This window comes from Lacerta agilis, chromosome 9, assembly GCF_009819535.1.
Source record: "Lacerta agilis isolate rLacAgi1 chromosome 9, rLacAgi1.pri, whole genome shotgun sequence".
NCBI classification, from domain to species: Eukaryota; Metazoa; Chordata; class Lepidosauria; order Squamata; family Lacertidae; genus Lacerta; species Lacerta agilis.
Window position 1 is genome coordinate 54,908,491 of NC_046320.1, and position 288,358 is coordinate 55,196,848.

The 288,358-nt window shown below is 41.5% G+C and overlaps 1 protein-coding gene and 1 non-coding gene across 2 annotated transcripts; one reads left to right on the plus strand and one right to left on the minus strand.

The window, feature by feature from the left end:
• The first annotated feature begins 29,356 nt into the window (after positions 1–29,356).
• Positions 29,357–226,695, plus strand: STPG2 (sperm tail PG-rich repeat containing 2). The gene is given in 15 exon segments (XM_033160622.1): positions 29,357–29,553; positions 32,713–32,822; positions 36,690–36,845; positions 38,737–38,901; positions 47,635–47,688; positions 47,690–47,748; positions 50,212–50,323; positions 62,706–62,798; positions 64,473–64,632; positions 67,324–67,487; positions 71,695–71,784; positions 99,341–99,506; positions 137,612–137,742; positions 225,429–225,577; positions 226,569–226,695. Coding segments are annotated over 15 exon segments (1,749 nt in total). The 5' UTR covers positions 29,357–29,447; the 3' UTR covers positions 226,603–226,695.
• On the minus strand, positions 58,760–58,866 carry LOC117053533. The gene has a single exon (XR_004427404.1). It is a non-coding gene; the product is annotated as a U6 spliceosomal RNA (small nuclear RNA).
• Positions 226,696–288,358: the final 61,663 nt, after the last annotated feature.

Genomic DNA, 288,358 nt, shown 5'->3' on the forward strand with positions numbered 1-288,358 from the left:
GACTCTTGAGAGTCCCATGGACTGCAAAAAGATCAAACATATCCATCCTTAAAGAAATCAGCCCTGAGTGCTCACTGGAAGGGCAGATCCTGAAGTTGAGGCTCCAATACTTTGGCCACCTCATGAGAAGAGAAGACTCCCTAGAAAAGACCCTGATGTTGGGAAAGATGGAGGGCACAAGGAGAAGGGGATGACAGAGGATGAGATGGTTGGACAGTGTTCTCGAAGCTACTAACATGAGTTTGGCCAAACTGCGAGAGGCAGTGGAAGACAGGAGTGCCTGGCGTGCTCTGGTCCATGGGGTCACGAAGAGTCGGACATGACTGAACAACACAGGCCTAGTGGTTAGCACTCTGCATATACTCATTGTGTGGCATATAGCAGGGGGGAGCATTGAATGAACTACTTTTTTTTTCATAGAACCCAAAGAAGATCCACCAGCTAAGGCCAAGGGCAATATGGTGTTTGACATACTGTACTTACAATTAAGGAACAGGGCAGCTCTCAGGATGTATCTCAACTCAGGAATTTGTTTTCAGTACCAGAACTGAGATCACCATCTCAGTTCAGATCCAAGTTTTTCCTTCTAGGATAACTAGTAATTTTTACAATGTCAACAAATGAGAAACAACATTATTTAATGTTATATCTATGGGAGAAACCTAGGAATAAACCTATGCTTTATAACTCTCCTTATTTCTGCCTAAGTAAAACTTCTTTGCAAGATCTGAGCATTTGAGACGGCTTGTTAATGATGAGCTTTGCTATTGTGAAGGAGCTGAAGTGAAGACTAAAAATAAGTTTCTTAGGACTGAGAGCGGAAAAGGTGAGATTGGAACCTTTGAATGTGTTCTTTTCCTATTAACAGCTGATACAAAAGCTCATGGGAATGTAAAAGGTCACGGTGAATGTTCTTCATCAAACTGGATTTGGGCATGAGTTGACAACTAAAATGTAACAGAATCACTTTGGAGAGCAAGTGAAATGCCTTCTCACCCCCTTTAATAAAAACTATATACAAGACATGTACAGATACCATAAAACCAGAACAGAAACAACACAACCCAGAACACATTTCAGTTGCGTGCTCATATGCATGCGCATATCCAAACACCCATATAATAATTATTTTATTTTTATTATTTATACTCCGCCCATCTGGCTGGGTTTCCCTAGTCACTCTGGGCGGCTCCCAAAAGAAATAAAAGCACAATAGAACATCAAACATTTAAAAACTTCCCTATCAGTGCCACAATCCAACACAGAGTCAGGGCCTTCTGAAATAATTTCAGTTTCGTTTCCACATATTGAAAAGACAAATGGCCAAGCATCACCCCTCCCCCATTTTTGGTTAATGTAGTATTCTGAATGTGAGCAACCTTGTCCAGGGGCCTCTTGTGGTCCTTGCAGCCAGGGGTGATGGTGGTGGTTCTCAGGGTGAGGAACATAAATAACCACACTAAAGTTCTATCCATCTGTAAAAATTGTCAGAAGAAGCCTGAGTAGAGAGCAGTGTTCCTGTCTATTTGATCCTTGAGCTGAGCCCGAAACTCAGACTTAAAACATGGCTAGGTCACAGTGACTTGTGATTGCGTTTTACCTTTTGACATTTTCTTTTCACATACTTTGTGAGTTCCCAAGCTTCAGCAGTTCTCACCTCACCCCTGGCTTAGTTTTGTATTTTTCCCCCTCCCTTACTCTAAAGAGCTTCTGAAAGCATTTTGTCTGTGTAGCAGATATCACGGTTTCCAAGAAGATGTCAGGAGGGAGGGAGCAAATTATTAATACTTTAGTGGCAAACACACACAGAGAGAGAGAGATTTAATTTTCTTAACAGAGAGATGATTTCATAACATTTACGGTGGATAAAGTGGAAGAATGTTAGCACTGCCAGAACAGCTTTGTATATGTAGGTCGGCAGCTAGGATGTTACGTTTTTTTTGTTTGAAATAAAAAAGGGGCTGCATTGAATATCAGTTTCTGTAACATTGTTACCTCACAAGGTTTGGGTGGCTCCATCTTTGACTGCCTTTTGATGGCTTGCTAAATCAGTATTGGTATCTGTTTACGCCGCAGCAATGGAGCACCCATGAAATATGCGTAACAGCTAAAAATGTTCCCCATCACTAAGGATGTGGCGAATTGGTCTGTTTCGGTTTGTCGTTTTCCAAACCTTTAATTTTTTCTCTACATTTCCACATTTTAGTGTGAATTTATCCTGATGTATGCATTAGTTTATATGTTGGTGTTCAGTTTTTACCTAAAATACATATTATTTTTTGCAAAGCAGTGTTCCCTAAATCGGGTTCTACCATGAGTAAGAGCACGTGTTGCGATCGGGACCTGGCAAGACACATTCCCTTCCTGTGGGGGTGGGGCCGGTAGCCGGCCTTAGTAGCTAATGGTCTTAGGAGTTGCTGGGCAAAAGTTAATGTTGCAATTTGTGATGGACAGCTTAGCGTCCTATTTAAGCCTCAGCACGTAGGGTGTTCCTTCTCTTGGCTTCGGCTGCTGATCACCCGTCCCGCCCCCCTTTTTTTCTTAGGCCTCTGCTTTGACTTTGCTCTGCCTGTCATGGGGTCGTCTGCTTTGTAGCAGGGGCCCAGTAGGAATTTGTCCATCTGGCCGATTGGCTGTGCCTTTTGGTTTTGCCTACTGCAGTAGCAACTTGTCACAACTTGTAAGGTTGGCGGTTAGGCATTGGTTCCTGTGTGGATTGCTGGATTGGGCGCTGCCCATCCAGAATCAGGTTGATGCTGGGAATTCCGTTAAAGGAATCCGGCGACTCTTATGCTTTGTCCGATGCCCCCGGTAGGGGTTAGGGCCATAAGCCGAGTCCCCGGGACCATTGAGGAAGAGGGACCGTTGCTTCCCCCCGGTCCTTAACTCTCCTCAGTCGCATTCTCCCAATCGCTGGTTTTAGGCCAGCCTCTGTCCCGGTGTGACAGTAGTCTGAACCAATGCCTACGCAACCACTCACCGAATTTGTATTTAAATAAAGTTGTGGCCCTAAATTATTTGCCAAAAACCCAAACCAAAAATCTGTCTCCTGTGTCAAGTCAATGGGGGGTGGATTGAGGTCCTCGATACGCAAAACAATGCATTTTTACATTTCTCTTTGACTAATATATACACTTTATGTGCGCTTTATGTGCACATTACTAGGCTGGAGAACTGAATGTAAAAGCATGAATTGCGAAGGATGGTTGTGTTTTGGTTCTTGTGTTGTTTTAGAAAGTGCAAATTAGGTAGGTTTGCCTTTAATTGCAAACTGGATCACATTTCTCTCCCATCCCTACCAACCTCCCAATGAGCAGCAGAAAGTCATTTGAACATGGTCCTTGTACAGTTAAGATGAAAATGAATTCAATATTTTTTTTGTGCCTCAACATCTAGTAGAAAGGAAAGAAGGAATCATGCAGTCCCAAGATAGTTGATCATAGATCTAGATTTAGTGGCATCTGCCTTCTGCTTGAGTCAAGCTGTTCTAGCAGTCTGATACAAGACATTTAATGTGGAGGAAATACTGAGAGGGCAAAGCAGCTTTGGAAGAAATTATTCAAGGCAAGAAATGTTGATGAAACTGCCGATAATGCTAATGGACTAAAAGAAGAAAGGACTCTGAATCAGCAGAACTTGAATAAAATTACCTCAGTGTCCTTTCTTTTCATGCTTGCTTAAAATATTATTGGAAGTGTTTTGTTTATCTATCAGCTTTTTGCTTCCAAAGAATGTAGGGAGTCAAAGAGGGTGGCCAGGCTCTCTGGTTATTAAGGATTTACAGATAGCCTATAACGCAGAGGAGGATTTTGATAACCAAACAAACCATGACACACTTCCTTCTGTGGTTTCCACTCAGCTACGCTCTCACCAGAGTTTATTAACTGTTGTATTTTTCTAGGAAAAGAGGTGCTGGAACTCTCCAGGGATGCCTCCCTTGTTCCCTTTATAATGGCAATGGCACCCATCTGAGAGATGCTGCAACTGAGTTCCAGCTGAAAAAAAGTCCTGCTCTTATTTGTCATGAAAGCCTAGTTTGGCCAGAGACAGCTATGAGGGGTGTGTGGTCTGGCAGGTGAGGGACCCTAGAAAACTAAAAGCACCCTAAAAGGAATGAGTTTTCCCAAGTTGACTAAGGGTGTGTGTACACATTAGCTGCTGAAAACACAGCTAGGTTGTTTCCCCCCCACTCAATTCATATTGAATCTGGGATAAAGCAGCTCTGTATGTCTCTCCCAACCCATATCCACACAGCTCATGGGAGAGGCCCAGGGGCTAAATGTGGCCCTCCAAGCCTTTATATCTGCCCTCAGGATTCCTTGTACATCATTTTTGCTTCTATGGCCCCTGGAAGTTTGCCCAGACAAAAAATAGAGTCTTTAGGCTGTATTTAATTATACCACTCCTAGTATAATTAAACTCGCCCAAATTACTTTGGGGATGGAGGAAAGGAAGGAGAGAAAACCTGCTCCATTGTTTCCAGGAAACTGTGCTTTCCCCCCAATTTATTATTTATTCAATTTATATACCACCCTTTATCTGAATAAATTACCAGATGCCATTCCTCTGTGATGTGGCTTATCTTCTTTTTGCATGAATTAATTATATAAGAGGAGCAATTGTTTATTGTCAGTGTGAAACTTTGCCGTTCGGAGAAGTACAGTTAAAAGAGTAAGTGTTTGAGTGTTATTACGGATAATCTCTGTGTATCTGTGCAGTTTTGCCTAAGGGGCAGAGATGAACGGGTAACAGTACACCAGTGGGAGAGGATGACTTTGAAAATCCACACTTCTCTCTTGATAACTTATGGTGTGGGTGGTGGCAAGAGGATCACAGCTTGTATCAGCAGGTTTTCATATGCTTATCTTCAGGCAACGGAAATTGCTGGTAGGAGCAATGTTCCCCCCCTCCCTCTTCCCAGGGAAGAATCAAAAGTGTCAGGATCAAAGCCCACATTGCTGACTCTGTGCTTGCTGAGCACTGGCATTGTCAGGCGTCTGCTGTAGCTGCATTGATATAACAATGGTTCTGGGCATTAATAGCACAAAAGGTCGCAGGACACAAATGCTGGAGGATGACAGTGAGCAGAAGGGATCTTTCTTTAACACATTTTTTTAAACCAATAGGTATATATTTCAGCTAAACATATGATGGGAAGCAAGTCCAATTCACTACCTGAGAATTCAGCTTTCTTTCTTTGCAAGATACAGATCAGTATGTAACTTTTCAAATGGCGAAATTTTTAACTTCCATTCTGACATATAAGCGACGTAATGGACTGCTGTTTGGAAAGTGAAATTTCCTTATAATTTCCATATTTTTTTATCTTTCTTAAGGCTTTCATTGTCATTAATTTTTAAATTTAACTATGTGTATTTGTCTTAGTTTTGTTGTATATGAGCTTAAAGCTGAAATAAAGTGATTGATTGAGCATTCTTTCTTTCCTTTTTTAAATTGCATCTGATTTCTGTGCCAGCAAGGACAATGTTGCATGGCCCAGGGGTGGCTAACTTACGTGACTCCAGATGTTGTGTAACTACAATGGGGGCTGCTGGCTAGGGCTACTGGGTATTGGGAGTCCCAACAACTAGTGAAAGGTCACATGTTATCCACCCTGGCACAGACAGCAAGAGCAGGTCATACCAATTGAGGAAGCCCAACTTATTAGTGACCTGCCCTGGCCTTTTGGCAAAAGGAAACTTCCTTGGTGCTTAGGCTTGTTCTCTGCATTTCTCTAGGAAGGATGTTATTTTAGTGGTGGAGAGCATGCAGAAGCTCTCAGTTCATTCCTCAGAATCTCCAGGTGAGGCTGAGACAGGCTCCTTCCTGAAACCGTGTAGGATGAATACCAGGGCAGACTATACTAAGCTTCTGGCTTTGTATAAGACAACTTCTGATGTCCCTCTCCTTTTGCTAAACCTGTAGGCTAGCACACAGGTTAAATCTGTTTGCATTGTACTGATATTGTTTCCAACCTGACACAAACTGGTAACCACTAGACTAGATTGCTGCAATGCATTGCACGTGGGGCCGCCTTTGAAGGTGGTTCAAAAACTGCCATCAGTGTGGCATAGGGCAGCCAGACCGCTGATGGGGAACAGGTGGTAGAACATATATCTCTAGTTCTTGTGTGCTGCATTGACTTCCAATTTGTTTTCAAGCCCAATTCAAAGTACAAGAAAACCTTGACCTAGAAAACCTCTCACAGGTCGGAACCTCAGTACGTCCAAGATCACCTTTCCCCATGAATCTCCTTGAGAACCTGAGATCGACACCAGAGGTGCTTCTCTTTGTGTCCTCTCCAAGACATATCCAGAGGGTGGCAACAAGAGAACAGGCCTTTTCTGTGGTAGCCCCCAAGTATGGAATGCTTTCCCCAGTGCAGCTTGCCTAGCAACAATTTGTCATTCTTCCAGTGCTAGGTGAAGATGCTTTTATTGTCTCAGACATTTTGGTCAGCACTAACAATCTGGCGTTGGGTGACTTTTTTGGTGCTCATTCTTGTGTGGGTGTGGATATTTTGTGTTGTGTGATTTTTTTGTGGATAATCACTTTTAGTGTATTCACATTGCTTTAAAGGAAATAGATATTTTGTGTGTTATTGCTTCTGTAAATCATTCTGAGGCTTCTTTTGACTGTGAAGCAATCTATAAATTGAATGAACCAACTAAACTAAACTTGAGGCTTGACAGACGACTCTTCTGAAGCAGACTGAATTATGAAGAAATAAGAAAATATATGTGGTAAAATAACTATTTGTGCAGATTTTTTTGTAAACAGTTTTTACTGTACTTTTAGTAAGTACAGAACAAAGTAAAGCAACAGCAATATTATAGCAAAGAAGCGAAGGCAACACAAAAAAGATAAAATACCAAGCAGTGTTTTTAAGGCATATATGGTATAGAAAAGTAGCAGTGGACAAAGATGAAACTTTAGTTACGTAAGAGGGACAGCAGCTTCAGAGCTAGCTTAGCACAGAATGTTAATTACGGTACTCACCACCACCCCTTAGCAGAGTGTATACATTGCTGTGAAAAAGAGTATACAAATTCATGGAGACTAAGGCTATCAGTGACTACTAGCCATCATTGCCCTAGACCAGGCATGACCATACTTGGCCCTCCAGGTGTTTTGGGACTACAACTCCCATCATCCCTAGCTAACAGGACCAGTGGTCAGGGATGATGGAAATTGTAGTCCCAAAACATCTGGCGGGCCAAGTTTGTCCTTTGAATACCACCTCCTGGGAATCACAAGTGAGGAAAGTGCTGTTGCTCTCAGGTCCTGCTATCAGGCTTTCCATAGGAATCTGGTTGACCACTGTGAGAACAGAATGCTGAACTGCATGTGCTGGTTTTTGGATTTGGTTAAAGATAAAATAATATTGGTAAAATAAAAAGGAGAATTCCCTGTTCCTAGATCCAGGTTTGGGGCAAGTACTCTTTGGTAAGAGAGTCCCAGCAGAGATTTAAAATCACAAACCATGCAACTAAATAAAGCCTGGAAACCTTTAAAATATCCCCCTCTGAGTCGCTTATAGAATTCCCCACTTTCTTTAACATAGAAAGCTCCCACATGTTTGGTAAGTTAAAAATGCTTTACTTACAAATGCTTTCCCATACAGCCACAAGAAAAGAAAGACAGTATAACTGAGGTTCCCCCCCCCAAAAAAAGAAAGTTTCTAAATTATTTGTATAGAAACACAAAGGTGACTTGCTAAAGCCATGTGGTCTAAGCTTGGAGCATCCAGCTTAGACCTCCTTACTGGTAGGGGTTCACATGGTAGAACAACAACAACAACAAAGAGTTGGTAACCTTTCCTCTCAAGGTGCAAAGGTGTGACGTAGCTAAGCCTGGCAGGACAGCTTATTCTTGTCTTAGCCCTTCGTGCATTAATTAGTTAAGTATGCTAGTTATATGAGGGTGATTTATCCCACCAGATGGGCCTCTGGTATGATCCTGCAGGACTTTCTTATGTTCTCATCTCTCTGCTAAAACTACCAAGTTTCAGGATTTTATGGGAAGTGGCTACTGGTCCATTTTAAGTTGGTGGCAGACATATGCCTCAATTTCAGTTGTTCAGTTGAAATCAGTGAAATTTCATGTATCATATTTAGCTATATGTGCCACTGTATAACAGAATACTGTTCCCAAATTGTGGGTCATGTCCCGCTTCCACTCCTTCCCCTGAAGATGCATTTTCCTAAATTATGCTGATATTTATATATGCGGTTACCACTGGAATTTCAGGGAGGAAATAATCAGCTTGGAATATTTTTGTACAACAGAAAAAATGTTTTGTGCTGTCACAGCAAGTCTCTGCAAAGCTTGATTCAGTAATAACATGTCTTAAAATTGTAAAGTTGGTGAACTGTGATTCAGTGAAGTGGAGTTAAGAGGATAGGCATGTCTGAGTGTTTTGAATTGCTGAGTTTTCAGTATCCCCAAAGCCACAATTTGTTGAATTTGGCTGCACCTCTCCCCCCCCCCCATATATATATGGGCATATAAGTGTCAGGATCCTCAAGGGGATGCTCACAAGTAAAGACAAAGTCCGTCTTGTCTTTTAACCATTTTATTGTGCAAGGCTATTTACAGTGTAGAGCTACTGAGAAACATGACTACCTAGTCACTAGATGAATCCGGAAGTGCCGTTCTACGGCTGCGACCCCAGCGTAAGAATTTCGGCATCCTGAAGTGCCGCCTTCCCGGTCTTTTGCTCCCTCTGCGCAGTTCAGGCAACGGAAGTGGCAGCTCCCCTTCAGAGCGGGTCTGGCAGGCGGTGCTGGGTCCTTGAGCAACATCCAGGAGCCCTTGCTCCACCTGGCTGCCTGAGAATAACTCCTCCTCCACAGGGGAGGTGCTGGAAGACCGGCTGGAAGACGTATCACTGGCTAGGAGTGGCTGGGGCTGCCTGTACCCACCCAGACTCTGTCTGGCAGGGGAGTGCAGCTCCCTGACAATAAGATATGGGCAACAATGCATTATAGAGCTATGAGTTGACTGCATCCTATTGAGAGGGTTGTGTGTGTGTGTGTAAACCTCTTGGTTTTATACAGTTGGAATGGTGCCTGCTATATAAAGTTAATAAATATATCACTCTACCCTTTTTTTTGGCCTCTGATCCTGCCTGCCAGGGGATCCTAGATGGAACCCCATGAGGAAAGATAGCCTCAGACTGAAAAAGGTTCCCCAACCATACCCTCCAAGTGTCCCTATTTTCCAGGGAAAGCCACCCCAGCTTCTGATTTGACCCCAGAATGCCCCTATTCCCCCACCAGTGCCAAGCTTGGGGAGGAGGATGAACTGGCACTTGTCCTGAGTGGCAGCAGCAGTGGCAGCCTCCATGGCCTCTTCATGGCCGCCGCTGCCAGCCTCCTCTCTTGGAAGAGTGGGTTAAGAGGAGAGGCCGCCGCCGCTGCCAAGGCCCAGCCTCATGTGACGTGCTGGCTCTGAGGTGCAAGCAAAAGGCAGGGCTGCCTTGGGTGGGAGCAGAGTGGAGGACAAGGAGACATTTTCTTTTTTTAAAAATGCTTTTGTGTCCACTTCTAATCTTGCCCTGTTTTTCTTTTTGTAAATCTACCAAAGGAAATAAAATCAGGTTTGAGGGGTTTTCTCAGTGGAGGGTGTGTGTCCTGGGTCCTGTTGGGGTAGTGGTGGCGGTGAAAAATTCCCCTATTTTCATCTGAGGAATGTTGGAGGGTATGCCAACCCAGGTTTACAGGAATAAGAAACTAGATAGCTGTTACCTACTCCATTACCCAACTTTAGAACAACAGCCTTGTCTCTTCGAATCTGGCTGGATCTCTTTTCTTGCACTTAGAATGGCAGCAAAATTTCCTGCCTCAGGTATCTACCACACATTGCCCTGGGGTTCCCAATGATGTTTAATACTGGAGGAATTACACAATATGCACTGTTTGCACTCTATATGTAATATGTTTCTGCACCCTGTTTGTATTGCATTTGCAATATCCTGGGTCTGCCTCATGGCGCATCAGGTTGTTACAGAGTTCTGATGAAGCAGTTGTAGTCCATCATAAGATTTTATCTGCCATATGTATACATATTAGGGTATTTTGTTTTGTTGGATCCAGAACAGCATATTGATACATTACTTGATAGAAGCTGCTCTCTGAAGCTGAACTGTCCTGATTTGTGCCATTAGTTGCTGGCTTCAAAAGAAATTCTCCTTTCTTGTCTCCCTATGTTTGTCTAAAGTCACATGCATCTGCTCATCCCAGTGGGTGCCATATCTGATAGCGACACTGAGTTCCAGTGACATCAGTTCATGTTGAAATTTCTTCAAATTCTCTTAGGTCCAGTGGTCTGTCACATAGCCTTGCGGGGCTGCTGATGCTATCAGACAGTTGCACTGCAGCTAATTTATCTCTATAGAGATATCTTTGAATGGATCAGAGAACATGTGGCATACTGAATAGACAATTCAGAGGGGAAAAGTTTAAAGATCACAGCGGTTAAAATCTGTGGAGATACAGTTATGTCTAATGCAACTAAAGGAAGCACAATGTTTTCCCTGCTGTTTTTCCTTACCAAGTTATAAACATTCTTAACTTAAAAAAAATAAATCATTAAAATGTATGTCAAATGGCTATCCAAACAGGTACTAGAACAAATGCAAATCCCGGGAATTCATTAAACAGAGGAATTAAAAAGTAATTCTTTTTGTAATTGTCCAGCTTAGTGATTTTTACTATCTGCTTATAAACTGCAGCTAAGCAGAGTTTTCAGGATAATTCCACAAGTGTTGGGCCATCATTAAAAAGGCCTTGTTCTGTCCCTGGTACACACCAACTTGATGGATATTAGACACAGTCTAGAGAACAGTTTCTTTGAGTTCAGTCTTAGGACCCAATCAGGTTCATGTGGGGGAAGGCTGTCTTTGAAATGACTGTGTCTCAGACTGTTGATACAACCTGGCTTAGATACGAATTAGTTAAAACTTCCTTCCAGTAGCACCTTAGAGAGCAACTAAGTTTGTTCTTGGTATGAGCTTTTGTGTGCATGCACACGAAAGCTCATACCAAGAACAAACTTAGTTGCTCTCTAAGGTGCTACTGGAAGGAAGTTTATTTTTTATTTTGTTTTGATTGTGGCAGACCAACACGGCTACCTACCTGTAACTAATTAAAACTTGTTTTTTAAAAAATGTTCAGATGTGCAAACAGTTGCCAGTGACCTTTACAGAACCATAGAAGGTTAAGCCTGTGTCCTTAATCTGCTTGCCTAACACTTTTATTCAACTTTTTTTCTAAGCAGCATCATGTGACATATTAGGCTTCCTGATCTTATCCCCCTGGCACTCCTGTAAGGTTGTTGTTGTTGTTCAGTCGTTCAGTCGTGTCCGACTCTTCGTGACCCCATGGACCAGAGCACGCCAGGCACGCCTATCCTTCACTGCCTCTCGCAGTTTGGCCAAACTCATGTTAGTAGCTTCGAGAACACTGTCCAACCATCTCATCCTCTGTCGTCCCCTTCTCCTTGTGCCCTCCATCTTTCCCAACATCAGGGTCTTTTCCAGGGAGTCTTCTCTTCTCATGAGGTGGCCAAAGTACTGGAGCCTCAACTTCAGGATCTGCCCTTTCAGTGAGCACTCAGGGCTGATTTCTTTAAGAATGGATAGGTTTGATCTTCTTGCAGTCCATGGGACTCTCAAGAGTCTCCTCCAGCACCATAATTCAAAAGCATCAATTCTTCGGCGATTAGCCTTTTTTATGCGATCAGCCTTTTTTAGCTTAGCCCAAGAGAGAGAATGTCTTTGAGGTTAGTTAGGCTAAGAGATAATGGCTGACCCTTGGCCACTCTCAGATTTGCAGCTGAATGAGCTTCCTAGCTAAGTCTTCCCAATCCAAGTTCAGCATTCCTTTCACTGAAATGCACTGCCTTGCCTTCTTCCACAAATAATTACATAGCCCATTTAATGGCAGTTCTGGCTTCTTAACACCCTGTTGGCTTAGATTTCAGGCCTGTCGGTCCTGACTGATGCTGATATAGGATGAAAGACTTTAGAGCATCCAAAATGCCAGCTTTAAAAATACTCCACTGTTTCTCCGTGGCTTCCAATTAAGTACATGCCAAAAGAGGAAGCTTTCAAACACCTCAACATGCCCTTGGATCTTTTCCAAGGAAAATGGCAACAGGCGAAGCTAGTTGCAGAAACACCAAGGAATATTGCAGAGATGAAGCACCTTCGTGAAGAGGTTTCAGGGAATTGTTTAGGCATTGGGATGAGGATTTTGGAACTGAATTTTCAGCTGTAGTTTAAAGAAGCAAGTCTGAGGACACAAACAATTGCACGTTCACCTTAGTGTTGATAAATGAGTAGAGTGATTAAGCTAATCCATGGACCCAGGCTGACAATCAAACATCAGGGACTCATGAAGTGTATGCTTGTTAATCACCACTTGCATGTTGTTATAACAAAATTAAATAGTCAGATTCAGTGTATACTGCAAATTCTGTATTAGCATCACAGCTGTGTGTGTGTGTTACTCTTATACCATAGCTGCAATCTTACTGTATGACCTGTAGTGAAAGACCAAAATCTTTGGTTTTGGAGCAAAGATTTCTGGGTAAAGCAGAATTATGGGTATCGCTGTGCCATGGGAAAGTGACCTGAAAGTGCCCTTTTGGGAATGTAAAAGGGGTTGCCTTTGAAGAATTTTACAACCAGGAGATTGCTGGGGGTGTGTAAGTCCTAGCTCCAGAGAGGCACCCTGGCCCCTGATAAGAACTAGGCTGGGGCCAGCTGGTGTTTATCAAGTGGATGAGAAATTAGGGAGGTAACGGCCCAGAGACTTGCAGCTGCCTCTCATCTTTGACAGGTGAGAATAATGACCTAAGGGCAGTGATTGGCTAATGGGATTAAAGGCTAGGTCCTCTATAGGATACTGAATGGAGGATCCCACGTGGCCTAAAGCCTTAACAATTCTGGGCTTTGTGATGCAAGAGAACTTACTGCCGGCAGAGCTGAGGTGTTAGAGGGCTCTCTAACACCTGACTTAGCCTGCCATGGCTTGGAAGAACATCTGAGGACTTTGCCAGCTCGTTCAAATGCAAATGCAGCTAAGTATCAGCCCCTGCCTTAGGGAGAGGGATTAAGTAAGAAAGTGCCTAGTCTAGTCTAGTCTAGTGAGAATGTTCTTATTTTTATGCATGTGTCTTGTATTCTGGAAATTATGCCTTAGTGTTTTGTTAACTTTTGAATAAAATGCTTAAAAGAGCTTTTGTTCTGGTTTTCCATTCACCCCGGTGTTCGCTTGGCTAATTTCAGGTCTACCGCTTGGTCATTCTACTGTTAAGGGTGAAACACCTGTGGCTCTGTTTGAGCTGGGAAGGCTGTCTGCCGGAACGCAGGAAGAACGGCCCTCGCGTTTTGTCCTGTGGCGTCAGCCAGGTTCCAAATCTCAGGGGGTGGTGGCAGCGAAAGACCTGCCTTGACCCGGCTGGAGGGCTGGGGAGAGGCAAAAGAAAAGAGGATTTTTTCCTCACCCCGGACGCCGGTGGCTGAGATAGCCGAGAGGTGGGGGTGGGGAAATCCTACGATCCCTACATGACCATTTTCTTTTCTTTTTAAAGTATTTTTTATTAAAGATGTTCTTGATTTACAAAGGTATGTGCAGTGTCTCTCTCTCGTATTTTTTCCATGTAACATTTTTACAAATCAGTTTCATTTGTTGAGACATTAGGAAGAAAAGGGGGAAAGAGGTGGGTGGGGTGGGGAGATGGGTGGGGTGGGGGGGGTGACAATGTTTCTGTTTTACTTAATATATGTAGGGTTTGGTGTCAGCATTGTTTGTGCAGGTTCTATGTTGTTCGCTTGTGCTCCTTTGGTGGTGAGAGAGATCGGGGTTGGCATAGGGTGTGGTTGTTCATTTGTGGTTGGCTGTGGTGGTCTTTGATTTCCTGTGTGAGTGGGGTGGGTGAGTGTTTTTGATCAGGTTAGCCATATAGATTTGTATGCTGTTGGTAGATTTTTGTCATTGTCTTGTTGGGCTGTGTGTGTGATGAAGGGGAGCCATACCGGGGTGAAGACATCTTCTATTTGTCCCCGTGTCAGTTTCAGATTACTGGTTAGTTTTTCTAGTAGGGCTTTTTCACATACTATTTGGTACCATTGATCCATGCTTACTCCTGACAGGTCTCTCCAGTGTCTGGTTATGATGTTTCTGGCTGCTGAGAGTAGGTGGGTTATGAGTTCTTTGTGGTGTAAGTGGGCATTGTTGTCTTGGAAGATGTTTAGTAAGACCAATTCTGGAGTGATTTCTAGCACTTGCTTGGTTATCTTACATATTTCTCATATGGTTGTTGTCCAGAATAGTTGGATTTTGGGGCACTCCCCCCACATGTGGAGGTATGTGCCTGTGGAGGTGCACCCTCTCCAGCATTTTGGTGAGGTTCCTGGGCGTATTAGCACTAATTTTCTTGGCATTAGGTGCCACCTGTAGGTTAGTTGCAGGGTGAGTTCTTTCTTTTCATTGATATGGATTTAAAGGGGAGTTCAGACCACATTCTGGTCCATTGGGTGGGGTTGATTTCATATCCTATGTCATCCTCCCATTGTTTTTTGATTGCATCTAGCAAGTTCGTGGGATTTTTGAGTAGTATTTTGTAAATTGCGGATACCATCCCTCTGCCGTGTCCCTTTGTCATTAGGATGTGGTTTTCAAAGGTTGTCAGGGGTCTAGTTGCTGCTGATTTTACTGCTGGATTGTTTAAGAGTGCATTTGGGTGTCTTCTAGTTTGTCCTGTACTTCTTGTGTTGACAAAGGTTTGTTATTTTTATAAAGGTCTATTAGGCGATATAGGCCTTTGGATTGCCAGGTTTTTATTTGGAGGTTTTGTGCTGCATGTATGACCATTTTCTATTCAGTATAACCATTTTCTATATTCATGCAGTGTGTGTACAACAAAGAAAAATAATAATTATTGGAGATTATTTAGCAGAATGGATACTATGCCGATGTGTTCATGGCAAGGCAGTTGCTTAAACAGGATCTCTTAGAGAATACCTAGTACTGTACTTGCAATGACTTCATTTGTCCACATTAATCCTTTATTACCCTTGCATCTCTCCTTTTCCCTTGTCATTTTCTGTACAATCAAGACTGTAAGAACCTGAGGTGGGGTTAAAGACTTGTCTTGATTAGGAAATTATGTGAAATGCCATGTGCACTGTGTACACAAATAATCCTTTTGCAAACCACTTTGAGGTTTTTTACAATCAAGCGGTGTAAAGTTTATGAAATAAAATAATAAATAACATGACTGGGGGGAGGGGAGAAAGAGAGATGAAAGTGTATTTATTTATGCCCTGTAGTTAAAGGTGAATGAGCTGAATCACATTTTGCCATTATAATGAGAAATTGGGGGGGGGGCAGTTCTACAGCTTAAAACTTGAAAATGGTTCTGCTTTTGGTGCAGACAGAATAAGAAATGGCTCGTTTTGAATGAGCTAAATGCTTGACAAGACACTTTGAAATTTTGGCAAAGTGCAACACAGCTCTCCCTCTATTCCCCTGGAGAGGACCTGGGTGGGCAAAGTCTTCGCCTAGGTCCGCTCAGGTGCCCCGCCCACCAGGAGCCCAGCTTGATGCTAATTACCTCCCAACGCCTTGTGGAATCTTCTTGCCCCTGGCATGCCTCCAGTGCCATTCTCTGCGAGGAAGCGGGAAACTTAAAATGCAGCTATGCCATTTCCCCCCCCCCCCATTTTGGATTGAAGCTGTTTCCGGAGGAAATGTATCAGAACACAGTATTTTATAATTACAGAATAGATGTGGATTTTGGCTAATGTCACGTGTACGCTGCTTCCAAAAGCATTGGAGGGAGCACACTGGATGCAAAGTAAATGTGTGTGCGCATGTGGGTACACAGCCTCAGATTATCTTAACTTCAGTATGTTTGCTGCATTCCTGCATTGCAGGGGGTTGGACTGGTTGACCTTCCAACTCTGTGATTCTGTGTACTGTACCTTCAGACTATGCCGTGAAGCCTTGAGCTAACATTTTCTGTAAGACAGACTAGCCTAAGTGACATTTCCTTCTCTGATTTCATTGTCCCACAGAAAATCACCAGACTGGAAGTGAACAAGGTATGGTAGATAAGATTTCATAATGCTCAGACTTCATCACTTCTATGAAGCCCTTACCAAATATTGATCTCCAGAATCTAGGATTATACCAATTCTGCAACAAAATTTGCCAGACAACATACTAGCTTTGGATGTGCACCATGTAAGCCAGTTCAAATCACACTTCAGCCAGAAATACAGCCCTCTGGTGGATAACAATAGTACCTAACAATTGTTAGGTAGACAAAGCTGTTGTAAGGTTGACTAAGATAATATGGTCTCTAAGGTGCTACTGGAAAATTTATTTTATTTTATTTTGTTATAATATGCATGAACTGCTTTGAGCACTTGACATGCGCTATCTGAAACATTTCCCACAATTTCTCGAAGACTGTCAACACTATTTGTTTGCACATGCAATATCATTTTTGTTTAGTGCATAGGAAGACTTCCATGAAGTGCGTCAAAGCCATTTGCTGCATGAATTATGCAGTTCCTAGAGCCCTCTAAAAATAAACCACGAAAATGGGCATGAGAGGCTAGTTAGCAAGCAGTTCAGAGGGTGACCTCTTTTCCTGGTTCCTCCACGTTCCATAACAATAAAAGCTCCTGATATGCTAAGTGTTAATATAAAATATCCTACAAGGCCACAGCCAAAGATTTGCCCAACTGTTATGGTCAGTATGTGAATGGTGTGAAAAGTTCTCTCCTCAGTTTCCCCTCTCCTTTTATACCACCTGGGCTGCGAAGCATTCACAGACCCCTAACCTGTGATCCAGCCATACTCCCCCAGAATCTTAGAATCACCAAATTGTAGAGTTGGAAGGGACCACAAGGATCATCTAGTTGAACCCCCATGCAATGCAGCAACCTTTTGCCCAGTGTGGGGCTCGAACCTACGATTCTGAGATTAAGAGTCTCATGCTGTACCAACTGAGCTATTCCTCAGCTCTAGAAGCAAGAGAATATTTCAGGAAGCCTTGCAGCATTCTTAAAATGTTGATCAACTACTGGAAATAGTAAAGCAGTCAACATACCCAAGCAATAGTATAACCTCATGCTCATGCAGGTTCCACAGAGGGTTCTGCTGGCTAGGCCTAGCAAGAGACTGCAGGAAAGCTTTCAGTCTTAATATGAGCTCACCCCATTTCTATATACAGGATAGATAAGGGAAGTGACAGTATTGGATCAATGCTGCCTTTTTGTAGCTGTGTTTAAGATTAACCACCTGAAGTGCCTTAAACCAGCAATTTACACAACCCCATCCATGCCTACTCAGAAATAAGTCCTATTGAATCCAATGGGGAGTATTCCCCAGTAAACAGATTGCAGCCTTAATCTTTTAGGATACACATTTTAAATCTGCTCAGTTCAAGTATTAGGGCTAGTCACTCATACAGGATTATCGAAAACATGAGATTAATATGGGATTGTCAGGATTCTGACGAGTACTTGCAAACTTCTGAAAATATCTCAGATTTACATGCATCCTGTAACCATTAGTGGAAAATTCCCCCAGCCCCCCTTTTAAACAGAACTGCAATGTTGTAAATAACAAACTTTGTGGTCCTTGAAAACCATGGGGGTGTACATTCCCCATTCTGATGAAGCCTATTCTGTATGAGTTGAGTTTCATTTGCCTGCTCAGGAACCATAATTGAGGTTAGGTAGTGTCACAAGAATAAAAAGGACGTATTTTTTTTGGTCTTTCAAGCCAAGCATGAACATTGCACGTTTGGCCTTGGCTGAATACATTTAGATAACTCTGAACAATGGATGACTCATTCCTCTTTATGAATGAATTACTGCTTTTGTATTCCCGTAATCTATGCTTAAAGACTTACTGGCTTTCCATAAACTCTCAAGTTGTGTATGTATGTTATGTAATCTCTGCAGGAGGGCTTCTAAAGTGAAGTTGATTCTGTCAGGACATGAAGCATAACATGTTACTTCCTTTTGCAGAAAGCCAAAGATGGCCAGAACTTTTAAAGAACACCTTTAGAGGCACAATGGTGCTGGAGGATATTTTGGATAGCAATCCAATTATTTACAGGATGCTCAAATGTATCAGTAGTACAAAACTTTCAACTCAGAAATAGGAGGTGGCACTTTTGAATAGCCTTACAAAGAATAATTCTTTACCTCTCTGATTAAAAATAGAGTTCAGATTTATAGTAGCCTACATTCTCATTTCAGGTAAATTGCACACAAATGTGGTGTTGTAAGAGTTTCAGAGGTGTTCTCTAAAAGCTTTTGTTTCCTGTAAAGGAAACCCAAACTGTTTATTTTTGGATGTATAGTGGTACCTCTCCTTACGAACATGATCCGCTTCAGGGTGCCGTTCACACCCCGAAAAGTCTGTAAGTAGAGTGTTGCTACTACGCATGCGCGAAGCGCTATAGAGCGCTTCTGCGCGTGCGTGAAGAGCACGGATCACTTCTGTGCGTGTGGCGAACCCAGAAGTAAACACTTCCAGGGTTGACGCATTCGTAACCTGAAAAGCTGCAACGTGAAGCAAATGTAACACGAGGTATGACTGTAATATAATTGAGGCCAGAGGCAATAACTGCACTCAATCCAATAGTCATCTAGAGAATTACTAGGAGATTCTTCTTCTGGCACTGCTTAGAAGGCCCATCATCTAAATATTCACAAATTGTACCGTTCAGATATTCTTTACCACATGAACATCACTTGATGACTCATGTGGTGTCAACAGCCTCTATTTTAAAATACTGTGTTTGAGGGAGAGATGAAAGATCTACTGTGGTGTTTGATCTGTGATGACCCTTTCACATGTACATGTCGTCACTTGTTGGTTCTACTCACTGAGTGATGAAAAGCAAATGTGTCAAATTGGGCATTTATCTGAACATGCCTGAGGTCTGCTGCTACAACATGCCTTTCTCTCTGGGGGTAGGTCACAAACTACTTTCTCCCAAGGAGCTGGAGGCAATTTACCCAGTTATTCTTTCCTCCATTTTATCCTCACAACAACTCTGTTAAGTATGTTAGGTTGAAAGAGAGAGAGATATATATAATGGGTTGTAGTCAACTAAATTCTACTCAGAGCAGACCAAGTGAAATTAATGAACCTAAGTTAGCCATGTCCATTAACCTCACTGGGTCTACTCTGTGTAGGGCTAGTGTTAAACATCATCTAGTGACTGGCCCAAGGTTACTCAGCAACCATAATGTTTGGTTGGGGATTTGATCTCAGGTCTCTGTCCAGTTCTATTCATCACATGGGATCTCAGTGTTAACCAATGAAGTACTTATCAGCAGTGTTGTGATAACTAGTTGTTTGTACAGGCTTTGTGGGTACAGGGCTAAGTCAGCAGAACATGGGGAAGAAACATCTAATGATATTTTAATGTGAAGCAGGGGTTACTATCCTTTTTGGTCTATGGCCACATTTGCAAACCATAGAAAGGGAACCCTGTGGACACCATGGAAGGTCTCTAAGGGCAAATGTGCCACCCATTGGGGCGATATCAGCCATCCTTGGGTTTTAACTCTGCTTTAGTGGAAGGATATACTTTTGTTACTCATCTTTAGCCTTCAGAATGGGCTGAGCTGTGACTGCATGCAGAGCCATCTTTCCCATAGGGCTTAGTGGTGTGTCGTGCCAGGGCGCCAGCCTCTGGGCTCCCCAGCGAGTGGGGGACCTGTGCAGCTTTGCTGGCGGCCTCCCCTTTCCCTGCACACCTGCCAGCTGCACCCCGCCAACCATATGGTTGGCAGGTGTGCAACTTGCCTCCTAAGCCTTTGTGGGAGGAAAGCAATCCCTGCAGAGGCTTAGGATGGAAGCTGCGCCCCGCCACCCATATGGCTGGCGGGCACACAGCTTCCCTCCCGAGCCTCTGCGGGGATCGCTCTCGCCCCACGGAGGCTTGGGAGGAGTGCAACTTCTCTCCCAAGCCTCTGCAGGGATTGTTATCCCACAGCATGGGGGAGAGTTGCATCCCCCAATGTTTGGCAGTGCACAGCTTCGCCCTCCCATCTGTGGTAATTTGGGGGTGCTGGGCAGATATTTGCACCCCGGCACCGCATCTGCCAAAGACAGCCCTGACTGCATGATAGCAATGGTCTTGTGAAAGTAATTGTGGTAAGCAATACTTCTCCCAGTGTGAGAGCCAGTGTGGTGTAGTGGTTAAGAGTGGTAGACTCGTAATCTGGGGAACCGGGTTCGCGTCTCTGCTCCTCCACATGCAGCTGCTGGGTGACCTTGGGCTAGTCACACTTCTCTGAAGTCTCTCAGCCCCACTCACCTCACAGAGTGTTTGTTGTGGGGGAGGAAGGGAAAGGAGAATGTTAGCCGCTTTGAGACTCTTTCAGGTAGTGATAAAGCGGGATATCAAATCCAAACTCCTCCTCCTCCTCCCTACCCTGCAGCTCAAAAGAATTATGCAAGGACAGGTTGTACTGTTGCGAGTAGTTTACCGTAATTAAAGAGAAGGCGAAAAAAAAACCTGGGAATCTGGGGGTTAGACTTCATCCAGGGAGGACAACTTTCTGCCTTGCTGCACCTCAACAGATGCCCATGTGTGGAACTCAGGGCCGAGCCTACCAATAAGCAGAGTGATGGGGCACCTCAGAAAGCAGATGCTGGGGTCTGGGGGAAATCTGAAAGGTATTGGAAGTTGGAGCTGTTTGTGCCACGTGGCCTGCCCATAAGCTAGCCATCTGTCCTCAGATGCAGTGGAAGATGGTGTCATTGTGCCAGTGCTGAAATAAGTTCCAATTGCAAGTGCAGTCAGTTTCTGTACATATAATGGGGGATATGACACTTATCTCTTGCTGCTTGCAGCAAGGTATCTTGGGATGGGTCCTTGTTGCCTTAACAATTGCATGTGATTAAGGCTTTTAAATTTTATTTTAAATGTCATTTCTTAAATGACTGGTAGAAGATCTGAATTGGATTCTTATAGTGGAAATGCACAGATGTCATGCTGACCATAGCAAATTAGTGTTCCTTAGCAACACCATGCGTGATGGCTTTTGCTTTTCCACTCATGTTGCACCATGGGAAGAAGATTTGGACAAGCTCTTAGAAGAGAACCAGATGCTACAGAATCTAGTTTTAAAGGGATGGTGGCTTGAAAGAAAAGTAGTGCATTTTCCTAACGGCTATATTTACAGAATTGTGTGGGCACTCCAGGACACTGGAATTAATGAGCCTGATTCAATTGTGCTCATTAAAGATTTTAAAGTTAAAAGTACCCTTGTTGTTGAATTGCTAACACCATTATCTGTTCTTCCTTATATGTCTAGTGTGAAAAGCGATTTTATTCAGGAGTAGCTAAATAATATTGCTTCGATTTGATGCTATGTACAAATCTTTAGTGCAGCAATGCATCATTAAATATTGAGAAGTTTTTAAAAAAACAAACAAACAAACAAAACAAAAGAAACACACCAACATGAAGATGGTTTAGTAAGGTTGTACAGTAATTTGCAGTCAAAATCTACCAAATCCCTTTGTATCCAGAGAAAAGTTCAGGAACACAGTTCATTGTTCAGATTTCTTATTTCATTTGCCTGGTTTCCTAATAGTGTGATCCTATACATGTCTACCCAGTAGTATGTTTCATTGAGTTTACTAGGGCTTACTTCCAGGTAAGTATAGAATGCCAAACTCAACCACCATACTGTCTGCTTGCACTCTTTTGGCCAAAGTTTGTGTTCCTTTTTGTTCTCTTCCTTTGGACAAGACTAATTTTTTGAAGGAAGCCTTCTTGCCTCTAAAACTGTGGTTTATTTGACCCTGCTTATTAACCATGCTAGTGCCCTTTTGGTCCGCATGGTACCTTTCCTGATCTTTAGTATAAACACCAGTTGAGTTTCTAATACTGTGCTTTTAAACATTAAGTCCAAAGACTAAACTTACCAAACTGTGCCTGGGGTGGCGGGGAGGTACTACTCAATTTGCTTTGGGCTGTCCCTGGATCTAGATGTATCAATTTTCCTAAAGGAAGAAAATCTTTTATGTAATTCATTATCATTAATTATATTTCTATACCGCCATTCATCCAAGGATCACAGGGCAGTTATCAATATAAAAATGCAAAAATACATACCGTAACAACAAACTAACAATACCACCACCCCACAGTTTAAAAGGCCATATATTATTTCATTAGCCAAAGGCCTGGGAGAAGAGGAATGTTTTTGCCTGCTGCCTAAAGGGATGTAAGGAAAGCGCCAGGCAAGCATTTATTGCTACTTGTGGGAAAACTACAATGTGGTCTGCATGATGATTTGTGACACAAAAGGATTGATCCAGTAGTTCATCCTTGGCTTGATGATCTTGTTGTAGCATGTTTCTACTTGAATAGTTAACCCAAACACGAGTGACATACTTCACTTTCAGTAGTGGCCAACAAACAGGCACTGTGGATTCAAAACACTTTCAGAGAATAGGGAAGTAATACTGTGTGTTGATGACTGGCAACTTAAAGAAGAGATTAAAATTCAAGGACGAAGAAGAAATGCTGAGGAAGAGGGGGGAAATATATTATCACAAAGAATGAAAAAGATCATCCAAAAAGCGAAAGAGAGAGAAAGGCAGTTTTCTACAATCAATAGCACATTATTGATTTGGCTTTTTTGTTTTGTACTGTGTGTCTACAGAGACAGAGTTTAGAACTTGGATAACTTTTTATTTGTTATTTTGTGTTTTGAGTACCGTAACTTTTGTTTAGAGGCAGTGTCAGGAACTGAATAGAAAGCTCTCTTGGTTTCCAGCTAAAAGGGAATGTGCCAAGTGCATTGTGAGCTGAGAGGGAAGCAACGTAGGCATTTTAAATGCCAGACTCTATAGGCTTTCAATGCAGAGGCGGAGGTCCTCATACATTTTCACAGTGTGGACTGCATTTTAAATCCAGGGATTGAGTCATAGGCGCCTCCCACTCCCCATTCACAATTGTCAATATGATACTGTGAAGTCTAGCAATTGCACAGCATCCCTTGGTAACAGACATTTCTTTATATTTTGAGAGTCTGTTATTCATTCTGCAGTAATCCTGAGTGCAAGTTCACAGCTAGAAGCAAGGGAAAGAAACAGTAAAAATGTTCCCAGTACATTTCCATAACCCGTCATCAAATGCATTGGTATTCTGGAGCCTCTAGTTTAAAAAGCCTTATATTACATTAATTGTAAACAAATTTAATGAACATACTGTACTTATTCAGAACATAACCATTTCCTTTTCTCAACATGTGGGTGTCTGCTATTTTCTCCATAACATAAGAGTTTATTGAAGATCACTTAATGAGAAATCTAAGAACTATAGTGTGTGCCCTGACAACCTCTCGACATGATTACTGTAATACACTGTCTGTGGATCTGCCTTTGAAGCTGGTGTGTAAATTTCAGTTGAGTCTCAAATGTGGTGGCTAGGTTGATACCTGCAATATTACATAACCCTGGCTCTATATGAATCCTGATGTTTCCCTACCCTAATTTTTTTCTGGATTGGATTTAAGGTGTTTGTACTTACTTTTAAAGTGATTGACATAGAAAGCAGTTTCATATCCAGTCTGACTGTCTATCTCAGCAGAAAAAGCAGTGCAAGGTTCTTCTTTGGAAGCCATGGAAGAATCCTGTGCAGCCCTGGTTTTTATTAAACCTGGAGATAGAAAGGAAGGATCAGAAGTGCAGTTTCAACACAGCCCTGCCCATCTCTCAAAACGTTGTGGAGCACACACCACATTGGGATGTGGTGTCCTAACTGTATCTAATTCTCCACCCATGGTCTAATCTAGGGGTGCCAACTCCCAAGACTGTGATCTACTCACAGAGTTAAAAACTGGCACTGATCTACCCCCCTTTTTGGGGGGTGTAGGGCAAAGATGGTGAGCTTTTTTAGGGGAGCCAAAGTTGTTTGGCTTCTTTGGGGGGAGCCAGTGATCTACCAGTGATCTACCACAGACACCCAGTGATCTACTGGTAGATCACAATTTACCTGTTGGATGTGCCTGGCTCAATCTGACAGACTATTTCTGGGGATTCAGAGAACTGCAGTGAAGACAGCACTTTCCCCTTGGGTCTAGTCTCCAAAGAATCCAGAGAACTGGGAGTACTGGAACCCCTGGCTTGTAGACCTGCTTGTAGTCTCTTATTACAGCCTGGGGATAAGGAACAGAATATTTTTACACTGGCCTTTGGCATCTGATATATGTGTCCCAAGACTGCCATCAGCTGTGTCCCATTCAGAAGTAGACAGCATTCTCCAGACCCAGTTCCAGGCTGAAGCAGAGACCACCTTATTATTTAGATTGAAAATAGTTTCAATGCATTTAATATTGTGTTTTTGTACTGCTGTGGCCTGCACTTGGGACCTTGTGTTGGATGGTGGGTAAGAAACCTAAATAACAATAATGACAGTAGCAACAACTGAATCAGTTTTTACATATTATCAACCCTGTAGCAATCAAAATATACATAGGTAGGTTTATTTCAGTTCCCCCCCCCCAACTTCGGTCTCTAGCTGTTTTTGGACTACAATTTCCATCATCCCTGACCACTGGTCCTGCTAGCTAGGGATGATGGGAGTCCAGCAGAACATCCAAGTTTGGCAAACACTGATCCAGGGGCGTCGCTGGGGAGGGGCGGTAGGGGCGGTACGCCCCCAGTGACAGGGTGACGAGCGGCGGGTGGGGGTGACAAGCGGTGGCCCCTCCGCCACTCCCACGCGCTGCCGCTCCCTCTGTCACCCCGGGAGCAGCAGCGCTGCACGGACGGGGTGCTCGCTTGGCTGAGCGAGCACCCCGTCCGTGCAGCGCTGCTCCTCCCGGGGTGACCGGTGGTGCGTGGGGAGTGGTGGGAGGGGCCGCCGCTTGTCACCCCATGCACCGCCGCTCGCTCCGTCGCCGTGGGAGCAGCAGCGCACAGTGTGTGCGGTGCTGCTGCTCCTGGGGCGACGGAACGAACGGCGGCAAAAGGGAAAGGGGGGCAAACGGGCGCTTCCCCCCCTTTCGGCGCTTAAACGCGCCAGCTTTGCTTCTCCCCCCCCTTTTCGGCCGCCCCGAAAAGGGGGGGAAGCAAACTGGCGCTTTTCTCCCCTTTCGGACGCTTCTTTCAATGCTGGCTGCTTAAACGCGCCTGTTTGCTTTCGGCTGCTTAAACGCGCCTGTTTGCTTCCCCCCCCTTTCGGCGCCAAAAGGGAGAGAAAAGGAAGCAAAGCGGGCATCCTTTTTTCCCCCTGCGGGGCATCCCCAGGGGCGTGGCATCGCGCTGTGCACGTGCGTCATGACGCATGCACATGCTGCAATGCCCCGCCCCCAGGGGTGCCTCTTGGCTTGCCGCCCCTGGCAGCCAAGGGGCTAGAAACGCCCCTGCACTGATCTCTATTATATCTGCACCGTCACACTATAGTTCATGGGGCTACCAACAGATGATGGTAGCCCTGTGAAGCACAGCATGCTGACAGTTGTAAATCTGCTTCAGCCTGGAACTGGGTCTGGAGAATGCTGTCTACTTCTGAATGGGACACAGCTGATGGCAGTCTTGGGAAATTCCATCCACCTAGTTGTCTGCTCACAAAACAAGCCTGTAGTAAGAAAGAAGCCCTCCATCCCTGCTTTAACCGAACCTCTTCCTCTTCCATTTTTCTGCTGCCCCATGTGTGAAATATAAAGGTTATTTAACTCCTAGCACCAGGTGTTGTCTTCTACATGAAGTTCCAGATTCAATGCAACAATTTGGAACGGGTGTTTTAACAAGCAATCACTCATATGTACAGCATCCATCACTTAACCTTCCCTAATTAAACAAGTTAATTAACAAGTGTCTTCTTAAGATGCTATTTGTCTTAAAAGAGACAGCCACAGAGATCTGCTGAAGTTGGAGGGCTGCAAAATAGGAGAGAGGTTGGAGCATGGAAATGGGGTGGTCTCTGCAAAGATGAGTTGAAAAAATGAGAGGGAGAAAAAAGGGAGTACTGTAGTGGTGAATATGTGTGTGTGCAAAAGGGGTTACAGAATAGAAGGAGAGGCATGGAAATGGTGGTGTAAGGGGTAGTTGAGGAGGAGGAAGAATAAGGAGGTGAAGTGGAGGTATGAAAGGAGCTGCATAATATGCTTGATTTCTCCCCCTCTGGTTGCCCAGGAATATACTTTTGGGCCCTCACAAATTGTTCCCTGTGTGAAATCCCTCATCACGGTGTGCTGAGTAAACCGTCAGTACTCCAAACATCTGATTCCCTAGTCTTCTTCCTATTATATTTTTTTTGATCAATTTGCCCTGAAGACAATAATTGACACTGCTGTGTCACCCATCTGGATCATTATTACCCTTGAAATGGTTCATTGTGACAAAGTTTGAAAATCTTGCTCAGCAGGAAAACGTTGCAAAAAATGCTATTTAATTAGATATGTTGGCACAAGGATAATTAAGGAAAACCAAGATTTCTGTTTAAATGCATTAGTTATATTAGTACTAATTTAGGTCTGGGTGGCTGGTAAACAAATCCATAACATAAATTAAAGTCACAGAACTTAAAAGTGTTCATGATTTAATTAAAAACAGGCTCAGGCTTCATTTAATTCCTGCATGCTAGCAGCCATTTTGCTACGACGTGCAATGATTTAAGGACCCCCCTCTGCCACTATACTATCTTTCTATGTAGGTCTCACTTTAAAGCAATTGAAATTATGGCTTTAGATATTACGGTAATCTGCATCTTACGTGTACTGGTAGATTACTGTAAAGAAACAGGAGGAAGTTAATTGCTCTTGAGTATTGACTGAAAAGGATGGGAATAGGTGCCACCTAGTGCTTTGTTTGGAGTACTGAAGTGAACTACTTTATTTTCTCATTTTATTAAAAACTATTAGATGAATGAGTGGTTTTTTAACATTACAAAATCTTCCCTTTTGCATTTATGGAGATGACTGCATTTTGATTATTGCAGCTTAACTACCATTGTGATACCAGCATACTGTAGTGCAGGGATTGAAATGTCATCCACAAAGACCTTGGTTCCCATAGAGCCTTTTTTCTTCTTCTTTTAAAGCAAATCTCTAGCCCTCCTAGGAAAAAAATGAAGCAAACATAAAGCAAAATGTGCAGGTACCCCTCCAAGTGATTTCTGTGAAATGAGCCAGTTTGCCTACTCCTGCCAGTCAGTGTTTTGTGCTAATGTACAAAGTCAGAGCTGTGATAGTTAAGTGAGTTGTTTGGATACCAGGAAATAGGAATCCCAAAGTGCTGCTGATTTCCCTTCCCATCTAGTGCACTTTTCTGCTTCTGTCTTATTTTCTAATCATTGGAATATTTGTAGCTTGCCCTTCCTTTTCCTTAGTGACCAGAAAGGACATTTCCTGTGGTGGTTCATCTGAGATCAGGTAGTCCCTAGAAGTTATATTCTGCAAATATTACTCCGCAATAGGTGTGGGTGGGTAGTAAACCCCCCCCCAAAGGCAAATGTAAAAACTCTGCAGGGGCAGAATCTAAAGAATTCAATTTTACTGTATATATACCGGTAACCACTATTCCCCCTAGAATGTTGCACTCCATCATTTAGTGCTTCATCCACTATACAAAGATTAGGATGAAATATGTAACAGATACTCAGAGGGCCATCATGGGAACAGTTGCCTGGCAACTGCCAATGACTTGCCTCCATCATGGGATGAGGAAGGTACATCTTAACAACAACTTCCCTGGTCTCGGATGTCCTCAGAGTTGACTTCCTACCTGGTGGTGACAGGGAAGACCAAGAATTGCAAGAATTAACCACACACACACACACACACACCATGCTATTTTTTTTATTGGAAATCATTTTGAATACGATTTGCATCATGCAATTTTTTTGTGAGCTACTTTGAATGGGCTATAGAACAGAGCATAAGCATTCTAAATAAAAAAATATAAAATACATCATTTCTTTTATTTTGCATAAATATATACAAATAATTTTTATGCATGTGTGTGCAGGCACACATGCAGGCTACAATAGTTAAATGGGGTGATTGTAGAAAGAATTTAGAAAGAGTGATTGAGAAGTATCTGCCCTCACTGCAAATTGTTACTTTTTGCTTCTTGGTCACCTTACAATGCAACTTGGCTAACTTGCATGAGTAATCTCAAACCTTTGCTCTGTGACCAGTGCACATTTTCTCTGTTTGTGGCATACTATTGACTTGATTGTTTGGATTGATCCATAAGAAGCAGGTACATGCAGCAGTGCTTCTTTCACCCCAAATTCTGCCTCTTACTGTGAGCAATGGAGCAGGTGTGGCAAGTGACATGAGCCCACATTTCACCTACACAACCCCCAGCTTACCAGTCCCTTAATGCACCCTATGGAAAAGCAGCACAAGAGCGGAAAAGAAAAGAAAAAGGTTCCACTTGCTGAATTTCTGCCTACTGCGCATCTACTAAAGACACAGGAACCATTATGGAGGAAGAATCAAAGTGCAACCCTAGTTATATAAGGTGCCTGCAACCTAATGCACGCTCACCTAAAAGTACCAAAAAACTATGGAGGATCTTTATGTAAGCAACTACAGCGGCTAGAATTTTAGTAGCAAAAAACTGGAAATGTGACTCAATTCCTACAAAGCTTGACTGGCAGGTGAAGATAACAGAATACTTGGAACTTGCAAAAATGACTGGGAGAATAAAAGGAAACTCAAACCAGAAAGTGTGTAAACAATGGATAACATTTAAAGAATATCTAAAACAATACAGTATTGTGAAAATGCAAATCTCCTGGCAGGTCTAGATTGAATTTTGAATGTTAAGGGAAAGGATAAATGTAGACAATTTTCTGGATATGTAAAAGATATAACAGGAAATGCATAAAGGTTAAGAATATGTAGAAAGCACAGTGATGTGAATTGGAAGTCAAAAGTGTGTGTGATGTTAGGCGATGTGTTGTTAGTTAATGTTTAGTTGTCATTGAGCATATTGTTTGTCTGTGTTGTTATATGTGAATTGTTTTGCAATAAAGTTAAACTACAGAGGATTTGGCTATGAAGCAATCTTAAAATGTAATTATTATGAAGACAAGGAAAATAAAACACAACCGAACCCCCACCCTTTCTTCTGGTTAACTCCAAACTCAGGGGTATTTGGGGGCTGAAGAAAGGCTGGATATAACCGAAAGCTTCTTTTTATAGCCTTAAAATGAGACATATTCGTTAAAGCAGCCCTTTCTGACGGGAGGGAGTTCGCGAAGACCCTGAAGCGAGGTCTTTTCCCACTCTGGGCTTTGCAACAGCTGGAGTTGCATGGAAAGGGGCGAGGCCGACCCGGGCTTTCCTGGCAAGGCAGGCCCGGGCGGAGCGTTGGGCCTGTGGTCGCCATGGCGACGGGAGCGCGTGGTGGAGGCCGCCGAGCAGCATGTACGACCGCGCTCCCCGCGTCTTGACCTTGACCGCCGGCGGCACCGCGTCCCACCTGGGGCCGGGCTGCTACGAGTTACCTCCCGACACCAAACGGCTCCAAGGTGAGGCGAGGCGAGCGGGGAGGGGAGAAGCGCGGGCGGGCAGAAGGCTTGTTTACCATTGGAGCTGGAGCGCGAAGCCTCTGCGGGGCGCCCGGACGACGGCGAAGGCTGCTGCTGCTCCCATTCATTCATTCTTATTTGTTCCTTGAGATTTATACGCCGCTTAGTTGCAACACAGCAGCAACCCACGTCAAAGTGGTTTACAAAAAGGATAAACTGGGGTGGAGGGGTGGGTTTATGTGTGGGGATGGGAGTTTGGGAGGGCAGAATTTTTCTACTTGGAAATAAATCTTGTTATTGAGCCCAGTGGGTCTCAGTAAAGCAGCACTCTGAATTGGGTGAAGCGTATTTCTCAAGAAGACTGCAACCTTTTCAGTTGTATTTCCCCCCCCCCAATCGCCACCTGTGTTTCATTAATTGCTCTGCTCTACTTAATTGGGCAATCGATGCACACGATCTTGTTGCTTTTCTAAAGCGAATATCCTGTTTTGCGTCCTGAAATCCCCCCAATAAACACGAAATTTAAATATTATTATATTATTATATTATTATTATTATTATTATTAATACAGGCGTTTCCCATGTTCTGTCTCATCGTTTATTTCCACTTAGGGGATTCCAGAATGTTTTAGACTTGTTTCAGAAGTGGCTTTTTAAACTTGAGTTAAATCAAAGGCTACATCCGCACCATACGTTTAAAGCAGATTTATATTGCTATAACAGTCATGACTTTTCAAAATCCTGGGAATTGTAGTTTTTTAAGGCTGCTGGGAGTTATAGCTCTGTTAGGGGTGAATAATGGCAATTCCCTGATTCTCTGGGGGAAGTCATGACAGCTAAGGTTGTAAAAATGAGCTTTAAATGTATAGCAGTGTGCATAGGACCAAAGTTATTCCCAGCTTTTTACAACGTGGCATTTGGCATTCTTTCCTAGTTTGAAAGGTATGACACTTGTACAGAAATTATTCTTGGCACACTGCTCTGGTGAACAAATGTAATAAAATGGGAAGTGGGGGATAAATCCCTACAACAGGGATCACTCAAGTTTTTAAGAGGAACTTAAAAGGCAGAAATGATGTCTGGGGGGAATTTCAGAAATGCAGCGCTTTGTCCTGGATTTTAGGCAAGTCAATTGAAAAAATGCACTTTTTTGGCATTTTTATTTTAAAAAAGCTCAACAATTTTGGGGTCTTCCTAAAAAAAAAGCAATATGGCAACCCTATTACATGCCTCAGGTTCAAAAGAGGTTTTGAGGAACAACTGCAAGACAAAACAATACATGCAGTAACAGGGACAAATACAGCAAAGCCTTAAATATTATTGAGCCACAGCTTCTCAGGTTTTCCTAATGCAATTTACTCAGCCTAGCAGCATGAGGATATGAAAGTTTTATCCACAAGAATTCTATTCAAACTGCTCAGATGTTGACGGCGTTTAAATAAGGTATATGAAAATCCAGTTTCTCTCCTGTTATTATTGGAATGTAAGAACTCTGCACTTGTAAAACTCCCAACTCTATAGAGGAAAGCAATGATATAGCCCATGCTAAGAAAAAAGAAAAGAAAGTCAACAGCTGTAGTTTATTACAGTACTGTTGGTTTGGTACATTATAAATAAAAGTGCTTCAGGCATTTTGTGCATGGTTACATGAGCAGAAAAGAAGCTCTCATTTGAAAGACAACTTGTGTGCTTGGCAGGCAACTGGGCATTGGATATCAGCAGTCCAATTTAAAAGCAGTGCCTTCTTAGCATTTATTTTTCCAACCCAGGTTTTCTGGCTTCATTATTTAGGATGAGAAAGATTTCTATACTTGATGCATTCTCAGTGTGAGATAATGGTTAAGGGCTTGATTCCTCAATGCTTGCCACAGTTACCATTTACCCATTTGCGGCATTTATATTTTCTTTGAACCAGAGCACAATGGCAGGCTTTTAAACACACTTTATCCCAGTGGCACACAAATGGAAGTATATCCACCTCCTCATATATTGTATCATATATTATTTATTTATTTTATTCTAACATGATTACATGAATTGGATATCAACCATGGCATTAATCAGAATAATACTGTTCCAACTCTTACCCATTATTTTAGCTATTAATTCAGAAAAATTGAGGGGAGTCATCAATAGTTTTTCATAATTGAAAGTGCAGGATAAAGGTCCTATCATGCAATGGACCACACTAGCTCTCATGTAGCCTAAGCCGAGTGCATTTTCTTTTTCATTGGTGTTGTCATATGCAGCAGAACATGCTAACCTTAGTGCAGAAGGACCCAACAAATCTAAATCTAGATTTAGCAAATAATCCTGATGTTTATCAATTGTTTATATTGCAAGTATACAGTTTAGAGAGCCTAATGGAAATGAAAGATTTTATTTCTGGTCAGCCTGTTGAAAGTCTAGGCAGATGCGGTATTTACTTGTGTTATTTTAAAACTCATTTGAACATACTTATTTAACCATTAAATTCTGCTATTAAAAATGACTCTCAGTTCAAATGTGGCATGCTGAGGAGGGAGGAGGGCTGGTGTTTGAGAACAAAGTCAAAACCCAATTGGTTGAGCAGGAGTTGTACACACATTACACAAGGACACACAGTGCCAGGGAGAATTCGGAGGAGCAAGTAGCAGAAGAGGTGGAGCAGGGGCTTGGGGATGCTGGAGACCCTTACACTGCCCAGGGACAGAGGAAGGTGGAGATTAGCCAAGAGGAGGAAGGGCTCAGAGATGTTGCAGAGCCCTTACACCGCCCAGAGGCCCAGGGAAGGGAGCTCAGACTCGGGAAGGGAGGGGGCTTTCAAATCAGAACAGACAAGGAGGGAAATTGACCCCTGGCGCGATTCCCCTGTTACTTTGTTGGCGGGGAAATCGAAGAGGCCACTCCCCGAATCTGACTCAACGGGTTTGGGCGCATAATCCTGAACTGTAGCTGTTTCTTGTACATATGTAATAAAGACTGTAAATATCAAGCGGGCTGTGCTGGAGTGTTAATGTGGAGAGGAGACACCACCTTTACACACAGTAAATAAAGGGAGTTGCATTGTCATATCTTTGATATTTTGAAAAACGAGATCTAACAACTTTTCATTGCTCAATGATGACCTGAAGCAAATTCTAACAAATTCAAATTACCTCCCCTGCCCCTTCCCTGCAGTTGGCTATGCTCCTTTTCTTTCTTTCGCAAGTCGTGGCCATGGAAGTATTTATCAGAATGCTGAGAGCGATGTTCCAGGACCGGGATCCTATGAGATCGAGAAAATGCAGGTAAAATTATACTGATTGAATAAATTGGTTATGAAAGGTGGAGTTTGCAGTTTAGAAGCAGTAATGGATCTCTCGTATAGTCAACAATTTAGTATGGAACACAATCCTAACCCACCTGCTGTTGCTGGTTGAGGGAGACTTAAGATGGTATGCAGGTGCCCTTTTGCTGGCGAAGGGGAGCTCCACTGGTGAGGCTGTGTTCTAGTGGGTGGAAAGCTACTACTATTCATAGAATCATAGAGTTGGAAGAGACCACAAGGGCCATCCAGTCCACCCTGCCAAGCATTGGTAGCAAGCAGAAAGCCTGAAATGTCGCATTTCAGAGGCAGGATGCTGGCAGCTTTGACTGATCTGGATCCTAAGCCCCATGGATCTACCAAAGGGCTCGTCCTCGGCCCCTCGGCTGTACCAGCATAGCAAAATGGTAGGGAGAGCCACCCTGTCTGGAGCGAGCCAGCAGGGCTTGGGGTGTAGCGGTGGATCTGCCACTCCATACTCCATGGTGTCAAGTGAGAATTGTATTCAGCCTATTTCTCTTCCAAATTAAAAATATGTACAAAGAATTATTGTATCCTAGAATGTGCTACTGCTGGGTAGTTAGTAGAGATTTTAAAATTCATTTATACTCTTTATTTTTTCTGCATGATATGAAATGCCTGTCAAATTATTCTACTTCCCCCCCTCCTGTGGCTCACTGCACGTGGTTCTTGCAGGTGTGGGAGCTAGACTGAGATTCTTGATATGCTCTGCTAGTACAGAGTGCAGCTTTAAAAGCAGAGTGCATGCACATTTGAACAAGTGATGGAATGCAGATTTTGGAATATGGGATATATTTTAGGGCAAACTAAATGAAGCCTTTTCAATTTGATGTCTTTATCTGCAAATATCAAAAGAGGATAAAAGAAGCTGATATGCAACTGAATGTAATAGAAATAGGTAATTAGGTTCTTCAAAATAATTTTTATTAGATATTTTTGTTGATGAATTTGAAATGTTCTGAGATGACTGGGGGATTGATAATGCTCAACTCAACAGATAGCCAATGTTGGGCACTCCTGAATCTCTCAGATCAGATTGAAATCCAGGCTAGAGAAGATTTCTAGGCTTTGAGCCATTTTGTTTCTTTGTTGGTTTGGTAGAGGGCTGCTTTGAAGATCTGCCCTCACTCTGCTAAACTTCACCTGGGGTGTAAAAGCATCAGAGGGCACCTTTGGTGTAAGACATTCCCCTGTGGGGGTGGTCCTTTGGCTCTCAGCCCTCAGTTTCCTTGGCAGCAGATCTTCAAAACAGCCCAGTAGCAAAGAAATGGCTAAACATCTGGGTGTGCATGCATGTGCTTTGGAGGACTGCTTTTGAAAAAAACAGGTGTGGGTGGGCATAAAACCCACCGTTACAGGAAGCATATATTGTAAGAGTGGGTGGCCTTTTCCATCTCCCATTTTCTTGGGCACAGATCTAAAGTAGCCCATTAGCAGACAGATGGGTTTCTTTTTAGAGCCTCAGATTGGATGACAAAAGAACTGAGTTATTTCCAATTACTTTGGAAAAAAGGAGTTCATTTCCAAGTCTATACGAGGGGAGCAGCGGTAAGTTCTCATCTAGGCATTATAAAAACTGCAGTGCAAAAGGTAAGGGATAGATATATTTCTTGCTAATATTCCACAGTCCCTTTCTGTCAACTTTTAGAATTGATACATATTATTTTTATAGGCAATAACCTATATATTACACTTAGGGCGGCAGAATTTGCTTTGGAAGCAAAGAAAAATATGAGCTCAGTATATTAAAGATCACAGTGTGATTTGTTAATCTTACTTGATATCCAGTATTTTTAATATAAGGAACATTTTGAGGTTTAATATAAAGTATGAGTGGTTTTATTTGTTTTTATTCTGTTTGGAGTATTGGAGTTATTGTTGTAATATTTGCTTTGTATATCCTAGATGTTTTACTGTCTGTATATTTTTTTAGATTGCCATGGCTATAAGCACCAAAGCTCATATTTATCAAATATAACAGTGTTTTCTAAGATGAAAGTCTTAAACATCCCAGTTAAATCAGCTCTGTGAGGTGGCTGTTCAAGTGGCAAAACTAGAATGTCTATAAATCACAGTAGTTGTGTCAAATGTCTCAGGATTAGCAATCCTTTTAATTCAACCAACATGTCACAATATTGTAGTCAAACTTAAATGCTACCAAGCTTTGCAGCATATGATTATTTTAATAAACAAGATAAAAAAGGGAGCAGGAAGGTGTTTTGTCTCCCAAAACAGATGGATGCCAACAAGGAAGGTGTTTGGTTTATTGTGTGCATTTTATTTAAAGTTTGAATGCCAAATGTTGGTTCAACATCTGTGAAATATGTGTGAGCAAAGCAGTTAGTGTAACCTGTAAACAAGGTTAAAGTTATCATAAGAAGCTTGGTTTTTATATGCTATAGGTATTTGTTGGTTCATTAGTTATATGCTAAGCTTGTTCTCTAAGGTGGAAAAAAGATAGCAACATAGTTACTATCAGTGTTATGCTTAGGTTTTGATTATTTAGGTTTTTTATTCTAAATGTGTTTTTGAATCTTGTTACCTTTTCAAAGCAAACATGTTCACTGCAACAGTTTTTATTCACTAACTTTTACTTATTTGCAAGCAAATGACTTTCAGCATTCTGTAGTGTGCCCACAAAGCAGATTTGAATTTGACTGCCCTTTCCACCTTTAAAGGATGAGATGTCTGCATGTTTATTTTTTGCAGGCTGGGAGAGGCAATCTAAAGGAAGTATAGAAAAGTGAGATGGAAATCCTGGTGCAAATATTAGTTTTTACTGGGCTGCTCAAAATCACTAGTAGGTTGCAAACTAGGATGACATTTACCCTGGGCTCTGAGTTACCTGAAAAGCAGAACAATTTTTAATTAAAAAAATATTTTTATCCTCTTTGAATTTCTCTAGAAAGAAAAGTTTCTAAGTAGCTAAGAAACACACAGTTGAAACCAGTATCAGTTCAAAGCAATATCAAAACATAGACAATCACAACAATAACCATCGTATCTGAAGAAGTGTGCATGCACACAAAGCTCATACCAAGAACAAACTTAGTTGGTCTCTAAGGTGCTACTGGAAGGAATTTTATTTTATTTTTATTTTTTATTTGTTTTGACTATGGCAGACCAACACGGCTACCTACCTGTAACAGCAGCATTAGTAAAACTCCCTACCCTGAGCACAGAATAATAAACCAAAATCACCAGCAAGTCACTTAACAGTAGAAGAAGCCAATATTCTGACACAAGTGAGGTATAAAACACCAGCTACCTACCACCGAAAGCCTCTCAGAATCACAAGGTCTCTACCCAGTGGAAAATGCCACTATTTACAGATGAGGCTAGGCTGGCTTACCTGGGGAGATCACTCCAAAGTGGGCATTGCCCATTGTAGCTACCCACCAAACATCAGCCAGCATCTAAACACAGATTAGGACTGTGTATGCGGGAGGCCACATTTGCATGAAGAAGGTCCTTAAGGTACCTAGGTCCCAGGCTGTAGGGCTTTGAAAGGTAAGAGCCAGCAATTTAAATTGGGCCTGAAGATGAACATAGTCAATATTCTCGTAGTCATTGCAAACCTGTTTGTCTGTGTTCTATTCCACCAGCTATGGCTGTGACACTTTGGAGAAGTGAATGTTTTGACTTTTTTTTGGTTTTTGGCAAGGTGGCCCCTTGTAGAGGACAGTATTGGGGACCTTCTGGCTGTGGGCCTGGTACCTCTGTAGCCTCTGTACCTGCTTCTTGGTAGCCCCAATGTCATTTACAGTATATGGTGCTGTATAGATAGTAGTGTTTGTCGCATTCATGGGCTATTTTGCTTAACCTCTAGAAAACCGTTAAAGGGGGCAAGAGTCCTCAGTATAAAGAGAAACGTTTCCGAGAGATCCGTGCCGATACTCCTGGTCCTGGAACATATTGCCAGCCTCCTTCAATGGGCGTAGACATCAGTAGGATAAAGAAACAATCAAAAATCTCTGCAGCACAGGTACATCAGCATAAAAGGATATACTATTGTAATTTTGTTGTTTATATGAACTGCCAGGAATGATTACTTTTTTCCAATGTGAGGAAGAAGAAATGCCCCTGTACACTGAGAAATTTACAGCGATGTCTCTTCTGCTGTAGTCGAAAGCCTGTGTAGTATCCTTCTATTGCCCTTGTATCTAGCTCTGCTACTTGCAGTGGGTTTTGGTGCTTCAGTGCCAGATATCAAATATCCACATGATGCTACTTTATTGATTAGGTAGAACAGCAGTATTCTTTCCTAGTGAGGCAGAGCAGAGCAGAAAGATTTTATTCTTTCTTGCCAAAACTAATGAGAATATTATGGAACCCAGAATGATTTCCATCATTTTCTTCTGATCCAGCAAGCAGAAGGTTATAAAAGCCTTCCCCTCCTTGGACCCAAGGTCTTTGGGTGGGTGTGCACCCAAAGGTTTCTGATTCAGTGAGATGTATGTGTGTGTTTATTACACTCACCTTCTTTAGAGGGCTCCTTTCATTCGTCAGAAAGAAGTTGGTCTTGGGTCTGCTTTTGAAATATTTCTATTTTTAGTGGAAGCTGTGATTTTTGAGTACATTTCAGGGTGTTGGTGAGTTTGGAACTCTGCCCCATTTCTGCTGAAAGATGAGTAACCTTCTATACCGCAACCTTGCCACAACAGCTGTATTGTATATGTCAAGGATTGCTATGATTGTTATTTCAATCGAATAGGAGGCTTTTTCAGAATATACATTCAGTGTTGCTTCACACAATGCAGCCAAACATAATTCAGATAGGCAGAAAATTTGCCATTGTGTTGTATATGTTTTCTTTTCTTGGGCTCGAGTCTCTTTATTCTTTACACAGCTGATGTCAAGATACAGGAGATGTCAGGCTGGATGACAACTCATTTAAATTAAAAGCATGTAAATCTTATACTGCACACAAGAAACATGTCATTTTGTAAAGAATTCCCTTTAGATTCATGTTCCATGCCAAATCTGTTAACTATGTATTTAGGTTTGGTGTCTGCATCATCAGTGGGTTAACTTCAGGACTCTCTCCGGTTTTCTCTTGGAAGTCAGCCCATGTAATAAAAATATAGCATTGCTCCCACTAGAAGCAAGTACAGGTAACTCATCTTATGCATATTATACTTGTGCAATTGCAGGTTTTCATGGGTGGGTGGGAAATAAATAATTGCAGAGTGGGAAAAAATCACTGTTCCCTGCTCTCCATTTGTTTATTCTCCCCCGCCTACCTGCGCACAGCTGCAATCACGGGCTTACTAGGCTTTGGGAAGGCGGTGCGAGGGTTCTGGCAGGGTACAAAAATAGTTAAGAAAGAAACCACGGAGCATCCCGCCCTCCAACCCCTAAAAAGCCCAAGTCCGGTGAAAATTGAGTAGCTTAATGGGTATTGAGTTCTGACTGCCTGGAGAAAAATGGAACACTGGGAGCAGTTTGTCTGGTATCCTGAACAGAAGCCCTCCCCATTATAACATTTTGTTGAGGTCCCTCTTCTTGCTTATTTGCAGTTCCTTAAATATGCTAGCCACGCCCCCTAGCCAGCTGGATTGGCTGGCCGGGGGGGGCGTGACACAGACGGGACTCCCTGATGATGCGGGGCCTTAGCTACGCCCCCGCCGTGCACAGGGAAGCCACATGGCCAGCCCGCAACACTGCCCCATGAGGAAGTGGAGCAGCCTTACTTTGGTCAAGTGTGCAGAGTCAATAGCTCATAGACTTTCTTAAGCATGTCTGTTGAGAAGCAGAAAGGATACTCCTTTTTAAGGTAAATTCCACTGGACCTGAATTGGTCAACTCTAATCGTGTTAATGTGTTAGAAAGATGTGCTATATCTGTAACAAGGTATATTGCATTTGTTTCTACAGAAACTTGCAGAATGCATCAAAGTCTTCCGAAAATCAGAGGCTCCCTCTATTCCTTCCCAAGGACAATCATTTGGTTATGAAGAGGCTGCTGATGGCACTCTTTTAAAGCATCATCCTCCTTCAAGAGACACTACTTTAGGTCCAGCATACTATCAGACAAAAGGTGTAAGTAGTTTACAATTTTTGCATTATGGGTGTCATGACTTGGACCTCAAGTAGCACTCCGGACCCAGAAAGGAACCAGCCAGCTGCTGTGAGTCAACATCAGCGTTGGAGGCAGTGAACTCAAAGGAACCTGAACCTGACAACTAGGACCCCCTGGAACTCAAGGCTTGTTAGGTGTGATTTGTAACGCCATAATTTCAGGTTCATTGACATCAGGTAAAGTTGAACTAAGGGACTTCTAGGTTTGGGATGAAACTGGCTCTGGCGCCTACTGTGTCTGCATCAGTATGACTGGTTTTAGATTTAGGGTTGTCCCTGTATAAATTTACTTTATCGCCTCTCATAGGCAGGTTGTAGAATTCATTTTTTTGTTCTGTCGCTACCTATTTTTGTTTCATTTCCTGACTCTCCCTACTTTATCTGATTCTTTGGCCTTCTTAGCCCTGCTTACTGTTTCTGTGGCTGTGGCACAGCAGTAAAACACATGCTTTGCATGCAGAATTTCTGTACAGTGGTGCCCCGCTAGACGAATGCCTCGCTAGACGAAAAACTCGCTAGACGAAGACATTTGTCTAGCGGGAGGCTGCCCCGCAAGACAAAAAAGTCTATGGGGCTGCCTCGCAAGACGAATTTTTTTGGGTTTTTTTTTTTGTCTAGCGAAAAACCGCGGTTTACATTGCCGCTTCGCTAGACGAAAAAACCGCTAGATGAAAATATTCGCAGAACGAATTATTTTCGTCTATCTCCAGCTGAAGAAGAATCAGGTAGCAGGATACCCAAAATGCTTGAGATCCTGGACACAAGGATGCTGGCCTGGGGGAGCGTAAAAATCATGCCTCTCCACTCTGGTTGGTGTGGTTACAAGCCTGTCTGCCTGTCCGCGTGCTCCCTTGTGCTCCCCTGGTGGCCAGGTGAGGCATGCAGGCTGCTCTGGGTGCCTTGGCAGAGGAATCTGGTTACTGGTGTGGGCTGTCATAGCAGGGCCCCTCCCCAGTTGTCATCATTGGCAAAGGAGAGAGCGGAGCAAGAGTTGAAGGAGGAAAAAGGAGGGAAGGAAGGAGGCAAAAGGCAAAAGGAGTGAGGGAGGAGGAAGGCAGATAGGACTGATGGAGAGAAGGAGCAGAGCAGACTTGACCCTGATGGCCATGGAGGAAGTCATTGGCATAGCATTAAAAGTGACAAAAGGCAATTTTTGACCATGGTCTCTTCTGGTTTCAGAGAAGACTGATACATATCCTTACCTAGGGTACAAGGGAGCATAGGTACACATCTGCCCGGAGAATCTCTTCCAGTCAAAATATATTGGGCTGGATAGATAAAATACAGCCCCTTCTTCTTCTTCTTTCTTCTTCTTCTTCTTCTTCTTCTTCTTCTTCGCTTTCATGGCATTCATGCTTGGATTTAACCAAAATTTCTAAAACCATAATAAGCAACCATTGTCTTCTTCAAGTTTAGTTGTATATTAGTTATTTTCAGCTAAAAAGCAACATGCTATGTGGAAAACCATAATGTTGCAGTTGCTAATTATAGCTATTCTACAAAATGCTTGCAGATACTTCACTGTATTATAAAGCAGCAATTTCTTCTTTCAATAAGATTGAATAGAATAACATTTCTAGAATAGTGTTTTGTTCTGATATGTTCCCAGGGTGTATTTTCTAAACCGACAATTGATGTTAGTTGAAAGCACACATGTTGCTTGTTAGGAGCTGTATGGAAGTTCTGAGGTATGCAAGCAATCCTTGTAATTTTAAGCACACCTCATCTTTAGTGACAGAACAATGATTTAGAGATTGCAATTGACTAAAATATGGAATCACTACAAGAATGCTTGGAATTCTCCATTTGTTCCTTACAATATGCTTTTTCAGTCAGTGCATTAGGTGGCAGCAGAGTCATTAAAATGAACTACTTGCCTTTGGCATCATAAAACATGGAGTGCATTTTACTTAAGTTGAGTTACTGTGTTAGATGAAGAGAATGAAAAATCAAATCTTTAACCTTTTTGAAAGATTAAGAATTCTGTATTGGAAAAGTCATACATGATCCAGTAGATGCACCCATGATTTCTTTTTGTTTATGAATTATGTACAATAATTTGGCTCCAATATTATATTTATTTAGCTAAATAGTTGAAATCTTGATATCCAGTCAAAAATGATCTACTATTTGGTTAACAATGATCTATTTCCAGATGCATACTTAAACAACAAAACACAATATACAAAACAATAAGCCAGTTATTTAACTACTTAAACAGCATGACCCAAAACAAAATCAGCTGCAGAAACTCAAAAGACTAGCCAGAAAGGACAACCTCTCAAAATCATAAAACAATGAAACTTTTATATTTTCAAGGAGGGGGATGGGCAATCTTTGTTATCTTGTGCTAACAAAGTAACACTGTGACTGAAGTACACTGTAACAATAAAACAATGCTGAAAACAATATTCTAATAGTACTCCCATACTCAGATGTAAGTGCCATTGTTTTCATTGAGTCTTACTCCCAGATAAATGTGTGATTACAGACTAAGACGTGTGTCACAGAGAACAAGGGTAGGCAATTTACACAATTTATTGGAGTTAGTGGTATCAGTTACAAAGACATGGATAATTGTAACGTTTGTAATCATGAGTAAGAGATTGGGAGCCAGTGTGAATTTATATATTCTTTCCACCAGCTCTTCATTAAAGGTAAAGGTAAAGGGGCCCCTGACCATCAGGTCCAGTCGTGTCTGACTCTGGGGTTGCGGCGCTCATCTCGCTCTATAGGCCGAGGGAGCCAGTGTTTGTCCGCAGACAGCTTCCGGGTCATGTGGCAATCATGACAAAGCCGCTTCTGGCGAACCAGAGCAGCGCACGGAAACACTGTTTACCTTCCCGCTGGAGCAGTCCCTATTATCTACTTGTACTTTGACGTGCTTTCAAACTGCTAGGTGGGCAGGAGCTGGGACTGAGCAAAGGGAGCTCACACCGTGGCAGGGATTCGAACCGCCGACCTTCTGATCAGCAAGCCCTAGACTCTGTGGTTTAACCCACAGCGCCAACTGGGTCCCAGCTCTTCATTACTCAGGACAAATTTTATCCAGCTTTGATGATGGCAAACATTGCATCATCACTGATATTAAATAGGTTCTTAACCTGATTTCAAATCCTAGTTAATTAGGGAGCCTGGATAGAAAACGTACAGATGTTAATGCTAGACTGCTTAGGAGACGGGGGAGAATTTTCATTGGAGGACTGGTGGGAGGAATGTGTCATTTCCTTTACCGCTTCCATTCCCCATAAGGACATAAGGAAGGCCTGCTGGATGAGGCTCATGACCCATCTATTCCAGCATCGTGTTCTTACAGTGGCCAACCAGCTTCCTGTGAGAAACCCACAAACAGCATCCGATCTCAGGAGGACTCTCTACTGCAGTTTCCAGCAAGTGATATTCAGAAGCTCACTGCCTCTGACCACGGAGAGCAGAACTATTGCTAGTAGCTATTGATAGCCTTTATGTCCATGAATTTGCCTAATCTCTTCTAAAGCCACTCAACTTGTGTCCAACTTGATCATTTTGGTTGCCCTTTTCTGAGAATTGCTTGCTGTTGGTCTTTGTGTTTTTAGCAACGTGCTGCTTAAATTCTTCACTCAAGTTCTTCAGGGCTTTATATGCTAATAGCAAGGAACGGAAGACCTTTAGAAGCCCTCTGGCAAGAGCAAACGTTAACTTTCTCTTTCGTGGCAGCTCTCTGGGTGGGAAAGGGGGGGTTGAGATGGGGATGGCAAGCAAAAAGGGAGAAAAAAGTTGGCAGAGAAAAGGTCTGCACTACCAACTTTTGGCTCCAGTCCCACACACTGCCAGCTTTCGGCCCCTGGCAATTACCTCTGAGGGGATTGCAGCCCTCAACAGAAAGTCTAGAACCCGTAAGTGTAATCTCATATAGAGCACAGAATTTATTTCAGAGGGTGGACAGTTGTTTCAAGAGGGAATAAAAGATGGGGATAAACAAGACACCGAAATAGTGAGGTTTACATTAAAGCTACCAGCGTATACTTATAGAAAGATCATTGGGAACCTGCAGCTGTTATAAATAGTGGCAAATGTTGATTAAAACAGAAATGTGCAATGTCTGTTTCTGTTTTGGGAAAGCATATTTCTTTCAGGCACAATGTCTGCGTGCGGAGATTTGATGATGATTACACAAAGTGTCTGGCGGCTGTTTTGCAAAATGCAAAACATTTAATAACTAAGCAAGGTTCCTACACGAGCATTCTGAGATGTGACAAATAGTTGTTTCCACTTGAGGCAGCGTGGGATGTAATCCCAAATCTGTGTTTCCACGTTACTCTTTCTGGCTAAGAGCACTGACACTGATGGATTAGGTAGTGGCGAGGACATGCTGGGAACTACCTGTGTGCTGCAGCACTGAAAGACAGTCCATTAGTGCCAGAATTAATGCACTCTGGGACTTTTAATTCTTCATGGAATCTATTTCCATATTTAATTACGGGAAAGTCATAGAAAAAAAGTTTCAAAGCACCTCCATCCATTTTTATTGTCAACAGGAGTGGCGATTAGTAATTCTTCAAGTTATATTGCAATGTTCACTTAAAATAATGCACCTCCTTGCTGAGTTTGCTTCAATTAAACCATATTTTATTTGCTAATGACATAGCAAGTTGACAGCGACCTTGAAGTTGGTATTGCCAACACTTCCTGGCAAAAAAGAGCGTGGTGATTTAGAGTTTTAAGAGTGCATCAAATTATTCTTCAGTCTGCCTGTGTTCTTAAAAGGTTTTTTAATTCCATTATGCATGGGGTATTTTACCTGAGTAATGTACAGGTTAGTGTGTTAAGTAGCAGTCAATTTATATTATTTTTAATGCAGAGCTTAAGCTGTATACGGAGAAGGAAATAATGTTATTCATGCTTACTGAGTTTGAAAAAGAATAGGCTGTAGTTGTTAAAATTGCCTTTGGAGCTGACACACTAAAGTGTTCTTTGTAAATGTCAATATATATTGACCTAAAGATTCTTCATGGACACTTACAAACATTTAGCTATTGAATTAGAGTTCTGTATTGAAACAATTATTCTCCTGCTATTATGTGAAACTCTTAACAAGAAAAGTAAAATATTTTTAAAGGCTATCCTTAGTTTGCAGATATCCAGCTGTTGTGGTTAATTATTAGTTTTTGTGAAGCTAGAAAAGTATTATTCACCAACAAAAATTATTTATGGACTTTTAAATCCTTGATACTATGTGGTTTAATGTACACTCATGGAACAGGGCATGTGTTAAGAAGTTTAATATTCCAATAAAACTAGTGCATAATAAAACACTCTTCCCATAATTAGGGCTTCAGAGGATCTTAGGAGAAAAGGTGGCAGAAGTATGCATATGGGAATGAAAATGGCAGGAGCTAAATAGAACTAATGTCTGCATTTCAGTCTGCATTTCAGTGTGTCAGTTTGTGGGCTTATCAGAGAAGTCATTTCTGTTTCTTCATTTCATTGAAAAACATTAAGTGCAATATGTGATATAGAGACCTACTACTCCATTAGTAGTAGTAGTAGTTGTACTCTACCTAGCAGTTCGAAAGCATGTCACAGTGCAAGTAGATAAATAGGTACCGCTCCGGCGGGAAGGTAAATGGCATTTCCATGCACTGCTCTGGTTTCGCCAGAAGTGGCTTAGTCATGCTGGCCACATGACCCGGACAGACACCGGCTCCCTCGGCCTATAGATCGAGATGAGCACGCAACCCCAGAGTTGTCTGCAACTGGACCTAATGGTCAGGGGTACCTTTACTTTTACCTTTACCTTTACTCTATTATGAAGCAAACAGTACTGGACAGTGTTAGCCAGTATAAACACTCTGGATACCAATATTATACACTCTAATGAATGTAGTATGTGTTACATCTAGGCAGATCTGTTTTGTGACATTTGAAGATAATATTGTAGAGAGATGGGTGAGGTAGAGTTATACCGGTTATATATATATATATATATATATATATATAGAGAGAGAGAGAGAGAGAACCGTCAGGTTCCAGAGCAGGTGAATATACTTTTAAAATTCAATACTAAAAACAGTTAAAATAAGTTACAGTCACAAGAATAAGGTGGGCCCTGAAAACACGTATCTTGGGTGTCAAGGACCAGAGTAAAGAGGTAAATCTTCATACAGTAGAAACTGTATAATGGGTGCCTGGCCAAATGGAAACCAAAAATGGCTGCTTAGAACAGAGCTCCCATTCCTGGGTGCCACATTTTGCTACAATCTGCCTGATAAGTGCAGCATTTATTAAAACATCTTACACTTTCTGCCCAAGGAGATGTCTGCAGCAGAATTTTGCTCCAAACAGGGAAGCTTAGCTCAGTTCTTTGTGCCAAAGGAGAAACAAGTGGAGAAGGAGACAAAATGGCCTCCATCCCTTCTAAAACAGCAGAAAATGCAACCGAAAAAGACAAAAACCTGGATGCCAAGGAGTTTGAAGCAAAAACCATGATTGTGGAAACCTGGGAGGAATTAATGGCTCCTCTGGAAGCCATTATTGAAGGCATTATTGGAATGCAAACTATCACACTGACATCTGTTTATGCACCAAATAGTGACCTGTTCACTTTTTTTTGGCAAAAAAACTTTGGCCAAACTGGCAAAACAAACAAACAAACACCTCCTTAAATGATTTACTAATTGATGGTGATTTTAATAGGAACATAAAAGGATTAATATGTGATTCCATGTGGGGGGATGTAGGAGTGCAACAGAACATAAGAAAGGCAGAGATAACTGAAACTGGTGAGGTTGCTATGAGAGTGGGGGCTGAGGTGGGAGATGAATCCAGGAGGCACGACTCATAGTATGTGTCCCTAGTGTTCAGCTTGCGATCCAGAATAGACTTGCTATTGAACTTCCCCCTCCCCACTCTAAAATGCAGTGAAAAGACGCAAATAGGAGAGATAAAAATAACAGAACATGCCCCAATCTCTTCAACATTTGAATTCACTTCAGTTGAGCACACTACTCAAGTATGGTATTTCAGCTGCTTTAGGAAACCTCCAAAATATTACAAATCCCAATAGCTAGAAAAGGGTTCAGGTACTTATGCATTCACCTTACCCACAATTTAAACAAATTTTATCAGGCAAATTGGTATGGAAACACTAAATATGGACACAGGACACTGGAACAAAATTAAACCCTTCAATATTATTTCATTACACAAAGAAGTATTTAAAAGCAATCTTGATTGCTAACTGGCAAGTTCTTCATGGTTGTGATTATCCTTTATACTATGAGAGAGAAAAATTCTGTCCAGAAACCACTGGATGGTGCCTAATCCCATTACTGTGAAGTACTAGATTCAGTTGTGGTCCTTATAGTCCTGTTCATAATGATATTATAAGATGCTCCGAAAAACCCTCCCTTCTGTTCATAGAGATAAACTGTTACCCTTGTGTTTTTCATTCAGTCAAGTCACATTAGCAAGGGACCTGTGGCCCTCATAGATGTTGTACTCCAGCTTATATCACCCAGCCAATATGACCAGTAAATGGTCAGGAATGATGGGAGTTGTTGTCTAGTCACATCTAGAGGGCCAAAGTTGAATGAAGAATTCGTAAGCAAAATTCAGGCTTTTGGCCATGTGCCTTAGCAATGTCTGCACCGAGAAGTGGCTCTTCAGGGTTTCAGACAGGATGCATTTCCAGATCTGTCTGGAGATGCCAGGGATGGAACCTGTCACCTTCTACAGTGGTACCTTGGTTCTCAAACTTAATCCATTCCGGAAGTCGGTTCCAAAACCAAGGTGCGCTTTCCCATAGAAAGTAATGCAAAATGTATCAATCCGTTCCAGACTTTTAAAAACAACCCCTAAAACAGCAATTTAACATGAATTTTACTACCTAACAAGACCATTGATCCATAAACTGAAAGTAAAATGAAAGGAATAAACAACGTACTGCAGTCACACAATCAATAAATCAGTAGCTGAACTGGGTTCCACACAGTCACAAAAACAAAAAAGCCGCAAAAACGCAAAAGAAATAGCAAAAACAGACAGACCTCAGCGTAACACTCAAAATGGAAGTGTGGCACTCAAAACGGAAGCATGGCACTCAAATTGTCAGCATAACACTCAAAACGGAAGCAACACTCAAAATGGAGTATTTGGCTTCCGAAAAAAGTTCGCAAACTGGAACATTTACTTCCGGGTTTGCAGTGTTTGGGTTCCAAGTTGTTTGAGTACCAAGGCATTTGAGAACCAAGGTACCACTGTACAGATAAGCATGTCACTGATCAATATGAATACGGCTCTGTAAGGTGGGAGGGGGGGATGTGCTATTTATTTTTATCAGTCCCAATTTATATTTCAGTTAGGGCATATCAATCTCATGAAGTGTTTATTGACATACAGATCAAGCATCCTGAAGAAGAAGGATGACAAAGTAGTTTAATTACAGAGATCTGAAATTCAATGGAATAGTCACAGTTGTGGATAAGAATTAATGTTACACGGAGGTGCAAATGTACCTAGATAATAAGCATCAACGATGAATCTATTCTGTAGGCCTGAAATTATGCAATACTTGATTTGATCAAAGCCCAACGTACGGATCAGTAGTGTTGAAACTATGGACATTGGGAAGGCCTGTGTTTCAAAATACTGCATTCAGGCCTAAGTATAATATATTGATCACAAGCTAAATGCATGATTAATCTTTTATTTCAGGATTGTATTTACCCTACCATGAAACATAAGGAGTGCATTGGCAATTTGACAGAAAAAGCGACATGCATTTAAGCCACGTGAGGGCCCCGGACCTGCAGATTATGACGTGATTCCGTATGTACATCTTAAGACAATTTAGAATCTGGGTCTGTTTGGAAGCCATGCTAAGTGGATGCCCTGATGGGAAAGAACCAGAATAAACCTTGGGCTCATGCTGTCCCCCTTCTCCCTCTAGTGTGCGCATGAGAAGGACACTGAAAACATCTGCTTGCATTTTTCAACTGCAGCTTTTCATTGTGTCTGAACCCTAACTGTTGTGAATCCTAACTATGGTTTCTTTTGCAATGAGCTTGATTCATCTCCCACGGTTGAAGTTGATGTGAACAAACCATAGCTAATATTGATCACAGTCTTTTGGGTTAGGATGAAATGACAAGTTCACCTGATGTTAAAAATGGAAAGCATGTGAGGGTGAGGCATGTGATGCTAAGGCTGAAATGCTACAATGTATGTTTTGTATTCTAATAATAAAGGGTGTATATTTTCAATAGTAAATGCAAGAAATTAAGAATTAGTTGTTTTCTCATATCTGCCCCATACATAGAACGTGGAAGCATGGGAGGCAAATCTCTTGAAATAATACCCTGAATTTCCCTGTTCCACAGTTTGTAGCCTGCAAGCTACCTGAATGTCTTTGCTTTCCTCCCTTTCAGAATTTCATCTGCAACCATTTTATTTATGTGAGGTTTTTTGTAGGCCACCCTTTAGGACATAGTTGTGACAAGGCAGCTTATATGACAAAAAAACCTCTCATTCACATAAATGAATTCCTTCCCCCCTCAATTGGATTGCTGCTCAGGTAGGGGCAGTTTTCAGGAGGTAGATGCTGAAGGAATTGTCTACCACATAGCAGTTAGGATTAGGCAAAGTCCCACTTACATCATGGAATTTCTTTAATTAGCTTAATTGCTGTGGGGGTGTGGGGTTTTGGGTGTGTGTGTGTGTGTCCTATTGTGCAGGGAAGAAAAGAGCCAAGAGAGGGAGGCAGTTAGAAAGAGAAGGGGAGGAACGAGAGATAAAAGCGAAAGAGATGAATGTATACATGTGTGACAGATAGAGAGGAAGAGAGGGCGTGATGTGACTCTTGCTCCTCCACCACTGGCATGGGACCTGTGACAAGTTTATTTGCAAGGCCATGTGTCTCTTTGGGATGTGGGTGGTTCCTCGTTTAAAGGGATACGGAAGTGGAGGGTACTGAGCTGCCCTAGACTACTGATTTTCCCCTTGAAGGCACCTCCCTGAGTTTTTTTTTCCTGTCACCTCGGCTAATTGCCAACCGGTGAGAAAATGCCTAGGAGATGGACAGTAGGAGGAAAATGGTGAGTGGGTTGGGTTCAACACCACTTTTCTGAGTGTCCCCCTTTTGTGCTTAAATGATTCCACCTTGCTGGCACCAGTTTACGATCAGGGGGGCTTAAAGTTGTTGAATTGGGGATGTAGCTGAATTTTGTGTTGTTCAGTCGTTCAGTCGTGTCCGACTCTTCGTGACCCCATGGACCAGAGCACGCCAGGCACGCTATCCTTCACTGCCTCTCGCAGTTTGGCCAAACTCATGTTGAGTCGCTTCGAGAACACTGTCCAACCATCTCATCCTCTGTTGTCCCCTTCTCCTTGTGCCCTCCATCTTGCCCAACATCAGGTCTTTTCTAGGGAGTCTTCTCTTCTCATGAGGTGGCCAAAGTACTGGAGCCTCAACTTCAGGATCTGTCCTTCTAGTGAGCACTCAGGGCTGATTTCTTTGAGAATGGATAGGTTTGATCTTCTTGCAGTCCATGGGACTCTCAAGAGTCTCCATCCAGCACCATAGCTGAATACATTAATGTTAGTGCTAGAGGGTTTCTTGCACTAATCCTAGAAAGAATCATGAGCAGCTTAAAACTACTCTGCTTACTGTTGCTAATTAAATTAATTTCTTAGTTGTATATGGATTTACAATATTCCACTATCTGAACATCTGTTCCAATTTAATCCTTTTCTACCATGCTCTATTAAGAAAAATGGGATTGGAATCCTGCATTGCACAATTAGATACTATACACTAAAAAAAAAAAAAGTTTTCCTGCCCAAATTCTGTGGTTATGTAAAGTAACAAGACCTTTGGGCATGCTAGCTGAAAATACTAAGAAGCTTTTGAATGTTGAGAAACAAACGTTTCTCACAAAGTTGTAATAGTCAAGCAAGGTTGCGGTTCTAGGTTCACTTGGGGCATAATTTTCCATGTTTAATGGTTATTCAGCTTCCTGGCTGCTTCTGCCTCCACCGTGGTTTTTTATTGTAGTTCACCTATGGCAAGGAAACTTGAATATGAAAACAGAAATTCATTGGATACGTAGAATAGCACTACAATAAACTTTGGCTGTCCTATTAGTGAGCAAACTAGCCTCTCATCTGTTATTGCAAAGAGCAGCTGTTTCTAATATACTCTTGTGGGGAGAGGGTGAAAGCTTTCACTATGCATATTTAGGTGCCCAGGCACATTTAAGAGACGACTCATAAATCTCTTCAAACTTTCTAAAGGGAAAACGCAGTGCATTATGAAAATGTCAACATCAGAAAGGAAGACCAGAGAAAATATGACCTCTATGTTCCACGGTATCATGAAGTAATAGTATTACAGGAAGAAAAGAAGGTAATGCCAATTCAACACTGCTTTTGTAGTACTTTAAATGTTATTTATAGTGGGACAGAAATTCTAGGATTTGAAGAACTCCATAAATAGAAAACATACTTCAGTTCAGGCATGAAAGAAGATTTATCCAAATTGGTGGAGGAAATCAGTTGTTAGAGCACTGCTGTATATAATTTTGCTGAGAACAAATATGCGATGTTTTAAAGAACTGTTTGCAAATTAACGACTGCTGAGTGATTGTTACTGGGGACAAAATATTGTGTTGGTGCAAGGGATTTTAGAAGTGATCCCATTCTTCCCAGTGGGCTTCACTGAATCATAGAATTGTAGAGTCGGAAGGTACCCCAAGGGTAATCCAACCCCCCAGTCCAACGGCCATTTTAGGATTGAACTGTAAGATAATTCTTTTAAAAAGGAAAGTATCTTGATAAGGGGAACTTTTTGGTCTGTAGGTGATTGCGTGCTTCAAAGCTCTGTTCAGGGCTTGCAAAGAGTCTTGTGTGCTTCTCTAAAGCAGCTGTAGCTTTTGCAACAGTCCTGCTTTCTGCAGGCACCAGCTGTGTGAGCACAGCCAATTAAACAGACTTCAGTTCTACCGCCCATCATCTGATGGGTATTATAACCAGACTCTGCTTTCTGCAGACAACCGGCTGTGCAAACAAGTTCCTTTTGGGGGATTTGGTAGTGGAGCCAATCCTGCAGGATCTCTGCCCCACCTTCAGTAGATGTTTGTAGAGCCTAAGCCTGCTGTCTGGATAGGCGTGATGTTTTAAGTATAGAAAATAGTGCCAAATTTATCGGAGAGCATGAAAAATTCAAACCATGGGCAACTGGAGTATGGTATGAGAAATAATTTGAGACTGAGAGGAGTTCCTGAGGAGATGTTATATGCTCTGATTGTCTTGCACCGGTTGAGCAACCTGGCCGCTGAATTCTGCACCAGCTCAAGTTCTGAACTGCCTTCAGAGGCTGCCCCACGTATAATGTGTTGCTGTAATCAAACCTAGAGCTTACCAGGGCATAGACAACAGAAGTTAGGCTATCCTTGTCCAGATGGGGCACATCTGGGCCACCAGCCAAAGCTGATCTGATCTGATCTCTTATTTGAGTAGACACAGTCTGCTGGGGATACTATTTAGAAATGTTTGTCATATATAGTAGAGTCAGCATTGCATCAACGATGTTGAGGCATGGTGATTGGTACTCTACATGCAAATTTTCTAGAGGAAATAGATTGGGAATGATGTCATGGTTGGCAAGGGAATGGAACTCTCTATAAAGCCTGAACATACTTTTTGATGAAATATTTTACTTTTTGTTGCTATGCTGTGTTGAGCTGCTGGTGACTGGGTGCAGGATACGATTCGCGTACAGCTGAGCCGCAGATTGGTATTGAATATTTCAGAAAGACTTATGTTTTATCAATACTTTTGTAAGTTGTATGCTGCATTTAAAAATGATGCATTCCATTCAGGAGAGGGTTTCTTGCAATATTTGGTGGGTTTATTTGTCAGAATCAGTAATAGGAATATATTTTTTCTAAATTCAGAAAGATGACAGGAAAGAGCAAGGGTGTCAGAGTGAAAGAGACATTGTAATAAGACTGATGATTGTCTGTAGTACTCATCTTAGCTTTTCAAGCTTAACCCTTTTGTTCATCAATCAGTCAAAACTGGCAGGTAGTGACCATTAGGAGGATTCATTAGCACCCTGCAGCATGTTTGTACAGGGTGACCCACATCTGTCTTCATTAGAAGTTTTCTAGTTGCCAGTAGTGAACAGATGGGTCATTATTGCCTATGCTGCCCTTTGGGTGTACCTGGGAGACAGGCAAAGTCGTCCTAAGCAGGACACACAGTGTTACCTCACAGAGAGCAATCAGCTAATTTGAATAATATTATTCTAGAAACTGACTTTTGTTGCTCTTTACCTGCTTGTCCTTGGAGCAGGTGAAAAAAAGTGCAATAAATGTCTTAACATTTTGTTTTTACAGATTTAATTAACCTCTGGACAACAAATAATCCAGAAATCAGAGGATATGTTTATTTATTTTGCATGTAATAATAATTATTTTTGGTCCATCAGTTGCATTTTACTCAACTGATTTAAATGTCCTTGCTTTTTTTTTTTTTAAAAAAAGAAATCTCCATTTTTCCAAACTTCAGGAGATGCATGTTATGCGCCTTACATAAATATGAGAACTTACAATTAATAATAAAAATATCTATTCTTTGAAGGAAATTCCATCTTCACTGTGCAGTCCTATACAGTGGTACCTCGGGTTACAGATGCTTCAGGTTACAGACACCTCAGGTTACAGACTCCGCTAACCCAGAAATAGTACCTTGGGTTAAGAACTTTGCTTCAGGATGAGAACACAAATTGTGTGGCGGCGGCGAGGCAGCAGCAGCAGGAGGCCCCATTAGCTAAAGTGGTACCTCAGGTTAAGAACAGTTTCAGGTTAAGAACAGACCTCCAGAACAGTTCTTAATCCGAGGTATCACTGTATAGGCCTGGTAAGAAGTAAGTGTCAGTGTTAACTGGGCTTACTCCCAGATTTGTGCAGGATTGCAACCGTAATGTTTTGTTTTTCATTGAAGTTTGGAATGTGGAATATTCCCTATTACTCCTGGTCTGGTATAAAAATGTCTTAAAAATGTATTCAAAGCTTGTCAGAATTTTTGAATATTGTTTTGAATATTTATTTTAGCTGTGGATGTTCTGCTTCTTTTGCTCTGGTTCTTGCTGTTTGAAAGGAAGAGGTGTGATTGTATCACCCTGAAAGCAGATTATCTGCTTTGAGAGTTTGCTATCTCTACTTATTTTTGGACATCCCCCAAAATCAGAAAGTCGTATTTTAGGCTGTAATTTAAAAACTTTATTCTGATCAACCGTAACAAATTAAGGCAGTTCAGTATAGAAGTTTAGAGTGTTAGACTAAAACCTGGGAGACCGGGGTTCAAATCCCCACTCAAGCCATGAAGTTCACTGATCCTGGACCACCTTGCCAGACCACCTTCAGCTTATAAGAAGAAAGATGGGATATAAATATAACATAATTTTAAAAAATAATAAATCTCCCCACATGCTCCATAAAGGCACTTTCACTTACCTAGTGGCTACATGGTGCTAGTTATCACTGCTGCTTTTGAAATTTGCAAATGAGAAAAATACAGCTTTAAAAAAAGCTTGTTTTACCATCTAGTGTAGCTGTACAGCTGTTTGAAGGAATTGGTTTTTCTAAATGTACCTGTTGAAGTTACGGCTGACATTTAGAGCTACTGCTGGCATTTGCAACTTTTATACCTAATGCCATCTTGTGTTATATTGTCAGCCAGGAACATGAGGATTGAGTAGTTTGAAATGGCAATATAAGAGAAAACATATAAGCTCTGAATACCCGTAACTGGTTATAATGTCAAAATCACCCATGACTAGGCTGCATTTATCTCCACCGTTACTCTTCTGTCTTTCTTTGGAATTTGGCTTTTTAAAAACAAACAAATATATCTTAATATTTTATACTTCTATGAGCATTATTATGACTAACAGAAAATTATGTTACCAAGTCTGTAATTAAAAATAGCTTTGAAGAAAGTATATACCCTTTTTGGGAGGAGAATGTCTACCTTCTGCAGAAACAAAACAGATACTGTACACGCCAACAGAATAATTGGTCCTTTAAATGCAAGTGCGGGTGGCGCTGTGGGTTAAACCACAGAGCCTAGGGTTTGCCGATTAGAAGGTTGGCGGTTCGAATCCCTGAGATGGGGTGAGCTCCCTGCTCCTGCCAACCTAGCAGTTCGAAAGCACGTCAAAGTGCAAGTAGATAAATAGGTACCGCTCCGGAGGGAAGGTAAATGGTGTTTCCGTGCACTGCTCTGGTTCACCAGAAGCGGCTTAGTCATGCTGGCCACATGACCCGGAAGCTGAACGCCGGCTCCCTCGGCCAGTAAAGTGAGATGAGCACCGCAACCCCAGAGTCATCCACGACTGGACCTGATGGTCAGGGGTCCCTTTACCTTTACCTTTACCCTCCTTGTATTTCTTATTAATTGCTGTTTATTCGTGACTAGCTATTCAGGGCTGAGACATTTGAAAGTTTACCAGCCTCCAGAGATTTTATTTCAAGAGTTACCAGTCCCTGAACATTTCAGGGGATGGACGCTTCCTTTGTTAGTGTAGTGCCCCCATGCGGAAGGGTCATCGCATGCCACTAGCTCACAGCCCCTCTGGATGAAGACACACAGGTTTATACTTACGTATACGTGCATTTCATGGATCTGATTTTAAAAAAAATATCTACATAGAAGTCTCCATTCAGGATTGAATCTTCAGTTCCCCATTATGTTCTGATGAAAATTATTATTGAGGAAGCTGTTTAGGGAAGTTTTTAAACTGTGATATTTTAAATGTATTTTAATGTTTGGTGGAAGCCACCCAGAGTGGCTGGGGAGACCCAGCCAGATGGGCGGGGTACAAATAATACATTATTATTATTATCATTATTAAAAATCAGATAAGTAAATTCATATGTACATTTAACCTATCTTCTAGGCCTCGGAGAAATCTGTGCTGACAAAATGAGAGGACAGATGGCAGCAAGGAGATGGTTACCATTTTCATTTGTGCCATTGAAATCAGGGGACATACTCCTCCTCCCATGTTCTAAAATGTTATAACCACAACTTACACTGTGTTGCTTTTTAAATAACCATGTTCGTCTCATAGATTTTGTGAGATACAGGCAATAAAAGATGGCAATCTCTTCCGTATTTTGTTAAAGGGTGACCATGTCCTAGAGCTCCTATCTTCTGAGTGTCTGGCAAGAAGATAAATATCTCTTGGTATCTGAATGGGTTTAATCCATTTAATAAAGAATACAACTACCATGATTGTCAGAAATAATACACTCCGGAATGAATAAAGCACTCACTTGTGAAGTTGCAGATACAGCAAATTAATAGAGGACAATAAAAGTACACGTTTAATATTTCACATGGAGGTGATTTATTTAACAATCACTGGTACTTGGCACATAAAGTGTAGCATTAATTGTTTTTCTTGTATTAGGTGGAGTACTTGGTTTTTATTACTGTCTTCTACTCTTATTTCTGTTGATTTAAAATATATTTCATTTCTGTAATGATAAAGGAAACCAGCAAGTGCAGTTTGCTTTCACTTTGCAGAAGGTATCAACAGATGCTGACTACTCTTTAGAGAGTACACAAAAGTAAAGGGTGCTTGTTTTTTATTCTTGCGTGATTTAGTTGGCTCCCGTGACAGCTCGGAACCAAAACATGAGCATCCCAATTTTGATCAACAGGATGTTGGAGGATATGGCATTCTATTGAATTAGATTCTTGGTCCATAGAGCCTAGCACTGTCAATTCTGAGTGTTTCCCAAGACCTCAGAGCCTTCTCAGCATTGCTAGTTTAGGTAGCTTCAAATGCAGATGCCAGGGTCTGAATCTGGGTTTCTTCTGTGCTGTACCACTGATCTTTGGCCTGTCCCTTTATTTCAGGAATGGGGGTATCTTTGGCCCACAGGTCAAACTTGGCCCACCAGGCCATTTTGGGGAAGCCACACCAACCTCCCCTAAACCTGACATCATACATGTGTGGCTCTGTGGACTGGCATGTGGGGAAACTGGAGCTGGAGGGGTGGTGGAGCTTGGTTGACCAGCCCAACTGACGTGTGCGGGGAGCCTTCTTTCCTGCATGTGTGAGCTGTGCCAGTTCCACCACCCTTCTGGCTGCAGCGAGTTGGAGGGACAAAGTGACTTGGTTGACCTGGCACTGCGTGTATAAATGGGGAGTTGCCTGTATTCGGAAGCAAATGTTTGCAATTTGGACTTGCAGAAACATTGAGTTTTGAACTGAAATCTTTGCAGTCACACTCTTAGTGAGTATACACCAACTCTCCTGGCTACAGCTCCCAGTCATCTAAAGCTGAGTTCACATATTTCCTTGTAAGCCCTTGCTTTTCTCCCTGAGCAAAGCATCTAAGTGATAGCATGAGCCAATTTACTATTGACCCATGCAACTTAATAGAGACAGTTCTGTTGGAAGGTTATCTCTGATACATAATTTTGTTTCTGATGGATCAGGACATTGGTGAAGACTCATCAGAAATGCAAATTTCTGTTATTTGGTTGTCTGTGACATCCCTATCCACAACAAACAAACAATAGTTCTAGCTTTACTACTCTGCCGGCCAGGTATGGGGAACCTTGGACCCTCTCAGGCACGTCCAACAGGTAGATCGCGATCTACCGGTAGATCACTGCACGTCTGCGGTAGATTACTGGTAGATCATTGGCTCCTCCCAAAGAAGCTGAACAACTGTGGCTCACCTTAAAAAAATTCAACATTTTACTTCCTCCTTGAAAAAACTCAACAACTTTGACCCCCCCCCCCCAAATGAGCCTTCCTCCTTCCTAAACCCCCGAAAAAGTGGGTAGATCACTGCCAGTTTTTAACTGTGAGTAGATTGCAAGCTCTGGGGAGTTGGCCACCCCTGCTCTAGATGGTGCTGAACCACAACTTGCATCATCCCCAGCAACCATGGCCAGTGGTCATAATGGGAGTTATAGTTCATCAACATCTGGAGAGTCAAAAGTTCCTCACACCTGCTGTAAGCTAACAGGATGGAAAGGCCCTTGATGACACAAGTCTTGCTTTTCTTAACCAGCCTCACTTGTGACCTGCAGTTTTTGTACATGCTTCCGGATATTGGGCATTTTGTAATAGTTTCAATGTTGATGACATTCCAGTACAACAATCTTTCAGTTACTGTTGAAGTGAAGAAAATTATATGAACAGTGAATTTAAAAAAATGACTATGAGCCACAGAGACATTCTTTATGCTACCATAATTTTGCCGCAGTAGCGGGGATATTTCACAAATACTAGCATGCTTTCTTGAATTACTCTAGAATAATGCTGACATGAATTACTTTCCCCTGAAGATAAAAATGTATTGGGGACATTTGTTGTCAACTGCACAGAGGACAAAAAGCTTTTCTTTTTTTAAAGTACAAACAATTGAGGCAACCACTGAGGTGAATGCTTTAATGTTTTAGCTAATTAAAATGGCTATTATTCTGTTACAATGGTAGCTGCTCCCAGAGGCTCATCATCACTGTTGCATGACAGTTTTCGCTTGGCTAATTAAAGAAGTTTTTCCATGCAAACATGCTTTCATGTCTCCATGTTTTAGGCCTTTTGCAATCATTTCTTTCATAATTGGCTGCATACATCTTACATAAGGATGGTTATGCAACAAACTCAGCAGTAATGCAATGTATAAGTTCTGCTTTTGATTTTAAAGTTGATTCCATCTTTAGAGTTACCTCTATGCTTTAAAGGTGCTTTCAGAGATCCATGTTTATTTTGGCTTCATTTTTGGGTGGCTTCTGAATGAATTCTGCTTTTATCATTCAGAGCAGGTACAGACGGCCCAAAAATGCTTATATTGACATATCAAGCATTCTGAAACTATGACGTTATTCTGTCAAGAAATTTAAGCTTTACTATCTTGGAGTGCTGTTTTGAGAGAGTGGAGAAGATTGAATGTGATGTGACTCGATCTCTGTTTGTCCCCCATGGTAGGCTGCATGAAGTTGCTATTGCCACAGCTAGTGATACCTTCATACCCCGGATTTGTAATTTGATGCTCAGGCGGTAGTACTTGGCAAACTACTACTTACGTTTGTTACTATGACTGAGCAATACTATGTGGTGACTCTGTAGGTGAATGGGCATGTCTGGTTCTTAGTGGTTTCCACTGAGGTCTAGGTGCAAATGGAAGGACAAAGCTGTTTGTAGGAGCAAAGTCTGCTCCTCCAAAGAAACTAGGGGCAGTTTTGTCTCCGAACCCCAATATGCCCTACCCTTTTTGATAAGAAAATTACTTACTTTCCTCTTCCTTGGCAGGCATCCTTTTGGAGTGCATTTTCTCTCTCTGATGTATGAATTGTATTTGAGCCATTAATGGTAGTTTTAAATATCATGGTTTTAAGTGACTTTATAAATGCCTTGGATGAAGGAATTGAAGGGATGCTCATCAAATTTACAGATGACACCAAACTGGGAGAGGTAAGCTAATGCTGCAGAAGACAGAATATGGATTCAAGATGACATTAACAGATTGGAGAATTGGGCCAGAACTATCAAAATGAATTTCAACAGGGACAAACTTAAGGTTCTGCTTTTATGCAGGAAGAACCGCATTACAAATATAAGATCTGGGACACCTGGCTTGAAAATGATCCAGGCGTGAAAATGATCCAGGGGTCTTTGTAGACCACAAGCTTACATGAGTCAACAGTCTGATGCAACAGCAAAAAAAACTGATGCTATTCTAGGCTGCATCAACAGATGTATAGTGTCCTGATCAAGGGAAGCAATAGAATTGCTCTATTCTTTTTTTCTTTAAATATGGAATGCTTCACGAATTTGCATGTCATCCTTGCACAGGGGCCATGCTAATCTTCTCTGTATCGTTCCAATTTTAGTATATGTGCTGCCGAAGCGAGCACAGAACTGCTCTATTCTGCTTTGGTCAGATGCCACCTAGAATACTGTGTCCAGTTTTGGGCACTACAATTTAAGAAGATTGACAACATAGAATGTGTGCAGATTAGGGCAACCAAGATTATCAAGGGTCTGGAAACAAAGCTTAATGAGGAATGGCTGAGGGACTTGGGTATGTTTAGCCTGGAAAAGAGTAGACAGAGAGAAGATGTGACAGCAATCTTCAAATATCTAAAGGTCTGTGTGGCGATCACACAGGGTCCCCGGTCATTTAACGGACTATTGATCCCTGTGCCACCACGGCGCTTCGCTGCCACCAACCAGGATCCCCTCCCTGGTAATCACTGTCACAGTCAGGGTGTGATTTTAAACAAAATAATAAGTGTTTATTTTAAAGCATCAACAAACTTAAGATATTGGTTACATTGGTATATATTTGTTCTTATCTCAACCCTATCCTAATCCTACGCTCACCACTCTACCTCACCACCAACCCTCACAATCACCAACCATCTGCTTCAGTCAACTGCTCTTAACCAACTCTCTAACACCAACTGACTCACTCCAACTGCCTTTGTTCAGCTGCCCCTAGCTCCTCCTCCGTCTGTTTATTGGTCCGCCTAGGGTCAGCCACTTAACCCTTTACTTACTCCTGCACGTACAGTACATATATTCTCTAGGAAGGGTAAACGCCACAGTCTGTCAAAAGGAAGATGGAGCAAGCTTGTCTGAATATCAAGAAGAATTTTCTGGTGGTAAGAGCTGTTGTACAATGGAGTGGACTCTCTTGGAAGGTGGTGGACTCTCCTTCCTTGGAGGTTTTTAAGCAGAGGTTGAATAGCTGTCTGTCATGGGTGCTTTAGTTAAGATTCTTGCATTGCATCATGTTGCACTAGATGACCCTTGGGACTCTACAATTCTGTGATTCTAAGCTCCTGAAGGTAGTTGAGTTTCTTTAATGGAGCTCTTTGAATTTCCTTGTAACTACAGGTAATAATAATAATAATTTATTATTTGTACCCCGCCCACTCCCCAGCCACTCTGGGCGGCTTCCATCAAACATTAAAATACATTTAAAATATCACAGTTTAAAAACTTCCCTAAACAGGGCTGCCTTCAGGTTTTTTCTGAATGTCAGGTAGTTGTTTATTCCCTTGACTTCTGATGGGAGGTATATTCTCTTAACTTTTTGTTGAAAGGGTTCCCTTTTTGAGATTAAATAGGACTGTGTTTGACTTCGTGAGCTCACTTTTAAACTCCATGTTATGCTGAAGTGGGTCGTATTCCGGTCGCCTTTTCAAGTTAAATGCCTTTTGGAAGATAACAAATAGCAATGGTAGTGCAGCATTAAGTGTGCCTTCAGGAAGTTTTGAGATGAGTTTAAATGGGAGGGGAAAGGATGTCACAACAGTGAAAGGTTAATAGTAATCAAGTTGCATTAGTGAACAAGAAGAGAGACTTCTTAAGAAGTATAAAATATTTATCTGCTGATGGAATTTTCAGTAGGTGAGTTCTCTTAGAATTAATCTTACTTTGATGCTAATTTCTTTATGAATATTTATAACTTCTCCAGTACAATTTGCAATTGCTATATATATATATACATATATATATTCTGGGCAGAGAGTTTACAAAGGTACTGTTTCTGCACTTATTTAAGCTTAAGGAAATAATAAGGCAGAAAGCAGAACATCATTGATATATCAGCACCTCATTATCCGGTTTGCCATTATAAACTTGATACATTTTCCCAGTGAAATACAGTCTTATTCTTTCTAATTATTATTATTTGGGGCCATAAAGTGTTCATAATGCAGATATCCAAGTCACCCTGCCCCTTATATATTATTGATTGACTGCTAAGGTATTTTTCAGTCTTAACTACATAACTTACCATTTACCATTTTAAACTGAATTAAGTCTTTTAAGATTTAATTAGTTCAGTTTTGTCTATACTGAGTGCACTTATTTGCTTTATTAAAACACAGGATGTATTTGAGCCTTGAGTTAACTAAAATTTATGTTGCAATTATGCAAATTAGTACTGCCAATACAAAATCTTTGGTCTATTGTAAGATGGAAGACTTGCATTAAGCATTAGCCAATCAAGCACTGGAAATTGGTCAGCAAAAGTATTTCTACATCTGTGCCTCCCTCATTAATTCAATGCAACCTTCTGCTATGAGAGACATATTTTCTCTTAGAGCCTTGGTATTCTAGCCATTTAGCTGAAAGCCCGGTTGAGATAAGAACCATATGGAATGCACTTTAGGTTAATAAGCATTTATTTTAAAGTGTATTTAAATTTGTTTTATGGCACTTCATTGAACAAGAGCAAGTATACTTAATGAGATAAATTTTCATAAATACTCCAGCCTTTACCTTTTGGGCTCATTTTGAAAAAGGAATGATGATTATATTCCAATTTCCATTGCCTATGTGGGGCAGTGGGAGTGTAATTCGAATCTCCATGGGGCCCTGACTGCACACTTGCCTTTAGACTACCTGTCCTGGCTGCTTCGTTGCTTCCTGACCATTGGTCTTGAAAATCTGATGCATATAAGAAACTCTGAGCTGTCTACCTCATACTGTTCAATAATTGGAGTAACTTGACATTTCATTGTGTGCACAGTCAGGCCTTCTCAGAGGTCCATAGGCACCCAGGCCATTCTCGTCTTTTGAGCCCCTCTAGCTTTAATAATAATTTTAAAATTATGACCCACACAGACAAAATAAAGCACCAAGAAAAAGAGCGAGACATATATCAGTTAACAAAAAAGGATGTCTTCTACCAAATGACACCTCTTTTTTCCTTAATTTTGCAGCTCTAAGCTTAGTGTGTGTCACATTTCATCTGATGTGCATAAGGACTAATTGCAAAACTTATCAAACGCCAAAGTATTAATAATTGTCTAAATCTGAGCCTCCTTTGACCTTGAGATCCAAGACAAATGGCCCTCGAGTCCTGCCCCAGTGGCCCCTTCGCAGAGCATTTCCTACTTTAAGACTGAGTGGCATAGACTAGGGTGGGGAATTGCATATGGTTAGATGCTAACTCCCTGTAGTCCCAGCCCCATGTTCATGGACAATGGAGGTCCAGCAACATATGGATTTCCACAGTTCACTACCCTTACAATAGATCCTATTTATGTTGCACTTCACCCTTTTCCAGTTATGTTCCCTTCTGCACACCAGGAAAAAAAATGGTTGGGGATGTATACATAGTTGTTGTGTTTCACAATTTGAAAGCAATATATTTTGGTGTTGCAGAATCCTGTTTGTGCTTTCAAAAGTGGTGTGGGTAGAATGAAGCATTCTTGGCACTGAAATACCTTCCTTTTGCCGCCATGATGATAGCCTATACTGAAAGCAGTGCTATTTTTCTAGAAAAAGAGGTGCCAGAACTCTCCATGAACACCTCCTTTACTCTCTTATAATGGCAATGGAACCTACCTTAGAGGTGCCAGAACTGAGTTCCAGTGAGTTCCAGCTGAAAAAAGGGCCTGACTGAAAGCACATTTTGCAATGTGGGTGATCTTTCTTGGTTGAGAGGAAGGAAGCTATGGACTGGCTTCTCTGCAGTCAGTTGTTATTTCAGGGTCTTGGTTGACACAGGAAGCTGTTTGCATGGTGGAAGGAAGGATCTTTCACTGCTCATTCACTGTGCTGTTTGATCTTTGGCCTTAGCCACAATTTTTCAGAATCTCAATAGTGAAAAGAAACATCCCATATCTCCTCAAAATGTGACTATACAGCTGATTCACATAATTGCCTAAAACATTTTTCTTTTGGAAGCTTTGTATTTGATGCCATTTCAGTCATAGTTGCTATAACTGTTTTGCAGGGTGTTCCAGGTCCTGGCCAGTATTACATAAGAAGTCAGTTTGAGAAGCCAGTTAGTGCAACACGAAGTGCTCCTTTCCTTTCTCTTGCCCAAGTAAGAAGTAATATAGCTCTTTTTTTTCTTTTTTCATTTTCCATAATATTGTTACATTTACCCCACTTATCTGAGCAGTGAAAAGTTCCAGGGATGGCATTACAGTGTTCCCTTGGTTCTCAAATGTAATCCATTCCGTAAGTCCATTCGACTTCTGAAATGTTCGAAAACCAAGGCGCAGCTTCTGATTGGTGCAGGCGCCCTGCAAACAACAGCCAACAGCTGCACCAGACATTCAGCTTCCGAAAAACCTTTGAAAACCGGAACACTTACTTCTGGTTTTTCAGCATCCGGGAGTGGAAATGTTCAAGTACCATGGTGTTCGAGAACCAAGGTACCACTATACATGAATTTATTTCCTTTGCATAGGAGAGCACAGTGGAGATTTCTGTTACCTTTGTGATAACTTTTTACCGGTATATAAACAACACCAGATATGCTTCTTTTATCCTAGTTTAAAATCTCAAGCTTCCTGTGCCTCTTTTCTTTCTATCCCCAAATTTAAATTACTCCTCCATACTCAGACAGAGGGCTGGGCCTACCATTAGGCACCAGATGTGAAGCAGTTGCCTCAGGTGGCAGATGTGGGGCAGGCAAGAAGTTGTAGAACAGAGCTGTGTGTGCCCCCTGCAAGCTGTCTTGCTGACCATTGGTATTGTGGAGGATGCTGTCCCATCAGTAAGATTCATCTGCCAATCTAGACAGCTTCTGTTCATGAAATTGGTGAGGGACCACCATCTTGCCCTTTGCCCTAGGCAGCAAAAATGTCTTGGGCCTACCCTGCTCATAGAGATTTGGCATTCCAGATTCCTGGCCATTAAGGACCACCAGCACCTTATTTAGCCTCTGATCACACACATCAGGTGACATTATGCAACGGCATAGTTATTGGCCCATGCACAACATTCAAGATAGCCATACTCATTTCTAATCCAGTAGCATAAAAGAAAATTATGAAATATAAATGTGATTGCATCAACATATTGCCCACCCTTTTAGCTGTTTTGTTGGCTCTTCAGAGTATTGAAGCTCAGGTGTTGCTCCTCTGCAGAATGTTACCTATTAAGAGCCTTGACTGTTCATTTGGTTAAATCAGCATAACCAGCTAAAGTCAAGCAACAGAAAAGATGCATCTTGTTGCTTGTTGTTCTCAATATCTGGCTTGCAAAGCTCTGACAAGTATATTAAAATATGTTTTATATTATACACCAGTGACTTTCTAGTGAGCACTACATAAGCCACTTGCAGTCAGGAAATGATTCCATCAATAAAACTCGTGATATATAAATCACAAGTTAACTTGTCAATATATAAATGCTACCTTTATTTTTAAGGATGGCCAGAATTCCCATCACAGAGTGCATGCTTTGAATGCAGAAAGGTCTCAGATTCAGGAGCAGTTAAAAAGCACTCAGTTGCAGGACTGGAAAAGAGCTCTGCTGGGATCTTTGAGTAGATACACCTTGTTTAGTTTTGAAAACAGAAAAAAAATTGATTAAAATAAAGAAGATAGACGAATGGTTTCACTCAATGTAAGGCAATAAAATATGTCCTTTTAGTTTATTGCTATTAGATTGAGAAAGCTGTTTTTAGACAAAGTTGGGATCTTTCTGCCTACATAGCTATTTGAAGGGATTGCTTGTCATTGATTTATTTTCTCTTGTGTTTCCTTAGAGATTTGCACCTGTGAAATCAACTGCCCCAGCTCCTGGCACATATAATGAAACTCGTTGCGCTCTTGAGTCCTTGAAGAAAGCGACTCAAACAAAAAACATTCCATTTGGCAATACAGCTGTTCGATTCACCCAAGACCACAGGCTGCGAAAAAGTCCAGGTTTGCAGTAATAAATGTAAACAAGTGGGGTGTGCAGCATAATATCCCCACCCTCTAAGAGAAGTGCTCCAGGCAGCCTGCAGCAGGAACCTTGAGGTGCTGTTCAGGCCTCCATTTTGTGTATGTGCTACAGCTTTTCAGGAGGGCATAAAGGGAAACTTCAGCATTTTCCTTATCTATATAGAGTATATTGTGATGTTTCTGGAGAGTGGGAAAGAGAAAAGTGTCCCTTTTCTTACTCCTGAAGCATCCCTTATTAATGTATAACTTTTTTACTTCATACATGGTTTGTATCTCCATAATGCAAATTCCCGTTCCAATATGAAACTGCCAGGGTCCTAAGCAGATCAGTTACATCTTTTTCTTTGACACCTCCAGCTTATGTCCCTGCTCTCTCCACTTAACTTCTTCCTTAGCACTTTCTGCATGCTAGGCAGGTTTGGAGTTAAGCATTTTTCTTTTATACACTTATTTAATTCAGGATACAGTACTTAGGAAATCTTCTCAGCATTTGGGTGGTCCTGTTTCACTTCCTAGCCGATAAGCAACCAACCACCTGAGTTCTCTGCTGAAAGGAATTATTTGTCTGGTTGTTAAGTTCATGTGGTTCAGGATAAATAATCAGTGAAGATAGCAATGGACCTGGATTTGAATTATGAAAGAATACATTCTGCATAGTGATTAATGTACATAATAATGATGCGGAGCTGAATTGTAAAACTGAATCTGAGTAGTAAAGCCCAGTCTCAAATAGTTGAGGATACAATAAGGTTATGCATTATTTCCCAGAGGACTTCAGGAACCATAACTTTCAAATATGGGTTGTTTACCAATACAAATAAGATGAGGTCAGGACATATATACAAAGTCATCTCATAGTGTAATGGTTGTGTAAATCATAAAAAAAGTTTTTTATGCAGAAAATGAGAACGGGCCAAAGTGGGTTGCATGTGAAAGTTTTTACTGTGCTGCTGATTCCAGCTATATTACAATGCTTGTTCAAATATCAGCATATAAGCAATGTTTGTGCCACTGATGGATTTGGAAGTCATATGTATACTTCTGATATCAGTATTGTTTGAACTAGCCTTTTGGCAGTATTTGCTAAATCATATAGTTAAATAATAGCCTTGCTTCCCTCTGCCTACCCAAATACAAGCTTAGCAGTTTTATTAGAAACACATTAATGAAAGCACATAAAGTGACTGAAAGTGGTTTTGGTTAAAACAAAATATTGCTAGGAGTTTGGATGGTTTTGATGATTGTGAATGGGCTTATTGCTATTGTTTTCCATGTGTTACCATAGGAGGTGATCAGGAACTTAACCAAAGAGCTTGATGGTCTATATTTTAGGCTGCAGTTTCTCCCATACACAGCAAGGGTTGGTTGCTAGAAACTGAAACAGCTAGAAACTGAATTGTACAATATGCATTGAGACAGAGGTAGAAAGTTTAAGTGAGCTTGTCCAAAAGTGAAGCTGTCTTTGAGTGCTGTTCCCTGGGAAGTCAAAACAGGATTAGTTGTTGTATTACCTACTGTAGCTTCAGCTGGGCTGCACTTGTATGTTTGTAAAAAGACACCATGTCTCTAATACTGTCTCTCCACCAAAGGAAACCAAACTCTGTAACACAGCCTGTTTATTTCTACAACTCAAAAATGGGAGGTGCATAACAGTATGCTAAAGCAGAACTACCACAATTCAGCTCACTGAGACATAACTTTTAAATAAGAGCACATAGTATTACAGCTGTAGAATTTTACAAATATATAATTTATGAATATTTTCTCACCATTCAAATAAGTGGGTCTTTATTGTAAATACTCACCACAGTTTCCATTGAGTTCCCCACATATTCCTTCACATCTGACAAGGTCACCCTTGTTGACAGTCAGAAAAAGCTATTTATCCTTGTGTTGCAGATCACGCTAGTTATCCTAAGATTCTAGAGGTCATCAGCACTGTAATATGACAGTCACTTCCTAAGACAAATAGTACCTATTAATGGTATTCCCAAGAGTGCTCTCTCTCTCTCTCTCTCTCTCTCTCTCTCTGCCTCTGCACTTTGAGTGAGCTGTGTATAAACAACAAGACAACTGAATGAGATACTTGCAGAAACTAGGGGAAGGGTAGAATCTAGTATGAATGAACGGTTTTCCCAATGATTTCTAAATTCATCCTTTTAAAAAACATTGTATGAAAGCAAGTGTAAATAACCTGAAATGTATCAAAGGGTATAATGTTTGGTGACCCTTTGTATATTTTTGAGCTGCCTACCATGAAAACATTCTAATGATGTATTTCTCATTCTGCCCGTTTTCCTTCTATTGCACCTCTCCTTGTTCTCTGTCCTTGAATAGAAGTCTTTGCTTTCGTCCTCTAATCTGCAAGAAATGTGGCCTACCATTTATCTTCAGCATAAGCCTCTCTTTGCTGAGTACATTTGATCGTGTCCTCAGTCTGTTAAATGTGGGCCTTCTCGCCTGGCAGAGATGTGGGTTTTCTTTTTCTTTTACAATCCAAAGTAGTTATAGTGCTGTGCTATATGTGTATATGTATATAAGTGTATTGTTTTATTTTTGTATAGCACTTTTGTCCTTTCTCCTACAATTCTCATTTTAACTTAATTGTCTGTGGTAAAGGAATTAAGTAACAGCTATTATGCTTACAGAATTTCATTGTATGCTGTGCAGGTCCTGCATTCTATAATATTCTCAACCACAGCATTGCAACAGAAAGTCTTAAAAAGGCTGACATGGAAAAAAAGAAAAAAGGAGCATTTGGTTCTTCAGTTCCTAGACTCTTATATTTAGTCAAGAGAGAAGCTTTTACTACTCCTGGACCAGCTGATTATCAGGTAGATTGGTTTTCTTTTTCATGTTAAAAATGGAGCCTAAATAATTTGTGGTACAGTCCTGTGGATCTTTACTCAGCAGTAAGTCTCTCTGGGTTCAAAAGGGGTTACTTCCTGGTAAATGTGTTTAGAATTGTAGTTAATCTACTCTGTCTATAATCCAGAGATGTCTTGTGCCAGGCAATGATCGCTCCCCACATCAAATGGGGGGCGACGTTTGCGTGGTCGTGCACAGCCCCTTGAGCTCCTGGGCGACACCTGGTGGTTGGACTGGTTTTGCCTTCCCCCAGGGGTCTCCGCCTACCCTGGCTAGGCACCCAGTCCTGCCTGGGGGAGGCGTTGCCATGGGATTGGCCAGGTAAGGGGAAGGACTACCTAGCCCACACAATAGAAGGTGTAGCTTACCAGGAAGCAGCAGTTGGGCTCCAGTGCTTCTCCCACCCTCCACTCTCTCAATTAATGCTTATTTTGCAGGTTAACCTCTTCTCCACAGGTACACAGGCGCTGCTATGTCAAAGCCGCTGTTGAAGGGCCAGAAATGAATTTCCCTGCATTGGCAGGTTTTGCCTTTCCCGTAGCAATTTGTCACAACTTTGGCGGTTTCAGGCCTTGGGCGGAATCCTTTAGTCATCTTCTTAAATGTGGGGCATGGGGCAGTGACTCCATGCCTCCAGTGTGGCAGCGATACCAGGGTTCCCATTAAAGGGGTATTGGGGGGAGGCATTGTCCATATGCTGAGAGGTTGTCATTGCTCTCCACCAGTGGCGGCAAACGGGGGGCGGGCTCTATCTGCTTGAACATATGTTCTCCAGAGCTAGCCCAATCCCTGCACATTCTGGATAACCCTGAAATTTCCCAGATCCCCGGCTGGGGGCTGGGAAGGATAAACACCCAGTGCCTGAGCCAAGGTCTCCCTACATCAGAATCTTAATAAAGTTGTGGCCAGTTTTAATCCCATAGCACATTGTCTTGTGTCATTATTCCGCTCGGGGGTCGCCTGAGGGTGGGGGACTCCGCCTGTCCACACAAAAACATTTCTCTTCTTGCAGGCCTTTGGCTAACTAAACCATCTATGGACTTTTAAACTGTGTGTGTGTAGGTTACTGTTTTTTGGTTTTTTTTTTACTACGGTATGTATTTTTATATTGTAAACTGCCCTGTGATTCTCAGATGAAGGGCGGTATAAAAACCAAACCAAACCTCACTTACTCAAATGAGAGTAAGTTCTGAATTCTTTATTTAGCAAAAGCCAGTTGTACATGAATGTAGCAGCAGCAGATAATCAGTTCTGCAAATGGAGAATAAGTCTGTCAACTGCTGTTAGCATGATAACTTAATGGAGCGCCTGTGTTCAAAGGGGTTGCAAAGCTGTGGCCAGATGATGTTGGAAAGCATTTCCCATAATCCCTGCCCATTGGTTATGTTGGCTGGGACTGATGAGAGTCCAAAACATCCGGAGGGCCACAGGTTTCCCATCATCCCTGCTTTATATCTCTGGATACCAGGTGCTGGGAATAAACAAACAGGTATCTGTTGCTTTCATGCTCTACTGATGGGCTTCCCAGAGGCTATCTGGCCATTATTGGAAATAGGATCCTGGACTTGATGGACCTGTGGTCTGATCTACCAAAGCTATATTTGTTTTCATCTGTAAAGAGGCAAGTGAACAGAAGGTGCTTGTGGATCTTTTGTGGGGGAGGTTGGTATGATAGAGTCCAGTGTAAGCAGACAAGCCAGTTTAGTGTTCCTCCCTCTGCTCCTTCACTTAGAATTGAAAGATTGATTTAATCACTTTCCAACTCAGCTGTTTCAGTCCCCTCTTTCTGTTCTCACCTGCTTTTCTGCTCTACACAGTTCAGGCTGCCCTTTTATGCATATTTACTTTGGCCTCCACAGTCACTTATGGACGCACTGTTAAGACCGTGTTCATGGAACACAAGCTTACTTGGCTATGAGTGATCTCCGAAGAAGAATATTTACTAGGGAGTTAGCCCCACTGAATTCATTGGGATCTAACTTTCCAGTAAATTTTCATAGGGTTACTAGACTTTGCATTGGGCATTACTGCCTCTGAGCACCTACTAGGAGACAGCAATGTGCAGTACACAGGAGCCAAGCTTCATCAAACAGAAACTAGGGAATTGGCTTACAGTTATATAGGAAAACAAAAAAGAATATTGTGGCACCTTAAAAACTAGCAAGTTTATTGTGGCATAAGGTTTCATAGACTTTCATGACTGCAATCCATGGGATATTACACCACAGTAAATCTGTTAGGTTTTAAGGTGCAACAGTACGCACTCTTTTTCTTTTTTGCTGTAACAAACCAAGACGGCTTTCCCTCTGGAAAGTACATGTGAATAATCCTTTCTGAATGAGAAAAATCTCTCTATAAAAGAAATAGGTTCTACTGTGGTTTAAAGAACGACATAGACCATCTTGTAAATACAGAGAAAATAAGTAACTAGTTATTAGAAAATAACTTACATTTCCACACTACAGTCAAACTAGAAGAATAGTAAACATACACTATTTCTCAAGTGGTGTCAATTAATTAGCATAGGATCTTTCTCTCACTCCATATTATCAAACATATTAAGTATGACTACCTAAGAGCCCCATTAACATTCCCTGACAGCTGATTTAACAGAATTATAATCATAAGGGGAAGAACTGAATACATATTACCAAATATGCTAGTTGTAGGGACAATTTTCCGCAGCATGTCTCAGATGCAAATACTTTCCCCCCTTAGGTCTTAATCAAGCTGAATAGCTAACATATATTATCATTAGAAGTTATTATAGATAAATTTAGAGATAGGTCTCATGATAGCGGAAGGGAGAAGGGGGTTGGATATGCTATTAACATTCGTTACTGGGGCAAAGTCATCAAATATTGTTCATCAGCTTTTAAAATGAGCTTATTAAAAATAATCCAAAACAAAATGCATAACTAAAAAGTATCTTCCATTTCCTACATAACACAATGTTTGCAAAAAGTTTTCAAAATCCAGCTCTCAGCTCTGCAAGATTATATAGTTTCTCCAGAGAGACAATTATCAGTTGACATATTTTAAGCACTTGCAATGAATTACCATAAATCACAATAATATTAAATTAATTAAATATGCCTGTTTTGCATGGCCTGGTGTGCTGTCTACCAAGGGGATTGTCAATTTTAATTTTTGCAGGGATTTTTTGTGTGTGTGTAGAATTCTGTCCAGGACAGCAGCGTAGCAATCCCCACCAGCACCTGGGGCAGACCAAAGTTGTTGCGTAGATGCATCCCCCCAAACGCCCAGCAGCCAAAGTGCCAAACTCAAGCTCCCCTGCCGTGCTGCCCTATGCCTCCATCGTCCTGGTGCGGACAGCACCCTCCCCCCCACTCCTGGCTAGCTATGCTGCTGGTCCAGGATTATCTTGCTGGCTGGGGTAAAATGAGATGGAATATCTCTATGGAAGACATGCTGAGCAAAGGAGAAAACTCCCATGACTCCTTGTGAAGTTATTCTCACAAAGGTGCCCTTAATATTTTTATTTAAACAAATATTTATATCCTAATAGGAATAAAATATAATTCTAGTAGAATTGCACACACTTAAGTGGTTTTATGATAAAGTTCTAGAAAGAGGTGAATCTTTAGTGGGATCTTTCTTGGGAGTATTGGAGACCAGGACAAGTGGAGCTGTTTTAGCACCAGTGCTGACCCAAAAATCCTGCCTTGGAGTAAGTGAAGATATACCCAAGCTGCAGGTGGGCGCAAATAACTCTCTTGCAGCTGCTTCAGTCTTTCCTTTGTCCAAGCAGGTGAACATGACAGGATTCAGCATATAAACATAGCTTGCCCTTAGGTGTTTTCAAACCATGGCTTCATGTCCTAGCCTGTTTTGAAGCAACGTGCTTGTAACAGGAAGCTATGGTTAGTTGCTGAATCCTGGCATGTTGAGTCTTTTACATGAAAGGATGAGTGAATTGGATTCAAGGGCGCTCAACTGACCTGCATACAGCTCATGTGTATATAATCACTTGTTAAGATAGGATTTTTGGCCTAGCATTGTATGTGAACAGCTTATTTGTGCAAATGGGTCTGGGGATTCTGCAAACAGAATAATATTTACTAAAATTGTAAAGCAGTAACACGTTCAAACTTCACTTTATAATGTAACCTCCCCTGCACCCAAATGTAATACTATCTACTCAAATTTCAGGTTAAAGAGACCACTGAAGAACCACAAAAGAAGAAGAAGGAATTGGCCATTTTTGCTTCAGTTACAGAAAGAATTCCAAGAGTAAGCTCGGTAAGCTGTCTCCAGACTGATTCCTCTACCTTTATGCTGCATGCTCCCAAATTATAGAATAGTACAGGTAATCCACAGATTCATATTCTGTGCAAGTATATAACTCCATTGAAGAAAATAGTTGCCCTAATAGACTTCAGCATATTCTTTCATTCTGTGGAAACAGCATAAAAGTTGGTATAGTGCAGTAGAAAATTGAGTACTTTAAAAATACATCAATAGAGAATAATTCAGTGCTTATTTCCAGTGAAGTTTAGGATGTAAGCAGTTGTGAACTTAACAAACATATGAATAGTCAAATTATTCTGACACACACACATACCATATTTCTTCGGCTAAGAGCTGTGGTGTTAATTAGATAAGCATCTGCCTTCCCTATGGTGTGTAACTGAGAGGCAGGTGTTTAATTGAGGCTATTTAAGAGCTGTGTTAATTACACTTTGCATCTTAGTCCTCATACAAACTCGGATTGAATGGCAACAATTTCTCTCTTGTGTAACCAGTCAAATTTAGAATGATAAGCTGTTACATTGGAGACTGAATCTGTGGGAGCAAATGTCAGATAATTCAAGAGCAAGTGGCAATTCATTAACTTGAAATATTGTTTCAGAATTTTGTGGCTATGTTGTAACCAGTGGAGACAGAGGTCTATAATGGTGATGTGGAATTCTCTAGGGAACAAACCAGCAGTGTAAAATGCGGACCTTTAGGAGCCAATACCAAAGTGCTTAAGTTCTTCTGGATTCTCCATTAGACCAAAAAAACAAAACAAAAAAGAGAGGCTCAAATACTTATTTTCTCTGATGGGAGTATCCAGCAAGACTTAAGCACTTTGTTATTGGCTCCTTAAGGTCACATCCACAACATACATTTAAAGCACTCTTATACCATTTAAATGGCTGAGAGTCCTGTAGCTTGTTAATGGTTCTAGGAACTGTAGCTTATTGGGTTAAATGATTGCTTATGGGAGTTGCTATCTTTGTCAACCTTGTCAATGCAAGATAGAGACTTGAAAGTTAGAGATCTGATAGTTGAAGGTCAGGCCTGTGCAGAGCTTGTCTGAGGCCCAGGGTGGGAACCTTGTCTGGGCTGGAAAGTGAAGAAGAAGAAGAAGAAGAAGAAGAAGAAGAAGAAGAAGAAGAAGAGTTTGGATTTGATATCCTGCTTTATCACTACCTGAAGGAGTCTCAAAGTGGCTAACATTCTCCTTTCCCTTCCTCCCCCCACAACAAACACTCTGTGAGGTGAGTGGGGCTGAGAGACTTCAGAGAAGTGTGACTAGCCCAAGGTCACCCAGCAGCTGCATGTGGAGGAGCGGAGATGTGAACCCGGTTCTCCAGATTACGAGTCCACCGCTCTTAACCACTACACCACACTGGCTCAGTGTAAGTCCGGCAGGTCCTTGGCACCCCACCCCCAGCTGACTTATCCCTCTGAGGCCCAGGGCAAGTGTACCTGGCTGCCCCCCACCTCTGCATGGGCCTGTTGAAGGGGCCTTGTCAACAGAAGGATGCTTGGAAAAAACATTAATAGGTAGACTTGGTACCACTCACTGTGGAATATAGCTATAATGGAGAAAATCACACATATTTTGAAATTTCAGCAAGCACTAGACTCTCCAGACACTTTTTGTATTGTTTGCCACTTATTTGTGACATATAAAGCAAAACCATCTTTTTTCAAAGCAAGACTTGTAACAAACCTGGCAAATCTGGAACTATGTTTGATAATCTGATAATGTTGATAGCCTTTTCTTGGACTTTGTTATTTTAACCCATGGTCAACCTTTCCCATTCTATGGCCCAATTTTATAGTTTTGTTTTTCATCTTTTAATTTTCATCTGTTGTTATAATTGTTCTCTCTGTTTTATATGCATTATAAAATGAAATAAGAAAGCTTAAAAAACCCCAAACATTAAAAGGTAGCAGCCACCGAAGCACATGCCATTTTCTTCTGAGGGGGTGGGAACTTCCTCTGGCCTCCAAGCATTACCATCAAAGGATTAAGTATAGTTCAGCCTTTTCCTCTCTGTTTTGAACTCCAGGTCCCATTATCCTCGGCCTGCATGATCAGTGGTCAGGGTTGATGGGAATTGTTGTGCAATAATATTTAAGGGGGGGAATAGTTTGGGGAAGGTTACAATAAATATTTGGCCACCTCATGAGAAGAGAAGTCTCCCTAGAAAAGACCCTGATGTTGGGAAAGATGGAGGGCACAAGGAGAAGGGGACGACAGAGGATGAGATGGTTGGACAGTGTTCTCGAAGCGACTAGCATGAGTTTGGCCAAACTGCGAGAGGCAGTGAAAGATAGGCGTGCCTGGCGTGCTCTGGTTCATGGGGTCCCGAAGAGTTGGACACGACTGAATGACTGAACAACAACAACAACAATAAATATTAATTTATTGAGCAGAGAATATCCATATTGTTTTCCTTTTCTACACACAACTCTTTAGTGATTCTTACTTAATTTATTGTGGTCATGGAGCACCCCCTGATACATTTGCATTCTTCGGCTTGGATTTCTGCAATTTGTAATGACTGCTCCCTTTATGACATTGCCTTCCAAACCACAGACTATAAGATCTAGCCCCACAGTATATTCCATTCTCTCCCCAAACTCTTATTTTTTCTGTCTTATATTAAATTTAATCTATGTGATCCTCTGCTTATTTATTTATTATAACCACCATTTATTTGGAGACATTTGGAGTAAAGGAACATGACAAGTTTTGTAGGCAGCAGGGAAGTAAATCAGAGAAACCTATGTTAAAATTATATTATGAATGTCTTAAACCATTGCTCTGCAGCTCCATGTCTGATGAAAAGGAGGCTTTTTTCAGTGACAGCAGACCCAAAAAGAAAGATAGGAAATATCTCTTGTACAAGACAGAAGATGCTTAGAATGGGAAATTTTATTTAAATTATTTATGTCTTTCCTTTCTCAGTAGAGTATTTAAGACACATTACAATGTGTGTAAAAACAAAACAGATGCAGTACAGTGAAATGATATTCTGTACATTTGCAGTTCTGTGTTTTGATGTAAATCTGAGCTCAATCCTGTATCCCAGGTAAGTAGTTACAGGATAGCTGCCTAAATTATGAAAAAGTGTAGCAGAAAAAAATCTATATGACTAATGCTACAATGTATGCAAATACTCAATGTATTGTATAGCGAGATTAAATTCTCCTTCCAAGTTTTCCTTGCTAGACATATTCCTCCTACTACCTGCTTCCTTCAGTATTCCATAAATCCCATATAATAAGCTTTTTTGTTATCCTGAGGTGGCTAGATCTCTTATCCCTGGGAGATTCTAGTATGGCACCTGTGATGGCACCTGTGTCTTCAGGCCTTCCCTGGTATCCATAGTGTGGAAGTTGCCCCTCATCCTACCGGGATTAGGTTTGGACGAAGCAATAGGTTGCAGTGTGTGATAGAGAGTCTGGAAGTCGAGCCTTATGAGGAATTATTGAGGGAATTACGTTTGTTTAGCTTGGTAAAGAGGAGACTGTGAGAGGATATATGATAGCCATCTTCAAATATCTAAAGGGCTGTCACATGGAGGATGGAGCAAGCTTGTTTTCTCCTGCTCCAGAGGGTTGGACTCGAACCAACGGATTCAAGTTACAAGAAAGGAGATTCTGATTAAACATCAGGAAGTACTTTCTGACAGTAAGCACTATTTAACAGTGGAATGGACTCCCACGAGAGGTGGGAGACTCTGCTTCCTTGGAGGTTTTTAAGCAAAGGTTTCATGACCATCTGTCATGTATGATCTAGTTGAGATTCTTGCATTGCAGGGGGGTGGACTAGATGACTCTTGGGATCCCTTCCAACCCTACAATTCTATGATTATATGGATTCACCAAGCCACTCCTTTGTGGTGTGGTTATGTCCTGTATGAATGGCTTCCATCTCCACTGTCTTTTGGTACATGTGGAGATGTATGTTCTGAATACTGGAACCCTCTTAGAACACTTACATGGAGTCATCTGCAAAGCATTGGTTTCCCCACTATATACCATAGAATGTCTTTATCTGAAAAAAGGGGATCTATAATAATATGTTTTTCCATTTGTGTGCTTCCTGTGGGGAAGGATGTGCTTTCTGCCAATTAATGGCTTTACAATATCCTTAACAGACAGCCCATTAGTATATAATGAAGACCAGATGCTCAGAAATTTAGTCTTGTCCCGTGAAATGAGCTCCATGTTGACTATGCCAGTAACAAAAATTTATTACAAACTTAAGAAAAGAGATGTGAATATCTGTGAAATACTCTACTAAATAGTGATGTTCAGTAGGAAAGATATATATGGAAAATTAGATAGAAACTGTGGTTTGAAAAGAGAATAAATATTGATATATGCCACTGACAACTTGTATTGGACTCTGCAGTTTTATAGCACTTTATATTTTTAGTATACATACATGAAAATATTTTACTGTGAATGAAAGTCAAATAATATTCTGATTGTTTCAGAGTAAACTTGATTTAAAAAATAAATTATATCCCAGGATTTTATAACTCAGTCCTTCATAAAGGCTTTTGATTGTAATGGATTTGGATATTTATGCTTTAATATATTTTAATCATATATTAAGCTGTTTTAATTGTACTGTTGAACAACTGGTTATGGTCTTTAAGTAATTAAAATTTGAATTTGTACCAAAAATCTTGGATCTCCATTCCCCCTGGCAATCATCAGGAGGTTCATGAACTGAGACCCCCTTGACATATACTTGCAATGGCATGGTGTTTTGGCTGTGCTGAGGGCAGCAAGCACTTTGAGGTGAGTCTGGAACTGGGAACCAGGAGCCACTAGGCGGGCAAATATTTGGAACTGATGAGCAACGCAGGACTGAAGGACAAATTACATTGCAGGATCAAGGAAAAAGCTGGGAGTTGTGACCAAAGAATAAGCAGGACCAGAGGACAAACAAGGAATTGGGGCCAAGAGGCATGCCAGAGGACAGAAAGAACTTGTTAAAGCAAGCTTAGCCAAAAAAGGAAGTAATTTGTTCTCTCATTCATGCAAAGAAACATTCAGTGAGTAGGCAAAATTGGTCTAGAAGGTTGTTCGCTAAAGTGGTGGCCACCTACTGTTTAAATCTGAGTTTTCTAAACTTGGGACTACAGCTGCTGTTGGCCTACAACTACCATCATCCTTTGCTAGCAGAACCAATGGTCAGGGATGATGGGAATTGTAGTCTAAAATCAGCTGGAGACCCAAGTTTGGGAAACGCTGGTTTAAAAGGTTTACGACATGAGGTAGGCACACACAGACGCCAGCAGCTTCTGACACATGGTTTCTGCCTTACTCATTTTGTGAGGTTCCCTGAAGGCCCCTCTTGCCTCAAAACGTCATTGGGCAAAAATCTGGTGCAGTTCTAGTTACCATGTAGTGCAGAGCAGCGGCTCATGAAAGAAAAGGATTATAGGCCCTTATTACTTTTTATTTATTCATTTTCAGTTTTTTTTCCAGTTTCCAAGGATTACAGTATGGATTTCCTTGCTTAAAGCAGGATCCATAGTAATGAGGAAACCAGCAACTGTGGTTGGTTTGTGGGTTTAAAAAATATGTATATGTGCGGAACGGCTAGTAAGGTCTTAAAAAAAACCAAATTATTCCCCAAAGTATATGAAGGGCACGTTTGCTTCACAATGCTATTATGTGATTAAAAACAAATTATAAAGTTCTGTAGTGAAAATGGTTCCTATTAAATTTGACGAGGAAGCTATCAGATGTAATCCACTATTATTATGTTGCTATAATGAGAACTGGTCGTAGGCTGCCATTAGACTGTTAATAGTGCATTGTACCACAGAGAGATACAGAGCATCATTTAAATAAAGAAGTGTTTATCACAACTAAATAGCATTAGTCAGTTATGGGGAGAGAGTGCTTGCAAATCATTCTGTAAGCCTGCCCATCTCAATATTGTCCTTCCGTAATCCACTTAATGCCACACAGATCACAAAGGAATTTGTTTCCTTCTTCCAAAATAGCTTTTGCGTTTTTGATACTGTACTGCCAACGTTCGGTTAAACAGAAGCTGTGCACTTAAAATAAAAACAAAAACAAAAACAGGCTCAATTCACCTGTTCTAATTCTTTAGTAGGCATTGATTTCAAGCTCCTTAACACTCTTAAATCCAGTTTGGGATCCAAGCTAGGCACGGGGGAAGACAGATTCATGTGCTAAGCACGTCTGTCTAAGCTGCATAGAAAGAGGTCTGAAACAGGTTATCTGTTCGCAATAGTAGAAGTGGCGGAACAGCCCCCTCCTCTACAGTAGCTGAGTGGTAGAGAATCTGCTTTGCATGCATCTCCAGAAATGCTGGGAAGCTGCTGCCAGTCAGTGTAGACAATATTGAGCTAGATGGACAAATAAATGGTCTGTTCCTTCCTGACAGTTTACTTCCCTTAAGTCTGGTCTCCCAGTGCTTTTCTACTCAGCTGTGTACCAGTTCCAGAAGTGTTCTTGGCTGAGAGAAGGGGGCTGTGACTAAAAAAACCTCAAAGGGTTCTGTTCTCTTCACCTATGCACACTTCTGCTGATTAAAAAACTAACCCAGGGCTGGTCTCAGCATCTAGGAGTTATTTTTTTGTCTTTTGTGTTCAGTTCTGGCTTGAACCTCTATCCCAGCAAACCTGGTCTCCTGTTTGGATATTTGCTTAGCTGTCTTCTCTCCAATCACCCAACATGCACATGCATAGTTGTGAGATAGTCAAGCAATAATTTTTGTTGAAATTAAACAGCAGCAGCAATAAATTTGCAACATAGAGAAAATACAAAGATTTATAGTTCAAAATTTGGTTAAAGGTTAATGGTCTTTGTCTTCTACCTTTTCTCTCTCTTAACCCTAAGATGCAAACTGTTAATTGGTGTTGTTTGTTTTTCTGAAAATAAAAAATGGGTTTAAAATATTCCAGCAGAATATTCCAGCAAAAAAGACTCCTGTGGTTCCATTTTGAACGCTATAGCTTTGTCACTATCAACAGCAGATCAGAAACACAAGTAGTAGAAACCAGCCATTTGTGATTCTATCCAATAGGAATTGCAAAGCAAGATCCAAACTGCTGGTTAATAATTTCTTACTGTGTGTGTGTGTGTGTGTGTGTGTGTGTGTGCACGCACATATAAATCAGCATATGCAAACTTTTATGCAAATATGTATAGTATTTTGCCCTCTTGCTTTGGTGATGGCCACCCTACTAAGGGTGGTGGTGGGGCCACTTACACATGGTTGGAAAAGAGAAAATTCAGTGCAGCACCAACAAAAGATGGTACAGATTTGCATAAAATTAGAACATGCAGATTTACATGCATAAATGGGGAAAAAATAGTTTAAATAGAAATACAAAACATTGCACTATAGTGGGAGAAACTGAGTAGGTGACAAGGGTGCCTGCCTGCTCATTCTGTTGTCTAGGTGCAGTTGACAGGCAATTTTAAGGCCCCCCCTCTCCTATCCGACACATTTTAATTTTTAAACTGGACTTGGGCAAGACAGCAGTTCATAAAGAAGACTGCTTCCTGTAATGTTGGGCGCATGGCTATCCTACTTCTTGGTAGTGATTTCAGCCATGGAAATTGAGCCCATCTAATTAGATGCTTGCCGATCAGAAGGTCGGCGGTCTGAATCCCCATGACAGGGTGAGCTCCCGTTGCTCTGTCCCAGCTGCTGCCAACCTAGCAGTTCGAAAGCACATCAGAGTGCAAGTAGATAAATAGGTACCACTCCGGTGGGAAGGTAAACGGCGTTTTTGTGCGCTGCTCTGACTCGCCAAAAGCGGCTTAGTCATGCTGGCCACATGACCCGGAAACTGTATGCCAGCTCCCACAGCCAGTAAAGTGAGATGAGCGACGCAACCCCAGAGTTGTCTGTGACTGGACCTAACAGTCAGGGGTCCCTTTACCTTTACCTTAATTGTGATTAGATGAAGAAACAACTTCACTGTGCCAAGGCAATCATGTGAACATACCCTTCCTATATCAGTCAGTTTATTCCCCTTCTATCCACTCCAATTGCCACTGGCTCTTAAAAGTGTCAGGATGAAGTCTTTCCTACCCTGCTACCTGATATACTTTGAAGTAGATACACTGGGGATTGAACAGGAGACTTTCCTGCATTAAACCCATGTGCTTTGCCGCTGTGCTGTGTCTCTATTCCTCTTAGAAGTTGAGCAGTCTTGGCCCAAGCAAAACAAGATAGAATTCAGCTAATCATTAACATGCTAATCAAGCCCTGCATGGTTTGAGAAAATTCTAATTGTAACAAATTGTTATAAAATGAAACAATCCCTGATGCATTCCTGTAAGTTTCTTCCTCATTTGCTGTGCTAATGGAGGAATAAGATTTATATACTTGTCAGAGTAAAAAATAAAGCTTATAGGCTTCGTCTGGTTATTTTTCAAATTTCAGAAACATTATGTCACTCATGCTGTGCTTTCAGTTTTCACTTAAAAGGCATCATTGCAGACCCTGCTGTGTGATTGTTCTTAGTCTATCCCTGAGACCCTCAAAACTTGTAAGTTTCACCTATTTCACTTCATTACCCATCCTGCATCTGTTGCCTTGAATTAAAATCATTTTTACCTATCAAAGAAAGCAATTGCATTAAAATTTCATTTAACCAAATCGTTTGGGTCCTAGGATTTGGTTAGGAATAAATGAAATTCAGTTGTAGGGCAATTGTAATCCTGGCTTTACTTGCTTGACAAAGACAGTGTGAATATAAAAGGGCCATCACTGAGCCAAAGGACTTGGTAGTTACTGCTGACTGAGGTGTTTATCTACTGAAAACTTTTGCATGATTTCACATGTGAGAATTTAATATTCATTTTATGAAATAAATTACCCTATTAGCTGTACAGTAGTTTAATTGTATTTTATGTTCATCTTATGCTGTGATGCCATATGGCAGTGTAGAGCTGAGACTCTCTAATCATTTACACATTTCTTTCTTTTCTTACAGTAAATTATCCTTCCAGGAATTTGTAAAGTGTCTGTGTTTTATATATTATTCATCTTTAAAAGCTGTTACCAAGGCTTTGAGACAGAAGTAGCTAAACTTGTTTCTGCATGTTATATGGACTAGATAATGGATTTATATGCAAAGTATATGGTTTCTTTGTTTTTCTGGGGCATAAACAAACCAGGACGCCATGGCTTTGCATTACATCTGAACTGGGATTATGACTTATTTCTCCCTTACAAGCCATGATAGCTAGCCAACTTGAAGCCATGGTTTCTCGTTGGTTTGTTTGTCCTGCTTGTACCAGGGGAGGAGCAAAGTGAGAGTGATCAGGCACTGTGCACCAGCATGCCTCTAAATTCTCATTAAACCACAATAAGGAAGAAAGTTTGATTTATCATGATGTGTGAACGTGGACCCTCACTGCATCTTTACTCCAGCTTCTTCTCTTTTTCATTAGCCTTGATCCTTTCTCATCCCCGTATCTCTTATTTCTCACCTGTGCCAGTCTCAGAGCTCTTTAACACCAGAAAGATGGTGCTACTATGATGGTTCATTTTCTCATGTATTTCTTGCATAGTTGTAGTGATCACTGTATCTGAAATAATTCTGCTTTTTGGTTGATCAAGCCAACTTTCTTTCATATCCTCCCCCCCAAGTTTTTATTGACATATAAATATCCACACAATGTTTAAACTGTTAATTCCTGATTAATTTTGTTCTAGATTCCCTTAATCATGCACAGTCCAGTGTGGTGTAGTGGTTAAGAGCGGTAGACTCGTTATCTGGGGAACCGGGTTCACGTCTCCACTCCTCCACATGCATCTGCTGGGTGACCTTGGGCTAGTCACACTTCTCTGAAGTCTCTCAGCCCCACTCACCTCACAGAGTGTTTGTTGTGGGGGAGGAAGGGAAAGGAGAATGTTAGCCGCTTTGAGACTCCTTCGGGTAGTGAAAAGCGGGATATCAAATCCAAACTCCTCCCCTTCTTCCTCTTCTTCTTCTTCTTCTTCTTCTTCTTCTTCTTCTTCTTCTTCTTCTTTAGCTTTTCCCTCTCCTCTTAGTCTCTGTTCCCTGGGATTATATTCTATGTGCACTCTTGGTTTTATTGATTTTTGCAAAGCACACACACTTATCTGAAGAAGTGTGCATGCACACGAAAGCTCATACCAAGAACAAACTTAGTTGGTCTCTAAGGTGCTACTGGAAAGAATTTTTTATTTTATTTTGTTTTGACTATGGCAGACCAACACGGCTACCCACCTGTAACACATATCGTGATTCACGATATATTACCAGGTCAAAATTATGAAATTGATATCACGATATGCGCTTCAAAATGGTTTTGGATGATATATCAGTATATCGTCCAGCCCTAGTCATAACCTGTGCTAAGAATGCCGCGTGACTCTTTTCTCATTTTAAAAATATAGGCAGGTGTCTTAGCCCTGGCCAGATCATTGGTCTGTCTAGCCCAGTATTCTCTGTTCTGGCTTACAACAGTTCTCCTTGGTTACAGGTATTGATTTTGAGATCCTTTTAACTGGAAATGCTGGGGATTGTGCTATACCACTGAATGATGGCCCTTCTCTGTACTGCCCCTAATTATGTATTTGCACAATATGTTGCTCAGTGATTGAATCTTTCTCCCTTGGCTGCCCACTCCTTATGAATCAGATGAGTTTGCACTGGTCATCTGGATATTTGAACTGCCTGTAGTGAGGATACTTCCTGACAGCAGCCTAACTTTGTAGGCGTCAACCAGACTGTCAGCTTTGAAAGCTGTAACTGCTTCTTCCTCCCTTGAAGGAAGTCTTTTTCACCTTTTGATCTCGATGCCAAAATGTGAACAGAATTTATCTATTTTGGTCCCATGTTTTATGCAAAAATCTACAGCAACATTTACGGCAAGGAAAATATGACATATGCCTCTAGCAGCCAGCTGCTTAAGTTCTTTGCATCTTGCTGTTTAGAAAGTCAATTTATTTTTGCACAACTTATACACTCATATAAATAAATTTGAAACTATTGCAAAATGAGACACAGTAATCAGTTCAAACTCAGCAGTTGGCAGCTATTAATTGCCATTTACACACATTTAAATGCAAGACTTGTGATTGCTTTGATTCATAAAATGTTGAAGATGGGGATTTAAAAAAATCCTTCACTTATTTGGAAGTAGAGAATTATATTCATGTTGGTTTTCTTTAAAGAAGGCTAATTGCTAACATTCAGTAGGTCAAAGAGTAGTGTGGTCATAAATATAAGGTGATCAGTGTCTTTCTGCTCTTATGAGTTGCACAAAATGCAAGTTTGATCAAAATGGTGATGTGATACTGTATTTTGAAACAACTATTTATGAGAAAAAATGTTTTGCAGATGACTTCTCTAAATCCTGTACATACTAATTATACATGGTACCATGAAGAATTAGGACTCTGGCCAAAGTATTGTCAGCTGTCTAACTGTTGACCCAGGAATTTGCAGAACAGATGATGAGCTATGAATTAACTGCATGCTCAGCCTCCCCATTACGCCTTGGCCCTCTCCCATAGTTGCCTTCAACATGTCCCAGCTCAGTGTGGTTCAGGTCCCACTGCTACCACCTTCTAGTCCATGGCCAGCAGTGTTGCCTCTGCTGCATTATGGAAAGCACCCACCTGTGCTAAGCCCACCTCACTTGCTTTCCCCCTCCCCAATTGACTCCTGCATTAGCTGTCAGTATTACCACTGGGACCATAACCAACAATGAGAGACCAACTGACCCCAGGCACTAGCCCAACATGAAAGAGGTACCTGCTTTTTTTCTTCTTCTCTCCCTTGACCAGCATCCTGGGGTTAGATGGTTTCATTGCTCCCTTTTCAGTCCTGCTGGGATCTGCTTCCCCAGCCTCTTCCCTGGACATAGCACGGTGGCAAAGCAGACCCTGTCAAACACAATACTGGGTATGTGTTTTGTTTCCACAGAGTGGGAAGTGGGAAGTGACGTAGACAGGATATTTTGTCTTACTGTTTCTCCTACTTAAAAATTAGGATTGTACCATCTTCTCATCAGCTGGTTGTTATGCTGTCACATGATTGGGGCTTTCCACCTGTCAAATGCATGGCTTTGTGAGTCTCCTGCCCCCTCTTCTTTTAAGCTCTCAGCCTCAGAATTTCATTTCTTATTTATTTATTTCATTAAACACCACTGGATTGTAGCCTCCCTCAAACAGTTTTGGGGAAAAACCCATAAAACAAGAAAAGAATCAAAAGGAAAAAATTACAACAATAATTCAAGACTTTCAAAAAGTTAAGATAACAATAAACCAAAAATTAGATCAAAATAGAATTTACCTGAAAAACTACCTTCCACTCCATTGCTTGATAAAGGCATTATGATCAGCAAATGGAAACTGGTTAGTTTTGCCATGACCTGATGATTATCGGCCTGTGGTAACACCACAATTTGATTTTTCACTGATGACACTAGTGTTGTGGAATATTGAGAAGCCCCATCAGTATTGGCATTCCGACAATGGACATTTTGAAAATTCCTCCGGCTCCTGAAGTCACATGTATTTAGGTGGCCATTCCCCTGAACTTGAATTTCTGATCTTACTGTTTTAACTATTTTTAAAACTGTTTTGATAGTGGTGAATTTTAATTGACTTATTTGTTGTGGATTTTAATTAAGACTATTTTAATGCTCTGATAAGTTGTTTTTGTGAATTTTAATTTTTGCATGAACATTATAATTGATCTTATACAGTAGTTGTAAACTGCTTGCACCCACAAATGCCACCCAGTCAAGTTAAGCAGGGGCTTTGTAAATCTGCAAGGTTATGTGACATTTTTATGATGGACATTATGGTAGAGTAGTGGAGGAGGCCTAGTTCCTAGGCAATGCCTTGTTCCAGTACTGAATACAATAATTTCAAAATTCAGGTAGGTAGACGTGTTGGTCTGATGCAGTCAAAATATACTGTATATTCTGGCGTATAAGACTACTTTTTAATCCAGGGAAATGTTCTCAAAAGTCGGGGGTCGTCTTATACGCCGGGTGGAGAATCTGCGGTCGAGTATATCTCAAACTCTATATTTTAACTGGAAAAGTTGGGGGTCGTCTTATACGCCCAGTCATCTTATACGCCAGAAAATACGGTATATAAAAAATTGTCCAGTAGCACCTTAGAGACCAACTAAGTTTGTTCTTGGTATAAGCTTTCATCTGAAGAAGTGTGCATGCACACCAAAACTTATACCAAGAACAAACTTAGTTGGTCTCTAAGGTGCTACTGGACAATTTATTATTATTATTTTTATATATTTCAGTAATTTCACAGTGATGCTTACAATATCCAGAAACAGCTATCCAGAATGTGACTGTCTTATAGTTCTAATGCATTTTTATTGCCTAATTTCAATTAGGTATTGTTGGGTTTTCATTACTGGAACCTTAAAAATGTGAGTGGCTTATAAATGCTGACAAGACTTTTAACTAGGAGGCGTCACTGTTAAAAAATAATAATGATTGAGCATGTTGGCTATAAATAGATGAGACATTTTACTCATTTACCACTGAAAGTCATTTAATAATTCCACGCTGAGTCCCCTTTCAACAAATTTAATGAAAACCAGCATGATATTGTGGCAGCTTCTATTGGATTTTTCTGCCATTTTCGTATGCTCCGTGGTGTGAGTGATTAAAATAGCATCTAATAAACTAGTATTAAAGGCCCTCCATCTTCCATGTGTCTCACAAACTGACATAGACCTTTATAGACTTTTCCTCCTCCTCTCCTGAAGGGTGCCCTTGTGTTTTTTTTCATTACCTGGGAAGTAAAAATGGTTAAACAGGAGTTTTAGGGCACTCTTCCCTCCTCATTCCAAGAACCAGTGTGAAGCTATTTTGAGGCAATCCTAGCAGGAAGTAATGAGCTGATTTTCAGCCTACTGTGCAACTTTATTAATCTGAAGAGACCATTCTGAAATCCACTTGATGAGCTCTGGAGTAACAGAGCCCCGTGGCCATGCCATTATTTATTGGTCTTCTTGGATGCTTTAAGCTATGAAATGCCACTTTCACTTCTTAGATATGCTTTTACTGTTTTGCTTTCATCCTTTTATGTCTTATAGAGATATTAATAAGGTTGCATTGCACCCAGGATAAAAGGCGAAAGATTTGCTTTCACTTCTTGAATATATCTTTTCCGGCATTTGGAGATATCATAGCTACATCAAAAGCATTGATTGAATATGAAACAGCTTTACATTGAGTTGCTTACAAAAGTTGTGTCCAATATGTCTACATAACCATCCCACAAATGCAAGAATTTATGTTTGCGCTATGGGACTTCCCTCCTCCCCCCTGCCCCCACATCCATGCACACTGCACCTTCACTAAAACTGGGAACCCCCAGAGCATTTTTAGGGGATGTGGGAGGAGGAGAGGGGGAGAAGCCCTGTTGTGCTATAAATCTTTATGCTTTATGCTACTTAGCCTTGCATTGGATACAAACCAAAATCACTACATCCTGTTTTTTAAAAATTGTTTCCACTTTTCCAACCTAGTGCCCTCCAGATGATGTTGGACTACAACTTCCATTAGCTCTGTATAGGCAGTCTATGCATAGTGTTGCAGCCAGAGAAGAAACTCAATCCATCAAGGGCTCTCTCCTTTACAAAAATGCTTTATCCCATATGAAAGCTGACAATACTATGCCAGTAGATGTTTCAGCTTCATCAAGTATTTTTCCCTTTTAGCAGATGGGACTGTACTGTGCATCCTTAGAGAGTTATACCTCAATAGAGATGTCCTTTGGGTGAAATAAATGCTAACTTGTCCATTAATAAGCCGTTGATCCCGCAGTTGTTTATATTGATAGATGTGTTGCACCGGCCTCTGATTGCTGATTTAGGCAGCCCTGGCTGTCATCAGGGGAAATCCCTGGTTTGTTCCAGATTTTAGGCAACATAAATCAAATCAGTCAGATGTCATTAAATGCCCACAACACAAATAAGTTTTAACTGTAGGTGACAATAAATGGTTCTACAGAGACGGCTGTTATATATTCCAAGGAGTTGTCACCTGACAGCTTTTACTACTTGTGCCTTGGTTTTTGATAAACGATTCAGCCTTGATAAAAACTAATTTTCAGATACTTCATGACAGGGCTCTGCCCAGCATCTTCCCCAGCAGCAGCTCTCAGCTAGCTCAGTCATGCGAGCTCAGTAGCAGAACGCTGCTGTTAAAATATATGTGGCTGTCTGTATGCTGCAGCCTTTGATGAGTTCTTCTGTGGATAGGAAAGTGACTCATCTGAGGACTTGGGGCAGCTGATGGAAGGATCCCAAGTGCTCCCTGCAACAAGAGCTAAAGAGTAACACAGAAGTGGTAGACTCTTGTAATGCACAATCCTAGAATTCATCCCCGCAAAAGTATCTCAACTTGGAGGAAAGACATATTGTGTATGAATGTAAGACTGGATTGAAGGAAGGAGAGGTCAGGTCCTATGTAACTACCTAATCTGGAAAACAAGTCTGCCCAGCTTGTAATGCTTGAGTGTGAATACAATGCTTTTTAATTATGAATACAATACTTTTTAACCTTTGCAATTAAAACATTTTCATCTTGGATTCAAACATCAAGAGCTTTCTATCAGGTAATGCTGATTTGCCAGCTGTGATCCTATCTAGAAAGGACAGCCCTTGCCTTTGTGACTCTATTGCAGGGGTGGATAAACTTCTTTTGTTCAAGGGCCATGTTAACTCTTGGCCAGCCTGCCACAGGCTGCAAGCAAATGGGGAATGTGGCCAAAAGTGAGTTTGGTCACCCCACACTTTCCTGTGCACACACACACAGAGGCACACAATCTGCCTCCCCACAGCTGATCCATGTCCATGCTGTTGGGGATAAGATGGTCAGAGCATATGATACTAAATGGATTGCACTGGCTCTCATTTCCAGACCTAATTTAGTAAGTAGCTGGTGTTAACCTATAAAACAGAGATGAGGGACCTGTGGCCCTCCACATGTAGTGGGACTCCAGCTCCCATCAGTCCTACTCAAGATAGCCAGTGGTCAAGGATGAAGGGGGGTTGGACTCCAGTAACATTTGGAGGGACAGAGATCCCCCATTCCACTATAGAGCTAATAAATGGTTTGGAACTAGGTTATCCAAAGGTTTGCCTTCACCTGCACCAGCCTGGGTGTACTTTAAGATAAGCCTCAGCGACTTTTCTCAAATGCTTGCTGGTATGGTCTGTTAGGTTGTTGTTAGAAAAACCCTGGGGCCTAATTTGAACAGTAGAATGTCTGGCATCTGCTGGGCGGGGCTTTTGTGTTCTGCTCCGGAATTGGCCCCTCCCTTCATGTGTTCAGTTAAATTCAGTTTGAGAGACCAACTGTCAATCTTGCCTCATGACGTTTTAGTTTTTGTCGGGCAGTACGTTATTGTGTTACAATTTGCTTTTATCATTAAAGCTTTGTTTGACATGTACGTGAGCCACTTACTTTGCTGAAAGAAAAGAAACTCTGCTGAAGAATAGTGGAATGTCCTAAACTTGGGTGAGTGAGGGGATATTGCCAGTCTGACAGGAGGATCGATTTTTTTAATCACCCTACCCTCCACAACAGTTGTTAGGTATAATTAAGAGGGCCCTTATAAGCGTGACCCCACGATTGTGTGTAGATGGCAGCTTCTTTTCCAGCTTTTAAACAGGCACTGGAGATTCAATGTTAGTCTTACTCAGAGTAGACCCACTGAAGTTAATTGAAGTGGCTAACTTAGGTCTTCTCTGAGTAGCACTTAAATTAGTTTATGTTTTGTGTATTTTAACATTTAATAGAAGCTGCTTTAGGAAGGCAGTACCCCAAAAAAGAAGGTAAATAAACACACATTTGAAGCATAGGTTAAAAATAGAATAGGTTTTTATATTTTATTGGTTGTATCCTCAGAGTAGGCAAGCCTATTAATTTCACTAGTTGTACTTTGAATACGGCTAGTATTGGATATAACCCTTTGTGAGCATTTTTGCAAAGTTTTCAGCACCCAGATAATTTGCTTACCCAGCTGGAACTTCAGCCTAATGTGGATTCTGTTGTCCTCTGGCAGAGCAAAATATTAAAGGAAGATACTCATTTATTTTAAAAAAAGACAAGATCATTTGATATAGTTACCTTTTGCTTTCATGACTCTGGAAGTCATGGCCTAGAGAGAATATTGTTAAAGTTCTTCTGCAGTAATTACATTCCGAAAGTTACCTCTGTGGATTTATTTTCTTTTTACCGGGAGAGACAGTTTTAGGAAAATCAGAACAATACTTAATTTCTTTCCTGGTGCTGTTTCATTAGAATTTGTCCTAATTGCAAGTGAAGGCTCCCTGAGCATCAGTGTCCGTCGTAGTCCTGTGTTGCTCAGCCACGGGAGAGGCCCGCCAACCAGCCGGGTCTCAGGGAGGTACTTGCCTGGAAGCAGAATCCACATGCAACGTACAGTCCAGTCTTAAGATCAGGAGTATCTCAGTTCACGTAGTCAGACGGTCCATGGGTCCTGAGAAGCAAGAAGCAGCAAGGTCTGGCCAGGAACGACAAATGTGTTTTATTTACAGCAACTGACTGAGGCTGGAAACCCTGCTTAAGAAAACTGGAGCCAGCTGGTTCACATCAGGAGCAAGAAGGCTGATCAGTAGCAGGTAGAGTCACTGCCTTCTGTTCCTTCAGGTTGCTGCTTGGCAGGTGAAACTGATTCCTGGCCCATGACAGTGTCCTTTCCTTCCCCATAAAATATCACAAATTATTTTTATGTCTCCCGTAAGTTTGGGTATTGCATTACTTCGGCTTTTCCTTATAGAAGAGAGGTAAAGACCTGGTGCATGAATAGATCTTACTACCTTCATTCTCTGGAGACTCTCCAAATTTGCTGTGGCATAAGGGGATGCAGCCAGAAAGGAAACCTTTTACATGTGGAGAAGTATTTTGTCCATTGGCCTCTCTTGGATCCTGAACATGACTTTCAAAATGCAAGGCAGGTTTCAATAAAATAAAATAGCACACACAGTTAAGTACTAGTCTTGTTAATACCTCTCAGTCAAGTTTTCGTTGAAGGAATACCAACTTGCTCACATGCATGACTGAATGCAAAGTTGGCAGCTGAGTTCTCCACTTCCCATATTATTGGTGTGCTTCTTGTTGTTGTTTAGCTGTTCAGTCGTGCCCGACTCTTCATGGCCCCATGGACCAGAACAAGCTAGGCACACCTGTCTTCCACTGCCTCCCGCAGTTTGGTCAAACTCATGTTGGTAGCTTCGAGAACACTGTCCAACCATCTTGTCCTCTGTCGTCCCCTTCTCCTTGTGCCCTCCATCTTTCCCAACATCAGGGTCTTTTCCAGGGAGTCTTCTCTTCTCATGAGGTGGCCAAAGTATTAGAGCCTCAGCTTTAGGATTTGTCCTTCCAGTGAGCACTCAGGGCCGATTTCTTAAGAATGGATAGGTTTGATCTTCTTGCAGTCCATGGGACTTTCAAGAATCTCATCCAGCACCATAATTCAAAAGCATCAATTCTTCTGCGATCAGCCTTCTTTATGGTCCAGCTCTCACTTCTGTTCATCACTACTGGGAAAACCATAGCTTTAACTATATGGACCTTTGTCGGCAAGGTGATGTCTCTGCTTTTTAAGATGCTGTCTAGGTTTGTCATTGCTTTTCTCCCAAGAAGCAGGTGTCTTTTAATTTCGTGACTGCTGTCACCATCTGCAGTGATCATGGAGCCCAAGAAAGTAAAATCTCTCACTGCCTCCATTTCTTCCCCTTCTATTTGCCAGGGGGTGATGGGACCAGTGGCCATGATCTTAGTTTTTTTGATGTTGAGCTTCAGACCATATTTTGCGTTCCCCTCTTTCACCCTCATTAAAAGGTTATTTAATCCTCCTCACTTTCTACTATCAAAGTTGTGTCATCTGCATATCTGTGGTTGTTAATATTTCTTCCGGCAATCTTAATTCTGGCTTGGGATTCATCCAGTCCAGCCTTTTGCATATAAGTTAAATAAGCAGGGAGACAATATACAGCCTTCTCAATTTTGAACCAATCAGTTGTTCCATATCCAGTTCTAACTGTAGCTTCTTGTCCCACATAGAGATTTCTCAGGAGACAGATGAGGTTATCAGACACTCCCATTTCTTTTAAGAACTTGCCATAGTTTGCTGTGCTTAGTGACTTCAATATTTGAGAGGAGCATAAAAATTCTGTGGTTCTCATTTTATACTAATACATAAAACAAGGTTGTGCACCTTTTTATATTACAAATATAAAGTGCAGTAAGATGTCCACGAGGAGCTAGATACCTTTTCCTAGGGGAGGTAGATACCACTTCTTTTTTGATCCTAGTTCAGTTCTTTGTCTAGGAAGATAACACAACCTGCCAGTAAAGTGGACATATTTGTGCATCTGTCACTTGCCAGCTGTCAGGGATAGGCAGGGGGGGGGGGGTGGTCCAGGGGAAGGAGCCAGTAATTTTGGGGGTTCTGTGCCACGCATGTGGCAGGAGGAGGAGGGTGGGGAGTCAGATGGAGGAAAAGTTACAGGAAGGCACAGAGGTCGAAGAGAGAATCCTAGAGAGTGTCCGGTCATTTTGAATCTACTCCGTTGCCTCCCCCACTGTCTCCAAGAATGAGGAGGGGCTTAAAGGGATAGGACCTGCTGGAGCTGACACACCGGAAAAATAGCTGGTTGCTTGTATGCATCAGTTGAGGGGGTTTAAATGTGCTGATGGAGGCATGGTTGTGTTGTTGCTCCAGCTGTTTGAGTCACAGCACAGGTTTGGAGCAGATGCCTAGGTAGCTGTTTAGCAGGAGCCAATAAATAATTAAACTTCCAATCGTGCGTCCTCATTGTGGGGCCGAGGGTACTTGGGACACTGTGTTGACTTGACACGTCAGCACAGCATATAGAATTCCTTCTGTGGAAATAAAATTTATTAAATGTGTTAATATGAATGGAAGTCAAGAACTCTGTAGCTGTTGATATGAGACTAAGAACAGTACTGTATGTAATTGGATTAATCAAGATTTCGGAAACAGGAATAAATAAGAACTTTGCACCCTGAAACCCAGCACATGGGAAGTCACGCAAATTGAACAATTGACTTTATAACTGATATATATTTGGATGTGAATTGTAATTTGACATTGATAAAATGTGGCTGTTATTGGACTTCAGTATTGAATTTTAATAAAAATAACAACAAAAAAGACTTGACATTTCAGCAGAGGATCAGGGCTCATAATTATTTTTGTGTATGATTACCTCCTTAAGGACTGTAAAACATGCTGTGTGACCCACTCTAGAGTCTAGCTGTGGTGTCCAGCAAATGTTTTATTTTTATAATACTAGGGGATATGAAGTATTTTTCCTTGTTTTTGAAGTACTCACAATAGCAAGTTACAAAAGTTGTATAACAGACCAACTTTCAAAACATATAGTACGTAGGTGTATCATTTTCATTTATATTTGTAAAACTGAAGTAGATGGACTAGTACTCTAAAGTGCTCAATAATTTTGTTTTTGAATACAGAGGCATGTGTGTGTTTAATATATTAAAAAAATAAGACTGCCATTCCTAAATTTGGATGTAAGCAACCTTGACTGTAAAATTTCAAAACTTGATGATAATAATATTTAATAATAAAATTATCATCAGAATTTTATATTTACTTTTGATATATGAAGCTGTAGATTCACAATGACTGTGATCCAGACATTTAAAAATTATTCAATGAATAATGCAAAACACAATTTAGTGTAATCCTATAAAGTATATGAAAAAATTAAAAATAACTTCTGATCATGACAGTTCTTCAATAGTATTAATGAATGATAGACTCCTTTATAAAGTGTCTCATCTTTTTATGTCTGATATAGATATTAGTAAGATTACATTGCAGCCAGAATAAAATTGAATTACAATTACATGTCAGTCTTTGTGCATTTCAGTATCTGAAACAGAGTTTAAAACCTACAAGGAGTATGATTGGATTTTTAAAGAACTGTATGGGAGATTTTTTTAAACATTTTAATACAAAGCACTTGTCATCTGAACAGTTAGCTGGTCTCAGATGCACATCTGACTTGAAATATGCCAAGTTCCTGGATGTTGGTGAAGTATCATTTCTGTATGGTTATGTGAAATATAAGGTGATATGAGACTTGGGACCTATGAAAGTGGGGATGTGATGATGGAAATAGTTAGTATTAACCCAAAGCAAGGTTCCTAGTTGCTCAGACCAGAGAGTAAGCCTGATCTATAACTTTTTACAAGGGCTATGAAATATCACCTGACCTTCTCCAGCCTACTTGTGCAAGAAGGCTTGTGTGGTTGATGTGGCTGACTCCCCTGTACTCAGAGCCATAGCTAGGTGATCTTGCGCCCCTGGCAGAACTGTCCAGATTGCACACCCTAGACATGGACAAATTGGTTCTTCTTTCTGCCTCTCCTCCAACCCCACCCCCTTGAACCCAATCAATTCCTCACGCACTTCAGCTTGTAATGAATTCTTTTTTGTAATGAATTCTGATTGAAGGAGGCCAAAACAGAAATAGGATACCAAGATGGGGAAGGCTGACCTAGATAGGCGTCTCCCCACTTACACGCGGGTTATGTTCTGGGCCCCTGCGTGCATAAGTGAAGTCACATAAAATGGGGAGCACCCCACTTTAATAGGGAAGAGGGCATGGGAGCCAACTCTTTGGGGCCAAGGTTCCCCTAAAATATTTGAGGAGGCCGTGCCCCCCCGTTAATGGGCATTGCCATTCAGATAGTGTCCGTGCGCTCCATCTTGATTATACAGGGGGTTGCTTACCTGCTCCCCCATATATTTTATTCAAGTTGGCACCCTTGAAGGAGGGTGTGCAAGAGGAGAGAGAGAGAGAAGTGACTCCGGAGTAGGCAGGCTTTGAAGTTGGCGACTCTCCCCCCGGGCATGTGCAGTGAGGTGGACCTTCCCACCCCGACCCCAAGTGAGGTCCAGGAGAAGCAGAGCCTGTGGCTCATGGCCAAATGGGATGGGGCGCTGGGGCACGCGCAGGTTCCCACGCCAGGCTGCCCAGCCAGCCCAGCCGTGGCGCCTGGCTGCCAGGAGTGCCAAGGGGCGAGGGGTGCAGCCAGGAGCAGCTGCTGCCCAGCACCATGCCTGAGCTGTGGGCAGGGAGCGCTGGCTGGACAGGGTGCCTGGCGGAGGGTCTCGGCAGCTGATTTTGCGACCCCCCCCTTGCCTGTGCCTCTGGTGGGGGCCCACCTCACCACCCCCTAGCTACAGCCCTGCCTGTACTTCTTTACTTTGGCCAAAACTGGTGGGAGGTGCACAGCTTAAATCTCTACCTTTTACCCTTTAGATCAGTTCAGGTTGTCCTAACAGCTGGTTGGAAATGAGCCATTGTCAAAGACTGTGACCTACAATCCAAAGTACAGTATTCAGACTAAGCATCATAGGGAAAGGGGAAATGAAGAGGGAGGGAGACAGAAAGCTATAGTCACACCCTGACTTTAGGTTGCAAACAACAGCAAATGATGGCCTTTGGGCAGCCAAGAAGAATTTTGACTCTGAGAATAAATGAACGTATTTGCAATTTTCCAGTAAAGTGTCGTTCATTTCAGAGTCAAAACAAAACGAACAGGGATTTTGTGTTCCGGCCTCTGTTTTTGGGCTCCTTAAATAGTAGAAGTGAGCTTGTGGAATGCTTCGCTGCAATCCAAGATGAAGGCCGCTGGTCTCACCTGGCAATCTCATGTGGGAGAAAATTCCTTTAATATTCCAATTATGTTGATTAATTAAAGCTTCCAAATGAAGCTAAACTTGTTCATTAAACATCCCTAAGGTGTATAGAAAAAATATTCACACTGCTGTAATAGAGTGGCTCTCACATAATGCCCCAGTGTGCTTCCATAAATCAGGAAAACAGCTGTCCAAATAATGTCAATTGTCAGTAAAAAGCTGAAGTAGAATGGGCCCACAAATACAGCGACAGAAAATTGGGGGATGGATAAGTGAAAGGGACAAAAGAGCAGCAAAGCAAAGCAAGAAGCAAAACTTGGACCCCTTTTGACTAGCAGGTGTTCTCTTTTTTTCCTTGTTGTTTATCACAATGTGATAACAAGAAGGGGGTGGAATGAAAGCTGCATAATCTTCGGATGCTTTTTTAGTCACTGGATAAGGTACTCCAGAGAAGTGAACATGAAAAACATGAACATGAAAAATTGTGTGCAATGCTGTCTCTTCAATTTTGGTTCCCATTGTGCTGTCCACAGTTTCCATTTTGCCCATAATTCCCCATTCTTAATGTTCTTGAAGTCCTTGAGCTGAAGCTTATGTAACTGAGCACAGGATTATAGATCAAATTTATATTCAAGTAGGAGATCTGACATCGAGGAAATCGAGGTGTGACTGAGAAGATTAATTGACAGGTTGCATTTGCGTCTTTGGTTGCCCTGTTTGATGGAAGGGAAGTTATATAATCAAGCTCTTAGAAAATGGGCTCTCGGAAAATGTTAAAACTATGCTACATAGAATCTTTACACATATGACTTGTTTCTGGCTTCTTGTTTACATTCTGTAAGACAGGGTAGCTAACCATTTTTGGCCTGTTGTCTGCATTCTAGTTATGCAACGCTCTAAGGCAGTGGTGGCGAACCTATGACACGTGTACCAGACTTGGCACGCAGAGCCCTCACTGCTGGCATGCGCACCATCTTGTCCCCCCCCCCCCCATTTGTTCTCCCGCTCCCCCTCACGCTACAGCTTGCCTCCGCTGTTAAAACCTGGAACCATTTTTTTTTGCCGGTAGCCAGAGATTGTGTTCTGCGACTGGTCTGTTTTTCAGTTTGCTGTGTCAGTGGCTGTTTCTGATTGGGTGTAACAGCGTTTGTTTGTTAACCCTTTCTGTGCTGGGTTTTTTTTTTTGGCGCTTTGGCAGACGATGATGTTGGTGCTGCGTGTTGGTTGCAGCGAAGGTATTATTCATCATTTATTTCTGTTCTCTCTCCCCTCCAAAAAGCTCAGCAGCTTTGAGGTGTTTCCCCCCCAAAAAGCAAAGCAACTTTTGCAACCCCCCCAAAAAAGCTCCAAAACTTTGGTCAGCACCTCCCCCCAAAAAGCTCAACAACTCTGGGCACTTTGCGGTAAATAAGTGGGTTTGGGTTTGCAGTTTGGGCACTCGATTTCTAAAAGGTTTCGCCACCACTGCTCTAAGGTGCTCTATCATGCCCCATACCTAAATCCACATGTGCAGACTACAAACCCACATGCAGATCCAGTGCTGGATCCTCCTCCACTTTCCAGATGGGTGATGGATGGAAAGGTTTAAATCTCTCCTCTGCTTAGGGCTGGGTTTGGGATAAAGATGTGGAGAGCTCCCTCCCCTCCCCTGATGATTAATCTCATGAGCATGGGGAGGGAGAAATTTGTATCCCACCCCTGCCACTGGCTTGAGTGTCAAAATTGAGATACAGGTTGATCGCTCCTCCTGCAAAAGCTGTACACCAGTGAGATCCATCTTCCTTCCTTCCCATGGTGAGGCTCATGCAGCCATCATGTTACGAGAGGATGATAATGACAGGAGTTAGGGCAACCTGTCTGGAAAGCTGCTATGGCCTCTGGTTGGTCCACATCCACTATTTGGTATCAAATGACCTAAAGTAGTAGTGGGGTCCACCAAATGTGTTGACCTTACATCATCCTTGATCATTGGTAATGCTGCCTGGGCTCTTGAAAGGCGGAGCCCAACAATATCTGAAGGTCCCTTATCTAAGCAAAGCCTAGTTTGCTAATTTACAGCTTTTTAACGGTAGATTATTTCTTTGTTGACTACGGGGATCATCATGTGAAGTGTCCAGGATATTGGTCTGAGCTTTTAACATATTTTCTCCCAAGCCCATCTTTTCTCCTTTTATTATGTCACATCAGTGATTATGTTCTGCTGCTCAACAGAAGATCTGAGATTGTGATTTCACAAAGAACAGGACCTTATCAGAATGCAGGCATCTGGAAATAAAAATATAATTATGCATCAGTATCCAAGTAAAAACATTCTCAAAGCAGTGTAAAATGAAACTGAATGGTTGGATGGAATGGTTGGATGGAAGCCTTTGCTGCATTTACAATTTTAAATCCTTTTGCTTGCGACATTTGATACTTAACCAAGAATTATTGTCATCATTATTAATACTAATGTTTCTTTGATGTTGATTAAAAATATTAATATAGCAACTTAGCAGAAAGGGTTTATACATGATGGAAGAGTAAATGTTTTAGCTTAATTGGAAACTATTAAATTTGAAGTAAACAGGTTCATCTTGGATAATAAATTAGCACTCTTCAATTGGAATGAAGCAAGAACTGTTAAGAATTGCTGAATAAGGAAATACATTATCACTTCACACTCAGTATATAAATGTAAATAATCATCTGGCTGCACATTTTTTATAAGCACAATTCCTAATGTTAGATTGAGGCTCTTGCTTGCTGTGCTATTGCATTTGTTACAGAAAGAAATGGGTACTTGCTGGTGTTTGGTGGATTTTTCCTTCCCCCATTGTATTTCATGTATCCACCTTTTTTTGTAGCAATTATGCTAGTTGTATTTAAGACTTTTAAAATGTAGAATGGGCACCATGATCAAGGTTGTACCTAGAAATTCCATTGATGGTGCTAGGTAAATACTTTAATTAATAAAGACAACACACACACACTAGCACCAGAGCACTGAGCTATCATTTTTGGTAGATTTCATAACTGAGTGGTGCTGAGGCTTGGGAAGACTTGGCCTTTGAGAAATTTCTCTTCCAGATCTACCCTTCAGTTACTTCTCAGTAGGTAGACCTGTGGTCTGTCTACAGGTAGACATGGCTTCCAGACAGAAAGAAAATAACCAAAATATATATACAAAAATACAAAGCCAACAAGTTCTGCATTTGAAAATTACTGGAAACACAGAAATCCTAGAACACCTCCTGCCACACACATTAATGTACCCCAGATGGATGGGGTATAAATATTATTATTATTATTATTATTATTATTATTATTATTATTATTAAACCAATAGAGTTAAAACACTAAAGGAAATATCAGTTTGCAGTCAAACAAGACAAATGCAGAGAAAAATCTAAATGAAAAGAGGGCAACTCTCAGTAACCATTTACTAAGAGGGAAAATGCTCCAAGCAAAAAGGACAACTCCAAAATAGAGTTGTACAATTATAAAATTAAGCATTTCATTTTTGTATGTGTAATGTAACGGTGGGTGTTGATTACTGTTTTCATTGTTAACATAAGCAAAAAAGGAAGGAATGTCTTGCTGAAATAAATTTGCCTCACTTAGAGATTCCATGTAATACCCTCATTTTCTGCAGCAACTTACTCATGAAAGCAATATTTCACAGCTTGTGATACTGGTATATCAAGGTGGTGCCACACAGATTGCTCCAGTATTTAGTCATGGCCAACCTGGCCACCACCAGCAGGTGAACAATCAGGTGTTGGTCTTCAGGGTCTGCACCACATATGGAAATATGTATCCAGATTTTTGTTATGCAGCACTGAAGCCCTCAACTATTTCTCTGGCTCCTTGCAGCCCTTAATTAATTAATTTACTGCTGGAGTCACCTTCACAGCCTCTCTGAATTTCCTTAAACATACTCCCAACACACCAGGATAACAATACTGGACTATATTTCAGAGTTGTCATATATAACTCTGACTCATCCTTCCCACCAGCAAAATGACCAAAGCAACACTGAGATACTTAGCAGGGCTTATGTAATTGATGCGCTCTGTCACAGTCTTAATAATAATGGACTTTATCTGCATTGGCATGGTAATTTTTAAAATGTTTATAACCTCGGGCGAGGTGGGGGGAATCCACCCTCCATGAATAAAGCATGGAAATATGTTTTGTTGCCAGCATTTGTTTTTGGATGGACACACTACTGTCTAGTCACAGCGACACTAAATCCTAGATATCTGAATTTTGTTTGGGCAGCAACCACTTCTCTGCCAGGGAAGATCAACATTAAAAAAGCTTTAAAATGAGCCAGGAAGCTTGTGGGTGTGCCACTGTAAACTTTTTTGTGTGTGTAATTAGCTAGAGCAGTTCTCTTAAATATTAAGTCATAGCTGTGACTCGATCCATTGACTAAATCACTGAAGCTAATTTCTCACAAAACAAATGAGCAGATCAGTACCTGCACATTTCGTTTCTTAACTTGAGTTGAAGGAGGGCTGGCATATATAGCAGAAAACACTGTTTCCTAAGAGTGGCAAGAATTATATAATCCCTGTTACTTGCAGTTCGTGTCCTCAATGCTTATTGCTAATTATGCAGTATGAATGTTGCATGTATAACTAGTCTGAAGTATTCAAAAGGCAGTAGATGAGCAATTCGTAGGTAAATTGTTGATAAAAATGCAGAGATGCCTGTAAAATGTGCACGAAGTGCTAATGTGCTTCAACTGCCCTGGGATCTTTGGATAAAGGGCGGTATATAACTCAAATGAATAAATAAAACAAATAACTGATGATTTCTTCAATATTACAGGAAGCTCCACCACCAGGCTCCTATGATGTACAAAAATCATTTGAGAAATCACAGTGTAAAAGTGAATACATGGCTCCCCGAACTGCCACGGCTAAAAGGAAGCATACTTCTTTTCTCAGTGGCTCAATTAGGCACGGTATATGTGAGGCCAAGAAGGATATGCCAGGTAGGTCAATTGCATGCTTTCCACATATTTTTCAAAACTATAACTGCAAAATATTGCAAGAGCAGGGATATTGTGCATATCACTGCTTTTTTAGGCCTTGTGAGATCTCTGTATTACCACTGGTCACTTTGATTTAATAAGGAGGCATCTTTCATCCACACAAGGATTAATCTGAATATTTGTGGTTGTTGTACACTTCTTCAAGTGTCTGCAAACTTATTCTCCATGTCCGGAGAATAAGACTTTCCAGAATGGAATCTTTTGAGCAAAGATGGGAGCTGAAAAAAGGGAGATGAACTGGTGCTTTCTGGCAATTCAGCAGATAACTTTGTCAACTGTTAATGATATGAAAGGTATATGCTACTTTGTAAAGCAAGCTAGCCAAAAATATTAATCGATATTTACTTATTTTGTTACATTTTTATCCCATGTTTTAGCCAAAAGTTGGCTACTGAATATTGAAGCCACATTACAATATAACAATGAAAATTCAATACAGCAGTGAAAATAAAATTCAAGAAAACTCTCAGTATATACAACATTTGAAACCAATGCAAAATTAAGTTGCCAGGTCTACAAAGGAAAATACATTATAGGAAAAAAAATCCTTTAAAGTCAATAGATACAGTGGAAAGTTTGGGCAATGCTGATGTTGCTGAATGGAATTAAATGTTCTGTGTAGTATCTTATTAATCTTGTAAAAGTGTACTCTTAGCTTGACACTCTTCCCTTCACAAATACCTATTATAGTGTGTTACATTTCCCCCCCTAACACAGGCTGTAGTACAATAGCCTTATATTTCTTGATTAAAACCTAATTTGCAGGGACAAACTCAGTACTAGTAAGTCTGTCCTTGTTAATTTCATGTTGGCAGTTTTAGAAAACCATGAAACAATATTTTAAAGATGGTTTAAATCCTGCCTTACATTTGTGGCATATAAAACAAGAGCTCTTGTAATTTGACACATCTTGTCAAGGGCTGGGGTGGGAGGATTGAATCTGAATCTGATTCTAGGCTACCCTCCCTCCCAACAAGTACAGTGGAGATCTTGTGTATGGGAGTGTACACGCAGCTGATGGCGTCTGGATCAGGGCAGATTTATTCTTGGTGCTGTGAGACAACTGCATTACATAAAATTAAGTACGGCAATTGTATCAGCAGATGTTCATTTGTGTTTCATTAAAATTATAGTAGCCTAATACAAAAAAAATCACTTGTGCTAACTTAATGAAAGTATTATCAAATGATGTGGCTCTCATTATAAAGCAATATCTTCTCATAATTAAGTTTTCCTCTACAGTTTTGCAAATGGTTTTATGAGTTACTCCCACATGAAATGGAGAACCAGTTGTTAACACAGGAAGCCGCAATTGGCCAGAATCCAAGCGCTTGTTTGTTCTTATATGGCGGTTTGCGCCAGGGCAATTTTGGATTTCCTTCCCCATGGCAATTCTGTATTGCAAAGCAAAATGCCCTTGGTTTCAGAAGCAGTTTGCTTCGTGGCACAAGGGGCTGCTGATAAAGAAAAGAGTTTCAAGGCACAATCCTGTATGCACCTACTGAGATTAAGTCCCTCTGAATTTAGCATGGTTTACTCCTAGATTCATTGGACAAGAGATACTTGAGCATCATCATTTTTGTTAGCGCTTGGAATGCTCATTCACTCATTAGTTTAAAAAATACAGCCATGAAAAATATGTATTAATGTAAAAGCAGTGGAGGCAATCCTGCATTCAGAATTAGCACAGCTTGCTTCCCTGAACTCATCCATCACTATCTCTTGTACTGTATTTGGTAGGTGATATGAGACTTGTGCGCCACAGACTACTTCTCATGTGTTTGATGTTTAACAAATAATTAGTAATAATGTGAAGCAGTGCACTTCACCATAATTCATTCATTGCGTTAGTTACAAAAGCTACTGTTTGAATCACTGTCCCAAACTCATTATGTTTCTTGGCACATTCTCACAGGAAATTACTTTAGGTAACAAATAGAATTTATCTTCAAAATTAATTGGACAGATCACATAAAGGTAGTTGTGTCCACTTTTTCTATGACTTTGCCCAGTACCTTTTTGTATAAAAGTTATTGTAGTGTGAAAACTAATTATTTCTTCTATTTGCTTGTTGGCTTGTAGTATTACATTCCAAAATAGTTGGAAGTCTTTAAATCAAGACTGAGTTCTCAGGCTGAAAAAGTAAGAGTAAGCAGGTCAAATCCTACAGTCTTTGTGTACTTTCCCCCTTTTTCTTCTCCTTGTTACAGATGTATTCTCAGAAAATGTAGGACCAAAAGCTGGGGGTTTCTGCTATTCATAAAAACATATGGCATAATGAAAGTCATGTTAAGCAAAATTAAGTTGCTCTTAAAATGGAAAATTGTAAACATGGCCAAAGTTCTGAGTTATGGGGTTATTGATTGACACTAATTCTTACTGTGTGGTAGTCATATAATTTAATGTTGTAGTAATATATGCAGATATTGTTTAGATTTAAGCTGTTATCTTACAATTTTCTGTACTCATCTGCAGGTTAAATTAACTAAATCAGACACAGTTCTTGGTTTTCTGCTTCTTCTATGAGTAGTAGAATTATTATGAAAGGCATTAGCACATAGTGACTTAGCATAACTATCTGATAGTAGCTGATATAAAATAATAAAATTGAACTTTTTTTACCATACGCTGTGACTGTAGGCTTACTGAATATATTATATTTATCACCAAACCACAGCATTTTTCTGTTCCATATATTCATTTGAGAAAGAAATTATTGAGATACCAACATTTAAATTTGAATGTACCAGCTAGATGTTTTAAAATTTAAATCCAATTAGGGAGCTGCCAGGTTTACTGTAAGGGGGAGAAGGAAATGAAATATGGAGAGTCCAAAGAATCAATGCAACTCACATTTTAATCATAGAAGAAAGATGTCTGACACCCATGGCCTACAAACAAGGTTGTTAGATTTCTTTTCCTTGCCAGACTTTGTTATTGCTTTCATCCAGTCAAGATTCCGTTGTCCCTTATGTCCTCTTAAACTTCCATTGATTACATTTTATTTCAGTGTTGCTTATTTAAACATTATTTCCTATGGAAACATGTAACACATTCTACAGAAAATGTAAAATCAAAACATAAACATAGGAACTGCAGGTTACAATACCTAAATGGCACACAAATTATGTTGCTTCATGACGAAATGTCACAACTTGTGTTTGAGAAGGATCTATATTAATTCTGGGAAAAGGCAGTGCTATTTTTTGAGAAAAAGATGGTGCCAGAACTCACCATGCAACCTCCCTTGTTCTCTTATAATGGCAATGGCACCCACCTAGGAGGTGCCCAAACTGAGTTCCTGTGAGTTCCAGCTGAAAAAAGTCCAGGCAAAGTAGTTTAATTCTCTCTTTTTGTCACTGAAAAAAATGAGTAAATGAGATTACAGCATTGTAATTTAAATATATTTATATCATCAGATTGAAATTAAGTTGTGAATGTGTAGGTAATAACTTTCTGTTGTAGCAGAGAATTTCCAGTTTATAATAAATATATTGTCTCTTATTGCAAATAGAAAACATGAGCATTTCCCAGTGTGCTGGTATAACAGTAGACTTTCAAATAAAGACCAGCCTCTTTCCTTTAATTTCTAAAGAATTTATACCTAGCCTGAAGTGGTAGTAGGAAGTCTGCCATGGGATTTCTTTGAACTTACAGATCAGCCAGTTTATATAGCTGTCTTGAAGTAGCAGTTAAAGTGAGATAGAAACTTGACTTATTGGTAGATTGAGCGAAACTACTATCTAAGCCTGCTGTAGCTGCATTCATTCAGGGAGGCTGCAATTAACCCTGTGCTGAATAGCATTGTCTTCTGAAAAACAAGTTGGTATTGTGAGGATCCTTTCAGATCTCATCTGACCTATGGCAGCTACATTTTTTAAAAATCCCAAGAAACATTGTTGAGATACAAAATGCAGTCAGGATTCTTCTGGTAGGGAATTTGGTAGTGAACAGGCCAGAGCTAGAGTCCTACCTAGAGTAAGGTTACCAGATTTTTTTCACTGAATCTGGGGACACTTTTCAACTTCAATGGATTTTGTCAGGGAGCTGATTTGTAAATCCAGGGACTGCCCCCGGGAATTGGGGACATCTGGTAACCTTAATCCCTGTGGCATCCTTTCCCTGCATGCCCCACTCTCTCCTGCAATCCCACCCCCTAGGACAATTGATGTAGATGGCCCTATTAATCTAGCATTGCCCACCTGTCCCTCTCTGTCTCAAAACAAAACCCTTTGCATGGTTACCATGAATTTATGGAGAAATTTATGGGTAAAGCAAGTTAACAGTAAGTTCAGCAAGTGTATGGAACAGTGCCCTAATTCGAGATAGATAAAATTTGAGTAAGTATATATGAACATTTTATTGGACTTTTCTTTCTAGTTTGAAAGGTGAATGGAAGTAGTGTTGGTCTTACACAGGCTCCCTCAAACTCGGCCCTCCAGATGTTTGAGACTACAGTTCCCATCATCCCTGACCACTGGTCCTGCTAGCTAGGGATCATGGGAGTTGTAGGCCAAAACATCTGGAGGGCCAAGTTTGAGGAAGCCTGGTCTTACATGACCTTGTTTTGTTATTTTGTGCTGTGATGTAGGACTTTGTGAACTTACTAATTTATATTTTGCAAAGGTTGATTGGAGCACTGTGTGCAAGTATCTGTTGCATTTGTAGTACTGTACAGTTCTTTAAAAAGAATGCGCTTTAGGTTTCCCCCCCCCTTTCAAATTAAACGTAATGAGGCACATCAGCTATTAAAAGGATACTCTCCAGCTCCAGTGAGTTAAAAAATTAGCTGTTCTCTCAACATATTGCAAGGTGCATATAAAAACAGGCTAGTTTAGGAGAGCATATTAAAATCAGCCAGAGAGAAAAGCTTTGTTTTCCTTCACTTACTTGCTGTTGAGAGTTTGAAAGGTTCTATTACTGAAATGCTGGGAAGAAGGGTATAATTAAATTTGGGTTGGTACATAACATAAGAAGCTTCAGGCAAGTAAACTTCTGTCATCTGTGTTCTGCAGGCTGCGCCCTAATTCTGATATTATTAGTTCTCAAGCATCAGCTTCCTGGAGCAAAGTTTTTCACTGAGATTGCCTCCAACGTAATGGACTGGCTTTCATAAAAGGGTTTTCATCCCCTAGCATTTTAGAAGGGATACAAAAACATATTTGCAAATATAAATAATAATGATAATAATTTTGAACAGTCTTAGGATCAAGGCCAACACAGCAACTGCAGCAGCAAAAGTAAAGGCATTCGATTTGGGCTTGTAGCTATGGCTTCTGCTTTAGGTTTTTTAAAAAATCAATTTGTTGTCTCTTAATTAATTAACTTGTTGCTGTGCTTACAATTGATCCTGAGATGTAGAAAGGCAGGATGCAAATGTTGCAAATAATGTAATAAAAACAATATATTTAGTATGTTCCAATAGTGTTATTGAGATCTACCTACCAAGAAAAGGAATGATTCACTGTGTATTTAAATTCTAGCCCAGCCACACCTTATAGATAGATCAGTGGTTTGTTATAGTGTGTCAAGGGAAACCCTGGGATTCCCCATAAACTGAGTGTTGGTGGATAAGCTCCCTTGAAAAAACACAGCTGTCCATTAGCATCACTAATGTGATACTAATGCAGAATGTGCAGCTACAGACAACATTAGGCAAGGTCTAGGGCACACTCAGTGGAGATCTAACAGGTCAGCACTCTGTGACCTGGTTCACAAGTATGTTGGACTAGAAAAGTTTATCAGCCACATATCGATTTCTGTCCTCCTTTTTCTACACTTTCATCCTTGCACGTTCAGTTTCAGCACTTTTATCTTGTTAAACCATAGCTTCCCTTGCTGTCCTGGGCACTGCAATTAATTGCTGCTTATAAACCAGGATATAAAACCAGGATCTGGTGCCATCCTACAGTACAATTCTGTGGCATGTTTACTCAGAAGTTATACCTCATTTCACTTCTATAGGACTTAGTCCCAGGAATAGCACAGCTGACTTAGTCACTAAACCACAGCAGCTGTGGTTTGTATGGAACTACTTTTCTTTATCATTCACCTTTGAAACTTATTGTTAATGTAGGAGAGTTTACGTTCAGTTATGTTACAGGAGAAACTGAGTCATTGATTTTCATCTACGCAAATCTCTGCTTCTGCTCCCTGGTCAACTGGTATTTTGATTGCAGTGATACTGAAATGGGGAAATAGCAGCAGCAGCAGCAGCAGCAGCGAGAATTTCTCTTATTCCTCTTGCATTGCTTTATATGTGAAACAAACACCTTTGTTAGAGCAACAGAGATTATTCCAAACACAGCTGTCTTTTCTGCACATCGAAATAAATGTTAAGAAATTACTATTTCTCAGTGGTGGAGCAACTTCCCTTTGCTGCAGCAGTCTGAGCTAGTAAAAATGATGGAGCGTTGAAATTGAAGGTTAAGAAAATTTATGTACTAATATTGTGCACACAAAATGTTTAGATCCTGCATGCTGTTCTGTTTATTGTAGTGATTTCTTTTTATTGTAAAAATTCTTTTATTCCACTACCTACCCCATTTGGTCATCCCTGTGTCTTGTACTATTTCTCTTTTACTTCCAAGCACCATTTCCCATCAACCTATATGAGAATAGTTGAGGATACTCGTGGAGAAAGTTAGTGCTCTTTGTGAGAAACGACTGAGTGGAATTTGGCCCTAAACCATCCTGTTTTTAACTTGAGCTTCAAGGCTTCTTTTATTTGTTGCTGTGCCTCAATGCTCAGTTTAGCCAGTCTGATTTCAGAGTTACCACCAAGTGCAAACAAACCAACCAGCAAACAAAATTTGTCTGCATATTACTTTAATCCTTTGAACAAGGCCTTCATCTTAGTTTAATTGATTTTCCTTTCAGACAGCATTTCTCTGATGTCTGTCACTGTAACAACTACAGTCCTGTCTTTTTCACTGTGTTTTGTTTGGGAGTGGAACATTAGTCTTCCGGGACCTCTGCAATGGGTCCCAGTGCTTCCCTTTGACTACTGGTAAAGTAACTCTTAATATCAGAAGTGCATTTCTGCAGAAGCTTTTGGAGGCTTGAAGATCTCCAGACACTTGTTAGTAGGAATAGCAGGATCTGTAGGCCTCAAAGTAATTCAAATTGGCATGAGTAGAAACAACTGCCGGAGAAAGCAATTAGGGCTTGATCCTAGAGAACATTTTAAAACTCTGGCATGGTATTCCGTGCAGTGTTTTGTTTCTTTGAGGTCTTTTTTCTTAGCACGGAAGTAGTCTGGTGAAGTAATTTTAAAATGAGTGCTTTAATCTCTTGGGCCTGTTGGAGAACAAACTGCTCCATTTTTGGACTGCAGAAGTGTTAATTAAGTTCTGTCTTGCTACTATGATTTCAGCTGCCCCATCTGAACGACACATACGCACCATCACTGATGGCCAGTCCTCTCCTCTTTCTCTTAAGATTGTATTCAATCATCATGCCAGTGCAAAGAAAGCTGGAAGCACACACACTTTGTGCTTCTTGAGCCTCCATGTCCTCAAAACATGTAAAATAATTTTTGACAATTTGCACATTTTCATTTGATTTTTGATTTTAATTTCTTTAATCTGGTCAACTTGATGGTAAGGTAACAGTGTCTGGTTAGATGCTTCTGGGAAGGACATATTTGTCCCCTAGCAAATGGTATTCAGAGATACATAGCTTCTGAATGTGGAAGATCTGCTTAGCTATCATAGCTAATAACTATTGATAGGCTTGTCCTTTGCAATCTTGATTAATTCCCACACCTTCTAACAGTGCTGTAAGCTGTGCCAAGCCACATAACATTTAATTAGAAGAACAGAAAAGGTATATGCTGCATTCACTTTTCCAATTATATTTAACAAACATCATAATAAATGAATAGAATTGCTACTATTGATATTCTGGAAAGCTTTCTTCTGCTTGCTTCTGCCTCGTTGAAAAAGAAACCAATAGGAGCGCTGTAGCAGGGTGTAAACTATTTGCCAAGGAGATTATATGTATTTCAAGTTCCATCCAATACATTTTTGACAGCTCTAAAATTGTATTCACTACCAGCTATGGAAATGGTAGCATATAAAATCATAACCCCAGCTGTGCACGTGGAGAGATTACAGTGGTATAGCGAATCATTTTACTTTATTTATTATAAATGAAATTCAGTGTACAATATAGCCCCCTGAACTGCGTTTTCCAGTCAAGTTATTTTTTTAAGGATTAAATTAAATTCATTGCAGTGTACATGGATTCACAGATTGTGCCAGTTCCTAACTGTTTGAAATATATATCAGGACCTTTTTCTTAGTGCAGGAAAACAAAAAATGTTTATAAGACAGCTTTCCACCTCATTGCCTCTTTTCATAACAGTTCTCATATTTTAATGGCAAGACTTTATTGAAAACAAATGGAAGTAAATATATTTCATCAAATAAATAACACATTTTACAGAGAGGAACCAGCTCTGTGTAGGTGTGTGGGTGGTGTTGCAGCACTGTAATGAGATAACAAGCAGAACAGCTGTGTGGCTTATTGTTTTGCAAAAGGCTAGGAATGCATCACGACTTATCTTTTGTTAAGATTTATTTTGGCAGGAAAGTTAAGATGTTTGTGCAGGTGTGTGTGTGTGGAAGTGTGTATCTATATACTATGGTGTTGCATAATGCTAAGTCAAACTATGGTTTAGCGTGAATGCACTGTGAAGGAGATCACAGCCACTTTATTCCTCTCCAGCCCTTTTAGCTCAGTGCATTGCAGCAGCTAAGCCAAGGTTTGATTCTGTGTGTTGTTTCAACCAGGTTCATAGTTAAGTTCTCTCTTCCTTTACCGCAATCTGAAATGAAGAACAAATATTGGACTATATTGAAGGAAGACAGCATTAAGAGGGCTAGAACATGGGTCAGCAAACGAAGGCCTGCGGGCCGGATCAGGCCCAATTGCCTTCTAGATCTAGCCCGCGGATGGTCCGGGAATCCAGGCAGACGGCATAGTGTGTTCATGCATGATGGTTTTTGTGACTCAGCCCAGCTTGGGGGTCAAAAGTGAGGTGGGCTGCTGCTTGAGACAAGCCCCTTTATCGTCCGCCACTTGCGCATGTGCAGCAATGTTGGGGTTGGTCCCAATAAGGGTTTTTGCCAAAAATGTGGGTCATAATCATGGCAACATATAGTCCGCCCCCCCCCCAAAGTTCAGAGGGACAGTGGACTGGCCCCCTGCTGAAAAAGTTTGCTGACCCCTGGGCTAGAATCATAGTGTAGAGTTGGAAGGGAGGGTTGTATAGTTTAGCCCCCTGCAATGCAAGAATCTCAGCTAAAGCATCCGTGGCAGATGGCCATCCAACCTCTGCTTAAAAACCTCCAAGTGTTTGTGGGATTGCTTGGGATTAGAGACACTGCTTGGTGTGGAGCTGGCTTCAGACACCAGGCCCATTGGCAGACCCTCTGTGTTACAAATATGTCTGCAAACAAGACATGAAGGCTGGCAACATCACCCCCACCATGCGACAATTGGTTGCAGGCGGTCACAGTGCCTGAATACAGACAGTCAGGTCATGTATCCACAGTAGTGACCAGAAAAGGGATGGCCGCTGGGAGAAGTGCAGGGAGAAGAAACGCCATGGTGCATCTGCAGCAGCACAACTGGATGCCTTCATCGGCTCCAGCTGCAAGAAAACATGTCTCTACTGTATTGGTCTCTACAGCCACAGCTGCCAGACAATCCTTCCCACCCCACCATTTTAGCTTTTTAAAAACATTCTCTGGTCCCACCTTGTAATTTGAAGAATGGTGAAATCAAATGCTTTGAATGGTGCCCAGAGACACACTGGAGAACTTTGACCATCTAGTAGTAACCCTCACGAATTCACTCTTCTCTTATTCTCTGATGAGTCAATAGATATGCCTTAAACATTTCCCTAGTAGCATACAACTGTTTAAACACTATTAAAATCTTCCTTTTCAAGCAGTCAGTTTTAAATCCATGACATGACTTTGTCCTTGCTCACTCATTTATTTTTAACTTATTTTTTCTGAATTCCCCAGAAATCAGGAAAATAAATATGCAAGAATATACTGATTTATCTCTAGGAACTCTTAGAAAAGTCTTCCTACTTGTTGTGCCCCCCCACCCCCGTTCTTTTGGCTGGAAATGGATTATGTTTTGTTCCAGGCAAATATTTTGTTGCCTGCTGCAGTATCTTTGCAATGTTCATTTATTTCTCCTTCTGCAAAAGCATGTTTTAATCTAAGATCAGGAAGCTCAGTGCAGACTCTGAACACTTGAAACGCATGATTTATGTTATATAAAACATATTTTACAGAAGATTATCCTTTTTTGAGGGGAACAAAAAAGTGAAAAATTAGAATAAAAATTCTCAAAACTTGCAGGCAGTAAGTATACAATACTTCTGATACATTTTCTTTTTTGTTGTGTAGCATTGCTGTTTACAGCAATAAAGAATAAAAAGATTATTTATCTCAAAGGTTATTTTTACTTGTTTGGCAGCCTATTTGGAACTGATTGCATGAATTGAGAAATTGAAAAGCATAGTTTCTGTCCTATGAAGCATAGTGCTGTCTCTTGCATATGATCAAGGATAAAACATCAGTTGAATAATATTAGTTCTTTCTGATATCTATAGTAAACGACAAAACAAGTTTTAGGGAAAACAACTTTATTTCTATGGTGCCATCAGTGTGTGCACTGTGGTGTATGGCAGAGGACAGCTTGCTGTTCCATGGGGTTTATAATCTAAAATTTGACATAGGGAAGATAAGGAAACGAAAAAGAGGTAACTATTTCAGTTACACATATTCAGGCTTAGTTATAGTAGGGGATTGGGCCAAATATTTCACAGAAAATATGGATTTTGAGGAGGGACTTAAACCAAGTAGCATCACAGGGATGTTCCATGAGACAGAAGGGGCAGGAAGGGAGAACAGTGGAGTTGTTTAAAGGGCAGAGGCCCTTTGAGTGACTGATGTCATGGACATGTGGGGGTATGCATACCCCTAAACATTTTGTCTAAGTTTGGCCTCATTGAGGGGCAATATGAGTAGGAAAATGAGAGTACCCCTAAACATTTTTTAAAAGAAAAATAGCACTGCTTAATACCCAGAGGCCATGCAAACAACCCAAAATGTCAGCCTTTTTCTTTCTATTTCTTCTGCTCCTTTGTGATTTGTCTGTGAAGTAAAATACCCTTTGCATCTCATCACCAGAAGAATTGAAGACACGTAACTTTAAATGTTGAGGGTCAGTTCCATCATGACTAATTTTCCTATGCGCATATTGCTCCATGAATGAAATGGCAAGTAAACCATTTAAAACTTGTGCAATAAACACAGTAATCTAAATGGGATGTTAAGTAAGAGAGCCAGTGTGGTGTAGACTTGTTATCTGGGGAACCGGGTTCGCGTCTCCGCTCCTCCACATGCAGCTGCTGGGTGACCTTGGGCTAGTCACACTTCTCTGAAGTCTCTCAGCCCCACTCACCTCACAGAGTGTTTGTTGTGAGGGAGGAAGGGAAAGGAGAATGTTAGCCGCTTTGAGACTCCTTCGGGTAGTGAAAAGCGGGATATCAAATCCAAACTCTTCTTCTCTTCTTCTTCTTCTTCTTCTTCATCTTCATGTGTCACTGCAGCCACATCAGACATCTCGTAACAATGGGCCCCGTTGGTGCATGAGCTTTAACTGTGCAGATGCCCTTCTGACCACTGCAGAAGCCTGGGCATCCAGGCTCAGAGCTGAATCCAGGATCACACCAAAATTGGGAACCTATGTCTTCAGGGAGAGCCTTACCTCATCCAGCACAGGCGCAATCCTTATCTCCTGTTCTGCCTTCCAACTGACCAAGAGCACCTCTGTCTTGTCTGAATTAAGTTTCAGTTTGTTCACACTCAAGTTGTAGGCTACCTTCTCAAACATTGTACTAGTTTCACAAATGTTGTGGGGCAGGGCCAGTGATGCTTGTGATGTTGAATGTAAAGCTGGTGGGGCAGCCCTCCTTCCTACTTTGGGTGTGCTCATTGGAGGGGCATTCATTGTTCAAAACTTCCCATGTGCAAAATTGCATGAACATTAATGTTATATACAAGAATATGTTCACAGTTCCAGCATGTCCGCCTTCTTTGAGACCCCATTCCATTCCCTTCTATCTCCTGGTTTCACATCTCTTATTCCCCGCAACCCCACATCACAATAGATACACCACTAAGCATGTTCAGTCCTCATTTACCTGTTTTGGATTTTAATTTTTTTATTTTGCTCCCTTTGATTTTTTTCTATCCCTAAAGAATTTTTGTACTTGTGCAAACCTCAGAGTTTCCCCACACTTGTATATCAGTAGCTCAGTTTGGGTTGCATAGCCATCTTAACTCGGCAATCGAGTTTGCTATATCTTATTATTATATTTTGGTAAGAAGAATTTAGTGCATGCTAGTTGTTCATTTTGCAGAAATCACTTTTCTTCCTCCCTGCAAAGCTTGCTTGCTAGCTTGCATATCAAGATTTATCTGATACCCTCTGAAAAAAAGGAAGTACCGGTATTTATTTATTTTAGTGATATGCTAATTGCAAGGTTTCTTTAGAAGTTTTTTGCCTCAGAATTGATTTGTTGGCACAGGAAGATAAGACCCCCATTTTTCTGTGTATTTGTCTACTGGCTGCTCTTATGCAGTCTTAGAATAAATATGAAATCATTTCAAAGTCATTGTTAGAAATAACATCAGAATACATTTGCATTGTCAGATCAAATGAAGACCACAGTGGAAAGTGCAGCTGCACTTATAATCAAATGATTACTGCAGCAGGGTTCAATATTGTCTGCAGCAGAGAAAACTAAGAGGGCATTATTTCTAAGAATTTAAATGTGACATCAAAGCCAGTGAAACAAAGATCGTGAGGGGGGTGTGCATATTCTGGAAATGGAAAAAATGTCTTTTCAAAGAAAGAAACACTGAAGTTATTGGTTGTATTGAAAAGAAAATGGGTAGGCAGAGTTATTAAAATATACTTTTAATAAGTTAAACTGAAAAAGAGAAAGAACTGAAAAAGTCTTGCTGTGAAAACTTACAGATACATATTTTATGCAGTCTAAGAAGTTTTAGCTGCTTGCAATTTTCTGATAACTTGTGACAATTTTTACAGTTTCATGAATCTATTTTAAGCATTAAAACAATGCACAAAATTCAGCTCTATTTAGCTTCACTCCTATCAGTGGTAAGAAGTACCATATAAATATATATTACTCTGCTTTATATCATCAGTCCCAAATTCTGCAAAGATCTGCATATTTTAAACACAGTGCATTGAAAACAGCCCAACTTTTCCTAGCAGTGGATTTTTTTTTGCTCCTAACCATTTTCTGCTCCTAACCACTATGTGTCATCTGACCTTAGTAACGGAGATAGCAAGCTGCATCTAGTCACAAAGGTTTATACTTAATGTAGTATATTAACACTAAATGCCACTGAAAATTTCAGAAATATTTTTGCATATGTAAGCATAGAGACAATGAAAATGCTTCTAAATGTAGATGCTGGCATGTGTATCTATTCTATAGATTTGGAGAGGATAAAGGAGTACTGAGATTATGCCAAACTCCATATAGAACTGCTGGAGTTTGCCCTAAAGAAAGCTGCTCTCTCTTGTGATGTATTTGTACAAGCTTGTCCAAAGGCGTATAAAGCACTTTGGATATTTGATTACCTTGCATCCATTCTGATAGCAGATAGTCAAGCCATCTCCATCAGCTCTAGAAAGTCAGTCATGCTTTTGCCAACATAATTCTACAGCAGAAATGGATGCTATAACCAGCCATTTGCAATGCAGTAACTAATCAGCCGTTTATTTATAAATGCTGCAACATAAAAGCATAGAGTTTTCAAATCTGAAGGGGAGCCTTTGGGGGGCAAATTTTGGATGGTATTCCTGGTCATTAGCTTCATCTAATCCAGCAGTTCTGACTGCCAGGCAAATTATCCAACCTTTCTGTGCAAGTTCCATTGCCTTGAGAAATAGAATTTTTATTACAATGATAGCCTGTTTGTTCTTGAACATCACAAATTGCTGGTATGCTTTCTGTATGCTGGATGAGCAGGCTAGTGTTCTAAGGTGTCACAGTCTGAGTTTGAGTTAAGAATTAACATTGTGAAGATCAAGATAATGCTTCTCTGTTGACATACAGTAGAAGTGAGCAAAGAGAACTATGACAAGGTGGTAGTGGTACGTAGATACTTGAGTCAGCATAGGGTTAACAGTAAAAATAAGCAACATTAATGAAGAGCACTTGTCCATTGTGTAGAGCAGCCTTTCCCAATCTGGCGCCCTTCATATGTTTTGGGCTACAGTTCCCAACAACAGAACAGAACAGAACAGTTGTGTTGGTTATAGCTGATGGGTGCGGTGGTACAAAATATATAGATGGTGTGAGGTGGAGAAAGCTAATAGAGATATTGGTGGTTGAGGTTTCTTTGAATTTATGTGCGATCCATGGCCACTCATTTGATGAGGTATTCACATCATGTAGGTCTTCTCATAGTTTCTCATGTATTTGGGACAAAACGACTATTTTATGAGCAGTGAAAGATATACTGTGCTTCATTGAGGATAACTGGACCATTGTATGATTCCTGATGCCATTTGGCCATACATCAGGCCATGACAATAATTTATCAGCTATATCAATAGCCACAGAACATTAATTTTTTTTGACAGTCTGCTCTTCTACAGTTTTACCATTAGAGGTGTGGTTCCTGTAACTTACTTTGGTAACAAAGACACATAGCCAGTCAGTGGCTAGAGAAGAATCAGCATTGGTTGTAATGCTGTACAACACAGTCACACAAAATCTGTTCTCCAAAGCTTACAGTAAAACTCTAAACAATAATTGAATGTGTCTAATTGAATATCCCAGTCAATAACTTCTGTGAGGAGTCAGTATCAATAGTAGAACAGATGACTAATCAAAAACATTTTCCTATGCTACATCTGTGCCTACTGTCAAAGAATTGCTGAAGCATTTCAGTGATCAGTGCTAAAATTTCATACTTCAGATGCTAGACTATACTCTGCTGTTAAGGAAAATTGCCAGCTAAAAATTAAGGTATATTCAGTTGATATCAGATGAGAGACTGCAAAAATGGAATAACTAGGAATGGAGTAATAGCTTCAAAATGAGTAGTAGTGTGGGAATCAATAATGTTTTCAATTTTCAAATTAAAAAAGAGAAGCAGGTTTTCAATTTTTTTTTCTTAAATCTGGATAATTGTTCAATCATTTTGAGCTTTGCTTATAAGTATTAAACAGTATTACAGAATACCACTTTAGGATGCCTCCTCTACTATTTAAACCTGTCTGATGCCCTACCATGATTTCTTTCCTTTAGCAATTCTTATAAATCCAGGAAAACTAATGAAGCAAGGTAAAGTGGAAAAGTATCAGTTCATTAAAAAATCAATGCACGTGTCCTTGATGTCCCACCTGCAACAGTTTGGTCACATCCACATCATAATTTCTCTAAAGAATCTTGAAAACTGTAGCTGGTTAAGGGTGCTGGGAATCGTAGTTCTGTGAGGGGACAACTGTCTATAGCAGGCTTCCTCAACCTCAGCCCTCCAGATGTTTTGAGACTACAATTCCCATCATCCCTGACCCAGAGTTATCTAGTGATGCCGAGTGTATAACATTGGACCTTCTGTATGCAGTGCAGGTTCTCCACCATTGAGCTCTGGAGCTTTGTAAGGTTCTTTTCTTGTCTTCTGTGCTCCAATTATTTAACGGTGTACAAAATGCATACATTTGTCATGATTTCCTTCCTTGTTTGGATTGATGCTTACATTGCATACTGTAAATTTCCCTCTGTTACTGCCCAGTTTGCTCAGGGCATGTGGTTCAGTTAACTGGGGTGTAGGACAAAATCTAGCCCTGAACTCTGTGACTGGCAAACAATACCTGTGTTTGCATTCCTGCTTGTTTGCATTATGAGGACAATCTTCAGTGAGCCTTAGGTGTATGCATTCCCTCCTCCCCTGCCAGCAAGGCCACCAGGAGGAGACCAGAAGCTTCCTCTTCTATTTTAGGTATACCACAGTTTAGCATCACATCCAAACCTTAATCTGTGGTTAGTTTTTATATTTTATTGAAGGAAGCCAACTTAATGTTCAGGTTGGCGTGCCACAACAATTCGTGGTTAATATAAAGTGGAAATGAATATATTCTCATGGCTGTGCTGGAGGGGGAGCTACAACCCCCACTCTGGCTGCAGCATGGTTGTTTTTTGTTTTTGTTTTAAACCTAAACCATAGTTGAGTGTCAAGTGCAAACAGCCTGTAAAAAAATCTATGTTGGGTCATTTCAGATATTAGCCTAGTCTTCTGCCCTTGTTTCGTAGAGCAGTAACTTCTGCCTTCTGCACATCAAGTTGTATCTCCAACCCTAACTGTGGCTCAAGCACCCAGCTATAGTAGATGGCCTCCACAATACACCCCAGGCCTAGATTCAGCCTTAAATCTGTTATACATCTCAGCCTGACAACATAACATCTCATGTATGACACAAGTACTCTATGCTTACTACTGGAGCCAAGTAAGGCCAATTTGTGTAAGTCTTTTCAGATTTAAAAATCAAAAATGTTTTGGGAGATTGTGCAAATCAATATATGACCTTAGGTATGAAGTATCTGATTTGCTTGGTTGGGCAGGCAGCTGTTTCTTCAACAGAGTTTCCATAGAAGGCAGGATATAGGTGCAATAAATAAGGGGTGCTGAACGTTAGGTCTGGGGACCAAATATGGTCTTCCATACCTCTCTGAGACCCTTGGGACTCTCCCCATGTCATAGAATCATAGAATCATAGAGTTGGAAGAGACCACAAGGGCCATCCAGTCCAACCCCCTGCCAAGCAGGAAACACCATCAAAGCATTCCTGACAGATGGCTGTCAAGCCTCTGCTTAAAGACCTCCAAAGAGGTCCCTTTGACCATACTGATTTTTTCCCTCTGTCTTGGATAGCTGTGCATTTATCAATTCTTACATCTCTTTACCAGATTTATTCAAGAAATCCAAAGCAGACATCTGAATTAGTTTAAAACACGTGAGACCTTACGGGATGTGCATGCAGGGTGGCGGCCTTAAACCAGTTTGTGATGTGAATGTAAAACCTACATTGCTCAGAAGAATGTGCTCTTGAATTACAAATACCTCTCTTGGTTTTCTGTTCTGTATTAACAGTGGTCACACAAAGGGCACAAGAAAGACTTGGGGGGGGGTTAAGCTTTGTCTATGAAAATGCACTTAGTGTTGACAAGTGCCCTTATGGTTGGGTGGGATGTGAGTTCATTTGATCTTAGTTCAAGGGGAGACATCGGAGAAACACATTTGTGGGTGTGTTAAGGATAAAAGATCAGCCTTTCCCTACAAAGCATCCCTTTCTAGCAGAAGTATAAATGGGTTAGTTGGCTCAGTTCTGCCGCGAGATGTAGCTGTACTCTCTAATAGTGCCAATAAAGTCAAAAGGTTTTTAGGGAATATGGGAGAATGTGATCAATGCAAAGGACATGGAAGGGGTGCATTCCCTTTAGGGTTTTACAATATATTGCTTGAACTAAAAATAACCCATAATTGTATAGGTTGCTTAGTATGAACTTAAATGTGCTGTAATTGCTTTTTACTGATATGATTTTGATTTATTATACCCATTAGAGACACTTTCCTGTTCCCTTGTTTCATGTTTTTGCAAATTAGGCGCTGAAAGTAGAGTCACCGGCAGTTCAAATTTTGGCTGAGAGCAGTTTTGGCAAAAGCCCCACTTTTGGAGTGTCCAGATGATTTCATAATTCATGTAGGCAGACAGTGAAGCTATGTTTTTAAAGGTCCCTTTCATCCTATCCTGGCTACTGATATGATTGTCCTTTGTAAGACTTAATCTATAATTTCTTACAGAGCAGTTCTTCAAGTGCTCCTTCAGAATGATCCAGGAGGGGAGACACTTGGCAATTCTTCCTTTAAGAAATTGTCCCTTTAAAAAAAAATGCAATGCCAATGTTGCACGTGTGTGGGAATTACAGCATCTTGGCCTAGATGTCTTACAGGCTGTATCCAAAAGCAGAACATTCCTTAACTATCATAAGTGCCAGAGATGTTTTCATACTGTCTAAAAACCAACAGCCCCACTTTGAAGTGGGCATTGGCATCCAAAGCTGTTGTATTAGCAAAGTTGTTATGTGCTCATTATGATCCATTTTGGAACAGCTCCAATTTCTGGACTGTCTTCAAAGGAAGCCTGATATAGATTTATTTACAATATTTGATCTACGCAGATATAAAAGGATTTATTCACAGCCGCAATCTCCTTGTCCTTAAGGATGATGTTGTTAAAACAAAATAAAATAATAAAATAAATCCTTCCAGTAGCAGCTTAGAGACCAACTAAGTTTGTTCTTGGTATGAGCTTTCGTGTGCTTGCACACTTCTTCTTTTTCTTTTTCTTCTTCTTCTTCTTGTTGTTGATAATATAATAATAATAATAATAATAATAATAAATAAGCCTCCCATCTGACTGGGTTGCCTCTGGGTGGCTTCCAACAAAATATTAAAAGCTTCCCTGTACAGGGCTGCTTTCAGATTTTTTATAAAAGTCAGATAGATGTTTATTTCCTTCACTTTTGATGGGAGGGCATTCCACTACCGAGAAGGCCCTCTGCACAGTTCCCTGTAACCTCACAATGAGAGAACCACCAGAAGGCCATCGGAGCTGATCCTTAGTGTTAGGGCTGAATGCTGTGGGTGGAGACGCTCCTTTGGGTATACAGGGCCAAAGCCATATTGAGAGTCAATGTAGATCTTACAGAACTGGTGTTATGTGGTCCTGGCGGCTACTCTCAGTCACCAGTCTGGCAACCACATTCTGAATTAATTGTAGTTTCAGAGTCATCTTCAAAGGTAGCCAGCCCCATGTAGAGTGCATTGCAATAGTCTAAATGAGAGATAACAGGAGCATGCACCACTCTGGTGAGGCAGTACACAAGCAGACAGGATCTCAGCTGACGTACCGGATGGAGCTAGTAGACAGCTGCCCAGGACACAGAATTGACCTGCGCCTCCATTGATTGACTCCCAGCTGCACACCTCGTTCTTTAGAGCACATTTACCCCATTCAGGAGCAGGGAATTCCCCATACTTTCCCGTTAATCAAATGGGTGAATTGAATGTAGCTGAAAAGGTACACCCAGCCAAAACAGCCTTGAAGCAGTAAAACCAGTTTCTTGTAGTAAGCAAGGTGGTGTGTCTGCTCTGCCAAAAGAAGCATGACACTCATTTCAAAGTGGAAGAGTTGCCTTCCTGGGAAGAATGAATCATCAGTTGCCATTACACACTTTTTAACAGGGCGTCACCTTATTAACTCTCATTCTGTCCATTGCAGTATTCAGAGCTGATTCTGAACTGAGACCACTGTGTTTGGTTCAGCTGAGAATGACAAATAGAGCTGGTTGGTATCAGCATGTTGCTGACACTGGACGATCTAGCTTGCAGACAATCTCGCCCAGCGGTGTCGTATCAAGATTTCAAAAAGGAAAAAAAAAAGTCTTCTGAAACGTTAAATGCTAACAAATTCAGGGGCTTAAACCACAGTACACCTCATGAGGCGCATGAAGTATAACCCTGAATTGGCAAGCACATGTGACACAAGAGCGATGTGTGTAGAGGGGTGAAATCAGAGAGAAATGCAATGCAAAAAGAACAGACTGACGATTACATGGAAGCACAACTGTCTTTTGTTTTCATCATTTCATCTCTCACCACATTCCTCCATATACCATCCTTACCATGTAGATTACAGTTTATGCGTCTGATGAAGTGGACTGTGGCCCACAAAACCTTATGCCATAACAAATTTGTTAGATTCTAAGCTTCCATAAGAGTCTTCATTTTTGCTGCAACAAACAAACACGGCCATCCTTCTGGATAAAAATAGGTAATAGTATTAGGAACAGAACATCCTGCTGGATTAAAAAAAACCACGTATTGTATTTTTGAAACTTCCAGCCTTGCTTTCCCCCCCCCAGCTGGCCAGAACATGAATAGCAGTAACAGTTGAGAGTCCAGAAAGGACAGAGTAGAAAGGAAGTGCAGGATTGAGGGGAACACAGAGCCCTGGTCTAGTTCTATGTGAAAGAGATAGAACTGTGACATTGGTGACTGGGAGACAATTAGCCAACAAATTTCCCAGTTGTCTATCATTGGTTTAAAACAGATATGTTCCATCTCTCAGCTCAGCAATGCCTGAGGTGACAAAGTAGAAAAGTTCCATAAAATAAATAAAATATGAAGACATTGCAAAATTATGATTTAAACCAAATTAATTCTCTGCTGAAACTCAAACAGTTAAAACACTACCTGTTGCTATTTAAATGTTTATCACACTTCTGCCCCCAGAGGAGGCTACATTTTCAAAAGGCACTTAATTGGCCTTATTTGCATGTAACACAAAGCCAAACTGTGGCTTAGTATGAACACAAGTGCTCTCAGAAAGGGCTTGCACCCTTTCTGCACTTCTCCAAGTTCTTTAGCTCAAGACAGCAGTGAAGCTAGTGAGTTGTCTGAATTCTGGATTGTAGTTAACCTCCTTAAGCATGAACCTGCAATCACAGGGCAGACCTTTACTACTGATCATGGTTAAGAAAAGAGACTTTAATTATCTTGGGTTTGGATGACACAATAAGCAAAACGATGGCCTAGCTGCTGTGCCACGTTGAGCTAAAAAGTCTGGGGAGCAGCAAAGCAGGTGTGAGTCGCTCTCTGCAACCAGCATATTTGTGCAGTCCTGCTAAGCCATTGCTTAGGTCATGCAATCTACATCACTGTCGTCAAGCAGTCTTCTCAGCAACATGGGGAGCACTTTCCTTGAAATGTGTAACCCTGTCTTTGCATAATGTAATAGCCCACACTGGCAGTGATTATTCTAGGTCAGGGGTCAGCGACCTTTTTCAGCTGTGGGCCGGTCCACTGTCCCTCAGTGAGCTGGACTATATTTTGAAGGAAAAAAAAAATGAATGAATTCCTATGCCCCACAAATAACCCAGAGATGCATTTTAAATAAAAACACACATTCTACTCATGTAAAAACACCAGGCAGGACCCACAAATAACCCAGAGATGCATTTTAAATAAAATGACACATTCTGCTCATGTAAAAACACACTGATTCCCAGACCGTCCGCAGGCCGGATTGAGAAGGTGATTGGGCCACATCCAGCCCATGGGCCTTAGGTTGCTTACCCCTGTTCTAGGTTGTCCACTATTGAGCTCCCTTACTGGTGGTGTGATGTTGCATCTTTAGTATTATCACAGGCCTAGAGAGGGTTGCTGGCTGCTGGCATTTCCAACCCAGAGTGGCTTGCTAGACTAATGTCTCCTATAAGGAACTGGAAGACTTGGATTCAAGATCTCTGTCCCTAACACAATACAACAAAGGAGGGGAACCTGTTGTTCTCTGAGTTGCTAGGTTTATAAAAGGGTGTGACTGGGTAAACAAAATACTGAGGAACTTTAATAGAGGTTTAGGGCCAGATTTTTAAAGATAATGCAGAAGGCTCTTGTTTTGAAAAATGATTTTTTTCACCATTTCTTTCCAGTCTATTTAAGGTTGTATAACTGCATTGCAAAACCACTCCCATGTCAACACCTCTGTACAAATGCTGTAGTCTTTAATTGGCTGTCAAAATTGGGATGTTCTGGAAATTGAGAGCATGCTGAGAGAAACAGAGTCTTTAATAACTCTAGTTATGTGTTCCTCAAGTTTGGTCAGCTCTACTTTTGTACTCTTTCAACCCCAATCTTTCATTTGAAATTTTTATTAGTAAGACTGATGCTAATCTCTATTTGTCATTTATAAACATATTTCTGTATGCACGCGCACACACACAATTAGGTAAGTAGAATGTATTTGTAAGGATGAGTTATATAGGTAGGAAAAGGGTAGATCATAATTCTATGGGAATAATGCAAACATTTTAGAAAACACATTGGCATTGGAAATAATGCAGTTGTAGTGCATCTTAAATGTCTAACTTACCAATTCCATTTTAGAAGAGAACAAATATTATATCAATGAGGACTCATGAAATACTGTGTTTTGAAATAGATTTCATTAATGTTCCCCACTGATAATTTATTCCTCCCTTTATGCTTCTACTCTCATACTTATAATGGATGGGGTATTTGCATATAAATAGATTTCAGTATTTGCTGAAGCAAAGACCTAATATGTTTCTTTTTTTCCATGGACATTGTTAAATAAGTGGAGATATTGCCATGATCAGCAGTTATGAATTGTAACAATTTTCTTGGTCAAAATTCTTTAGAGTGCATCAACAGTCTTTGACATTTTTGAGTGGTGTAAAGGGTTTAGATCTCAATTAAAATAATAGAACCATGAAAACATCTCTTTCAGTTCCTGTAGAGATGCTTTTGATATCACTCTTGGTTAAAAAAAATCACTAAAACTTAATATAAGCTATTGAAAATGCTGATTGTGACCCTCAGGGATTCTGTTCTTAATTAGTTTTTGTTCTTTTCCCTCCTGTGCTGCATGCCTTCTAAAAAGCATGCTAAGATTTTCAGAATATAAATGTCAATAATACTGTGAACATATATTTAATTAAATAAAATTTTGTAGTGTGAGAGCTGAGCTCCAGTCAGGGCTTCTGACTCCATTGTTTCACAGACCACTGTGCCCCCTGGAAGAAAGACTGTACAGAGATGAGTAACTTTTTGTAGAAGTGTGGGATAAGGCACGTAAAAGGCAAAGGACCCCTGGATGGTTAAGTTCAGTCAAAGGCAACTATGAGGTTGCGACGCTCATCTCACTTTCAGGCCGAGGGAGCTGGCATTTGTCCACAGACAGCTTTCCAGGTCGTGTGACCAGCATGACTAAACCGCTTCTGGTGCAATGGGACATCATGATGGAAACCAGAGCTCATGGAAACACCATTTACCTTCCCGCCGCAGCAGTACCTATTTGTCTACTTGCACTGGCGTGCTTTTGAACTGCTAGGTTGGCAGGAGCAGGGACCGAGCAATGGGAGCTCATCCCGTTGTGTGGATTCGAACTGTTGACCTTCTGATTGGCAAGCCCAAGAGGCTCAGTGGTTTAGACCACAGCGCCACCTGTGTCCCTATGTGTGGGGTATAATGTGGATGACAGCAGCTTGAGAAGGCAATTGGGAGAAATCAGGGGCCCCTTTTTGCTGAACTGGGAAGTGTTCTGCATGTTCTGCCTAGTGGAACAGATCTTCAGTTCCCTTTAATATGTTGGCAGGCTCATTTTTTCCCTTAGCATCCCCATCAAATCAAGCTGCAGAGGGGAAATGTTCCTTTGCAGGTGTGGTTTGAATCCATCCTGAGCCTGCAGTGGAACTTGTCCTAAATTCAAGCTGGGCTGCAAAGGAAAAGTTCCTTTGTAGGCATGGGTTAAATAAAAACTGTGCAAAGGAACTCAGTAGTGACTTTAAGCCCCATTTCCAGGAAGAATCAACTGCCCTTTGCAATTTCCAATCCCAGTAAAGCATGAAGTCATTGCCAATCAGCTGATTAAGAGTTACTTCAAGCCCCACTTTGAGCACGGATCACCCACAACTCTGGAGTGTGGCTTGTATTTGGTGCCAATTTTAAAATGTGGTGAAGCCAAGCTCAGCCTGCACAGGAAGAACTGCAAATGCAGTTTAAGGTTCCCAGTTGTTTCTTGACAACTCTGTCATTATCTGCCTTATATCTGATGTTGTATATAAGACATCAGGTGTGGGGCAGGCAGGCATGGCTTGAGGAAACCGTTTCCTTGGTCAGATTGGGACCCCTGTCAGGCCTGATTAACCCACACTGGAGGCTCCTCTTGAAAATGCTTTGAGCATCTTTCTTTTCAACTGCCATCAACATTCTGCAAGTCTAGAACCCCCCAAAAAATTGCCAGGCAATTTTGAGTGTGGTTTTATTTAAATGTGTTCTCCCTTCCACTTTCAAACTTCTGTGTACCTAGAAAGTCCCCTGAATATCTAAAATCCTTTCATTTATAGCCAAACTAACCCATGCAGGCAAATATGAACAAGCACATGCCTGGTTTGGCCCTTAACGACTTAGGTTTCAGTATTAGAGGAAATAATTTAGAACTGGTGGATTTATAACGAGATCATAGTATTATAACAATAATTCAACTCAGAGTAGACCCTAAACCATTTAAGTTCAGTATTGGAGGAAATAATTTAGAACTGATGAATTTATAATGAGAACATAGTATTATAACAATAATCCAACTCAGAGCAGACCCTAGTAATGGACTTGGGTTCATTATTTTCAGTGGGGTTGCTCTGAGTAGGACTTAGCTGAATACCACACATAGAACATCGCAATCTTGCACAATGTTATTTTGGAAGTTTTTCCTATTAATTTTCGTGAGATTTCATAGCAATAAATACATGCAGATCAGGCTTTTTGCTTGATTTCAGTGTGCTTACCCTTCAGCATTCCTGTCGGAGGCTCTTAGAGTGCTTTTAAAACTAGGTGCTTTAAAAAGGCTGTGAGTAGTAGTAGTAGGGGATGTTATCCTCTTGGGAATTGCTCCATTTTTGCATAATAAGCATATGTTTCAATCTTGCACCGCTGGGGGGAACCAAAACAACAGAGAACTTTCTTAGTGATATACTGGGCTCATTATCTTTCTGCTAATAATAGATGATGATAGAGCAGATAAATAAATTGGCATACTTTCAAAATATAAGTGGTAAATCATTTTCTATCTGGGAGAAGAATGATTATACCTAACTGGTGTGTATGCTTCCTTCCCTCTAACCAGCAGAGGTCACTCAGTGTAAAGTGAATGATTAGCTTCCAGGTTCTAAGGGAAGCTGTAAATATTGCTAGCCTACGGAAGCCATGTGAAGAAAACTCTTTGAAGGTATATGGTAAAAACAATTAAACAAATCTTATGGCATCTTAGAGCTAGCAAATCTTATTATTACATAAGCTTTTATGGCGTATGGGCCATCTGATGCATAAAGCATAATCCTCAGTTGCAGATTTATGCACATGGTTGCAAGGAAGGTACATGTGGAATTGGATGCATTGGGTCTTGGTCAGAAAGGAATTCAATACAAGAAGTTCAGATAATAACAATTCAGTTAGAGCTGGAATGTATGCAAAATAACGGAAGTCTTTATTCATTTCACAATTGGGGAATTAAACAGTGCTTGAATCCAAAGAGACTTTAGTTGCAACAGAAAGCAACGAGCCCCCATCTGTAATTTCCCCTTCCAGTTGTGTCTCTCCTCCTCCACCGCATGATATTCACGAGGGTTCGCCTTATACGTATTTGGTAAGTGTATGGTGGGAGCAGGGAAGTTCTGTGTAAGTGAAATTCTGCTCATGGTTCTTTCAACAAAAACCATTACAATGAGAAATCAGGATTGTATATGGTTTCTGAATTGTCTGGGTTTTCTCTTCTTATGTCAATAGTAGAAATTATAGGAGAATGAAGTTTTAAGACAGAACAGGGAGTTTATCGAATATATTAGCACCAAACATTTTTATGAGTTGGCTCAATCCAGAAAAAGTAACAGCCCAAGCCAATGCATCTTTAATCAGAAGGAAGTTCTGTTTTGTGCTACTGGTCTTAGCCCCTTGTAAAAGCAATGAAGAGTTTTGTAGTACCTTAAAAGATAAGCACATTTATTATGTTAGATCCTCTCTCGTAAGTGTGTTTAGAATTGCTGCCTTAGTTGTACTTCAAACTTTTTGAACCAATGACAGAAGTTAGTCATTGTTAATTCAAGTACTGTTAATTTTAGTGGCATTTTTGCATGAATATTTTTCTCTAATGTTCTAGATCAGCCAGGAAAGAAATGAACTAGAGTATATTCTCACAGAATTAGGAGACAGTGAGCAAATATGGATTTATCATTATGCTAAATTCATTGCTCATTAGCAGCCTATCTTCTCATTAATAGCAAGCATTCTACAGAAATTTCAGAATGCACAAAAAGTATATATTTCATTAAAAAGAGGTGTGATCCCAAAGGCTTATATCGCCTAATAGACTTTTATAAAAATAACAAACCTTTGTCAACACAAGAAATACAGGACAATCTAGAAGACACCCAAATGCCCTGGTTAGCACAACACCAATTACATGCCCTCTTAAACAACCCAGCAGTAAAATCAGCAGCAACTAGGCCCCTGACAACCTTCGAAAACCTCCTCCTAATGACAAAGGGACACAGCAGAGGGATGGTATCCGCAGTATACAAAATACTACTCCAAAACCCCATGGACTCCCTAGACACAATAAAAAAAATGGGAGGATGACATAGGATATGAGATCAACCCCACCCAATAGACCAGAATGTGGTCTAAACACCCCTTTAAATCCTTATCAATGAAAAGAAAATAACTCACTCTGAAACTCACCTACAGGTGGTACCTAACGCCAAGAAAATTAGCGCTAAAACACCCAGGAACCTTACCAAAATGCTGGAGAGGGTGCACCTCCACGCAGAGCGAAAAGGCGGCTCGTGGGGCTGCTATGCGCGATCGGCGGGGAGCCGCTGATTGCGCTCGGCAGCCCCATGAGCTGCCTTTTCGCTCTGCAGCTTAAAAGGGGGCTGCGGAAGCTGCGGTGGCCTGCTGATGGAGTGCGCCTGCGCGACATTTTGCGCAGGCACACTCCATCATGACGTCACAATGTGACGTCACAATGCCCCCCCCCCATGGGTGTCTCCTTTCACCGCCCCGGGTGGAACAGAAAACTGGAGGTTTTCAAGTTCAGAATTGCCCATGAATTTCCATGTAAAACTGCCCTTGCTATTGTGCAAAGTGTACTAAGCTATCTCTCAGATTCTGTGTTGAGTTTTTAAGGCAGTACTGAAGTAACATTCTGGTAAAAGAAAAAAAATATGACTGTAAATATTTTTGAGAAACAATGATTACAAAACACTTTTTATCATTTCTAAAAACAGTACTGCCCTATGTATAGCATTATTGAAAGTTATCCGAAAATATGAGTGTAGAACTGGAGCAATCCTTTACTTTTTAACACCACTAGATGTCCATATTTAATAAGGTTTGCATTTTGAGTGCATTATTAAGGAAAGGCATGTTCAGCTTTATGCTAAGTAATCCTGATTTCAGGTGCAGGAGCAATCATACGTTGGTACATAAGAGTATTAATAGGGTGCAATGGGCCTGAGATGGTGAATCGTAAGGAGTCTGATAAGAATTATCCAGATAGTCAAGGTCCAATAAAACACTTTTTTATCTCAGAAGAAATAATTAAGAGAGTTTGCATTTGAGATATTATTTCCTACTTTACTGTAAACTCATTGCCACAGTCCGGAGTTCCGTGTATTTTGCGGCTTCCCATTCTCAATGAAGAGATGTACTTGCTTCTTACATGGACCATTCCCACTTCTTCAACAAATGAAGAGTGGGTGATGAAATCAGGGAGGGATTTCTCTCTTATTTCAAAGTTGGCAAGCAGTAAATCCTTCTGTTTAGTTCTAATTTGTACCTCTGGTTCGCTGCTAGACTGAATTGTGTAACTCTCAACCACGACCTCCTACAGCTTGGAGTCTCCATTACTTGTGATTCACTCCAGGCCATCACAGAATATTTTCCTCTTCTCACAGCAGGCATTCACTACCATGCACCTCTCTTTTAGTTTTCTCTGTTTTCCAAATTGGAGACAGGATACAGAAGAAACAGGAGTGCAAAGAAATATGTATACTGTACATATCTCTAGATTACACTGGTACATGTTTTATCCCAGATGGCTCAAAGTAGCATGTATCTATCTGTCTATCTATCTATCTATCTATCTATCTATCTATCTATCTACCTATCTTCACATTGTGTATAAAATATTATGAAAGCAAGGAAGTGGAACAGTTTTGTGTATTTTTTAGAGGTTGCCTGACTACTATTTAACTATTTGACAGCCAGAATTATAGTTTATGAATTCTGGCTGTCAAATGTGCACAGTCTACATTACTTCCATTTAGTTGTTGGTGGACCACTTCATTCATTCTGATATCAAGATGTGTGCCATCACATATAGAAATTTAAATATGCAAGCATGGGAATTAGGATTTTGTTTTAAACAAGATCTAGAAATGTCAAGATTTTAAACCTGTAGCTTGCATAATGAAATATTGGAGATTATATAGCTTTTGGGACACACATTGTCCTTTCCAACCTATTACACATGAATATTAGGGTGCAAATAGGTACACGCTGTTGCAGTGCTGGACCCACTGTAGAAGCACTCTCTGCATTTGTGATGCTTGTATGCTGCTCCTACATAAATTGGGCTCATTCTGTATGAAGAAGTTGGTTTGCACACAACTGAATGGCTGCCTCTCATTTTAATCATGCCACTGACTTCCTCATTCCCAAAGCAAAATTGTGCAGAGCACTGCTTGGCTGGTCCCTGTATCAATCAGAAAGTCTCTTCTCCTGTCCCTTCATGAGAGCACATTTCAAAGTGGTTTATAAAAAGGAGAGACTACTTCAGCAGATAAAGCACCAAACAAAATTTTAATCAGCATGTTCTTTGAAAATAAAGCATAAAACAAAGTGGTGAGCTTGTCTAAAATCTGTGGGAATGGTTGAGCAACCAGGAAGAGGCAACCAGAACTCACTCTATATAGTTGTATATGTTGCTGCAGGAGTAAAGGCAGGGGAGACAAAGTTGGACCTGCAGTGCCTCCCACCACCACTCGCCCCCTCCCAGGCATAGAAGCCAACTCCTAGGGGCTGAGGTCCCTTTGGCCCCTCCAATAAAATATTGGAGGGGCTGCTCCCCCAAATTAATGGGCATTGCCATTCAAATGATGTGCGTGCACCATTTGTGATCAATTATGCTGGGTGAGGCTTACTTGTCCCCCTTCTCCCAGTATTTTATTCAAGTTGGCACCCCTGCTCCCAGGTACACCTGTAGTCAACCTTATATACATACATAGTGTCAGTAAGAGCTAGGTAGTATAGAGATAAGAAACCTTTGCATGGCAGCATAGCATTATAATGTCAGATACAGGTTTAGATTTATGTTAATGTTTGCCATTAGAAAAGTCTGTTTTAGTTGACTGTAACTTCTGACAAATTAATTGCATGGGCTGCTATTTTCCATGCCTGGGGTTTGCCTCAGGCTGTTTTTTTTTTTTTTAAAGCATCCACAACTGAAAGCATCCTCTAGTGTTTAAACATTTGGAGTAGCCTACGTTAAAAATGTGATGTAATATTTTCTAGTCTGTTCTTTGGGCCAACCAGGATGGCCTGGGGGGGGGGATAAATCCATGAAGTTATTCTCTACAAAAAAACCAAAACATTTTGCACATGATCAGGTTGATGTTCCATTATAAGCCTGTATATCCAAAGGAGGGTACAGTGAATTTGCCCTTAGCACGTTTTCTCATATGCCAAGGGTCCAGTATAACATAGGTGCAGAAATAGGAATCTCAGAAATTACCAGTATGCTCTTATTGCTTTCTTGTTTAATGAGAAATCTACTGAGACAAACTCAGCTAATCAGGAGTGAGAACTGATGAAAAAGAAGCTAGACCAAGAAAGAGTGGAGTGTTGGAGATACTAGTTGAAACAAAGGCCTCTCTTCAAGAACCTCAGATGTGATGTAGCTGTGTGATGTTCACCCATCTTTGTCAACCTCCATCTCTGCTGCTGCCATTTGGCCCAGCAGTGGCAAGTTGAGTTGTCGAAAGACTGAGTCTTCAAGAGCTGCCTCACCACTTGGTGGTGGTGATGGATGGTGTGGTGTAGGGATAGCACACAGACAGATCATAAAAGGCCACTAGAGAGCCAGCTTGGGGGCATTGACCAGAAAGGTGAAGCATCTCCCTGGCTGGTTAGAGGGGAGAAGGAAGGAGACCAAGGAGAGGTGTTGCAATAGCCGTCTCCCTCTGGGACTGGAGTGGTTCCAACATAGGCAGAATCCTGAATAATGAACTTATGCCTTGTTTGCTCACAAAGAAGCTGAAGGTCCAAGAGAGGAAAAGAGGAGCCACATCCTCTCTTTTGGTCTGTATCCAAGAGAGGGGATGGCAGCCAGGTGCCTTCCCTCCAACCCAACCCTCCAACTAGGGGAAACCTGGAAAGGTAGTTATAGTTAGGTTACTATAGACGTTCTATTAATAAAAAAGTTCAATATTTCAAACTCTTTGAGTTCAGCTGAGTTCTGGGAAGTTGCAACAATTGTGTGCAGTGTCCCATTTATGACTGTGAGGTGGAAAGATGATTCTCTTAAAACAAATTCAGGACTCTTGTGTAGCTGATGGAAGCATTACTTGCACTGTGAGAAAGGCAGGATATAAATGAAACAAAGAAAGTAAACAAAACAGCACGAATTATTATTTATTAGCTTGACCAGACCTGCCACAATATATGTGCATTGCCTGTTTCCGGGTCCTGTTGTCACTGCTGCACTGAAACAAAGCCCACACAATCCATGTGTGCAGCTCTATTGCTCCTAGGGAAAGCAGTTGCCAAAGGTGTCTGCTATCTGGAAGTCATGGTTTCACGTACAATGAATTTTTTAAAAGCCCCCAAACACGTAATTCCTCCCTTCTACTTAGTCCACAAATCTTTCCTGCCCTCTCAGTTTTCTTGAGAATCCTAGATTAAGCACTGAAATCTTTCACCACTTTTGATTTATCATAATCATAGCTATCTGCGTCAAAAATGTGTCCTGGTGTCTAGTGGTAGAGGAATATTTGTAGCTCTGCCCATTTCAGTTGTGCATTCTAGAAGCCTAAAAGAAAATTTGCATCCAATATTGTGTGGCAGGTTTCTGGTGTCTGACACTAAGTGACTGTGAATCAAAATAATGAATGGTTGCTCAGGATGTCTTCAGTATGACTGACAAACTTCAGTAGCAAATTAGAATCTTAGTAGCCATTTTAGTTCCTCAGAGCAGCAGGGGGGGGGGAATCAAGAAAAATTGTACTTTTTATTAGCTGAACTGATCTGTACAAGCCACTGGACTCATGCAAATCCCTTATCCATGTAAGCTGCCCATGCATGTCCAGTCATGTTTTGAGTGTGCTTACTTAATGTCCTGGACTGTTTTATATTAGCATGCTAGCCACATTCATGTAAGCCATAGATCACTGGCATGCGAAACTAATGTGTGAATGGGCTAACATGTATGGTAAGTACCCTTAAATATCACAGGGCATAAGTGGAAAATATACACAAGGGTTCCATCCTGTAGAAATCAGGTTATTCAAAATAACTGATGATACCGCTTTTTAAAAAAGAACTAAATATACTTTTTTCAGTTAAACCAAGCTCTTTAGTTGTTCACGCTTCAGAATTATATTTAGGTTTGAGTACCTTAATTTTCTTTTAACACAGGGAAAGGGATTTGCATACATTCAGAGGGAGAGAGTGAAGTGGGAATGGTGCAGCAGACATTAAAATTTTGTCCTTCATCTTTAATGTAGCATCATCGTTTCCTCCACCCCCACTATCATTCATATTTAGTGTAAGGGCTACCTGGAGATTACCTGCAGAATATCACTTCCACAAGGCCAGCACTGCTCTCTACATAAAATGTCTCCAAGCGTTCTTTTATGGAGTTAACCTAGAGTGACTTAGAGCCAAACATGATTTCAGAGCAGCTCTGCGGCAAGCGCTTCTTTCTTGAAAACTCAGCATGTTAGATCTTACCTTCCTTTCACAGATTGTCGTGAATACTCCACCGAGTCCTATTAACCTAAATGTTTTACTTATCCAGCATTTATGGAGTAGTGTTCTAGAAAGCAAGCTTTTAACTCCACTTTGTTGATTTTGCCTCCCAAATTAATGACACAAATAGTCTCACAATGTTCTTCATCCTTTTGGAGAGTTGTTTTTTTATTGCCTTGGAAGTCTTTTGGAATGTATGAGGTTAATATTTACATATAAGGTTAATATTTCACTGATATTTATGAATAGCCCTTCTTTGCTAATGATAAACTATAGAAAATGTTTTAACCAGTGGTGCTTATCAGCATCTACTAAGGATATTTGCTATTTGGAAGTGACAGCTAAATAAACATTTGGGGCACAATATAGAGTGAACTGCTGTCATGGTGACAGCAGTCACGAAATTAGAAGACGCCTGCTTCTTGGGAGAAAAGCAATGACAAACCTAGACAGCATCTTAAAAAGCAGAGACATCACCTTGCCGACAAAGGTCCGTATAGTTAAAGCTATGGTTTCCCAGTAGTAATGTACGGAAGTGAGAGCTGGACCATCAAGAAGGCTGATCGCCGAAGAATTGATGCTTTTGAATTATGGTGCTGGAGGAGACTCTTGAGAGTCCCATGGACTGCAAGAAGATCAAACCTATCCATTCTCAAAGAAATCAGCCCTGAGTGCTCACTAGAAGGACAGATCCTGAAGTTGAGGCTCCAGTACTTTGGCCACCTCATGAGAAGAGAAGACTCCCTGGAAAAGACCCTGATGTTGGGAAAGATGGAGGGCACAAGGAGAAGGGGACGACAGAGGATGAGATGGCTGGACAGTGTTCTTGAAGCTACTAACATGAGTTTGGCCAAACTGCGGGAGGCAGTGAAGGATAGGCGTGCCTGGCGTGCTCTGGTCCATGGGGTCACGAAGAGTCGGACACGACTGAACGACTGAACAACAACAACAACAAATAGAGTGAACTTCTGTTACACAAACCCCACAGAACGTTCTGCGCATGAGTTTTCCATAGACTCTAGTTAGCTACAATGAAAAAAAAATGTTGGTCTGGTGGGACTGATTCAGCAGAATTGTTCTTATGTTCTTATGAATGGGCCTTCACAAAGCCATGGCATTAGTTGCATTAGTCCCATTATTTTTAGTGTGGATCGAACTTTGAGCAAATATTTCCATGGGTTTGGAAAATACACAGGCAGTAAATACTGAAAACCTACTGGAATTCCTTCTACTTAACTTCCATAATATTCAGCATTTGAGCTCTACATGCTGGAAAAAAAGAACTGTTCCATATTCAGCTTACATTTTAAACTGCCTGAAGCAAAAACAAAACTGAGGAAAGTAAATGTACTCTTGGCAGGCCAACAGCCAATTTCGTCCTACAGCTTTTTCTCCTTGTTTTTTTCAAGAAATTGTGTGTGTGTGTGTGTGTGAGAGAGAGAGAGAGAGAGAGGTGGTGGTGGTGGTGTGTGTGTGTGTGTGTGAGAGAGAGAGAGAGAGAGAGAGAGAGAGATACAGAGATACAGTACATAGTTTTAAAATAGCTTGAGTATTCTGGTTTCATTTATTTTTGTGGGTGAATGCATGCACCTGTCTTTCTTTCCTTATCCATGAAGAGTTCAAAGCATCCAGCAGTAGCAGCATACACAGAAGGGGATGTGCATATGACATGAGAGATGATCTCATCCAACTGCAGCAAAAACAAAGAAGTGTATTGTGGCATGACTCCGCCTTTTAAAATGGTGCAAGCCTCTGCTGCACCTGATGAAGTAGACCTTCCTCAGATTGGTGCCCACCAGATATTGTTGGACTCCTAAGTCCTACCAGCTCCAGCCCATATAACTAATGCTCTTGGGAGTGGTTAGCCAACAACTTTTTGAGGGCACTGGGTTGGGGAAGACTAGAGGAGACTGTTCACAAAAGCTTGTGTCATAATAAATTGGTTGCAAACCTCTTAATTATCTCTTTACCTCATGTAAGTTCAGAATGGCAGATGTGTAAATCAGAATTTTCTCAGGAAAATAACTGGAAGAAGCAATCGGGAAAAGCTATGCCCATATTTCTCTTTATTTTGCAGGGGGGAAGTCTAAATATAAACGTGTGTCTCATTCAGAGCCAATGAGAAGCACATATATTTTGTATTCAGGTTCTGGCATGCTGCATAGGAACTGGTCTTCTGTCTTGAGCTGAACACTTGAAATGTGGAGATACAGCCATTTACTGTAATGATGTTAGAATTGTACCTGGTAACAGGTGCAATTGTTGGACACAGCTTTTAATTTAAGTTGCATTTATATAATGTCACAAATCACTTCATGAAAAGGCTTGTGTATTTTTGTTACACCTTTTTGCATGTTTCTCATGTTGAAGCCTTTATGCACACATGTGTACATCATTTTCCAAGCCCTATGGCTAGTTGGCTTGTGTATGACCCTAATCTGAAAGGTCATTTATATCAAAATGAGTTGAAGGCAGAGTGCAAGAGGATAATTGCAACACAGACACACTACAAACACCCTTCTTGACTGCCTCATTGCTCCCTTGTTACTTCAGAGTAGAATACCATGTGACTACATTACTCAAGAGCCACTTGACACTTGCTGTGGAATAAATAAGGTCACTTTAACATCACCTTGTAAACGTCCATTATTGTTAACTGGTTCTTATATATTACAATAATAGCTTCATGTGTGTGGCGCATGCACAACCCTCACCACACACACACACCCCAGGCCAATGACACTTGTGCACATTAAAATTAGCTAATTTTATGGAGCACAATCTTTTGTTGGCAAGATGCCACTTTTATCCAAGAGTGATTGACATATAAAGGAAAAGCATAGGACCCAGTGAGATGACTTTAACTACAAGGGGAGATTGCTCTCATCCACTTTCATGCAGTTTCATTTCTCCTCAGTACACCAGTCATAGAGTCACCTCAGCCATCATTATGTGGTAGTAATAATATAATAATAATAATAATAATAATAATAATAATATAATAATAATAATAATAATAATAATAATATAATAATAATAATAATAATAATAATAATTTATTTGTACCCCACCCATCTGGCTGGGTCTCCCCGGCCACTCTGGGCGGCTTCCAACAAATATTTCTTCCTTTCCTTCTATCTTCAGCTTCCTCCCCCATTGCTCCTCTCTCTGCCTCCTTAAAATGAACCAGATTAACCATGCATGCATAGTACACCAGAACCCCCAAGATCCATCTCACTGTATGATCTACCCCTCCGGCCTTAACAGTGAATGGCTGCTGATATGGCAAAGCCCTGTGATGTCCTGGTGTCAGGATTCTTCTGGACCTGATGACCTAGCAACTCTCTTGCAGCTGATGAGGTCAGCCCTTGACTATGGAATCTCACACTACAATAAATTATCGCTCAGGTGCCAAAAGTATCTTTATTTTTCTCGGCTCCTTAAAAAAAGAAAATCAAATCCAAACGGAAACAGCTTGTTATTAGTTGTTATTGGCCTTTATTGGCTAGAGCGAAACACCTAACTGCTTAGAACAGCACCTTTTGTTTCATAAGTTACAGATTCGTGCTATGCCCTTTACACCTTCAATTCCGGACTCAGTTTTAAACACCCACTTTTATAAGCTCATAACAGGAGCCTGCAGTAAAGTGGGTAGCAACTGACGCACAGGACCCACAAATGTGCCTTCTACTGCAAAGAAAACGTGTGTTTGATTTTTAAAGCTCCATTTTGTGGATGCAATCATTTTCCAGCCTTCCTTGACCTGTACTGAAAATGTTCCCACCGAGGGCCAGCAGCATAGATTTTCACTTTAAATTACCCATTGCTCTTGTTCTGTGCTGCCTTTGCCCTGTAGCATTGGTTGACATTTCATAGAGAGTGAACCCGCATAGGGCCAGAAAGTATATAATTATAAGAATCACCTTCTCTTGATTTTCCCATTACGTAGCAATCACAACAGAGGCAGCTTTTCGTAGGTGCTTGCTGTGGAATGAAAAAGTTTTATTCTTTGTTGACCTGTGATTAAAATGTGGCATTTTGGTAAATAAATAGCAGATAGCTTTTGCATAATTCAGTTCTCAACTGGTGCTAAAAGAGCTGGTAATGCAAGTCTTTGACCTGTATCACATAAGCAGCAGCATAGGTATAATGGAAACTATGTCCTAGGATGGTGTTACAAAATGAATGTTTCCAGTGTTAAATGTACAGAAGCAGATTTTCTTAAGGAATGTAACAAGATGATGGCATCAGATTGCCCTGTATGTGAATGTTTGTTTTATCCTACACAATCTAAATGATTTATATTATAAAAATATTAAAGCACAAGGCAGGGTTAGCTTAGGCTTTCTTGTCTTCCTCACCTGTCCCTTTTAATTTAAACTCCATGTCACATTTTAACCCATCTTGGTTTGGGTATAGGGTGCCCAATAATTGTGATATTTTGTGTTTGTCCTGGCTGTGGGCTAAACTCAAACAGGAAGTTTTGTGCAAGGAATCTCCATGATGTACTTTAGCTAGGAAATGGACCGTGTTGCAGCTGGAGCCTGAAATGAGACGGCTTAAGGAGGAAGTAGGGTGACAGCTCACCCACAAAGAATTCTACCTATTATATTCTGCAAGCGTTTCCTGGCTTTGTAATGGGTTCAAAATTGGGATTCCCAAGAAGGAAAACTTCCTGGCAGTTGCACATGATGAATACTCTTGTTGCCGAGACAAAGTCTCAGCATGAACTGGAAGACTTAGAGGGAACTGAGAAGTAGTCTCTGTGGACCAGGGATGGAGAAATTTCCCCCTCCAGGTGTTGTTGGTATCCAACTCCCATCAGCCCCAACTAGCAAAGCCAGAGATGATGGGAATTGCAGTTAAGCTGGATCTGGAGTGCCATAGGTCCCCATCCCTGATGTAGACACAGTCACTTCAGAGCCTTATAACCCTTTCTTGTTCAGACAACACTCTGCTCTGCTTCTCCAGCTGCTTACCACAAAGGACAAAACAGCATGTGGATCTATGGGATCATGGTTATAGCTGCAGCAGGTCCTGATATCCCTTCTATGAATGAAGGAACCATCCAAAGCCACCAACAAATAGAGGGCAAAGTGTAGAAGGATGGGGAATATTTCTGTTCAGTCTTAGCTTGGCACAATAGCCAGGACTGAAACGAGACACTTTTCTGATTTTGTATATAAACCTAAAGTGGAGATACTTGAGGAATTTGGTCTTTATGGATTCTGATGCAAATTAACCCCATCTGTATCTCTTGGATTAATGTGCAGATTGGAACATGATGTTTGAGTTTTCAGACCAAAAAAGTGTAAAATGCATCTTTGGAGATAAAATACACTTCAATATGTGTGCCTTTGAGTGAAGCATTTGTGTGGTTTTTTTTTTTTTAATGAGATCAGTATGGAAATGGAACAGATTTATGAGTGAATTCATATGAAAGTCGTATGAACCAGAGAGCGACTGATTTGTCTTATCCTTCACATAAAGTACTTTGCTGAGATTTTGTTGCCTTACCCCACCCCAGTGTGGAGTTTTGAGGCTAAACTACTATGAGTTCCCTGTAGGAAAGGTGGAATATACATTTAATAAGTACAAGTTGGTGAGGCACAATTTCCTGAAGTCATGGCACGTTTTTGTCATTGTTAAGTGTTGACACATTATGCACTTTGCTGCATTATTTGTGCCCCATCATATAGTTTTGAAAAATGGAAAAGCTACTTGCTCAGAAAAGTACTTTTTCTTCTTTTTGTGCAAGAGATTTTTACAAACACCTGCCACATAAAAGAGCAATTTATTCTTATCCCACAAGTACTACTTGACCTGCATAGAGGTTTTTTTCTAGCAGTGCCTAAGAATTTCCTGAAGGCACGTGATGTTGTTGCGTTGTTAAACCCAAACATGTCTCAGATTGGCCATGCCCTGGGTAGGAGAGTCCTGGGATCCACTGTGTAATTTGTTTGGAGCTTTCCCAGAGGAAGTGTCAGCTATAAGTGTAAAAAGCAAATAAATACATTATCATTCTGCAAACAAATAATCTGGGACACTAGTAATATTTTCATTCACCAAACATAGGATATATTATGTTAATAACATGATAGACTGTGGTAATGATGTGATTTATTTTATTTTATTGGTACATTTTTATGGAACTCTGAGATTCTGATGGTAATCTCTCACTTTTCTGTCATGACCTGTGGTTTTGACAGTAAAGCTGCCTTCAACGCAAATGCAAACAAGCTTCTACAAAAAAAAAATCATAAAAATTAATTCATCTCATTCTCTTTCCCTCAATTCTCATTGTAGGACCAGGGGCATACAGCCCAGAAACATCCAGCTTAAGGGTGAAATCACCTTCCTATGTTGCGGTATATGTTTCCCAGGTGGAACGTTTTAAAGAAGCAAAAGATGACACTCCTGGACCCGGGACGTACGAGGTATGTTAATTGGGCCTTCGCCAGTGATCTTTTATCAGAAACATGTAGGTACATAACAACCTGCTATGATGCTGTTGTAGTTGAGACATTTAAACAGTGGGAAAGCAAAAGACTGGTGCTTTCAGTTGACAGTAAGACAGGGAAAATACAAACACGACTTTGGTTCCTGGCTGCAGCATATGTGGGGGCAGAATTCGATTTGATGGAACTGCCATAACTGTTTTGTGATTGACATAAATGGGACAGTTCATATGACTTAATCTGGTTTTGTGCAAGTTTTGAACAAGTAATCCATTTTATGGATTTATAGAATTCTCTGCACAAAGAAACTAGCTTGGCAAATTCAGCTTTTGTATGATGTCAGGTTCTTTTCCAGAAGGCACTTACCGTATTTTTCGCTCCGTGGGACGCACTTTTTTCCTCCTAAAAAGCAAGGGGAAATGTCTGTGCGTCCCATGGAGCGAAGGCACTGGACGGCAGCGGAATCCCTCGGCTGCTGCTGCAGTCGTGAGCAGAGGGATGCCTCTGCCGCCGGAGCCAGCGCCTCTCCCAACTGCAGGCTCCTATCCCAGCTCTTGCGGCGGCGGGGAGGGGCAGCGGCAGGGGCAGACGGACAAGTGACTGAAAGGAGCTGCTCCTCCGTCTGTCCCCACTTCTGCCGCTGCCCCACCCCTGACGCAAGAGCTGGGATCGGAGCCTGCGAAAGAGGCTGTAACACCATTGCCACCTCAGGGAGGAGGGTGTTGCACCCGTCAGCTGCGCGGCACCCTCCGTGTCATGAACTGTCTCCTTCGCCCTCCCCCCCATCCTCGGGCACTTTCCAGTTTTACGTTATCCAGGTGGTGTCAGGTGATTATAACAGATGAATAGGGTGTCGTTTTTGTGTTTAGATACAAAAGATGTTTTTCCCCAGTGTTGTCGCCTTACATGATTTTGGTTGGGTGGGGGAACTTAACATTTGCACGTACATTTGCCATTCTATCGACTTCTATAGCTTTATTTGTTCATCAATAAAATCCCTTTTCCTGTATCAGATGTATCTGTGAGTTCTTATGTAAACAAATTGGGGTGGCCAGTGGGTTGGTATACAGAGTTAAAGGGAACAGCAACACATTACTCTGGGAGAGAAAGAGTGGAATGAAGGGATACATTTCAGAGATATATTGTCAAAGTTTATAACCCAAGCGTAACAGGTTTTCCTTGAGGTACAGAGTTTTATTACATTTGTATCCCCTTTTAGGCAAGATTTCACAGCTCACCCTTTACCCTATTGTTGTGTTTATCAGTTGTTAATGAGGCATTAGGAGTTCTGTTGGCGATTGTGAGCAGCTGAGCTTCCTAAATTCTGACTCTAGCACTGATGAGTTCTTGGGGTTCACAGAAGACTAGAAGAGTACTCTAGTCTTAAAGTCTCTTTTCAGTTGTTAATGACAGTGATGATGGTTCTTAATGACTGCTGTTCACTTTACATGGTTGAAATATTATGCTGATATACCGGTTGTTTATTAAATACCAGTTTAGTACAACATTTGATTCAGAATATTTTTTTTCTTGTTTTCCTCCTCTAAAAACTAAGTGCGTCTCATGATCCAGTGCGTCTCATGGAGCAAAAAATATGGTACTTTTCTAGAGTTGAACTGTGATGACTGAAGTGTCATCTTCTGAGCCCTGAAGTTGTATGGTTTTTGCTTTGAGTGTGTTTGGTTTGATGGCTGTTAGCAATTAATTGTTGTATTGGTTATGGCAGGCATGGGGAACCTGTGGTCCTCCAGATATTGTTAGACCACAACTCCCAGCCATCATGGCCAGTGGTCAGGGAAGATGGGACTTGTAGTTCAACAACCTATGTAGGGCCACGGGTTTCCCATTCAAGGTATATAGTAACATTGGGGGGGGGTAGGCCATTTTATGGACTTTGACCAAGAAGCAGGATAGACATCTAAGTAATAAATAATAGTTTTATTTAAAATTAAGGCAGACGTAGCAGTCCTTGCACCAGAGAGGGAACTGTGTAGCCAAATTTATAATGACAACATAGGAAAATGCAGAAAATCTTGAGCTTTGAGGCGGTGAACTGAAATCTCACTGCCCCGTGACTTGACAAACAATTCATACAACCTAAAGCACATGTGCAAATTGCCAGGTGTTGGCTTTTCTACATCACCTGCTGCTTGTCATTTGAATCTGCACACAAAAGCATTAGTCGGCTGCACTTGAAATGGCCTTTTATTGGGGCTTGTCGTACTTAGATTGCTCTTTTATATAAAAATTCTGCCCTTTTCCAGAATCTGCAAATATAAGAATATAATGAAATGTCCCTGAGGGTTCATTTTCCTTTGAGTTCATGAATTTCACCTGCATAATTGAAACACATACATATGAAGCAGGTTGTTCTTGCCCAGTGCTCTCTTTTCTGACTGGCAGCAGCTTTCCTAGTTCTCAGCCAGGGGAAGATCATCCCCAGCCCTGTTGTCTAATATCCTTTAATTGGAGACACATAAAACAAATTGGGGACCTTCTGTATGCAAATCTCATGATGTACCACCTGAGTGGTGTCTCTTTCCTGTTGAGGATCAGTGATCAATTAATAATATAAATAAAGACCACCTCTAACAACTCAGGCAGGGAGGTTGCTAGGCCATGGAGTGGGCAGCACAAGATCCCTGTTCTGTCTCTCTGGCTCAACACCAGGTAGAATCCCTCACACAAATCCCTAAACAGATCTATGAGTGAAAGCAAACTGACCCTTCCTTGGTGCTGCACCACTGCTAGCTTTGGCAGTACGTATACTAAAATTGGAATGATACAGAGATTAGCATGGTTTCTTGGTGCTGCATCAAGAGCCCAGGCAGACTCAGCTAGGTTATGTTTGCCCACAAGTTGTGAAACAGAGATGAAACCTGGGCAAGTGAGCTAAGTGAACCAAACTTAACGCAGTTGAGTCTGCTCGGGTACTTCGTACATCCTAGAAGGGAGGAAGATCTCTAGAGCACAGACATTTTCATAGGGATTATGAAATTTATTATTATTTTTCTATTTCACAACTGTATCATAAGCTCACTTCATATCTAAAGGGCACATTATCAGGACTGTCATCCAAAAAGAGTGTGCAACAAGGCTAAGGAATCCTCTTCTCAGAGCAAGCAAACTCCATTAATCATCTCAAAACACAAAGGACCTTAATGTGCTAGTGGCTGTAGAAAAAATGAGGAAAACAGTGCATGCACAGAAATGCTTTTTTTCTTTTTCTTTTCTTGTGCCCTGGTTCAGGTCTGTATGCTGTACTATGTAAAACATATTTCTTGAATGGGAACAAAGGTGCCTTTTAGAATAAGCACTTAACAAAATTGTATTGTACAACCTATTGTACTCTGTGCTTCTGGATTGCTCTCTCCCTGTCAAGTTTACAGGGCTAGATTGCAGATGATCTCTTGGAGGTAGGTCAAGACTGTCATGTTCCAGCAGGGTTTGGGAAGATAACACTGATTGGCTCATTTTTTTCTGACTGTGAATGCAGGCTAGCAGAAGTTTTTCTCTATATAGCTTTCTGTTTCAATTATATTTTGCATGCTTTCATCATTACAGCCCACACTAGGCCAAATAGTAGGTTAACAATTCATTTTCAGAAGGCAGCAGAAAGTGTATTTATGCATTCTGTTGTTCAGAAAATGTTTTTTGGGGGGGTTAAATTGTAATGGTTTTCGATTTTGAAATTTTATTGTTGCTACTGTGAGCTACCTTGAGGGCCCCTTGCGGATGGAATGGCGTTCCCAGCCCCCCCCTCTCTCCGTGTGTGTGTGTGTGTGTGTGTGTGTGAGAGAGAGAGAGAGAGAGAGAGAGAGAGAGAGAGATTGCCAAGCATGTAAAGCTGAACACGTACAAGTTAAATGTGTGTAAGTTTACTGTACACAAAATTACAATTATTCATGTGATATTATATACAAAGGTTGTGCACTCACTCCTAAGACATCCATGAAGTTTTAGGCTTGTTAAATTGCCTGTTCTTTCATCTTTCAAATTCAGCTCTGGAGGAAGTCATTTCAAACGCGCAGGTAGCAAGAAGCAGCCAAGTCATCTGCTGACTGCTGTTCATTCACCAAATTGACAGGACAACCTTGCCTTCTGAATTAGCAAACTGCATGCCTGGATAAAAGTTTTCCTGAATGAATTGTGCCAGAATTTTATCGGAGGGCAGAGAGTCCTGATTTCACATGTATGGTGGTGGGATCTGCACTGGTGGTAACTGAGTGAGCCCTTGGGGTTGTGGTGGATGGGAATGTTGACCCAGTGTCTGGCAGTTGTGAGGAGGATGAGTTCCATGCTGGAGATCATTGGAAAAGGTGATTGAAGAATAAAATTGCCAATATTGTGATGCCTTTATACTAATCTATGGTGTGAACGCACTTGGAATACAGTATACAGTTTTGGTTGCCTCAACTCTAAAAAGGATATTGTGGGACAGGAAATGGTTCAGAAAAAGGCAGCAAAAATGATTGAGGGGCTGGAACAACTCTCCTGTGAGGAAAGGTTACAGCATTTAAACTTTTTCATTTAGATAAAGGGCAAATAAAGGAGAAGGGTATTATAGAGGTGTATAAGGTTATTGTGAATGGTGTAGAGAAAGTGGATCCCCTTAGAGCAGGCACCCCCAAACTCGGCCCTCCAGATGTTTTAGGACTACAATTCCCATAATCTCTAGCTAACAGGACCAGTGGTCAGGAATGATGGGAATTGTAGTCCCAAAACATCTGGAGGGCCGAGTTTGGGGGTGCCTGCCTTAGAGTAACAATTAGACATACCTTTTTAAATGCACTTGTAAGAAACACATTTCCTTACCTTGAGCTTGTACCTTATATAAGCACCAAAACTTCAGTATCTTTTCATTGTGTCTGATATCTTGAAAATGCATTCTTAAGAGAACTTTGTTAGCTTTTATGTTCACAAAAGTGGCTCTTAACAGCTCTTGTGGTCATTGCAATATACAGCAGATGGTATGGGCATTGTACTGCATATAATACCTCTTTGTGAAAAAGTTTTTGGTACAGTACTGTGTACTGTTAGTAGAGTTGAGGAAGGTCTTGATCTTGCTGCAGTTTGAACAGGCACTGCAATTCCCACGCAAGAACTGGCTTCCACTTTTCCCCATCTACAGTACTGCCAGGGCATTGTGATTTCCCCCTCAACATATCTTTCAGAGCTTGTTGATATTTACATGCAAATATGGGACCATTCTTGCCTCTGGGAATATTTTCTAACAAATACCAATGCTTGTAATTGATACCCTTCACTTGACTGGTGTTCGCATCAAATGGTAGCAAGGTTTGTATTGTTAAGAGCAGTAAATTGTTTTGTGTATGATTGTATTTTAAAAGTTATGTCTGCTTGTTGCATTAAGGGAATAAACCCTTAGGTGATAAGTCCTGACATGAATTGTTGCCTTTTAAAACCCCTTAGAATTGCTTGTTTAAAATAAATACCGGTACTTATATGTTCGCATGTGGTAGCAAAGCACTTTGTATGTTTTTCATCCCTCTCCTGACTGTTATATTGTTTCCACAGATTTCTTTGGGCCAGAGATTGTTTCTCACTCTCTGTATCATATGGCTACCTCATATGGCTTAGCGCAAGAGTAGGCAACCTAATGCCCGTGGGCCGGATGCGGCCCAATCGCCTTCTCAATCCGGCCCACGGACAGTCTAGGAATCAGCGTGTTTTTACATGAGTAGAATGTGTCCTTTTATTTAAAATGCATTTCTGGGTTATTTGTGGGGCAAAGGAATTTGTTCATTCCCCCCCCCCCCCAAAAAAATATAGTCTGGCCCACCACATGGTCTGAGGGATGGTGGACTGAAAAAGGTTGCTGACCCCTGGGCCTTAGCCAATAATTGGGGTGGCTGGGCCCAGTGGAGCTGAGTAGCATTCATTTTTGGTGCCCATTCTTAATTTGGCTACAGGAGGAAAGGCTTTTTCATCTACTTTGCCCTGTTGTTGTTGTTGTTCAGTCATTAGTTGCAGTTGGTTTTAAGGCTTTCAGCGGGTCAGTGCATACCATGGGAAGATTCAGTGTGGCTTGGAGGGAAGGAAAGATTTAGGAATGCAGGCAATTGCCTTACTTTGAGTCATACTATTAGTCTATCTAGTTCAATATTTTCTATGCTGACTGGCAGTGACTCTCCAGAGTTTTGGGCAGGGGTCTCTCCCAGTCTTACCTGGAGATGCCTGAGTTTGAACCTGAGACCTTTGGCATGTAAAGCAGATTCTCCTCTACTGAGTTATGGTCCTTTCCCAAGGGGAAAAGACAATTTCAGGTACTCTGAAGTGATGGGATGGTGGCTCAGTCAAACCAATTAGTATAGCAATGTCCTCATTGCCCTTGGATTCATGGATGAAGGTGTTGATTTTATACAGATAGGGAGGGCCTCCTTGGCCCACCTTCAAAGTGTGTGGGCAGAGCTGGGCTGGGTTGCTTGTACAAAGTGAGTAGCAAGAGATAGTGTTTCCTAGTTCTCATCTTGGTAGCATGTGTACGAGACAACATAGACAGCACAGTTAAGAACATTGGAAACCCACTATGCAAATTAATACAGTTGTAGCCCATACTTGTATTCATTTATGGTGGAGGGACAAGCAAGATAAAAATATTTTAAATAAATAAATATTCTGTATTTAATAGTTAGATGTCCATATTCATAAGCATGGAAAACATGTTTCGTAAGCATACATGCACATGTACACACACACACACATGGTTGTAGAAAAGAATCCTTTCCATTTTGATGTGATATTTCAATTATAGCACTGCTTGTGAGAAACCCAGTGGCGTAATAGATACTTTATTTTACTAAATATATTCAGATATGTTAACACAGGCAGCAACGGTCAATTTATATACAGTGCATGCAAATTAATCCATCATTTTGAAACAATTTCTACCTGTTAGGCAACTTTATGACATTTCTGTCGTGTTGAATGATAGACACTTCAGTAATTTGACAGTGGGAAAGTTGGTGGTATGTCAAATCTTTTTTAGTATTCGAGAAGATCTACATGAAAGCTTTAGAATGCAAAATTTCCTTTTATTTTTCATATGTAGAACATTTTGCTGCCTTTAGAAAATGTATTATTAAACTGATCTTTGGCCTAGTGTAGGCTGTAATATGAGAGCTTTCAAAATATGATTCAAAATAGAACAGACATATTGAGAAATATTTCTGCTAGACTGTTAAGTGTTGCTTAGTAACTTATTATGAACGGTATATTTGTTTTAATTGTTATTTCTCTGACACAACAGTTGTGCCTGGCATTCATAGCTTAAAATGGTGCATAAGTAGTCCATGTCTCAATAAACCTACAGCGTAATATTCTAATGTTGCTACTTCGTTAGACATTATTATGCATCATACATAATATTTATTTAAAGCTTCTTCCTTACACTGAAAGCCTAGTACATACAAGAACTTAAGATAGGGATGTAGAATCATAAGCAGTGGCCAACCTTCTGCTAGCTGGGGCCTTACTCTTTTCATGAGAATTACCAATATGTTGCAGTAAGTTTCAAATTTCCGTTTGTACAAATGACTAAAAGTGTTGTGAACTGGCAGGATAATGGGGAGGAGGAAGAGGATCCTGGTAATGAGTGGTAGCCATGACTGGGACACACCGGGTCAAGCTGGGGATGGGAAGGGAGAGTTTGGTGTAGAAAATACAGGGCAACAGAGGATGGTGAGGGGATGGGGGTCAGTGCACAGGAGCCAGAGCCAGGCTTCCCATACACGGCTGACTTCCAGGTATTCGGACCCCTGGATTGGCTGCAGAGGCGGGAACTTGGCCTGACTGGACTTTGGACCTGTTAGCTTCCCAGACTGCCAGACTACATGCTAGCATCTGCCATGGAATCATGCACAGCAGCAAGACTTGCCACGGTACCCCGTGGTTCAGGACAGAAAGATAAAATGAAGTTACTCTTCCTGTTTACTTTAGTTCTATGTTCTGGTAGGTTCTAGGTTAGATTACTGCAAAAAGCAGACTGCTTTTTAAAGGATGGTTTGGAAACAGCAGCTAAGGTAGAACCAGCCAACCAGATTTTTTATCGGGACCAGGTGGTTTGAGCATATAACACCAATGCTGGTCTAATTGCATGGGCAGCCAATTTGTGCCTGAGCCCAATTCCAAGGGCTTATCTTTGACCTATAAAGCCTTAGATGGCTTGGCATCCTGATATCTAAAAGGCTGTCTTTCCCCATATGAACCTACATGCATGTCCAGAGCATGGTCTTTTCGATAGTGGCCACATGTTTTTGGATCACTCTCCCCAGGGAAATTTTCCTGGCACCAGCATTGTCATCTTTCTGATGTGAGGTGAATATATTTTTAATAATAGTAATATAATAATAACTTTATTATTTATACCCTGCCCATCTGGCTCGGTTTCTCCAGCTACAGCATATATCGAAACATAATACAGTGGTGCCCCGCTAGACGAATGCCTCGCTAGACGAAAAACTCGCTAGACGAATGCCCCGCTAGATGAAAAAGTCTATGGGGCTGCCTCGCAAGACGAAAAATTTTCGTCTTTTTTTTTCCTTTCGTTTTGCGGAGCGCGGCTGTCATTGCCGTTCCGCAAGACGAAAAACCTGCTAGACGAAAATTTTCGCAGGACGAATTATTTCCGTCTAGTGGGGCACCAATGTAAAAAACCAAACATTAAGAACTTCCCGATACAGGGCTGCCTTCAGATGTCTTCTAAAAATTATGTAATTCTTTATCTCCTTGACATCTGAAGGGAGGGTGTTCCACAGCCACTGCCAAGAAGGCCCTGTGCCTGGTTCCCTGTAACTTTGCTTCTTGCAGTGAGGGAACCACCAGAAGACCCTCAGAGGAGGACCTCAGAGGATGAATGATGGGGGTGGAGACATTCCTTCAGGTTTACTGGGCCAAGGCCATTTAGGGCTTCAAAGGTCAGCACCAACACTTTGAATTGTGCTCGGAAACACACTGGGAGCCAGGCATTTCCCCAGGTATTTGGGCAATAACACTGTTCTGATTGGAGGGCTGGTTTAGGTGTTTATTGTGGGTGAACACTTTTAGTGTGTAGCATTGTTTTGATGGAGATGTTCACTATGTAATGTATATTACTTTTGTTGTAAGCCACTTTGAGACTTCCTTGGTTGTGGAATGTGACAACCAAATTAATTCATTTATCCTTAGGGCTTTCATAAGTTTATGAAAATCAGATGAGTTTTTAATAATTTGATTCATATTTTCCTGCCTTGAACCTGAGACGTTTAAAATCAGTTACTACTACTAATAGTAAAAACTGCTTGCTTCAGCTGTTAAATACACAGAAATATTTGGTGCAACTGTTTTATTTATTTGGTGAAACTGTTTTATTTTCTTGGAGAAGGTTAAGAGCCTTAAATGGATTAAAATTGTAATAATAGAAACAGGGCATTATGATTACCATGGTTTGATGCTGTGTGTTTCGGTGAACTTGGGTTCCTCAGAAATTTAACAGGGGTTCCTCAGTGAGATTAGTAGTGGGAAGGGACTGTTCCCTGAAATATAGCTTCTAGCCATTGTTAATATTCCACAATGTGCAGGCACAGTGAGGTGTCTTCTAGCTCTTTCTCTCTCTCAGGGCAACATTGAGGCCCAAAAGCCTTATTTGGGTACACATGAGCTGAATAAGTATTTTTCGCTGAATGCATGTCAAATCCTTTGAGACTTGGACCAGAATACAAAGTTTCCTCAGCAGATAACTCAATGTAGAAGGCTGAAAGTCAAAATATAATGTTATACTGGAACACACAGAGCTCTCTGTAGCATCTAAACTGCATATGTTGGTGAGATGTTAGCTTCTGCTTTCCTGTGAGAGTAAATTATTCATTTGGTTCCAGCACACATCCCTAATAGCATTCTTCAGCTGGCTGCGGTATACCAAAACATTATGGATTCAAATTAATTGCAATTGGAGCTTTGAAAATAGGCCCATCATGATGCTGTAAGGGCCGAAACGATGAGTTAGTGAAATGTTGAAGCACTGGAAGAAAGAGCAGCTGAGGCTCCAAATCTCTACTGCCATGTGTTGCAGCCACCACTCCAGCTTAATGCTTAGAAGATGACTTTATTATACAAATAAAGAATCTGACCACCTCCACACAGCATGAATCAAAAAGCTATGCTTCTACAGTGAACAGCTGTGCTATTGGCCAGGAGCCTCTGTGTTAATATCTACATCAGCCGCTTCTCGTCTTGGCATGGGTATGTGTGCACAGAGCTTTGCAAGGAGAATGAAGGATGGCATCTCTGTAGCTGAGGCTTTCTTAACATTGTTTGGGTTCTCTTAAATGTTGTGATTCAAATATGGAGGCTATCGTTTGCAAGATATATTGTTTATAGAGATGTGCTACAAAAAGATAATTTGCACTGTCTGTAAAAGGGAGCAGTTTTTGTCTAGGCAACAATCTAGCATGTTGAAGAGTTTTTGGAAGACATTAGAAGGACTCTCGAGAGCATAGCATATTATACAAATTGGTTGGACTGCCATCAGTTCCTCCCCCTACATAATAATACTCGGAGGGACTAGAAGTATTGAGTAATTTCTTGAGTGTGTGATACTCTTGTTGGAGTAAGAACGTCAAACATTTACCGGTAGTTCAGTTTCCAGATTTGTTTTAGATAATGTGCATGAGCATTAAATAGTAGCTCTGGGGATAGATGCAGACGCAAACAATATTCTCTTCAAGCTATATTACATCCTAGGAGAACAGTTTGCCAAAACTTGTTTTTGGATACACTTTTGCTGGTACACTTTTGCTGGTACAATTCTCTGAAGTTCTGTTGTGAATTTCAGAGTGCTAATAGTTGGACTATTTCCTCTTCAGTTCACAGTAATGTGATCATCTCTGCATCTGTGTGCCACCCACAGAAAATGACTGATACAGTACTTCTGAAAGCAGCTTAATAACTGGAGTGTTACTCACTATTGGAAGTCAGCAAAGTCTCTTTACCACTACATTTTGTTTTTCTTGAATGCTCAGCACCCTCACTCTCTTTGCTTGCCCTTGGAGCCTGGAATAGATGAGGGTTGTTTGGAATTTCTTATCTTGAATGGGCGAAAAGCTGAAATGAAGGAGTGGTTGAGCACTTCCAGAGGGAAGATTATGCAGTAGGGGTGATGGATGCTTTGGGGAGGCCAAATGAGTGGTCATTTACGTTGCTAATCAGCTTGGACCTCCCTTACCATGACACAAAGAGAGACAGATGCCTCAGGTGATAAAGACTAAGGAGTGAAGAACAGACAGAGCTGTGTGCCACGCATTTGTTGCATTTGAGTGCAGTGAATGACTATATCCTGTCTCCACTATTGAAGTAAGATTCAATACTATTTAGGCATGTATCCAGTTTAGGCATGGAATGGGGTGTGTGTGTACCATCTTGTCTTTCACCAGTGGTAGTTAGTGTACACTGGATTTGGTAGGGCAGCTGGGGGTGGAGGTCACCAGGGATAGGCCCCATTTGTTATGGTTTTCTACCCATTCTCCTCCTCTTGCAAAGATACCATGGACTCTTAGCAATGTAGTAGTACCATTACTTACATTAAAAAGGTAAAGGTAAAAGACCCCTGACAGTTAAGTCCAGTCGTAGATGGCTCTGGGGTTGCGGCGCTCATCTCGCTTTACAGGCTGAGGGAGCCGGCGTTTGCCCGCAGACAGTTTTTCCGGATCATGTGGCCAGCATGACTAAGCCGCTTCTGGTGCAATGGAACATTGGAACCAGAGCAGCGCACGGAAATGCCATTTACCTTCCCGCTGGAGCGGTACCTATTTATCTACTTGCACTTTGGGGTGTGCTTTTGAACTGCTAGGTTGGCAGGAGCTGGGACTGTGCAACAGGAGCTCACCCCGTCGTGGGGATTTGAACTGCCGACCTGATCAGCAAGTCCAAGAGGCTCAGTGGTTTAGACCACAGTGCCACCCACGTCCATTACTTATATCACTTAGCATCAAACTGAGATCAACCCTGTGTATGGTTATTACTAGGGAAGGGACATCACAAAATTCCTGGGCTACAGCTTTGGATTTTCAGGTGCAGAAAAAAAGACTTGGGCGGGGGGACCTGCACTTCCTTGCCCTAGGGACCAGTCTCGCCATCACCTCGCTACAGTGCACTATGTTTGGGAAGGCAAAACTCGAGGTTTCCCTGAGTACAATCATACCTCCATTTTGTTTCCCAATAGTTCAAAATTAGAGAATATGCCACTGCTCCTTCAAATATGAAGGAGTGCCAACAGAACAAAAAGTATTTGTTTTATTATACTGATGTTCTTATAATGTTGTTAAGGCTCATTGAATGCCAAATATGGCAGAAAGTCACTATGAAAATTTTAAAAAGCCAAGTAAATACCAGTAAATACATACAATATGAATGTGGTGTTCTTGTCTGCATCCTCTGTTGCCCCTGTAGCAGGCGACTGCATTAGTCTCACAATGTGGACATTTCTGGTTTCCATTGTGCTAGCATTCTATGTTAACAAATCTAACTCTCCAGCTTGCAGATCATATACATCTTGTCCCCCTTCTGCATTATCCAATAAGGGAAGTTTAAATTTTATTTCTAAAATATTATGATTATGTATCATTAATTTGTGTTCTCACTGGTTAGATAACAAATCCAGGTTAGCTGGCTAATGAGAAATGCCACGAACAAATATTAAAATTAAACTGTAACACAAAAGTGAGAAAATTTGACCACGTTAGAAATAAATCCAATCATCTTTTGTAATTGTTCATGATTAAATTGGTCTATTAGCCATAAATCATTCTGTATCATCTGCTAAGAAAATGGTAGAGTTATTAAAAGATAGTAAGTTCTTTGTCATTCCATTGAACAGTTTAGTGCATTAACTATTTTTAGGCCTCATTGAAATAATTTTAGTTGGGATTCAGTCTTAATTTGTAAAATGCATTTGCTGGGCCATGGCTGTATACAAAGACTTTAAATTGTTCAAGTGTTAGTTGTTTGTTCCGAAGAAAGAGAAACTTTGCAGGTCCTCCATAGAGTCATAATGACAGATTCCATATCCATAGTTTACCAGTGTGCTATTAGGCATTTCTTTTATTACTTCATTCTATCCAGACTGCTTATTAAGAATAGTTTGCTAGTACTATGAGTGAATAGTTGACAATAAAATACAGGACCGTTGACAATCCAGCACTATAATCAGTCCATTTGTCTGCTAATGTTATCAGACCACATATGAAGATATTTATGTGCTGCCTACCATATTATAAATGGTCAGAAACCTTTTGACTTTAGAAATCGTGGTTGATTTTCCCCAAATGTCAGTTTCTTTTCGCTATGCGAGAACTTCTGATGGTGTTGTGATTGATGAGAAAAGTTGCACAAGCTTCAGGCCAGGAACTGCAAATCCAGCCAGATCATCTGGTTCCAGGCCAGCTGCCACTGAAAGCAGCAACACAAGTTGTTTCACAAGCTGGGTTGTGGAGGATTGTCTGGGTATTCTTTTGTGGGACCTGATTGTGCCACAGCCACTCAGGGGAGTGTTGGGTTGGGCTCTAAATCTCCAATCCCAAACATATCTATTTGGATCTATAACTTTTTTGGGGGTGTGTGTGTGGAAACTTTTGACTGTAACCTGAACTCTGATTCTAAACCTATTAGTTAGAATCACAGGAAAGTTATGCATGGCTTGTGGTAGCATTATGCCTCCATGCTGATGGATGCACCCCACACTACTGGGTCTAAAAGGAGTGCAAATATATCTCTCTGGCACATTTTCATTTGGGAAACTAAACATTCCATAGAGACCACTACAGATGTGCAAAGGCTTTCAGGGATACCTGCTATTTTCTAATGGGAGGGGTATCTGGAGGCAGAGGATGGACCAGAGCCTGATTCTCTTGAGTGCAGATTATTCTACTGGTATCAGGCAATTTTCCTGTTAGAAAACGGGGGATGCCTCAGCAGATGCTCAACCAAACCAACCTCTCATTTCAGGCCTGACAACAAGGTGTCCTTTGAAAACCTGTATGTGTTTCTGCTTATGGATGACATTGGAAACTTTGCTGTTGCTATCTTGTTCCACTATGTTTATACTTTACTTGTTCTCGGAGGTGTATCTAGGGTCTTTTGCGCCCTTGGAAGGAGCTGAATTGGCAGCTCCCCACCCAAAATATCAATTTATAGCAGTAGCCACATTAGAAATGACTACATTTTACGCAACTGAAGTACTTGCATCTGGAGTGAGGGTGAGGCGAGGAAGAAGGGTAAAAAAAATGCACAGCTTTCTGTCTTGGTGCAAGAAGAATGAGAAGCTTCTCCCATGTTTGATTTCATTGCAAAAGCACATTGCCACACACATATAAGCCACACACTCCAGTTGGATTCACCAATCCCTAGGTGTGCCTCTGCTTGTTTTTATTTTCTGTATTATGCTAATGCTTTAAGAATGGAAGGGAAACCATTAACTTTCCTGGACTGTTTGCCTATATTGAGCAAATAACACTGTACCAAGTTGCTAAATTAACTGCTTAACCCAAGCTGCCCTCTTAAGTCACATCTTCACAAATCCCATTTTAGTTTTAAATGGACCCTGTAGGAACTAAAACACAGACAGACACAAATACGTGACTTAATTAAAACCCATCTTTAGCCACTCACAAATACCATTAAATTAGTACCAAACAGATGGGGCCAATCATTATTATCATTATGAGGGAAATGCTCTCATGGAAATCAGGGTTCTCCCCTGTCTCATCTACATTTGTGATATCCTGTGCCTGTAGAGATCTCTTGAGCTAAGCTTTCTAATATGTACCATATGAAATCAAAAGTTTACGGTGTTAAAGCACAACAGCAAAACAAAACAAAACAAAACAAACAACCTACTAATGCTTTGAGCAGCCAAAACTTCAGGAAGCCTGCATTTTCCATACTGTCATACGTTTGACTGATCTTTCTTTGTGTTACAAGAGATCATGTCTCAGATGCACAAGACAAATTGGCTGGAGTGTTTGAAGGCGTTTCAGCTGGAAGGGCCATTATATCTAATCACTTGAACTTCCCATAGGTGTGGCAGTCTCCTGTGCTCTCTGATTAGCTAAAAACCAGTCCTTATTGTTCAAAATAAAGGAAGCCAGTCACTCAACTCCTTGGCATCTTTTTGTGTTCCAATTTTGTTATGCTTATATTTGCATGTTGCACACCGTTCCATAACAATGCCAGTGCATTGAGAGCAGCAGTCAAGATGCTGTGGAAATAAATGGGAAATTGACTGATTTTCCTGTGGCTATTAACCTTTGATGCCCTTTTACTGGCCTCATGGTGAGACCTTTTCCTTATTGAAGGAATGGTGTTTATTTCTGCTGTCTTTCCATCTTGTACTTTCCCCTTTTGTCCCATAATCATACAAAATGTTGACGGGGGGGGGGGGGACACAAGCGAGAGAGACCAAAAGGTTATCACTTAGGCTTAGCTGCTTTCTGGCATATTAACCTGTACCCTGCACAGACCCTAAGTGATGTCTCCACACATCCTTCTAAATAAGAACCTTTCTATGTAAATTCAAGACAGAATAACCTGTCGGAGATTGTACCTAATCTAGGTGCTCCCTGAATTGTTAACAGCATTGCAACTAGTAGAGTACTTTGTTTCCTGTCTCCTCCCCCCACATTTCGAATATTTCAGGGTTAAAATTATAGTTATATTACAGTTGTAATTATTATATTTATTTATATTAGACTATTTCATGCATATAGCAACAACATACATATGCATAATAAAATAACCCACCCTAACCCAGAAGCTGGTGCTTCAACAATATACAGTATACAAAATGTATTTTGTATGCAATCAAATAAACACAATGTTATATAATGTTATGTTAAATGTTAGGAGTAATAATACTTTAGAACACCTTGAGTTTTGGCCTGGATCCACAGATGTGTTGCATGAGCAGAAAGGTACTTTTGCTTGGTGGGGCAGCCCCCACTGAATGCTCCTGAATTCCTTGTCCTGCTGCAGCCTTTGGTGCTCCATCACCCAGGGTTCCAGAGGGTACTTTGACACTATGTCTTTTTATAGGGTTATACTGGTAGATAGGAGTACGGCAAGCCCCACTGTGCAAATTCATCTATTTCAGGCTTGAGCCCATTAGGTTGAATCCTCAGAGCTCTCACTGAATATCGGTTTTTTCCGAATGTATACAAATCTCAGTAATCCCTTTTTGAAGTTTCATATTGTTCATTGTGATTGTGTGCATAGTTTCAAACATTATCTTATTTTAATAAAAATCTATTTATTCAACTTTTCCATTTTGTAACATATAAAGCATAAACACGAATTTTCTTTATCATTGTTTGGAGTTAAACTGATTTTGCAAGAGATTATTATTTCCCTGCTTTTTAATCCCATGTCTGTGCCTTGGTACTTCACCACCAATATCCATAATGTTTTTTTATGCTTTGTAAATATATTGCCCACTATTTTCTGCTATGAAAATTCACAGCACTGAAAAAAATAAAAGCCTGTGGGCTATATCCACCTACGGTAAAGATAGCTATTAGAAAATATTTACAACCAGCATCCATGCATCTGGAATTGAGGAATGATTTTTGAGGTAGGCTTGATTCCTTCATGTAGAAATTAAGTACTTGTATGGCTATGATTGTTGTATTTATTTCACCCATAGTATTTTAGGTACCTAATAAATAATTAATACAGTATGAAATCTCATAAAATAATCATGGTGGCAAACACATCATCAGTCAGGGCCAAACCAACAATGCTTTGGTGTGTATGGAGTGTTGTTGTCGTTCAGTCGTTCAGTCGTGTCCGACTCTTCGTGACCCCATGGACCAGAGCACGCCAGGCACGCCTATCCTTCACTGCCTCTCACAGTTTGGCCAAACTCATGTTAGTAGCTTCGAGAACACTGTCCAACCATCTCATCCTCTGTCGTCCCCTTCTCCTTGTGCCCTCCATCTTTCCCAACATCAGGGTCTTTTCTAGGGAGTCCTCCAGCACCATAATTCAAAAGCATCAATTCTTCGGCGATCAGCCTTCTTGATGGTCCAGCTCTCACTTCCATACATTACTACTGGGAAAACCATAGCTTTAACTATACAGACCTTTGTCGGCAAGGTGATGTCTTTGCTTTTTAAGATGCTGTCTAGGTTTGTCATTGCTTTTCTCCCAAGAAGCAGGCGTCTTCTAATTTCATGACTGCTGTTACCATCTGCAGTGATCATGGAACCCAAGAAAGTGAAATCTCTCACTGCCTCCATTTCTTCCCCTCTGACATTGCATCGGTTCTGGGGTGGTTTCTCTATCTTTGGTTCCCTCAGCGGTAGAGGAAGCTGCTCGGGCGCCTGACCTGGGGGCACGGCAAGCCACCCATAGGGGTGGGGCGCACCGTGGGGGCCTGCGGAGTATGCATGCCTCCTCCCACTCAGCTGCCCTAGAGCTGGAGGGGAGGCAGTGGGCGCACCGTTCAGGCAGCGCGGAGCTTGCGCACGCCCGAGCCACCTCATTTCTCCCAGGAGAGACACGTGGCTCAGGCGCACTGTAGGCCCCGCAGTGAGTGCCACCCAGCATTTTGTTACTCCCACCAGTGGTGACACTCGGGGTGGACTGCATCCACAGCACCTCCTTCCTCCACCCCTGGGTGTCCCCCCCAACTTAGCTCTCACCAGTGGCTCCTAAAAGCATGTGACAGCAGCCATACCCCGGTAAATTGCTTCAATTGGCTGGCTAAACTAGGCGAGAATAGTGATGCCAACAACAACAGTGATGTTTTGGTGCCAAGTTCTGGAATGGGAGATGTTGCAATATAAACCCTCCCAATTGGAAATCCATGGTCCATTACAAGCTTAGACCAAATGACTCTTAAAGTTTGGCCCTGAGTGCTGATGTGTTTGCCACCATCGGCAAGTTCTCCCTGCCAATTGCTTCCTCTCAAAGAATTAGTGAAGGGCAATATCTTGGTAGATCATGTACAAAGAATATTTTAGGTTCAGTCCCCAGCACCTCTAGGTAAGACTGGGAAAGATGCCTGTTTGAAACCTGGAGAACCTTTGCCAGATGATGTAGACAGTACTGAGTTAGATGCACCAGTGCTCTGCGTCGGATAAGGTAGCTTCTGAAGGAAATCTACCTCAGTGATGGGTGTGTGGGAGCTACTAGCAGAAAATCCCCACTGGAGGCTCGACAGGGTTAATTCCCAATACTCAGATGCCCTGATCATGTGCAAAAGACTATCCTAATTGAGGATGGGACTTGCAACACATGGAGAGATTTTCTACCACATTCACATACACTAACCACTTTTTCATATCAGGGAGATTAAAATAGTGTGAAAGTAGTAGGTGTTTTTCTCATATAATGACAGTAATGCTTATACTGTACCAAATTAATACAAAGTGTAAAAATATGATCAGGTGATCTAACTCTTATGACACCTGAATTGGAAATGCATGCTTTAAAATCCTAGCTCTATCTGAACTCCTTTGATCAGTGTAGTGTTCAAATATATATAAAAAATCAGTCCAATTAGCCATTTGAAATGCACAATCTCAGTATCCAACAACAAAGGAATACAGAGAATAAAATCTAATCAAACACAACTCTCTGTATAATAAAATGATGATCAGCAACAATAACAAACATTGTCAGAGAGTTTAAAAATTTAACTTGCTTTCTAATATGAGCTAGGTGTGGGGAACCAAAAATTTCAAATGTTGGTAATAATCTATGTGATAAGTATAGTAGCCTATTCTTTGTATTTTCTTATCCAGGGGCATTATTTATTCCTGATATTTGAGCATCATAACAAAAAAATCTGGGTTGTGTGGAAGAGGAAGCAGCTACATTTGTTCCAGTTACAGCCATTAACTATAGTCAAGGTGCCTTTCAGCTGGAAGCGATGACAGATAGGTAACATTCCCACTATCAGATGCATCGGGGGACAGCAGGAGACAAAGTGCACTGGGATACAGGTGCACCTTTTCCAGAGCACTAGCAAGATGAATGCACCTATTGTCATCGCTCCCCTGCCTCCCCATAGCCATTAATATGACAGCATTGTAATTGATGGCATGACATGGGACCTGTTCTGAAATTTCTTTCCTCTCCTTTAAAGCTACCCCGTGTAGCTTTTGGACAGAGCACGGTTATCTAATGTGTCAACAGATCCGTCTTCCAATTTCAATCCATGCCATCCTGGTAATGACAGAAAATCACACACACTTGTAACACAAAGAAGTTATTTTCTAGGCCCACTGATGTCTGTATTAGCCATGGTGCCCTGCAGTGGTCGGTTACATAGTAATGTCTAAGGTCAGAAAGATATTTATCAGGGTAGGAAGAAATGTCAGTGTAATTCAACTCATCAGTCTACCATAGCAAGATATTTTGCATTTTAATGCTCTTCATTTTACTTAAACGCTTCCCCGGATGCACTATCCAAATTGAAAAAAGAAAGAGTTCAACAGCTCTGCTTCAGACTATGCTGTGTACCATAGATCATCAGTATGCATTAAACAAATGAAATGCTCTAGAGTCCAGGGCAATCTATAAGTGAATGTGCAGATTATGAATAACACAATTTCCTTTCCATTCTAATAATTGCCAGAAAAATATGGAGCCCCTTGGAAATTAATGGAAACATTTTTGAACATAATTACAATTTTAAGCTTGGCTTTATAATTACTTACCAGCCCATCAGTATGTCACACCTGGGAATTTTACCAAATAGCCTCAAGTGTTACCATAATGCCCACAAAATTTGTTCAGGCTTTGAATCTGCAACCAGATTTGTCTGAAATATAAGGCATCGCCATGCCAAGTATCTATCTGTAAGAAAGAATTGATAGCTGTAGTGTTAAGAGAAAAAGAAAAGAATGTGGTATCTTGCACTTAACTAACAAAACACTTATTGGAAGTCTTCTAGTTTCCTCTTTGAGAAATAAATTTATAGGAGGCTGCTTCAATTTCACCACAAATAGATATATGAACTACATCTTTTCATTAGAAACATTGGCTTATTTAATTCTTAGAATGTAAAATGAAAGTTCTTTATGGAAATCATTTCAAACTTAAGTGAATTGGTTTCAAAATTACCTTTTCAGTCAGGGCTGCCATTTTATAACAGCTTTCTGCCTGATAGTGATTGACCTACTGGGTAGTTCTCAAAATGCTCTTTATGAAGCAGGTGTCAGACAAGTAAGTACATTTCACATCTTGAGGTGTGGAACCTATAGAAACACTGGACCATTAAGCACTGTGTAAATACTGGCAGAACAGCCTGGAGATGCATGTTCATATATGTTGTCTTGATAGAATGTGGATTTGGATCAGGGAGACCAAGAGTCGAATTTTATTTACTGTATATTCTGGCATATAAGGCTACTTTTTAATCCAGGAAAATCTTCTCAAAAGTCGGGGGTCGTCTTATACGCCGGGTGGAGAACCTGCGGTCGAGTATATCTCAAACTCTTTATTTTAACTGGAAAAGTTGGGGGGTTGTCTTATACGCCCAGTCGTCTTATACGCGGGAAAATATGGTATTTATTTCAAGTAGTTAAATGCCACTTTTCATGCTCACCAAGTTATTTACAAAGCTCAACACATTTTCACAGGTGTACATTGTGAGAACAAAAACCATGAGGCTAATAAAAATTGCTATATACTGTCAATTTTGGCCTTGCTCATGAAATCTTGCTTCCACCGCCTCCCTTCAAAACCTAAAATTACACCTCTGATGTTTAACACTTAGGGTTTTTCTTTTCTTTTTCTTAAAAAACACGTTCCTGATTTACAGTTTATTCTATACTTTTAATATGTCGAGGAAATAATTATAGATTCAGAAATGTCTACACTGAGTCACATGAATGTATTTAAGGAAATTCATAATCATTCAAAGCTGTAATTTTCAAGTTAGAGGAATAATCAGACTCAATAGGATGTTTCATTAAAAAGAAACACACTGAACAGCTGCATTATGGCATTATTTCAAAGAACTCCTTCCAGCCTTTTGGAAAGAGATTTAATTTAAGACGACAGCCATATTTATGGTGCTTGTTTGTCATGTGGAATTGTTTGTTTTGGCAAACCGTTAGTGTCAAACAATTATAATTTTATTGATGTAATATTTTCTTTTGCTATGGCACAGTTTGCAAGTACAATCGTACTTAGAGATACTGGAAGCCTCCCCGTGCCCCCGAAAATACACATTTCAGAATAGCAGTAATGGTATATCATAGTCTTAAAGCTAATACTTGATGTATAAAATACTTAGGAGGGCAATATAATACTTTGATGCGAAGTTTTCAAAAGTTTGGTTTGCCTGGTTTTAAATTATTGATAGGTCTGATTGATCCGGAATGGAAGATATTTACCAGAGTGACAGCGGGGGGGGGGGGTTTAACTATAAAATGTGGTTACATTTAGTGTTGTCACCAACGTTTTTATTTGCAAATACAAGCAACAGTTATGAACCTGTGAGCTTTTCTCCAGCTTAGATTTTACTCCAAGTCAAGCTAGAGAACAACTTATTCATTGATTATTTATTTATTTCATAAAAATTATACACTGCTTGATTGTAAAACAAAAACTGAGAGCAGTTTTGAAAAGATAAAATAGCAAAATCAAGAAAAAATATAGCCCTACTTTCAAACATACAAAAGTTTAAAATACCAAAGCTGCTTCAAATTACCCCAACTTTCTAAGCAGCTGGACAGGCTTGTCTAAACAGGAATATATTTAGCGAGCACCAGAAAGAATACAGTGAAGGCGTCAGCTTGATATCAATAGGCAGGGAGTTCCAAAGTATAGACGCTGCCACACTAAGTGATGAGTTTGTATAAATGTGGATTGGGTATTATGTGGCACCTGTAGTAAATCTTAAGTTTTGGTAAATCTTAAATCTTCCCTCCCACAAGTTGACCATCCAGCCCATTATTTGGAATGTGTTTTGAAGCCTGAGTTGGGGAGTTTGCCCCATCGTTAGTTAAAACTGGTTAAAGCACTTGTGGGGAACTTGCAGCCCTCCAGATGCTTGTGTTAGAATTTCCCTGTTGGAGTCCAAACAACATGGGAAGGGGAGTGATAGGTTTCTCACAACGTGCCAAGCCAGTAAAGAGCAATGACTTGTGGCACTGTTACTCTATATTTATGTTTCTCATCCCCCTTGGCTCTCATTCTAGTGTTTTCCCTAAAAAATCAAGAACAGTTTCCCCCGAACTTGGGTCTCCAGCTGTTTTTGGACTACAATTCCCATCATTCCTGATCATTGGTCCTACTAGCTAGCGATGATGGGAGTTGTAGTCCAAAAACAGCTGGAGATCCAAGTTTGGGAAACCCTGATCTAGAATGTAGTAGTTATACCATTACTGATTTTGCTATAAGGAGAGGACCTTCTATATCCATGTCCACTTCTCTCTCTCCCTTTTAAAATCTGAACCAGGTGCAGTCCCTAGCTTGGATGTCTGGATGCATCAATTACATCTGACCCTTGATATCACAGAAGTAATGAGAATAGAGTTCAGCTTCCAATGATGTCTCTTTTCAGTCTGATTTGTAGCCTTGGTATACTTTTGGTTCTGAAACTGAACCAGTCCAGGAGTTGAATTCAGTTTTGATTAAAATATAATCTTGGATTGTTATCTGCCCTGGGCCTTTAGGATGAGGTGGGCAGGATAATGGATAGGATTGCACCAAAAGTGATTCTTCCTTGAGAGAATGGGCTATTTAATTGAATGCATATAAATCTTCCTCAATAAACAGATTTGATCTGTGGCCATAGACAGTGCTTGGTGTAAAGATGATAAGCTCTTTTTTGAGTTTGGAGACTGCTGCTTCTCCAAACCTTTCCTCACTTTCTTGGTTTAATCACCAGGCTGAGTGTTCTAAAATGATAGACCAGGCTTGTAAATAACCACTCACCCAGTTGCCTCTGGCAAATGAGAAATGCCTCTTGATAAATATATGGAATTCTGTTGCAGTAGTTTTTCCTGGTTAACACAGGTATATGTGGGCTAGTAACAATTTTTAGTAACGTTCATGGGCTTTCTTATAAGGCTGGCCTTGTCAAAAAAGCAGCCTGCAGTACCAAACTGGTTATACTGTATCTGAAGAAGTGTGCATGCACACAAAAGCTCATACCAAGAACAAACTTAGTTGGTCTCTAAGGTGCTACTGGAAGGAATTTTTTATTTTGTTTTGTTTTGACTATGGCAGACCAACATGGCTACCTACCTGTAACTGGTTATACTGTGATGACAGTATAGCTTATACAGTGGTGCCCCGCTAGACGAATGCCTCGCTAGACGAAAAACTCGCTAGATGAACGGCATTCGTCTAGCGGAAGCTGCCCCGCAAGATGAAAAGTCAATGGGGCTGCTTCGCAAGACGAAATGGTTTTTTTTTTTAGCGTGAAAACCTCCGCGCTGCATTGCCGCTTCACTAGACGAAAAATTCGCTGTACGAAGACAATCGTAGAACGAATTATTTTCATCTAGCGGGGCACCACTGTAGATTGTGATATAAGTTGGTAGCTGTGTCTTTGAATATACTGTAATATTCATAACAAAATCAAAAATTCTTCCCAGTAGCACCTTAGAGACCAACTGAGTTTGTTCCTGGTATGAGCTTTCGTGAAGAAGTGTGCATGCACACGAAAGCTCATACCAGGAACAAACTCAGTTGGTCTCTAAGGTGCTACTGGGAAGAATTTTTGATTTTGTTTTGACTATGGCAGACCAACACGGCTACCCACCTGTAACTGTAATATTCATGTTCAGTAATTTGTGAAGTGGGAACCAACCATGACCACACTGCTATAGACATGTAGAGATAAACAGAGCTGAAGGCATGCCTTAGCAGGACCCCATATCCCATACTGGGGCCATGTCCAGAAAGTGGTGTTGGGGGATGAGCATTCAGACCCCTGGGCTCTCACTTGTGGGGTGCCTCGGGGTTCTGTCCTCTCCCCCATGCTTTTTAATATCTATATGAAGCCTCTGAGAGAGATCATCGGGGAGTTTGGGCTGGGTGTTCATCAGTATGCAGATGACACCCAGCTCTACCTCTCTTTCAAATCAGAACCAGTGAAGGCGGTGAATGTCCTGTGTGAGTGCCTGGAGGCGGTTGGAGGATGGATGGCGGCTAACAGATTGAGGTTGAATCCTGACAAGACAGAAGTACTGTTTTGGGGGGACAGGGAGCAGGCGGGTGTGGGGGACTCCCTGGTCCTGAATGGGGTAACTGTACCCCTGTAGGACCAGGTGCGCAGCCTGGGAGTCATTTTGGACTCACAGCTGTCCATGGAGGCGCAGGTTAATTATGTGTCCAGGGCGGCTGTCTACCAGCTCCATCTGGTACGGAGGCTGAGACCCTACCTGCCCGCAGGCTGTCTCGCCAGAGTGGTGCATGCTCTAGTTACCTCCTGCTTGGACTACTGCAATGTGCTCTATGTGGGGCTACCTTTGAAGGTGACCCGGAAACTGCAATTAATCCAGAATGCGGCAGCTAGACTGGTAACTGGGAGTGGCCGCCGGGACCACATAACACCGGTCCTGAGAGATCTACATTGGCTCCAAGTACATTTCCGAACACAATTCAAAGTGTTGGTGCTGACCTTTAAAGCCCTAAACGGCCTCGGTCCTGTATACCTGAAGGAGCGTCTCCACCCCCATCATTCAGCCCGGACACTGAGATCCAGCGCCGAGGGCCTTCTGGCGGTTCCCTCATTGTGAGAAGTGAGGTTACAGGGAACCGAGGGCCTTCTTGGTAGTGGCGCCCACCCTGTGGAACACCCTTCCACCAGATGTCAAGGAACTAAGCAGCTATCCTATTTTTAAAAGACCCTGTTCAGGGAAGTTTTTAATATTTAATGCTGTATTGTTTTAACTGGTTGGGAGCCGCCCATAGTGGCTGGGGAAACTCAGCCAGATGGGCGGGGTACAAATAAATTATTATTATTATTATTATTATTATTATTATTATTATTATTACCTCTTGCAGCAGGTGTTTCCACCTTTATGTCACCTCCAATATGGTGGTAATTTTAATGCACATGAAATGGGCAATGGTAATAGCTGGTGACATGTATACTAAAACTGGTAGCAGAGGGCTCTGAGCTGGCCTGAGAGATGATCTCTGAATTTTGGGTTAGAGAATAAAGGCACAAGTAGCTCCATTTGTGAGATTGCATTGGCAGCATATGCACTTTTCTATTGTGTTTCATTCTGAGACTTGAGTCACTTAAAAGTGCATGTATTCCTACTGGAAACAAATTGATCCAATAAGATATTGTGGTGCATTTCTGTATCTCTTTATACCTGCAGGATAGTGGGAAAGTTTCCTTGTTGTTTTGTTGCTGTCTACCATGCCTGCTGTTTGCAATGTGTAAAATGTTTATGACGAGCTTGATGTGTGCCAAAAACCAGCAGGCCCACTGGTGGGGAGATTATCATCATCCAGATATAATAAAAAGCTTCTAGAAAAGTGCCTGTAATACAGGCTTATTTTTCTGGCACTGACAAAGATTTCTATTTATTTTAGTAGTGCCCGCTAGCGCCATTGTATTTAAGGGACTCTTAGTATTTTCATTAGAAATTCATTTTCAGGACTTTTAAACTCAGCTGGAAACATTTTGCTTGGGGATGAATGTTGTATAGAGGATTTCTGCCAAGGGCAGCTTCCTCTACTTCCCCCTGATTGGAGATTTATGAAAGATCAATAATGAGTGCCTAATTGAAGCTTCTCTCACATTAACCACTGATAACTAATTTCTTTCCTGAAATAATAACACTGTTTCCGAAGTACAAGCACATGGAAGAAGTTGAGGCTGTTACCGCTTGGATGATTGCTTCAATAACAAGTAAAAGCAATCAACATCTAGGTGTGTGTGTGTGTGTGTTTATAACCCCACTCATCATTAAATATTTTCAATCCCAGAGCAGGGAATGATGAAATAAGAGTAAGTACAAAAATATACAAAAAAATACAGAATCCATAAGAACAATCAGTCCAACAAACAAATTAACAGCTCCATCATAAAACAAACGAAGATAAACTGCATTGAGGGCAATTGGAATTCCTAATTTAACCAAATAGGACATTCAACTGGATAAACAACAAAACGGGTTTAGCAACAGTTCCCACTCTAATCTGGTACATCCCACTTACTCCTCCTTGGTCTCTTGCACAAAGAGGGTCCCACTTTGTGCCAAGAGACTCTCACCCATGGCTTTTGAGCAGCTTGAACACCTTTCTCTCCCACCATTGAATGCACCTGATCGGCATGAAGAGTTGTCCACAAGCATCCACAGCGAAAGCTCCCCTCCCCCACTTCCCACAACACCAACTGAGCAAAAAATGAACACAAAAGAGAAAGAGGGTAGCCATAAGCCACAGCTGTTGTTTCTCTCCTCTTCCCACTTCCTATAATATTCAGATCTCAAAGTTGATAGGTTCTACTGTGGAAGAATGTGTAGGTAGATGACATCTCCCAAGTCTGTGCTCCTTGCTAGCTGAGACATACAGCTGTTAGCCTTTCACAGTATAAACTGAGGGGCAAGCAAAGGTCTAACTATGCTCTGGAATAGTTGGAACCAGATTATTAAGCCATCCATACACCACTCCAATCGCAGCTCATATGTTACTTCAGTTTGCTGTGACAGGACTCCAGCACCCATCAGTCCCAGACAGTGTGATTAGGGATGCTGGGAGTTGTCATCCAACAACATTTGGGGAGAACCATCTCAGCTACCTCAGCTTTTGGCCTTTGGCCCATGTAAAATGGGACTCCTGCCATGCTTACATTATTTTAGGAGCACTCCCTTGAAGATAATGTACCTATCCTATTTCTTGAACTGGATTCTTTACAAAAGCAGTTCATTCACTTCTTCTACGTAAAAAGGCATGTCCAGCTCCAATTACATTTACTGAAAATGACATTGACCTTGCTAATGCAAAGAGCAGAATGATTATACATTATTGGTACACAGTGGCCCCATTCACACATTGTGCTAATCCAAACTGTGCTTAGGCATGAATAGGCAGATATTCACAGTGAAAATCCTGGTTGCTTTTCTCATTCCCCAGTCTTACTGCTGCCAAGAGCTAAGCAATGTTATGACGAAGTGTTATATCCAAACCCGGTTTCAATAGTTTGTCACATTCCAGGAAAACCATGAGTCCAGATGTGGATGTAATGCTAAGCCCAAGAATGGATTAGCATTGGGTAGCATGGCGGCAGCAGGACTGGGGGAGAACGAAATGGCTGCAGTTTTTACTCTGGGTACCCACACAGTCATGGGTCCACACATAGCCATGGTTTGGCTTAGTGTTATATACATACAGGGTCACGATTTTGCTTGGAGTCATCTTGGTTCAGATAAATCCCCAAACAGTGTTTTAATGTGTATGACTAGCTCAACAAAAACATTTGTCTTTGGAATGAATAATTAAGGGACAAAGTCAGCAGAATTAATGTTACAATATTCAAATAAAAAACGCTTCCCATGTATTAATATGGATGATCCATTTAAAAGAATCTGACAACTCCACATAAAGATATTTCCAGGCTTTTATCCAACTTGCCTTCCGAACATTTACAGGAATATTCTTGTTACTAATGGCTTTTTTGGATTTAATAGCTATGCAAAACAATGGGTAGCCCATTGGCAGACTTGCATTTTTGATATTCCCAGAACTGCTTGTGAACATGTGTCACAGTAGTAATTACCAGCAGAATAATAAAAAAGTTTGTTGCATTATCTTTTTGTGGGGGTATAAAATTGTTAGTTTAGTAGGCATAAATCAGCAGCCTTCCTGCCTATTTGAAATACAGTATTAATTGGATATTGGCAAGCAAATCTAATAGTTTTCTGCATAAAAGGTGATAAAATAAAAACCATATCCTAAATGTGTTTGTGGAGGAGAATATTTTCACCATTTCATTCCTTTATTGTTCCTCTGATTCACTCTGCTCTCTATTTCTCTATTCCTGAATCTCAGTTTTGCTATGGAGATTCCTAAAATGAAAACTGGAATTGGACCATGCACAGTTTGCCACTATTTTTGTTCCTTCAGTTTTCATATTTCTCCCTCCTCAATTACTAATGTGCATGTGTGCACTGAAAGAACACTACAAAAAATTTTTTTTATGTGATTGCAGATACGATTGCTTCAAGAATCTTTTTGTGCAGCATTTTATTGGTGAACACATGCACTCCTATGCATTGATAAACCATAGCATAGCATATGATAATCTAGACACAGTGCACAAGCAGCTTAAACCAGCAGCTGCCCTAAACTGACATTCATCCCTATACACATCTCAGTACTAGGAGCAGGGGATACCACTAGCAGTGCCATGCCAACATCCATCTGAAACCTGCATTGCTCTGATAACCCGTCATTTAAACTACTGCTATGTTATCTGTATCTATGTTATCTGCTATGTTGTCTGTCCTGAAGACAGACTATAAACACAGATGGTGCTGAATGAGGCAGCCAGCGTACTCACTGGTGCTGCAAGGTGGAATCATGTGTCGCTGACCTTAAATATCTTCCTGCTCACTACCGGGCTCACTTTTAAGGAGTTAACTTTGGTCTGTAAAGCCCTATACAGCACAGGTCGACAAGTATTTGAAGGAGTGCCTGTCCCATTATTTGTTGACTTGTGCAGGAGATGCCCTGCTCATAGTTCTACTAACAGGGATAGTTCACAATGCAGCAGTGCACGCAGATGTGGAATTCCCTTCCACTGGAGATATGGCTGTCCCTCACACTGTCTCCCTTGTTTCAGCCTTATAGGGATGGCTGATAAAAGAATTGGTTTATTCTGCTGCTAGGTTGCCATTGTATTGTTATGAATCTGTGGGTGCAAAACACCCCAAATTCTGGATCAAGTTAATGTTAGAATTTAATTAAGGTTGGGATGTTAGAACCAGGAAAAAGCAAGACCTGTGTGCATTTAAGGTGTTTGTTAGCCACTGTTAATCCCATGGAATTAGCATATATGAAGAGTTAATTAACCGAGGCAAATTTCCTGAATTTTGTATTATCCACCCTCTTTGGTCTTAGGCAATCAGCACATGTAAAAGATATTTTCCTCTGGGGTAAAAGCCCAGGGGGTAATGATCTGTTAGCACAACAAAGCATCAAACAAACAAACAAAGAAGATGTGAGAATGCAGATGAGTGAGGACTTTTTCTGTGTTACAAAAGACCAGGACTTAAGTTAGCAAGGTTAGAACAGGTAAGATGTGACTGTTCTCAGGGAAAGGCAAGCTGCAGGGCAGGGATTCTGCTGGCCTTGGGAGAAGTTGGCACCACTTGGGATGTGATGTGCTGAATTCCTCTCCATCTAAGCTTGAGGTTGTATATATGTGTAAATAAACCATATATCATAAAGGCACCACAGGCTCCACTGTGCCTCATTCCCAAAGGAAACACAAACCCTGGGTAAGTGCCGGGAACCCCTAAAGTCTTGTGCACCACTTGACAGAGTTGGGGTGGTGTGTAACAATATTATGTTTATTGGTTTTATGGTTTTTATGTGATAGCCGTGTGTTCGCTTTAATGAATGGTTTATAAACAGGTTTACATATTTACTGAAGATGGTTAGCTCTTTGGGGCAGAAATAGTACAGCATTTGAGATATTGTTGGCACACATTAAAGTAGTAGTAACGCCAGTAGCAAACTTATGGAACTCATCAGCTGGAAGAATATATTTCATGGACTTCTTTATGACCAATAACAGGTACTCAAATTAAGGAAAATGTTTATCCTGGGAAAATCCTGGGAAATAACAGTGCTCTTGAACCACTAATTATTCATGCACAATGTTGCAAGTCCTGCTTTCTGTGCTATTGCTTTTAATAACAACATTCATGTTGCCCTCCCACTCATCATCTTCTCCATTGTCTTCCAATGGAGTTTATTTGTTTCAATTCTGTTCCATTAGAAATGGAGTCTGACATTTTAAAAAATGTTCTAAATGCTGTACTTTGTTATGCATTAGCTTTGCTTTTCAATCAGTGATAAAAGCAGTTTCATAGAAAGGATTTTTAGTAACTACTTTTCCGTGGGCACTTACTGTATTAAATTACATTTGGTTTATATGTACTGGAAAAGTTTCAATAATACAAATGGCTCCAAACTTTAGCTTTTATATAACACTTCTGTAACAGCCTCTTGAATTGTTATCCATTAAACCCTTTTAAGCATAAGAAAATAAATCACACATCATTACTTAATCATACTGAAAATATTTTTTAAAGAGTGGCTTGTGTTTAGAGATGCACAGAATAGGCATTTTATACAAGCAAAAGATTTTGTCATGAAAATGTTCATAAACTTTTAAAAATATATGTGGTTTGTGCAGAGGTTTCTCTCTCTCTCTCTCTCTCTCTCTCTCTCTCACACACACACACACACACACTGGTGTGTCCCCACCAAGCTCTGATGAAATGTCATTTTAAAAAGATTCTACATCAATCTGTTTAATGATCATGCATTATTTTTTCTGTACTATGTGTTAGTTAAGGCATTGGGATAGGATTTGGTGATTAGTTGGTGAGTGTCAAAATAGAGAGGATGAAGCATGTATTTCAAGACAGGGCCATGGAGGTGGAAGCTACTTTCAGTATAAAATTCCACACATACACATCTACAAAATCAAGCATATTTACCTTTACAAGGAGCAATTCTTTCTTTCTTTCTTTCTTTCTTTCTTTCTTTCTTTCTACCAGTGGAATACCATTGGGCTTGGATGTTGCGCTGGCAAAGAACGACGCGACGGGCAGGATGGCATCAACAGGAAGGCAAACACGAGCAGCACCTGTGGGCTCCCTTTTATTGGCAATTTCACACAGGTTAATGATTAGTTTCACAGATACAGTTTCACGAACCAAATAAGGAAACCTCTCACCCAAAGGTGGGACATCCACACCATATAAGGAAATGCTCCTGCCCTGGGTTCCTTTGGTGACACCCCCAACTTCTCCCATGACATCTCCATTGCGTACGTGCTCTTCCTCCATGCCTATCTCACATGCGCCCCTCCCGCTGCTCATCTTGTGACTTTTCAGTACTTTTCCAGGCACTCCTTTGTTCTCCTGTCCCTGCCGACACGTGCATCCCCATCCTGGCGCTCCTGTCAGCGTGGCTTGCCAGCACTGTTTTTCCAACCTTTGCAGAATTGACGTGGCTTGCCAGCGCCAATCCGACCACAGTCCCTACACTTGGAATTCCAAGAGTCTTTAGATAATCATAAGCTCTGCATTCAGAATCTAGCAAGTGGAAATACATATATACCCCTCACCTGATAGGAACTCTTCCAGTTCAAAGGGTATGTGTGTGTAGCACAGAGTCCTCTCGCATTCAGAAGTTTGTTCCAGTGAAGGATTACACTACTTTCCTCTTGTTGGATGGAAAGGTTTTAGAGATGGGGTGCAGAGTGCTTTTTGTATCTGAGAACAGAAGCTTTCCAATCCAGTAAGGAAAATATAAAAACACACACATTTTTGGATCATAAAACCTTTGGTATATAAGGCACATGTTGTCTAGCACAGCCCAAGGGATACAAAGAGCTCTGGGATATGTAGTTTCCAGGGTTCAGGTACCTTGAAGAACTATATATCATTGGATCCCTGGTCATTGAGACACTGTCAGGGCAACATCAACATCAAAGATAAGCAGAGAGACTTCTCACAGAAGGGTACAGGATGGTATCCAACAAAGTGGGAAGGAAAGGTGTAGCAACAGAGACCTGTGTTAGCACCAATGAACTTCTTATGGGCTGGGCTTGAACTCTGATGGAGGTTGGGTTCAGTTCTTAATCAATTGTAGGGGGCAACCTTGTAAATTCATTGTTATGAGCTCCCTATTTCTGGACATGGGCACCATCACTCTTCCTATAATGCCAAATCCCTTGTTGGAGAGTTTACACGTTCACACTCTCGTGGCATGTTGATGATGGCCTTTTTCCTTTTCTGTCACTAAAACACACACAAACTGCTTTACTATTTAAGATAGACCTGTACAACATGTGACCTCTGAAACTGAATGCAACGCATCACCCTACACACAGCTTGATGACCACTTGTTTTTCTTATTAGCCAGGGTTGCAGCAGACAAGGGAACTGTCAAGTTTTTGGTGGTTAGAATGTGTGTTGTTTAGTGGGGCATGCATTGTTAATACTTTAAACTACAGAGACAATGGAGTGGACATGGCTATAATAGTAGGCTTCATATATCCAGAAAATTCTGTCAGTTTGCCAGAGGCCACGTGGAAAGCATTTTGTGTGATTCAGCATGTAGAAATATATCTGGCATCAATTTGTGTCATATTTCCTTTCGCCATGCAAGAATACATCTTGCATTCATCATCTTCTCTTTAGTTTTTCAAGAACATTATCAAGGAGCACACAATCAAAGGCAAGGTTAAGAGGGAACTTGAACAGACAGAAAAGTCAAGGTTTTTTGAGTCACGTAGGTATGACCTGAATGATAAGTTTTGAGTGAGAGTTACAATTTGACAATGAGTATTGTGTAAAACCTTCTGCTCCTTTTTAACAAGAAGAGAGGGGAGAGGAAACACTTAAGAAAATATCCTTTAATTTTCCTGATCTCATATGAACTTGATAGTATGTTCTTCCATAAACAAAACAAATCCATAGCAATCTAGAAGAGGAGGAGAACAAATTTAATTCTAAGAAGCTCACAGTTTGATGCATTGGAACATTTATCTTTAAAATACACCTCACACCATTGTATTCATGTGCCTTGGGGGAGATAAAGTTGTCCAAAATGAAAGATGCATCCTGCAGTAAACAGGAAATACACTAGTTTCTAAGGTACTTACACATGTATTCTCAAGAAAACCTCAGATCGTTTTCTTCTTTAATGAAATGATAGGGTTTTGCCACTCTCTGTAACACAAAAACACTTTTAATTATAGATGTATTCAAGCAGCTGCTCTAGTACAGCAGCTTTGCCAGTTTTCACGGCCACAGATGTCCTACAGAAGCAGCTGTGTTTGTTTAGTTTGAATTCGAGTTGTGTGTCATTACTTATAATTGTGGTTATTTTAGCCACCAACCTCTTTTGTTACTTAACATCAAGGTTTTTCTTGCTTCTGTGGAGAGATGTAAAAATATCTTTGTCACCCTTTCGACATATCCTTTTTGCTTTAAGCACTGTGGCAATATTAAGCAAGCAAATTAATTTTCACATGTGAGTAAGATCTCAAATATTACACACAACTGATGGGGAAGAGTATGAATGAAGGCAAAAGCATGGGGCTTGTCCCAAATAGGATTTGTTTTATTTGCTTTCCCCATTTTTGTGTATCATTGGTCCATCCTTTTGGGCAGTGGCCATCATTTCTTTCTTTTTGCTTTCAACTTAATTCCAACTTACACGAATTTTCATTGTTATTTATTAAATTTCTATGCTGTCCTTCATCCAAGGATTACAGGGCAGTTTACAATGTTTAAAACACTAAAACACATAACAGAGTAACAAATGAAAACAGTAACCCCACCCTCTAGACTGCTTGTGTGGGAGGAACATGAAGAAGGGCCTTAGATGAACCTATATGAACCAACCATCTGGGTTGTTTCATATAGGGAGAGGTGGTCCTTGGGGTATTGGTGGACACAACAAAAATGGACCACTTTGATCCATTGCTGTCGCTTGAGGCAGGTGACCTCAGTAGCGTTGAGTGCTTTCCATCAGGTTCGTCTGGTGGCCCAGCTGTGCCCTTATCTGGACAGGGGAAGGCTAACTTCTCTTTTCTAGGTGCTGATAACCTCTAGGTTTGATTACTGCAAAATGTTATATGTTGGGTGTTACTCTGAAGACAGTTTGGAAACTTCAGCTGGTGCAGAATTCAGTGGCCAGGTTGCTCACTGGGACAAGTGAATAGGTAACACCATGCTTACGAAAACCTATACCCAGAACAAACTTAGTTGATCTCTAATGTGCTACTGGACAATTTTTTAATGTTTTAATTTATTTCGATTGCGTCAGACCAACACGGCTACCTACCTGAATCTAGGTAGCACCAATCCTGGCTTGCCTGCACTGACTGCCAGTCACTTTCTGGGCCCAATTCAAAGTGCTGGTTTTCACCTATAAAGAGGACTGCAATACCTCAAGGATCCCTTCTCCCCATATGAACCGACCCAGGCTCTGCAATCATCATCTGAGACCTTTCTTTGTGTGCCTCCTCGGCAAGAGGTCTGGGATGTGTGTCTTTTGCAGATAAATACTGTTCTGTATGAAGGCATTGCGAGTGGTCATTGGGAGGCATTGGGAGTGGCTTGGAGCAAGGCTTGGTCAGTACACTGATTATGACATGCAACTCTGTTTTTGAATCAGGAGTGGCTACGCAAGCTCTGAACTGGAGTCTGAATGCAGTGGTGGATTGGATGAAGGCCAGTAAACTGTCTGAATCCCGGGGGGCTGAGGCTCTTTGGGTGGGTGGTTCCCATGTATGAGAGACAGACAATTTATCTGTTCTAGATGGAGTCAAGCGCTCTTTGAAGAAGCAGGTACATAGCTTGAGGGTATTCCTGGATACATATGTTGCTTAGAGCCCAAGTGTCCTCTTTGGCCAGGAGGGCAACTGTGTTTGGTTTGCTGCAGCCATTCCTGGGTAGCCTGATCACTGTAGTCCATGCATTGGTAACCTCAAGGCTGGATTACTGAAATGTGCTGTATGTAGTTTTTAATATGTATGTATAATTGTAAACTGTGTTAATTTTTTTTGTTATGCGAGTATTCGTAAATAAATAAATACCAATACAAGCTCCCACTTGAAATTTATGAGATGTACCAAATCCTCTTGTACTTGGACAGGGCTTTTCTCTCTCGCTTATTACAGCAAAATTTCAAAGAATTTAATATGCCCCTATTGGTCTAAATCCAAGAGCTCGTATTGTGCACTCAAATATCAAATTAGGTATTTAATTGCCATCACAGCTCATGTTCTACTCTTGGCATACCACTGTAAACATACCCCCTTTGTTCTACTGTAAACTCAATGTCAAATTTATTATACAGCAAATCAAAAAGTGACAACGTACAGTTCAAATCAATTATTTCTGACTTCCCTCTCATAGTGTTGACAAGCAGCTACACATGCGGTTGGTGGGAGAGAAACAGGTGGAGGGTCACTGCAATTTGGCAAAGTTTCAATGCTTCTATTACAGAATTGCTACACTTCTGCATTCTAAGAACAAACAGGTTTTCTAGCCTGAAACACCTAAAAGGTAAAGTTTTTAAGTGCATAGCCTAGGGTAGAATTACTATATAATGAGGTATATTTCTATGGTTCAGGGTTTTCTTTAAATGAGACCTGTTAATCAGTATTTAATCTACTGTTCAAAATAGGTACATACTCCAGTGTTAGCCCTCCTATTAGGCAGACTGAGACAGCCAGCTTTGGGTGTCATGAAAGGGAATGAGTTGCTTAATTTATTATAATTGTCATTTTACTTTCTCCAACGGGATCTGTGGTGACTCAGGTCACTGGCAGTGTCTAATGGAAACCCCACCATGAGCTCTTCACACTACTGCTGCTGGGGAACAGAGGCTAGGAACAGCCAAGGCCCAGTGGTTTCAACCTAGAGGTCTTTTAAATCTGTGACATTTTAATGTATTTTAACATTTGTTGGAAGCCGCCCAGGGTGGCTGGGGAAGCCCAGCCAGATGGGTGGGGTACAAATAAATTATTATTATTATTATTATTATTATTATTATTATTATTATTATTATTATTTTATGAAGAAAAAATTAGCAGATTATGCTTGAGGGATGTTGTGAGATTTGCTGGACCCATTCAGAAACGACAATTTTAGAACAAAACAAGCAATATTCTGAATAGTGAACTGCTGCCTCAGGCCCCACTTGAGAATAGAGATGGAGATTGTGCACTTTTATAGGAAGTAATCTGAGAGACCAAAAGAAGAGTGCCACCTTATGTGACACACTTTCTCAAGAACTACAAAGTCAGTGTTCTTTGCATTTACTTGGTTTGTGGCATTTACTATGCATAGGGTTGTTCTATCCCACCTGATTCTCGTATTCTATTTACAACAACAATCTTTATTATGGTCCAGAGACCCAACAATTCATTATAAAACAGTACACAGTTTTGACAGCCCGCCTTCAGGTTACATAAGCATTATGTACAGACTTAGGAATAGAGATCATTGGTTCTTGCCACCACCGATAGAAACTTCGCCACTGCTAATGTTCTATCATTTGTCCGGTCTTCCAATAGGAACCTGACATAGTAAGCCTCTGATTTTCCCGGGAAAGGTCTTAACAGGGGTAATATCAGTTCAGCCCTGGATTTCTCGAATTTCACGCAATACAGCAAAATATGCTTTACAGAGTCAATGTCTTGGGCACACGAGCACAGTCTATCCTAATAAGGAACTCCTCTCAATCTGCCATCCAACACTGCAGAAGGGAAGACGTTAAGTCTGGCTCCCTAAACAGGCTGCCTTCAGATGTCTTCTAAAGGTCTGGTAGTTGTTTTTTTACTTGACATCTGGCGGGAGGGCATTCCACAGGGCGGGTGCCACTACTGAGAAGGCCCTCTGCCTGGTTCCCTGTAACTTGGCTTCTCGTAGTGATGGAACCGCCAGAAGGCCCTCGGCACTGGACCTCAGTGTCCGGGCAGAATGGGCACACCTTTGCTCTGTAGGATGGCTTGATTTTACTGTGCCAGTACATTCAAAGGTGATATCATAGCAGCATCAAAGAAACATTTCACTGTAGTGGCCCTAAATAGCACAGATTACACTACATATATTAGGTCTGCTCATCTTTTGACCATCATGAAACACACTCCACCACCTATATATGGTAGCCCACAGGAAACTTGATAAGCCTGTTTTCAGGCAGGTCTACAGAATTGGGGGTTGATGGGTGTGTTGCCAAATACCTCTGTGTGCCTGGCCCCAACATCCCCATCAACTCTACTCCCATCCTTTGTACGTTAAGTGGGCTGGTCTGGAGGGAAATTATTTACATATTTGGCTAAGCACATTTAGAACAAATTGGGAAGCCTGATTGTGCAGGGTTTCTGATCGCAGGGAGGATGCAGGGTATGAGATGAATCCTTCTCCATAAAGGTTGGGAAGGAACTGACAGGTTTATTGAATTTGTGGATGGTTCATGTGCCTCTTGAACCCCCTTCCCCCTTTCCCCCAACGTGTTCCAAGCACACATGCAAAACCACATCATAAGAAGTATTAGTAAATTTATTTCATTGCAGTTTTCTTTGCCCCATAAAACTAGAACACACAGTAAATTACTTTTAAGTGTTTAGATCCTTCAGCCTAATATATGGCCAGAAAAATGCTGGTGATATATTGGTTGGAACCAAGGAACCCAGTAAACTTAATCATTTCTTATAAAGAAATAAGCTTGTAACTTCTCTGTTCTCTATCAGCCTCAATGGTGAATGAATAAAGGCATAAAGGAGGAGAGTTGCTCAGTATGCATGACTTGGTCTTAAGCAAATGTCTTTTATCTGTTAGAAAAGTAAGAAAAAAGGCAATTGGCTGGCAGTTTGAAAAGCTTCTTTGACACAACACTGTATCATGTTTGTGAAGTATTCAAGAAAGTGTCATCTTCTTTTGTATTTCGTTTTAGGACCTGTTTTTGAAGCATAGGCCATCTCTCCCCTCCCTTTTGGGGGGAAATCTGACTTTCATCTGCTTATGATATTACTCTGCTGTCTTTCCCTCCCTGATCAGTTACATCCAAAAAAGTAAAAGGTCATAGCATCACAGAGTCATATAGTCAAAGAAATAATGAAGTGGAAAATTACAAAATTGCTTTTAATCTCACTCTTTTAAGAGCAAACTGAAAACATGTTATACAAGAAGAGCAATTCCAATGTAAACAGAGCTGGATAGAAATACAAATGTTCCTACAGATAAACAGCCAGAGCCTCTGTCCATTTGGAGTTGGCAGCACTTCATTTTTTTGTGGTCAAGATGCCCCATGAAATTTGTCCAGTCTCCTCTAACTCAAAGTCAGTTTGGATGCTTATAGGGCAGTAAATTTTTAGTTATTTAATTAACTCGAGATTTTAATTAAAGTTTATACTTTTGCTAGATAGTGAGGGGGTGCCATTTGGATATTCTATCAGACAGCAGAATATCTTGGGCCATCACCCTTGTTGACTCTCAGCCAGGCAGTACTTCTATTTTCTATCATGGGTGTTGTAAGTGCACACTGATGGCACAAGATTGCTAGTGTTATTGAGCTCGACCACAACATTTGGCCTTATGGTCAACTGGGATACTAATTTTTCAAGCAATGATGAAGAAAGCACAGGCTTTCTTCAGGCTAAGTGAGAATTTAGCAATACCACTTACTCTCTGAGTACCTGATGCTATTCTCTCCCCCCCCCCCCATGCCACAGTAGTATTGTGAAATCGCCTTGTCTAAGCAATTTATCAGGAGTATCCTTCCACTTTATTTTGTTTTGACAAAATAATGAACATCCTTAGACTTATTTTGACGTCATTTTGTTTACTGTTGATACTTTTATCTTGTCATCGACTGACATTGTTAATGTAGTGAGATTTATATAAAAGCACTGACTCCTTGTAGGTAGGTAGGTAGGTAGGTAGGTAGATGTATTTAATTTAAGGACATTTCTAAACCCCTTAATATTTAAAAATTTCTATGAGTAGATGAAGCTCCTACCCTTATTATAAATAATGGCAAAATACTGATAGTTAGGACTACTCCTCTCTTTTTTCCTTGGCACAAATTCAACATGTTAGTATTTTCTCACTTAAAAATTCCTGCACAGAAATAAATGGCTATATCACGCACCTGCCAATAAATGCAGCGAAGATTAAGTGTTTGGATTTAAACAATAATAGCTATATTCATTTGCATCTCATTTCATCTTGAAGGCTTACATGTTAGTTACTTGTTTGTAATTTGTTTATGGGACTTGCTTCAGTCTTGGAGAAGGATGCTCTGTCCCAGTCTGAAGCTGCTGCACCGATGGCTGAGGAACTGGACTGATCTCCTTACACTGAATCTGGTGATTGGAAGCTCCCTGGGTTTGAAGTTGATAGGCAGAAGCCCCAGAGCCAGTAGAACCAGAGTCAGACCATCACAAGAGCTTTCTCCTGAGCCCAAGGAATTGAGTCTCTCCCATATTAACATGCCTACCTGATAGAGCATAGCAGCCAAATTGTATAGTAGTAGTAGTAGTAGTAGTAGTAGTAGTATACATTTGTACATCACCATTCTTCTGAAGTTCACAGGGTGGTTAACAACATAATAATTTAAAATGGGAATATAAAATAGAGATAGAAAACAAACCAATAACCCCCTCTGACAAACACATTTTAAAGGCCATAGAATGTTAACTAGCCAGAGGCCTGGTTACAGAAAAAGGATTTTGCTTGGCACCTGAATATATGTAATGAAGGAGCCAGGTGAGCTTCCCTGGGGAGAGCTTTCCAAAAAAGGAGGAGCCACTGCAGAAAAGGCTGCTTCTCATGTTGCCACTCTCCAGACCTCTGCTGGAGGAGGCACATGAAAAAGGGCATCAGAGGATGATTTCAGGGTCCAGACTGGTTCATATGGGGAAGGGCGGTCCTTGAGATACTGTGTTCCTGAGGCATTTAAGGCTTTATAGGTAAAACCCAGCACTTTGAATTGGATTATGGATGAGGGAGGTCTTACTCAAAGCTGAGCTGGCATTCAGCAACAGCAGCTGCAGATCCGAGGAGGGGCTGGCACACTGGGATCTGTCCATGGTGCTATAACCACCAGTTTGCCTTGCCAGAACAACTGTTTTGCACAAAGAGGACCCCAGAGTCAACCCCCAGCACTTCCTGGTAGGGCTGGGGAAGACTCCTGCCTGGAATCCTGTAGAGCCACTGCCATTATATACAGTACTGAGCTAAATGGACCAGTGGTCTCACATAGGCAGCTTCCTATGCTACTAACTTTGCCTATGTAAAAAACAATAATTTTTAAAACCTTGCCAACTCTACTAATACAGAACTCTACTAATACATGTTCTGGGAACAGTACACTCCTGCACCTTTCTCAAAAACAGGAGTAGGATTTATTTTATAGATCAGGGGTCCCCAAACTAAGGCCTGGGGGCCGGATGCGGCCCAATCACCTTCTAAATCCAGCCTGCGGATGGTCCGGGAATCAGCGTCTTTTTACATGAGTAGAATGTGTCCTTTTATTTAAAATGCATCTCTGGGTTATTTGTGAGGCCTGCCTGGTGTTTTTACATGAGTAGAATGTACGTTTTTATTTAAAATGGATCTCTGGGTTATTTGTGGGGCATAGGAATTCGTTCATATCCCCCCCAAAAAAAATATAGTCCGGCCCCCCACAAGGTCTGAGGGACAGTGGACCGGCCCCCTGCTGAAAAAGTTTGCTGACTCCTGTTATAGATAATGGGATGAGAATATTATATTCTTTATGAAAAATAATAGCAAGAGAGATGAATGACTCATGATGAAAGTGATTTGAAGTGTACAGCTTCCATTTCCCTAAACCTCATTTCTCCCCCCCCCCCCAAGCTGTCCATTCCAAATGACATAGCTCCCTCTCCTGGCATTCTCTCCCATCTCCCAGGTAACCAGCCACACTCATTCCCATTCTGTTCTCTCTCGAGTGACCAGTCCCACATCAGGCCCACTTATGTGGGAGCATTTCTTTCTTACCATAGCTTGTCTGCTCCCATGCCTCTTGGGAATCAGCCAGAAGCAGATCAGAACAGGATTCGGCTGTTCATAGTGCTGGGAGCCAATGTGGTATAATGTATAAGTGAGCTGCTTTTGGAGCTGAGAGGCATAGATTGAAATCCATGAATCGCACTGGGATAACTTTGGATCAGTCACACACTCCCACCCTAATCTGTCTGAGGATGAAATGGGATAACCCTGTGTACTCTGCCTTGAGCCCCTTGGAAGGATGGATGGATATAAATATTCTATATAAGATGATGGACGTCCCAAGTAATGAATGTGGGAGGGAAAGAGAGATCTGTGAATGTACAATGTCTTTTCTCTACCCAGCTCTTCACATGGCCTCTGTGCTTTAGAATGCCCTTCCCTCTGCCATCAGTGAAGCATCATCCATCAGTTGCTTCAGATGGCTTATAAAGACATATTTTTTTGCCAGGTTCTCCCTGACCCGTAAGATTGGACACTTAACTACTGAATTTCTTTTTATCTCTTTTCATAACATTGTTTTATTGTTCCGATATCTTCTTTTTTGTTTACTGCTTCGAGATTTAAATAAGCAGGATAGAAATGCTTTTAAATAAAAAAAAGCGTCTGACTATATGTTCCTGGCTGTATTCTGGGTTATGACGATAAAACAAAAAAGTATATGTTCGGGGGGGGGGAGTTTAAACATGTGGAGATCCAGAAAGCAACAAAACCTAAGATGAGTTTTCATGCCTCATCTGGGAACCACAAATAATTCATATTTATTTAAAGGTGTCTTGTGCAGATGCCTGAGTTATGTGTAGACACTGATAGGCAAAAAAGATTTTGCAAGCACAATATTTGCCACCTTTGCCCTCTGCAAGGAACCTAAGATTGCAAGGTGACCAGTTGCCAGGAAACAAACATTGCACAATGCATGATTGTGGGATTGGCCAACTATGCTGCATGCATAGTTGAACAAAGCTGGCTTATTTTACAGCAAGAAGAGATTACTGCTATGTCTCTTATTGCTGTAAAATAAGCCAGCTTTGTTCAACTATGCATGCAGCATAGTTTAACCCCTCAACCTAGCCACTTTGAACTAGACCTGCATTATAGAAAGCTGCATTGTACTGAGTCAGACCATTGGCCCCTCTGGCTCAGTTTTGCCTACCCAGTACTGCCCCACTCAGAGATGTTGGGATTCGAACCTGGGACCTTCTAAAGGCAAGGCGGATGCACTACCGCTAAGCTTCCCACACCCTCATGCTAGTTGGCATCCTTAAGAGATGATGCACGTGTGGGTTTGAGCTTTTGCAATAGGGTTAAAAAGGAAGTGAAGTAACTTCACCATGCATGTCCCAGAACTTCTTGCATCTAATATTTCTAAATTGACATCCAATGTATTGAAATGCCCCAAGCCTCTTGTCACAGAATAACTGGTAGTCGAAAACGAAAACACGGATTTCACGCCCACTTTTCAGCTTCCCATTCTATTGCAGCCTATACTCTGATAGTCAATCAGTGTACAGAAGCATGATAATGGATGGAATAGTCCCCATCTGGGTTCCAGTGCTTTTGCAGTAACAAGGTTCCTCCTCAAGCACCACATCTCTGCTGGCTCCAGCTGGGTGTCTTTGGAATACCTGCTTCCCAGCACAATGATCAGCAGACTTCTAGAGGAATATATTCTGCAAACTGGCAAAGTGTGCAGAAACAGAATCAGTCACAGCTTGTGTTTGGCGACAGCTTCCGTCAAAGTGTCAGGTTTTGCATGCCAGGCAATGATTGCTTGAGACATTATCCACTGTGACTTTTGCTGCAACGCAAATCGTGTATTGACCATCAATAATTTGCTTTGAAAAATAAAGCATCTCATAATGGTCCCATATGCTTGTTATATAAATGTTATCCTCGTGAAGGTTCAACCATTGAAAACTGAAGCCCAGAAATAAAAATGCATCAAATATAAAAGCAACAATAATAATTATATAATGGTTTGTTCTGCTTCTTGCTCGTTTCTTAAAGCTAACCTGTCAAGGGGAAAAAAATTAAATTGTCAATTGTGGGAATTGTAATTTTAGTTTTTGAAATGTCCAGATTTTTGACAGTTGAATTAGGCACTTTTTCATAGTGTTTGGTGGGGGGCTTGGTACTAAATTTCACTACAATTTACTGTCTGCAGGCTTCTTTTTGCATGTAATAATGGAAAATGTCTATCTTGATAAGTTTTGAGTTGGATGCACCCATCTCTTCTTTGTCTTTCATCTATTCTGTCTATCTTTCCTATGTACTATTTCAAAATGCGCGAGAGCAAAGTCAAGGAATAAATATTCTACTTTTCTCACAGTACATAGTCTTGCACTGTCAGAAATGTCACAGGTTAATGGTACAACTGAGCTTCATTTATCTTACTCTGACAGCTCAACCACCCTAACGTGATCCAACAGCAACATCCCTCCTCAGCCAGGTGACATTCCTAGCCTTTGTTCTCTTTAATTTGAAGCTTCTTAGAGCATTTGTAGAGATTTTTTAAGGGAGTTTCTTGGGTGTTTTTTTTTAATCCTTTCTTGTTATGTGTAATTATGCTCAGATGGGATGGAGGGAACAGGAATAGACCCGTGGGAGGGGAAGAATTGCTCTGTGCTCAAAATAGTTCAGCATGAGCCACCATCATTTTTAAAACGGGAGGTTTGTTAACCAGAAATTACAGGGATACCATGAAAAATGACAGTTATGTATTTTTAATTTTCAGACCTTTCTATTATGCTTGTTTAATTATTCATTAAAGCTAAAAGGCTAATATGTGGTGGAGCTCAAGCCAATTTTATCTTGCAGACTGATAGGATTTCTAATCAGAACTGTCTCGGTCAGATGGTAAATGAGTTGCAAAGGACTGTGGTGCTGAATTTTTGGGGCATAATTTGACTGGGACCCTGAATAAGCTGTGGTATTTGCCGCATTCTAAGGCACCTGATGCTCAGTATCTCACTATCCTTTTCAGACCATTTATAACAGCAAGAGCCTTGTTCCTAGTCCGGAACTATTTCCCCAAAATGCTTCAACTAGCAAGAAAGGCCATGCTCTATTGTTTATTTTTTTTCAGTATTTAGATGCTACCTTTCAGTGCAAACCCTCCCAAGGTAGCTCATAACAACTTATTAAAAATGCAAAATTCGTTATAATCAGCTAAAAACTGAAATTTACTAAACAAAAGACCTATAAATATTTTAACCAGCAACTTTAGATGCTCCTAAAAGGCTCTGGTATGCCCAATGGCAGAACCCTATGCACCTCTTCTTTCAAAGAGATTTGTGATATAGCCATTTGCCAAACATGGGCATGTGAAACTAGCCACAGAAGTATAATTGCTGTAACCTTGCTATTGAGCCATCAGATCAAAGTTCCATATAGTTATACATCCTGCTTTCCAAGTACAGCATCCCTCAAATGGAACACACTGGTCCCCAGAGAGGCAGAGAACAGAAGTGGACAGAAAGCTAATTTTAAGTGTTCAGTGGCTGGTTGCCTCAAGAACTAGTTCACTTTCATTTCCCATCCTCCATGAGCCATTATTTCTGTTGGGCACAGTTTTTTCTTTGTAGACATAACAGCTGTATTTCATGTTTGCATTTCACTCCTTCATCTCACCACTCAACAGGAAGTATTTATCCATGACAAGTCATGTGTCCGTCTGTCCATCCCCTGACCCCCACAACTTGAAAGGTTCAGATTGATGTTGAAATTAGGAGGAGTGAGTAGACATGGTAGTGAGATAAATGTAAGCATAAATAAAACCAAAACATATGGGTGAATTTTATCCCTTATATAATTAATTATGAAGGATGGGAGGAGTATAACACTAAGCTTCAATGTGGTGTCATGTTTTCAATATATTTTAAAGTAATTTATGTTGTTTGCTAAAAATTGAACACATTTTCTCTGCTGAATTGTAGCTAATATAGTCCTAGCATAATGGAAGTTTTACGACAATGGCTCAAGTAGCTTAAGGTATAATGCTTTAGCAGATTGACACACAGTAATAATAGCCGTAATCATTTTATTCCACCATTAATACTGGATCTAAAAGATTAATAAATCAGCCCAAACAGGCCCTTTATTTTCCATAAAGATACCCACTATAAAGTCGCACAGTTGTGAAGTTAGTATAGGCAGAGATAAAGTTATGTATTTTTTTCTGTTATATTTATTCATTGATTTAATAGAGATTCTGTTGTCCAGAGGTAAGAAAAGAAAAATACCTGATTCGATCTTAAATTATTGACAGTGTTTGTGAGTAGTGGCATTTCCTTTTTTAAAGGAAATAATAATCTGGCAGCTATTTGAGGAGAATGTTTTACTTTGCGTTCTCCTTACGTTTTAAAATTTAATTATTTGCATTGGTATCCCATAGCCTCTCAGGCAAACAGAGCAAGTTGATCCCAGACAGAGGCACTATATATAGTTCAGTGTCCTCGTTCCCTCTGCTACCTTACTGAAACCGCAGAGTTTCCCCTATCTGTCTATCCTCTCCTGTAACTCTTAGTTTTTCAACTTGTCTTATGAGACCTTGTTTATTTCATAACTAGTCTTTTGGGTCCTTGAAATGATCTGCTGTTTATGGATCTGCATTGGAGCAGCTTTTCAATGAGCAGCTCTTTCATGGCCAGAATAACTTTTAAATGACCCAAACATGTGGGTGGAGGCAGTGGCTGATCACTCAGGCTTCATTCACAAAATCCCCCACCCCTCCATGGTATATAGCTCACTGATCAACCTACCTATGTGGTTATGCCATTTGAACATTAACTGTAGCCTTGTGGAAACAAGATTAGATGGTCCTCAGGGTCCCTTGCAAATCTACAATTCTATTACTCTAAGTCAGAATTGTCCAACCAGCTGGCTGAGATCGACAGGTAGATTGCTGTGGTTCTCCAGGCCAATCGTGTGATTAAAAAAAGAGGTCTCCTGTGTGCTTCTTATCGTTTGCACCGCGCCCTGCTTTTGTCCTCGAAAAAAGCTCAACATTTCTGGGCACTCCTTCCCAAGAAAAGCTCAAAAACTCTTGGCAATGATAATGGGTAGATCACTGCCAGTTCTATTATACTTGGAGTAGATCGCAGTCTCTATAGAGTTGGATGTGCCTGCTCTTAAGTCATGTGAAAATGTCTCCTATGACTCTAGTAACCTTTAAAAGGTCTATATGACACGATCCAACTCCTATAGATGCATGCCTGTTTTGCCATTATGTACACACAACAAGAAGCCGCAAGTGGCTAAGTCATACCTGTTGCATTAACTTCGTCATTTGCAAAGTGGACCTCAAACCACAGTTCTAGAAGGTGTAGCCTTTTTGTTGCATCTTCTCATGTTAAGACAAGGGAGATAACAATAGCTGTTGTGTTATTGTTACAGGTAGGTAGCCGTGTTGGTCTGCCATAGTCGAAACAAAATAAAAAAATTCCTTCCAGTAGTACCTTAGAGACCAACTAAGTTTGTTATTGGTATGAGCTTTCATGTGCATGCACACTTCTTGTTGTGTTATTATTGGTTTCTTTCTGTTGGACAGCAACTTTGGCACATAAAATCTTGCCTATGGCAGGGAGCATTTTCTTTTGGTTGACTGCCATACCTTTTAAAATGATGAATTATAAATAGGTACAGGAACAGGAAGCTTCTAGTCTCATTAGTTACAAAACACTATCCATCCTCTATGTGAATGTTGTTGTTGTTGTTTACTCGTTTAGTCGTTTCCGACTCTTCGTCACCCCATGGACCAGAGCATGCCAGGCACTCCTGTCTTCCACTGCCTCCCGCAGTTTGGTCAGACTCATGTTGGTAGCTTCGAGTACACTGTCCAACCATCTTGTCCCTTCTCCTTGTGCCCTCAATCTTTCCCAACATTCAGGGTCTTTTCCAGGGAGTCTTCTCTTCTCATGAGGTGGCCAAAGTATTGGAGCCTCAGCTTCAGATTCAGTGAGCTCTATGTGAATAGTATGCAGCAAATATATAGGGACTGCCATCATGATTTTGGCCTATATTATGTAACTGAAAAAATGCCTTTCCTAGAAATTTATATCTGAAATATTTTGCAGCAACCTAAATAGTAAAGGCCAGAACAGAGAGGTGGATGGCTAGTCTTTTATAACACGTTATCTAATGTACCAATAACATTTTTTTAAAATGTGCTGGGCTGTGGTTACTCATGACTTTAGAAATAATCTTCACAAAACCTGAGATAAAACCTTTATTGAATGCTTTGAAAGTACATTATTGTTTGTTATGTGACTTTCTCCTATTCATCCATAAAATAAGAGAACCATATTGGTAGCTCCCTGTTTTTGCAGATTTGACCTGCATTCATGCTTCACTGTCAATAAGCATTTTATATAAACTGCAAGAACAGATAAAGAGAACACAGGGTAGAATGAGGCCAGCACCACCATAAATATATTTACTTAACTCGCCCCCCTCAAAGAATACAGTCCTTTTTTTTAAATTGCTTGCATTAATTGTGGCTTCTTGTCAAAATCCAAATATATCCTAGCTTAATCCACTTCTCACTGATTGGCAAGCCATTGATTGGGAATTAACCCTATGCTTGCATGCTTCCTTTTCTCTCTATATTCTGGGTTTAATTACTAGCTTCTTGGTTACATATGAATAAGAAAACTGATTTGTGCAGTCCCTTCAAACCAGGATTGCAAACCTGTTTTGCCACCCTGGTTTTGAGGGCGCATGCAAATTGTAGTTTCTCTGATGTATCTTTAGCCAAGTGCAGGGGAAGGGGGAGGAAGGAGCATGCAAGTACCGACCTTGTTCCCAATTTGATGCATTGCAGAATCAGTGACATTGTGTTTGAACCAAGTTTTTAACAACACTATGGAACATGATTAACTTAAAGCATCCTTGGGATGATTAATTTACATAAAGGTGGGAATCTTCCATGCTCTCTAGTGATTTAATGCTGAAGTGCTTTAAAAAGTGAGAGTCTTACAGTTAAGATAATTTTCTTTAATCTAACTTCTGAAGCACATTAAAATACGATTGACATAATTAACTTACTTAATTTACTGTACAATAATGCTGGCAGTTATTATTATGCATTTTACTAAGTTGGTGTGGTTTTGCAGCCTTCATAAACTTTCACAACTGGATGAAATTAAAATATTAGCAAGTATAATTATAACTGTAATAAGTAAAGAGGATGCAATAGCTACAAGGTTCAAAAAATGAAGAGCAGCAATTACAGTGATGCTTTAGTTGTAATGTAGTTTCTAGAGATAACACTTAGGGAATGAACATACTGGACTGCAATATTATTATTATCTTTTAAATTTATATAACACCCTTCATCCAAATATCATATTTGTTCAATAAAGTTATAAACTTGACAAAGTGGGAAGCACAGCATACCATTAAGGACAGTTAAACTGGTAATGTTATATAGTTGACTAATGCATTAATATGTATTCAAAAAGAATCACAGCCTCAAAACGTTAAACTTTTAATTTACAAAGGGTATGAATTGGATAAATCACCCAATTATCAGACTTTGGTTATGTGATTCATGGGCAAAAGTGTCCAGCCTGTAATCAGGACAAGACAAGAAAATGGAAGTGTATTGCTTACTATTTTTTTAAATACTTATAACTTAATATTTTGTCACCAGAAATCCCACATCTCTTCTGTTGTATTGTAAGACTCCTGAAGTGCAAAAGGCATAGGGAGTTCCTGGCCATGCTGTTTTAAGACTAGCTTTTGGAGCACAGCTTTACAGGAAGTGCTGTGGCCGTATTATTGTAAACTACATAGAAGCTGACATGTTGGGATTGCAGTGCTGTTTGCTTGGTTAAGCTTTTATGTAGTGTTTTCGATGAGAGTTATAACCTCAACAGCAAAAGGCATTTGGGCAAATTGTGCTTGGAGCATGCACAATTGTATTTTTTGCTTTCCTTACAGTGTTTTTATTTATTTAGATTTGTAGTTTCCCTTCTCCCAAAGGGCTCAAAGCAGGTAACAGTATTATACAGATATATAGAAAGGCAGTTCCCTGTTGAGTCACAATCTATAAAAGTGAGCTGAATGGAGAGAGAAGTAGAGGGGAATAAAATGAAACTCAGGTACATAGTTATGGAGGAAAAATACAGCAACCTCCATCTACAGCTATGTTTTTCAGTTCCGTTAAAAAAGGATACCGGTAAGTTACACTCAATTTCAAACAGCCTTATCATTATCAGTATTATTAATAAGATATAATCATTAAAGCAGCTAGCTCTGTCTTTATTTTCAAACATAGTGCATCCAGTCTTGTTTCTCTGTTACTTATTAAATCTGATCAACGTTTGGTTCAGCATTTGTACTGGCCTTGTGTCCTGTACATCTAGCCCTGGTTTCTGAATTCTCCATTTTTTATCTCAGCCTTCTGTTGAGGAACTTTCATCAGTTAATGATTCCAGCATAAAAAGATAAAACAACACAGCCCCGGTCAAGTAAACAACAAAACCAGATAATTAAACCATTGCATACAACTCTTAAGCAGTTGCGAAACAGCTACAAGCTAGACTCAGTTTAACAGTTAGACTCAGCTCCATCAAACTCTTACAAAGGAGGTACATTTTCAATTGGTGCCAAAAGATAAATAGGCCTACGCCATCTGTACTCCATGTGTTGAATTTTGGCATGTGTTGAATTTTGAATTGTAGTCAAAGGACTCTTTAGGCATCTTGGCTACCTGCTCAGTTTGCCAGTGTTTTTACTCAGTGGTGGGAGTAAGCTGCTGAAATTGAGAATATTATTAATCAATTAAATTAATACCCCCCTTTCTCTCCAAAGGGTGCTCAGGGCAGTTAGCAACATAAATAAAATCAAATAAAACATTATCCAGTACACGATAATAGTCAGGAAACTCCAGCTGCTACCCAAAAGCCATTTGTAGCACCTAAGAACTAGAATGGCAGCACTGCATTACCAGTTCTTTTTATCAGTGAATGGCTCTGGAAGTGGAGTGGTGAATGTGAGCACTTTCTTCCTTAGAAATCTTCAACTTATCTCTGTACAGCCCTGAGCAAAATAAAGCATCCCTCTATTTCCCCATTCCTAGATACTCCCCAAAGATCCTTATGGAAAAACCTCTTGGCATTCTTGATGAAATATGCCAGTGCAATTTTTCTAGAAAAAGAAGTGCTGGAACTCACCATAAGCACCTTTCGTGTTGTGTTATAGTGACAATGGTGTCCACCTGAGAGGTGCCAGAACTAAGTTCTGGTGAGTTTTGGCTGGAAAAAAAAAGCCCCGGAAATACCCTTTAGTGTTTTTTCCAGTGTTTGATACATGAATGTCCTGCAGAAGCAACGCTTGGAGAAACAATAAAGACAAAATAGGGGAGGGGAGGGGGAATTGTTTTCATCTCATCAGGAGGCATTACTGTATTCATTGGAGATCTACATCATCAAAGAGGATTATTTAAATCAAACTGTTATAGCTGAAAGAGATGAGATCTAAATAATTTCTCAAGTGTACAAATCACTTTTAGACCCTGGAGACAGTATGCCTACTGAGGTTTGTTTAAGTGTGTGTGTTTTACATGTCACCAGTGTTTGTAATTAGAAACCAAGAGCACTAGCTCTGGGAGGGACTTCAGGTCTTTTGGTAGCAGCAGCAAGATTTTGACTACCTTTCCATGTATTCCTTTTTCATGTTTGAGACAATTTCTGTACTTATACTGTGAATTGCTGATCGCTGCATAACATTATGAAGGTGACTGGTAGCAAAATTGAGTATGATATGCTTTGTTGTGTACTGTATACAGTTTTGAGGCAAGACAGAAATCTCAGTGCGAGTGGATTATGGGAAGAAACTGGAAGGAATTGTTTAAGTTTTGCAACAGAATCCTGTTTGAGTAGTTGGGCCTGCATAATCTGCTCAAGTGCATCATAGATCCTACCTAGATAGACCGGGGTCAGTTATCAAGTTGCACTTCCTTCCTCAACTGGCAACCCACCGTTGAGGGTCTTCTACCCTGGTTTTTGCAGTGAGTTATAATAATAAATAGTTACATCTCTGGAGAAAACACTGCTGTTTTCAACATGTACAATACTGTGGCACTGAGGATTGCTTAACGTTGAAAGCTGCAGATTAGGTGATCATGGAAGTTCCCATCCAGCATATCACCAGATTTAGTAAGGCAATGGAAACCAGCTACATAATCTACTATACTTTGACTGGCTTGCTGATCATGTGCAAAGAAAAGTAAGACTATGTAGCATAACAGTTGGCCTTGGACAGAAATTTGCCTTTAAGAGAGTAAATGGTTTAGCATATATATTAGTGCTTGCTGAAACAGATGCTGCAATGGAGTGGACAATAGTCAATCCTTTTGTCTCAGACAGGATCGCATGCTTCTGTTTTGCACTTTCAATTTTCTTAGCTTCCAGGTAATAGGATTGTCTTTCTTCATAAGAGTTCTAAGTTCCTTTTTGACTTGCATCAGGTTCTTCAGTATGTTCCAATTTAGCCATTTTAACCACAGCAGCATTATGGAGAGGAAGCTTGTTCTTACAGTTTCAGAGTGTCTCAGGAACAGATGATTCTACCCTTGTTTCCACAATTTTATGTGTGAACATCAGTAGGTACCATACCGCCAAAACCTCAACTATGAATGAGCATGGCGTTATTGGGAATCTTAATGCAATAGCCTGGAGACAAAATACATGAACCTGCCTGGACAGGTACCAGAGGATAAGTAGTTGTACTTGAGTTGATGAAGGTAACATGAGATTTCCAACTGCTGGACCTGCAGTGTCCAGTTGCTGACTCCTACTTAACAGGTAGGTGGCAGGTAGCTTATGAATGTTAGTTAAAAGTTAAACTTTGTGATTTTCATTGCTGGAGTTGTCCTTCAAATTTTGGGGGAAATTATTTGTTGTTTCAATTTTCCACCAACATGAGGAAAAGATGGGTTGCCTGCTTTGCTGTTTTCTTCTTCTTCTTCTTCTTCTTCTTCTTCTTCTTCTTCTTCTTCTTCTTCTTCTTCTTCTTCCTTTACTTCTCAGATTTAACCAGAAAGCTTAAGGGAGGAAGGAATACAATCGTATATATTTACATTTGAAGGTTTTATAGCAGGTTGTTTGCTATAATTGCTATCGACATTATTAAGTGATAAAAGTTAGAGCATGTTTTATTGATTACCATGTTTCCTGAAATACCTATAAAAGATATCTAGTTAAGATTTATAAGCTCTAACAGCCTGTTTCTTTTTGAATAATTATCACTGACTTTACACATGCCGCTGCTCTACATCACTGAAATGGTGGTCCCTTTTATTTACACATACAAAGCCCAGTCATCAAGTCTTTACATTCTAGGGTAAAAGCCTAGCTCTCTCACTGAGATGGTAAACCTGTGTCTGGCCTATCCCACTTCCGACTGCACATTATCCACATGGATGAGCATTTCTCCATAAAAATAAAAATTGTTCTTACATAGATAAGTGGCATGTCAGTTAGAAGGCGTAGGTTTATCACCTCTATAAGAGCCATACTCAAGAAACAAAACCTAGGATAGGAATAGGCTAATTTCAAAGTGGTAAAGACTACAAAGGAAAGGGAACAAGTACAGCCTACATCCTACTGGTATTCCAATGTACACCCCCTTGCTATATAAGTGAATGGTTGCCATTCACCCATATAGAGAGAAAAAATTGCTTGCTGTGGGGACCATCCACCCAGCAATGAGGCACAATTCACAGTGGTTCTTTCAGGATGGAAGTCAATTCTTCATAAACACAGTCCTCCTGTTATAATGGCCAGCAATTTGCTAATTAATATATGCAGAGGATCAACTGCCTAGCAAATTTGTGAACCAGAACTAGCGGAAGCCAAACACCTATTATAAATGTAAAGCAAGTTCTAGCTCAGATATTTTAATTGTAATGCAATTGTAGTATGTATGGAAGGCAAGACAATAAGCAAAGGAGAAGATGACTAGAGTGTGTGTTAGGGATGCCAATGAAGTTTGAGAGGTGAGCATCCTCTTCTCAAGAAGAATTTCAGCTCATACAAATTTGAGCCTCAATAGGGCCAATAGCTACAGGTCATGGTTATTGAGATGAGAGCTTAACCACAAGCTCATGCAAAACCTTGACTTCACTCAGCAATGTGGAAAGAGTCAGCATTCCACAGGTGTAGAGAGAGAGAGAGAGAGAGAGAGAGAGAGAGAGAGACTATTGAAAAGCAAAATGTGCAAGAGCTTCACTCTGGGAGACTGCACATCTGTGCGGTCCCGGTAAGCCATAGCTTGACTTACTGTGTCGGGCAAACCAGGCCTGTGTGAGACAGAGGGGTGGTGGTGGAGGGCAAGTATGAGAGACTCTAGCTAGTGCATTATCTATTATCTAAATGCTTCTATAGTGCAAATGGGAAACGTTAAGGAATAACTTTGGGGAGCAGTTATGTGTGGTTAATCGCTAGGGTGGCCTACTTGACAGGGGATAATGCTCTGCTTGAAGGGCTGTAAGAGGACTGCCCTGTATCTGAGTCCTCTGTCTGAAGGGTTGGCTGGTCAAAATCTGGTTTAAAGATAAAGAAGGTGGAGCGGTAGCCTTGAATGTGCCAGTCAGCAGTTAGCACCTGGATGGCAGACTGAACAGACACACAGGTCACTTGGTCACAACCTTCTCCGCTACTGTGAGATGATTTTAATAATTTCTGAATTTGCATCTATGTATATAAATGAGCACATACAGATTGCATGCAAAACTATGTCCTCTTTTGCCCTCTTTTTCAGCAATGTGTTTCCTATTTATTGGTGTTGTGTGAATCACCACACTATATGTCACCCAATGAAATGCTTCAGGCTATCTCACAGTAATGCCCAAATCTTTGAAAAAGGAAGACACAAAGTTAAGAGGCAGGATTCCAAGTTCCATTGAAAGCTGTTATTCACAAGTGGCCCCAGTGGAGGAAATAAGACTATCTGCCATATGATACAAAACTGACAATATGAGATTATTCCCCAAATGATTTAAAGTAAAAAGCAATTTAAAGGTACTCGAAACCTTATAGTTATAGTTGGTACCTTCCTCAGCTAATTTATGCACTCTCAGTTGTTCTTAATATAATAGTTTTAATATGCTTGTTATGTTTCCATTAGCATTACATTTAAAGCCCTCCAAGTACATTGCTTCCTGTGTATTGGTTGCACAACATTCTGTCATAAAAACAGAAAAATATGCAAAAGGAATGAAAAGTGTTAAATCAGAAAATAATAGTGTAATAAACTGAAAGCTGGTTAGCTTGAATATTATTATGCTCCTAAAGCATTTTGGAAGTCGGCATTCTGCTTCTTTTTGAATAATGCAGCAATTAAATAACCCTAAAATCTTTTCTGCCCTGAAGGAATGGAAAATTATGTTTCATAGGGCCATGTGAATTAGGGACTGTGACTCTTTGGCTCTCATGTCAAAAGACAAATTATATGCTTGCTGGCGTTGCCATTTGTTGACCTTAATGGCAAAGGTTGACTGTTTTGCTTTTTCTAACATCTTAAAAATTGCTTAGTTAGTATAAAATATTGCAAGTTCGTTTTATACTACTATTAGTCATTTACTTTGGAATTAAACAAGCACCTGTCTAGAAAATTGTTACTGCTAGCTGCTTAGGTGACCCCTTACATCTTTAAAAGTGGCTTGTTGGCACAATTTTTATTTTTTATTTTTTTTTACAGCCTGTTTGTCAAGGAGGGGTTAGTATTTGTAAATGCCACTCCAATTATTCTTTGCTGTGTAATTCTCAGCAAACTGATAGTGCTAAGCATTGTTTTTAACTGTTGTACAATGAATCTCATACAGTGGATTGTGGTGGGGAGTATCCATCCATTTCCTCTTCTGCTGATCAGGGCTTTCCAACCTCTCCTTTACTACACCCCCAATCTAGTCCTGAGATTTAGGGGACCTTCCTTCCTTCCTTCCTTCCTTCCTTCCTTCCTTCCTTCTTACCTACCTACCTTATCTCTATCTATCTATCTATCTATCTATCTATCTATCTATCTATCTACAGTATTTTAAAAATAATTACAACCAACAATAAGCGATAGAAGATTGCAGAACGGCAATGCTAATCTTGCATCAAGCAACCTAAAACCTTGTGCAGTGTGGAAAAGGAAGCAGGAGACTAAGCAGAGTCCTCATGCTCAAAGCAAATTGCTTGGACTGATAAGGTGATTTGGTTTGAAGAGTCAGCTGACAATAGTCAATCCGGCTCTTTAGAGTGGAACTGTAACCTAGAGAACACCCTTTCCACATAAACCTAGTCTGCCTGGCCTCCTGGGGACCCAGTCTAGTGGCACAGGAAGTAAGGAATTAGACAGTGACTACTCAAGCTTGATTCAAAGACCTGGCCTTAGTTTCTTACACACTGATTTTGACTCTGTATGAAACATTTTATATCACACCTACAACCCAGTTATCACAACCAGTTGTGATGTCATTTTCTGAATGACATTTGAGTGCTGTTTCATACACTTCATACCATGCTAAAGTATATTCGAAAGAGCAGTTTCTGCAATTGACATAGCAATACAATTTACGATGTCAAGAGATTCCACTGAAACTCAGACTCACGCTTGCATTTCACATAATTTTTGGTTCTTTTGCTTACTGCTTGTTTGGCTACCATGTCAAGTTCTCATTTCCTTTTCTCCATATCCACCTGCATTGGGTTGATTTGGCAACTTGGGCTGTTCCTTGTGATGCCTGGGTACAGTTTATCACTCTGCTAGACTGAACTTTAAAAATATCTTTTTTCCAGAGCTGAGCTGTTGAACTTTTGAAGCCTTGTGTGACACTACAGTTGCATGATCATGTAACAATCACCCAAAAGGCAAAAAGATACAAACCAAGCAGGAAAGAAAAATGGGAACGTATACAGACCACAATGGCAGACTCTAGTGCTGTAGCAAGATTTCTCCCATGTATATCCTTTTGCTTTGTGAACTGAGGTTTCATAACCTGAATCTCATTGCTTTCACATTTTAAGCATGGTATGAGTGCTGCCTAGGTATGCAACAGAATAAGCTGCCAGTTAAATTCAGCTAAAGATGTAGGAAAGGATAGTTGAGTATCTCAGCAAGCATAACTCTGCTGTTATTGCCACTCTTCAGTGCAGAATCATTCCTTTTTGCACTAATCAATTTTGGGGTGTACATAGCTACTTATGTAGCAAAAATGCTAATGAAGCCACATTTTGTTGTCTATATATTGACTTTACTTCAACAGAGTCCCGTTATTTGGTTTTATTGATTCTGACCATTTAAAACAACATCAGAAATTGATCTTGTTTCTCAGCTATTTTCCCTTTCTCCAAAGGAAGTCACCTAAGGACAAGAAGAAACTTCATTTTAAAGCTGAGGCTAAACTGAAAAGTGATCGTCATTATTTTTCTGCAGTTATAATTTCTTAACAGTGCATGGAAGGGCAGAGGATGAAAGAAGAGACTGTTGACCCAGTGTGCTGTTGCTTATGCTCTAGATAGTTGTTTCTGTTGCTAAAATATTCTCCTTTATTACTGGAAGAGCACAATGCATTGTGTGAGGTGAGTGACTGCGTTCAGGCAACACAGTAAGACATGGTTTACTGTGAACAAGCAGTACGACTAGTGCATCCTGCTGAATCACTCCTGTCCAGTGTGTTCCTCCTCTAACACAAGGTTTGTTTATGGCTACCTGGTCATGGTTTGTTTGAGAGAAACAAACTACAACCACTGAATGGATTATAAAAGTAAGCATGGGTTGTTCACACTAAGATGGGAGTTCAGCAGGAACATTTTAGCTGTGTGTTTTAGCATGCTGTTCATTCACAGCCATGATTTATGGCATACTGTGTTGTCCAAAAATGGCCACTCTTTTCAGACACTTAAGATCACAGAATGACCTCCCCTACTACTCCTCTTGTACTGCTAAGTTCATGGTACAAAATGGCTTACAGTTTTTACCAGGTGGTTTTCTCAAGAACTTTGATGTAAAGTTTCACTAATGTCGTGAAATGCATTTGTTTAATCCACTCTTTGTTAGATAAAAGTCTGATGGAGTCTGAAGATATTCTGAAAATATATAGTGTCAGTATGGATGGAATGCCAAACTATAGTGTTACTGGAGCCAGCCACAGGCTCACAAGCTCCATCTTCTTCCCCATGCAGTCCTTTACTTTCTCTTTTGTGGCAAACCATTATTTGCTAGTGCAGCTGAACCAAGGGGGGAAAATGTGCGGAAGTCATAATTAGCAAACCACAACTGTGATGAAAACCTGGCTTCCAATTCACATTTGCAAGTTAGGCTAGAGTTTCTACTGCTTGAATGTCATGGCAAACTCTGCCTTGTTGTGAAAGAGGAATGGAATTATAACATGCAGTGGAAGGAGGAACATAATCTTTAGGCAATTTCACATATTACACAGAGGGGAAACCTGAGTTGTTTAGCTGGCATATCCTTTACAGGAGCTGCAGCCAGTCATGGCTCCCTGTCTTATTTGTTGCATTAAAATAACCTAGGCACATTTCTAAGAAAGGTAATTCATAAAATTACCCTTACACATATTACTGGTGTTCCCAATGCCTACTTTTTTGCCATTAAAACTACGAAATGTGCACTTCTCTCTTGGGTGTATGGATCCCCGTTCACTAAAAAATAGTGCATGTGCAATAAGGATATTTCCAGGAGCATGAATACATTAGCATTTGAACATTGCTAATGTCTGATGATGTGACATGATCTGAGCAATGTGGGGAATTCAGAAGGCAAATAAGGATTTCTTGTGAATGGCCCTGAGGCAATAATTGAAAAAAGGGCACTCTTCCTCCCCACCACTTTCAACACCTCTGTAATGGGTTCAGCCAGACTGTCAGTTTGTTCAATTACATACTGTGAAAATATTTTTAATAACTAGTCCAATCTTTGAAGTCAAAGCACTGGAACAATTTGAATGGAGCTTTCAGTACTCCAGTATGTTTGACAGCCTTGAGCAAATGGCAAGTTGGGTCATACAGGTTTGATTCTTCAGGAACTTTTTCTGCATCTCATATATGGTTGTTGAGGACAGGTTTCCAACAGATGATCAATTCAGCTGTCGGGGAGTGGAAACTTGCAATGTCAACTAAATATACAAATTTCCCCCTACACATTTTTAATGTACTCTCTGTCTTCTTCAGAGATGCACTTGTCACTATATCTATCAACATGTGTACTAATAAGTCTGCGAACATTCTTTTGTCTTTTTACATGGTAATTCTGAGAGATTTTGATATCAGTTCTGCAATTATTTCTCTCTCTTTTTGCATAACCTTAGTTTGAAATTGAACAGTAATGAAAATAGTCTGGTAGACTCATGGGTGTTTTGAAATCTCTAACATGAAAATCTTGTTTAATACATGCAAATTATATTAAAATAGGAAATTATAATTTCTCAGGAACATGTTCAGATGTGCAGATATTTTTTCTCATCAGGAAACTTAAATCCGTGCAATATTCTGCATGCAGCTTGAGATGGTACAGTCCAATTTTGGTACAGTCCACTTCCACGACTTCATCTGCTGTTTATGTACACTACGCTTAGACCCAAGAGTCCTATTTGATATTACCTGTAGTGGCATAGCTGTGGTATTACTCATTCCCCCACAACTTAGTAAAATCCAGTCATGTCGGAGGTGCCCATTCCACAACTTCTTCCCATGCCAATATTGCACAGCTGCCCGGGATGGGAAATGATAATGTCATGGCCTCCTCTTGCAGAACCAGAGGCATCTTATATTATCAAGTGAAGGACCACACTGCAGATGCTCCCCTGCAGCTAAAAATAAAAAGGACCCTGTGTCAAGATCTGTGGGACTAGATTGCAATACATAATCAAATGTGGACACCAAAAACTGTCAGACCAATACAATATTAGCATTATTGCTTTACTAAAATCTACAGTTGTTCCTAAGTATATTTAGCGAGATGTAAGTCCCATTGCTTTCACTGTCATAGGACCGCATTCTTTTCAAATCTTTGACAAGAATTCAAGAATATGGAGGATTGTGTATATGCATGAAGGTTCTTAAACAGGTTAAAAGGCTACTAAGAAAGCTGTATCTGACACAGAATGGTTTAATAAAAAGCTACTCAAATGCAAGCAATGTAGTTAGGTAACATTATTTGGAGTATAGTCATATCACTTGAAAATATGAATGGCTTCTGGAATGTGCCAGAATATTGACTCTGAAGCTCTATTTTTGATTTACTGTATAATGAACAGTATGAAATGCAAATAGTCTTCATTTGAAATAATTTCTACCCTAGCACTTGCATGATCTTTGAAATTAAGTATGGCTGTAGAAGGCAGCTGAGCAAACTAAAGCATGTTACCAAAGCAGCACCATGATAGCTAATCACAGTCCCAATAATGAATACTAAATGTCTGTTTTTTCAGTCTCTAAGAAAGAAAGAAAGAAAGAAAGGGCAGCCTTCTGTAATTGGGCTGAAAAGAACTGCTAGAGAAAGATGTAGCCAGGCATTAGCAATGATTGCAGTTTCATCTCTATGGGCCACTGTTTCAATAATTACTTCAGAAGCTGATTTTAACCAAAAATAATTTCAGATATGGAATTTATGGCTTATTATTTGAGAGAGAGAGACGAACCCCTTCCAGTCCATGTACCAACCAAAAAATGGTCATTTGTTCTTAGATTTTGTCTTGTTCATCTACATAAAACTAAGTTTTACATAAACTTTTAGAGCATTATTTATGCCATTGAATCTCAAATTATGGTGTTTTTCCATCTCTGAGCAAACAGCATTTAATGAATTGCCAAAATAAAACAGAGTACTATGGCTTTAAAGATAAGTATAATATGCTTTCTTTATTGGTAAGAATAATGCTGACACATGAAAACCTGTTAGAAACCCAAAGCCATTTAGAACAAGAAGACAGACTTCTGCATGAACAGAACTCAACATTTAATTTGCTTGACTACAACCCCTTTCCTACTTCTTAATGAAGTTATTGCAGACTGTGGCATAAACATCCTTTGAATCCATCCCTGAGACTGCAGGGTTTGGGTCTGTTGAAGATAGAACCACTGGTCAGACTACTTGTCCGCTTAGTCTTGTACCATCTGCCCTGATTGGAAGCAGTTATCCAGGATCTAGGCAGAAATCTATTCCATCACCTGCTATTTGATGCCAGAGACTGAACCTTGGGATCCTCCACTTGCACAACTTATGATCTACCACTGAGCTATGGCCTCTCCCCTTTTTGCTGGTTGAAGGACTAAAGTTGTGTGAGAAACAGGAATTATAAGCCCAGTCTTCCTAGGCACCTTTCATATACAGTCGTACCTCGTGTTACGAACGCTGCATGTTGCGTTCGTCACGGGTTACGAACCTGCCGAACCCAGAAGTACCGGAACGGGTTACTTCCAGGTTCGGCAGTTCACGTATGCACAGATGCGTCAAATGACATCACGCGCATGCGCAGAAGCGCCAAATCACGCAACGAGCATGCGCAAACGCGGCGGTTGGGATGCGGACTGCTCATGATGCGAACGGGGCTCCAGAACGGATCCCATTCGCATCCAGAGGTACCACTGTATTCATTGAAGGATAAAAAGGTAAAGGTAAAGGACCCCTGACAGTTAAGTCCAGTCGCGGACGACTCTGGGGTTGCACGCTCATCTCGCTTTACTGGCCGAGGGAGCCAGCATTTCTCCGCAGACAGCTTCCGGGTCATGTGGCCAGCATGACTAAGCCACTTCTGGGGAACCAGAGCAGTGCACAGAAACGCCGTTTACCTTCCCGCTGGAGCGGTACCTATTTATCTACTTGCACTTTGACGTGCTTTCGAACTGCTAGGTTGGCAGGAGCTGGGACAGAGCAACGGGAGCTCACCCCATCACGGGGATTCGAACCGCTGACCTTCCGATCAGCAAGCCCTGGGCTCAGTGGTTTAGACCACAGTGCCACCCGTGACCCTCATTGATGGATCCCCTACCACATAGCTACATGGGCCCTTAGGGCAGCTAAAAACCAAGGATTATAGGATCAGGCTTCATTAAAACAACTGCAGAAAAGCCTTTTCCAGAAGAAGTGGGGAGTAAGGCTGTGCTAAGCTCCCACCTTTGCATGTATTCCTGGATATGCAAATGCTTCTACACCATCTACAATTGTGCTCTTGTAGGGTTTCTGATTAGACATGGATTATTCAATAGGCAGATTAAGCACGTGCCTTGGGCACTGGCAAAGCAGGAACAGGGGCTAGTGCTGTCCTCTGCCAGAGGAGTGTGTGTGTGTGTGTGTGCGCGCGCAGTAAGGATGCATAGCTAGAAAGGCATAATTAAAACCAGTCCTCCTACATAATTTGATGCACACTTAAATATCCCAAAACTGTATGAGACATAACCTAGGTAGGAAAGGAAACTAATTTAGCCTGCTGAATTAGTAATCAAAGTTCTGTTAGCTAACTGTTCATGAGGAAATCATGTGGCCTTTGATATCTTCACCCCAGTGAATCAGGTAAGTTACTGGTGCTTGGGTGGCCTGGAGGTAGATTAAGTAGTCTGAGATCAAGTGAGATTTAACCCGTATACCCTCAATGGGTGCATTGCAGTCAAGTTTCTTAGCCACTGGGAGACAAATGTGTTTTGAAATGTTAGAACTCAGCAGGGCAGTTAGTGACTGCAGGATTCCTTTCTGTTCCTGGTTTTTGCTTTTAAGTTTGAAAATTTGAATTTTAAACTCTATATAGCCTATGTTTTAAACACATCAAAGAGAGCGATGAGACATTTCCATTATTATTTTATTATCCTTGAATACTGGGGTGGCTAACCTTTTTTGGTCAGAGGGCCACAATAACCCTTCTCTAACTTTCCAGGGGCTGCATGCAAGCAGTGCATGTGGCTACGCCACACCCTTCCACCTGATCCAGGGGAATTTAGTGCTTTCTTACTACTCACTGAATGGTCAATCTAATGAATGGGGAGAGAGCATTCTAGAGTGCTGGGCTGGGCAGAAAGCTTAAAAACCCAATGACCCTACCTGCCCGCAGATTGTCTTGCCAGAGTGGTGCATGCTCTGGTTATATCCCGCTTGGACTACTGCAATCCGCTCTACGTGGTGCTACCTTTGAAGGTGACCCGGAAATTGCAATTAATCCAAAATGCGGCAGCTAGACTAGTGACTGGGAGTGGCCGCTGGGACCACATAACACTGGTCCTGAGAGATCTACATTGGCTTCCAGTACGTTTCCGAGCACAATTCAAAGTGTTGGTGCTGACCTTTAAAGCCCTAAACCGCCTCGGTCCTGTATACCTGAAGGAGCGTCTACACCCCCATTGTTCAGCCCGGACACTGAGATCCAACGCTGAGGGCCTTCTGGCGGTTCCCTCACTGCGAGAAGCAAAGATACAGGGAACCAGGCAGAGGGCCTTCTCGGTAGTGGCACCCGCTCTGTGGAATGCCCTCCCATCAGAGGTCAAAGAGATAAGCAACTACTTGACATTCAGAAAATACCTGAAGGCAGCCCTGTTTAGGGAAGTTTTTAATCTGTGACACTTTAATGTATTTAATATTTGTTGGAAGCCGCCCAGAGTGGCTGGGGGGACCCAGCCAGATGGGATGGGTATTAATAATAATAATAATAATAATAATAATAATAATAATAATAATAATAACAACAACAACAACAACAACAACAACCACCACCACCACCACCACCACCCTAGGACTGTGTCTTCCATATCATGATTTTTCTTCTTTCTGCCACACCCATGGTATATCATTCTAGTGTCCGAGAGGGAAAGAAAAAGTTGCTTGAAGAATAGCATCGCCCCCTGACTTGCCCCCCCCCCCCCGATCTGGGTTATGCACTGCGCTATGACATTATTATTATATACATTATTGGCAGAGTTGTGCCATTAGTTGACTGTTTGTCTATAAGTATCTCCAGGCTTTGACATGCACGTTGCACCTTAGTGTGTTTAATCAAGTAAAATTGTTCTTTATATTTGTAAGCTGTGTTGGTGTTTCATCCCTGATTTGGGTTAGGCACCCATGCTTTACATAAAACGACTGCCCTGCCCCTGCAAGCATACCTTTTCACAATAGCCTTATAGCAGAGATCTGTGCCTGTTCCCAGGTATGTGGGCTTGGTAGCCCAGGTTTGTGCTGAAGTGAAAGAATGGACAAGTGGCGAGCTTTTTTTGCTGTTGCAGTTGATGCTACACAAGAGGCTTTGGGGATGGAGCTGGTGGCAAGCCAACTTGTGGCTCTTGGTACTATGTCCAGGTCTATACAGTGGTACCTTGGTTCTCAAATGCCTTGGTACTCAAACAAGTTGGAACCCAAACACTGCAAACTCAGAAGTAAGTCAAAACAAAATCGAAAATTCTTTCTAGTAGCACCTTAGAGACCAACTGAGTTTGTTCCTGGTATGAGCTTTCTGAAGAAGTGTGCATGCACACGAAAGCTCATACCAGGAACAAACTCAGTTGGTCTCTAAGGTGCTACTAGAAAGAATTTTCGATTTTGTTTTGACTATGGCAGACCAACACGGCTACCCACCTGTAACTGCAATCAGAAGTAAGTGTTCTGGTTTGCGAACTTTTTTCAGAAGCTGAATGTGCTCCGCTTTGAGTGTTACACTGAGGTCTGTCTTTGCTACTTATTTTTCGTTTTCGTTTTTGAGACTCCTTTTTGTGTGTGACAGTGTGGAACTTACCAAGAACAAACTTAGTTGGTCTCTAAGGTGCTACCGGAAGGAATTTTTTATTTTATTTTGTTTTGAGTGTGGAACTTAGTTCAGCTACCGAATGATTGATTGTGTGACTGCAGTACATTGTTTATTGCTTTCATTTTATGGATCAATGGTCTTGTTAGATAATTCATGTTAAATTGCTGTTTTAGGGGTTGTTTTTAAAAGTCTGGGATGGATTAATCTATTTTGCATTGCTTTCTATTGGAAAGTGCGCCTTGGTATTGGAATGCTTTGGTTTTGGAATGGACTTCCAGAACGGATTAAGTTTGAGAACCAAGGTACCACTGTACTTTAAAGCTGTCCTATTCCCCACTCCAATACCAAGGTGCTAATCCAGACTTGGGGGTCCACACTTGCAATTTGCAGAGCAATGTGGGGAAGAAGAGGGAGAGAGGTGAGTGGGGTGGTGTGGACCAAAACAGGGAGAGGCCATATGGGCTAAATTGAAGTGTTTTGTGGGCCTCATATGGGCTATTGGTTTCTCATTCCTCATTGGTGGGAGCAGCTACTACCCTGTAGTACCAGTAATGAACTATTGCAGCAAGTGAACTGAAGGCTTTTGCACCTAGTTTGGGCACAGCTGCAGTGCTTTATCCCTTTATCTCTTTATGATGCTAATTTAGGACGAAGCTAGATGTGCAATATCCCTTGAAAATGAGTATTTAGTTGAATGAAGAACATGCCGTGTTAACAAGTTGTACTTTTAAAGATAGAATAGCTGTTTCAGCAAGCATTTTTCTTCTCCTACCTTATTGTAAAACATCCATTAAAACATTAATCACTTTTTTGTAAAATAAAATAACTACCATTACATTAATAAGTTTTATTTTGAACTATAGAAGGACATTCAAGAAAGTAGATGGTGTTTATATTGTTGCTGGGAGTATTCAAGTTTATTCTTTCTTTAATAAAGGTTGCTTCTTCCTGTGGGGTTTCAGTAATATAACACTAGTTCCACATTTTCTCATAAAGCAACAAGTTTATGTTTTGCTTTTTTTTGAAATACCTAATTTTGCTTTGGATTATGCTTTCTGTCACCTCTTAAATAGTTTATTTTAAAATAGCATTTTAAAGATAAGATCATAGAATGCATTGCATCCCATTTCCCTGGCTTTTTTTTATCAGATTTGATCTTACCATTGTAACACATAATACTGGTGGTGCTGATGTGATTAGCTCTTTACAAATAATATAGAGGACTCCTTTGATTTGTATAGATAGCCAACTAATAAAGTTTTTCAATATCTAGAAAATATGAAATAGCTTTATCCCATACAACACAGAGCATCTCATTCTATTTACAAAAGTGTCCAGAAAATACAGAGTAAACTTTATAGAGCTTCTTCTTCTTCTTCTTCTTCTTCTTCTTCTTCTTCTTCTTCTTATTATTATTATTATTATTATCACTCGTAGCTGAATAAGATTGTCTTCCATAAACACGGTTTTAACAATGAGTCCGTAAGTGACTGTGGAGGCCAATTCTGGATCCACACGTCCTTCCACAGTGGGGACATTGGTTTCCAGGCGGGAGTTCATCACGGTGTGCATTTGCCAAGCGTGCCTTCCTCTTGGCACATTTCTCCCTTGCGTCCTGAGTTCGAGTGTCGTCAAAGCCCATGACACCTTTGGTAAAGGCTGTTCTCCAACTGGAGCGCTCGCAGGCCAGTGTTTCCCAGTTGTCGGTGTTTTTACTACATTTTTAAATATTTGCCTTGAGACAGTCTTTAAATCTCTTTTGTTGACCACCAGCATTACACTTTCCATTTTTAAGTTCGGAATAGAGTAGTTGCTTTGGGAGATGATCATCAGGCATCCGCACAACATGACCAGTCCAATGAAGTTGATGTTGAAGAATCATTGCTTCAACACTGGTGATCTTTGCTTCTTCCAGTACACTGATATTAGTTTGCCTGTCTTCCCGAGTGATGTGTAAAATTTTTGGAGACACTGTTGATGGAATTGTTCGAGGAGTTGGAGATGGCATTTATAAGTGGTCCATGTTTCACAATCTTCCCCATCCTTGAGATAACTGTTAAAATTATCTATGGTAATGAATACTACTGGAACAAATTATGGGTATTCATTTCAGCTACAGCATCTCTGTGGGATGGGCAGTTCATAAGGTATGAGCCACATATGGTGCCCATACCATTCTTTCCCCCCTCTAACCCCCCTTCTTAAAAAAGTATAATGCAGGTACCGTGAACCTTTTTGTACCTGTAGGCACATTTGGAATTTTTGAGAAAATGCTGTGGGTGCCCATCACAAAATGGCTGCCATGGGAGCATGGTGTCACACAAAATGGCTGCCATGCCTGAAAGAGTGACAGGACCTCAAAATCATATGGGCATGCCCTCCCTATCAGTTGCCCAATCAATGTTGAAAAATGTATCTGCATCGGCCAGTGCTTCACTTGCTCACAGAGAGCTCTTTGCACCTCTCTTCTGTTCAGAGTGCATGAAAGGATGGGACTCCAGTCCTGGCATCCAGAGACATGGAGTCATGTTTAAGGGTGTGTATTGTAGGAAGGGCTGAACAAACACAAACATAACAGAAAGAGCAAAAGCCTCTCATGCATGTTGGACTTTCACAGCTGCCATGGGAATAACTGGTGGGCATACTGGCACCTGTGTGTGCCACACTGGCAGACCCTGGTAAAAGGTTCTTGTGACAACCCTGAGGATATCTGACCCATATGTTTGGGAAGATGTATGTGTTGGCAGACAGGTCAGAAAAATCAAGAGACATATAAACAATATTCAGAGGCACTTCTGAACTGTCAAGATTTCTAAATACATTGCATGGATTTGAGATTATGTTTATTGATTGGTTTATTTGGGTGTAACCATGAAAGGACTCTGGATTTTCAGAGATGATAAGAAGAATGAACTGGTAGAGAAGGACTTGATTCACACAACTGCAGATCAGCATTGCACTCACACAATGAGACTTCTTCCTCTCCCCTCCCGGCCCCATCAAACCTGCTCCATAGAGTCCCCTAACCCCTGTGAGCAGATTTTTAGAGTGCATGGTGAGAGGGGGGGGGGTTGTCGGCTGCAGGGGAGAGGAGGGGAAAGTTGCACTGTGTGAGTCTGTTGTGTGAGTGCAGTGGCAGCACTGGATATAACATGCAGAACCAAGGAAAGCAGTTGTTTGTAGTCTGCAATGTCCATGATTGTGGGAGGACTTTTTTGTGTGATCATAAAAAATTGCTGTCAGCAAGTATTTGCAATTGTGTACTGTTTTATGGATGGGGGTCACTTTGTCAGTACTTCATGGGATTTCTAAAAGCCATGGCATCAACCGTGTTTTGATCAAATGCGAACTTTACAATGTGTATAGAAAATAGGAATATTGGTTGTAGTCTTCAGTCTTTACAGAAGTTGTACTTGACAATGAAGATGATGCTTGCTTCTGTTCTATACTATATCACACCATATTGATTGATAATAACTTAGCATTAATAGATCTTTTCCAGAAGTATAATTGCTGCTAAAAGGGACCATGTGTAATTCTAAAAACCAACTACTGGTAGCTGGAAAGGTTTTTGCTTGTCTTTTGTTGTTGGGTTTCTTTTAAAAACAACAGCAACAACAACCACATTATAGAATAATGTACTAATATTATAATCGTAATCATAATTCAACCAGCCAACTAAGTCAATTCACGCCACTATTACTCTGCTATGCATATTTGAGTGGGCATTATTAGATCAGCATGCTTTCCCTATGAGACTTTTAAAAAAAGTGATTCACAATATGCCCAATTCATAAATTATTCCCTTTTTATTCTATAAAATGAGTTTGTTCCTAGTGGAGAGAGACAGGAACAAACAAAGATGGGGACACTCTGGATGTTGTATGTATTTTCACAAAAGGTGGATAACAGAAATTATTGTACTAAATCTCCCAGTCTTTCATCAGTGCACTTGCTATGCACAGTGTCAAATCTGACAGCAGTTGGCAATAGCAAATACTTTTGCTTATATCATCCACAACTTGCAGAAGAAGAAAAATTAGCCAGTGCTGATGGGGAGTGACAACAGGTATAACCATCACCACTATGATCTGCTGGTGAATTTCAGCAGGCACTACTGGAATCTAGATTAGATTGAATTTCATCTGAGTCACATGTTTATATTCTTAATGTTTACTACTACATGTAATGTTTACTACTACATGTAATGTTGACTACTACGTGTACTACATGCAGATTATGTTCAATGCAGTCCTATACATGTATATTCAGAAGTAATTTCTACAGTGGTACCTCAGGTTACATGCGCTTCAGGTTACAGGCGCTTCAGGTTACAGACTCTGCTAACCCAGAAATAACGCTTCAGGTTAAGAACTTTGCTTCAGGATAAGAACAGAAATCGTGCTCTGGTGGCGCAGCGGCAGCGGGAGGTCACATTAGCTAAAGTGGTGCTTCAGGTTAAGAACAGTTTCAGGTTAAGAACGGACCTCCGGAACGAATTAAGTTCTTAACCTGAGGTACCACTGTATTGAGTTCAATGGGACTTACTCCCAGATAGGGATGTAAGGTGAAGGCAGTTGATTTTCCAGCCTGTATTTATCACAACCAATGCTGTATCTCTTTTTCTGCAATTTGGTTTCCACCAAATACTACATTATTCATTTCACTGCCTGCTATAGTTATGTAACCATTTGTATATGTTACATAGCTTACATTCATTGCAGTGTAAAAGAAAGGTCAAAACAGTGTAAAAAAAAACCCCTCATTAACTACATATCATTTGCAGCCTTGAAAAACAACGATGTGAATAAATAGTGATATTTGCCTTTCTTTTTTGTTTTTGTTGGAATTCACTAACATTCCTACTCACAGGTAGCTTTGGTATGTCTTTAAATAGTCCAAGATGTTTTATGCATTCTCTTTTATACCCTAAGTCTTAGGAAAAGGAAGGCAGATTTGGAGAAATGTAAACACAGCTATTAAGTAGAAGCAGGAATCTCCTTACCCAGTGTTGTTCTACAGATTTCTGTGCCACCTACACTCTGCTAGCAGAGCACATGTACCGGTATATACAACTACTTAGAATGCCAAATGGTCTTTTTTGTTATATTTAACTTTTGCTCTGGTTCGTCATAAAATTCTTTTGGTCATGAAAGTTAGCATGTCCTCCATTGCATTATGCATCAGACGTATTTCCTTATATACTAAAATATGATCATTAACTAATGGATATTCACCATCTGACATCGTTTCCATAATAACTGTCTGTGGCATTTTTGCCTCTGACATCTTTCCCCCTAAAATTCAAATCATGCCCCATCATCGTGTCAGGAAGGATAATGTAGTGAAAGACTTGATGAAATTTTAATTGTCAATGCATCGACCTTAATTGAATTTTTAAATGTTTGGGATCATTTGTGTAAGTAATGATGTTCTCAGTTGTTGGTCTAGGATGCTTTTCCACATTCATCTGACTCTAGAAGCCTTAGGGTGCCACATTAAATCTAAAGCAGAACAATGAAGACAATACAGGGTTGGCTTCCCTTTCTCCTTTATGTTTTATGACTGAACTATAATATACCAAACCAGATTAATTCTCTGATCCTGAAACTCAGTTTTGCATCTAAAAGAGCCACGGGGTCTCATGCAGCAGCTGTCATGAATAGTGGCATTGTACTGGGAGCACAACCGAAAGCCCATTCAGATATTCCAGTGTTAAACAGAGGCAATTCCCAATATTGGTGATCTGCACTATGCATCATATTTCTGGGGTGAGTGGACTAAAAAGAAAGCGTGTTAAAATCCACCCTAGATAGGTTTTCTGGCAATATAGGATTTCATTCCTATCAATACTAAACTATTTAAGCACAAAAAGGGACCAAGCTTTCACTGCAAATGGCCAAGGTTATTATTGTGCCATGGGCTGTCCCTGTGAGCAGGGCTGGATCTAGACACGTCAAAGAAGCACTTCAGAAAAATGTGTTGTAACCTTTATACTGTAATGAGAAATCATGTTGGCCATCTGGTGTCACAGTGTTATATCACATATAAAACACATATAAAATGCTTTTTCTTTACCAAGTCAATGGAATATTGGTGACTCAACCTCAGATACAAGGAAAGCATTAAATCCTAGAAATTGAAGATACTGAAGAAGTAAAGTCCTCCCTCCCCTTCCTTGATACTCCAGTGGTGCTAATGGCCGCTTACCTTCTCTCCTCTGTGGCATGGCGGTTGTGGCCTGCCGTGGCACCTCCATTGCTGCCCATACTGCCACAGTATGTCCCCCTTGGAGGCTCACGGGTCCCCACCAGACATCGATTCAAATTGGGACAGTCCATGGTGGCCTTAGGGATGTGTGGCTTGGTGAGTGGACCTGGAAAAGGCAGGCTTCACTCAGGTTCGCCTGCCAGCAGTATATCCCATCCGTGCCTGTGTTCCTCACCCAGTCAGCTAGGAGCATCACACACCTATTCCCTACATTATAGTTGCTTGCTGATTAGCCAATTCCTTTTCAGCTTGGAAGGCTTTGCTGTGGTCTGTTGTATTTGGGGCCGAGAAGGAATTTCCCCTTTGCTACAGGTTTCGCCTTCCCCATAGCACTAGTTACAAATTTGGCAGTTTAGGCCTTGGGTGGAATCCTATAGTCTTTCATCCAATTGGGGTGTGGTGAAGTGGTGACTCACCCACCCCCTGTTCTCTGTGGTGGTGACCCCTGTTAGAGGGGTCCGGAGGGAAGTCTCTGTCCAAAATGCCAGTTGTGCAGGGCTAGTGGGCCATAGGAGCTTCCGTTGGCGTTTGGGGCCATCTGCATAAACCTGTGTTTTGCAATGGACCCGTCCCTGAATTGACCCTGTCGTGCCTCAGTTCTCCGGCAGGGGGATGAGAGGGATACACACCCAATGCCTATCCCAAGGCTTCCTACATCTGAAATCAATAAAGTTGTGGCCATTTCAAATCCCAGATGGTTGTCTTGACCTTTCATTTACCTCCTTTTATAGTCAGGCATGCTGGGCAGGGGATGGCACGCAAGCTGATGGAGGAAAAAGAGAGTGGGGGAAATATGGGGGGGCAAAACTCTCTTGATGGCAAAACTCTCTTGATGTTTCTTTATGGCTTCTGAAACCTTTTGTTCTGCCTTGTTGATCATTAAAGTCCTGCACACACATTAAAAAGGCACATCAAGAGATTGAGCCTGAGAAACTTTATTGCTTTGGCCCATAACAGCTAACTGCCAATATCCTCTTATTTATTAAGGTTGCTTCCTAAGATATGAGAATCAAGCAAGGCTCTTCTTCCCTTTCCAGTAGGATACCTTCATAACTGCCATGAAATATGATTTTGCTCTTTACAGGTGATTGACGCCAGAATCCCATGAGATTGGGTTGTATGACTTGATCAGAGGCCAGTCTATTAGGCCCTGTCATTCCCTTCCTTGCAGCTCTGCACTTGCAGTTAACACTGTTGGTTCCATAGAACTGGCTTTCTCCTAAGTAATTAAACATATTTAATATGGTGCCTTTCACAAGTCAAGAAATTCCTTACGTAGTTCTATGTGGCTATTTTCTTTCTGCATCACAATTATATCTTCAATTTGTATCCTAAAGCCATGCCAATCTGAGAATATAAAGTTTGGTTCCAAGTTGATGAAAGCTATGCTTGCAACAAATATTTCACAAGAAAATCAGTAGGTAAAGGTATTTCTTCTTCAGTATATCCAAAAACAGTACACCTTGCGTTTGAGAGTTCTTGCAGTCAATTTTTGAAGCAGAAATTTTCATTATTTGCTTTGCTAACTGAATACTTAATCAGTACAGTTTAGCAGGGGTGTCCTGCTTGCAGCAGTAAGTGTAGACACTAATTTGTATCTGACTGTCATGTTCAGATAGGACTCACTGATGGAGATGGATGTTGTATCTTCATTAAGGGATGCTACTTGTACACAACTAGAAAGCTACTGATTTGTATATGACATTATAAAAAAACTTCAGTGTATCCACACTTGGAATGCTATATATAGTTCTCTTTCTCTCACCTCAAAAAGCATTTTGTAGAACTGAAAATGTTTCAGACAATAGCAACTAAAATCAAGGGGATGGAGCAACTCCCCTGTGAGGAGAGGTCACAACATACCGGTAGATCAGTCAGTAGAGCCTGATCCTCTTAACCTCAGAATTGTGGGTTTCAACCCCATGTTGGGGGTCCTGCATTGCAGGGGGTTGGTCAGATGACTCTCGCGGTCCCTCCTAACTCTACAATTCTTTGATTCTAACATCTGGGGATTTTTAGTTTAGAGAAAATGTGAGTAAGAGGTGATGTGACAAAAGTGTATAAAACTATGCATGGTCTGGAGAAAGTGGATACAGAAACGTTTTATTCTGAGTCTCATAATACTAGCATTCAGGGACATCCAGTGAAGATAAAGGACAGACAAAATAAAATTCTTCTTCACAGTTAAACTGTGGAATTTTCTCTCATAAGGTAGTGATGGCTGCTAATTTGAATGACTTTAAAGGAGGGTTGGACAGATTCATGGAGAATAAGGCTGCCAATGGCTACTAGCCAGAATGACTAGGATTCTAACTCCACTATCGGAAACAGTATGCCTAGCAATTGCTGGGAGTAGCAGTTGGGTGGAGCACTTCTGCATTCAGGTCCTGCTTGTTATCTGGCCATAAGCATTTGATTGGCCAATTGATTGGTCAGAATGCTGAACTAAATGGGCCTTTGGCAGGTTCTTCTTATGTTCTTACATTTATGTACCAAACCCTGTGGTTAAATGAATGAAATGTTTGGTTTAGCATTCTTTGAGCTATTCCATGAGCAGCTAAGTCTTAAGATACCGTGAAATATATTAAAATAATGTACAAATAATAAGTTGTTGGCAAAAATGTTTTGGATAATCTTTTATAGGTCCACAGTCAAACTTCTTCATGTGCAAAGCAATATGACTTAAATAATCTTAAGTTCCAGAGGGATGCTTTATTCTACATACATATTCAGTATGTGAATAAGAATTGTAATGCTACATTTCCTGTGGGATAGCAGTTGGAAACACAAACAGATCCTAGTCCCCGTGAAATGTGACTGAGTAATATTTAGAATAATTATCATTGCAGATCTTGCATATGGAAATACAAGCAAATTTGAAGATCAGCATTTTATGAGCACTTTTACTTCATAAAACCAGGTGGTGTACTTTACTTCATTTTTGTGTTAGATGCATTTATTTATTTATAAAAATATTTACATACCACTTTGTAAGAAAAAAAGTCAAAGTGGTTTACAGCAATAAAGCATAAAACTGGACAATAAAACCCTATAAATGGACACCAATTAACCACTGTGGAAAGATGTATTCTTAATTGCCTGGATAGGCCTGCTGAAATAGAAAAAAAAATCAGCAGGCATTTAAAAGCTGGCACAGAAGGTGCCTACTGAATGCCGGCATGTGCATTATGCTACACTGTATGCTACTTTTTATTATAGATGCATGTCAAAAAATAAAAGTTTCTACCAAGTTAATTATATTTCTGGGAGAACCCAGCTGTACCCATTCTTTTCCATCCTTACAAAATTGCAGGGGAGAGAGGGTACATCTGGGAGTATGGGGATATCTGAGGGCTGTTTCTGAAGGAACACATTGTCCCACAAGGATGATCTTCTGCAAGGACCTGCCCCTGTGAGCATCCCCCATTCATGAGCATCCCTTCCCTGTCTTCAGAAGTGAGACAGTTTGTGACCAGGAACAGGGCCTTTTCAGTTGTGACATCTAAGAGGCTCATCAGACACCACAGATTATTTCTTCTTTTAATTTGCCTGGGACTTTTGAGATGCTTAACTCTTCTTACATGGAAATCCCCCTGACTACCACTGAACTCAAAGAGCTAAGTTACACTTTTATGCTGCAGTGTTAGTCATAGAAGAGAAGTTTGTCTCCACTGATGGGTACTGAGATCATGTGACAATCTTCTTCTTCTTTGGCGATCACTCTTAGCCGAGTAAAATTGTCTTCCATGTGACAATAAGAGTTGTGTCAAGATTACGGTTTGGTGATATGCTTTCAATTTATCATATGGCAGTTGCCGTTATTATGTGATAAAGATGACTGTGTAAATCAGCTGCATATTACTTTACAGAGCTGTCTGTGGAACAGCATATCCCAAGAAGCTGAAAACAACCGCTTCCTAGTAATATATCATAGTGTGGCTTTATTGATATGACCTCAGCTATATATTATTTTCTGAAAGAAACATTTTGAATTGAAGAGCCTTATTGTGATGTCAGAATACATTACACACTTTTTATTAATATTGCTTTTCCGTATGTGGTTCATGTGTCATCTTCATTAAATAATGCTTAAAACTTTATGTGTGTTCTGCTAGCTTCAGAAAATTATGATGCACTGCCATAAAGGGAGTGTGATGTATGATTTAAGTGGTAAAGCCCTTCAAACCAAGTTAGGCAGAGGATATATGTAGAGGATGCCATTTGATTCCCCTCCCCAAGAATTAGCAAAGCTTTGGCATGTTGTTCTTTTGTGTTTATCACGTTAGGACACTTGGAGCTGTTCTAATGAATCCTGCGGTTCAGTGATACATTTACACTAGTGTAGTCCCCCTTTTTTAACTGAGACTTGAGTGATGAGGTGAGTTGAGTCATTTTAGCTCTTAAATGGCGAAATTCATATTCTCGTCAATGGGCACCTTGCTGTACAGCAATTCATTGTTGAACAGGCAGCCCCCCCCCCCGGCCATTTGCATGCATTCAATATGTGCATGACCATGTATATGCGCAGTGTGTCAAACCCAGAAGTGGCCCAGAAATGTCATAAATACATTACTGAAACAACACTAAAAGGGCAGCATGGGGGCAGGGCAGGGTGGAGTGGAGGGTTTGCAGGCATTTTCAATGGGTTTCAATTATACATGATTTCATTGATGTGTGAAGTGCCTTGAAACGTAATGTAACCCATGTGTAAACGGGGTGCTGTCTGGAGGGCACCATGTTGGCTGTTCCTGTATTTGGTGGCCATATCAGATTATTCATGTATTTCTTACTGTTCTTACTGTTTAATGCAAGGAGGTATACATAGTGTCACCCAAGCAGTCTTCCTACCCGACAGTTACCTGATTCGGAGCTGTGTAGCTTAAGCAATGCAGTTGCATAATTTTTATTACGGCCATGTTCTTGAAAATCATGTACCTCTAGTTAAGCACTTAATTCGTTCCAGAGGTCCGTTCTTAACCTGAAATTGTTCTTAACCTGAAGCACCACTTTAGCTAATGGGGCCTCCCGCTGCCGCTGCGCCGCCAGAGCACGGTTTCTGTTCTTATCCTGAAGCAAAGTTCTTAACCTGAAGCATTATTTCTGGGTTAGCGGAATCTGTGACCTGAAGCGTATGTAACCTGAGGCGTATGTAACCCGAGGTACCACAGTAAAGGGGAGAAACTATACATAGGTAAAGCATATGCTTTGCATGGAGAAAGACCAGGACTTCAAAACTTGCAATGAAAATGATGTCATTAAGCAGGACTGGGAAAGACCTCTGGGAAAGACTTTGGAGAACTGCTGCCAGTCAGGGTAGACAGTACTGGGTAAGATGGGTCAATGGGGGATGAACTCTTGATCATAAAATATTTCTAAATATATAAGGGTAGCAGTTCCATTGGAAATGGCAGCAAGTTGCTTAGTCTATTCTCCAGTGACTATAGAACTAAGTCACCTAGCTCTGTGACTAATTAATGCTATATTTGCATCAATTTACTATGCAAATTTAGCTGTCCCAGGGATTGGGAGCCTGTCGAAGTGGTTACAGTATGGGGAATTTGAGGACCTCCAGATGTTGTTGGACTCCAGTTCTAATTAACCCTGCCAGCATGGCCAGTGTTGTAGTCACCTCAACTATATTAAGGGAAGCACTTCTAATTTCAGCTCAGCTGTTAGTTTCTTTTCCATATTGCCATATTCATTTTATTATTAAAACTGACTGTACTAGCTTTCGGTTGTAATTTGATTTTACAAAATAGGTAAATGTCCTTATAATTTAATCATATATGCTCTTTAAGCCTCCTGCCCTGCATAAACTTGGGCTTACCTTTTTCTACTAAATGAGCTGAATTGGGAGCTTGGGAACAATTAAACTGGCATTCTTCAACTGATTTCAACAGGATGATCACTGTGTGAGCCATCTGTGATTAAACCCCATTGTATAACATTCAGAAATCTTCCCACTCAGGCTCTTAAAGAAAAGTAATTCCATTTTAGTGCTCCATATTGTAGGCTTATGTCATCCTCAAAAGACATTGTCTTTGATCAAAGCAACAGCTCTGTTTTAAGGTCAGGCACGCTTCAGGCATCTCCATGTTTCTCAGCTGCTGAAAATTTGTTGTTGGGATAGTGGAACAAATTGAAAGGGAGTAATATTTCAATTCTTAAATCAAAATACCATGGGTGAAACTCAGTTGCATTATACCCAATGGGAGCTTTGGCATATCTTTGTAACATATGAACTGCACTCGTTTCTATCCACATTCCATGGATGGTAATGTTGCTGCTGCTGCTGTTTAATTTGTACCCTGCTCATCTGTCTGGGTTTCCCCAGCCATTCTGGGTGGCTTCCAACATATATAAAAACATAATAGAACATTAAAGATAAAAAAAAAACAAATGATTACTACAATGTGTTTTCATTTGTGTAAAGAAATAGTATGTCTTCGGATTTTTTTTTTATTTGATTCCATTTATGAGTCATTTCCAATAAAGTGATATTCGACTGAGAGTATGTACACCAGCAGAACATATTCTTTCTTTCTTAGAACCTAAGTTTTATATAGGGTACATTGCAAATGATAATAATATTGCTTATTTTAATGGTCTTTCCCAAATTGTTGGCTTCCGAAGAAAGGTTTGGCAAGAAGGAAGGTTTACCAATCTGATAGCTATACATTTGTAACTATGCCAAAAATACAGGTGGGTAGCCGTGTTGGTCTGCCATAGTCAAAACAAAATCAAAAATTCTTTCCAGTAGCACCTTAGAGACCAACTGAGTTTGTTCCTGGTATGAGCTTTCGTGTGCATGCACACTTCTTCAGATACACTGAAACAGAAGTCACCAGATCCTTAAATATAGTGAGGGAGTGGGGAGGGGTATTGCTCAGAAGGGTGGTGGGAATGGGTGATCAGCAGATAGGTGTGGAAAACCTGTTGACGACTCTTAACGGCTGTAATTAGTCTTGCAGGGAAAGGCAAGGGGTGAGATGGCTAAAGATAGCTTTGTTATGTATAATGAGATAAGAATCCAATGTCTTTGTTCAGACCAGGTTTCTCCGTGCCAAAAATGTTGTCTTTTGTTACTGGTTGCCATGGGTAAGAAAAAGCAACACACAACCCCTGAACAAAAATAAGACTCTCTACGAGAGGGTCTTCTGAGTCAAAGGTTGGGACCAGTGCTTTAAACAGGCACAAGTGTATTTTTCATTTTAACAAGTTGCTCTTCATTAATACTAAAGCAACATTTTTTCTTATCTTCTGTTATATTATCTATCAGAATGTTAAAGAGAGTGACATTGTTTGAGAGTAAGCTAACAAGTAAGTATTATATCAAATTTGCTCTGTCCTTGTGGCAAAGGTGAGAGATATGAGAAGAAACATATGTCAAGCTGCCAAGAGGGGCAAGCTGGAGTCTCTTAATAAAAGAGAGAGATGCAAAGAGCTCTAGTGTGTTTCAAAGCTAGACAGCTACCATTTGTATCATAAATCTTTATCATGACACTACCTACCCTTAATACAAAATTACATTCTATACTGTTTTCTGAAGCATTTCAAAAATTGTAATAACTGGGAATAGGCTGTAGGCTCCCTGTTTCCAAACAACCACTTCAAAAGAGCTATACTGATTTTTAAAGTTACCAACTATTCCATATTAGGCTTAATAATTAAATCCTTGAGATAACACAATAATAGAATTATGTGAACATGCAGTATTAAATACCCAGGCATTTCATTAATGACCATAACTCCTTACAGACCAACTCTAATTTTTTCAAGAGTACTGAGCAATTGTTGAAATTATAAAACTGTATGGACAGATTTCTTACATATATGGGGGGTGCGCCCCAAAATTAAAACTGTTTATAATGTAATGCAAACATTATGTTGGAAGAGTGATTACAGATTTTTGAACCTGCTTCAGAAACCACAACTCAGCAATTGTAGGTAGGTAGATGTCTTTAGTGCGAATGACCATAGACACTTTCCTGCCTCTGAGAAACCATTCAGAGCTTAGAAACAAAATAACTGGATATATAGGCTCTGATTTGAAGAATAGGGCCTACCTCTGGTACACAGATTTTAAAATATTAATTAACACGTTTGTTGGGCTCTGTAATATATCCTGTGGTGCAGTTGCCATGTTATTGATAATTCCCTTTTCCACGGTGTTCTCAGAATTGTCCACTTTATTTTGACTTCCTTTAAAAATGTATTAGTTTCTTCTGCTGCTGAAAATGGAAGTCAGTATTTATAACTACAACAATAGCTGACTTAAACTTATTTCAAACTACAACTTGCGTCTGTTTTAACAGTGACTTTGATCATCAACAACTCAGCTGTGCTGCACTTCATATCATGCTAGTGCAAACTTAGCATTCATATGAGTGTTTACTCTGGTGCAGAAATGTGCTGTTCAGTCAACGGCTATGCATCTGCATTCACACTATGTTCAGTTGATCTGCATTAGTGGCGTACAGAGCCGTTTTGCCGCCCAGAGCGGCAAATGTGGGGGCACCCCCCGGGGGCGGGGTGCCACTCCGTAGTGTGCGTGCATCGTGACGTCATACTGCACACGCACTACGGTGCGCAGTCCGTCCGGGCTGCGCGTGGGGGAGGCAGCTCCACCTTGCTGCTGCTGCTGCCGCCTCGCCGCCACTGGGAAAGGAGCGAAGCGGGCGGGGCGGACTTGCGGGCGGCTCTGAGCTGGTGGGGGCGCCGCCCCTCGACGGAGGCAGCTCTGCCGCCTCGCTGCCACCAGGAAAGGAGCAAAGCCGGGCACGAACAGAGAGTTGCTGTGCAAGCAGCCGCTGCACAGAAGTGGTGCCGGGCGGTGGCTTGGGAGTCGCGGGGGGTGGTGGCACTGAGTGTCAATCCCCCCTCCAGGCTGGAACCGGCTGGAACAGGGGGCGTGCCGCTCTCAACACCCCCACCTTCCTACTGATCTGCATAATCCACACAGGGTTTTTTTGAGTATTTGGTGCCTCAAGCACCCACCCAACCAACAGAATTGTGTTCACAGTATTGACTGGAGCAGGGACATAGAATGAGAACATCACTCAGACCCAGTAACTGAATAGCTGTGCTCCTGATAAATTGGGAACTGAGGAATGACTCTTTATCTGTTGCCATATGTCCTCTTTTTCCAGGACACATCCAGTCACCATAGAGATACAAAGTTAAAAGTGGAAGTCGGCAAATGTGTCCTCTTTTTTGCTCTTCAAAATCAGTGGGTTGCACAGGAAGTTCAAGCAGTGTGTTGTATCCTAGATTTGGCTTAGCTGAAGGCAAGAAATGGTTTCTATATGATTTCCCAGTCACTGACAAATCTTATTATTTTACTTACATAGACCTGCATTTGGCTATAATAATTCTAGATTAAATTCCACTGAATGGCTCTGTAGTGGCATGACAAATTATACAAAATATGCCACCCTCATTAGACATTGGCTTGAGTCCTATAACGTATAATGGACATGTTAGAAATAGCTAATCAGGAATCTAACATTTTAACTGCAAAGGCACTTAATGGACCATAATGCCTGATATTCTTCACTATATTATGGCTTTTCAACTCTATTCTACTGAAACAAGATAACTAGTTGGGTACACATGTCATCATTTTCATCCAACTGTCTCCATGCTCCTTGATTACTTTCTTTGACAAGATTCGTAGCAGACAATCCTTATCTCAGTGTGCCCCTGCCCGCCCATTTCTTAATTGTGTGCTGTCAAAGACAAATGGGTGCTTAAAGGATGTCTTAGTATTTACATACTCTTTTGTCACCTTTCTTAACTTTGCTGTCCGGGTGGAAGACTTCTAATAATTACAATAATAGTACATCAGAGAAGTTATGTCAGCCTTGTGCATACTATTAATGCATTAATGTGTCAAAACAGCAGTGAATGACACAGCTCCAGGCAGTCTTAAAAGCTACTAATGGTAGTCCCACTCCAAGGAATTGATTTGTAAGCAACCCTAAAGCTATAAAACTTTCCTACTGATATATGGTTTCACAAGCTTTGTACTTACCATCCAACTCATTTTTAGTATATGACTAACAGCTGTTTGAAGAAGAGAACCATATAGAAAGACAACATGTGCCATATTACTGTTTTAGAAAATTACTAATGAACGGTAATAAAGTAATCAGATAATTGAAACAACTCATTTGCCAAAGGTCCACATTCTGTTGTTAGATACCCCAGGACAAAGCAAGGTTTGTGGTGGAATTAATCATGCAATTGGTTTCTGTAGTTCTTTTGGTTCAGATCAGTTTCTTGGTTAATCAAAAAGAGTTTAACCATTTAGAAAAACAGCAAGACCATATATTTTGTCTTGGAACTATGGCAATGTAGCAATTCTCCACTGAAACCATTTTTGGAATGTGGCTTGCATTTCAGAGACAGCTTCAAAGACAGATCCAGAATTGTTTTTTAGAGCATATGCCTGCTGTGTAACTCAAAGCTCAGCATCAATCTGAGGTGCACATTTAATAAATTCCTTCTCTGAGTTGACTTTATTTCCTTCACCTGCAGATACAATAGAATTACTGTTCAAATGCTATGCTTCATTTTCACTTTTTTTGGGGGGGGGGAATGTGTACTCAAAATGCGTGGTCGAAACTTAATTGTCAAAACCAATTTTAAAATGCTAATTATTTTCCCACTATTCTCTTGGTGATAAATATGCTGATTGGAAAGATTACATCTTTGTAATTTTTTTAAGTGTCATTACCTGAATATATATTCTGGAACCTGAAACCTGCAATAAAATGACAAGCTTAGAGCAAAAGTAAATGATGGAATTAATGTAGATGATGAGACTTCTTTTTTGTATTTCAGAAATTGCTGACAGCTTGTAGATTCTTATCAGCACAGTTCATTCAACCTTTAAATTGCTTCTCATACTGTACATAGCTCATATACTGTGTGATCAGGAAAAATTATACTAGAGTTGTATGATAATGTTTTGGAGACAATATTATTTTATCCACTTCTGAATGCATTCATTGAGTCTATTGAAATGCATGTAATATAATAACATTATACTATGATTCTCCTGGGGTTTGCCATAGACCATGGAAGGACTGTATAAGCACACAGGAAACTATTTAGGTGTGAGAAGCAACTGAGGATTATGAATTACATTTTGAGTGCTCACTAAGCTTATTGCTATATTGTATGCTACTGCAGAGGTATTAGAAATCATCTCATCTTCTGTGAAAATAAATTCTACTCAGCGTGAAATAGGAGAAAATCTCTTAACCCCCGTTATTTCTTCGATTTATGCAGCCCCAGATTCTGTGGACCAGCTTTTGCACTAGCTTATAAAGCTGCTCATCAGAAAAGTCCTGTTATTATTACCATTCTCATTTACTACTGTTTATTATAGCATCTCTCTGTTTATCGACAGTGACAGTTTCCCAGATGCACATGAAACATAGGACAAGAAAAGAAATTAAGAGCAATTTCCATGCATGTGTGCTTGAATATAGTATGTGCAAGTGTGCATTGCTAATCTGTTATACTTCCATAATCCTAACTGGTATCCTAGAAAGCCTTATTGAATCACAACTGCACCCAGAGAAGAACCAGCATCTTTTTTTGACTGTTTTTATGGCAGTGATCTGAATATGCTGACTTTTTAAAGCATCGTGCTGCAGCCTCATTCCAGGATGTGAGAATTCAAAATATTTTAAGTACCGTATATACTCGAGTATAAGTCGACCCAAATATAAGCCGAGGCACCTAATTTCCCTACAAAAATGTGGGAAAGCTTATTGACTCAAGTATAAGCCGGTTCACCTTTGCCACTGTGGTAGAGGAGGAATGAGCAGCCCAAAGCAGCCATTTGGGCTGCTCCTTCCTCTTCCTCCTTTGCTGCTGTGGAGCTCACCCCGTCGCAGGGTTTCGAACCGCCATTCTTCTGATCAGCAAGCCCTAGGGCTCTGTGGTTTAACTCACAGCGCAATGTTCCCTTGTGTTATACAGAGAAGGCTGGGATCCTGTCCTGTTTAAGCAGGAGCCAGGGAAAGTGAGCACCTGTGGGGTTTTAATACTTCCTTAACTGATAGGCTTTCTGCCTTCTGGGGTCTAAAGTTTGCATTTATGTGAGCAGTTCAGGAATGGAACAAGCTGCCTGGGGAGAGTAAAGAACCGCCGTTCTTGTACACTTCTTAAGGAATGGTTGACTTGAGTATAAGCCGAGGGCAGCTTTTAAAGCACAAAAAGTGTGCTGAAAAACTAGGCTTATACTCAAGTATATAGGTATTTAATTTTTGTTTTCACTTTACTCAATTAACAATCAGTATATTTAAATAAAATGAAAAACACCCAGTTGAATGGGGTTCCTCAAAAGAAGCATCTTAGTCAACTTGCCTTCTAGCTCCTATATTGACGGATTTCTGCTCTTGTTGTCTCAGCTGTAACCAAAAACCTAATGTTTCTCTCCCCCCTCCTTTCTATTTGGAATACTTGATTGCCTGCAATTTTAATCTACAGGTGCTTTCAGGTCATTTGAATTGTAAATGAGAAATTTCATCCACTGCCTTTGTGTCCCCATTCTTGGAAATAATATGCATTGAAATCGGAGCTATTAGGAGGATTAGGCCTACTTAGCCAAATTACTACATGAAGAACTCTAGTTTTTAGTATTTACAGATGAGAAAATTATTTACTAGATGTTTATTTTATGCAAATACTTTCGTCAAGCTGCCTAATGAGCTACAGCACAAAAATTAACCTAATTACATAATGTGGTATCTGCTGGAAATATAGTGGGTGTTTTTTTCAATATGCTGCAAGATCCTCTTCAATGGCTTGCTATTATGGCTTCTCACAACAGTGGGTAAGTGGAATATATAAAGCTGGAGGAAGTATGAGGAAAACTAAAGCAGAAAATGCATTAATCAACAAATCACCACTATGTTTCCATTAATCCCTTGCAGGTCTGGTATTTTCATTTTTCGGCTGATAATATTGTTATAAAAAACAACAACACTGGGTGATACGCAATGTCCTACAAGTGAACATTCTCCCTACAGCCTCCTGCACCAAACACTTGGCAGACAAACATTGTTAGATTGCACCAGCGTAAGTTGGTTTATTGAGACAATTCATTTAACAATATTTGGGAGTTCAGTCTGAGCATTTAACATAATTTTAAAGATTTCAGGGAAATATATTGTAACATAAATTTAAGTGTATATATCGAATCAACATACAGTCATAACTTGTTTTGTGACCGGGATCTATTCCTGAGCCCCGGCCACTAGCTGAAAAGGACGCAGGGCAAAGCGTCGCATCTGTGCACGCGCACGGAGTGGTTTGCACTTCTGCACATGCGCGATTTAGCCTCTATGCGCATACATGAGCAGCAAACCCGGAAGTAACCTGTTCCGCTACTTCTAGGTTTGCCGCGGACATTCGCCGGAACGGACTCTAGACGAGGCGGATGCTTGCGGAGGTATTACTGTACTCTTTTTGGCATATCAGAGAATGAAAGAGATTTATACCGATACAGTCTGTGGCATAGAAGCTCCACAGCCACCAGGGAGCTGCTTCTCTGTGTTTCTGTACGTTGTGAAGAAATAATTCCAGGGAACTCTGTATCATTGTATGCTGAACTAGGTAAGAGAGTTGGGACCACAGACAGGGAGAGAAACTTAATGACTCAGGGAAGGCACAGATGAAGGGGACAGCCACCTTGAAGTGAGTCACACAAGCAGTGCAGAGAAAGAGCAGGAGGGACAGAGAAAATCAGGAGTTGAACGCAGCCTTGTTTAAATAAAGTTATTCTGCTTAGATTACTGCTGCTTGACTCTTAGTGATAGCTAACACCACTTTAAGCACACTCAAGTGAGTAAGGGCCAATTCAGACACACGTTCAAGAGGACAGCTCCCCTTTTCCAGGGGGCTGCATTGCAGGAGGAGTTTCAGGACCTCGGGCGGAGGAATTCTGCCCACGTCACTAGGATGCCCCCCCCCCGCAGACCAATCGGGTTAGCTGGGAGGCGTGGCCACTTGTCGTTTAAACTGTGGCGTGGCTGGGCGGCGCCCTCCATTCATCCCTGTACCTTCTGCCTGTCATATCCACATGGTAGCATATGACCTGGGGCATGCAAATGTACAATCAATTCCCACAATCAATCCTCTTCAAGGAGAGGGTGGAAGGATTTCGGAAATCCAGGGAATTGCATATATGACTGTACATAGATAAAGTCTGCTGCCATAAGTTTTTATTTATTCATTCATTTTAAAAATTGGTACTCAACTCCTTAATCACATTATCAGTTAATAAAATATTAACTCACACAGTAAAATAGCTAATACACAGATTTTTATTTATATCTTATGCATAGCAAGGTTGTGTGTTTGAGCCTGCTGCCTAAGCTCATATAGATCTAAGAAGTCCCAATGTGATGAGAAGCACATACAGCAGAAATTCAACAAGTCAATACTTTCTTTAATATACACAGATAACTAATACAACAAAATAATTGGAGGAAGAGAGAAATAAACTACTGCGCTAAATTCACCTATTGTACAATTCCAGAGAGAGAGAGAGAGAAATGGAAGCCTGTGGAAATTCATACATGCAATGGAAGTCTGGATTTTCCCCTTGTGACTAAAAGTACTACTGACAGAAAAATTAATATGTATGTGCTGCATTTCCCCCTTCCATTTTAAATAAAGCTCAATGAAAAAAATATTTTAAAACAATTTTAAATTCAAATGCCAAGCCATGTTACCTTTTTGCATCCACTAGAATTGCATAGCCTAAGGCTATAATCTCAGAGAGGTTACGTCTTGCATCCTTCTGAATTTTCATGAACTGTTTTTTGATTGGGTACCATTTAATAGGAATTTGGGATATTTTATTGATGAAAAGATCTTACTTTAGCTGCACAATTGTATGTATGTGCTACCATTAGGATCTTAGTGGGATTATATTTAACTAATAACTTTTATCTTAGGAAGGATGGATAAGGGAGAGAGATAAAATGCTTGTATATAAGAGAACTGTAATACAAACTTCAGTGGTCAGTTGTCTAGCAAGATGGTGTGTTGTGTGAATACATTAATTTGGTGGTCCTGGCTTTTAAATATATTGCATTTCAATCTCAGATTCCATATGTCTGCATTTTCCCCCATGTCTGTCTTCAAGCCTCCAGACATTAAATGAATAAATCATACGGCAAGAGACTCAAAACTTTGGGTTGTGTTGGCTGGCCTAGCTCACAATATTGACGCTTGCTTAGCAATTTATTGTTTCAGCAGGGTTTCCATTTGCTTTATGCATTTTCTGTGGAAGTAGGGGCAGGTTTTCAGTAGGGTCTCTGCTTCTGGGCTTTTAAAATATATTAGACAAAATTAACTGGAATTCCGTTGTACGTTTCATATATGGAAGGAACTGACTGGCCAAGGCTAGATGTACTGTTATTAGATTCATGGTTTGTATTGTTCAAAATCCATGGCTACCCTTGTTTTGGGCAGTGCTGCTGAGAGCTGGCACTGGGCCTAGGGGAAGATATGTGGAGGTCCCTTCCTAAATCTTCCTACAAATCAAATTTTAGTGCTTTCCTTAAACAAGTTCATAAGTGACTTAGGTTTAACTAAGGTAAGAGAAGCTAAACATAAATGAAAAGCATTTATCAGAACTGGATAGTTAATGTGATTATAAAAAATAACACCATTCACTCATATGCGCCAATCAGAGGTCATAAACATCGTTCTTCAGCTGATAGAAATGCACCTGGATCTGCGTTTCTTGTTTTGCTGCCTGCCTCATGGCATTAGTCCATGCCTGAGCTAATCTCTTCTTTTTGGACATGTAGCTACTGACCTTAGCCTCAGATCTATGTTGATCAGTACTTCCGAGAGCTTTTTGCTGGTGATTATTGATTTGTCTGATGTGTAGTCAAGTTGCTTGCTGCCTAGGTCAATATCTGTGCAGACTGATCAACAGTATTTTTACCCTTGGGTTGGTCTTATAGTCAGATCCAGGTCCCCACCACGGCCTTTTGCTCAAATAACAAGGACTGCAGCTGTTAAGCAAAGTGTTTCCAAATCTACCTTTCAGCTTACATGATGCATAAAGACAAACACTCTGTGCTCTACAGCAACATGGATCTTTTCACCTGCTGAGGAATTCATGTGTGTCTTCTACAAAACCTCTGCATGGCAAATCTTTAGAGTGTGCATTCAGTTTACACAGGCCTGTTGGACTTGTGTGAGGAGCCTCTGCACTGATGGTCTAGCTGTCTTTTTGGGACACATGTTTGCTATTACTAATTAGTTCAGTGAGGAAGGCCCGATAATCTCCCAAGGAATCCTGCAATTCCTTGGCACATAGTTCAAAAACCAATGTCATAGAAGAATGGGTCCATTTGTTTCACATAGCCCATTGTTCCACGACACTTTATTCTAGACTTAGTTATTTTTTTAGGTTTGAAATGCTAGATTCAGGATCTGATGGCCCAACACATTGTGAAAAACAGGGATGCATCTCAATAGAATTTATGGCATTATAAGAAGGAAATTAAATCCTACATTTTCAGTAAATTCTAATGGGTTGGGTTGATGACTATGACTGTCTTGCTCTGCAAACAAAAGGACTCCTTCCATTCAGAGATGGAGCTCTAACTCTTTATAGGCTGCCAATCCATTAACTGCCTAGAGCAGGCATAGGCAAACTTCAGCCCTCCAGATGTTTGGGACTACAATTCCCACCATCCCTAGCTAACAGGACCAGTGGTCAGGGATGATGGGAATTGTAGTCCCAAACACCTGGAGGGCCAGAGTTTGCCTATGCCTGGCCTAGAGATAATTCCTTCTCCTTCTTGTACCACTTTGCACACTGTTCCTGAGGGTTCCCCAACCCTCATGAGCAGAATTGTAGAGAGCATAGGGGGCAGCAGGGGGAAGAAGGAAAGGCTGTAAATAACATCCTCATCCTTCTGCCCACGGAGTGTCCAGTAAGTGAAGTTCCACCAAAGACATATCCGGAGTCAAGTTTTTAAATAGAAATTTATGCCAGCATTCCTGTTTTGCGCAATGCACATTTTGATGAAATCAAAGACAGGATTTAAAATCACTTTTGATACAGAACCGCTCCTTTGATATTTTAAGGAAGAACAGCATTTCTCTGCTGCCAGTGGCTTGTGAAATCAAGCAGGAAAGCTGTAGTAAACTGGTGTAATGTGTGTTGTTGTAAGATTGATATTTACTTTTTCTCAGCGTTTTATGTTTGTGTATACCTGCTTTGACAAACTGAAAAGCAATAAGTAAAGAAGGGGCAGGAGAGCAAGGACAGTAGAGTGGGAAATCAAGTCAGGGGTTAACGGTTTAATACATCTCAGTCAGATGTATATATATCTCTCTTTCTCTCCCTCCCTCCCTCTCTTCTACCTGATAGTTTCCCATGACACTCAAACCTGACATTATGATTCATCTCATCAGTGGGTGGATTTGGGTTGGGATTTTGAAGTTCATTTTGCACTTATTCTCAGTGTGCCTCAGCAAGTATTGAAAAATGTGTACTTATATTTAAATAAAAGACTTGCTGTGCCATCACACCTCAGATGTACTTGGGTCTCTCTAAAAGATTGTCTCCTTGTAGGATATGTCTAAAGTGTGAAGTGGCCCTTGGCCTCAACCATTCACTGAGATCATATTATTTTGCTGCTACTTCACTGAGAAGAGGAAAGTTGAGTAGCAGAGGAATCCTCATACTATTCCCAGAGGTGAAGTGCAGAGGTGGCTAAGGAAACCTTCATAAATTTCATTTCCTAGCAGCTATATTTCCCCCCAAACTATTTCTCAAATCAGTTTGTTACCTCTTAGTTGATCTGCAAGATAAAACCATAATATGATATTATATGTTTCTGTTTTCATAGCTGAGTCCACTTCTGAAAGATACAGTCCTGAAGAGAACATTCAATGCAACATTGAATAATCCAGTTGTGATTGAAGTGGGCAATTCCATTTACAGACCTATGACAGAGAAAGATATTTTCTGTGTGTCGAATGAACTAGTCTCAAAAAAGTGAGTATGATAACTTAATTCTTCCTGCCTTTGTATTTACTAAGAAATGCAGGCTGGTAAACAGGGAATTTACAGGTGTATTTTGCTAAGATTTTCTGTGCTTTGAATTAAAGCAAACAGTTTTAACCTGAAGAGTTTATGTCTGAAGATTTAAAAACTACTAATAAATTAGATGGCAACTTTTCTATAGCTCATCTTCTTAAACTAAAGACCAAGCTATGCAAGTCTTATAATGCAAAGGCTAGACTGTATTTTACTTAGTCATAAATACAAGATTCTGGGACCATAGGATGATGATGATGATTTTATTTATATCCCACCCATCTGGCTGGGTTTCCCCAGCCACTCTGGGCTGCTTACAGCATATATAAAAACATAATAAAACACCAAACATTTTAAAGAAGAATACTGGAAATACAGATACTGGAAGGATTTTTTTTTATTTTTTTTTTGCCAACCCCAACCAAACATTTAACCAACTCCAAGCCAACAAAAACAAAGCAGAGGAACCAAAATTAAATAATTAAAAACATTTTAAAACATTTTAGCCAGTTGCCCCAACCCAAGAGTTGTTCCAGCAATGTCCCTTAGGCCTCCCAGGATCCTCTTTAGTCTTTCAGCTGTTCAGGCTGAGTCTGGGCCTTGCCCCCTGGGCTAGGTGGAAATGGGCCTTGCAGCAGGGAGCAGTCTTCCTTCCAGTACTCACAGAAGCAGCAATAGATGGACAGAGTCAGGCAGAAATTATTATTCTGAGAATCAAAGTTATAAGAGCATATGCACAGAGCTTTTCTGGAGGATTGGATGGACTAATTTTGGTGTCTGCTTCCCTCAGTTCAAATGTATACAGGCCAGGTGGTCTCCTACCAATCATTCACATATAATAAGGAAGAGGATGAAGGGACGTGATGAATGGGAATGTTCACCCACACCTACATTAAGCAGGGACAATTGGGAAAACCTAATTAAATGCACCCCCTCTCTTTCCATACAGACAAAATGAAACCACAGTAGCTGGGTCCCTTTGAAGGTTGTCCTGTGAAGAAATGTCAACAGTTTGATGACGTCCTCATATCATTTGTTTGTTTTGTCTTCCGGGATATAAAAACTGCTCTTGCAATTTATCTTCTTTATTTTTCTTCTTTGTGAAGTTTTCTTCCTTGTGTCTGGTCTTTTGCAATGTATTCCTCTTTTATACCATAACCATTAATAAAGTTATTTGGCAAATTAATATATTGTTCTTTGCAAGACAACACCTTGTTTAGCACACACATGTCCATACATTTGGATGAATGTATGAAAGCCAGAATATGTTAATGGCATATTTGAATATAGTGTATGTATTTAGGCCTGAGCTATCAGTCACCAGGAGTGGCAAACATAATGGCTTTTGCAACATTATAGACATCCCTAAATTCATGTAGATTGCAGAAACAGGCAGAAGAAATACAAGTATGTGCATGAGATTCTTTGCTATTAAAAAGTGAATTGTATTCTACTAAGTTACACTTAGAGACGACTCATTAAAGGTAATGAACCTAAGTTAGTCATGCCTATAATTTAAATAGGTCTATTCTGGGAAGGTCTAATATTTTATACAACCTTGTATTGCATCTTGGTTTTCAGCCGTTCTGGTTAGAGGTCTGTAAACATATTTTTACACATCTCAAATACTTCATAAGTTGCTGCAGGTTTCTTAAGACCCAGCTCTATGAGAATATACAAACAACATGCATGACAAGTGGGATCTGCAATAAATGATCAGGCTTCTCAATTGTCATTGGCTCTTACCCAAGTAGAAATAGTGCCTTGCAACAGAAGTCCAACCCCCAAGTGGGGACTGCAAGAGCAGAAAACAGTGATATGACAAAGGAATGGGGCAAAGAAGTGAGTCCCCATGTTCCCCACTCATGCAATAGCAAATGTTTTAATTTAAAACAGGGCTTTTGAGCAATATACCTCCATTCTCTGCCTCTCCCCCAATGGTAACCATGTGAGAAAGAACACTTAGGTAAGGCTCAAATCAGCATGTACATTGATCCTGCACTTGGGATCAGTGGAGTAGCTAATACAAATTCACCCAGTATGAAGGGAAACCAGTTTAGGGTTGTCTAAAAGAACCAACACTGTTGAAGACATGGTCCAAACATTAGAGATAAGGCTTTGTTTAGCACACGCAATGCTAAAACCAATTGACCACTAGATGATGCAACTAATTTGACACAAATTAACAGTTTTAATCTCATATGCTTTCCAAATATATTTGCAGCCCTGCTCATATAATGCAGGCTGTCATCCTCAGCCCTCCTACACAGTCTTATAGACTCTATATAGTGCTTTTAGAGTGTTTAAAGCTCTTTACTAACATTATTAAAACAAAAAAGAATCAGTTTTGTTGAAAACTAAAAACTTTTTGCCACAATGTGGCCACAGAAATGTGTGATTCACAGGAGATTGCCCCACAATCTCTTAGAGTTTAATGATGACTAAAGCCTAATATTTAAGCAGGCTGCCAATGGCCAAAGAAGCCAGAATCATTAAAGAATAACTTGAAACTGGAAAATGTGCATAATTTGTACTCCGGAGTGTAGGCTCAAATCTAATTTTATGTGGGTGGTATATGGATGCAAAGTGCTGGTCTTAGCAAAACACTGAAAGCTAACTACCAATTAAAAAGCATTCTGTAATATATCATTGCTATATTCAGCAATAAAGTATCTTAAATTCATTGTAACCATTGATAACTTCTTTTATCACACCCTAATAAAGACTGCGTAGAGCTACTAGATCACATCCTATTATGGAGTCATTCACAGCAATATTAGCTGTGTGGTATACAGTGAGCGGCATGATTCATAGCCATCTTCATACAACTCACACTTTTAAAATGTTAACAGAAATTTGCAGCTGGTGAAAATGTATTTAAGCCTGCTACTTTATCAAACATTTAAGAAAAGAGCACAAAGAGTGCCATTTTTATTTTATTTTTGCAGCTATGAACAGGATTATCTAAGGAAACTAACCAACATCCAGCAAAACAGAATGCTGTTTAATTGCTAAACATGCTCAATATTTCCAAAAGAAAATTACCTGGTGCAAATGCCACAGAAATAAATGGGACTTGCATTTGAGCATATGTGTGCTCCACAGGAAAACGAGAAATCATGTTATGATCCTATCTCCCACGTCTGTGAATAACTTGCCTTTACTTTGTTGTCATTTTGATTTTACCTGCATGTGATACACATTAGTTGCCAGAGGCTAAACCATCATGAAATTGATTGGATCAATTTATTTTCCAAAGAGCAACTCAAACTATGCAGTAGTAACTAACTGTAAAACTATGGATATTGACATAAAAGTAATCCCCATTGGACTGGGACTTACTCCTTTGTAAGAACATTTAGGATTGCTGCCTAAGCCTCCCTAATTCAATCTCTCTCTCTTTCTCTCTCCATTCAGCTGTGATCCCCACCACTACAGTGTTCATATAACTGATCTGAAAAATTTATGCTTTCCTTTAAGAAGGGGAGAGCCCTTTACTTATGTTTTGATGCAAACAACCAAAAGCTTGGCAGCAGGGGACTCGCCCTACCATTTTTATGTGTTTTCAAACAATACTGTGGCATTTGAATGATGACCATGGTTAAACAAGATGCCAACCTCAACTGGATTTAAATGGGCATTTTTATAGTTCCATGTTCAACCTTGAGTAAAATATTGGATTACTATATGGGTAGACAGAAGATTCACCCATAATTTTGTTGTCTCTCACTAACTATTAGTCAATATTATGTGATTGGGTTAGGGCTAAGAGATTTGATGACCATGACCCTATTGGATGAAATCCTACACCTACAGGTATTTGGTTTTCCTTAGTTTCTTTCCCATTAAAATGTTACTCGCAACACCTAGAGTATAAAACATGTAATCTTATGTATATCCTAGCTCAGTTGGTTAGAGAGTGGTGCAGATAACACCAAGGTCACAGGTTTGATTCCTGTATGGATACATATTCCTGCATTGCAGGAGGTTGGACTAGTTGATCCTTCCAACTCCTTCCTGATTCAATGGCTCCTTCCTTCATGCAGAATAGTCTTTAGGATGGCCAATAGCTTGACTGTAATAGAATCTATACACTCACATACACACACACACACACACACACACACACACACACACACATGCACTCCATTCATTCTCCCCACCACCACCCTTTAAATAGGAGATACTATTCATAAAAACCATAGCAAGAAAGATTGTGACATTACTAAGTGGAATGGCAGGGAATGATGCCAGCGCGCTATTTATTTCAATAACAGTTGGTGTCATTGCAAAAATGGCGAGGAAGTACTGTGTTTAATTAGCAACTAATTTTAAACATTCCACTACTCAATTATTTAACATTTTCCAAGCTAAGCACACATTTTGAAAAGTGACACAAAAGCTGCGTTCATCATGCTCGTTCTAGGGTTATAATTATGAATTACAGCAGGTAAGCACATCATAGCATTTACTGCACCAAGAAGCATTTTTTTTTAAGTCCAGACCTGCCCTTGCGTATAACAGTAAGCCAAACCTTTTTATATCAGTCGTATATTTGAACAATGCAAGTGTCAGCCTTAAACTGTTCTCTGTACAAAGTTTAACTTGTAAAAAGCCTTGTGGATCACCTTATTTCAGCAATGGGTGATAACAATAATGTAACCCTTGCTTTTCTCCATCGCTAACATGTTCAGTTCTTGCGGAGAAATCACCTTTTAAAATGTGTCTACTGAGACAGGGTTGTTTTATATACAGTGTATAAGAATTTATTGTGTATGTGGGGTTGCATGAATAGTTAAGTTTCTGTTGGTGAATGGCAGGTGGCAGTTACTAAGCTAAATGAGGTTGGCATGGCAAAGGCTGGGTTATTTTTATGCTGTGTGAGAGGATTGTAAAATTTCACTTCTTATTGGCTAACTGGGTTGTTGGTTGCTTATTGGATGGACAGAGTGGTCTGACTGTGGTGAGACTGACTGAGGAGGAGAGTAATTGGCAGACAAGTAAGAAAAAGGAGGAACAACTGAACTTTGCAAGCCAGTCCTGTGTAAGCTTCTGTATTTGTAAGCAACTGCAATTTAAAGTAATAGTTTATAAGAGCAAAAATAAGTCTTAAATAAATTTGTTGTTGTTCAGTCGTTCAGTCGTGTCCGACTGTTCGTGACCCCATGGACCAGAGCACGCCAGGCACACCTATCTTTCACTGCCTCCCGCAGTTTGGCCAAACTCATGCTAGTCGCTTCGAGAACACTGTCCAACCATCTCGTCCTCTGTCGTCCCCTTTCTCCTTGTGCCCTCCATCTTTCCCAACATCAGGGTCTTTTCTAGGGAGTCTTCTCTTCTCATGAGGTGGCCAAGGTACTGGAGCCTCAACTTCAGGATCTGTCCTTCCACTGAGTGAACACTCAGTGAGCACTTAAATAAATAGTAACCAATTTATTATTCTACCTTTATAATAATGAATAACTTGTTAATTTTTTAAAACTTATATTGCAAGTCTGGCCTGTTTTATACCACACCTAGAGTATCAGAGCTATTGGGTTATATATGTAAGGCGAACAGCAGACATAATAGAGATACGTGGTAGCAGTGGTTAGAAGGATTTTAAATATGAGTCCCTCCACAAATTTTGTAAACAGCAGTGATAAGTAGAAGCTGATACTTCACATATGTTATGAATGCTTTCATTATATGTCTTTAGGTACATTCCTCTATAACCAGGCCTTTGGCTGATTAAACATTCTATGGTCTTAAATGTGTTTGTGTGAAGGGGGGTGTTTGTTTTTGTTTATTATGTGTTTTGTATTCTCATTTTGTATTTTATGTTGTGAACTGCCCTGTGATCCATGGATGAAGGCCACTACTACTACTACTAATGATTGCTTCAGTGGCATCAGGAAGAACATTCCTGGTGAAAAGGATTTCTCTACAGTTCTCTAAGGATGCAATCCCATTGCATTAAATTTGGGGCAAGACCTATCGCCCTCAATTATTTTTACTAAGGACTGTGCTGCAAAACACACGATTTGCAGGACACTTGCTAAAATTACTAATAAGCTGGAATTCGTGAAATAGTGTAAAACATATCACTTTATTATGAACAGTTCTATATAGGCCTCAAAGCTTTAGGTATTATCTTCATATATTACTTTAGTTGTGTGTCCCACTTTCCCCTTGCATGCTTGTTTTTCCTTTACAAGAAAGCAACCAGATAGGGGTGGATGATCCGTATCAGGATCCAAGGCTGAAATTTAATAAATAAAAAAGAGCCTGCAATGGCCAATCACATGACTAAAATCAATCTAGTTTGCCCCTGAATCTGAGGATATTTTCAGTCTACATGAATATCTATGTCTAGGGAAGTCAAAATCAACTGAATGCAATGATAGTAACACCACTGTCAACTTTGCAAAGCTCCATCTCGTCTTAATTGCATGACCAAAGGTGGGATGTATACTCAGCTTATGGAACTGATGCTGTGGTGCTTATGAGCATCAATGATAAATCTCTCCTCAGTGCTCCTAGTTATGGCAGCCAAAGGTGTAACCACCATGTTCAGTATACCTCAAATTATAGGAATAAACAGCAGAGGGTAGATATATTGCCATCATTGCCTTCTTGCAAATTTCCCTAAGGCATCTTTTCGCACACTATATCTATAGTTAGAAAGCTGAACTAGATCAACCTTTGTTCTGACACAACATGACAGTTCTTTCTTTCTTACATACATGATCACTGCTGTGATCCCCCCTCTGGTCCCACTTCCAGGGTTGCAGAGTAGAAGTTCCCTGCACTTTCTTCCCCTTACCCACCCAAATGTTATCTGGAGGTTTCAGGAGAGGAACCCAGAGCTCGAAGGTAAGGGGAGGGCACTTGGACACAGAGCTTTAAAACATGGGCTGTTCCTGGAAAGAACGGAGGAAAGGTAAGTGTGGATAAACCCTTTGTTGGATATAATTCACACTGTGGTTGCTGCTGAATAAATTCAGCACCATAGATGAGATGGGGTAAAATGGTCTGTTTAGGGATTGACTAATAAGTGTTTAATAAATCATTTAATAAAGGGACATGGGTGGTGCTGTGGGTTAAACCACAGAGCCTAGGACTTGCCGATCAGAAGGTCGGCGGTTCGAATCCCCGCGACGGGGTGAGCTCCCTTTGTTCGGTCCCAGCTCCTGCCCACTTAGCAGTTCGAAAGCACGTCAAAGTGCAAGTAGATAAATAGGTACCACTCCGGCGGGAAGGTAAACGGCGTTTCCATGCGCTGCTCTGGTTCACCAGAAAGCGGCTTAGTCATGCTGGCCACATGACCCGGAAGCTGTACTCCGGCTCCCTCGGCCAGTAACGCGAGATGAGCGCTGCAACCCCAGAGTCGTCCGCAACTGGACCTAATGGTCAGGGGTCTCTTTACCTTACCTTTAATAAGTGTTAGAGATAGGAAAGCTTCAGAAAAGACATGCCAGTTGTGATGGGGATCAGTTAACTCTGACTAGTTTGTGAATCTAATCTGTTTTGTTCCTAGGTATATCACCAGCTATAATAATATGTGTATAATGCTGCAGAGGCTGGTCCATTAGGGCAAATGGGACACTGCCCCACCAGCCTTCTTATTGCATATAACCAGTCCAGAGGGTGGTCCTGGCTGCCTGCTTTCTCCTCCTTAGCCTCACTTTTGCCCTAGTAGAACTCAGCAAGGAGGAGGATGTGGAATTAGTTGGCTCTGCCTTCCTCCTCAACAGTCCCAATCAGGGGTCAGCAAACTTTTTCAGCAGGGGGCCGGTCCACTGTCCCTCAGACCTTGTGGGTGGGCCGGACTATATTTTGAGGGGGGGAAATGAACGAATTCCTATGCCCCACAAATAACCCAGAGATGCATTTTAAATGTGTATCCCGCCCTCCCTGGCCAAAGCCAGGCTCAGAGCGGCTAATAACAAGTAAAAATAGCACAGTGTATATAAAATCACACAGTCAATTAATTAAAATACATTCTAAAATCAATTCAGAATCAAATTACTGGCAACCATTGGGTTAGAGTTCTATGAGGATTACAGAAACAGAGAGGGGGGGGGTCAGGCTGTGCCTTGGCCAAAGGCCTGGCGGAACAGCTCCGTCTTGCAGGCCCTGCGGAAAGAAGTCAAGTCCCGCAGGGCCCTAGTCTCTTGTGACAGAGCGTTCTACCGGATCAGGGCCACGGCCGAAAAAGCCCACATTCTACTCATGTAAAAAACCCGCTGATTCCTGGACTGTCAGCGGGCCGGATTTAGAAGGCGATTGTGCCGAATCCGGCCCCCGGGCTTTAGTTTGCCTACCCATGGTCCCCATGGGCACCATCCACCAACAGTCACATTCAAGTTACAGGTGGGTAGCCGTGTTGGTCTGCCATAGTCGAAACAAAATAGAAAATTCTTTCCAGTAGCACCTTAGAGACCAACTGAGTTTGTTCTTGGTATGAGCTTTCGTGTGCATGCACACGAAAGCTCATACCAAGAACAAACTCAGTTGGTCTCTAAGGTGCTACTGGAAAGAATTTTCTAGTCACATTCAAGTAAGAGTATTGAAATGGAAGGAAAGGTGAATGAAAAGGAAGTGGGTTGCAATCCTTATATACACCTTATCTTACTCTCATAGGACTTAAGCACCTATAATTAGGTGCAGAGTTTTGAAGTCAGCAAATGGGAGAATGCAAGGGCATCTTTCTGGGGAAAGGACCATTGCTGTGGCCTTGCTCTCCAGTTGCTTTCACTTTGTTTCCATTTTTAGGAGTTCTTTTCTGGTTTCATGGTGACTGAGATTTGGCCAGTCTACAGATGTAAGCTTGTTAGCATTTGTCCTGATTTTCTGCTCACAGTGACAGAAAGGCTGAGTGGTTGTTTAAAAGGTAATCCCTAAGCACTTATCTTTGGCCTCCAGGTACTAGAGTGCTGCTGAGCAAGCATGCAGCTAGGATATGTAAAACATATTCATTATAAATACAAATTAATTCTGACCTTATGATTTACTGTGGAAGAGGGCTGAGTGGGAGGAGTAAATTTTCAATCAATCTTAAGGAGTTGCTTGCCGCAATCATTTAATAAATAACATGATTTAAGCTAATAAGTCCTACGCACACTTGGAAGTTGCCCCATTTAATGTTTCACACTAGCATCAGGCCAAAATGTGCCTCGGTATGAAAGAGAATGACATTTGTGTCACATTTCATTGCCTGAATGAATTGTGTCTAGAGATTAGAGCCTCTGCCCCTTTCATATTATTTCAGAAGTATATTAATTCTAGGAAAGGTAAGCTTCTATGTGAGTAGTGATAAATGGTTTTTTTTAAATAAAAAGTGTATTGATTTATTAATATTATAGTTATCTTTAACATATTTTACTGTTGTTACTGTGTGTAATTGTTGTTGTTGTTGTTGTTGTTGTTGTTGTTGTTGTCTTTTAGCTTCCCTAGGCATCTTTTGTGGAATGTCAGGGTACAAATATTTTAAATATATAAAACTGTCTTGGCAGCCCAATATGGTAGCATCCACCAAAGAAATAATTTTGGAATGGGAAATCAATGTCAATTTTCATGGCCATATTTCTATAACAAAGTAAAAAATGTAGCTTTCCCCCCAGTGTAGAAGGTTTCAATGATTGTTTAGCTTTCTGTAAGCCTAATAATTACTTATGATATATTGAAACACCACTTCAGTGAATTAGAAATATTTCCTGCCTTCATTGAATGGTCTATTTTATTTAAACTAATTTCACGTGCTTGAGGTACAGTTGATCCCAAGACACATATTAATTTTTGCGTTGCTTTGGATTTGAGAATGCAGAAGGAAGTGTCATATTTTATATTACTTAAATGTTTTGAATGTTAAATTATCAGGCAGCCACCTGCCTCGCCTATGCTAAGAAGTTGCAAGTATTTACTTAGGTCAGAGGAGACAACAACTAGCAGGCAGCTAGCATGTAGGGAATCAGTCTAGCAACGCAGAAGTCCCTCCATCACAAATCATTCAGAAAATAGGAGTGGAGCAAATCTTGGAGCTTCATAGCAAACTGTGGCATAGGACAGGCTCACTCAGATCACCTGACCTCTGACCCAGGAAGATTATGGCCTATGATGTCAGTATCTTGGCTACAGTTGAACTGTGCACACATTCTCTGCTCAGTAGTTCTGGTGCTGTTGGGAGGAGGGAATACCCAGCACCCCCTAAAGTACAGTTCCCAGGATTCCTTGAGGGCAGTCATTGCTTTGAATGCATAGTGTGCATGCAGTGAAATTCATGGGGAGAAACTTGCACGTGTTTAATTTATTCAGGTTAGACTGTTGTTAAAGGCACAGTAACAGTAGAAAGGGAGGAGCTCATCTAGGTAGTCAAGTTGAGGGTGACGGCTGTTTTGTAACAACTGTCAAAGCGTTTAGTGAGGGCAGTTCACTCTGGCACTTGGTCCTTTCACCTTAGGGCCAGAAGATCTCTCCCTCTCTTGTGCTGAACTCCGGGTGAAGAGGAAAGAGTTCTCTCTTCACACCAGGGGTGAGTTACTAGAAAGAGCCCATGAGTAAAAGTAGCATCTATCCATGTCACATTAATCTTCACCATCTCCGCTTCAGGTTACCCCCTACCAGTCTCTGAATTGCGTAAGGCAGTCTAATGGACACTTATGCTAATTGCAGGCTGTAATCGTTTCTCAAGTACCCGCTTTATCCACCCACTAGTTGATTAGCAAGGATTGATTTTGTTTTTTGAATGACACAAGGCACACGGCCCATTTTTAGTTGTGGTGCTGGAAACATAGAATACGGAAAATTCGAACAAAGAATGTTTACACATTGTGCTCAATACGAAACTATGGTGTGAGCGTTGAGCTCCTGAAATGCAGCATCCAGCCAGTTGATGCGTTTGCCTGGTCCCTGTGACAGGATATCTGTTTGCAATGCATATACATAATATTATGGGTGTGTTCAAAGGTGTTGTGTGTATCCAAACTCAAATCCAATCTCTTCTTCTACCTGTAAAGGTGATTTGTGCATTACCTGCCCCCTTCTTCCAACCTCATTCTTGAACCAAGTAACTGGAGGAAGAGGCTGCAGTTATGCGATACCCTAAACATTCTTGAACAGTGAAAGAAGTTTGCTTTGGGAAGTATGTGATATTAACAGCAAAGGAGGGATAAAAATATGGCCATATGAAGGCTGTGGTGCATGGCTCTGATAGGACATGTACAGAATAACTGCATTTGGCCTGTGTTACAGCAGAAAGATGAAACTGCAGGAGGGGAGAATGTAGTTACGCTTACATCTTACTTGTAGGCTTCCCATAGGTATCTGATAGGTCACTGTGAGAACAGGATGCTGGACTAGCTGGGCCACTGGCTGTACTTATGTGGCAGCAGTACTTGGTTCAGAGACTAGCTGCCATCTTCCCTCTGAACTGTTTCCATTGCAGATGAAAATTCTAAGAACTTCGTAACTTCAACAAGGTGCCTGAGTTTTCCTGTCAACCTCACCAACCTGTGTGCGTGTGTTTGGTGTCTCTGTTAGGTTGTAATCCTGCAGGCAGGCTGTTTTGTGTCTTTACCTGTCTGCAATGCGTTCTAAATTTCTTTATAAAAGGATAAACAACAGAAATGGTTTTTAGATTTTTTTTTTTAAAAAAATCAGTTAAATTGTCATAGTTTCCCCCAAGGAGGCCAGGAATCATAGTTTGCTGGGACTGCTGACAATTCTCTCATTGAGTGGTATTCAATAAAGGTTTTCTCAGAGTAGACCTGTAAGATTAATAGACCTAACTTAAACATGTTCATTAAATTCAGTGAGTCTACTCTGAGTAAAACCCTCCAAGATTCCTAACTGAAGTGCCATTCAGAGACAGGTAGGTAGCCGTGTTGGTCTGCCACAGTCAAAACAAAATAAAAAATATCCTAGAAGGATATTGTCAATCACTAAATAATACTGCATGAAAGGCAAGTGAATGTCAAAACTGAGATAGATCAAACACAGTGTAGTTACATGTTTTGGCTTCCACCTTCCACAGCAAAACATTAGGGATTTATTACAGGTAGGTATCTGTGTTGGTCTGTCATAGTCGAAACAAACAAACAAAAATTCCTTCCAGTAGCACCTTAGAGACCAACTAAGTTTGTTCTTGGTATGAGCTTTCGTGTGCATGCACACTTCTTCAGATACACTGAAACAGAAACTTCTGAAGAAGTGTGCATGCACACGAAAGCTCATACCAAGAAAAACTTAGTTGGTCTCTAAGGTGCTACTGGAAGGAATTTTTTAAATTTTTTATTTTGTTTTGCCATTCAGAGAGTTCCCTGAGGAGAAGGAATGACTGTTTAAGTCTGTGGTGTGAAGGCTGCCATTATACATTTTTGCCATTCCTGTTATGAAACTCCCTTCATAAATACAGGTTTTGCTTCCAGCCTTTTACTTCGGGTGTATGATTAATCTAATAACAACAATAATAATTAATACAAGATAGGATCAATATAACACATTTTCTATTATGACCCTTATTTTTTAAACAAAATTAAGTGTGAAAATTTTCAGCTGTGCCTACTCTTTTGTTTCTCCTCTGCAGTGAAGTGCATTCATAATGAGTTTAATTAAGTGGAAATGGATGTTAGCCTATAATGTTACAAAAGGTTGCTATGCACCGATAAATCATAATTAAATGTATTTAGGGTAATAGTAGGAGTCGTTTACAGTGAGGTTGCTTCCAACAAACGTTAATTGTTGCCTTAAATGACAAGTACTCCCAATTAAAAGGCAAACAAATCTAAACCCCACTTTTGCTAACCACCAGGGTATTTACTTTTTGCAGGAACAGCATGTACTTTATTCACCAGGAGCTATTCAAAACAAGGGGAAATGCTAGATGGCAGCTTGCCCGGGGTTTAGTTTGAATAGACTGAATTCTGATGTGACAAGATTGCTGGTTGCTTCGGTGAAAGGTATTTTATGAGAAGTTGTGATTAAGACGCGGACATCTCCTGGATTGTTATGGAAAGATGCCCCCTGGAAAATGGAGCCAGCCCTATAGACGTGCAAGTCAAGTAGGGTGGTTTAAATATAAATATAAATCAAGGTTCATGAAAAGGCAATGCAGTCCCCAAAGTCAGCTTGTTGTATATTAGATGGTGAGGAGTCACAGTGAATTGCTGTGTCTATAAAATCTTTTAATCTTTTTTTATTAATCAGTCATGTAGCTGTCCTTACTGTTTCTCTGGCTTGAAATGTTGTAATCTTGAAACTTTTTGTGCTTCTTCGAGGCGCTGACACACAACAGTGAAATACACAAATAACACCAACAGTGACTCATTGTGAATAATAATAATAAAATGCATGGCTGATGTCAGTCACACCTTTGGGTATCTGTGAGGTAGGACCCACTGCTGATGCCTACCTTGGGCCCACCTTAAATTATTTTTTCTGGTCTGGCACTCCAAGCAATTCCAAGTAGTGAATGTCACCACCCTATTAATATTCCAGAATACCCACTATCTGGCATTGTGGTGGGGCCTCATGAGGAATCAAACAGGGACTAGACCCTGCTACCAAGTCCTGTTTGGAGTACTGCTATCACAGGATAGAGGCTCATAGGAAGCTGCTTTTCATGTGCTTGAGAGAAGTTCAGATACAGGGAGGCTGTGAAGAAGAAATCAGAAAAATATATATTATTTATTGGCACGGTGCACCATAAAAGGTTATTGATTTCTGCAAAAGAATCATGCTATTCATTTCTGGTATCTATCACAATTCCCTCCTGAGACGCTTTTGGCTTATGGATGGACATGCCATCCAGTTTTTTAGACAGTCTTTCCCAGCCCTACCTGGAGATACCAGGGATTGAAATCAGGACCTTCTGCATACAAACCACTAAGCTATGGCCAACACTCCACTAACTTTCATAACAACTCGCCCCTTCTTATTCTGCATCCAGATTCTTTGTCCAGGTTATCACTGGTTCTGTTGACAACCCGTATTTCTCAAGCTGGTTGGAAATCCGCTTACCGTATTACAGCTCCATGATGAGTTCAGGCTCCAGCAGGTCCACATTCTGCAAGTATTGATAGTGGTCCGAATCCTGTTAATGCTCTATGGGAAATCCATCTTGGGTATTAGATATTGAAAAGCTGTTTGCTATCTCTCTCATTTTAGCTCAATCCAATTGTTCCTATAAATTATTTCCTTTGAATACTATGGGAATTGCAGTGTTGTTGTTTTCTTGCTTAGATCAATTTAAACTAGATCTGATGCTCTTGCAGCTTGTTTTGAAAAAAGAAGAAGTTGATTTTATTTCTTTTGTAGGCTGCTCAGAACTCTTGGGTTCTTAAATAATAAATTAGCATTGTAAGTAAATGGGAAGTTGACAAATCTCAAATTCTCCCCCTTCAGTTTTGTGAGTTGAAGTTTTAATGTAGAATGCCCTAATTCCATTTGTTTTTCAGCCTTTCCAGTTGTTTTTATCGGATTAAGGCTGTCACCCCAAACACACTAAGTGGGGAGTAAGCTCAGCTGAGTGCAGTAAGGGTTACTTCTAAGGAGACATTCATTCATTTATTTATTTAATAAATATTCATGCCAGTTGGTTTTTTTTAAAAAAAAATCTTCCCAAAATCAATTTACAAGCCACATATCAAATACACAATACAATTTAAAAACATAAAATACCACCAAAATCTCAAAGCAATATTTTGAAACATTACTGAAAACCAAGAGCACCATTCCTGATCCAGCATTATACACTATTCTCAAAATCAGTGCACTGTTTAGTGCTTGAAGAAAACATGTACAAGTGTTGTGCAAACTTTAATTAATTAACAGTATCGATTATTATTTTCTGGCTGAATTTTGAACTGATATGAAAATGTGTCTTTACCTTACTGAAATAAGACCACACTCCCTTGGTTCAGCTCTTGTCTGAATTTAAGCTACGTGCAAATGATCTCTGAGGGCAGAGAAATTAAGAGAACCGTTCCACAGATGTATTTATTTAAAAGCATTTCTATACTGCTTAATTAAATAATAATAATCTCCAAGCAGTGTACAATCTGAAATATAAAGAATATATCATTAAAACAAAATCATTACCCAAGCCAGTAAAACAATATAAAAACATATAAAATTATAGAAAGGTGAATAAAGCACCCTCAGTTCAGAAGCCAACTGTCTTTTTCTTTTCTTTCATGAGTAGTATCACACTGGAAACTCTTCAGGGCTTGGTCCCAATGCCACTTCACCAGGAAACAAACTCTCGTATCTATCTATCTATCTATCTATCTATCTATCTATCTATCTATTGATTGCATTTATAATACAGAAACAAAACACACACATCCCACATCCCCTTCCCTCTACCCACCAATTGTACAACTTTCATACCAATCTCGACATACAACTAAATACCTAGTGACTCCCCTTCCACCCTTTTCCAGGAAACTTCTTGGCATTCTGGAAATGGGTGGGGCAACCAGGGCCCTCAAGCCACTGCAGTGACTTTGATTCATTAACTTTATAAACTTTATAACTAACTAAACAGCATAGGAGAGTCAAGCAGGAGGCAGGTAAGTGATGTGTGGAAGCAGGAAGTCCGTGGCACCAAGTGTTATGAGGGATCAAGTCAGGCCCTGTTTCCAGGGGAGATGGGCAGTGGGAAGGGGGCATGGAGCTAGAAGCTCAAAGGGCTCATAAGGTCAGAAGGTAGTCTGACATCTAGGCAGCTTGATCTGAGAAGCTTCCACAGTAGAACCATTTCATATGCCTTCTTAGCATTTTTTCTGACACTGGTTACATGGAGATCTACCCAACAAAAGCTTCAGACAAGGATGTTCTTGCCTGGAACATGCCATCATGGTGTGAGGTTAGTAGCAGGATCCAGCAAATTGACCCAGGGTATGTCATCCTCTTATGTAGGTGCTTGGTGAATTGTATGTGATCAAGGCCGAGTTCATTTTGACTGAATGCCTCATTAGCTGTAAACTTCTCTGAGTGGTGTGGACAATACTTGGCAGTGGGCAGCATGGATCAAAGGCAGAAAAACATGGGGCACACCACTGTTAATGAAGATTTATTCTGTAGTGACATTTGATCAGATCTTCTGGGTGAATGATAAGATTTCATTACTTAAAGACAGAGAGGCGTCTTGTCTGATTAAAAAGTGGGAAAACAGTAGGGAGCTCCCATAAATTACTGCAGCTCAATTAGGTGCAGACAGTTTAGTGAGTGTTTATTACCGGCAGAAAGGAAGATTTTTCCAATTAGATTAAAAGGTTTGGAAAACAACAATTCTAGTGCTCAGTGATTTAGACCCTTTGCTAGAATAATGCATCGTGAGAAGCAGCATTGATTAAAAGCAAACTGATAGGTTATTTGCTGTGCCTCGTTGTTTAGCAATGGACCCCCCTCCCTGCTGCCGAGGTACAATTTACCTCACATGATCAATGTGTGGACTTGGCTAATTTTCTCCTTGGCCTGAAGATTTATATGAATGTAAAGGGCAGCTAAATCACTGTGGAAAATACCAACATGATTTATTTGGGGTAATCATCAAGGAAGCGGAGCTGCATAAATCATTGGCAATGTATCCCTGCCATGCAGAGCCCTTCAGGCTGGCATCTCTGCCCTGGAGCTGGGTGGGTGGGGGGTGGAATTAATCAGGAATGGACTTCATTCCTTGCACTCATACTGAGAAACCAAGAAAGGCATTCAAGCAAAAGTGGCTGTCTATTGGATACTTCAGAAGGAGGCAGTCACTGTTTCTAATAGGGAACTGAAGTTATTTATTGTATTATTGTACGAAGGAAGTCCATTGGCAGGGTTGTTCTCTGATTATTAACTTAAGTCCTGGGGATTGCATTGACTCTATACTTTAGTATACCCAATGTAATTAAATATGCTGATCCCCCCCCATCTGACTTACCCTGTTACATACAGGGATATTTTAATCCCCATATTTTAAAAACCAAATGCCAAGGATTAGTAATGAGGCTATCTCCACAGAATACCCATGGAACACCCTCATATTTCTTGGGAGACTGAGTCATTGCGCATTGACATTATCTGTATGAAATGTTTACACACAGGAGAGTCACTCCTGTGTTGTAGAACTGCATCCAGGGAAATGATCCAGAATTATCAATGTGTCAAAACACTTCATGTTTCTGCCAGCTATTCTTATGGGCAATTCAAATGCCTATTAGTCATAGACTGAAGTCAGCTCGCACATGGTTTTTGAGGAGATGTTGTAAAAAAGGAACTGGATTTGCAAATGTTCTGTGATCAGTTGAAATCATCACTCATTATGTGCTGGTATTTGGAGACAAGGTGAATTGGGATCTAATAATGTGCTGCAGAATTTGCAAGACCAAGGTGCCCATGACAAAAATCACCAGAAAAAGTCAGCATGGTTTTGTTTTGTAGTACATCAGCTTGTCTGAACTGACTCATTGGATATTGCTTCAGTGAGGCTGAATGGATGAATCATTTAGAAAACCTATTTGTAATTAGTTGATTACATTTATATGCCAGCTTTCCTCCAAGGAGCTCAAGATGACTGCTCCCCCCCCCCCACTGCATTTTATTGTTGCAACAAACCTCAGGTTAGATTAAACGACAGTAACTTAACCAAATTTAAGGATGGATCAAATTTATCCATTCTTAAAGAAATCAGCCCTGAGTGCTCACTGGAAGGACAGATCCTGAAGTTGAGGCTCCAGTACTTTGGCCACCTAATGAGAAGAGAAGACTCCCTAGAAAAAACCCTGATGTTGGGAAAGATGGAGGGCACAAGGAGAAGGGGACGACAGAGGATGAGATGGTTGGACAGTGTTCTCAAAGCGACTAGCATGAGTTTGGCCAAACTGCGGGAGGCAGGGAAAGATAGGCGTGCCTGGCTTGCTCTGGTCCATGGGGTCACGAAGAGTCAGACACGACTGAACAACAACAACAACTTAACCAAGGTCACTCAATGAACCTCGTGGTTGAGTAGGAATTTGAACCCTGGTCCCTCAGGTTGTAGCCCAACACTCCAACCACTACACCAGAATGGCATAAGATTGAGAACCTTTTGATTAATTAGGAAGGTTTCTTGTGTTTAACTTATGAAAGCATAGGTAGCTTTCTTTAAGGTAATCTCCTACCCAGGCCCTGACCTGGCACCTAACTGCTTTGCTTCAGCAAGGCTGTTGCACCATGTGCCTTCAGAGATCATGCCTTGCTCTCATATGTAGATTTATGAAGAAGGGCAGAACAATCCTACTGAGGTTAGGGCAGAAGTGGCATCTGTAGTGGCAGAACCACCGTTTTCTAACCCCTGCCAGGCCAAATGTGGAGCTGTATGCTTTTTGCCTCTTTTTATTTCAGTTTTATTTATCAGTTTTTAATTCCCCCTTTTGATTGATTCCAAATAGGAAGGGGACTGTTAGAGGGCTGTTAGAGTCTCTCCTGCGCGTAGGGCTGTGTCCCAGAAAAAGGATGGGGTTTTGGATCTGGCAGATATGTCCCGAAAGTCTCCACCGCTTTCACTGCTTCCAGTGTGCCATAGTTGTGGAGAAGAAGGCTTGATCTTTAACAGAAGGTCAGGGGTGCGGCCTTGTTGCTTGTTAGCTGGTTCCGACAGTTCAGTTCCATTATGTGCGTGACTTTTCCTTTCACAGCCTGTTCTCTGCCACGGGAACCTCTGGGTCAGTGGCACTTTTAAATTTCTCTCTCCAGCACCAGGTTGGAGGCAAAGCCTTTTATATTTTTTATTATGCTGATACAAAGGCATTCTTCCACTGCTGCTCCTTGATATACCTTTCTTGGTAATCTAAATGTGGTAATAAATCACATTTCCTTTTTGGTACGTTTCTCGATGTCAGTGCACAGCATACTCCATGGCTCGGGAGCTTTATTATTTTATTTCAATAAAAAGGCCTGTGAATATGCCGCAGCCAGCTTATCTGATTGTTTGTTCTGCTCAGCTAAGCAAACTAAGCAAGGGTGGCTTCAGCTAGGCAATTTGCTGGAAAACCTGGTTCTGCTTTCCTTATCGGCAAGGCAGCTCTCTCGTCGCTTCCTTTTGTTCTCCTTGTGGCTCTTTCCCTTTTTGTTCTTTGCAGTCAACTGTCTCCCCAAACGTTCCAGTAAACTTTGAGATCTGAGCCCTGCAATTTTGATTTCCTAATGTAACCTCCACTTCCTATAGCCCCTAACAGCCCTGGCTTGAAGACATTTGTGCCTTCAGATTCACTCCCTGATAAATATTCCTTACCCCTGATCCATATCATAGAATTGCCTGGTTGTAATATACTGGGAATGAGAATTTGCCAGGATACTGCGATTGAAAACTCTTTTAAGTAGGGTGAAACTATTGAGACTGGGAGGGATTCCTCATAAAGAGTTAAGGCTCTGCTGCTAGCACGGGTGGACTGTTGTTTTTCAAATTTCAGCAGTGCTCTGTGAGAGGCCAAAATTTGGCACCCCCTATCTTTCTCCTATCTTTCTCTCAAGAGGAGACTCTTGAGAGTCCCATGGACTGCAAGAAGATCAAACCTATCCATTCTCAAAGAAATCAGCCCTGAGTGCTCACTAGAAGGACAGATCCTGAAGTTGAGGCTCCAGTACTTTGGCCACCTCATGAGAAGAGAAGACTCCCTAGAAAAGACCCTGATGTTGGGAAAGATGGAGGGCACAAGGAGAAGGGGACGACAGAGGATGAGATGGTTGGACAGTGTTCTCGAAGCTACTAACATGAGTTTGGCCAAACTACGAGAGGCAGTGAAGGATAGGCGTGCCTGGCGTGCTCTGGTCCATGGGGTCACGAAGAGTCGGACACGACTGAACAACAACAACACAACAACAACATCTTTCTCCTTCTGTTCTGCTCCATTCACTACATCACAGTTGTGATGCCCTGCAGTGCCATCCGGGCTTAGCACCCAGTGCTGCAGAACTGGTCACACTGCCCTAAACCCACTTCTGCTAAAGAGCACCAGTGTGTCTACATGGCAATGAATTACTGACCAGAGAAGAATTCATGTGTAAACAATGGGGTGGTGTACAGTAGAGGCTATGAGGATGAGCTGTGAGCTGGGAAATCGTCTTCTTAGCAGGATATGTGAACTGGATAATCCCTATATAATGCACCCTAAGCCTAGGTTGCTGTGATTCACCAGCCAAATCTTCTGAATGTGTCAAATTTAAGTGATTTAACAGAGCTGTTAAAGGACACTCCAGAGATGAGCCAAGGATTCTGTTGATGCTTGAGACAGAAAATTCCCAATGCCTCTCAGAAAAATACATTAATAAACTGAAATAAAATGCAGTATATTTGATGGCATCTCCGAAACGACCACCTCGGGTGTCACATCTCACCCTGCTTAATGGAATGGTAAAGGTGGGCTCACTATTATAGCTCACTTCATTTTGATAACATAGCGGAGCCTCTGAGTTGTTCTTACCTCATTTTTTGACTGCTGTACAGTATATGGGAAGGTGACCTCAGCTGAAAGCTACGTGACAACATCCAGCCTTCTAGAGTTCCCCCTTTGAAGCCTAGGAGATTGCAGAGGTTGCAGCAGCGATTTCCCGGCTCATGTGTCATTGTTCACATTAACAGACAAGTCCCATAAGTGAGGGAAGCAGCTTGGAGTTAGTTCTGAACCACCCCTTGATCAAAGGGCTGATTCCACCGTTTCCCAGTGAGCTTGAGTGAAAGTCAAAACTGCTTAATTTCTCCTCAGACATCAACTCTGTACTAAGGAGAGTAGTCATTTTTACAATGAGACACTACAGCAGTGAGGGAATATGTCTCTTTGCTTTATGTTTACACCATTATAATTCATATTACACCCTAAATAACCCCATTAAGTGGAAGTAGAAAAATGTGACAAGCCATTTATGGATCATGTGAATGTAATTGAAGAGGGCGATGGGACGGCTCCTTATATAATCTAGCTTTAATCAATACCAGGGGAAAATATTTCCCAGGCCATTTAAACTGTACGGCATAAATAGTGTTTGACATAGAAAATGAATTTTTGTTTCAGCCTAAGCACTGATTTATTTGAGAGGAATATGCCTGCGTTTTTATTTCTTAGTTGTTCAAGGGTTTGACTCACCAGCAGGAGTTCAAATGTTCAGATAGGCACTATAATTCAGATTTCAAACGGGGCTTTCAGTGGGGATATAACCCTAACCTGGCAAGTTTGTGAACCCCAAATTCACCCCAGAGTAGCTGGGGGAACTCAGTCAGATGGGCGGGGTATTATTATTATTATTATTATTATTATTATTATTATTATTATTAACAAAAAAGATGACAGGCTCAGTAAACTAAATGTGATGGCCTGGGAGTCAGACTCTGATGCTGAACCTGAGGGATCCCAGCCTGCACAGGATTCCCCGCCTCCAGAACCAGCTGAGCCGGGGCCAGGGCTTGAGCCTGAAGGATCCCCACCTGTGCTGGATCCCCAGGTGCAGGCATCAGCAGAGTCTGCTCTGGCTCCTGATGGGAGGGAGGACCCATTGCCTGCAGGTGCTCCACTCCCAGCCCCTTCAGAGGAAGCTGAGGCGTCCCCTGGGTCCAGTAACCCACCAGCCTCTCCTGAGCTACAGAGGCTCAGGGCAGAGAGGCGAAGGGAGTTAAGTGTCTGCAGGAGGAGTGCTCGCCTCCAGGCCCGGAGGAGAGGCGAGTCTCCGGAGGATTGGGACCGCCCTAAGCATAGGGCCAGATAAAAGCCAGCCAGACCCAGCCCAAGTTGCGTGAGCAACTTAGTTGCAAGCGTGTGCTCAACCTGCAACCTTGTGCCTGAACCTGCCTTGGACCTTGACCTGCTCCCTGCCTTGCTCCCCGCCGGATTGACCTCCTTTGGACCCCTAGACCCAGGACTGGACTTGGACCTCGCTTCATGGACAAACCCTTGGGGCCAGCACAGTTTGCTCACGCCACACCCGCACTCCCCCTTCGCTGGGGTGCGTTCGGGAGGAACTAGTAGCCATGGCTGACCAGGCGGCTGCGCTAGTGGCATTGGCCCAGGAGAACCAGGCCTTGACCCACACCGTGCAGCAGCTAAGCAATGCGGTTACGGCGCTTCAGCAGCGTTTGGATGCCCTACCGGCTCCTGGGGCCGCCGCCCCAGCTCCTGGCAAGTACCCAGTGGCCCTGCCAGAGAAATTTGATGGGTCCCCAGCCAGCTTTCCCATGTTTCTCGCCCAGGCCAAGCTGTATATTCAGGGGCGAGCTCGGGATTTCCCTGACGACCGCACCAAGGTGCACTTCCTGATCAGCTTGCTGAAGGACCAGGCGGCCAAGTGGGCGTTGCCGCTGCTCCGGCAAGACTCCCCCTTGCTGACAGACTATACGGGGTTTTGCAATCATCTGGAAACCACGTTCGCCAACCCTCAGAAGGGGAGTCAAGCCAATCGGGCAATTCGGCGGTTGAAACAGGGCAAGTCCACAGTGGCCACCTACGCCACGGAATTTCGGCTGCTGGCGCAGGACTTGACCTGGAACGACTCTGCCCTGCGGGACCAGTATCTCGAGGGACTTTCAGACGAGATACTGGATCAGCTGGCCACGTTGGATCGCCCTGCCACACTGGATGCCCTCATCCAACGGAGTCTGCAGATAGACGATCGGTTGGAGGACCGTCGCCAGGCCCGGGGCCGCCGGCACTCCGGGCTCCCGGCGCCGGTGCTTCCCTGCAGTTCCGTGGCCAGAGCTGAGTCATTGGAGGAGCCGATGCAGCTCGGGGCAGCACGGCCTCGCCTCTCCCCCTCGGAAAAGACTCGGCGTCGGGAGGGGAACCTGTGTCTCTACTGCGGTGGGAGTGGACACTACGCCCGAACCTGCCCTGAGAAACGCCAGCCGCAGGGAAAACTGCCAACCCCAGTAGCCGATGGCCCAGGCTACCTGGGGACCCAAGCATCGCATGATGGGCCCTCACCAGTGGAATTGCAACACCTCATGATACCGGTGCGTCTATACCCCCCCGGTGGGCCCTGGATTCTCACCCACGCTCTGGTGGATTCGGGGGCAACCCGCTCCTATATGGACTCTGCCTTCGCCACTCAGCATCAGGTGCCGCTTCAGAACAAGCCGGAACCAGTACAGGTGGAGGCAATTGACGGACGGCTCCTACGCTCGGGCGCTGTTACTCGGGAGACCCAGCCCTTGGTCCTGTGCTACCAGCAGCACCGGGAGGTGCGAACCCTGGACATTGCCACCATGCCCCGGTTTCCCCTGGTGCTTGGGATGGACTGGCTGGAGTCACACAATGTTCAGATCGACTGGGTCAATCGGACTGTACGCTTCCCAGACCCGGGTTCCCGTGCTCAGTCCGAGTTAGTTGCAGCTGCCCCCATGGGGCAGGCTGTGTCAACGCTCCCTGCCGTGTACCAGGACTATTTAGACGTGTTCGAGGAACAGGGAGCAGACAAGCTGCCGCCTCATGGGTCCTTCGACTGCGGCATAGACCTACAGCCTGGGGCGCCCCTGCCTGTGAGCCGCCTATATTCTCTTTCGGAGCCAGAGCGTGAAGCCTTGCAGGACTTCCTTCGCAAGAACCTGGAACGTGGGTTCATTAGACCCTCTACCTCACCCACTGCCGCTCCTGTACTCTTCGTTAAGAAGAAGTGTGGGGAGCTTCGCCTCTGCCATGACTACCGGGCCCTGAATAAGATCACCATCCCAGACCGGTACCCCTTGCCCCTTATTGCAGAATTGCTGGAGCGGGTGCAGGGGGCGCAGATGTTCACCAAACTGGACCTCCGAGGGGCCTACAACTTGATTCGGATCCGTGCTGGGGACGAGTGGAAGACTGCATTCGGGACCCGGTATGGGCAGTTTGAATACCTGGTTATGCCGTTCGGATTATGCAACGCGCCCGCCGTGTTTCAACGGTACATCAACCACGTGTTCCAGGACTTGCTAGACAAATACGTGGTGGTGTACCTAGATGATATTCTGATTTATTCCCGTGACCCAGCCCGTCACGAGAGTCATGTTCGGTCCGTGTTGCAGCGCTTGCGGGAGCACCGCCTGTACGCCAAGCTCAGCAAGTGCGAGTTCCACCAGCGGTCAGTGGACTTCCTTGGACACCGACTCTCCCCTGACGGGGTGCAGATGGACCCTGGGAGGTGGCTGCGGTTCGAGAGTGGGCAGCGCCCCGGAACCGCAAGGACTTACAGCGGTTCCTAGGGTTCGCCAACTATTACCGGACCTTCATTGCAGATTATGCTCATCGCACCACCCCATTAACCCGACTGCTGCGCCCCAAGACGCCCTTCTCCTGGGATGAGGAGGCTGAAGTGGCATTTCAGGGGTTGAAAGCCTGTTTCCAGAGGGCGCCGATTTTACAGCACCCTGATCCCTCTCGTCCCTTCGTGGTGGAGACTGATGCCTCCAGTACGGCTCTCGGTGCCATCCTGTCTCAGCAACACGGACCCGATGCGCCACTGTTACCCTGTGCTTACTACTCCCGGCAGCTCCTTCCGGCGGAGCGTAACTATACCGTGTGGGAGCGGGAACTACTGGCCATCAAGGTGGCCTTTGAGGTCTGGCGCCATCATCTGGAGGGGGCACGACACCCGGTGGAAGTGAGAACGGACCACCGGAATCTGGAGTACCTCCAGACCACCCGCAAGTTGAACCAAAGGCAGATCCGGTGGGCGCTGTTTTTCTCCCGGTTCCAGTTCCGGATCCGCTACATCCCTAGCTCCCAAAACCGGAAAGCGGATGCCCTGTCCCGGAAACCTGAGGACGTCGCAGACACTGTACAGCAGGCAGTACCAACGACTATCTTACCACCAGCCGCATTCCTGGCCACTCAGGAGGCCAAGCCGCTGCAGGCTCGGGTGCGAGAACAGCAACGGGTCGATGTTTGGGCACAGGAACGGCTCCGGGAACTGTCTGACGGGTCATGCCCTCGATATCCGGGGCTGGCCCTGCACCAGGGCCTACTGCTGCACCAGGGTCGTCTATACATCCCACCAGGACCATTGCGGGCTGAGGTTCTCCAGATGTCCCACGATGCCCCAGCAGCAGGGCACTTTGGGCGGTACCGGACCACCCATCTGGTAAGCCGGGAGTTCTGGTGGCCCCGCCTGAAGGCTGATGTGGCACGCTATGTTGCTGGTTGCGACGTCTGCCGGCGGGCCAAGGGTCCTACCGGGCGACCCCCCGGTCTGCTCCAGCCATTACCAGTCCCACCGCGTCCCTGGCACACGGTCTCGCTGGACTTTGTGGTGGACTTGCCCCCATCTCGTCACTGTACCTGTCTCCTGGTTTTCACGGACCATTTCACTAAGATGGTGCACTGTGCCCCCTGCCCGTCCATACCCACAGCTAAGGAAACGGCTCAGCTGTACTTGCAGCACATCTTCCGCCTGCATGGCCTGCCCGAGCGTGTGGTTTCTGACCGCGGCGTCCAGTTCACATCCCACTTCTGGCGAGCCCTGCACCAGACCCTTGGGACGGAGGTCTGTCTATCTTCGGCCCACCACCCGCAGACCGATGGCCAGACGGAAAGGGCAAATGCGGTGCTGGAGCAGTACCTCCGGTGTTACTGCAGCTTTCAGCAGGATGACTGGGTCGATCACTTGCCATTGGCGGAGTTCGCCTACAACAATGCAGTGAACGCCTCCACCCAGCAGACCCCGTTCCAGGCCTCCTACGGCTACCATCCACGTTTGTTCCCGGACGTGCTGCCAGCTTCCGCGGTCCCCGCAGTGACAGACTGGCTTCAGGAGCTTCAGTCCCAGCAACAATTATTGATGGAGCAACTGCGCCAGGCCAAGGACGCATACAAGGCCCAGGCTGACCGACATCGTCAGGAGGGGCCAGAACTCCATGTTGGCAATCGGGTGTGGCTCTCTACCCGTCACCTGCATCCTTCTCGGCCCTCACGAAAGCTGGATGCACGGTTTGCCGGCCCATTCACCATCACTGCGCAGGTGTCGCCGGTGGCGTTTCACCTCCAGTTACCTCCATCGCTCAAGGTTCACCCAGTATTCCACCGGTCCCTACTTAGTCCAGTCGCCCCGCCCGACGAGTTCCACCCGGACAATCCACGACCGCAGCCAGTTTTGGTTGAGGGGGAGCCTGAGTACGAGGTGGAGCGCATTCTCGACTCACGATACCGCAGGGGGAAGCTCCAATACCTCATCGACTGGAAGGGGTATGGGCCTGAGGATCGTTCATGGGAACCAGCGGGAAACGTCCACGCACCTGCCTGCCTCCGTGATTTCCATGCAACTTACCCCAGCAAGCCTGGTCCGGCCCCTCGGTTGAGGGGGAGGCCTGGGAGGGGGGATGGTGTGATGGCCTGGGAGTCAGACTCTGATGCTGAACCTGAGGGATCCCAGCCTGCACAGGATTCCCCGCCTCCAGAACCAGCTGAGCCGGGGCCAGGGCTTGAGCCTGAAGGATCCCCACCTGTGCTGGATCCCCAGGTGCAGGCATCAGCAGAGTCTGCTCTGGCTCCTGATGGGAGGGAGGACCCATTGCCTGCAGGTGCTCCACTCCCAGCCCCTTCAGAGGAAGCTGAGGCGTCCCCTGGGTCCAGTAACCCACCAGCCTCTCCTGAGCTACAGAGGCTCAGGGCAGAGAGGCGAAGGGAGTTAAGTGTCTGCAGGAGGAGTGCTCGCCTCCAGGCCCGGAGGAGAGGCGAGTCTCCGGAGGATCGGGACCGCCCTAAGCATAGGGCCAGATAAAAGCCAGCCAGACCCAGCCCAAGTTGCGTGAGCAACTTAGTTGCAAGCGTGTGCTCAACCTGCAACCTTGTGCCTGAACCTGCCTTGGACCTTGACCTGCTCCCTGCCTTGCTCCCCGCCGGATTGACCTCCTTTGGACCCCTAGACCCAGGACTGGACTTGGACCTCGCTTCATGGACAAACCCTTGGGGCCAGCACACTAAAAGCAATAGTACAATTAATATTCCATAAAACTACTGGGTTATACTTGGGGAGAAGCCTTGTCTAATTAGGCACTTTTCTAATTTCGGTTGCTAGCTGACTCCAGAGGGCTGGAGCTGCAATCCTAAAAACCTGGTTTCTAGTACATGCATACTAAGCACATCCCTGGGGCAAGTGGTACTCTTAGCAATACCCAGCCGAGCAGAGTGGTATGACACAGTCCTTGGGTAACCTGTTCCCAAGTTGTTTGGGGCTTTAAATGCTAAAGGAAAAAAACTTGAACTGCATGCGGTAGCAGTTAAGGTAATGTGTATCATGAAAAGAAATGATAAATGAGACACACACCGTGGAGGAGCTTTTACTGGTCAGACACACAAGCAACTGTGGGCAGCAGTCTGAGGAGAGCTAGAAGCTGGGACCCAGAAGTGATAGGGCAAACCAGTATTCATGAACAAACAAAAATTCTGGCCTGAAGACTAAATAGGAGGCTAGGTTGAGGAACAAGCAGCACTCAGGAGCAAAGAATAGGGAAGGATTCAGGCTCGCCCTAGAGCTCAGCAATGCTTTACAGTATTTCTCAAACTAAGTGCAGCTGGAACCAGCACATTGCTGCTGCTTACCAAGAGGGAGATTGGGAAGGACAAGGCAGTGGGGAGCGTAATGCGCTGTGAATGCTGTGGCAGGGAGCCAATACAATGCTCCCCAAGGAGGCTTAAGGGAACCTCCAGTTTTGCAGAACTACAAAAAGTCAGGGATCGAGAGTGAATCAGAAACAGTTCAGCAGGCATGGAATGCTGACTGTCTGGGACAGGGACGTCTTAGCCATTGAGGCTACTGGTGCAAGGTGCCATGGCACCACAGCCTGAGCAGGGTGCCTGCGCCCTCCAGCCCCACCGGCAGCACAGATCTCGCCCACCTCTTCTTGGGCTGCAGATGCGGGGAGGCTGTCGCCGAGCCTCCCATCGGCGCTGCAGCCAGGGCTCCCTGGACGGCAGCACCGTGCCGCCACTTCGGCCGAGCAGGCCGAGGCGGAGGTGGGGCACAGCTGGCAGCGTCCCCACCCGCCCCTCCGCGCCCTCCGACTGCCCGCCGTGCCTGGCCCTGCCCGGCGGAGCACGAGTTCGGCATCCCTGCCCACCACGCCCTCCGGCTGCCCTGCCTGGCGGAGCGTGTGGGGTGCCAGAGGGATCTTTGCGCCAGGGCACCGGATTTACTTAAGATGGCCCTGTCTGGGAGAACAGGTGGAAAACTGGGAAGTGGATGGAATGGAATATTTGGGGAAAGGGCATGGCCAGCTGCCTAGAATCCAGAAGAGGAGCATACCACATTGCAGCATTTCCTCGCAGCTCCCACTTGTAGTATGTCATTCTCAAAACACTAGAACCAGTGCTTTTTTTCTGGGGGTACTCAACAGTACACAGTACTGGCATCCCCCACCGATGTTAAAAGTGTGGCACTTACTGTAACAAATTCATGCTGAGTACCGGCACCTCTTTTTTTTTTTTTTTTTTTGCTTTAAAATAAGCATTGACTAGAACCCAGAATCATTCAGTGAAATTGTTTGGCAGACGTTACGGGAGAAATGTAAGTACCTTGGTACCTTGGTTCTTGAACGGCTTAGTTGTTGAAAAAATTGGCTCCCGGACGCCACAAACCTGGAAGTAAGTGTTCCAGTTTGCAAATGTTTTTCAGAAGCCAAACATCCAGCACGGCTTCCGCTTGAGTGCAGGAAGAACCTGCAGCCAATCAGAAGCCGCCCCTTGGTTTCTGAACGGTTTCGGGAGTCGAACAGACTCCCGGAACGGATTAAGTTTGAGAACCAAGGTACCACTATTTTTCTCCACACAAAACCCCTGATCAACTAACAGAGTCCATCATAGCCACTGAGTTGCGCCCAACGGGTGTGTGTGTGTCACATGTGCATGATGTCACATACGCGAAACCCTCCCAACCCAGCCAGGCTGACTTGGCCTGCCATCCCCCACCCACCCACTGCCAGACACTTTACCTTTGTGTAAGGGACGCATGGACCCTGCCCATCCCTGGTGGAGATCGCCAGCGCACCTTCCAGGAAGGTACTCTAGTGATCATCAAAAAGATGTGTGGGGCAAAGATGCTTTATCCTGCTGTGTCCCTTGGCAGGGCCAAGCATCTTTGTCCTGGCACATCCTTTTGAGAATTGCTTTAGAATTTTGGGGGGAGCCCAAAATATTTAAAAGGTGAGCAATCAAGTCCCACCGTTTGACTAAGGCCCTGGCCTTACTGATTTGCTTCTAACATGTTGTGGTTCTGCATATCATGCCCCTTAGTTCATATATTAGATTGAGCCTTGTTCCTGCTCACAGACTGCTGCTACAAAATTTTCGTTTCTGTATGAGCTTTAGTTCTTCCAGATTTACCATTTTTCTAGATGTTGGTGTCATCTGCATATAGATAAAATTTAGCCTGTGAGGAAAATAGAAGCCTTTTGATATATGATATAATAAATATAGAAGGGGACATAAATATAAAATGGAGAAAATTTACTAGGTAAGTATAAGGCTTCAATTTTTATGCTCTCACATTATGTCATTACAATTCAACCCAGCTGTTCATTCCTTTAAAGTTGGGTAAAGTCCTATATTTATGGACTCTCAGGCTGTTTTCGTTATCGGTGTGATCTGTGGATTATCTGTGATTTATCTATAGAAGACAGGAAAAGGAAACCACTCATTTATGCCTTGCAATTAGAACATCATGGGGAAATAAACTTTATGAAAAATGGGTACCAAAGCATCCAGCCACCTTTGCAGACCAATGCAACTCTTGATTTTTTGGCTTGGACTAGCAATCCAGGTGCTAAACGAAAGGAGGATGCTTTAGTGCTAATTTGAGTGGCATGGGGTTGAGGATATTGCATGTTCTCTGGTACACCTGAACCTGAATCTCTGGATGACAGAGCAAGAGATGACCCTCTGTCAGCTGAGAAACTAGGGACCCAGTGAGCAGTCCAAATTGAGGGGTAAGGTTTTAAAAGAACCAGCAGATTGCCAAAAAAAGAAAGCAACATATTTTATTCAATTTGGTTTGATTTTACTAAATTTATTAATGAAGAATCAGAAACACCAGCAGCCCCCATGAGATACGCAACAATCCATAGAGGACCAGATTCCTAGTACTCATTGAAATTACCAGCCATTTTCGATTAACTCTGCAAACAGATCAGAAGAATTAGAATAGACTCTGAAACTGGTGCATGTTTATTTTCTTTTTCTTTCTGTCTTTCTGTTTTTGTTCTCCTTTCTTTGATTTTCTTAGATGCTTTAAGAATATGTATGCCCTTTGTTTCTTTGTAATTTAAACAATAATTTATTGCATATTTAGTAAAACCAATAACAGTGTTGATGACGACGACGATGATGAAAAAGAACCAGTAATTGAACTTGAAAGCTAATAAGAAACCAGAGCGGATGCTTCAAAACGAGTTTTCTGCAGCAAAAGTTAAAGTAGATGGTTGTGTAAAAGCCACTTCCAGAATCTAGTGGAATCTAGTGGACGTTGAGCACTCGTATCCTGTGTTAAGTACTTCCAGAAAATAAATCTGTAAGCCAAAGACTCACAGGGGTAAAGCGGAAAAATTTGGGGCAGCATTATACTGACATACAGTTATTTCCTATTGTTTTTATGGGTGAATCATAGGGGGACAGAAGCACACAGGTGTAGAAAGGGAGGGGGAGTAGATAGGTTGTCCAAGGTCATTGGTTGCTGTATTACACAACGCCCACTGGGGTGAAGGAAATTTAGTGTGACATGCCAGTATATCTGCCCAAAAGCAAAATTTCATAACACAACAGCTACTTAAGTGTAAAAGGAATGCTAGAATACAGGGCAGAAGCACTAGCATTATAATCAGTAAAACTGATGCAATATTCCCCATGTTGGAATGCCTCCCAAATTTCCCCTCTTTGTTTCTGCACAATGTCTCACCAGCTTGGCTAACGGATGTTATATTCCATAGATTAACATGTAGCTCCCAACTTTTGTTTACTTGCCTCAGACAGATTTTCAGTGGGCTATATAACCTTCCCCTGCAAAAATAGCATCTGTTTGCTCAGATGCAGGCCCCCGTCGCTCTTCTTGTCTATCATCTTCAGGAACTCCAGGCTCTCGTGTCCTGCTTGTGGGCTTCCCACAGGTACCAGGTTTCTCATTGTGAGAAACAGAATATTAAGCACTGGATGAGGACTTTTGGTCTGATCCAGCATGGCTCTTCTTATGTTCTTATACTATCTGCGCTCAAAAACCTCTGAACTGTGTCCTTCAATTCCTATGGGGGTAGGTGGGCTGTGCCAGCTGCAGGTAGCTACCAGTGATCAAAGTTCATCAGTAATAACTATGCAAGCATCTTTTTGGCTACTAGCCCAGAGAGATGCCTATTTGCATGGTCACCACAATATATCTGGCCAGTAAAAGCTTGACAATCTTGCCATTAAAAATCTGCATTGCACTCTCTCTCTCTCTCTCTCTCTCTCTCTCTCTCTCTCTCTCACTCGCTCTCTTTCTCGTGCTCTCTTGGTGGATTTGTGCTTTGAAATTCTTAGCTGGATTCCCAGATCTATTTAGCAGGTGTCCTAGAAAAAGCGTCTTTAATCCAAGCCATTTCCCCCCGCCCTCTTCTTCCATCTGAACACAGCCTGAGGATAACTCCCCATTGGTTGTCAGTTTTGAGGCTTTCGCTGAAAATGTTCTGAAGAGGAAAGCTTTGCGAAAGACAGATGGCTCTTATTACACATCTTTGCATTACAAATAGAGGGGAAATTGGCTAATAACACGACAAGGGAGCCGTGTATATGTTTTAGGAGAGAGCTTATTCAGTCTTTTCTGATTCGGGCAGGTGTTTTCTGCAAGGCAATTGCCTCTCATGAACTTTCCATGTTCACTAGTCTTCAAAAGTTGGATTGACCCTGTGTTTGGAGCAAATCCCCTGCGAGGAAAGGGTGCAGCACTTGGGACTTCTTAGTTTAGAGAAAAGGTGACTGAGAGGTGACATGATCAAATTTTATAAAACGATGGATGGCATGGAGAAAGTGATCAGAGAAAAGTTTTTCTCCCTCTCTCGTAACGCTAAAACTTGTGGGCATCCCAGAAAAGCTGAATGTTGGGCGATTCAGGACCGATAAAAGAAAGTACTTCATATAGCACTTTAAACTATGGTGCTTGTTCCCATAGAAGGCAGTAATAGCTACCAAGTTGGATGGCTGTAAAAACGGGTTTGGACAAATTCATAATACATAGGTCTATTGATGGCTAGTAGCCATGATGGTTATGTTCTGTTTCCATGGCCAAAAGCACCAATACTTCTGAAACCAGAGCATTGGGGTTGAGGGCATGCTCTTATGTTTGGGTCCTGCCTGTGGGTTTTCCACAGACATCTGGTTGGCTACTGTGAAAACAGGATGCTGGAGTAGATGGGCCACTGGCCTGATCCAGCAGGCTCCTCTTCTGTTTGTTTCGCCTTCTGATTCAGCCAGCCTCCATATTTCCATGTGCCTCAGAAAGGACATAGAATAATAGCCAGTCTCCAAGAAACTTAAAAATAAAGTGAGTGATAGGAATGGGGATAAATTCAATTCAGTTCACAATTAAATCAACCTAATTCACAGTTTCCAAAAGGTCACAAGAACTGAAACATAGCCATCTTTCAAAATCCACACTTCCCTGAATTGTCCAGGCAAGTATTCTCTACAAAATGCACAGACTGGGGTAAAGTGTGCATAAAATACATATATTAGTGAGAATAACATACATTATATTAGGGGGAAATGCTTGCAAAATGTACACGAAAAATGCTTGTACATTAGGGGAAATTGCACCCAAACATGTATACTGTATATGAGAAATTCACGACAAAATGCTGATGAATTTTCATGTGCATTTTTAAAATAAAAAATTCAAAAACTGCTGTGGAAATGTGGGGAACTAAGCTTAGGAATAGCAAATGAGAAGGTGAGAGAGCTCCAGACTGACAAATTCACCCTTCTCTTGTGAGAGAAAGGGCAGTGCAGCTATTAAATGAGAGGAGATTGGGCAATACATACTCCTTATGATTGGTTCTCAGCAATAAACGGACAAAGAGGAAATGCTCATAACACTTCCCCAGCTACTCCCACTTCAGCAACATTTTCACCATGTGCAGTTACTGTGTTTTCCCCAAAATCTTTAATATACAAATGCACACTGACTCGAGGGTTTTTAGAATTTATTTTAAGGATGTTAAAGTGAAGCACTGCAAAGCACATATCATTTTTATGCAGCTGCAGAACTCATTAAGCAATTGATCATCTCTCTTGTGGCACACTTTTTCTTTCTCCTCCTTTCCCTTTTTGTTTCCACTTGATGTTCAATTAAAGCAAAGAGACCAACAGAAGGAGCAATGCCAGCACACCCTGCGATCATGTTGCCGCAATGGCTTTGCCATATGAAATGTCACCGGAAGCTTCCAAATCAATACATCACGTGCATAAAGACACTTTCTAGATCTTAATTTAGACAGTCACCAAGTCAATCTTTCTAGTCTTTTTCTCTCTCACATTTCTGGACAAACTAGCCCTGGTTTTCCTCCTGGTGATGGGTGGCACATGCTTTTGGGTTCCCCAACAGCTGAAAATGTTGTCAGCCATTAGAGATTAGGGCTGGGTGGAGTTTGACAGAAATGAATGGAAAAGATGAGTTATGGACTGTATGCCACCCACAGGAAGGGCAAAGCATGCTGAGTGATTTATGAGGCAACTGTGATGTAGATAGGTGGCAGCTGGGATCTTTTCTCAGAGTCTCCCCCCTATGGGATGCATGATGGCATTCAACAACCCATTGTGACTCATATTTCTTGCCAAGGTCCTAAAGGAACACTAAGACAAGTCATTATGATTGTAGGACATCACTGCAATTTCATCAAGCTCTCTCATCAGCTGGAATCTTTTGGGATTGTTGTGGTCAGGAATTCGTTGCAAATTTAAAATAACTGCAAGAGCAGGAACTTGGTTGGCATACCACTTCCCTTCATTCAACCCTATCAGCTGATAACTCTCTCTTGATCTGATTGCACACGAGAGAGAAATATTGCTACCTGGCCGGCCTTGGAGGTGTTCTCCCAAACTCATGGATTGCACTTCATTTCTAAAATAGGAGGTGGTAGGGCTCACACCTACCTGGGATTTATCTGATCTCTGTCCAGGAAGCCCTGACTACTTATTTTGGGGTCTCATCACAGGCAAGAGATGGGAACAAATTGAGGAAGTTCAGAATATGACTCTCCTCCATTTGAAAACTCTACCCCATTATGAGTCAGACAAGTCCCTCTAAATTTGGGCCTGGGTCATAATGGGCTTTGTTCTGCCTCCACAGTTGGAAGCAGCAATACTTCTGAATGCTAGTTTCTGGAAAATGCAGGAGGGGAGAGGGCTCTTGATCGCGGGTCTTGCTTGCGAGTTTCCCACAGGCATCTGGTTGGCCTCTGTGAGAACAGGATGCTGGACTAGATGAGCCATTGACCTTATCAAGTGGGGGCTCTACTTATGTTCTTATCTGATTAAAATGGCTGGAGAACTTGTAGACTTGCTGGTGCGGCCTTGCAGGCCTACCTCATAAGTGAAAATGCTGCTTCTGAATGTGGTCAGGAATCGTTGCCAACATTTCCCCTTCAGTGTTGCAACAGCAGCAGCACCCATCCCTTGGGCTGGGTTCCTTGCTGAACAGAACTCCTCTCTCCCCAAATGCTGTCCCTAATACAGAGCATGAACATGGCAGAGGCACAAATGTGAAGTACATGTGTCATGTCATAGTAGCCGGGTTTGACAACGTGTGCATGTGGTGCCAAAGCACACATTTGGCAGCAGGCTGGGCTTTGGGGAAGAACAAAGTTCAAATTCCTACTCATCTTTGAGACTGTCACTGATGATGACTGTTACCTCTTAGTCACATTCACCTCACAGGGTTGTTGTGAGAGTAAGAGGCAGAGGGTGAAACTATCTTCCACCCTGAGCTCCCCTGAGGAAGGGTGAGATAAAATGTAAATCCTTTTTTAAAAACCATATGGGTGGGAGTTGGAGGGGATAGGTCGCTCTCCACAGTGCTGAAATGTCTTGCATCAATGGTGATTTCAGGTAACGGTTATAATATCTGATATAATTTTGAATAGTCCTCCAAGCCTGGTTCTTTTGTACATCCACTTGTTACTGCCTTGTTTCCCTTGTGTCTTTATAAAGCCCATCTCTCGTGTTTCACACCAGATGCACACAGCATCTTTTTTTTCACTACAGTAACAAGCTGCTGTTGTTGTGGCCGGACGTGCTGGGGGATGCTCTGCACAGCTGCCCAAACAGTTTTGTTTGCTTTTTATGCTCTTTCCTTGATTATAATGAAACAAATAAAAGGAGGACAAAGAGTAAGTCTCCAAGTGGCTGCATCATTCTTTTCAGAAAGCAGCCAATATGATTAGCAAGCCATAACCTTTTATTTAATGGTGCTGGTTCATACTGTATTGCTATACTAGGTAGCACTGCATCAGAAATTCATCCTTTTTTTAAAATTAACAATCCATCGATGAATAATAAAAGAAATTGCTTTCAAGAATGACCAGAACGGATAGAAAATTTTGGTGAAAGTGGCTGGGGTACAGAGTTTTCACTGAACTCGCTGTACTTTCGAGATGTACATTTGTGAGTGTTCTTCTTTAATTTTACAAATTATCTCACCAGTGGTTTGCACTGGGCAAGATGTCACAAGCTAACTCCTCCTATGGGCCTTTTTGAGATTGGGAAGTGCAGGCAGCTCGGGAGGCTGCAGAGGGCCAGAGAAAGGTTTACTGAAAAAGAAAAACACATGCAGCATCCTAAGGCACCTTGCAAAGCCCCAAAACATGAGAGACTGTTTGCGGAAGTGGAACTGGAGGGCTAGGCACAGGAGGAAGACTGTTTTGTTTATTACCGATGCGCCGATAAAGACAATTGCTTTCTAATGTGAAAAGCTGCTTTGAATGCCCTGCCTTTGTAAATGGGCCTCGTGAGTCAATCTCCAGCGGTGATGTATCATCCTCATTTAGGGAAATGATGTGCTGTGAAAATGCATTATTTTAAAGAGCACAAAGAGTGGCTTGAAACAAGCCTGGTACGTGGATGTGTGGCAGAAGGCAGCTCACGTCTTGCCTGATGTCTGCTGATGTCTGGGTGTTCCCCGTTTGCTTGGCTGTTTAAGCAAGCATTCTAAATGGAAATGCACTTGACATTTTTGTGACTAGCTGTAATCAAACAGCATTAGGAGTCAGCCGCTCTTGTGGAGGATGATTAAACAAATTTCTCACTCAGTCAAATTTCTTCTTAATAGGAAAACAGAGGGAAAAGTCATGTTGATGAAAATGATCCCCAGATGGAAAACGATGTCTTGAAACAAGTATAGAAAAGTCATCGTTTTTTACTTTCTCTCCACCCCGGCTTATGAACTTACTGCAAGCGTTTATGATGGATCCATTCCTTGATCATAGCCAGGATTTCAGAAAACCCCAATTGCAGATTAAGCCACCTCATGTCTTCCTTTGGACAAGCAAGGTAGAGGGAACCTTGCAATTGAAAAGCCAGGAAGCAATAATACTGTGCAGAACTGGAGACTTTGAAAATGATACAGCGCTCATTGGTTGCTGAAAACTTCAAGCCTTGAGATTTTCCCGCCTCTAGGTGTTAAAATTCCCATGTGACTCAAGACAGGGTGCACTGAGTAGCCCTGTCCCCAGGCATCCATGTGAACGGTGTGACCACCTGTAGCAACGGAGCATTTTTGTATACACAGCTGTGTGCACAAAGGTTTCCACATAACCCAGAACTCGGAATGTGGAGAATTTAGTTCCCAAATTCCCTATTCCAGAACTTGGGCCCTTTTTGTTTTATAAATAAAAGTGGATCACACTTGTATTTTTAAATATAAATTGATCCCACAAAGAGCCATTAGCATTTATCTGCTAATTTTATAAATTCTCCTGTTCCTGGAGAATTTGGCCTTTATTTTCATTCTGCTATAACCTTCAGGGCTGTTGAAAGGTATGAGTTAAATTCTTCCTGCCTTGATACCTTGGCAGCTCCCAGTGAAACTGCCAAGGTGCAAACAGACCAGGGTTGTGGTTGAGTGGGTGTAAGTGAAGGTTGAATGTGGCCCTCAAGTGACTCTAGGTAAATGTGCTGCGTACCCAGAAGACCTGAATGAGTCCATCAGGTAATTACGTGCTTGGGTAGTTTTTTGATTCTTGTATTATGTACCCACTAGACAGGAATTCCCCCACAGGAGCTGTTCCAGTCAAGGACGTGGTTACACAGTGTAGTCTCTGTGTATAATGAGGAAAACAGAGATGAAAAGCCACACTGTTTGTGTCACCAAACCAGAATATCACAATCCAGAAACATGTAAAGGAGACTGAGGGGACAGCCAGAACAGATAAGAAAAAATTGCAAAAAAGTCAACATATGCAGTCATTGCTAACATCAATTGGAAATCTGCTATGTCCTGTGGTTGCTGATTGTGGAAATCACATAATCTCTCTCTCTCTCTCTCTCTCTCTCTCTCTCTCTCTCTCTCACACACACACACGTTTCTGTAAAATAAAATTGGAGAGCATTACTCAGTACCAGAAAAAATATACAAGATGGCCACACTATACTTACTCTCTCATGCCAACAGACACACAGAAATGTATCTCACACTCACCCACATTTCCTCCCCCTCTCTTTGCCCAAGTGCACCGCTCCCTCTCACAGACCACACAGGCCATATGCCTATCTACCTATGTCTTTCCCTCACACAACTACCCCCTTCCCTCAGAGAAACCTGTGGCCCTCCAGATGTTTTCGGACTCCAACTCCCATTAGCTCCAGCTACCATGGACAGGGGCCAGAGATGGTGGGATCTGCAGTTCAATAGGCCACAGCTTTCCGATCCCTGTTGTAAATGCTGCTGGAGCAAGACTGAGCAGAGATGATGTGTGTATGAGCTCAGATAAAGAAGTAGTTTGTGGTTCACAAGAATAATAGCGGCTACTTCAGCTTTGTGGTGGAAGTATTCTGCAGAATGGATGTGATGGATGATTGCTCAGTTTCAATGTCTAGAGTGGTAGCTGCTTGCTTGCCACTTACACAGGGTGTACTACATGATAAGGAAATGCAAATGCAATAGCACACATTTTATTTATTTGTCGTTTATCAGGAATATATGGGGTGGGTATACAGACAGTTTGGAAGAAGTTATGCATCTCCCTGTCTGGCTGGGATGTTACTTTGGCACTGGGAAGGTTAGCAGAGACGCGTGGGCAATTTTTCAAACCATCACATTGGAAAAACTACCCAAGCCAATCCAAGAAAATGCTCAGGTAATTTCTGAGTTAATTGGAGACGAGCTTTGGAAAAAGCTCCCGCCCTCTTTATCTTCTCCCTGCTGTGAACAGGCTGTAGTGGAAACAAAGTCCACAGGCATCCAGCCCTCCGTAGCACAGAGCAGCTAACAGTGTGTGTCACCTCAGCGTCCGTTTCATTTGCTTTGTGCAGAGAGAGGCTGGCACTGCTAATTTCGTTCCTCCTGGTGGGGGAGATGGTGAGAGAACATGATTGGATGTGCCAGCAATGCACTGAGCTCGCTGTCACCACCCGCTCTTGGCCTCAATCTCTTGCAGTCCGAGAGCCCACCCCAAATCCCCATTTACTTGCAATGCTGAACTTCCTGGCAACTTAACTAGGACATTGGTGTTTGTTAACAAATCTGTCTTGTTTTTGCACTTGGGTATCAGCTGCTTGCTTCGTTCGTACTTCTCTTATTATAGTGTTCTGGCTGCTGCTGTTTCTTTTTTTTTTTGAGAGTGGAACTGCTGGAAAAAAAATATCTATGCAGAAACAGAATGCCATGTAGATTTGGAATATGTCTGTTTAAAAACACACAGAGAAAGGGAGCACACACTTTAATTAAAACCAACTTCTGCAGACTTCCATGGTGTACATACCAAATGTATATACTAAAGGCATATTTCCCCAGTCAGACTAAGCTATTGTATCCTTGCCAGTGTATGAAATATCCTGATAGAGGGTGTTTGTGCTTTATTTTAATGCTTCAAAAATGGGTCAACTTTGCCTTTCCTTTGTTTTTGGATCTCAAGACCCTGCTTGATGTCAAGCTATTTTCTTTAAAGAAAGAAAGAAAAAAATAAGAATGCTATACTCTAATGTGCTCTAATGAGAACCTTGTTCTCTAATGACGCTTGTGTTTTAGATCAAATCCCGTGATATTTTATAGCCGAAAGGGATAATGTTGCACAGCATATATGACACCTTACATCTTGGCGTTTCTTCTGCAAAATGTGAGAATCTCTAAATGCCACAGTGAGGAGGGAAAAGGCGAGAAGCTCTGGATTGACCAAGGATAGCTACAGAGTTATTTATATCCCACCTTTCCAATTCAGGGGCAGAAATGCTCAGGTTGGATTACATCATTATCATATAACAATAAAAAGACTTGTATCCAGTCAAGTAACCTGGTTTCAGTCATTGCTACAGCCAGATGCAGCCTGAGAAAGGAAGTTTTGAACTCTGAAAAGCAAAGAGCATCTTGGGGTTCCGTCTCTGGATTTTGTTGAAGTTTTTAATATATGTGCTCAATCTGTATCTTTGTAAAACCAAAGCTCAGAGAACATTGCATTTACTGTTGTTGTTTTTCATGGTCCAAGAAGAACCACCCGTTTTAGTTCCATCACCCTTCCCCACTTTGGTCATCTGTTGAGCTTTTGGCTGATGGCTCACTGGTGTCCAAAATCTGCTTTGTGTGACATTTGAACAAATGCTAACTTCTCCCATCTGCCAGTGTGACTGTCAGGAAGGGCGGAAATAGAGAGGGACCCTGTTTCCAATAGCTCATCTATGAGTGGCACAAGGAAGGGTGGGTGGGTATCGCTATGAGAATTCATCATCTCAGGAGAATGCCAGCAAAATAATGGCCAATCACTACCATTGGCATTACAACCAGAACCTGGGAAGGAGACAAAAACAGGGAAAACAAAGCTTTGGATTTGACATTCACCATGCGGAGAAGCATCAGTGACTAACATGCTCCAGCTGTATTTTTTTGAATAATTTTGGCGTGCAAATGGCTGTGTTGCCCTAGGAACAAAAGGCAGAATATGGAACTCTTCAGAAGAATTTTTGGCTCTTTAGTTAAGAGAAAGGCAAGTAAGAGGAGGCACAATAGACATATGTAAAAGTATGCAGGGTATAGAGAAAGTGGATAGAAAAAAAAAATCTTCTCCCTAACACTAGAACTGAGGGACATCCAGTGAAACAATGTTGGAAGATTCAGGGCAAAGTAAAGTTCTTCTGCACACGATGCAGTGAAGGTCACCAATTTGGATGGCTTTTTAAAAAAAGACTAGACAATTTTTTGGAGGATAAGGCTACCAGTGGCTACTAACCCTGTTCACTCTCAGAGGCAGTATGCTGTGGAAGGGATGAATTTTGTTGCACCCACATTCTGTTTGTATGCATCCCACAGGCATGGTTGGCCACTGTGAGAACAGGATACTGGACTAGACATGCCAGTGGCCTGATCCAACAACCTCTTCTTATATTTTTATGCTTTTAACGTAAATGAGACCTGCAACAAAATATTGCAATGTGGAGTAGTCCTGTTCACTGTTCTAACTGGTTAGCCATGCCCTGATGTCTAGGGTCCAGCTTCCAACTTTGAGGAATGAAGAAATAGTGGGACCACATCAGCAAAACAGTGAAACGTGAAACAAATCCCCATCTGAAAATAAAAAATTGCTTTGTAGCTGATATATATATCAACTCTTTTATTTCTGCACCATGGAACTTAATGGTGAAATACAGCATAGACTTTTATGGGTCTGCCTGGTCTTTGCTTTCTGCATTGTCTCCTGTGCCCCCGTTCAGCCTGTCATCGCCTCTCTCCCGTTTTCTCCTCTGGCTCAGAGTTCTCTTATTGCTGTCTCGCCTTGTCTGTCTCATTAAGTACATCTCACTCTTTGCACTTATTCAGCCCATCATTACTCATTTCCAAAGGCATTATTGAGCCATGGGAAATGAATGAATGAATGAATGAAAAAAAAGAGAGGAGAAAGTTATGGGAGCCAGGGGAGGCAGGAAGACACTTTTGGCTGGCTCTCTGCTTTTTCATTAACAAATATCCTTTGGTAATGAAGACTTCAAGAAGGCTTCATTTGGGTTTTCAGAAGGAAACTGTGTGAAAGTTAATTACCTGGAGCCATGAAGCTGCATTCCCCCTTCAGCAGCCCAGGACTGTGCTCCAAAGGCAATCAATGCTTTGTCGTCTGGCACAGATTCTGCCTTCCTTTGCAGTGTTCCTTGGCAATTAGGGCCTCTCCAGTCTGTCATTAGAAGACAAATTGTTTGCAAACCCTTAGCCTTAGAGTACTGTACTCTGTCTTCAACCTTTTTATCATAATTGTAATTCCAAGATTCAAGGAAACATCCCAAACTGAGAAATGGGAGCTAATTACGCCGCTAATTGCTTGATAATGAATTGCTGCTGCTCATGAAGGAACACACTATTTATTGTTTTCTCCTTCACTTTCTTTGGAGGACTCGGGTTTTTGCAATGCAAGGGGTTTAGGAGAAGCCTTCCTCTGAAAAGCAGCAGCCAGCTTGTGTTGCTAGTGAAATTTCTCATCTTCATTTGGGGCTATGAACTGCATCATGGATTAAAAGGGTAGTTTTTTGTTTTGTTTTTAAAATGATGATGATGACAACATAGGCATGTCCCATTTCAGCTGCATTGAAAGGTGGAAATAGAGGTCACTTGCCTGAGCGAATGTCCCATTGGCTGTTTCAAGGCTGCAGGGTGTTCTGCTGCTATTGGTTGTGTGAATGCCCTTTTCATCACTCTCGGCTGACACAACTGTCTGACTGATAGAAGGTTGCTGCAATGGAGTGATGTGGGGAGGGGACCCAAACAGGAGCTGCAGTAGCTAAATCCAGGACTATGTGAGGAGTTTACAGACTGGCCAACTTTCCTAGACCTGTTTTACGCAACACACTCTAGCCTTATTTCATGCCCTCCAACATTTTCACCCCCAAAATCGGGATGCCAGGAGGGGCGCACCTTCTGGTACAGTGCTCTGCTGATCGTCAGCAGGGTTGTCCCAGAGCACCTTCTGGTCCAGCACTCTGGCGCTCATCAGCAGGGTCACACCAGAGTTCTGACTCGCTTTGGAGTGAGTAACTTGTGGTCTGGCGCTCTGGACTTGTGCCAGAGTGCTAGACCAGAAAATGGCACATTCCAAGATGCACTCAGAAGCTGGGTTGATTCTGGATGTCCTGCTTGAAATGGTACACTTGGGGGGGTATGCTTATTTTCATGCTCTGTCCATGCACTGATTGTACAGGTACAGGCACTCTGTGTTCACTGCATAAACATTCAGATCCTACACACATCACCTGTTGAATGCACAGAGGCTAGAATGAGGTCAAAAGCCATGCTCCTCCTCCTCCTCATGAGTATTATTCAACTTAGTTTTACTCAGAGCAGGTATATTAAATTTAATGGGTCTAAACAAAATAAAAAATAAAAAAATCCTTCCAGTAGCACCTTAGAGACCAACTAAGTTTGTTCTTGGTATGAGCTTTCATGTGGGTCTAAGTTAGTCGTGCTCATTCATTTCCATGGGTCTACTCTGAGGAAACCTTACTTGAATATATTTACTCGGTTCATGGATGGAACATGAGAAAGGGCTAGAGCGGGTGTTCCTAATTAGGTAGAGCACTGAGCAGGCTACATCAGATTCTAATTTAGGCTGGTTCTGCAATGGCTTCCTAACACCCAAACACCACTTGCCTTGAATCAGAGTTGATTTAGTATTTGTGAATGTTCTTGGAGAATTCTCAGGAATAGGGAACACAAGATGAAGGTGCCAAAAGTTGTGCCTTATTATATTGCTTCCTGGGAATTGCAATTCCCAGAACCAACCATGGTGGAGAGCCATGTGGAAATTCAACCACGTTCCTCCCAAAACAAATATACTGAGGACTCTAACATGTGTGAACATTGGGGGCCCTATGTTTGCAAGGAACAATCAAGGTAACTGACCTATATAAGAGAAGACAATCACTGCTGAAAGACGTCTTATTCGAATGGTCTGCTTATCAGGTTGATAGCAAACAAGGAGTGTTTCATTTGGGGTAGGGTTTTTTCTCTGTATTCTCCTACAAAGCAGACTGCATTAGTTGGTCTAATCCAGGCTTCCTCAAACTCAGCCCTCCAGATGTTTTGAGACTACAATTCCCATCATCCCTGACCACTAGTCCTGCTAGCTAGGGATCATGGGAGTTGTAGACCAAAAACATCTGGAGGGCCGAGTTTGAGGAAGCCTGGTCTAATCTGCTGAATGCTGCCCATGTTGAAACTGTGTGTTGTTCTTTTAATGGGAATAATTTGGGAGTGGCACAGGAAGAGGCCTAAGATAAGGGGTATCTTTTTCTGTAACTCCAGTTGAGTATTATGAAAGTGAAAGCATCTAGGTGTTTACTTATTTCTTCTATTTACAGTTTGTGAATGTAGAGAGTTTACTTTATTGGTAAGCACAGATTGCCAGTTATTAAAAGCAATCTGTGTTGAAGAAGTCAAGGCTCCAAAAACCATCATTCTTGTTAAGGAGAACTTGGCTATTGCAATAGACCACATGTGTGCTGGATTGCCAACATCTAATTTTACTTCCTGAGTCCAAGCAATTTGGATGTATGTGAAATGATGCTCAATTCATAAGGCAGCTGAGCATGACAAACTGGACAAGTTTGTACTCTGGAACAGATCATTTAAAACTGACATCACTAGTTTGTGGTAGTAAAATAAATTACTTCTTCATTTTGCTTTGATTGTATAGTTTTGCAGTGCTTTTGCAGGACAAAATAAAAGTTCAATTAAAATTAAAGTTTGATTAAAATTAAAAGCACATTCATGTAATAATACTGGTTGTGGAAAATGTTTAGAGTGATAGCTCAATTCTCAATTTGCTAGCTCACAATTTCAAGCTATCTGTTCTCACTGGTCATTGAGTCATTGTTTGATGAGCAGTTGTGAGTGGAGGAGATTCATGATACTGAAACCTAGCTGGATGGATTACAGAAGTCTCTGCTTGCCAGGGTGCTCTATAGGTTTGGAGACAAAGGAAATTACATGCCTAGGGCAACGTTACTTTGGAGTTTCTGGAGTGAATGCTGCACATGCTACTGGAGTATTTCTCCAACTCTTAACACTTGGGGTAACCCCTTCAGAACTTTCTCTGCCTTCTGCCCCCTCAACCAAACATCTGTTCCCCAGGTAAGCATGGAAACGTCTTGGTTGTTTTCATATCACCTGTTGCATTATGCAAAGGTTGGGGTACTAACACCCATACTGGCATTATAAGTAGATTTATCTGATATCATCCTAAAACAATACACAGGAAGACACAAGAGTGCATTCTGAAGCCAACATGTAAGGGGTGCTGGAACGTGTGGTTTCCATTTCCAAGGCACATGACCACCATACTAAATATTCAGGTGAGCTGGAAGAATTATGGCTATGTTCACGTGACATTTTTTTCCATTTCCCAAACTACGTTACCAGATTATATTTGAAATTTCACAAGATGCAAGCCACTTCCAAAAATCTAGCAGGATGTAGTGGAAGTTTAGTGTTTATTTTCATGTTAATTGCTTCCAGAAAAAAAATCTGTTTGCAACCCACTAGCCCAGAAAATCATGGGAGTAAATTGATGACATTTGGGGCAGTACCCGAGCATACAGTTCATTCCTGCTGTTTTCATAGGTGAATCACTGGGGGACAGAAGCATGCATGTGCAGAAAGCGGGAAGTGTGTGATGTTGCCTAATGGCATTCATAGCTGTGTGACACCACACCCACTGGTGTGAATAAAATTTAGTGTGACATGCCAATAGTATCAGTAAAAAAGCTACAGTTTCGGAATGCAACAGGTCCTGCAGTGTGAAAGGAACATTAGAAAACAGGATGAAAGTACTAGCATTATAATCAGGAAAACTAGCACAGATTATGAAGATGATGAGTAATCACTACAACCACAACACTTTGCTGCAGGGAGCACTTTACAGTCCTTAAGTCAGTTATCTTCACAACAACTATGTGTGGGAGATCCTTAATATTTTTGTTTTACAATGGGACTGAGGCAGAGAGATGTGCTTGTTGTGCAGGATTATGGGAAATCCCTTTCTAACACAATTCTTCATGCTGCTCCTCTGTTCAGATCATTATGCCAGCCTAAAGATAGAAAGGGGCTTATAATCAGTGGGGTAATGCGATCATGCCCTGCTTAGGAGCTTCCCATTGGCATCTGGTTGGCTCCTGTGAGAATGCTGGACTTGATGGGCCTTTGGCCTTATCCAAAAGGGCTCTTATGTTGTTGTATTATTTTTCTGCTTCTGAGTTGTTGAGTTTTCCATATTCTGTTTAGCAAAACTTTTGAGTTTGTACACAGAAGAGATGCACATAGCCTAAATCAGGCATCCCCAGACTCGGCCCTCCAGCTGTTTTGGGACTACAACTCCCAGCATCCCTAGCTAACAGGACCAGTGGTCAGGGATGATGGGAATTGTAGTCCCAAAACAGCTGGACGGCCGAGTTTGGGGATGCCTGGCCTAAATGCCAGGTGCTATGTTAGACATGACTCCTGTGCCTTTAATTATTGCACAGGCAAGTATTGGACTAGTCCTGTGTTTGGAGAGGCAGGTGGGAGAAGCCATAAGAACATAAGCTGTGGGGATAGTTGAAGGCAACGGCAGTGGATGAAGCTTTTTTTATTAATCTTCTCAGAAGGTACCCATATAACCATAGGTGGTGGTGGTAGTGGTCGTTATTTTGCTCCCCCCCCTCCCCTTGGCTCAGCACCCACATACATTGAATTGTTAAAAACTGGGAAAATGGGTAACTGAGTGAAACTGAATATTTCTAGATTCACCCATCTCTCTTAAAATGGAATAACAAATCAAACTGAACTATGAATGAAGCCACCCCAGATTATCCCTGAGCCTCTACTGGAACACTCCTCACACCATTGACTTATGCAACTTGTACACTTCTCTGTTGGCTGGAAAGAAACTATCTTAAGCAGCATGTGTTGGTTTTTGTCTTGCCTCACTTAATGATCAGTCATTTGCTAAATATGGAAGCACTGGCTTTTGTTTGATATTATGTTCAGAGAAGTTGGAGTGGCATACCTAGGAGACATAATTAAAATGTTTAGCTACAGTATGTCTCCCTTCAATTGAGCTGGTCTTTTGCATGTTGTGCGCTACAGATAATGCTTGCTCTCTCCTTGTCTTGGGAAATGAAAAGTTTCCTGCTTGCACATCATCAAGGTATCCCTATAGTAGGAGATTCAAAGCAGCATCTTAAAGGTTACTCCTACTGTTTAGCTAAATGTTACCAGCTCTCTTGGGAGATCTGGCAAGGATAGTGCCTGGTGAGGGGCTGGAATCCTTCAAATGAAGAAATGCGTCTGTTAATATATTAACAACTCTTTGCTGCTAATATTTCCTTTTAGTTTTCCTTTTTCTTTTTAATATAATGCAGCTATCTTGCCTGCACTCCTTAAGTAAAATCCATCAGCTGTAACTTGTTTTTTTGTGCAAAGTTATTTTTATTTAAGGTAACTGATTTGAAGCATGTTGTGCTTGTCTGAGGTTAATCTCCAGTTTGTGTTCATAACTGGACCAGGAATTTGCATAACCAGAGGTGCACCCTGGGTAATCACTTCCTCTGCCCATTTCTTTTGTGAGCCTTGTTCTAGCAAGTTATTATATGACACTGGGTGGCAGTCAACCAAGTTTTTTGCAGAGCGATGCCACTCAAATTAATGAACACGAGTAAGTTAGGTTCATGAATTTCAATGGAGCTGCTCTTAGTAAAGCTTAGTTGAATACTTCCCAGAAACTTTAATGAGGGAATTCCTAAAGATGCTGCCTTGTAATGATAATTGTGAAATACATTGGCAATGGAAATATAACTGGATTCAGATTTCAAAGCTTGAGGCCCTTGTCTAAATCTCTATAGACAGGCCCATAGACAAATACAGATTCCATAGTCACATGGGGTGATAGCCAACAAAGTCATAACAGTTGAAATTAAGTGCAGCCCATGAAGTCGAATGTTGTATGACAACCTCGGAAGGTGGTGGACTCTCCTTCATTAGAGCTTTTTAAACAGGAGTTGGATTGTCACCTGTCAGGGATTCTTTAGCTGTGATTCCTGCATTGTAGGGAGTTGGACTGGATGGCCCTTGAGATCCCTTCCAACCCTATGATTTAGGCTAGACAAAAATGAAAGTACTACTTCACCCAGTGTATATGTCATTTGCCCCCAAAAGAGGAGTGACGGCCACCAACTTGGATGACTTTAACATACCAGTTGCTGGGAATGACAGGTGGGCAGAGTGCTATTGTGCTCAGGTCCTGCTTGCATAGGCATCTGGTTGGTCACTGTGAGAACAGGATGCTAGACTAGATGGGCCACTGGCCTGATCCAGTAGGACTCTTCTTATGTTCTTACTCTGAGTATGACTAACATTGGGCACCGCCCACAGTTCATAGATTAATGGGTTAACATTAAATAACTGAGGCTCACTTCTGTACAGAGTATCTGGCTTTTTGAGCATGTGGCCTCCTGAACTCTGACAGTTCATGCTCAGAATCTCATTTAGCATTCCAAGCCAGAGAGGTTCTCAGAGAAATTGCACTTGACTGGCAATTCCACCAAGCATTGCACAAACTGGACAAATTAGTAAATCCAACCTGATGACAGTGAATTATGGCAACTGCACAACTAAGGACAGCTATTAATTAGGAATAATTCTCCACCCTTGCGAAAAGCATGGTCCTTTCAAGCAGGCCTGAGCATCGAAAGCTCCTCCACTATTCAGCACCAGAAATCCCTCCTGGAGAGAGGTCAGATCACTTCAAGAATGAGAGAAGTGATTTTCAGAATGTTCCCTGCTAAACAGTTTGACAACTGACCCCTGCCGTACATTCGTATATATTATTCAAATAAAGACGAAAAAGGTTACAGGTTATTCCTGTGCTGCCTTGCAGTCAACTGTCTGTCAAACATTCACACCCCATCTCTCCCCCACACCAAAGATCACAGACCTTTCTTAAGTGGAGAACTTCCTTCATGGTTTGGAATGCTCTTCAGCACTTTGACGCCAATATCCCGGGAAAAGTCTCTGAACTTCAAGTCCACAATTTGCTTCTTATGCTGTCAGGATGGAGAGCAAATTTCCCCATTGCATTGCATAATAGCAGATGTGAGGAAACTTTTGTCCCAGTTTGACCCACCTGCCCAACATCTCACACCTCACTTCATACATGATGTTGTGTAGCGAGCATATAAGGATGTGGCTTCCAAGGATCAATTGGGAGCTCAAAGTGAATTCATGATTTGCAAGCACTTGCAAACAGGCCTCACTAATGGAAAACCCCACAGGGATCAGCTGCGCTAGGGAAGTCCCCACCAGTGACTGACTGGCAGATTAGTCCATGGAGGTAGGGAAGATCTCACAGGATCCAGGTCCCCACTCTTGCTTGATATCTTTGAAATGACACCACATAGACACCAACCTACAAGAGCTGGTTTCTTGTAGAAAATACGTTGAAACCACTCCTTCTGCACCCATTTCATAGCTGGCAAAACCAGACAAGCATTTGTAAATTCTACTTTTTCCTCACTTAGCTTTTTGGTGTCTACTTAAAGAATATACGAAGGACTGCTTTGATCACAGGTAACCAAGCTGTTTGTGTGAAGGAGTGCACACTTGTTGATCTGTGCAGCTTAACTATTTCTATACACAGGTACAGAGCTAACAGACATGTCGGATGTAATGTGTGAACACTTGTCAGCTGTTACTGGTCCTTGGATCAGTGTCTGGAAACAACAACAACCGCACTCTTACTATCATAGAAGATCACCCACCACTGATGGTTATCAGAAAGAAATAATAATGAGATATTGCACAATGGAAATATTTAAGATAAACACAAAAGCACAAACTCTTTCATCCTCAAGTCATACACCATTTAAAAAACCAGAGCGTGGAGATATTTGGTGCCAGATTGAACTGTGTATAAATATTTATAGGGAACTTTCGCGTAAAAGAGACAGGTAAGGAAGAGAAAAGAGGCACTTAAAGCAAGAGGCTTCACACTAAGAGATGCTCCCAGCTCACATCTCTCTGGCACGAAGTGATTTTGAGGTAGCAGCTCTTTCAATCACACACACAATATTATTATTAGATGGTTTACGCATAGCGGAGCAGGAAGACGGGGGAAAGGCCCTTGGGTTATGCTGCACTGCATGGTGAGTCGCAGTTCATTTAAATTACCTTAATAAGTTTGGTGACTTCTGATCCACAGAAGAGGGGGTGAGAGGGAGAGCTTTCCACACGCCTCTCGAAAGGTCAAAGTCATCATCATCATCATAAAAAGAGGTGGGGGGGGGACAACTCTGGAATGAAATATTTCCTCACCAGAATATTTACGATACCTATTTAATAATGTAAGAGCCTAATGACTCTTATAACTTATTTCATTTATGTTTGTTAATTTTGCAACAAGCACATATTATTATTATTATTATTATTATTATTATTATTATTATTATGGTTGTAACAATGAGCAATACCAAGCAAAGTCTCATAATCCAAGAGGCACGTGGGGGGGGGGGTGTCATGCGCCAGGAGTCTCACTCTCAATCTTGACACTTGAGGAAATGGTAAAGGGAGAGGCAAAGGTAACTTTGAGCTAAAGTGAATGGCAAATGGCAAATGGCAAATTGGGTTTTTAAAACAGGAAGAAGAAGAAGAAGAAGAAGAAGAAGAAGAAGAAGAAGAAGAAGAATGCCTTATTTCCATCTGAAGAGGAGTCAGGTCATTTATCCACCTCGCTTAGCACTATCTCTGCTCTGGCCCTGGAATCTTAATCTATGGCTCTGCTGGGGAAAAAGTTGAGGGTCATGTTTTCTTGGTGGGGAGTCAGACTCTGTTGGGGAGCATGAGACAGTGGGGGCAGAGTCAAAGCCAGCAGGGGGTGGGCTCAGAACCAAGTATGAGTGGGGATACCAATTTTCTCTCTTCCTACCACCTACCTCCCTTTCACTCAGTCTCCATCCCCTCTCTATTCCTCTGTCTGTGCTCCCATTGGGGTGGCAGGAGAGCAGCAGCAGACTGTTCTTGCCAGAGGTATGAACTAATTGCTTGAAGAGGTGTTTGGAAATTAGGCTAAGGGAAACAGGTTGTCTAGCCCTCGTCTGTCACTTCTCTCGACATTTTCTAAGGTACACACATTAGATACCAGCCCCACCCTTGCTCGGCTGCATAGAAGAAACAAAGTTCTATGAGTTTGGGAGGTCAGTTTGGATTATATCTGTGGCTCCCATACAGGCCTGTGATTCTGTTACAAGGCAGTTTAGAAGAGGCAGCAGAAGAGGCTGCTGAACACATCAGACAAGTTTATTTGGCAGATAATCACCTTTGGATGGCGGTTAAGTACAGTGCCACCACTGTCATTAGAAACAGGTTGCCATAGAGACAAATGGGTGGGCCTTTTTCCACCTCACCTGCCTGTATGCTACACCATACTAGTGTGAAGGACAATAGGCCAAGGGGGCTGGGTGTGGGTGAGTGAGGTGGGCTAAAGCTGGAAGCTGGAGAAACAGAGCTATGTCTTGCTCTGTGCTGCACCCAGCTGTGGCTCGGGGCTTCCTTTGAAATCAATGGGGAAGCAAGATCTGTTGGGTTGTCAATGCTGTGATCCCCTCCATTCTAATGCAGAATGTGGCAGCTAGACTGGTGACTGGGAGTGGCCACCGAGACCATTATAACACCCGTCCTGAAAGACCTACATTGGCTCCCAGTACGTTTCCGAGCACAATTCAAAGTGTGGTGCTGACCTTTAAAGCCCTAAACGGCCTCAGCCCAGTATACCCGAAGGAGCATCTCCACCCCCATCGTTCAGCCCAGACACTGAAGTCCAGCGCCGAGGGCCTTCTGGCGGTTCCCTCACTGCGAGATGTGAGGTTACAGGGAACCAGGCAGAGGGCCTTCTCGGTAGTGGCACCTGCCCTGTGGAACGCCCTCCCATCAGATGTCAAGGAAATAAACAGCTGACTTTTAGAAGACACCTGAAGGCAGTCCTGTTTAGGGAAGTTTTTAATGTTTTATGTTTTATCATGTTTTTAATATTTTGTTGGGAACCGCCCACAGTGGCTGGGGAAACCCAGCCAGTTGGGTGGGGTGTAAATAAATAAATAATATTTATTTATTTACAGTGGTACCTCAGGTTACAGACACTTCAGGTTACAGACTCCGCTAACCTAGAAATAGTACCTCGGGTTAAGAACTTTGCTTCAGGATGAGAACAGAAATCGTGCAGCGGTGGCGCGGCAGCATCGGGAGGCCCCATTAGCTAAAGTGGTACCTCAGGTTAAGAACAGTTTCAGGTTCAGAACAGACCTCCAGAACGAATTAAGTTCTTAACCCAAAGTACCACTGTATGTATGTATGTATGTATGTATGTATGTATGTATGTATATTATTCCCAGGTTGTACATATGTGCAGATAAAACCAAGTAGCCTAAAGACTCCACAGTCTCCACCGATCTTCATTTGAAGGAAACTGAACCCTGAGCATCCTTGGATTCTCTAGCTGCTCAGAGACTTGGGTAACACATAACAACAAGAATAGGCAAAGGACCCCTGGATGGTTAAAGGTAAAGGTAAAGGGACCCCTGATCATTAGGTCCCGTCATGTCCGACTCTGGGATTGCGGCGCTCATCTTGCATTACTGGCCGAGGGAGCCGGCGTACAGCTTACGGGTCATGTGGCCAGCACGACAAAGCTGCTTCTGGTGAATCAGAGCAGCACACGGAAATGCCGTTTACCTTCCCGCTGGAGTGGTACCTTTTTATCTACTTGCACTTTGATGTGCTTTTGAACTGCTAGGTGGGCAGGAGCTGGGACCGAGCAATGGGAGCTCACCCCGTCACGGGGATTCGAACCGCTGACCTTCTGATCTGCAAGCCCTAGGCTCTGTTGTTTAACCCACAGCGCCACCTGGATGGTTAAGTCCTGTCAAATTTGATTATGGGTGCAGCGCTTATCTCCTCTCTGCTTTCAGGCCGAAGGAATTGGCATTTGTCCGCAGAAGCTTTTCCCGGTTGTGTGGCCAGCATGACTAAAATGCTTCTGGCACAAGGGTTACCGTGACAAGTGCCAGAACGCATGGAATCACTGTTTACTTTCCCGCCGCAGCGGTACCTAATTACCGTATATACTCGAGTATAAGTCGACCCAAATATAAGCCGAGGCACCTAATTTCCCTACAAAAATGTGGGAAAGCTTATTGACTCAAGTATAAGCCGGTTCACCTTTGCCACTGTGGCAGAGGAGGAACGAGCAGCCCAAAGCAGCCCTTTGGGCTGCTCCTTCCTCTTCCTCCTTTGCTGCTGTGGAGCTCACCCCGTCGCAGGGTTTCGAACCGCCATTCTTCTGATCAGCAAGCCCTAGGGCTCTGTGGTTTAACCCACAGCGCAATGTTCCCTTGTGTTATACAGAGAAGGCTGGGATCCTGTCCTGTTTAAGCAGGAGCCAGGGAAAGTGAGCACCTGTGGGGTTTTAATACTTCCTTAACTGATAGGCTTTCTGCCTTCTGGGGTCTAAAGTTTGCATTTATGTGAGCAGTTCAGGAATGGAACAAGCTGCTTGGGGAGAGTAAAGAACCACCGTTCTTGTACACTTCTTAAGGAATGGTTGACTTGAGTATAAGCCGAGGGCAGCTTTTAAAGCACAAAAAGTGTGCTGAAAAACTAGGCTTATACTCAAGTATATACGGTATCTGCTCACATTGGTATGCTTTCGAACTGCTAGGTTGGCCGGAGCTGGGACAAAGCAATGGGAGCTCACCCCATTGGGCAGAATCCAACTGCTGACTTTATGATTAGCAAGCCCAAGAAGCTTGGTGGTTTAGGCTCCAGCGCCACCTGTGTCCCTAAGAAGAAAAGCACCTGCTCATTTGAGGAGGAAGACAGCAAGAGGGCTTGTTTGATTTTGTGATGAGCAAACATTCAGTGCTAGTTATCGCTTGCTAGTTATTGACCGAAAGGGAGGAGACTGCTATGGAAAGCATTTCAATTATGAGAACAGGTTGAGAAAGTTAATCTGCTTTGAATTGCTAGTAAGGTCTTACAACAAGGCTTTCATTAAGGGTTTTAACATCATATACAGGCACACATTTCACCAGATTCTCCTTGACAGGATAAAATGGAAAACAAGAGGTATAATTCAGTGGGACGGGGGGTGGGGTGGGGGTGGGAATGGACAGGGGGAAGCACAAAGAAAATAATTTGATTCCAAAATAGTTGGTTTGAACCTTGCCTTCTTAAATGAAAAATTACATATTGAGTCCAGAAACACTGTCATTTCCTACTGTGCAATGTATTAGCAGATTCATTGGTGATCCACACACCCTTTTCCAATTCAATTGTGTTGCAATTTGCAAAGTTAGCATAAGTGACAGTGGAGCTGAGTATTTTCAATGTATTTATTAATGCACAGAAAAACAGGTAAGTATCTGTACAGTCTTTCTTGGTACAATGCATTTCTTTAGATTTCACTATTCCATCAGGGCACCCCTAGGAATGTTTGGAAAAGGTCCCATATCCCCATGTTTCATAAAAACAAACCACAGTCCCATCACAATAGCACACCTGAAAAGCAAATTTAGAGGCTAGTAAAGCAAGAGCTGAATTCACATCCAGGGATTCAGTCTTTCTTCCAAACCTGCAGATAAATTGTGGATGTCAGTCTGAAAGTCAGTCTTGTTTTCATAAGAAATAAAACTGTTCGTAATAGTGTAAAAGGAGTCTGTCGTTTCTTGATGTGTGATTTTCTCCATTCTAGCAATGTTCTACAAATAATTATACCACAATATAACAGATATGTCCTGAGCAGTTTTCCAATAATGGAAATAGTTAGCCTAGCAGCCACAATCATAGATAAATAGCTAACTCTTTACACTTAATGGTTTTAGTTTCTCCCTTAAATATGCTCAGCTGCATTAATGACGGGGAATAAGACCACTGTTTTGTGTTGGTATATTTGACATTTCCAGGTGGACATTTTCCCAATAGGAGGCCACTTTCTCAGACGGCTGCAAAAGGTGGAAATATCTCCCCATTTCACTTCATCCTCTCTTGTCCTCAGGTGCTGTTCCACCAATGTCCTACTTTTAGTGAATTTTCATGGATATGTGTTGATACTGACCGTAGAGGTTTAGAACCCCAAATATCAGTCCAATATTCCATTCCTAGATCATTTTCCTAGATCACTTATGTCTTGCCAGTGGCAGATCAAGATAGTATATATTTTGGAACATCAATCATGTTGCCCTCCAGATCTTGCTGGACTACAACTTTCAGACAAGAATTGGCCTTCTTGTCTGGTGCTCATGGGAGCTGGATTCCAACATCTGGAGAGCACACTTTGGCAACCACCCTTTTAGAGACTGGCCATTTGTACTGCTTTCAGATTCCTCTCTTAAGTAAAGGAAAGGTAAGGTAAAGGATCCCTGGATGGTTAAGTCCGGTCAAAGGTGACTATGGGGTGCGACACTCATTTGCTTTTCAGACCGAGGGAGCCAGCATTTGTCTACAGGCAGCTTTCCGGGTCATGTGGCCAGCATGACTAAACTGCTTCTGACACAACGGTACCTATTTATCTACTTGCACTGGTATGCTTTCAAACTGCTAGGTTGGCAGAAGTTGGGACAGAGCAATAGGAGCTCACCCCATTGCATGGATTCAGATTTCAATTCCTCTCTTAAGTGCCCTGACTGAGTTAGTGGTTTTGAAGGGGACAGTTCCATATGTCAATTCCCTGTTGTGAAATGCTTTTAATGTTTAATGCCTTTAAATGCGTTTAAATAACCTGTTTAAATATATTTTTCTGTATTGCTTAATATTACAAGCCTCTGAAAGAGAAACATCTTTGAATTGTCTTAGAGGCCTCTTTTTCTGGGAAACCAGCCAAGGTTAAGATAAGGTGTCTGGGCTAGAAACAAAGAACCTTAGAGTCTATTAATAGTACCCTCCCTGTAGAGACAGAGGAAGAGGCCCCTTTGAAGAGACCTTGAAGCTGGAATGTGCCATTAATATTAAGCCTTAAGAGCTAGTCTTATTAATTAATCGTATTAGAAGCATCAAGCTTGTTAGAGCTATGTACCCTTGCTATGTATTGCTTATTGATTTATACCCTTTGTATTCTAAAAGCCTAATGCAATAATTATTGCCAGTTAATTGATGTTATGCTTTCTTGTTGATTAGGCAGTCACACATGTCCTATGGATAGATTCAACCTTCAATAGACAATGGGGATCTGTTTGTTTGCTTGCTAGGTTTTATGTTGCCATATTTCTGGGAAGCTTGCCAGGTACACATTCCCAGACTGGATGGTGAAGAGGGAGGATTGGGAGGCTGCACTCCTAGAGAACACGTGAACACTGAGCCGCATAGGTTTTTATTTTCGGTTAAGTTTCGAATTCCTGTTATCGTCTATATAAGCAATGCACGCTAGTCTCTCCGTGTGCAGTTGGCGAAATTAATTCCCCTGCACCACTTCATTTCATTCCTTTTGCTTTGCATATGCAACTCAAAATAAAACCTGTTGTATCCTGCATGGTGTTTACCTCTTTGTGTTCATGATCCAGCACTCAGGAGCTCAAGAGCCCTTAATGGTCTTACAGTTTGATGACTTGTTCTTTAATATAAAAAGTTGTTATGCATGTGTAAGTCTGGTTAGTTTGTAACCAATTAGTCTTTATCATCATAAAGCCCAACCTCAGCTGCTCTTTAGTAATGGGATTGTCTATAAAAATCACATAACCGATATGAATACTAGCCCTCCCACCGTTTAAGTGGCCCAAGTCTTTCTTATAACAGACCAGGTGGTGTGCTAGAGGTATTAGATGGGAGGTAATGGCTACCAACTTCCCTTGCCATGTTTTTCATACGTGAACGCACATCTTGAAGAAGTTATTTCTTTTAAGATAATAGGAAGAGCTCTACTGGATCGGATTAAAGGCCTGCTACAGTTTGGTGTTCTCACAGTGACCAACTAGATACCTGTGGGAAGCCTGCAAGCAGCACCTGAGCACAACAGCAGTTTCCCCACTTGCAATACTGTCGGTAGAACATAGTCATTGTGGCTAGTAGCTGTCCATAACTTTACCCTCCACAAATATTTTAATATGTGTTGATTAGGTTGTAGAAACATTAGGCCTCTCAGTTGGCATTATTTTAGGCCCCTCTAATTCCACATCCACCCACTGCTTGCGTTTCACTCCAGTTTTAATATACCGTACTTTTCCCTGTATAAGACGAGGGTTTTATGTCAGAAATTGGGGGTCGTGTTATACATGTGTAGTGGATAGGGGGCACATGTGATTGGTTGGTGCCACGACCCTGAGATTGTCAGTGGCTATTTGGTGCGTTATTGGTGACTGCGGCAAGGGTTGTAGTTGATTAGCTGTCGCTGCGGCAAATGGGCAGGCGATTGTCTTCTTCTGCCAGCGAGAGGACAGATGATAGGTTGCTTATGCTACGTGTGTTAGAGCTGAACAACTCTGGGCAATCCTTCCCCCCAAAAGCTCAACAACTCTTGGCAATCTCCCCCCATTATTTAAATATGGAGTACCACAAAATAAGGGGTGTATTATACTTGGAAAAATACGGTAAATTGTCCAAAGTCGATATCGTTCGACAAACTTGTCCCCAACTCCTATCTTTGAATTTCTGTGAAGCAAATTCTTGTTGATTCCTGTCTTCTTTCTTTTGAAAACCAACCAACCAACCAACCAACCAACCGATAAACACTTATATGACAGGACATTAGAACGTTTTTGGGGGGAATAGCGATTGGGAGGACTTGAAAGAAGGGGGGAAACTACATTTAAGGAGAAATGTCCTTTGCACTGTGGCTTTTCTGCCCACGTTTGAAAGATTTTACTTACATTATTGCCTCAAGTCAGTTTGCAGCTTTCTAATGGCAGGGTTTTCATTTAGATAATATAATCTCCTCAAGTCTTTGGATGCTTGTGCCCTAAATATTGAAAAAATGTAAAACAAATGGAAATCACAGTAACTTCTTTCATTGCATTCTGTACAGTTTTTTTTTGGGGGGGGGGCTCCCTTGATGGAATGGCACATGGCAGGTCCGTCTGGTTTGGTTTTAAGAAGGTAAAAACAGCCTGCTGGATTGGACCAATGGCCCATCTTGTCCAACATCCATTTCACAGTGTCCAACCAGTTGCCTGTGGGAAACTAGCAAGCAGAACATGAGCACAAGAGCACTCTCCCCTCCCATGGTTTTCTGTTTGTTTTTGCTAAACATCTAAACAGATTGCATTTGGGGCAATTTTAAGCTGCGCCCCTGCCCAGCACAGGTATTGGTCCTGAACCGGGCCCAGTGCTGCCACTAGGCAGCAAGGAACCAAATTTGGTTCCAATACAGATCCTAGGCCAGCTTAGGCCCCCCTTTCCCTTGGAGCATCATGTTTGGGGGCTTTCTACTGGCTGATGCTGGTGAGAATCCTTCTGGTGGCTCATCTGCCCATTCAGGGGATTGAAGGGCAAGTTCTGTGCCATTGCAATGATGGTGGGAGGCCAGTCAGAGGGATATCTCTGGTTAATCCACCCCCATTGGTCCAAATGTGGTTTGGATTGCTCTGTAGGTCAATCAGTACTACCTTATTATTTCTGAGAGGCCAGCACAATGTTGGTTGCTGTAAGTCCAATCATTCATGACCATTATTTCTGGTAAAGATTTTCCTTTGTTCTCATGCAAGCTTCTGTTCAATAGAAATAAAGAAGGGCACTATTTTGGAAGGAGAAGAATTGAGTCTTAGTCACAGACCTTCCTACTAAAAACTCATTCGGCTGAAGAGAAATGTAAAATACCTACATTGTATCTATTGATCTTTCGAAATGGCTTCAGCGATTTCACTTTTAAGCCACTGGGCAAGTGAGCATCTCCCCCCCCCCCCAGTAACCCCTTTGGCTCTTTCAAGTCAGGGGAATTGAGATTTCCCCCCCCTTTATAAAAAGAATTCTCATTAAAAGATGTGTCACGGTTCACATGCCAGACAGGTGTGGACAGGATCAATTTACAGCAGGGGTCCAAAGAGCAGAAATTGATGGAGGATATGGAAATGCAATACCTTTGAAAATATATGTGCTCTTTATGATGATAAGGTGATGCCAAAGAGGTGCGTGGATTAAAGAGGACCCCCCCCCAACCAGGAGAGAGATTCTATCTCGTATTTGGAATCTACAAATATAGATGATGTTTTAATCACTGCAGTGGAGATTAGACGCCCACCTGCCAAAAGGCAATAATCTGAAATCTGAAAACAAAATGGGAAAACTGCTCAGCTGAAATCAATCAGCTGTCCCATCTATATGTGAAGAATTAGATATGATGGGCTTTTGAATTGAGAGCTTAGAAATGGTGGAAGAAAAGAACTTTGCGCACACACACACACACACACACACACACACACACACAGAGGTCTTTGTATGTTTTATTGAATAGCGTTTGTCACTAAAAGGGGTTTTGGTTAGAAGCTGTGCATAGACTTTAGTCATCTCTCTTTTATAAGCAGCACTGTCTCAAAACACTTCCCTGCCTGCGAGAGTGGATTTCCAATTCTGCTTCTAGAAGCTGGCAGCCCAAGAACTGGCTGGTTTGTTAAAGTCTGGAAATGAGATGGCTTCAGATCATGTTCTCTTCTCTCTTTTCTGAAGTCTCCTTCTAATTCATCACTGCTCTTTCCTCAGGTTCCTGTTTCTCACCCTCTTGTTTATTTTACTCCCCTCCTTTTGCTGTACCCTGCCAGATGCTTCTTTTAAAATAATAAACCCCCATCCTGTCTTCTGGGATTTCTTCCCAGTTCTCATTCTGCAGATACTACAGTTTCTAAGGCTTATTTCCAGCCAAACTGACCATTTCCCTTTTCCTCAGAGGATTTGGACAGCAAACGTCTTAGCAGCTTGCTACCCAAGCAGTTGCACTGTTTGTGGACATCCTGTGCCACAGCACCAGTTCAGCCAATGTCAAGAACTTCACAACCATTGCCTACACAGTTTTAGATGGACTTCATCAAGAAATCACCTGTATTTTATTTTAATCCATGTAAGCAATCTTTTGTTCTTTTCAGTGAAGGCTTGTCCAAGGGTTACTTAGATGACATCACCAAGAACTAGAGTAGCTCTGGAACACCACTGAAACAGATTTGGTGGCACATGTCCTCAGCTTTTTGAGTAGTTTGTGAAGGACTGAAGCAACTTCTACAAAACTAAAGCAAACATCAGAAAATAATTGTTTCTCCTCCCACTGTGTGAACTGAGTGCACCCCAGAATCCTCTGTGGTGGCTAAAGGAGGTTTGGCAGGAGGTGTTTTTTCTTTCTTTCCAGGAATGGCAGTCCTCTCCCTAAAAGAGCAGTATGAAAAATGGCATATGAGTCACTTGCTCAGAGTTTTTTGTGGGTTGTTTTTTTGCCATGAACATGGCTGGAAATAAAGCAAGTGGCTGAGGAGTCAAGGCGAAGCAGATTTTCATAAGGAGATTGGTTGGGTAAGCTGGTCCAAGGGCTGCAGATCTGAACATACATGAATCCATACTTCAAGCAAGGTTTCTTCAAAGGAACTCACCCATCAGCTGATTGCCACTGAGAGGAGCCTCATCAACTGCACCAGTGGGGAACTCCCTAGTGCATCTGATCATGGTAATTTCTTCACCTGCCCTACACCAAATATCATATGTCATCAAATGTGGCATGGGAAGGTGTAGTTTGGGGAAAACAACCTCAAATCAGGTCTGTGGGCCAGGTGAGGAGTCCGTTTAGCACCTAAGTTGCTCAGAGTGAAGACAAAACTTGAAGGAGTTCTTATATAAAGACAGAAGGGCCCCTATTGACTCACCAGACCACCGGACTCCTGCTTGTCTGACTGGCTGCAGCTTGCATTCCTGCTGCCACCCAGGAGACACAATGGAGCAGCAAGACTCTGCCAATCTTTCCCTCCACCTGTTGACTGTCCCTGTAGCCAGAAGAATCTTAGCCATAGAGGCTACTGGCGCAAGGTGCCAGGGTGCCACGGCCTGGAGGGCGCCTCTGCCATGCCACGCCATGCCACGAGCCTCCTTCCTGCTGCCAGAGGAGCCGTCCTCTAACCCCGCCGGCAGCGCCGCTCTCGCCCACCTCTTATCAGGCTGCGGACGCCATCGCGGGGAGGCTGTCGGCAGCGCCGCTTCGGCCGAGCAGGTGGAGGCAGAGCGGAGCACAGCTGGCAGCATCCCCGCCCACCACTCCACGCCCTCCAGCTGCCCGCTGCGCCTGGCCCTCTTGCGTGGGAAACAGGGGGGGGGGCGCCGGAGGGATCTTCGTGCCACGGTGCCAGATATGCTTAAGATGGCCCTGCCTGTAGCACAGAGAATAAAGCCACTTGGAAATTCTTGCTGTAGTTCGGCACCTCCCACCTATCCTGGCACTGCAAACAAACTTGCCCTGTAACGACAGTAGTGCAGTGGGTGGCCATTCGCCATATCCCTGGGCTTTGCACATGGTACCACATGGATTTTTGTGCTAATGATTGAATGGCACTTGTACTGCTAAGAGAGAACAGTTGCTCGCAGCAGAAGCGGTGGTGACTAACAATGCCACCGCAGTCCATCACCCTTCAAAGGAAACACGTGCATTAGCTGTAAATGCCTCAGAGAGCCCCACTAACAGGCACTGAATCATAAAGGTTGTGACACTCAGATGATGTACTCACATTGATTGCTTGATGGTGGCTTAGGAAAAAGCATTTTCTCCCCCGCCTCCCTGTGCTCTTTCTTTCGCTGGCCATTGTCAAGAAAGAGCTATGAGGCACCAGAATTTGCGATGTTGTCCCGTTCCAGAGTCTTTCCTTTTCTAAATTGAACGAAGCCAAAGCACACACTAAGGAGGAGGACTGCAGCATTGTTGTTGTTTTTTCCCCTTACAAAACATTTCTCACCCATTGCTGCCCTGTGGCAAGGAGCAAAATAGCTTTTGCTTGTCTTGGGCATGTGTGTCACCTTTGCATCATTTGCGACTATTGCAGATAACCTTCTGTGTTAGGCCTCTGACCTTGTGATTATTATGACATTTCATATCCTCCTAATGGGCTTCCCGAGAGCATTTTTGCAATGCAGCCGGTCGACATGACGGGCCCCAGACAGTTCCAGATATTGAATTTCGGCGTATCGATGTCAACAGGTGTGATGAAACCCAAGAGAGATGTGTGATATGTCACAATGTGCCATATTAGTCACGCCGGGAAGCCTTCTCGGAGGAAACACACCTCTTTCAATAGCACCGGCTGCCCAACTGAACCCATCCATTTTGCGGCAAAGCTGATAGATGACCTTTCAGCATAGCTGTGGCCATCCATAATACATGACTTGCAGAGGCCAACCAGCCATGGCTATGTAGTGATGTACTTTCCGTGTGGCTATGGAAGGTTAGATTTTCAGCAAGAGGGGTCAATGAAATACCACGCTTTGATCCCCACTCTCTTGTTTTCTGGGTGCAGGTTGGTCACATGATACACTTTCAATAAACAAATAGAAGACATAGAACACATATCCATCAAGTGAACCACCATCGCCCATGCCTGAAAGCAGGAAGCACATTCCATAAAGAATGTCTGGCCATTTGCCATTTAATCAAAGTAGGTTCTGAGAACTTGGTGCATTGACTTTATAAAGGCATTTCATACCTTCCTTCCTTCCTTCCTTCCTTCCTTCCTTCCTTCCTTCCTTCCTTCCTCTTTAAAGATTTTTGCAATGATTAGTCAGCTATGGTTCAATATCTATAAGGAACACATAGAGAAAAGAAAAAATGAAGCTGCCTCACATTTTGGGTCTTTTTGTACCTAAGCCTTAAATGCTTGGCTAAGAAAACAACTCAAAAGGCAACCGACCTTCTGCCAGAGGAACCATGTCAGCCTTCGCTCTGTGGTCTCTGCTTTTCTGGGTGAATAATGCATCAGCACATGGTACAGATGCAGGTAGTTCATAAATGTTCCCTCTCCAGAGACTTGAGCATAAACCATGTGGTCTGGGGCTGCCATAGCCATTATCATTTTTTATTGAAAGTTGCAGTAAGCTGATCCTTAGAGCAGGGGTCAGCAAACCTTTTCAGCAGGGGGCCGGTCCACTGTCCCTCAGACCTTGTGGGGGGCCGGACTATATTTTTTTGGGGAAATGAATGAATTCCTATGCCCCACAAATAACCCAGAGATGCATTTTAAATAAAAGCACACATTCTACTCATGATTCCCAGACTACACACTGATTCCCAGACTGACCACAGGCCGGATTTAGAAGGCGATTGGGCCGCACCCGGCCCCCGGGCCTTAGTTTGCCTACCCATGCCTTAGAGCCTCCACAAGACTGTAAGTTAATGACACAAGGATTACAACTGTACCCAAAGCTTCGATGAAGGTTTTTCCTTTAAAAAGAGCATTCACATGGCACTTATTTCACAGACTGTAGGAAGAACGCAATGAAATACCAATAAACAAATTACGAAACTATTAGGGCCATTCCGTGAAAAATGAGCCTGATAAGAATGCTAGATGAGCGCTGGACTTTGGTGAGGAAGATTCCAAACGTGCAGTCCAACCATTTTTTAAAAGCTAAAGACAAAAGAAGTTTATTTTATGGACCTTCTTTTCAAAAGTC